The 263,925-nt window shown below is 48.3% G+C and overlaps 10 protein-coding genes, 2 long non-coding RNA genes and 1 pseudogene across 42 annotated transcripts; 5 read left to right on the top strand and 8 right to left on the bottom strand.

Moving 5' to 3' along the window:
* Window positions 1-2,586: 2,586 nt before the first annotated feature.
* Window positions 2,587-13,327, top strand: VSIG10L (V-set and immunoglobulin domain containing 10 like). The gene is made up of 10 exons (XM_016936705.4): window positions 2,587-2,789; window positions 2,867-3,721; window positions 4,148-4,441; window positions 4,575-4,859; window positions 5,731-5,985; window positions 6,665-6,943; window positions 7,340-7,636; window positions 10,569-10,679; window positions 10,925-11,079; window positions 12,227-13,327. The coding sequence occupies exons 1-10, from the start codon at window positions 2,750-2,752 to the stop codon at window positions 12,296-12,298; spliced, it is 2,643 nt and encodes an 880-aa protein (XP_016792194.2). The 5' UTR covers window positions 2,587-2,749; the 3' UTR covers window positions 12,299-13,327.
* Window positions 13,328-13,980: 653 nt separating this feature from the next.
* On the bottom strand, window positions 13,981-33,207 carry IGLON5 (IgLON family member 5). Its single transcript, XM_016936706.3, has 8 exons — window positions 32,924-33,207; window positions 22,639-22,717; window positions 21,005-21,237; window positions 19,400-19,519; window positions 17,969-18,103; window positions 17,667-17,787; window positions 16,981-17,135; window positions 13,981-16,199 (listed from the first exon to the last, which is right to left on the bottom strand). Exons 1-8 carry the CDS (start codon window positions 33,000-33,002, stop codon window positions 16,111-16,113), a joined length of 1,011 nt encoding a protein of 336 aa, XP_016792195.1. The 5' UTR covers window positions 33,003-33,207; the 3' UTR covers window positions 13,981-16,110.
* Window positions 33,208-36,950: 3,743 nt separating this feature from the next.
* LOC100614571 (SIGLEC family-like protein 1) lies at window positions 36,951-72,276 on the bottom strand. 5 transcript variants are annotated; one of them, XR_010153619.1, is made up of 10 exons: window positions 71,952-72,251; window positions 65,169-65,365; window positions 64,945-65,066; window positions 64,516-64,618; window positions 63,589-63,852; window positions 62,969-63,250; window positions 62,716-62,818; window positions 42,506-42,648; window positions 38,928-39,010; window positions 36,951-38,653 (listed from the first exon to the last, which is right to left on the bottom strand). XR_010153619.1 is itself a non-coding variant. In XM_054672666.2 (9 exons), exons 4-9 carry the CDS (start codon window positions 64,538-64,540, stop codon window positions 49,710-49,712), a joined length of 819 nt encoding a protein of 272 aa, XP_054528641.1. In that variant the 5' UTR covers window positions 64,541-64,618; window positions 64,945-65,066; window positions 65,169-65,365; window positions 71,952-72,251; the 3' UTR covers window positions 48,789-49,709. The 5 variants fall into 5 exon arrangements, 3 of the variants coding, with proteins under 3 accessions (XP_054528641.1, XP_054528640.1, XP_054528639.1); XR_008540823.2 differs by lacking the exon at window positions 65,169-65,365 and adding an exon at window positions 45,482-45,576 and having other exon boundaries at window positions 37,405-38,653; window positions 71,952-72,276; XM_054672666.2 differs by lacking the exons at window positions 36,951-38,653; window positions 38,928-39,010; window positions 42,506-42,648 and adding exons at window positions 48,789-49,714; window positions 50,341-50,480.
* A 48-nt stretch (window positions 72,277-72,324) lies between these two features.
* Window positions 72,325-166,108, top strand: LOC101058133 (uncharacterized). Of its 5 annotated transcripts, none has more exons than XR_001711894.3 (4): window positions 72,325-72,505; window positions 73,281-73,362; window positions 147,613-147,665; window positions 147,994-149,777. It is a non-coding gene; the product is annotated as an uncharacterized LOC101058133 (long non-coding RNA). The 5 variants fall into 5 exon arrangements; XR_001711895.2 differs by lacking the exon at window positions 147,994-149,777 and adding an exon at window positions 166,021-166,108 and having other exon boundaries at window positions 72,341-72,505; XR_001711893.3 differs by lacking the exon at window positions 147,994-149,777 and adding an exon at window positions 157,369-158,265 and having other exon boundaries at window positions 72,341-72,505.
* SIGLECL1 (SIGLEC family like 1) lies at window positions 74,195-92,545 on the bottom strand. 13 transcript variants are annotated; one of them, XR_010153621.1, is made up of 7 exons: window positions 85,632-85,865; window positions 79,428-79,640; window positions 78,601-78,951; window positions 77,873-78,154; window positions 77,640-77,745; window positions 75,996-76,152; window positions 74,195-74,954 (listed from the first exon to the last, which is right to left on the bottom strand). XR_010153621.1 is itself a non-coding variant. In XM_063800821.1 (7 exons), exons 3-6 carry the CDS (start codon window positions 78,744-78,746, stop codon window positions 76,095-76,097), a joined length of 495 nt encoding a protein of 164 aa, XP_063656891.1. In that variant the 5' UTR covers window positions 78,747-78,951; window positions 79,428-79,550; window positions 92,070-92,545; the 3' UTR covers window positions 74,195-74,954; window positions 75,996-76,094. The 13 variants fall into 13 exon arrangements, 7 of the variants coding, with proteins under 7 accessions (XP_063656891.1, XP_063656889.1, XP_063656890.1 ...); XR_010153620.1 differs by having other exon boundaries at window positions 77,845-78,154; window positions 78,698-78,951; XR_010153623.1 differs by having other exon boundaries at window positions 79,428-79,550; window positions 85,632-85,850.
* On the bottom strand, window positions 103,603-118,594 carry CD33 (CD33 molecule). Of its 4 annotated transcripts, none has more exons than XM_512850.9 (7): window positions 118,468-118,594; window positions 118,025-118,405; window positions 117,541-117,819; window positions 117,266-117,313; window positions 108,367-108,463; window positions 107,944-108,025; window positions 103,603-104,101 (listed from the first exon to the last, which is right to left on the bottom strand). In XM_512850.9, exons 1-7 carry the CDS (start codon window positions 118,502-118,504, stop codon window positions 103,931-103,933), a joined length of 1,095 nt encoding a protein of 364 aa, XP_512850.3. In that variant the 5' UTR covers window positions 118,505-118,594; the 3' UTR covers window positions 103,603-103,930. The 4 variants fall into 4 exon arrangements, with proteins under 4 accessions (XP_512850.3, XP_063656886.1, XP_063656885.1 ...); XM_063800816.1 differs by having other exon boundaries at window positions 107,944-108,089; window positions 118,468-118,584; XM_063800815.1 differs by having other exon boundaries at window positions 117,541-117,693; window positions 118,468-118,584.
* LOC748734 (myeloid cell surface antigen CD33-like) lies at window positions 140,317-145,372 on the bottom strand (annotated as a pseudogene).
* Window positions 159,359-170,591, bottom strand: LOC468976 (sialic acid-binding Ig-like lectin 7). Of its 4 annotated transcripts, none has more exons than XR_010153617.1 (7): window positions 170,068-170,581; window positions 168,197-168,287; window positions 167,922-167,969; window positions 166,760-167,026; window positions 166,034-166,130; window positions 165,567-165,663; window positions 159,359-159,822 (listed from the first exon to the last, which is right to left on the bottom strand). XR_010153617.1 is itself a non-coding variant. In XM_016936700.3 (7 exons), the coding sequence occupies exons 1-7, from the start codon at window positions 170,501-170,503 to the stop codon at window positions 159,640-159,642; spliced, it is 1,407 nt and encodes a 468-aa protein (XP_016792189.2). In that variant the 5' UTR covers window positions 170,504-170,591; the 3' UTR covers window positions 159,359-159,639. The 4 variants fall into 4 exon arrangements, 2 of the variants coding, with proteins under 2 accessions (XP_016792189.2, XP_016792190.2); XM_016936700.3 differs by having other exon boundaries at window positions 168,197-168,475; window positions 170,068-170,591; XM_016936701.2 differs by lacking the exons at window positions 159,359-159,822; window positions 166,034-166,130 and having other exon boundaries at window positions 165,576-165,663; window positions 168,197-168,475.
* A 6,026-nt stretch (window positions 170,592-176,617) lies between these two features.
* SIGLEC9 (sialic acid binding Ig like lectin 9) lies at window positions 176,618-188,005 on the bottom strand. Of its 2 annotated transcripts, none has more exons than XM_024351618.3 (7): window positions 187,487-188,005; window positions 187,007-187,285; window positions 186,754-186,801; window positions 185,587-185,853; window positions 184,841-184,931; window positions 184,370-184,466; window positions 176,618-176,908 (listed from the first exon to the last, which is right to left on the bottom strand). In XM_024351618.3, the coding sequence occupies exons 1-7, from the start codon at window positions 187,905-187,907 to the stop codon at window positions 176,672-176,674; spliced, it is 1,440 nt and encodes a 479-aa protein (XP_024207386.2). In that variant the 5' UTR covers window positions 187,908-188,005; the 3' UTR covers window positions 176,618-176,671. The 2 variants fall into 2 exon arrangements, with proteins under 2 accessions (XP_024207386.2, XP_003316614.3); XM_003316566.7 differs by lacking the exon at window positions 176,618-176,908 and adding an exon at window positions 182,566-182,995.
* A 16,406-nt stretch (window positions 188,006-204,411) lies between these two features.
* On the top strand, window positions 204,412-214,339 carry CTU1 (cytosolic thiouridylase subunit 1). The gene is made up of 3 exons (XM_001174153.7): window positions 204,412-204,524; window positions 208,284-208,812; window positions 213,718-214,339. Exons 2-3 carry the CDS (start codon window positions 208,305-208,307, stop codon window positions 214,254-214,256), a joined length of 1,047 nt encoding a protein of 348 aa, XP_001174153.2. The 5' UTR covers window positions 204,412-204,524; window positions 208,284-208,304; the 3' UTR covers window positions 214,257-214,339.
* A 13,325-nt stretch (window positions 214,340-227,664) lies between these two features.
* On the top strand, window positions 227,665-235,883 carry KLK14 (kallikrein related peptidase 14). Of its 3 annotated transcripts, XM_063802136.1 has the most exons (6): window positions 227,665-229,941; window positions 230,027-230,088; window positions 230,960-231,131; window positions 232,957-233,210; window positions 234,290-234,426; window positions 235,080-235,883. In XM_063802136.1, exons 1-6 carry the CDS (start codon window positions 229,916-229,918, stop codon window positions 235,230-235,232), a joined length of 804 nt encoding a protein of 267 aa, XP_063658206.1. In that variant the 5' UTR covers window positions 227,665-229,915; the 3' UTR covers window positions 235,233-235,883. The 3 variants fall into 3 exon arrangements, with proteins under 3 accessions (XP_063658206.1, XP_024207385.1, XP_024207383.1); XM_024351615.3 differs by lacking the exons at window positions 227,665-229,941; window positions 230,027-230,088 and having other exon boundaries at window positions 230,194-231,131; XM_024351617.3 differs by lacking the exons at window positions 227,665-229,941; window positions 230,027-230,088; window positions 235,080-235,883 and having other exon boundaries at window positions 230,192-231,131; window positions 234,294-234,381.
* A 5,828-nt stretch (window positions 235,884-241,711) lies between these two features.
* On the bottom strand, window positions 241,712-248,092 carry LOC107969793 (uncharacterized). Its single transcript, XR_001711889.4, has 4 exons — window positions 247,304-248,092; window positions 246,812-246,998; window positions 245,044-245,166; window positions 241,712-242,064 (listed from the first exon to the last, which is right to left on the bottom strand). It is a non-coding gene; the product is annotated as an uncharacterized LOC107969793 (long non-coding RNA).
* Window positions 248,093-248,137: 45 nt separating this feature from the next.
* On the top strand, window positions 248,138-256,701 carry KLK13 (kallikrein related peptidase 13). Of its 2 annotated transcripts, none has more exons than XM_001160106.5 (5): window positions 248,138-248,217; window positions 252,649-252,835; window positions 253,175-253,443; window positions 254,594-254,730; window positions 256,498-256,701. In XM_001160106.5, exons 1-5 carry the CDS (start codon window positions 248,166-248,168, stop codon window positions 256,684-256,686), a joined length of 834 nt encoding a protein of 277 aa, XP_001160106.4. In that variant the 5' UTR covers window positions 248,138-248,165; the 3' UTR covers window positions 256,687-256,701. The 2 variants fall into 2 exon arrangements, with proteins under 2 accessions (XP_001160106.4, XP_063656878.1); XM_063800808.1 differs by lacking the exon at window positions 248,138-248,217 and adding an exon at window positions 248,289-248,635 and having other exon boundaries at window positions 252,649-252,708.
* The last annotated feature ends 7,224 nt before the right edge of the window (window positions 256,702-263,925 follow it).

Raw genomic sequence — 263,925 nt, 5'->3', positions numbered from 1 at the left:
TGGGCGAGAAGAAAGGCTTTTATCCACGATGTTTGTAGGACACTCATTCTCTCTTGTGTCCCCAGTCTCAGCAGGGACACAGGAGAGAATGAGGCCAGAAGCTGTGGTTCTGGTGTGAGACAGACAAGCCACAGAGAATCAAAACTTAGCGTTGCAATGAACAGCCTGGGTCTAGAGTCAGGTTAATTTTTTTTTAATTATGTTTTTTGAGACAGAGTCTCGCTCTGTTGCCCAGGCTTGCACCACCATGCCCGGATAATTTTTGTATTTTTAGTAGAGACGGGGTTTCACCATGTTGTCCAGGCTGTCTTGAACTCCTGACCTCAAGTGATCCGCCCACCTCAGCCTCCCAAAGTGCTGGGATTACAAGCATGAGCCACAGCGCCTGGACTAATTTTTTATTTAAAAAATTGTGTTCCATTCCTCTGGCCTTCTGATAGAGTCAGATATATTGATTTCATATGCTCACTCTCACCTTTGCCAGCTAGATCTTGGGTGAGTTCCTTCCTGTTTTGAGTTTCAGTTGCCTCATCTGCAGATCAAAATAGTAACAGCATCATGTAGGGGTTAAGGGCATGGGTTCTGGGTCCCAGGGCCCTGGGTCAAATCCCACTGGATCCATTCCTGGATCCAGTTCAGGATCAGTTCATGTGCCTCAAATGGGGCCAGGGGATTGACTTCCAAGAGGGCTCACCCACATAGCCAGCAAGCTGGCTGGGGCTGCTGACCAGGGGCCATGATTCCCCTCCATGGGGCTGCTGATCCTCGCAGTGTGGCGGCTGGATTCCATGAGGGAGTGTCCTATGATACAGAAAGTGGCATATGCCGGCCTAGATGCAGACCCTGGCACAGGGCCACTTCCACGTCTTGGTCCAGCAGTCACACAGCCTACTCAGATCCAAGCAGTGGGGACATAGACCCCACATCTTAATAGGAGGACGCTGAAATTTGCAGCCCTCTTTAAGCTACATAATCTACTCCATGGAGTTTTGAAAGGTTAATTTATGTAGCACCCCCATAACCACACCTGCTATGCAAAAAATGCTAAATATATATTATTACCAGTATTAGTCCGGGCATGGTGGCTCACGCCTGTAATCCCAACACTGGGAGGCTGAGGCGGGCAGATCACTTGAGGTCAGGAGTTCCTGATAAGCCTGGCCAACATGGCGAAACCCCATCTCTACTAAAAATAACAAAAATTAGCCTGGTGTGGTGGTGCACGCCTATACTCCCAGCTGCTGCAGAGGCTGAGACGGGAGAATCACTTGAACCCGGGAGATGGAGCCTGCAGTGAGCTGAGGCACTCACTGGGTGACAGAACGAGACTCCATCTCAAAAAATATATATATTACCAGTATTATTACTGGTGAGAACTGGGCCAGGGTAAGCTTAGAGGACTGGGAGCTGAGCAGAGGCCCTAAGCTCCACATGGGATGGTGGGAAAAGCTATCAGAAGGAGTCAATGGTCTGACCATCCTGGTCCCAAGTCCAGCTTCTCCCTCTGGCTGTGCAACCTCCTGCAGGTCCCTTGACCTCTCTGAGCCTTAAGTCCCCTGGCTTGCAAAGTGAGTATAATGACACTCAGTTTATAGGGTGTTTAGAAGTGTTCAGCCTGATAGTGCATAGGAAACATTTAGCGTAGTTCCTGGCTCAAATTAAGTGGTAATTATGGTTCTTAATAAGGTGAGACCTGAAGGACAAGTTGTGGTTTAGCCAGGTTGGAGGGAGGTGGAGAGTGGGAGAGAGCATTCCAGGTAGAGGACTGGGAGGTGAGATGGGCGGGCAGGATAAGAATGGCAGGATGTTCAAGTGCTTGAGTGGGGGGTGTGCATGAGTTTGCTTTGAAGCTTGGATGTCTCCAGAGGGCGCTGGGGAGCCAGGGGAGGGCTGTGAGCAGGGGGAGGCAGGTTCAGCTCTGGGTATAGAAGGACCCTGGCAGGGACTGGAGGAGACTGGGCAGAGGAGGGAGACGGGGCAGGAAGAGAAGACAGAGCCTGGCCAGTGAGAACTAGGGGGAGGAGGGTTGGACTCAGATCGACAGTGGTGACGGGAGGGAGGAGGTGGGAATGTTCTCCAGCATTTGCGAAGACAGTGAAGCCATCCTGGAGGTGTGAGGAAGTTTGGGTTAGAGGAAAGATTCTGAGTTTAGCGGGACACAGGCCATGTGAGGGCCTCGGGGATGCGGAAATGCAGCTCTGGTCTCAGGATAGAGGCCCTGGCAGGAGATAGCACCAGGAGACTTGGTTCTGAGGGCAACAGAGAGCCGTGGGAGGGTTTGGAGCAGAGGAGGAGCAGGGTCAGATGTATCTGAGGCTGCAGGCAAGACAGAGTGGAAGGAGCCAGGAGGCTGGGGAGGAGGAAGCCTGCTCTGAAGCTGTGGCCATCAGAGGTGGGGCTCTCGGAAAGGTCACCTCACCCTCCTCCAGGAAGTCTTCCTGGCTTTGTCTCACAAATTTGCTCCCACATTTTTAGCTGGGAATGTTTTCTCCAGCTTCCCGCTGGGGGTGGGGAGGGCAGGGATCAGGCTGGGCCTCTCTGCAGATGGGACCAGCTAATGAAGAGAGTGGGGTGAGGTGGGCAGCTCAGCCACCACACTGGGGTTGAGGATCTTGGCACCTCCCTCTGGGTCTGGCTCCCTTCCCCTCCCAGGAAGCTAAGCTACCAGTCCTGTTGGACTCGTCTGACCCGGGAGGGATGGGTGCAGTCCTGGGTCTCTCTCCAGTGTCCTTTCAGTGAGGCCAGCACCATGGACACCCCACAGGCTCTGCCACTCTTCCTACTCCTGGGTAAGTTCCCTGCTCAGTCCCTTCCCTGTCAGTCCCCCTCAGCAGCCTCCCCCAATGCCTTCCTCTCTTCTCTGCAGCCTCCTTGGTAGGGATCCTCACCCTCAGAGCCTCTTCTGGACTTCAGCAAACCAACTTCTCCTCTGCCTTCTCTTCAGACTCAAAGAGCTCTTCCCAGGGGCTGGGTGTGGAAGTTCCCTCCATCAAACCTCCCAGCTGGAAAGTTCCAGATCAGTTCCTGGATTCAAAAGCCTCTGCTGGAATCTCTGATTCCAGCTGGTTTCCTGAGGCCCTGAGTTCCAACATGTCTGGGTCCTTCTGGTCAAATGTTTCTGCCGAGGGCCAAGATTTGAGCCCGGTTTCCCCCTTCTCTGAAACCCCTGGTTCTGAAGTATTTCCTGATATTTCGGATCCTCAAGTTCCTGCCAAAGACCCCAGGCCTTCCTTCACTGTTAAGACCCCAGCTTCAAACATTTCTACTCAAGTCTCCAATACCAAACTGTCTGTTGAGGCCCCAGATTCAAAATTCTCCCCGGATGATATGGATCTTAAACTCTCTGCCCAGAGCCCTGAATCCAAATTTTCTGCAGAGACCCACTCAGCTGCAAGCTTTCCCCAGCAGGTGGGGGGCCCACTCGCTGTGCTGGTGGGGACCACCATCCGGCTCCCCCTAGTCCCAATCCCCAACCCTGGGCCCCCCACCTCTCTGGTGGTCTGGCGCCGGGGCTCAAAGGTGCTGGCAGCTGGGGGCCTGGGGCCAGGGGCACCTCTGATCAGCCTGGACCCTGCTCACCGAGACCACCTGCGATTTGACCAGGCCCGGGGGGTTCTGGAGCTCGCCTCTGCCCAGCTGGACGATGCAGGGGTCTACACGGCTGAGGTCATCCGGGCAGGGGTCTCCCAGCAGACTCACGAGTTCACGGTGGGTGTGTATGGTAAGTGGGTCCTGGCGTCCGGCGTGCAGGCGGCAGGGGCTGCTCTGCTCTGCCAGGCTTTGGGCAGGTCACGGTGCTGTGGGGTCCCTGGATAGGAGAAGAGGACTTCTGGGTTGAGGAAGGGAGAAAAAGAGCTAGAGGTCAAGGCAGGGGTGTCTGAGCAAAGGTGGACCTGGGATGGAGACTCCTGGGGGCCTGAACTCCCAGGTCTGAGGGAGGAGGAGGAGGCTAGGAGCCTCTTCTGGCGAACTCCTGGGTCCCGGAGAGGAGGTGTCTGGGGGCTCAAACTCATAGGTTTATGAGAGGAGAGGGATGGGGGCCGAGACTCCAGGGGCTTAGAGGGAGCAGCAGCTGGGGTTCCCTCTAAGGGGACCAAAGATGGGCTCCAGGACTGGGTGGGTCCTGAGCCCATTCTCCCTCTCCCAGAGCCCCTACCCCAGCTGTCGGTTCAGCCCAAGGCTCCAGAGACAGAGGAGGGGGCGGCCGAGCTCCGGCTGCGCTGCCTGGGGTGGGGGCCAGGTCGCGGGGAGCTGAGCTGGAGCCGGGACGGACGCGCCCTGGAGGCGGCGGAATCCGAGGGAGCCGAGACGCCCCGGATCCGCTCAGAGGGCGACCAGCTGCTCATCGTGCGCCCTGTGCGCAGCGACCACGCCCGGTACACTTGCCGCGTCCGCAGCCCCTTCGGCCACAGGGAGGCTGCCGCCGACGTCAGCGTCTTCTGTGAGTGGGGGATGCCTCGGGTCGGGGACAGGGGGTCCTTGGGGAGAAGCGGGCTGGGGGCCCAGTCTCCGGGAGTCCTAGCGGCGTCCCAGGTGACCCTGACACTCGCGGTCCCGACCCCTCCTCCCTCCAGACGGCCCGGACCCGCCGACCATCACGGTCTCCTCGGACCGCGACGCCGCGCCTGCCCACTTTGTCACCGCGGGCAGTAACGTGACCTTGCGCTGCGCCGCCGCCTCGCGGCCGCCCGCCGACATCACGTGGAGCCTGGCGGACCCGGCCGAGGCCGCGGTGCCCGCGGGGTCGCGCCTCCTGCTGCCCGCGGTCGGACCGGGCCACGCAGGCACCTACGCCTGCCTGGCGGCGAACCCGCGTACCGGCCGCCGCCGCCGCTCGCTGCTCAACCTTACAGTGGCGGGTGAGAGGCTGGGGCGGGAGTAGGGGAATGCCTGGGAGAGGGGCGGGGCCAGAACGAGGGCGGGGCTAGAGGAAAGGGGCGGGGCCAGCAAGGAGGAGCAGCATACCGGTGGGTGGGGCAGGGCCAGCGGGAGGGCGGGTCACCAAGAAGGAGCTGGGATACCCGTGGTGGGGCGGGCCAGCGCGGAGGGGCGGAGACACCTAGGATAAGAGGCGGGGCCAGAAAGAGGATAAGGGAAGGAGCCAAATAGAGTGGCAGGGATGACCAGGACTGACGGGCCGGCCCAGCACTGAGAGGGCGGACATTCCTGGGCATGGAACACTCAACAAAGTCGACAGCGGAGTTAAATGGCAAAGAGTGGGAGTTAGAAAAGGAAACAACTAATTTGCTTAAGTGGGATCAGCAAAGGGAGAAGTTACCTGGGAAGGGGGGCGGAGTCACCAGGGAAAGGGGCGAGGTCGTTTAGAAAGCGGGCAGAATTGTCTTAGAAAGGGGAAGGGGTCCACAAGGAAGGGCGGAGATACCTGGGAAAAGGGGAGGCTTCTCGGAGTGCAATCCAGGAGGGGGCGAAGTAACCTGGCAGAAGTGGGTGGAGCTGGAAAGGAAGGGGCTGAGTTACGTTTGGGAAGAGAAATATCATTGTGTGAAGATGCAGTTTTCTTAAGAAAGTTGGGCAGTCAGCAGGGCTGCGGGCTACCCACTTAGCGAGGAAGTTAATGGGAAAAGGGAACGGGATCGCAAGAAAAGTGGGGCGTGTGAGCGCCTATGGGGTGGGGCTAGTGAAGAAGGGTGGAGTCACCGCGCGGGGAGGCGGGGCTGGAGAAGAAACGAGAAAGGGACTCCATCTTCATTCTCTCCCTTCTCTCCGCAGACCTGCCCCCCGGGGCCCCACAGTGCTCAGTTGAAGGGGGTCCCGGGGACCGCAGCCTCCGCTTCCGCTGCTCGTGGCCCGGCGGGGCCCCTGCTGCCTCCCTGCAGTTCCAGGGTCTCCCCGAAGGCATCCGCGCCGGGCCAGTGTCCTCTGTGCTGCTGGCGGCCGTCCCCGCCCACCCCCGGCTCAGCGGCGTCCCCATCACCTGCCTTGCTCGCCACCTGGTGGCCACGCGTACCTGCACAGTCACGCCGGGTGAGAGGGCGCGGGGCTTTTTTGCTGTTTCTCGAGGAGGAGGGAGACTTTTTCTTTGGTCCTTCGAAAATTCTGAAGGGGTATGGGGTACGTCCTTAGTCCAAGAAAGAGGCAGGACTTCACTGTCTTCAAACTAGAAAAGGGACAAAGATTTTCCTATACCTCATGGTGGCGGGGTGCAGGGATGGGGTTATTTTTCTGGACACAGGAAGAAGGCCATCACTTTCACACGTGTTCAGAGAGATAAAGCAGTGATATTTTAAAAAGTAACAAGGCCGGGCGCAATAATCGCAGCACTTTGGTAGCTGGAGGCGGGAGGATTGCTTGAGTCTAGGAGTTCAAGACCAGCCTGGGCAGTGTGGCAAGACCCAGTCTTGTAATTATTATTGCTACAAAATAATAATAATAATAAAGAAGAATGAATAGCTGAAAATAATATGAGTTTCCCAGTACAGGGCCTGCGCCTATGGTATGTGTTCAATAAGTGTTTGATGAGGAAATCAGATAATAAATGAATGAATGAATGAATGAGCTAATGAGTGAGTAAATTGGCAGTTCTTTCTCAGGTGGCCAAAGCGTGGGGGCTTACCACCATCTGATTTAAAGTAGGGCATAGGATCTGTTCTTTGAATCCAAGGTAAGGTCTTGACTTTCTTAACTGGACTTCTCCCACCGGCAGAGGCCCCCCGAGAGGTGCTGCTGCATCCGCTGGTGGCAGAGACACGGTTGGGGGAGGCAGAGGTGGCACTGGAGGCCTCTGGTTGTCCCCCACCCTCACGGGCATCCTGGGCCCGGGAAGGGAGGCCCCTGGCTCCAGGAGGCGGGAGTCGCCTACGGCTCAGTCAAGATGGGCGGAAACTCCACATCGGCAACTTCAGCCTGGATTGGGACCTGGGAAATTACTCCGTGCTGTGCAGTGGGGCGCTGGGTGCTGGCGGTGACCAGATCACCCTCATTGGTGAGCCACGTTATTTCAAAAAACCCAGAAGTCCACGTCCCCAGCCGCTCCAGCCCTCAGACCCAGAAGTTCAGGCCCCAGACCTCTCCTCCCTCAAACCTCGGATCCAGGCCCCCAGCCTCTCCTCCCTCAGACCCTGGAGTCCAGGCCTCAGCCCCTCCTCCCTCAGACCCAAGGGTCTAGCCCCAGCCCCTCTTCCCTCAGACCCAGGAGTCCAGGTCACCAGCCCCTTCCACCCTCAGATCCAGGAGTCCAGGCCCCCACCCCCTCCTCCCTCAGACCCAGGAGTCCAGGCCCCCAGCCCCCTCCTCCCTCAGACCCAGGAGCCCAGCCCCCCAGCCCCCTTCCCTCTCCCCTCTGGCACCCAAGAATCCAGCCTCCCCCACATCCCTCTAGGACCTTCCATATCCTCGTGGAGGCTTCAGAGAGCCAGAGATGCAGCCGTGCTGACTTGGGATGTGGAGCGCGGGTCCCTGATCAGCAGTTTTGAGATCCAGGCATGGCCAGATGGGCCTGCTCTGGGCAGGACTTCCACCTACAGGGACTGGGTCTCCCTGCTCGTCCTGGGGCCTCAGGAGCGGTCAGCCGTGGTGCCCCTTCCACCTCGGAACCCAGGGACCTGGACCTTTCGGATCCTGCCCATCCTGGGGGGCCAGCCAGGGACTCCATCACAAAGCCGGGTCTACCGGGCCGGTGAGTTGGGGCTGTCAGAGTAGACCTTCTCTGTTGTGCCAGATCCTCCGTGTCTCCCTGTTTTAGTGTCCTGGGGCCTGCCCTAACAAAGTACCATGAACTGCATGGCTTGAGACTACAGGAATTTCTTCTCTCACAGGTCTGGAGGTCAGAAGTCTAAAATCAAGGTGTCGGCTGGGCGCGGTGGCTCACGCCTGTAATCCCAGCACTTTGGGAGGCCGAGGCGGGCGGATCACGAGGTCAGGAGATCGAGACCATCCTGGCTCACACGGTGAAACCCCGTCTCTACTAAAAATACAAAAAATTAGCCTGGCGCGGTGGCGGGCGCCTGTAGTCCCAGCTACTGGGGAGGCTGAGGCAGGAGAATGGCGCGAACCCGGGAGGCGGAGCTTGCAGTGAGCCGAGATCAGCCACTGCACTCCAGCCTGGATGAAAGAGCCAGACTCCGTCTCAAAAAAAAAAAAAAAAAAAAAAATCAAGGTGTCGACAGGGTCCTACTCCCTCTGAGACCCTGTGTAGAATCCTCCTTTGTGTCTTCCTAGCTCCTGGTGGTGGCTGTTTCATCCTTGGCGTTCCTGGACTTGCAGCTGCATCTCTCCAACCTCTGCCTCCAGCTTCCCACAGGCTTCTTCCTGTGTGTGTGTCTCTTCTTCTTCTTCTTCTCCTTCTTCTTTTTTGAGAAGGAGTTTTGCTCTTGTCGCCCAGGCTGGAGTGCAATGGCATGATCTCGGCTCACTGCAACTTCTACCTCCCAGATTCAAGTGATTCTCCTGCCTCAGCCTCCCGAGTAGCTAGGATTACAGTCATGCGCCACCACACCCAGCTAATTTTTGTATTAGTAGAGATGGGATTTCACCATGTTGGCCAGGCTGGTCTTGAACTCCTGACCTCAGGTGACCCACACACCTTGGCCTCCCAAAGTGCTGGGATTACAGGTGTGAGCCACCGCACCTGGCTTCTGTCCTCTTCTTTTAAGGACACCAGTTATATTGGATTAGGGTCCACCCTAATACCTCAAATTGACTTGGTTACATCTTCAAAGACCTTATTCCAAAATAAAGTCACATTCACAGGAACAGGGGTTAGGACTTCAACATATGTTTTTCTTTTGGGGTAGGCACAATTCAGTTGATAACATGCCTCCATTGGAGCGTCTCAGGATTTAGTCCTCACTCCCCAAAGTGATCATGTTCATGCTCATGGCCTTCAATAACATTAATAATCAGATGACTCCCAAATGTCTTATCCTGGGCCCTGACTTCTTTCTTGAAAAGGATGCGCCCTACTTAAGATCTTCACTTTTTGGGGAGGTGGGGGGTGTGGACAGAGTGTTGCTCTGTCACCCAGGCTGGAGTGCAGTGGCATGATCTCAGCTAACTGGAACCTCCACCTCCTGGGTTCAAGTGATTCTCCTGCCTCAGCCTCCAGAGTAGCTGGGATTACAGGTGTGAGCCACCACGCCCAGCTAATTTTTTTTGAATTTTTAGCAGAGACAGGATTTTGCCATGTTGGCCAGGCTGGTCTTGAGCTCCTGACCTCAAGTGATCTGCCTGCCTCGGCCTCCCAAAGTGCTGGGATTACAGGCGTGAGTCAAGATCTTCACTTTGGATGTCCAATTAGCATCCCAAATGTCATATGCCCAAAACAGATCTTTCGATGTTTTCCCTCAAAACTGCATCCTCCAACCCGGCAGTCTTCCCCATCCTCATAAATGTCACCACTTACAGGCCACATCACCCCTGACATCCTAATTGCCAGCAAGTTCTGTCCATTTTCCTTCTAAAATATTTTCCATCTTCACCCCAAGGCTCTAGTCAAACACAGCATCCTCTCTTGCCTGGACTGCAACAGCAGTTTATTTGGTCTCTTTATACTCCCTCTTGCTGTCAGATAATGCATTCTCCATATAGAAGCCAAAGTTATGCAAATCAGATCATGAGGCTGCTCTACATAAAAGCCGTCCATTAATTTCTGCAGGACCCCTTTAGGATCTGGTTCCTGGAAACCTTTTCTACTTCACCCTCCACCTCCAGCCCGCTCCTTCCTTATCCTCCACCCACGCTGGCCTTCGTTGAACAGAGAAAGCTCTTTTCTAGTTCTGGGCCTTTGCATTTACTGTTCCCTCCTCTTGGAACGCCCTTTCCCCGGGTTTAGTATGACTGTCTCTGGTCTTTATTCTTCAAGTCTCTGTTCAAACGTTACTTCCTCAGGGACCTGAGCTCACCACTGTTTCTAAATGTCACATCCCTTCCCATTGTTCCTTTTTTGTTTTTTGTTTGTTTGTTTTCTTTTTTTGAGAGAAGGTCTCACTTTGTTGCCCAGGCTGGAGTGCAGTGGCACGATCTGGGCTCACTGCAGCCTCAACGTCCCCAGACTCAGGTGATCTTCTTGCCTCAGTCTCCTGAGTAGCTGGGGCTACAGGCGCAGCCACCGCACCTGGCTAGTTTTTCTATTTTTTGTAGAGACAGGATCTCGCTATGTTGCCCAGGCTGGTCTCCAACTCCTGGGCTCAAGTGGTTGCCCACCTTGACCTCCCAAAGTGTTGGGAATCACAGGTGTGAGCCACCACACCTGACCCCCATTATCTCTAACACATCACTTTTTCTTTCTCGGGACAATCTGTGATTATGTTATGTATTGCTCATTTATTTCTGTCTTCTCTCCTAGAATTAAGCCCCATAAGGGTAGATATCTTTCCTGTTTGGCCCACCAATGAATCCTCACTACCTGTCTGAGAGCCAGGCACACCATGGGCACTCAGTAACTGTTAAATGAGTTGAGAGTGCTGGGGTCCCACATTCCTGGGTTCTGGGAGGGGAGGGACAGTGGGGGCCGGACTCCTGGGTCCCAGCACAAAGTTAGGGGGCTTAGGAAACTTGGGTCCAACCTTGGTTCCTGTTCCCCTTCTCTTTCTTCTCTTTGTCTCTTCCAGGCCCCACGTTGAGCCATGGGGCCATCGCTGGCATCGTCCTGGGCTCCCTGCTGGGCCTGGCGCTGCTAGCCGTACTTCTCCTTTGCATCTGCTGCCTGTGCCGCTTTCGTGGTGAGCAAGGGGACTGGGGAAGGGGCAACCATGACCAACGGGGAGGGACCCTAGAAAGAGGCCTATGGAAGACCTGGCTGAGGCAATCAGTGCCGTCATAGGTCATCCATCCCGCCCTCCTACCTCCAAATCAGCCAATCAGCATAAGGCTCCGCCTCTCCAACCAGCTTCCCTTGCTATTGGCTGGGTTGGCATGTTGGGGCAGCCAATCACGTGTTCCTGCTTCTCTTCCGCCTCTCAATCAGGAAAGACTCCTGAGAAAAAGAAGCATCCCTCTACCTTGGTCCCTGTGGTCACCCCCTCAGAAAAGAAGATGCACAGTGTGACCCCAGTGGAGATTTCATGGCCTCTGGACCTCAAAGTCCCTCTGGAGGACCACAGCTCAACTAGGGCCTACCAAGTGAGTGTGGGTGCCCTCATTTCCTCCTGGAATCGGGGCGGAACTTCTTGTATTACAGTCAGGGAGATGAGAGGGTCTCAATTATCTAACTCCAGTTTTACTTGTTAGTTTACAGTCTGTATAACTTTATCCTTTTTAAAAATGCATCAAAGTTGGACAGAGCTTCCCGCCCAACTTTGATGTATATTAAAATAAGAGTGAATTCCAGTTTCTTCTCCAAAGGAGGGAAATAGGATCTCTCTCTCTCTCTTTTTTTTTTTTTGGAGACAGAGTCTCACTTTGTTGCCCAGGTTGGACTGCAGTGGTGCAATCTCGACTCACTGCAGCCTCCGCCTCCTGGGTTCAAGCGATTTTTCTGCCTCAGCCACTTGAGTAGCTGGGATTACAGGCAAGCACCACAACGCCTGACTGATTTTTGTATTTTTAGTACAGACGGGATTTCACCATGTTAGGCAGGCTGGTCCCGAACTCCTAACCTCAAGTGATCCGCCCACCTCGGCCTCCCAAAGTGCTGGGATTACAGGCATGAGCCACTACGCCCAGCCCCTCCATTTTTCTTTCCCATAAAAATTGGGCAAGGCCCATTTTTCTCTATGAAGTGGGGTACAGTTACCTCATTCCCCATAAAAGAAGGATTGTTGTGACTGGGTGTGATAGTTCATGCCTGTAATCCCAGCACTTCGGGAGGTTGAGGAGAGAGAATCGCTTGAGCTCAGGAGTTCGATACCAGCTTGGGCAACATAGGGATACCCCATCTCTACAAAAAATTTTAAAATTAGCCGGGCATGGTGGCACGTACCTGTGGTCCCAGCTACTAGGGAGGCTGAGGTGGGAGGATTGCTTGGGCCTGGGAGGTCAAGGCTGCAGTGAGCTCTAACGGTGCCACTGTACTCTAGCCTGGATGACAGAGTGAGACCCTGTCTCAAAATAAATAAATAAATAAATAAAAAATAACAACTGGGTTGGGTTGTTGGCTGGCTTCGCTCCACCAAGGATAGCCAGGCATTTTTTTTCCCCTCTCCAAATGGAGGGTTCCCAGATAATCTCTAAAAAGTTCAAGCAAGAGCTAGAAAAAGTTAGGCAGGTGAGTTATGTCACATCCAGAGTACCTACTGAGTTCTCCCCTCACCCCACCTCTCTCTTCCAGGCCACAGACCCCAGTTCAGTTGTCTCTGTAGGCGGAGGCTCAAAGACTGTTCGGGCAGCCACACAGGTGTGATCAGAGCCAGTGGTCTGCCCTGCACAGGGCGTTTTGGGCCAGAACTTCCTATTTCACTCCAGCAGCAGCCAGGGCCTGCTATGACTGAGGGTTGGACCCTGAAAGTGGGACTTTCTGTCTCCCTCTCTTGCTGCAGAAGAAGAGTCTTCCTGTATTTGTGCAAGTAAGGAGATGTGACTTCTTGGCTGGGAAACTCCTGCTGATCTAACTGTGTGGTTTGCACAACCTCCAAGCCTCTGCAGCAGACAGGCAGGGCTTGCTGTGTTGCTCTGAGCTAGAGAGGGAGCTTGGCCATGTTCTCTGAAAAGGTCCCCCTACATTCACTTTGCCACCTGTAGGCCACACCCCATCCAGCTCCCAGCATCTTCATCTTAAAACAGATCAGATCATGTCACTCTTCTCTTTAAACGCTTCTATGGCCTGTGCATTTCCCTTCAGATATTATCCAAACTCCTCGTCGTGACCTTCAAAACCTTGTGGTCTGGCCTCTGTTGGCCTCCCTGACCTCCCCTCCCAATTCTTTCTCTGCCCCCGGACTCCAGTATCACAGTCTGTCTCTCAGCCACAATTTATTTTGCCCCTAGAGTTTGCTGTGCTTATAACACTTCTTTTTCCCATATGTCATTCATTTCTCAAGTCTAAGAGTAGCAGTTACCATCTTAGACGACCGTTCCCTTATCCCTCCCTTAGTCTTGGGTTAAGTCCCAGAATCCTTGAATTTGCCATTCCTGATACATAAATATGTAATTACTTGTGTGGCCTGAGACTCTCTGTCTAAACTAAGGGCTTTATGAAAGCAGAGACCACATCATTATCTCAGCACTTAACCCAGAGCCTCGCACACAGCAGGCAATTGATAAATATTTGTTGACTGATCAAATGTTTTGGTGCCAGTGAAGAGTTGGGCTTGCTGCTGCTGTCTTCAGCGTAAGTCTTGCTTTTTCAGCTGGGTTTCTAATTGAGAATTTAGAGAGTGCATTGGTGAGGATTCTTTTGACTGCAAGTAACAAAATAAAATGGTGGCAAGAACTATGGAGGCGGCTGGTTTCAGGCTGGCTCAGCAGCTCAGTAATGCCATTAAAGACATGGGCCCTTTGCATCCATCTGCTCTGCCACCCTCAGTGGGTTGGCACATTGACTCTAAGCATGTTGCTTCACGTAGCAAGATGGTTGCTGCAGCTCCAGTCATCACATCTTCACACAACTGTATCCAAAGATAAAAGGAAGGGGGCAGAACTTCCTCCCTATACATCTTCCCCACCCTCTACCTCCCTCTATCACTGCTTTCTTCCCTCTCACGGGGTGGGAGGGAAGCTTTCCTGGAAACCTACAAGCAAATTTCCATTTATGTCTCTTTGGCCCAAACTGGCCACATAGCTGCAAAGGAGGCTAGGAAACCAGATATCTAGCCTGTATCATAACACGTGGATCTGCCAGCGAAGAAGAAAGGGGAACCAAACAACTCAAATGTGGGCAACCAGCATCTGTCTCAGGGAAGGAAAGCATGTGAGAGAACTTCTGGTTAATGATTGGGGGTAGAAAAGGCCATTGGAAAATAGAACCCCTGGATCCTTTTGGAAAGGTGAGGGTTGGGGTTCTGGGCCTTCTATGTCTCTTCTGTATCTATTAGGGTTTTCATTCTCTTTTTTATTACTAGAGATAGAAAATCCAATGCAAATTGGTTTAAATATACAGGGGACTTTATTGCTTATATAAGTGAAAATGGGCATCAGTTAAGTTTTGATCCAGCTGCTCAAATGATATAATCATGGACTCAGTTTCTCTAAGGTTTCCACTCTGCACTTCACAGTGTTCCTATCCTTCTCAGGCTCCATATGCTGTCCTCCCCACCATTGCTATCCCCACAGACCCAAGATCTCTCCATGTGATGGAGAAAAGCAACCCTACAGATGTAGACTTCACATCACGGAGCCACAATATCCAGCAGAAAAGCATCTCTTCTTGGGAATCCATTCACTTTCTCATTAGCCTTACTGGGTCATGTGCCCATCTCTGAGCCAATCACGGTGGGAAATGGGCTATGCTGGGTGTCTTTGGCCAATCACAGGGCATCTCTGTAATGAGTCCATTCCAAGTCTACCAGTGAGAAAGTAGGCGGTAGGAATGATGCTGGAGAGGCACCACCAATTGACTGCTACCCTTTGCCCTTCATTAACTCTAATCCTTAATGACATTGACACCCGCAGGCAGACTTTGGAAAAAGGCGTTTATTGGTGTGGTGGTCTCAACACTCCCCATGAATTGGAACACACGGCCCCCAGGGCCCCCCACCCCCTCCCTAGCATCCCTCCCCTGTCCCACCCCATCCCCTGGACCCTGGGAATGGAAGACAATGTGGGATGGGGCCCATGCCCCCGTCTGAGGTACAGTCACTGCGCCTTGCCCTCTCCTTTTCTCCACCAGACTCTGGGTGGTGTGGTTTGGGGTGGGTGTTTATATAGAGGGTCTCCTGGGAGTCGGAGTTGGTGACATGGCATCTTTGTCTGGGCTCAGGATGTCTGTGTGATGCCTCTCTGTCCCCCACTTTGTGTGGTGTGGTGTACCAGGGTGGAGTGTTCCTACAGTCAGAGCTGAGGCTGCGGCCTCTCAGAGTCCCTTCCTGACACCAGATGCCTACCCAGGGGGAAATACAGCTAGTCACCAGCTACCGGACAGCTGGAGCCAGGGGGCTATTGCTGGTCACAGTCGCTGGTGTGTGTGTGTGTGTGTGTGTGTGTGTGTCTATGTGTGTGTGTATGTGTGTGTGGTGCGTCTGAGTGTGTGTGAGGGCGGTCAGGTAGCCTTTGGGAGGTACAGTTGGTGGAGAGGCCAGGAAGTGATAGACCAGCAAGCTCACACCTGTGGGCCAGCTGCAAAGGCCCCAAGGGCAGCTGGCTGGTGCCGCAGGTGGGGAAATCAAGGCCAAGGGGAGTGGTGGCAAGGGTAGGGCAAAGCACTGAAACAGACAGGTGACTCCTGCCACCAGTCTGACAGTTGGATGGAAGCACCGATTGGCCCAGGAGGGGGCCAGAAAATCCAGGGTGGGGAGGGACAGGAAAAGTGGGAAGGTCTCAGGCCACTGAGCCAGCGATGGGGCCTCTGGCTACAGGAAGCTGGTGGTTGACAGCAGGGAAGCCCAGAGCCCAGATGGAGGTCCCCCACTTACTCACAAAGGCTGAATGACAGCTTGACAGGTGAGTGCGATGCCCCTCCCCACTCCCAACCTGCCAGGAGTTGCCCTTTCGACAGGGGGAGGGGTAGTGTGCGTGCATATATTGGGGAAGCAGGGAGCCTGGTAAGCCTCTCTTCACAGCTTCCACTGCAGAGCCTCATACCTACCTCCAGCCAGAGGTGAGAGGCAGTAGGGTTGGGGACAGTGGACATGGGGGTTTCAGGGGCGGGAGGACGGCTGAGTCCCTTCCCCCAGCCCACCCCTCCACACACACACAAACAGAGACACAGACACCTACACATGCATGCAGGCTCACACTCACACACCCATACCCACACAAGCCAGTTGACAGCCTGAGCTAAGAGAGAGGGGTATGGGGTGGCGGGAGTGGGTCACAATCGGAAACGTGAACGGGTGGCGAGAATGGCTGTAGAAAGATGCATAATTTTGCGTTATCCCTCACAGTGATGGGTTCTCTGAAGATCTTTCTTCCTCTGCCTCCTCCTCTTCTCCTCTCTCGTCTTCCTTGGTGGCCGAGAGCTCTTCTGCCCCCACGAGACCCACGGCTCTTGCTCCCCCGTTTCTCTCACTCTTGGCCTGAGGCCCCCTGCAGGGGGAGGTGAGCTCCACTGGGTTGCGCCTACATTCTCCACCACAGCCAGCCCAGGGCGGAGAGGAGGGCCAGGAGCCCTGGGGGCCTCGGGGCTGAGTTCTCCAGGGATCCTGGGCCTGGGGGAAGAGAAGGGGTCATGGAGGGAGGCCTGAGAGTGGGGAACCCCATGTGTGTCTCTCCAGGGGCCCCATCTCTTCTGAGACCACTCTTTAGGGTCCTTTCTGGATCTCTCATTGGGTGTGCCTGCTTTTCTGACTCTGTTTCTTTTTTTTTTTTTTTCTTTTTTTGAGACGGAGTCTCGCTCTGTCACCCAGGCGCAATCTCGGCTCACTGTAACCTCTGCCTCCCAGGTTCAAGCAATCCTCTTGCCTCAGCATCCTGAATAGCTAGGACTACAGGTGCCCATCACTACGCCTGGCTAATTTTTGTATTTTTTTTTTTTCTGGTAGAGACATAGTTTCACCATGTTGGCCAGGCTGGTGTCAAATTCCTGACTTCAGGTGATCAGCCCGCCTCGGCCTCCCAAAGTGCTGGGATTTACAGGCGTGAGCCACCACGCCCGGCCTCCAAAATTATTTTTTGTTTATGTATGTGTTTGCTTATTTACCTACATGACCACTTGTTTATTGCTTTTCTACTCCTACTAGACTATAAGCTCTGCGAATCCCCAAACCTTGTTTCTTTTGTGCATAGCTGCGTCCCCCACGACCAACCCTTAGCTGGCGCTCAATGAATATTGATTGCGTGGATCCGTTTCTTACTCGCATTGCTTTTCAGTCTCAGCGTCCATCTCCTAAGTTCAGGGCCAGCCTGAAGGGCGGTCCCGGCGTCTCCACTTCCCTAGCCCCGCCCCCGGCCCCGCCCACCTTCCCGGCCCCGCCCCGCCCGAAGACGCACGCAGGAGCCGCATGGAGGCGCTGGACGCTCCCAGTCGGTTGGCGGCGCGACACGTATAGTTGCCGTAATGCCGGGCGCTCACGTTGGCAAAGAGAAGCATCGAGCGGGTGCGCTCCGTCTGCACCTTCAGGCCCTCGGCCGTGCCGCTGCTCAGCCTGCCAGGGATCCGGGTCAGGGGCCGGGCCGCAGCGCCCAGCCAGGCCAGCCCCCCGACTCTCAGGCTCCTCCGTTCCCCGGTGACCCAGCATTCTGCCCCCTACCCCAGTGACCCATCGCCTCGGGTTCTAGCACCTCATGTACCTCGGGTCACTCCCACCGCCGCCCCCCTCCAGGCACCCTGGCCTCTCAGGACTCTGGACTCTCCCGTAGTGCACCCCTAGTCGTTAGGGACTCCTGAACTCTGCTGGTCCCCTAAATCTTGCCCGACAGATCCTCAGCATTGACCCCCGACCCCTGGCCAGCTCCCTGAAAAGTCCGGGGAGACGGGGTTCCAGCATTCATCAAGCGGGGACCCAAGCTTGTCTCCGGGGCTGGACAGATCCCATCACCTAGAAGCTGGACGCCCCAGGTTCGGGACCCAGAGCTCTGCTGCCTTCCCCCGCCCCGCTCCATCCCCCTGCCTCACAATTGAAGGGACTAAAGACCTCCCCTTCCCGCTCCCACGGCCCCCTCAGTGCTGTCCTCACAGTCTGTCATCCTTGTACCACTGGAAATCCGCGGGGGGAACCGCCATGGCTTCGCAGCGCAGGAGGGCGGCCCGGCCCAGCGCGGTGCGGGCGCTGGTCACGTCCGTGATGGTCGGAGGATCTGGCGAGGGGCAAGGGTCAGCGAATTCTCCTAGCCGCGTGGGGACGAAGGGGTCCCGCCCCCAGCCCCCGCCTCCCTCAGGCCCGTAAGTCTCGGCCCCGCTTCCTCTTCCCCCAGATCCCTCCTCCCCAGGGACTCGGGGGTCCGCCACCCTTTCGTGCCCAGTGCCAGGGGGGCTCACAGTTGACTGTGACCAGCACGCGGCGGCTGTCGGGCGCCGAGTTAACCCCGTTGTGAGTCACGCACTCATACTCCCCGGCCTGGCCCCGCTGGATGTCAGAGATCTCCAGGATCTCTCCCTCCGAGGTGAAGCCGTCTGTGGGGGGAAGGAGGAGGAGGGGGCGGGGCCGGACACAAACACTTAACACGGGACAACACGGGCACAACACGGACACACATCAGCGGGGCGGGCACGGCAAGGCCTGGAGTGCCCCGTCAATGGGGGTGGGGTGGGGGAGGGGCTGCAGGGCCGGGGGCCCTGGGATCTCTCCAGCTGGGGGTGGGGGAAGGAGTGAGGGTCTGGGACTCAGTTCTGGAACCCAGTGGGGTGGGTTAGAGAATCTAAGGGTTCAGGAGATCCCTCCAGGAATCTGACTCAGATCATGGAGCTCCGTGGGGAGGACCCCAATGGGGAGGGGGATCCCAGGATGTTAGGTCTCAGAAGGATCTAGCAAATACAGAACCAGTGGGGCAGGGTCCCTCGTTCTGGGATCTGATTCATGGGGTCTAGGGAATCAGGATCTGGTGACTGGGATCAGCAATCCAAGTATATGGGGGTCTCATAACACAGCAGCAGTCTCAGAAGACCCTCTGGGACTTAGGGCATCCAGAGATTCCCAGATGTCAAGACCAGGCTCATGGGGCTCAGATGACCCAGTGGGGTTAGATCCAGGGATTCAGGGAATGGGATCTAGTGACTGGCACCATGGGTCTTCAAAGACCCTGAGAATGAGGATCCAGGGATCTGGGATCTGGTGGTGGAGATCCACATAAAAGGGCTGGTGGGTGATGTCTAGGACCTGGACTGTCATATATGGGCACTCTGGCGCTGTTTGTGGGTAACCTTGAGCACTGGTTCTTGGGGCTTGTGGAGCGAGAGGGAGCTTTGGATTTAGCAGGTCTTGGTTGGAGCCTGGGAAAGTGCATTCCTGGCAAGTTCCCAAGGGATGCTGATGCTTCGGGTCTGGGGTCCACACCATGAGGCCCGCTGGGCTAGAGTGTCCAGCAGAAGAGAGGCAGAGATGTACGCAGGACCGCTGGTGCAGCCTGGCTTAGGGCACCTAGTGGCAGGGGATCTTAGCCCAGGAGAATGCTGTGAGCGTGTGGGGAGACATCGGGGACACTGGGGTTGGGGAAGTCGAGCAGGCTGAGGTTTGGCAAGTGATGCAGAAGCAGTGGCCCAGGCCTAGGACGGCAGGTGGAAAGCCAGTGGTGACGCCTCTTAGGTCTGGGGTTTGTGGTCTGTGGATGAAATAACTGGAAGCAGAGTGGGAGGGGAAGCCAAGGGGCCAGGGAGAAGGGGGCTGGGGAAACTAGCTAGGGATATGGGGAATGGAGGGGCCCAGACTGCGCGGTGGGGGACGGGGCTTTTGACCTGGGATGGGGTCCTCACCTCGGAGCTGTCTCCAGGTGACCGTGGGCTCTGGCCGCCCCACGGCCAGGCAAAGCAGGTTCACATTGCCCCCCTCATTCACCGTCACAGGCGACGAGATGTTCACAATGCGGGCAGGGACTGCGGGCAGCGGCAGAGGCTGAATATGTATGCCCAGGAATCCAGGCCCCCAGCCCTTCTCCTTCAGACCCAGGAGTCCAGGCCCCCAGCCCCTCCTCCCTCAGTCCTAGGAGTCCGGGCCCCCAGCCCCATCCTCCCTCAGACCCAGGAGTCCAGACCCCCAGCCCCTCCTCCCTCAGACCCGGGAGTTCAGACCCCCAGCCCCTCCTCCCTCAGACCCGGGAGTTCAGACCCCCAGCCCCTTCTCCCTCAGACCCAGGAGTCTCTGCCTTTTTCTCTGAAACCTCTGTCTGGGCCTGGCATCTTCTTGTCTAATTGCTGGTCTTGTCTCTATTCTCTCTCCACCTTCATCCTAACTTGGTTTCTCCATCTTGGGGTCTGAATTCCTCTCCCCGTCTCTATTTGTATTTATTATTATTTTAAATAAATTTATTTAACAAATACCCACATGGGACTTTCTGTGTAACAGATGCTATTCTAAGTGCTTTACCCAAATCCACTGATTAGATGCTCACTACCAGCCTCTGGGGTGGATGTTACTGTATTTCATCAATTCTAAGTCATCTGTGCTTTCCACCCCTCTCTCCCATTTGAACATTTCTCCAAGCAGGATGTCCCTCGAGATAGGATGCCAGGGTATCGCTGGCAGTGTTTTTGTTTTTTCTTTTCTAGTAGGGCATAAAATAAAAGTAGCTCTTCTAATTGACGACGTCTGGGATTTGACATATGACAGCACCATCCCCATTTTGCAAAGGAGTCCCGGGCCTCTTCCCTGCTCAGGGTCCCTGGGCTGGTGGACGGTGGCACTGAGGTTGGAACCCAGGCAGTCTGGCTCCAGAGTTGGAGCTTGCCAGGATCCCCCTGGATTCTGTCTGTCTCCAGGTCCTGTCTCTCCAGGTGCTCCCTGCCCTCCACCATTTCGGATGCCCTCTGCGTCTCGCCTCACTGTGGAGCTCTCCAGCCCCATCTCTCCTGCTCTGGATCTGGCGCTTCCAGCCTCATGGGACTTCCCTTTGCACACTTGGCTCATCTTCTTGCCTGGCCCTGCACAAACTGTTTCTTTTCCGGTCTTAGCCCTGTGCCCAGCCAAAGGCGTCAGCTCAGACGTCACGTCTGGGAAGTCCTCTCTGAGCCTGTCCTCAGAAAATCAGCTCCCAAGGTGTGGGGACAGCCTGCCTTGTTCTGTAGATCAATGCTTACACAGAGTAGGCCCTCCAGGAATGGGGCTGAACAAATGAACGTGGTCTTCCCCCAAGCACCCCCTCATCCCTGTAGCTCTCCTGCGCTAGAAGCAATCATGCTGATGCGTCACTGTCTGTGTAACTGGCCCTCTTCTGCTGGGCTGAAATCCCCAAGGGCAAGGCTGTGTCTGTCTTTCTTGCTATGTATCCCTGGGGTTGAGGAACACGTGGTATCTGTCATCATGCCTAGTCTCCCCCACGCTCTCAACCCCTCCACCCAGCCAGGCCCCGGCCAAGGGCTCACCGTGGACAATGAGGTAGACCTGAGTGGTGTACGGCTGGTGGCGGGTCTGGAAGGAGCAGGTGTAGAGGCCCTCGTCGCCGAGCCCCACCTCGGTGATGAGGATGGAGAACTCCTCGGGGGTGTTGATGAGCAGCCGCACCCGCGGGTCGCTGGTCCAGCGGTCATTGCCGGCATACAGGATGTTGGAGCGGTTCAGCCAGGCCACGCGGGTCACGTGCTCGTCGATGAAGCAGCTGCAGGGAGAATGAGAGTGGGAAGGTTTTTCTCCACCCACCCAGCCTGGGGCTTCCCCCACCGAGGGGGTGGGTGGGAGAAGGAGGCCACCGCATCTCCAGGTCCCACCAAAGCCCTGTGAGGCAGATGCTGCTGTGCCCACCATACAGCTGGGGGTAAGTTGAGCCTCAGGGAGGGAAAGCTGTGAGCCCAACTGCAGAACGGAACAATAGCTCGTGGTTATTGAGTGATCGTGTGTGTCAGAGACACAAAAAGGGGAGAACAGAGAATCTGGGAGAGAGGAATAGAGATGCAGAAGGAAGGAGAAAGAGACCTAGAGAGAGGGACAGAGACCCAGAGAGAGGGACAGAGACCCAGAGACAGACAGGGACAGAGACCCAGAGACAGATGGGGACAGAGACACACACACACACAGAGGGACAGAGACCCAGAGAGAGAGAGAGAGAGAGACAGAGACCCAGAGACAGAGGGGGACAGAGACCCGGAGAGAGAAAGAGAGAGAGAGAGAGACCCAGAGAGAGAGTTACAGAGACCTAGGGAGAGGGGGATAGAGACCCAGAAAGAGAGGGGGGCAGAGACCCAGACAGAGGGGACAGAGACACACACACAGATACAGACACCCAGAGAGAAAGAGACAAAGACCCAGAGAGAGGGGGGAACAGAGGCCCAGAGAGAGAGAGACAGAGACCCAGAGAGAGGGGGACAGAGACCCAGAGACAGAGGGAGACAGAGACCCAGAGAGAGGGGGACAGAGACCCAGAGACAGAGTGGGACAGATACCCAGAGAGAGACTCAGAGAGAAGGGGACAGAGATCCAGCAGAGAGGGACAGAGACACACACACAGAGAAGGACAGAGACCCAGAGACAGACCTAGAGAGAGGGGGACAGAGACCCAGAGACAGACCCAGAGAGAGGGGGACAGAGACCCAGAGAAAGAGAGGGGACAGAGAAAGAGGGGGGACAGAGACCCAGAAACAGAGAGAGAGAGAGCAAGCGAGAGAGAGAGAGGCGTGGAGAGAGGGGGGAACAGAGACCAGGGTGAGGAGAGGTGGAGACCTGGGGAAACAGTAACCCTGTCCCTCTCTGCTGGATCTCTGTCCCCTTCTCTCTGAGTCTCTGTCTGGGTCTCTTTCTCTCTCTCTCTCTGGGTCTCTGTCCCTCTCTCTGTGTGTGTCTCTGCCCCCTCTCTCCACCCCTTTGACAGATGGGGACACTGAAGCCGAGGGGGAGCCAGCTCATAGTTGTGTCGCTACTGAGGGGGAATGTGGAGCCCACGTCTTCCCATCCCAGGCTGTTCCTGTAACCAGGATCCCCACCCAGGAAGGTGAAGCTTCGAAGGTGGAGGGGCAGGACCGCATGGCTCCATGAGATCTGAGTCCCCACCCACCGAGGGAGGTACCTGAGGGTGGCGTTGTCACCTTCACACACTGTGTAGTTGTCGGCAGGAGAGTTGAACTCCAGGCTCTGGGAGAGCAGCCCTGTGGAAGGTGGGGGTGGCTCAGCCTTGGCAGCTCAGGCAAGGCCCGGGCATGGCAGCACCTGCACACATGTGCACACACACGTCCTTGTGGACACAGACGTCTCCTGCACCCGCTGCCACACACATGCACCACACGTGCACACACACGTCCTTGCGGACACAGACATCTCCTGCACCCGCTGCCACACACATGCACTACACATGTGCACACACACGTCCTTGCGGACACAGACGTCTCCTGCACCCGCTGCCACACACATGCACTGATGTTTTCAGAGATACACACACAGCAGACACAATCAGAGCAGACACATGCAACATGTATCTTCCCATGAGCCCACACAGACTCACAGACTCAGATGGGTAGGTGTCCATGGACATACAAACCTACACACCTCCAGAGATGCAGAGACAATCGTAGCACACAAACACACACATACAGATACACACAGATGCATGTGTACACAGACACATATATATATACAGAGACATATGTACAAACATATACATGCAGACACATGTACACATAAGACATACACACAGACACATATACACAGACACAGATACCTGTGTACACAGAACACATACATTCACAGATACAGAGTACAGCGACACACATACCAATATGAGCAGATTAACAATTACATAGATACGGCCAGGTGCGGTGGCTCACACCTGTAATCTCAGCATTTTGGGAGGCCGAGGTGGGAGGATTACCTGAGACCAGGAGTTCAAGACCAGCCTGGCCAACATGGTGAAACCCCATCTCTACTAAAAATACAAAATATTAGCCGGGTGTGGTGGAGGACGCCTGTAATCCCAGCTACTCGGGGGGCTGAGGCAGGAGAATCACTTGAACTCGGGAGGCAGAGGTTGCAGTGAGCCAAGATCACGCCATTGCACTCCAGCCTGGGCAACAAGAGCGAAACTTGGTCTCAAAAAAAACCCCAACAATTACCATAGATACATATACATATGCAGGGATATGTACACACATCCACACATGGTCTACACGCACAGACATATACACAGGTACATCAACACACAGATACTTGCATACACAGAACCCTTATGCACAGATACATGTATACCCACACACACACACACAAATACACATGTACATGGGCACACAAATATTCATAGGTACGGTATACAGACACACATGTACCTATGCACAGATGAGCGCATAGTATATATGCATACACACAGAAACACACATATATACATGAATACACACAAATATATACACACAGGCCCACAAGTACACAGATGCACACGTACATTAACTCAGAAATGTACCAAAGGCATACACATAAAACCAGATGCATGTAGATAACACATATATGTACACAGACCTGCAGACACACAGATATGAACACGTGCGCACAGAGATCCACATGTGTACATTCTCAGACACACATCCGTCACAGATGCACAAATACACCCTCACACACACACGAACCTTTGCAGACACACACATCTACACAGGCACACTGTGTGCTCAAGTTTGCCAGGGCATGCTTGCAGGTGTGAGCCCATGCCCACTCGCACACTTCAGCACAGCAGGCAGGCTCCGTCACCCCCACGCAGTCATCTCTCTGTAGACCGTGGCCAGCGGGCTGGACCAGGGCCAGGGAGTGGGGGCTGGGCATGCGGAGGCGGTGGAGCTGGCACCAGGCGGAGAGGGAGGAAGGCCGGCTGGATGACCTTGGACTTCTGGAGTGGGAGGGGCCTGCGCGGGGCTGCCCTGCCCCCAGCCCAGACGAAGAGCTACTTAATATAATGAATTAATGGCCCGTGCTGCCCCAATGACTCCCGGGGGCCCTCTCCATCAGCAGCCCCACAGGATGGGGCCAGGACGGAGCCAGGTGCAGCGGGTTGGCAGGCTCTGGGGCTTGGGGCTGGGCCCTGCAGCCCCTCACCCTGGGCCCCCTCATGCCAGAGTCACTGCTGGGATTTAAAGAGAATGGAGAGAGGGGGCTCACCCTCCCCGAGCTAAACACAGTGGACACTGCTACATACAGCCCTGGGAGCAACAGGAGACAGCTTGGGGATGGATGATGGATGCACGTATGCACGCGCGTGCACACACACACACACATACACACACAGGCTTGGACAAGGCACGGAGACCTCTCCAGGCCTAGAAATAGTCCCCATACTTGCTATGTCCTTACCCAGACAGAGAGGTACAGACACAGTCATACAGACACAAACAGCTCCAGCTACACCCATACACACACACACACACACACACACACAAACACATACAATCACACGCATACAAACACAGGAGACAGTCCCAACCTCTCAGTCACGCGCGTGGCTGTGGACCCGCTCAGAGGGACAGGTGTGTATATACAGTGATGCTGACAGACCCAGCTCCGCACAGGCACCCAGCAGCAGGTCAGCTGGAAAGGAGGATCTGTCCCAGGAGCGCTCATATTGTCACATTCAGGCCAAGCAACTGCTGCACCCTGAGTCACCCCATCATATACAATAGTTCCCACATGGTTCCATCAACATCAACAGCCCCACACGTGGCTGCAAAGTCCACACACAATTACATCCCTTCCCAGGCTGGTGAAGACAGACACACACACACGCTTACTAACCTAACTGGTTACACAGACACCACTGGTGCGAGCACCACGATTCCCCCCGACTTTGCACTTTGGAAGGCCCTGGGTCAGACGCACACAAAGCTACAACCCGTGTAACAAGACAGCAACACTGTCACATCCCCTCAAGCACGAAGGGGCCACGCTGGGCCGAGAATCAGGTCATGCTGTCTCCTGTGATCAGATCACACATGGCTGGACGCACACACACACACACACACGCACACGCAGGGAATTGGAAAGTCACTAACAAAAACCTGGACCGAACGACGGGTAGTGCCACATTCAGTGCTGCCAAAGAGTCACATGTATGCACCAAGATCCCTTCCTAGGCTGGTGAAGACAGACAGGCATGTACCCTGCCCTATCCCCCAGACACACAGGATTTGCTATGCTCCTGCTGACACACCTTCTGGGCCAGGGTTCCTAAACCTCAGCACGGCTGACATTTGGGGCCAGACTGTCCTATGCAACATAGGAGGTCGGCAGCGTCTCACTTCTGATCTGGATCCACTTGATGTCCTACTCCACCACAAATGCCTCCAGACATTGTCAGATGCCCCATAAGGGGCAAAATCACAGCCCCCCCTTCCCCGTTGAGAGCCATTGTCCTACAGGAACCAAGAAGTGGGGGGAAGAGGGAGCTGTCCAAGGTGCCTACCCTAAGGTTCAGGGGCTCCAGGGCTCCTGAACTCAGCCGCTGATTGAAGCAGGCACTGCCCCCATGAGTTGAGCCCACACACCACTCCAGGCTTCCTGGGACTTTATTTTTTATTTCTATTTTTATTTTGAGACAGAGTCTCGCTCTGTTGCCCAGACTGGAATGCAGTGGCATGATCATGGCTCACTGCAGCCTCAACCTCCCCAGCAAAAGCAATCCTCCCACCTCAACCTCCCGAGTAACTGGGACTATTGGCATGCACCACCACACCTGGCTACTTTTTTTTTTTTTTTTAAGAGATGAGGTCTTGCCATGTTGCCCAGGCTGGTTTCGAACTCCTGGGCTATCCTCCCACCTCAGCCTCTCAAATGTTGGTATTGCAGGCGTGAGCCAGAGTGCCTGGTCAGGGCTTTATTATCTGGTCACTGGGGTGGGAAGTGGACCCTGCAGGGAAGGCAGGACTCCGGGTGCCTCAGGACTTTGTCCATTGCACTCTGATGACTGTCTGTATCTGGTCTCCCTATCAGACTAGAAGTTTCTTGGGGGTAAATCTTGGTTCTGACTCAAGTCTGTGTCCCCAGCATCTCCCAACACTGGGCCTGGCCCACCAGAGGCCTTGGGAAATATTTGTTGAATGGATGAATATAAATGGATGCCTGCAACACTCTTCAACTCTTGAACTCCTACTCATTCTTCAGGACCCCAGTGCAAATGTCCCTTGCCCCAGGAGGACCTTTCTGACTGTTCAAGGCAGAGCTCCCACTCCTTCTTCTGGGCACTGTTTGACTTAGCTGAGACAGTGATGAGGAGCTTTGTGATGGCTTGAATCTTAGCTGTGTCCCCCCAGGGTCGAGCCAATCTCAGAACTGGGAAGTGTTTGTGGAAAGGGCATGGATGGTCCTCAGAGACCAGATAATAAATCCCTGAGGAGCTAGGGTTGGAAGATCAAACGTCTGTCCCACCACTTCCTAGCTGGATGACCCCCACTCCTGGCCAGTGTGAGCTTCAGTTTCTCCAACTGTACAAGGTGAAAAATAGTACTTCTTCCCTGCAAGGGTTTCTGTGAGGGATTCCGTGAGAACACGCAAGCAGAAGTGTCTAGCTCAGCTGTTGGCATTCGGAAAGAACCCAATAAATGCTAGCGGTTCCTAACAGCACCTTCTTTTTTAGGAACCATCTATTGCTATCCCTGGCTTGGCATAGGTCTCCCTAGATGCTCCACTCAGGGGAGCGGGGAGGGCAGGGCTGTATCTGGGCTGTCAGTTGCTCTGAGTCACTGACTCCCGGGCAGACACCCTGGTAAGCATCTACTGATAAAGCCAACCTTGCATAACCAGGGGGCCCAGGGAACGCAGTGTGGGTGCCAGGCAGCTGGGTTCAAGTCCCAGCTCTGCTGCTGAGCCACGCAAGTTACTTCACCTCTCTGGGACTCAGTTTCCCCACCTGAAATGGAAATGATAATCATGCCTTCCTCACTGGGTTGTGAGGAGGATTACAAGAGGTAATCCAAGTAAAGGTTCTAGTACAGTGCCTGCCAGTTAAGTGCTTGCAAACAGCCGTCCGTGAGTTGGCTGTTAGGATGGTTATGCGGCAGGCACCGGCCTGTGGCAAGGGAGGTGTCTGGTGGTGATCAGAGGGCTCACTTGTTCCCTGCCCTCGTAGGATTTACAGTCCAGACGCACAGGCCTCATACCTGTTTGATAAACCTGGGAATGAAGGTGGTAGGCAGGTGACTTTTCTTAAGACAGAAGGAGATCCCTAACAAGCTGAGTGACCTTGGGCTGGGGGTGAGAATCTTCTGCCACCCTGCCAAGGAGCTTAGGCAAAGCTGGAACCCTGCAATGGTTGGCAGGGGTCGGGAGGGTGACACTCTGATTCCACAGTCTCAGAAGACACAGGTGGGAAACGTGTGAGGTAGGGAGTGGAGGGGCGGGGCATGAGACTGGGGCAGGGAGGAGGGGGTGCGGCTCTGGCTGGGAAAGGCTGTGAGAAGGGGCTGGGCCTGTTACGTCTGGCACCCAGGAGTCCCCAGGAGGGTCCTCCTCCCTTTGCTGACCTCAGAGTTCTGAGGGTTGGCTGGGCATGGTGGTTCACGCCTGTAATGCCAGCACTTTGGGAGGCCAAGGCGGATGGATTGCCTGAGGTCAGGAGTTCGAGACTAGCCTGACCAATATGGTGAAACCCCGTCTCTACTAAAAACACAAAAATTAGCCGGGCGTGGTGGCATGTGCTTGTAGTCCCAGCTACTTGGGAGGCTGAGGCAGGATAATTGCTTGAACCCAGGATGCAGAGGTTGCAGTGAGCCGAGATTGTGCCACTGCACTCCAGCCTGGGTGACACAGTGAGACTCCATCTTAAAAAAAAGAAAAGAAAAGAAAAGAAAAGAAAAACAAAGGAAAAAAAAGAAAAAATCTGAGGGCATTAGCGTCACCAACACCAGGGGAGTCCAGACACTGTGCCAAGAATCCTGAAACTAGACACACCTTTTCTTTCCCTTTCTTTTTTTTTTTTTTTTTGAGACAGGGTACTGCTGTGTCACCCAGGCTGGAATGCAGTGGCACCATCTTGGCTCACTGCAACCTCCACCTCCCAGGCTCAAGCGATTCTCCTGCCTCAGCCTCCTGCGTAGCTGGGACTACTGGTGCATGCCACCACGCCTGGCTTTTTTTTTTTTTTTTTTTTTTTTTTAGATATGGGGTTTCCCCATGTTGCCCAGGCTAGTCTTCAACTCCCGAGCTCAGGTGATTCACCTGCCTTGGCTTCCTGAAGTGCTGGGATTACAGGTGTGAGCCACTGCGCCCAGCTTGACCCTCCTTTCTGTTGGTCCCACCTCAAGGTCTTTACCTCTGCTGTCAACTTTGAAAGGTTGACTTCCGGCGGGGTGTGGTGGCTCACGCCTGTAATCCCAGCACTTTGGGAGGCCGAGACGGGCGGATCATGAGGTCAGGAGATCGAGACCATCCTCGCTAACATGGTGAAACCCATCTCTACTAAAAATACAAAAAATTAGCCAGGCGTGGTGGTGGGCGCCTGTAGTCCCAGCTACTTGGGAGGCTGAGGCAGGAGAATGGCGTGAACCCAGGAGGCGGAGCTTGCAGTGAGCTGAGATAGCGCCACTGCACTCCAGCCTGGGCGACAGAGCAAGACTCTGTCTCAAAAAAAAAAAAAAAAAAAAAGGTTGACTTCCCTCTTCCTTCAGGTCTTCACTCTCTCCTGCTCAGAGATGGTTTCCTCAACCACTTGAGCTTCAAAGGCCAAGTCACTTTTATCTTCTTTACATTACTCATCACTCTCTGAAATTATCTTTTATTTGTTTGTTTTTAGGTTTTGGTTTTGATCTTTGATCTCTCTCCATCCCACTATGATCTAAGCTCCGTGAGGACAGTGACCGCCTGGTTCACTCACTGCCATATGTATATATCCAGTGTCTAGAATAGCGGCCCTGGTCCCCATGAGCATTTGCTATATGAACCAACAACCAAGCACAGCCCACAAGCCAGATGAACCCGGAGCTCAGAGGTCCTGGGGAGAGCTAGCTGGTCAGGGGCAGTGCTGGGACTCAAATCTGGGGCTCCTGCCCCCTCCTGACCATCATCACTCTGCTAGCTGCCCCAGAAGCAAAGGAACCACCCACCTCATTTGCTGCAGCAGAAACGGCCATTTGATTTTGTTGAATTGTTTTAAAATACCACAATGTAGCTGCTTTTGTAAATAAATATGTATATGTGAGGGGGTGCGTGTGTGTTGGCATAAAAGATTTAGAAAAGAATTGAAGATAGATGAATATTTATGGATGTAAGGGAGGTATGGTTAAGTGGGAAAAGGCCGATTGCAGAGAAATGGGCTTATTTTGTTTCTATTTTGGGGGGGGAAAATCAACAAACCAACCAATCCATCACTTATGTTGTCCTCTGTGTGTCGTGTCTAAGTCTGCGGAAGTGAGAGAAAGCTATGGAAGGATGCGCTCCAGCCACAGACCAGTTCTCTCAAGACAGTGGTTGTGAGAGCGGTGGCAGGGCAGGAGCACAGTGGGGTTTGCCCTTATCAGAGGTGGACTGTTTGCAGTGTATTCCTCTTGTAACTTGGACAAGATCATGAATAAAAGAAGAGAGAAGATGCTAGTTTGCATATCTTGCCATAAGCTTTTTTTCCCAGACAGCTCAAACTGTCCATGGGTGGGTGGGGGTGTCTTTCTGGCATCTCGTTCTGTCTCAACCCCACCCCATCCCCTCTCGTCCCCAGTTCTCAAATGGGGAACCTAAGACCAGAGATGGGAAAAGACTTGAGCAGGGTCACAAGCCACCTCCTGGCTCTGCCACAGCTTCCTGCCCCAGTCTAGCCCCGTAATGATTTATAAGGACTTTAAGAATGAATGTGGGGGCCAGACAGTGGCTCATGCCTGTAATCCCAGCACTTTGGGAGGCCGAGGTGGGCAGATCACCTGAGGTCAGGAGTTCGAAACCAGCCTGGCCAACATGGTGAAACCCTGTATCTACTAAAAGTACAAAAATTAGCCCAGCATGGTGGCACACACCTGTAGTCCCAGCTACTTGCGAGGCTGAGGCAGGAGAATCACTTGAACCCGGGAGGCAGAGGTTGCAGTGAGCTGAGATTATGCCACTACACTCCAGCCTGGGCAGCAAGAGTGAAACTCTGTCTCAAAAAAAAAAAAAAAAAATAGTGAATGTGAAAAACGGGAAGTTACAGTGAGAGAGAGAAGGGGAGGGAGAGAAGAATCAGGAAAGTAGGGGAAAGATCACAAAGGGTACAAGGATCGGGGAAAGAAGAGGAGGAAGAAGAAGACAAGAGATAAGGACAAGGAGAGAAAGAAAGAAGAGGTGGCTGGTGCAGTGGCTCACACCTGTAATCTCAGCACTTTGAGAGGCCCAGGTGGGAGGATCACTTGAGGCCAGGAATTTGAGACTAGTCTGGGCAATATAGTGAGACCCCCATCTCTACACACACAAAAAAATTAAAAATTAGCCAGGTGTGGTGGCGTGCATCTGTGGTCCCAGCTACTCCAGAGGCTGAGGTGGCAGGATCGCTTGAGGCAGGGAAATTGAGGCTGCAGTGAGCTGTGTATGCTTGCACCACTCCACTCCAGCCTAGGTGAGAAAGTGAGACCCTGTCTCAAAAAAACAAGAAAAAGAAAGAAAAAAAGAGAGAAGAAAGAAGAAAGAAAGAAAGAAAGAAAGAAAGAAAGAAAAAGAGAGAGAGAAAGAAAAAGAGAAAGAAGGAAAGAGAAAGAAAGAAGGAAAGAGAAAGAAAGAAGAAAGAGAAAGGTAGGTCAGAACAAGAAGGAAATGAATGAGAGAAGGAAATGAGAGAAGTTAATGAAGATTAAGGCATAAGTGAGGAAGCAAGCAAGTATCGAGAGACTGAGTCATGCAATGGGCAACAGTCTGAAAAGCAGAGACAGACAGATGTGGAACTGTGCTGTCAGCAGCAGGGATGGAGAGACAATGACCCAGAGACAGAGGCAGGTGGAAAGTCAGCAGTGGATAACAGAGATGGGAAGGGATGGGAACCTCCAGAAATGGCAGAGACACAAAGACCTAAAGAGATGCATGACAGAGACAGAGACAGGTGGTCAGAAAGTCAGAGGGCGATTCAGACTGGTCAGGTGGGAGACGGGGGGAGGACTAGCAAGGGACTGAGGCTGTGGCCCACCAGGTCCCTGCGTCCTGCGTGGATGGGGCTGTGTTTGTGTGACTGGTGTCTGCAGGTGCTGCTTCGGGTGGGACGCTGTGATGGGGTTTCTGTGCCAGACTTGGTCTATGTGGGCGGCCTCTCTGAGACTCTTGGGGACTCTGTCGGGGTTCTTGGTTGTCCCTGGAACTCTTTGTTCAGGGGAGGGCCTGGGGGAATCCTCCAGAAAGTCTGAATTAACCCAGCTCCCTGCCCTCCTGAGCGCCCACCCTCCAGCCTCCTGCCTCCTTGCACTCTCCTCCCTTTTCTTAGGGGGAAATCTAGGAATCTCCTTGACCACCCCCTGCCTGCCAGGCCCTACTGGGGAGACTCAAGGTCCAGCTACCTAACCTCAGTGCAGAAACCTGCCCCTGGCCCTCTCCCCAACTGGGAGGGCCGGGCGGGCCGGGTTAACCCTTCGACCCTGCTTTAACCCTTCCCTTCCCTCTGTCCTTCGTCCTCTCATCCTCCCATGCCCATCGCTCTTCCACCGTCCAGCCCCACGAACCTAGACATTCAATCACAGCTTCGGAATCCAAGACCCCAGCCCAGCACCCCAACTTCCTGTATCTCCAGCTCCCTTCTCCCCCACATAACTGCAACCTCCCCAAGTACCAACACTTTCTCTCAACCTAGATGACCCTGCTGGGGGATTTCAGACCCTTCCCCTCTTTTCCTGACTCTGGGACTAGGTCTGTGGACACCCTTGTCCCCTCCTCTTACTGACCCTGGGAAGGCATCCATCCCCTGACCTCTGTCCCGAGATGACTACCCCAGCCCCCGGCAAGGACCTCTTCAGGGACCCTCTCCACGTACAGATGAAGACCCCTAACAGGGCATTATCCCCTGCCCCCCACCCCAACTCAGTTCGGAGATCCGACCCGGGGACCCCGACTCCAGTGTCTGCCCCCTCCTCAACAGGAGCCGCAGACTCCCGCCCCCAGGCAGGGCTAGGTGTCTGCGACCCTCTTGCCTGCTCGGGGAAGCAGACCTCCGCCCCTAGACCCGGCTCCGGCGACGCCGACCCCTGCCCCGGGGCGCGGACCCCCACGTCCGAGGTCCCCCTGCCCAGCCAGGGAATGCAGACCCCGCCCCCGGGCCCAGACCTTGGCGTCCCGGGGCCTCCCCCCGCCGGCCCAGGGATGCAGCCCTCGACCCCCACCCCTGATCCCCCGATAACCCACCCAAGACCCTGGCGTCCCGGCCGAGCCCCCCGCCCCCGGCGCTGCGGTACCTCGGCTGATGACGGCCAAGCCGGCCAGGGCGGCGGCGGCGAGAAGCCGGAGCCGGGCCCCGGGCGCAGGGGGGGGCATCGCGGCAGAGGCGGCGCGGAGGGGGAGGGGAAAGGGGGGGCCGGTCCGGGGCGCGCGAGGCCTGGGGGGAGAGGGGGGAGGGGGAGGGGGACCCCGCCTGCGGCTGCACCGGCCCGGGGGGCGGCGGGGGCGGGGGGAGGGGGCTGGGGGGGCGCGACGAGGCGGCCGGAGCTGCTGCAGACCCGGGGAGGGGGGCGGCGCTGACGGGCAGGGAGACTGGCCAATCAGGAGAGGTGGGGGGCCGGGGAGGCGGGGTCAAGGGGGGGTTGCTTGTTGGAGGGAGAGGCCTTTGTTACTGCGGCCCGGCCCCTACCCCCTCCCGCCCCAGGCGTCCCCACGTCTTCCCACCACATCCGCAGAACACGGAGTCTGGGATACTTCCTAAAACCCAGCTCCCTCCTCCTTCAAGTCCCAATCTCATCCTCCCTTGGACCTAGGAGACTAGCCCCAGTCCCTCCTCTCTCAGACCCAGGAGTCGAGGCCCCCAGCCCCTCCTCCCTCAGACCCAGGAGTCCAGATCCCCAGTTCCTCCTCCCTCAGACCCTGGAGTCCAGGCCCCCAGCCCCTCCTCCCTCAGACCCAGGAGTCCAGGCCCCCATCCCCTCCTTCCTCAGACCCAGGAGTCCGGGCCCCCATCCCCTCCTCCCTCAGGCCCAGGAGTCCAGGTCCCCAGTTCCTCCTCCCTCAGACCCAGGAGTCCAGGTCCCCAGTTCCTCCTCCCTCAGACCCAGGAGTCCAGGTCCCCAGTTCCTCCTCCCTCAGACCCAGGAGTCCAGGCCCCCAGCCCCCTCCTCCCTCAGACCCAGGAGGCCAGGCCCCCAGGCCCCTCTTCCTGTGGGCCACAGTTCAGCTTTTCCATCTATTTTCATGGATAACGAAAACACTGACTTTGGAGTGAAATTTGCTTTTTCCCTCCACCCCAACCCTCATCCCCAGTATAATAAGGCAATGGGAAGGGATTGGGGGACTTATCTTGGGGGAGCAGGTGGGGAGGAAACCATAATCCAGGGTTTAGGTGCAAAACATCCTGGCTCCCTGTTCTTTCACTGACTTGGCTGTGTGACCTTGGACAAGCCATTTCTCTTCCCAGAACCTCAGCGTCTTCCCCTGCAAGGTGGAAAATTCCCTATTGCCCAAGGTTATTGAGAAGAATGAGAGATCTTGGAGCAACTCCTGGCTCCACCCAGCACCTCAAAAACCTGTAGTGAGTTTCTCCCTCCCCTTTCCACTTTGCATCTGTTTACTAGGTGTATTCCACCCTCCTGTTCCTGTCCCCTTGGCATAGGCAGGAGCAAAATAATCTCTGAGTCTACGTTATTTCTGTAGCAGTTCAAGGCAGGAGCTTTTGAAGTTACCCAGTAGGGGCTGTTCTGCCTCAGAAACATATCCATCCTCAATTCCTTCCCCCTCCACTCACATCCAGTTTGTCTGCAAGAACCGCTGGCTCTGTCTCCAAAACAAATCTCTGCTTTGTCCTTTTCTTATTCTCCCATCCTGGTCTGAGCTTTCACCACCTCTCCCTGTAGGACTCTGGCTGTAGCAGCCTATGCTCTACTCTCTTGGCCTCTACCTTTGCCTCCACCTTCAGAACAACCACCACTAAACACCTGGACCAGCTAGGGCCACTCCCTGCCTCAATCACTCAGCTCGCTGTGACCTTCTTTCCATTCCTTAAACAAACCGAACAATTCCAGCCCCAGGGTCTTTGTACTTGCCGTTCTTTCGCTGGAATGCTCTTCCTACCACACTGGCAGATGACTCTTTCTTATTTAAGGCTCACCTTCTCCCCTTTAAGAAGCCTTCATTGATCATAGTTTCCAAAGTAGCTGCTACTCCCAGCACCATAACTCTACGTCATACCTCTTCATAGCACTAACAATGTTCTTTTGCCTTTTCCTTTTCTTTTCTTTCTTTCTTCTTTTTTTTTTGACAGAGTTTTGCTCTTCTTGCCCAGGCTAGAGTGCAATGGCATGATCTTGGCTCACCACAACCTCTGACTCCTGGGTTCAAGTGATTCTCCTGCCTCAGCCTCCTGAGCAGCTGGGATCACAGGCATGCACCATCACAGTCGGCTTGTTTTGTATTTTTAATAGAGATGGGGTTTCTCCATGCTAGTCAGGCTGGTCTTCAACTCCTGATCTCAGGCGATCTGCCCGCCTCGGCCTCTTAAAGTGCTGGGATTACAGGTGTGAGCCACTGCGCCCGGCCGATTTTCTTCTTTCACTGTTATTTTTAGTTGCTCTCCCCCTACTCCCACTTTCAGAATGTAAGCTTCATGGAGTTTTTTGTTTTTGTTTTGGTCTGCTTTTGTTCAAGGCTGGATTTCCAGAGCCCAACCTAGTGACTGACATGTAGTACGTACTCAAATAAATACGTACTGCATGAATGAGTCGGATGGCTTAGCTCCGTTTGGAGAGATGGAGGGAAGTAAGATACAGAGGGAGGAAGAGACCTGCCTGCGTTCACAAAACTGGGTGATGCAAAAGTTAATGGTGTTCTGCAGGTGGCTTGCACTGGCTCAAAAGAGCTGATTATTAAATTTTCAGAAATTGTGCAAGCCAGGTGTTAAACCATTATTAGCTTGAAACTGGCCATGTTGGGAGGATTTACACCACAGCAATGGTGAACACTGAATCAGCTTGCCAGCCCACCACTCTACAAAATCCATTGTGATCCTGGTGAAAGGCCATTTATTGATCCTCTTTGAATTCCGGACCGTTCAGACTTAGGATGAGAACAGGAGCTCCCTCTTCCTGAAATGGCCCATCCCATGCCTGATAAAATATGAGTGCTTACTCAGTGTAGGGATCTTTCTAAGCACTTTGTACATATTATCTCCTTGAAGCATCACGACACCCTTCTGAGGCAGAACTTATCTTTATCCCTATTTCACAGGTGAGGAAAAAGAGACATGGGGAATTTTTTACATCCCAAGAGCTATAAATGTGTGATACTGTGAAATGTATATTTGGTCTTCGTAACACCCCCGCTACGTCCACTGGCAAGCCCCAGGTAGCTTCAGTATGGGGGTTGGTCACAGGAAAGAACAAGGCATGATTGAAAGGTTGGGACTTTCAGCTCGTCTCCCAGCCTCTGTGGAGGGGAGAGGGAGTGAAAGTTAAGTGGAGCACCAATGGGCAATGATTTAATCAATCATGCCTATGTAATGAATATTCCATTAAAAAACCGCAAAAGACTGGGTTTAGGGGGCTTCCGGACAGTTGAACACATGGAGGTTCCTGGAAGGTGGAATGCCTGGAGAGGGCATGGCAACTCCATTCTCCTTCCCCTGTACCTCACCCTGTGCGTCTCTTCACCTGTATCCTTTGTAATATCCTTTTTAATAAACTGGTAAACATAAGTGTTTTTCTAAGTTCTTTGAGCTGCTCTAAAAAATTAATTGAAGAGAAAGGTGTTATGGAACCCCAATTTATAGCTGGTCAGTCAGAAGCACAGGTAAAGAACCTGGAGCCTACAATTGGCATTGGAAGTGGGGGACAGTCTTGTGGGACCAAGCCCTTAACTTGTGGGATCTGCTGTGAAGTCCAGGTAGATGTATGAGGATTGAATTGGAGTACACCCAATTCGTGTCCACTGCAGAACTGATTAATTGGTTGCTGGTGGGGAGAAATCCCTACACAATTCTTGGTGACACCAATCAAAAGAGAAGTGTTGATTGTTGAGTGAGAGAATAGAAAAAGCACTTTGGTTGTCTTCCCTATAGCCTCAGATTTGGTGTCAGAAGTGGGATGAGTAAAACAGAAATTGATGGAGTTAGAACAAAAGTCTTAATATAATACTATTTAAGGTTGGGTGGGCCAAAGGGAGTACTTGTTGGTTCCCTAACATTAAAGGGTTCCAAAAAAGTTTGCTGTATTTACCTTAGTTTGGAGAAATTTTAAAAGTCAGAAAGCAAAGATTAAAATAAGACATCTGATCTGAAATTTTCTGGGGTGATAGTCTGGCATTTTAATCAAGATAAAGATTAACCAACAAGCAAGAGTTCTTATGCTCATCGCCCTGATGGGGACCTAAAGCCTTATGTACACAAGTGGACAAAATGATCAGGGATGCAGAAGAGAAATTCTTGGGACATCTTGATATGGGAGGTCCACTGACTATGGTACCAACATCCATTGGTGAAGTCCTGACTTGGGATTAGATTGAGAGAACATAAAAATTTAAGGGTTGTAGTATTGTGAAACCAAAACCCATTAATAAAGTTCTAATAGAGGCTACAGTTAGGAAAGTGAGGGTTGGTGGAATTAAGATAAACCTTTATAGGAGAGTTGGTATATTTGAACACATTTTCTCTGAAGTGATTTTACCTGATTATATTATGGGGATGGATGTTGTATCAGACTGGGAAATGTTTCCCATACCTAGCATTATGAAACAAAAGCCATGTAAATCTGCCTTTAATCAATATTAATTGGACATGCTAAATAGGAACCAGTCAGATCTCTGGAGCCCACAAAATGTAGAATAGAAGACAGAGTGATGCTATGGACAAATTCTCTGAGACAGAGCCCTGTATGGAACCCAGACTGGGGCCTATGGGAACAGCCTAAAAGCACCTTCCAGTGACAACTACTGAGACTCTGGACTACAGAATTTCAATTTGAAGAGCATAATACTACTTTCTATGGGATATTAATTCAAGCTACCCCTATGACTGAGGACATAAAATGATCTTGAAGCCTGAAATACCAATAATATCTTGGATTATGTTTAAAAACACTCTAATGGAGATTTAAATGCCCAGAAGAGTCCCCTAATAAATTAGAAATGATTTATACAGGATCTTGCTACCTAGGGAATGCAAGGAGGAGATACTAATGAAAAAGGAGCCTCTTTCTCCCTCGGACTGACTCTGGAAGCGTATGGGGAGCAGCTGGATCCTACTGCCACTTGGACAGTGCCCTATAAACAGCTCTCAACTAGCCAACAAAGAGCTGCTTGGTGTGCAGATGACAGTGCCAAGATGAAAAGACCACGTTCTATTTAGAAGGATGCCATTCTGATCAAAGAAGATAAAAACAAATCCGTCCGGTGAGCTGAATGGCATGCTGAAGAATTGAACAGTGGTAAAAGCCCTTCCGTGTGGGTTTTTACTGACTCACAGGCGGTGGCCAATGGCTTGGCCATATAGTCAAGCAGGTGGATAATGGAAACCTAGCCTATTAAAGGGATGTCCATATGGGACACACACAGCCCTTTGGAAATTTGAGGGGTCCTTAAGGTAGGACATGTCAATGCCCACCAGAAGAGCTCTCTTCCAGGTCTGGAAGGTGATTGAAATCGACAAGCAGATATCCCTGTGTGCTCACTTAAGGTGGCCACCTGGGTGCATGAAATGAGAGGACATGAGGGCACTGCAGCAGTGCAGAGATGGGCTGAATCTAAATATGTTTCTATTGCACCCTCTCAGGCACATAATGCCACTAAGAACTGTTCTGTCTGCCAGCAGGAGAGACAGAAACTGCAGATGGCTATGGGCCAGATTCCCTGGTGGGAAGGTCCCAAGCACGGCTGGCAAGTGAGGCTTATGCTAGCAGCCCTGGGGGGCTACAAATGGGTCTTGACAGGAATAGACGTTGACTCTGGGCTGGCCTTTGCTTACCCAGTGGAAGATGCAAATGCTCAGAGTGCTGTAAAAGAATCAGAACAGAATATATTACACACATTTGCACAGGCTGCCGTCATTTCTTCCGACCAAGGAACACACTGTCTAGCCCATAATGTCCAGCAATGGGCAGAGAGCTGTCCTTTGGGTAATAATTTGATCAAGAAGTGGAATGAGCAATTAAAACATTGGTTGTCGAAAACAGGGGAGATAAAAGCATGAAGGATGTAGCCATAATTTTTTTTAATGTACCCATAAAAATAAAAATTAAAAAAAAAAAACAGGAAGATTTGGCTTACCTGCCCTCCTGAGTGTGTGCTCACACTCAACCTGATGGGACTAGAGGAGCGTCACCACTAGACTTTCCTGTTTTCTGGTTGACCTGGGAAAGTGGGGGTGGGGAGAATGCTGGTGTGGCTATGCAATTCTTGCCAAGTTGCTATAATGACTATATATTTTTTTCTTTCTTCCAGATATAACCTCATTTTTTTCTCCTACCTGATGCAGTGGTCCTAGTAAAACCAACCCAATTGTCCCATAGAAGTGGTATTTACTGTTTTGTTTTTTTGAGGCAGGGTCTGGCTCTGTCACCTAGGCTGGAGTGCAGTGGTGCAAACCTGGCTCATTTCAACCTCCATCTCCTGGGCTCAAGTGATCCTCCTACTTTAGCTTCCTGCATATCCTACAGATGCATGCCAGCATGCCTGGCAAGTTTTAAACTTTTTTTGTAGAGACAGGGTCACGCCATGTTGGCCAGGCTGATCTCAAACTCCTGGCCTCAAGCAATCCTCCTGCCTCAGCCTCCAGAAGTGCTGGGACTACAGGTGTGAGTGAGCCATCTCACCTGCTGAGTTTTTGAATAAACCTAGAAAGTGACCCTTTTGGTGTTAAAATTTGAAATTTACATTTGTCTCACTTGAGTTCTTTCCTTTGGAACTGACCTTCAGGCAAAGGACTGAAACTCACCAGATTATACCACACAGACAACGAGAGACTAAATCCCTCATTTCTCATGATTGCTTCCTTACTCCTCCCTAATTCCTGTTTTACATTCCTTCACCACTATATAAACCCCCCAGTTTTAGTCCGTCAGAAGTGAATTTGAGACTGATTTCCCATTCTCCCTGGCTTCAGCACCCAGTTAAAATCTTCTTCCCTGGCAACCCTTATTGTCTCAGGGGTTGGCTTTCTGTGCATCTAGCAATGGGAACTAGACTAAACCCCTGGCATGTTAGTAACACTAGGATGAGAACCAGGTCTTGAAACTACAAGTGCTGGAAGCAGGGATGATTCCTAAGCAAAAAAATGTAGCTATGTTATTTTGTTTGTTGGTTATTTTTTTTTGTACTTGACATATAATAATCGTATATATTTACAGGGTACATAGTGATATTTCAATACACACAATGTATAGTGATTGAATCAGGGTAATTCACATATCCATCATCTCAAAAATGTTTCATTTCTTTGTGTTGGGAACATTCACTATCCCCCTTCCAGCTATTTGAAGCTATATATTATTGTTAACTGGAGTCATCCTACAGTGCTATAGAACACTAGAACTCATTCCTCCTATCTAGCTATAATTTTGCATCCTTTAACAAATCTCTTCATATCCCTTTTTTGTCAGAATTCCCTAAAGGCCTGATAGAGGCAGATTGTACCTCCGTCCTATCTGGCAAAACTGGGGCTAATAGTGGATGCAGCTATATTGTCTGGTAGTGAAACCAGCCCACTAGTTCTGCACCTGTGTAACCTTACCCAGTCTGAATGGGAGTGGATTGTGGGGCAGGTACTTGCTAGACTAGTATTGCTGCCTGCAGACTAGACAAGCACAGTGTTCCTTGCAAAGATGGAAAAGTTTGGATATAAATGAAGAGAAGGAAGAATGGTAGCTGAAGGTAAAGGAATGAATAAATGGGTTATGTAATGAAGGAAATCTAATATTACGTTAACACCTTGAAAGATGCTCAGAACGTGGGATGACATTGTCTCTTAGCTCAATTATACCAGATGCCTGAGAGGGTGAAACTATATGTGTGCAGAGACCACTCCTGCTTTTAGAACCTGACAAGATAGAATGGAAGGCTGCAAACTTGAGTGGTCTTACTCTGGGAGACATTCATACAATATGAAGGACTGAACCAATTAGTCATGATTGAATGGGATTCTAGTAACGTGGCAGTATCTTTTGAGTTGTGTATTCTTTTGGTATAAGGGAACCATGTCCAAAGACCAGGGGTGAATGGTGTGATAGTGTGAAATATATATCTGGTCTTCATTCCTCCTGCCCCTTTCCTGACATACAACTCCTAAATGCTTGGAACCTCCAAAGTGATGTCTTCTGTATGCTAATTAATTGACTAATGGCTGGTAGCTTCAGGATAGGGTCTGGTCACAAGAAAGGTCAAGGCAGGATTATAGGGTTGGGACTTTCAGCCCACCTCCCAATTTCTCAGAAGGAGGGAGGGGCTGAAGGTTGAGTTCATCACCAGCGGCCAATGCTTTAATTAGCCATGCCTCTGTAATGAAGCCTCCTTAAAAACCCAAAGGGACTGGGTTCAGAGAGCTTCTGGATAGCTGAACACATGGAGGTTCCTGGAGGGTGGTGCACCTGCTGAGGGCCTGGCAGCTCTACCCAGCACTTTGGGAGCCCAAGGTGGGCAGATCACTTGAAGCCAGGAGTTCAAGACCAGCCTGGCCAACATGGCGAAATTCCATCTCTACTAAAGATACAAAAATTAGCCAGGTGTGGTGGTGCACACCTGTAATCCCAGCCACTAGGGAGGCTGAGGGGGGGGAGAATCATTTGAACCCAGGAGGCAGAGGTTGCAGTGAGCCGAAAACTTTAATTTTCTTCCTATATCCTCAGAATATGACAGAAGATATCTGCCATATGTGCACTTGATAACAAACTTATATCCAGAATATATAAAGAACTCTCACAAATCAGCAAAAAGGAGACATCTTGATTTTTAAAATGGGCAAAAGACATGAACAAGCACTTTACAAAAAAAAAAGGATATTCAGGCCAGGTGCAGTGGCTCACACCTGTCATTCCAGCATTTTGGAAGGCCAAGGGGGTGGATCACCTGAGGTCAGGAGTTTGAGACCAGCTGGGCCAACAGGGTGAAACTCTGTCTCTACTAAAAATACAAAAATTAGCCAGGTGTAGTGGCACGTGCCTGTAGTCCCAGCAACTCAGGAAGCTGAGGCAGGAGAATCACTTGAACCCGGGAGGCAGAGGCTGCAGTGAGCCAAGATTGTGCCACTGCACTCCAGCCTGGGTGAAAGAGCAAGACTCCAGACCAAAAAATAATAGTAATAATAATCACATGAAAAAGAATTCAGCATAAGTTATCAGGGAGATCAAATCAAAACTATGAGGAGATACTCTTACTCTGCTGCCAGAATGACTAAAATGAAAAGGACTGACAATAACAAGTGTTGGTGAGGATGTGGAGCACCTGGAACTCTCTTGTATCATTGGTGGGAGTGTAAATTGGCATGATTGCTTTGGGGAATGTTTTGTCAGTGTCTACTAAAGCTGAGCATTCCTATGATCCAGCAATTTCACCCCAGTTATTTATCCATGAGAAATAAAAACAATATATCCACAAAGACTGGCAAATGAATGTTCACTGCAGCTTCATTTATGCAAGTCTCAAAGTGAAGATAGCTAAATATCCAGCAACAGGTGAATGTGTAAATGAATTAATATAGACTCATACCATGGAATGCGATTCATTAATAAAATGGAATGAGCTATTGATACGTGCTAAAACATGGTGGAAACTCACAGGCGTAATGTGGAGTGAAAAGTGCCAGATACAAGAGATTACATACTGTATGATTCCATTTATATGAAGTCTCATACCTGGCAAAAATGATCCATGGCAACAGATGTGAGAATTGTAATTACTCTGGTTGGGGAGAGTCCGGGAGGAGACATGTCATGGAGATCCAGCAGGAGGTACGTGGAAGGGAGCCTTCTGCAGTGGGCACGTCCTACTTCTTGGTCTGGATGGTAGTTGAATGGACAGAGATATAGCTATGCATGATCATAGCTCACTGCAGCCCCGACCTCCCAGGCTCAAGCAATCCTCCTGCCTCTGCCACCCAAAGTGTTGAGATTACAGGCATGAGCCACTGTCCCTGGCCTGACTCCCTCTTATAAGGATACCTGTGAGCCGGGCAATGTGTCTCACACCTGTAATCCCAGCACTTTGGGAGGCCTAAGTGGGAGGAGAGCTTGAACCCAGGAGTTCGAGACCAGCTTGGCCAACATGGTGAAACCCTGTCTCTACAAAAAAGACAAATTGCGTGGCTTGTGCCTGTAGTTCCAGCTACACGGGAGGCTGAAGCTGGAGAATCGTTTGAACTCAGGCAGAGGTTGCAGTGCAGTGAGCTGAGATCCTGCCATTGCACTCCAGTCTGGGTGACAGAGTGAGACCCTGTTTCAAAAAATAAAAAATAAAAAATAAAAAAAATAAAGAAAGAAAAGGACACCTGTGATTGCATTTAAGGACCAGCTGGATAAACCCGGGTAATCTCATCTCAAGAGCCTCAACTTCATCACATCTGCAATGACCCTTTCTCCTTATCAGGTAGCATGCACAGGCATTAGGTCCAGGCATTAGGACTGATGTCTCTGAGGGCCATCATTCAGTCCACCACACCATCCCTCCTCCATCCCCTCTGCCTATGAGGCTGACCTCTACTGACCCCATCAGCAAGCTCCCTTGCCCTTCAACTTCGAGGTGGGTTTGGTCAAAGGGAGGCACAGGCAGAATACTGGAGGGGGCTGGAGGATCCCCTCCTCTCTGCCTGCTGCTCCCAAGGTGGGAGCCTCAATGCCATCAGCAGCCCCTCCTCCATGATCCCAGTTCTCACTAAGGCCTCGGTCACACCATTCCTCCCTTTGTTCCTCCAGGACTCAGCAGAATCTGGCAGGAAACTTTTCCTCCCATTGCTGGCACCTGAGATCCTTACCATCCCTACATCCCTAACCCTGCTCGCACCTCTGCAAATCGTACCTTTATTAGACAGTCTGTTTAAGAAATCCCACTGGAGGGGACTGTCTTTTTCAGGCCAGGACCTCACTGACCTAGCACCATCTTTGGCTTTTATCTTTATTCATGGAGAGCGTTCCATTCTGCTAGGGTGCTTTGCAGGGCATGAGTCAAGGCCTGAAGCCCACTGAACACAATGCTTAGAAATCTCAGGGGTGTTCAAAGATTCATGCCTTATTCATGCAAAGCCTTTCCAAAATAATTAATTCTTTTTTAAAATTTTAATTTTTTTTTTTTGAGATGGAGTTTCACTCTTGTCGCCCAGGTTGGAGTGCCGTGGCACAATCTCGGCTCACTGCAACCTCTGCCTCCCAGGTTCAAGCGATCCTCCTGCCTCAGCTTCCTGAGTAGCTGGGATTACAGGTGCCCGCTGCCACACCGGGCTGATTTTTATATTTTTAGTAGAGACGGGGTTTCGCCATGTTGGCCAGGCTGGTCTCGAACTCCTGACTTCAGGTGATCTGCCCACCTCGGACTCCCAAAGTGCTGCTAGGATTACAGGCATGAGCCACTGCGCCTGGCTGCATGCTAATTTTAAAAACTTTTTATAGAGGTGGGGTGTCACTGTATTCCCCAGGCTGGTTTCAAACTCCTGGGCTCAAGTGATCCTCCTGCCTCAGCTTCCCAAAGTGCTGGGATTACAGGTGTGAGCCACTGTGCTTGGCCTTAAGCTATCCTCTTGTCTCAGCCTCCCAAGTAGCTGGGACTATAGGTGTATGCCACCATGCCCAGCTATTATTTTTATTTTTTGTAGAGATGGCGTCTTGCTGTGTTGTCCAGGTTGGTCTCAAATTCCTGGCCTCAAGTAATCCTCCTGCCTTGGCTTCCTGAATAGCTGGGACTACAGGTGCATACCATCATAGCCAGCCTCAGTATATATTTAAAGGCAGTCTTGCTCTGTCACCCAGGCTTGAGTGTAGTGGCACGATCTTGGCTCACTGCAACCTCCACCTCCCAGGCTCAAGCAATTCTCCTGCCTCAGCCTCTGGAGTGGCTGGGGCTACAGGTGCACTCCACCATACCCAGCTAGCTAACTTTTTGTATTTTTAGTAGAGACAAAGTTTCACCACGTTGACTTCAAGTGATCCGCCTACCCCGGCCTCCCAAAGTGCTGGGATTACAGGCATGAGCCACCGCGCCTGGCCCTCAGTATATTTTTGAGAGAATAAATTAGTTCCTATCCCTTTCATTGACTGAACTCTTCTCATCTTCAAAGACATCCCTCCCCGACTCTCTGTTTCCTAGGACAAGGTCAGGTATGGTTACCCACTTTGAGATGTACTTTTCTTTTTTGTGCCATGTCCCTGGAGCCGAGCTTGGTGCTAATAATAGCAGCTGAAGACATTCCCTGAGCAAGGTTGGATGGGACGTGGCGCGGGGGGGTGAGGAAGGGACGTTCCCAGCCCTGGCTCAGGTGTCTCGGCAGTTTGTTCAGTCAGGCGGGCTCCTTATCCTCTCTGAGTCTCCTCATCCTTTTCTACAGGATGGGGATAATCTCAGAACCCACCTCACAGGGCCATGGTGGGGACCAGCAGTGCGATGGTCTGTTTATGTGCCAACCTGGCTGTGCTACAGACCCCAGCTGCTCAACCAAACACTGAGACATGTCGCTGTGGAAGGATTTTGTAGCTGTGACTGACGTCTCTAATCAGTTGACTGTGCTGTATATATTTAAGGTATACAACATGATGTTTTGATATATATATATATATATATATACACATAATCAGATGATTACTACTGTCAAGCAAATTAACATATCCGTCACGTCTCATAGTTACCTTTTTGTTGTTGTTTTTGCTCTAATCAGTTGACTTTAAGTGAAGGAGATTATCCTCAATAATGTAGCTGGGTCTGATTCAATCAGTTGAAAGGCCTCAAAAGCAGAATGGGGGTTTCCCGGGAAAAGAAAGAATTTCGCTTCAGCTGCTGCTGGAGTTTCCAGCCTGCCCCTCCTGCCTGCCTGCCCTACAGACTTCAGACCTGCTGTCTTACTCAGTGTGGACTGCTACAACAAAATACGACAGACTGAGTGGCTTATAAACACAAGAAATTCAATTCTCACAGTTCTGGGAGCTGGAAAGTCCAAGATCCAGGCACCAGCATGTTCAGTGTCTGGTGAGGGCCGGCATCCTGGTTCACAGACAGTGCCTTATGCTATGTCTTCACATGGTAGAAGAGGAAACGTCTGGCCTCTTAGGTCTTTTTTTTTTTTTTGCCAGGGTTTGGCTCTGCCACCTAGGTTGGAGTGCAGTGGCACAACCTCCACCTCCCAGGCTCAAGTGATCCTCCTGCCTCATCCTCCGAGTAGCTGGGACCAAACGCATGTGCCACCATGCCTGGCTAATTTTTGTAGTTTTAGTAGAGATGGGGTTTCTCCAGGTTGCCCACACTGGTCTCAAACTCCTGAGCTAAAGTTATCCTCCTACCTCAGCCTCCCAAAGTGCCGGGATTACAGGCATGAGCCACCATGCCCGGCCATCTTAGGGCATGAATCCCATTCATGAAAGTTCCACCTACATAACCTAATCACATCCCAAAAAGGCCTTAAGAGCAGAATGGAGGTTTCCCAAGAGAAGAAATAGGAAGTCTTAGACTTCCCAGCTTCCCGAACTGTGAGAAATGAATTTCTTGTGTTTATAAGCCACTCAGTCTATGGTATTTTGTTGTAGCAGTCCACACCGAGGCCTCCAGACCCCATCATAGTGGGGGTTAAGTTTCAACGTAAAAATGTTGGCGAGACACAGACATCCAGTCCATAGCACCTGCCTAGCCAGCTCTCAGAATCACATAAGCCACTCCCATGCAATAAGCCTTTGTATAAGGATCAGCTACTCGTTCTGTTTCCCTGGTGGAACCCTGATGGATATAAACAAGAGGACCCATGTAATGTGCTTAGAACATGGCCTGGCACAGACACAGTGTGCAACAGACACAGGCTGCCGTCACCGTGCCCTTAACCCCGAGCTGGTTACTGAATAAACATGAACTCCTCTGTGCCTCACAGTGATCCACGGTCTGCTATACCCCCATTTTGCAGATGAAAGCTGGGGTTAGGGAACATGGGAATGGCCCACACTCAGGGCCAGAGCTGGGATGTAAACACAGGTGGCTCAGCTCTGTTGTCCAAGTGGCCACCGCAGAAGTTCATGATCCCACGGACCCCCCCACCCTGCGGTGTCCCATGGTTGGGGGAATCTGCATCTGGGAGAGGAAGGGATGGTGGCAGCCCTATCCACAGCCATTCTCCAAATCTAGCAGGGTACAGGGCACACAGAGAGTTAACCATCTGTGCATGGAATTGAGAGAGAGAGAGAAACAGAGACAGAGAAACTAGACTTTGAGGGTCAATGGGAGGGAAAGCCTAGGCCTGCTCCTGGAGCCAGCAAAGCCTGAAGTGGCTGCATGGCCCCAGACAGTTCCCTTCCATAGTCTGCACTCTGGAATGGGGAGAAGTGAGCCTGATGTGATCCCGATGGGACTTGCTCCTAGGAGCAGGCAGGAGAGGGCAGAGTCACCTCAAATCTAGCTTTGTCCCCACGCTGTGAGATTCTGGAAGGACCCTCCCCTTTCTGAACTTCAACTTCCTTGTGGGTAAGGGCAAGGGGATAGCATCTGTCTCAGAAGGTAGGAACGTAACCTTAGGGAGGCTTCTGAGCCTCTCTGGGCCTCAGTTTCCTCCTCTGTAAAATGGGCATGGTAATAAGACTGATTCCACAGGATCTCCGGCTTAAGTGAATGAAGGCCTGTGAGGGCTTGGGTCACCCTCAGTCCTGGCCAGGACAGTGATCACGGTTGCTTCCGTCATCTCCTGAGGGAACAGAGGTTTGTACAGAGCCACCTGCCATGGCCTCCTCCTTGGACCCTCTCCTTGTAGATGTACAAATGCACACAACTGACCACTGGCCAATTAGCAGTTTGCTCCATGGACTCAGCCCCCTCTGGTCCCTACGGGGAATCTCGAGGAGCCGGCAGTGACCTCAGCCTAGACGGGGACACACAGCCTGGTATTAGACCCCATCTGTCTGTCTGACCTGGAGTGCCCTCTTGTGTCTTTCCCTTGACTCTGGGGAAGAGTTCAGCCCAATATCCACTTCTTGGGAGATGATTCCACTTTCCAATCTCACCTGTATCTGTGGAGCTGCTGGGCCCCTGCTGCGCTCATCCCTCAGCCCACCCATATGGATGCCACATTTTTCCTGAAGTCACTCTCCTAGTCCCCATGACCTTTCAATTGGTGGGGGATCAGGACTGAAGTCAAACTCAGGGACATTGTCACCACTGTGCATGTCCTTCAGAGAGAGGGGGAAGCTGATCCCCCAGGTATCAGCTCCTCCCTTGTTTCTCCTGAGGGTGAGCGGGGCGACAGTTGAGGCCTGTTTGCAGGGAGCTTTACCCAGGCGCAGCCTGTGGCCCCTTGCCTGGCTCAGTTCTCACCATTGTCTGCCTCCTGCCCTAGAAATGCTGCTTGCTCTGCCCTTGCTGGAGTGCTCTGACCCCCCAGCACCATGCCTCCTGCCTTCAATCTTGCAGCTTTCTGTGCCTGGCGGTGCTGTCACCTCTCCCTGCATGCCTGCTGGGCTCAGGTAGCAACACTCAGCTCCCCAAGCCGGGTCAAGCCCTCCCTCCCTCAATGCCAGCTCCTCCTCCCCTCCCCTCTCCCCATGCTTCTTGGGACACAGCCCTGGCCCTGCTCGAAGGGTGTAACAACCTGGAGGTCTTATGGGCAGGACCTGGGTCTGACTCCTCTTTGTCCCCAGCCCGCAGCCTGGCACACAGGAGGCCTCCGGGGATTTGTGGCCACATGAGTGACATGAGTGAACACCTGGAATGTTTTTCTCTACCTAGAAATCCCTCCTTACTCTTCCACACACAAGCTTCCTCCCAGAACCTGGGGATTCTTGTTGCCCTTGGCAAAGCGTCTGCGTTCTGAATAACCCCGCCTGCTGTGGGCAGGAAGGGTGTTCAGGGAGCAGGAGTCCCCTCCACATCTATGCCTCTGATCTGAGTTTGCAAATGAGAGGGCTCATCAGGGTTTTTCTTTGACCCACGCGGCGCTGCCTTTTAAAAACATGTTCTCAATTGCTAATGTGCTGGAATCAAGATATTTCACACTGAAATCGAGATCTCTGGATTCTCCTCAAAAGACAAACAAAAAAAATATGAAGAGCTAGCTGTAGTCTCCCCGTGTTCCTGACCTGTGGGGAGCGGGTGGGGAGGAGTTGGAGGGAGTTCCGCCACTGTGAGCCGCCGCCTTCAGGAGGGGCAGCTGCTTTCAAGACAGGCACGGCCCCCATTAGGCCAACTGTGCCCCTCTTGTTCTCTGCCTGGTGGCTGTGAGCATTTGAGTTTGCAACCTCTGCACTAGAGTCTCATAAAGTCAGGAGAAAATGGCCAGGACAGGGTCAGCTGCTGCAGCGGGGGACAAGGGTCCCGGGTTCCGGAGTCCTGAGCAGCGCACAGCCTTGCAGTGTGGCCCGAGGCACGTGAGCCTCAGTTTCCCTGTTTGCAATGCAGATGTGCAGAGGCTGGGGCCTCATGGTTCCCAGTGTCTCCGTGGATGTGCTCTTGGGGGTTCTTCAGGGTTTCAGCCACTTCCCATCGTGCTGAGCATGCTTCAGTTTCTCTCTCTGAAGAAAGCTGAGGCTGGGTTGGATCCACTCTGAGCTCACAGCGGCCCCTGTGGCGGCAGCAGCCTGTTTCCTGGTGCTGCCCGCCTGGCGTATCCCTGTGTGTTTTGTTTCTGCTCCTGTCAGCCTGGCTGCTGGGGTGGCGTGTCCCTTGGGCAGGTGTCAGGTGTTAGGCGTGTCCCCTACATTGGCTAACATGAGGGCGGCGCTGGGGAGGCCCCGGGGCATGTTTCCCCAGGAAATGGGTGAGAGCCGGGCGTTGGCCTCTGGGTCTGGAGTCTGGGATGGAGTCGCACCTCTGCCTGGGCCAGGTTTCCACGTCCTGGGCCGCGTGCCGTGATCCATCTCGGAGTCTACACTCTTCTTTCTCTCCAGAGCCCTAGACTTTGGGAGAACCACAGTCGGTTGCTCCGCTGCCTTGGACAAGCCCAATCCCCTCTCTAAGTACCCAACACGGGGGAATCCAAGCAGCCTCCTTAAGCCTCTGTTATGAGCGGAAGTGTGGATCCACCCCACCCCCCATCATTCATATGTTGACATCCTAACCCCCAGTGACTCAGAATGTGACTGTATTGGAGACAAGGTCTTAACATCGGTGATTAAGGTTAAATGATGTCACATGATGGGCCTGAATTCAATGACTGGTGTCCTTACAAGGGAAGGAAATTAGGACCCAGGCACACGCAGAGGGATGACCCCGTGAGGACACAGGGAGAAGACAGCATCTACCGGCCAAGGTGAGAGGCCTCAGAAGGAAGCTCTGCTGCTGGCACCTTGACCTGGGATTTCCAGCCTCCAGAGGGGGAGAAAATCAGTATCTGCCGTTCAAGCCGCCCAGTCTGTGGGGCTTTGTTTCGGCAAATGTAGCATCTGCTGTGTGGGGCGAGGGGGCCTGGGTCTCTCCGTCCTGAACAAGTGCCTCCCGGTGGTTCTGCCAGGTGATGGGGTGGGGGCCCTGGCCTGCGGCCCTGTTGCTTGACAGTCTGCCTGTGACTGTCCCAGGGACTTACCTCCAGCCCGGTCTGGTGGGGTGTCAGCTTCAGGCATTTTGGGTACTTCTGTTTCCTCCAGCAGCTCTGGTTTCTTCAGGGGCAGGCCTTCTTTGGCCTTGGGACTCTGATGCTCCTCCCACCAGGTGAGCATCTTCATTCTAAGGCAGGAAGCCCCGTGGTGAATGCTGTGCTCCCCGTCCAGTTCCCAGAAGGAGCCCTGGGCTGGGCCCAGAACACCAGCTTCCTCCGCTTCCTGGTTCTGAGACCAGCACAGCCCCACCCCACGCCGTCAAATGGGGATAAGAACCTCTATTCTCTTGGCGTGGACCCTCTCCCAAGCTTCTTTCTGGGCCTCCTGGAATTCACTCTGTCCCCCAGAGCTGCCCGGCTCCTCTCCTGCTCACAGCCCTCCCATTGCTTCCCAGTCCCCCCAGGACACAGCCCAGCCCTTCAGCCTGGTGGCCCTTCGTGTCTGGTCCATTCCTGCTTCTCTTGCTGCTCTGCGATGTCTCCATATATACTTTTCAGTTTTGGACAGGTCTTTTTTTTTGTACCTTTCTTCCTCCTTCGAATATTGCTGGCTCATGTCTGCATGTCCATGCCCGGTACACCGCCTTGCTCTTTCTGACAGCTGTGTTGTTCTGTTGTATGGCTGTCCCATGGATTATATAACTGTTCCCCTTCCTTTCTTGCTCTGGCAGCTGCAGGGGCCACCTGCTGGTCGCTGGCTGGCGGCTGTGTCCTTCTGTCCCGTGTCCCCTGCAGAGCAGCCTGAGCAAGCTTTAAAGACCCGAGCTGTTCCTCCCCAAATGGAGATCCTTCCATTGTTTCTTTCTGCGTTCAGACAATAAGATTCAAACGTCCATTTCCTGTCTGAAAACGCTTGCTCTACAAAAACATCCGAAAATACTGATGGGGCTGAGGTCGTAAGGACGTTGGGGACTGAAGATCAGAGGCCACGCATCAACTGAGGGCTGGCTGCACACTGCTGGGTTGTGGGGAAGTGGGGGCTTGCTGTTATAATTACCAAGGGACTTGCTTTAAATGGTCCAGTGACAGCAGACAACAAGGCCTTGGGTCCATACTAGGTAGGGACCTGGATATGACACCCCCACATCAAGGGGGCGCTAGAAAAAAAATCTAGTCATTGATCAAGGGAATGACAAGGAAGCATGTCTATTTTGGCCTGGGCTTTCGGTGGCAAAAAAAAACCTTTTTTTATTTATCTTAGAAGCTGAGGCCTCCATTTATAGAGATTTGCATCAGAGAGCGACAAAGTGAGCAATGAACACAAATAGCCCCCGGTGTGTTTCGCTGTTGGGCAACTCACACAAAACTCATTTCAGAGGGACTTGCCCACCACATTGTCCGCATATGCTTCTTGCAGGTAAAGTCCCCACTGAGAGCAGCTCACCTTCCAGGATGACCAAGCATGAGAGGCAATAGCCCTCCACGAGGGAGATGAAACCCAAACTTCTCACCAGAGCCCTTGAGGCTCTGCCAGTAGGTTAGCCTCTCCCAAGCTCTCCCTAAGCTCTGAGCTCATCTGGCCCTGCTGGGCTCTTGAACTCGATAAACCTTTGCAATCTCAGAGCCTAGAACTGCGGCTCCCTCAGTCTGGGCAGCTCCCCACACTCCTTTAGGCCTCAGAGCAAGTACCTGAAGGCTGCTCCCCGCCCCCTCCCCTTGCCACAGTCTCTCCCAGCTCCCCGTTTTCCTCCAGGCACTTCCCAACATTTGTCCCTACACATCTGCTTATGTCCTCGTTCAGTGTCCACCTCCCTGAGGCCTGGTTTGCTCTACGATATTGTCAGAGGTATTTGAACCAGAGTAACTCCATCTTGAACAGGGGCTGGGTAAAATCAGGCTGAGACCTACTGGGCTGCATTCCTGGACAGTGAAGGCATTCTAAGTCACAGGATGAGATAGGAGGTCGGCACAAAATACAGGTCATAAAGACCTTGCTGATAAAACAGCTTGCAGTAAAGAAGCTGGCCAAAACCCACCAAAACCAAGATGGCGACAAGAGTGACCTCTGGTTGTCCTCACTGCTACACCCCCACCAGCGCCATGACAGGTTACAGATGCCACGGCAACGTCAGGAAGTTACCCTATATGGTCTAAAAAGGGGAGGCAGGAATAATCCACCCCTTGTTTAGCATATCATCAGGAAATAACCATAAAAATGGGCAACCGGCAGGCGTCGGGACTGCTCTGTCTATGGAGTAGTCATTCTTCTATTCCTTTACTTTCTTAATACACTTGCTTTCACTTCACGGACTCGCCGTGAATTCCTTCTTGTGCGAGATCCAAGAACCCTCTCTTGGGTTCTGGATCCAGACCCCTTTCCTGTAACAGTATGACCTGGCATGTAGAATTTGCTCAGTAAATTTTTGTTGAGTTAATGTATGGAGAAAAGCTTTGCATCGCACATCTCTGTTGCATCAGTGTGCAGCAGGTGCACTGTTATAAAGGCCATTTGCGTGTTTTGCGTACTCTAAAAAATTATGAATGAGGCCAAAGCATACAAATCCAGACATGCAGGAAAATAGCAAAATATTGAAACAGCCTTGTGAGATGGTTTGAATTCAAGATTATTATTGCAAATTATTCTTTTCTTTTCTTTTTTTGAGAGACAGGGTCTCACTGTGTCATCCAGGCTGAAGTGCAGTGGTGTGATCACAGCTCATTGCAGCCTCTACCTCCTGGGCTCAAGCCATTCTCCCACCTCAGCCTCCTGAGCAGCTGGGACTATATGCATGCGCCACTGTGTTCAGCTAATTTTTGTATTTTTTTGTAGAGGGGGTCTCATTATGTTTCCCAGGCTGGTCTCAAACTCCTGGGCTCAAGCGATCCTCCTGCCTTGGGCTCCCAAAGTGCTAGGAATATAGGCATGAGTCAATTCACCCAGCCCCATTTTTTTTTTTTTTTTTAGATGGAGTCTTGCTGTGTTGCCCAGGCTGGAGTGCAGTGGCACAATCTCGGCTCACTGCAACTTCCACCTCCTGGGTTCAAGTGATTCTCCTGCCTCAGGCTACCAAGTAGCTGGGATTAAAGGCACATGCCACCACGCCTGGCTAATGTTTGTGTTTTTAGTAGAGATGGGTTTCACCATGTTGGCCAGGCTAGTCTCAGACTCCTGACCTCGCGATTTGCCTGCCTCGGCCTCCCAAAGTGCTGGGATTACAGGCGTGAGCCACCGTGCCCGGCCGCCATTTTGTTTTATTGTAGGTTTTCTCCCATTCACAACCCGCTCCTATGCTTGTACTGGATTTGCTTGGACACACTGTGACTCTCCTCCTGCCCTCCCCAGGCCCCCGGTGTCTGCCTCCTGAGGGAACTTGGCACAGCTCAGCTCCAGAGCCACCAGCCCGCCTGCAGGGGACACCTCCACACCTGTGGCCCAATCTACTGCCCCCATGCCTCCTGCTCAGCCCTCTGGCTGGGGCGCCACCACCCTACTCTCCTGTCCTGGACTCTCCACCCATCTTCTGCTGTGTTGGGCCCCTCCTACCCCCTGCACCCCACTCTTCCCAGATCCCTTCCTTCTCCTTCCCCGGGACACCACCTCCGAAGCCCTCTCCCCAGTGAGAGTGACCCTGCCTCTGGCCTGATTCTCCAGGAGGCCTGGGGCCCACATCTGTGTTCTTCTGTTTTAGAACCCTCATCCTCTGAAGAAAGAGTCTCCTTCTGCTACTTTGAGCCTCTGGCTATTGGGCCAGAACATCCCCTTCCTCTCATTTCTGTCACTGGCAACCCCCTAGGCCAGGCCTCTGTATTCCCAGAGGATTTTTATGCTTGACTCTCAGTCTTTCTGTCCCCAGATTTCTGTCATCATTTTGGGCGCCTTTGGCATTCCCATGGACAGACCCAATTGTCACCCCGACATGTCAGCTCCCACAGCTCCTGAGGCCAGTTCCTTTTTGTTGGTGGTGGCTGGAATCCCTTCCTGGGGGAGCCAGCTGGGATGGGCTGTTAGAGCTGGCATCGACCCTTGACTCAGGTAGGGCCAATCAGTCTTCCCTGGGATTGCTAAATCACCACAAGAAGACAAGTTCTCTGTCAGCCGGAGTTAGCTAAGAGAGGAGGACGTGAATCTGGGGCTGGCCATCTTGCCTGTAAGGTGAAGAGAGCCTCCAGAGCTCACGTTAACCAGAAGGAAACAGAGCCATAGGGTGGGGACAGACAGACTCTTGGTGAAGCCATCTGCATGCCTGGATTCAGACATGCCTGAAGTGTAGATCCGCCTGTCACGGGTGGAATTGTGTCCCCACAAATATATATGTTGAAGTCCCAACCCCCAGTAGCTCAGAATGTAACCATGTTTGGAGATAGGGCCTTTTAAGGGGTTATTAAGGTTAAATGAAATCGTTATGGGTGGGCCATAGTCTATGCGACTGTTTTTGGAAATAGCGCCTCAAGTTAAATGAAGGCTGTTCAGGTGGGGCCTTAATCCTATATGACTGGTGTCCTTATGTCTTAGTCTGTCCATGCTGCTATCACAAGGTGCCATAGACTGGGTGGCTTATAAGCAACAGAAATTTATTTCTTATACGTCTAGAGGCTGTAAAGCCCAAGATCACAGCACTGGTATATTTGACGTCTGGGCAGGGCTTGCTTCCTGGTTCATGGATAGCAAATTCTAGCTGTGTCCTCATGTGGTGAAAGGGAGGAGATGGCTCTCTGGGGGCTCTTCTATTAGGGCACTAATCCTATTCATGAGGACTCCATCTTTATGACCTAATCACCTCCCAAGGCCCCACCTTCAAACACCATCATCTTGGGGGTTAGGATTCCAACAAATGAATTAGCAGGGGTAGGGGCATACAGACATTCAGACCATAGCACCTTACATGAAGAGGGAGAGACCCAGGGGTGTGTGCACAGAGGTAGGACCATGAGAAGAGGCAGTAAGAGAGTGAGGAGAGAGGCCTCAGGAGAAACCAACACTGCTGACACCTTGATCATGGACTCCCAGCCTCCAGAATGCTGGGAGGACAAACTTCCGTTTTTGTTTGTTTGTTTGTTTTTTGAGACGGAGTTTTGCCCTTGTTGCCCAGGCTGGAGTGCAATGGCATGATCTCAGCTCACTGCAACCTCCGCCTCCCAGGTTCAAGTGATTCTCCTGCTTCAGCCTCCCGAGTAGCTGGGACTACAGGCATGCGCCACCACACCCAGCTAATTTTGTATTTTTAGTAGAGATGGGGTTTCTCCATGTTGGTCAGGCTGGTCTCAAACTCCTGACCTCAGATGATCAGCCTGCCTCGGCCTCCCAAAGTGCTGGGATTACAGGCATGAGCCACCATGCCCGGCCTCAAATTTCTGTTGTTTAAGCCACTTAGTCTGTGGTATTTTGTTATGGCAGTGCCTGCAAACTAATACGTGCCTTTAGACTTAACAGTCGATCTGTTCCTACAGCAGATTAAAAATGGTGGCAAATCCTTGGATAGTTTTCCTAAGGACAGGTGGAATCTTTCTTCTTCCTTTGAATCTTGGCCAGCCTGTGACTTGCTCTAAGAGAATGCTGTGGAAGTGATGTGCTATTGATTCTGGGCCTGTCCTTTAAGAGGACTGGCAGCTTCTGCTTTGGAAGAGAGCACATGGAGAGACTCGGAGCCCACATGGAGAGAAAGAGGGGCCCAGCTGAGCCTCACCTTCTGGCCATCCACACCAAAATGCCTGGTTTGTGAATGAAAGCATTTTGGATTCTCCGTGCTAGCCCAACTCAAGTGACCTCCAGTGACACCACAGGGAGCAAAAGAATCACCCAGCTGGGCCCTGCCCAAATTCCTAATCTAGGAAATCATGAAAAATACTAAAATGATTATTGTTTGAAGCCACTGTATTTTGGGGGATTGCTATGGTCTGAATGTTTACACCCCCTGCTCAAATTCACATGTTGAAATCCTAACCCTCAAGTGATCGTATTTGGAGGTGGGGCCTTTGGGAGGTGATTAGTTCATGAGGATGGAACCCTCCTGAATGAGACAAAAGCCTTTACAAAAGAGACCTCAGCGAGACCCCAGTCCCTTCCACCAAGTGGGGACACAGTGAGAAGATGTCATCTATAAGGAAAAGAGCCCTCACCAGACACTGAACCTGCTGGCACCCTGACCTTGGACTTCCTAGCTTCCAGAACTGAGAGAAATAAATCTCTGTTACGCACAAAACACCCAATCTATGGCATTGTGTTGTAGTAGCCCAGATGGACTAAGACAGGGGTAGAGACATAGCAACAGATGACCAGAACTGTTCCCTTTCTCTTTGAGCTTGTTGAATTCAGCCCTTATAACTCACAACTGGAAGAGACCTGATGAATGCAACTGTTTCCTTTAACTACCAAGGGTTCATTATCTCCCAAAACTTTTCCACTTATGAAAATGTAAATTCCAATACCTCACAATCTGCCTAGTTCTTCTATCCATCCAGTTTTTTGGTGCTCCCCTTCCAACTGTTCCCAGTATATGATATCACAGGTGGAAGCTTCAATTCCAAGACACTATATTTTCTAGAGTCTATGAAGACTCTCTGCTTCTCTTCCTTTCCTCCCTCCCCACCCCACTAGGTACAACGGCTCCCCAGTTAAAGTGCTCTCTCTCTCCTTCCATCCTCCTCGCTTGCCCATCTCCAACCTCCCCACTCCATCACCCTTCCTGGCATCTTGTCCATGAATACTCAAACCTAGACCAATGCCATCATCTACTCCTTTTTTCTGCTATAGTCTGAATATTTGTGTTCCTCCAAAATTCTTCTGCTGAAACATAATCTCCAGTGTTTTAGTATTTGGAGCTGGGGCCTTTGGGGAGTGATTAGGTCGGGAGTGTGTAGCCCTCATGAATGGGATTGCAGTGCCCTTATAAAGGGAGCCCAGATAACTCCCTTTCCCTGTACACCACGTGAGGACACAACCAGAAGGTGCCATCTGTGAACCAAGAAGCAGGCCCTCACCAGACACCAAATCTTCTGGTGACTTGATCCTGAACTTCCCAGCCTCAGAACTGGGAGAAGTAAATTTCTTTTGTTTATAAGCCACCCAGTCTATGTATTCTGTTACAGCAGCCTGAATGGACTAAGACATCTTCCAATGACTGCTGCTGGGAGGAGATGTCACATAGCAATGATGCTTGCCACCATTAACGATTACTAATCTCCAGTAACCATTGGGCCTTGGCTACTGCTCAGTGGTTGCTCTCCTTGTCCTTATACAGATCCTGCTCATTCTCCCCAGTGGCTATTCCAACCACCCTAACACATCACACTTCTTCTCAATTCCCCATGGATTCCCCATGCTCCCACCCATGTCATTTTCAGCAGACAGCCTTGCCATGCTTTCCTTGCTATGAAAATAAGCCACTGGGTGGGAGAGCCTCACCCCACCAACCCCAACCCTAAATGCTGCCTAAAGGTGAACAAGAGAAAGAACACCTGCCACTGGATTTTGAGAATAACATTGAGAATAAGGATAACTGGTTGCTTTAGACAATGTTATGTCAGTGGCCTGGTGCTGGGGAGCAAGTGGAAGAGTGATGAGAATCAGGAAGTGGTGTAAGATACTTTCTCGAAAGAATATTGGATAGTACATAGAGGAAGCCTGTGGGGCTGAGGCGGGAGAGATTTGTGCCAGCAAAGAAAGAATGATTGAAAATTTAGGAGCCAGAAGGGATGATTGATGGAGTACAGCTCCTAAGGCAGTGGAGGAGAAGGATTCCCAAGCAGAGGAGGTGGAGCTTACCTTGGACAGGAGGAAGAAAGCCTCTTTCCCTAAAAAAGGCAGGGAGTACATCACTCAATGTCAATGGTAATAACGTTGTATGTGTTGGGGAGTTGATTTTTTCCTCGGAAGTAGGTAAACCTTATTGCTGAACGTGACGGGATGAGATAAGAGACTGGGGGAAAGAGGGAAACACCTGGCATACTGACAGAGTGTGAAGTTGGAGGGGGTTGATTAGAGGCAAGCTAAAGTATTTCTGGGCAATACTGATCCCCTACCTCTGCCCCAAGGATGGAGAGACAGTGAAAGAGTAGGGTTCTCTTAGCATCTCCCTCATACAGACCTCTATCCTAGTACTTGTTTACTTGACTGCCTCTCTCTGGAAAATACAGGACACAGGGTAAGAGCGGAAACAGATAAAGTTTGACAAACATTAGATAAGAGCCCTATAATGAAAACAAAGAGCAGAGGCAATATAAACAGTGGTTAAGAATCTTTCCAGAACTGATGAAAGACACCAAAGCATAGATTGAAGAGGCCAAATAAATATAAATAAAGACAAATCTAAAAAAATGATATCCACACTGAGTCACATCAAAGTAAAAGTGTTAGTGCTAATACCCAAAAGTCCAGGAGACCTACAGGAGTCCTGAAAAGACACCTGGCCCTGGAGAGAGGGGCGGGGGGACGTTTTCCAGAGCATGTGATGGAGGGGCTGTAGGTTGAGTCCTACATGATGAGTAAATGTCAGCCAGGTGTGAGAAGGGAGCAAGGGTAGAAGATGAAATGCAGATGAAGGGGAGTATTGGGCAGAAGCCACACTGTCAGCAAAGCTGCAGGACAAGAAACGCATGTTTCACAGACAAATAGGCAAGTTGGTGTTATGAAAGTGTAAAGTGTGAGGCCAAACTGGAAATGTCAGAGACAAAGAGGTCTTAAAGGCAGAGACAGATAAGGAGAGATCATTTTCAAAGGAGCAGATAAGAGTCACAGCTGACTTTTCTCCTGTGATAATAGAAGCAAGATATAGTAGAACATGGAATAGTTCAAGATACTGAAAGAAAATGCCTGCCAATGCAGCTTTCCAAACTTGGCAAATATACTTTTTTTTTTGAGACAGAGTCTCACTCTGTGGCCCAGGTTGGAGTGCAGTGGCACAATCTCAGCTCACTGCAGGCTTTGCCTCCTGGGTTCAGGCAATTCTCCTGCCTCAGCCTCTTGAGTAGCTGGGATTACAGGTGGACACTACCAAATCTGGCTATTTTTGTGTTTTGCATTTTCAGTAGAGACAGGGTTTCACCATGTTGCCCTGGCTGGTCTAAAATTTCTGACCTCAAGTGATCCACCCACCTTGGCCTCCCAAAGTGCTGGGATTACAGACGTGAGCCACCACGTCTGGGCAAAATATCTTTCAACTCTGAAGGGAGAGGGAGAGAGAGTTGGGAGTTGGAGGGGAGAGAGAGAGAGAGAGAGAAAGTGAGAGAAGAAACCAAGAATGCTTGCTACCAGAAAACCAATTCTAAAGGGCTTTCTAGAATATATTTCAGGAAAAAAGATTCGGGATGGAAGATCTGAGAATACTAACAGAATGTAAGGAACAAAGAATAGAGACTATGGTAAATATGTATGTAAATCAAAATGAGCAGTGAATGTACAAAATAAAACCAAAGATGATGATGACGTCTTTGGGGGCTCAAAAATATAGAATTGGTATTTCATTAATAATAAAATGCCATTAATAGTAAGATGCATAATTTATATATCACTAAGGGAAAAAAGTGTTGCCAGTTAAACTATTAAGAACTAACATAGTCCTGAACAGCACATGAATCATCCAATGTCATGTTAATTTAAATTTTAAAAATGTCTTCTGAAGGATTAAGCAATTCCTTCTGGTTTCATTTGCATTGACAGTTTATGAGATAAATTACCCTTTTGCTTTTTATCTTACAAGAAAAAGTAACATGGCTTCATCCACATGTGGGTATCTCTCTTTCCTAGGTTCTATAAAGCACCAGATCATTGCTTTACAAAAAATATGGAATTCTGGTCATTTCTCAAACAAATGTTACAGGTGTCACAGAATGGAAGGTATGCTTACTCTTTTACTTCTGTGCCCTTCTGTATACACCATAACTTCGTTTCAGTAGCAGCTAATAATGTAATACTTTTGCAAATGTTTGAAAAGGCAATGAATTAAACATGTATCAATGAACAAATAATTCAATTACAGTGATAATATGAACAGCAATATCAAGAGTTCATGCACCTGCAGGCAATGACAACTTTATCAGGACTGCCACCTGAGACCAACAGCAACTGTAAATCACCATCAGTTGAAGACCTATCTCTATTTCAGAGATGTTCGAATGTGAAATAACATGTATATTGGAATTGATAAAATGCCACAAAGCATGTTATAAAAATAGCATGTAAGTCGTGAGGAGGGAAACTAGAGTTCAACTGTTCTAAGGTCTTTATGTTATCTGGAGGAGGGTAAAGGTTTTATACTTTGAAATTATCAAATATGTACTTTGATAACTGAAGTATAGATGTTGTGATTTCTGGGTAACCAGTAAAAGAATATTTAAAAAACATATAATTGCATAATTTTCAACTAGTAGAAAGAAAAGAATGGATTGATAAAAATACCCAGCCAATCCAAATGAAGACAAGTAAAGGGAAAAAAAGAAACATATGGGACAAACTAGGATGGTATATTGAAATACCATCAGTATTTAAATGCACCAGTAATTACATCAAGCAAATTAATTTAAATCCAATTTAAAAATTACAAGACTAAAAAAAGTCAAAATCATATGCTGATTATGAAACACATAACTAAACCTTCAGATCACAGATTGAGAGTAGCTGTAAAAGAAGGAGCTGGTGGAGCTATACTAATATCTGACAGAATAGGCTTTAATACAAAGGTGAAGAAGAAAAATGGTATCTGATATAAGGAAGATACTTGTATGCACTTTTTTTTTGGGGGGACAGAGTCTCTCACTCTCTTGCCCAGGCTGGAGTGCAGCAGCATGATCTCAGCTCACTGCAGCCTCCGCTTCCTGGGTTCAAGCCATTCTCCTGCCTCAATCTCCCAAGTAGCTGGGATTACAGGCACAAGCCACCATGCCCGGCTAATTTTTTATTTTTAGTATACACGAGGTTTCACCATGTTGGCCAGGCTGGTCTCAAACTCCTGACCTCAAGTGATCCACCTGCCTTGGCCTCCCAAAGTGCTGGGATTACAGGTGTGAGCCACCATGCTCGGCCTTGTATGCACATTTTAAAATAGACTTGAAGCTAATGACATGGCCTCAAGATTTATAAAGCAAAAACTGACAGAATTTCAAGAAGAAACAAACAAATCCACAATCATTGTGGGAGATTTAAAAACACATATCTCTTATCATTAGAGCAGGCAGGCAATTAAGTCAGTCCAAGTAGAGAAGATTTAAACAACATGAATAATGAATTTGATTTAAAGGGTGTATATGTATATGTATGTGATTGTGTACACCCACACAGACACACACACACACAGAGATATATACTGCATTTGACGGGCATAAAATATACATTCTTTTCAAGTTCACATGGAATATTTATAAAAACGAAACAAAAAATGTGTTACAAAGAAAATAAGGAATTGAAATCATGCATAGTATATTTTCTGACCTTATTCAGTTTAAGCTAAAAATTTAAAAAGAGAGTAATGTGCCTAAGAAACTCATGGGTCAGGCCAGGGGCGGTGGCTCACGCTTGTAATCCCAGCACTTTGGGAGGCCGAGGCAGGCGGATCACCTGAGGTTGGGAGGTCAAGACCAGCCTGACCAACATGGAGAAACCCCGCCACTACTAAAAATGCAAAAAATTTAGCTGGGCGCACTGGCGCATGCCTGTAATCCCAGCTACTTAGTTGGCTGAGGCAGGAGAATCACTTGAACCTGGGAGGCAGAGGATGTGGTGAGCTGAGATCGCACCATTGTACTCCAGCCTGGGCAACAAGAACAAAACTCTGTCTCAAAACCAAACCAAACCAAACCAAAAAACAAACAAACAAAAAATACTCATGGGTCAAAAAATCATAATGGAAATTAGAAATATGTTAACCAAATGATAATGAAATATTTATATTAAAATTTGTGAGATGCAGCTAAAGTCATGCTTAGAGGGAAACTTATAGCCCTAAATACAAATACTGAAAAAGAAGAGTAGCTGAAAGTTAACGATATAAGAATCCATTTTTAAAAGGTAGACAAGGCCAGGGGCGGTGGGCCACACCTAGTAATCCCAACAGCACTTTGGGAGGCTGAGGTGGGTCGATCACTTGAGCCCAGGAGTTGGAAACTTGCCTGGGCAGCATGGTGAAATCCTATTTCTACAAAAAATACAAAAATTAGCCAGGCGTGGTGGCACACACCTGTAGTCCCAGCTACTGAGGAGGCTGAGGTGGGAGGATCATATGAGCCCAGGGAGGTGGAGGCTACAGTGAGCTGTGATTGACCCACTGTACTCCAGCCTGGGTGAGAGAGGGAGACCCTATCTCAAAAAAAAAAAAAAAAAAATAGACAAAGCAAAATAAATTGGAAGAAAGTATGAGGAAGGAAAAGGAGAACATAAATAAAGGTAGTAGGCTTTGGGAAAGGCTGCTGATGAATTTGAACTTTGATACTCACGACAAGAGGACGAGGCAGAAGAAGAACAATGAGAATGCAATGGCTCCATATACAATGCCCTGGATTAATCCTTTCACGAACACACTGGAAACTGATTTCTTATCTGGAATTAGAGGGAAGTGAGATACACCTTTCTCCAAAGGCTTTGAAGTCTGAGCTAAAACTCTCTACCCTTTCCTCCGGCCCTGTGCCCATCTGCATCTGGTCTTTAGGTGTTCTTTCCAGCTCAGTCACTAGGTCCCTGGATACTCACTTGGTATCAGGAAGATGCTGGAAGTGTGAATTCCATATTGGTTCTTCCCCTCACAGTGAAGTCTCATGACTCTTTCTGGCTCCCCAGTGAGGCTGATGGTGCTGTTGGCCCAGGGGGCACGTGTGGAAGAAGTCACCCGGAGGATGTTATCCATGCTGTTCACAGCCACAGGGACACCTCCCATCCACCACTGCACGGAGGGCGTGGGGATCCCGTGGAAGGAACAGCTGCACAGAACTGTCTTCTCCAAGGAACAAGAGGAATTGAACAACCTGGCAGGTGCTGTGCAGAGGAAGAATCAGGGATCATCAAGATGTCCTGACTTTGCTTCTCTACTTCCCCTAAGACCCAGCCTTCTCTTTACTTGCTATTCACAGGGAGCTTCAGAAAGACTTTCTGGCAACCCAGAGTGGGGCTGGGACTCAAAACAGTCCCCTTTCATCCTCTCTCCACATCTGCCTCAGACTTGGGCTCAGCTCCTACCTCTGGCCTTTCAGCCCCAAAGGTCTTCCCAAAGGGGGAAGATGTGACAGCTCCTAAGACTTCTTTCCCTCTGGGGCTCAGGTCTTTTCTTGAGCCCACTATTTCTCAGGATCCTGCCTGTGCCCACCAGCACTCACAGACCACTTGGAGCTTGACCAAGCTACTTCTGGTCACGTTGGCTAGCGATAAGTTCAAGTGACATCCAAGGGTGTTGCCATGGTCCTCAGGCCTCAGGGTGAAGTGCAGCACCGAGGAGGAGCTGCTGGAGATGGCTGGGTTCTTCCGGGAGTGGAAGAGGGCTTTGGTTTCTTTGCAGGTGCCTTTGAGGGTACAGTTCAAGGTCACAGTCTTCTCAGCCAAAAGAATCTCTGGCATGTGGAGCTCTGGCTTTTGGGTTAGCTCTGGAGAAGAGAGAAGTAGACCCAAACCTTGGGGGAAAAGGGACCCTCATGGACACTTCACTGATGCACAACGTTTCCAGGTTACAAAGTGCTCCCCACCCATTAGCGCATTTGCAACCCCCTCCCCTCCCCAACCGCCTTGTGAAACCTGGGATTGTTGTGGTTTAATGGTTTTTCACAAATAGATTTCCTTTCTCTGTGTGGAAGGGGAAGAGCCCAGCGTCCAGGTGATAAAACTGAAGAGAACTACTCAAGGTTGTAGAGCTTGAACCTGAACTCTGGTCTTCAAAGACTGAGGGTGAGTAGTTTTCTGAGGCTCTACATTGTAGAATGAGGATTCTACATTCTGATCCCTTACCTGAGTCCTAGACTACATGTGCTAGTGGTAGCTCCTACTCTGTCTCTGTTTCTATTTTAGTAGAGACAGGGTTTCACCATGTTGGCCAGGCTGGTATCCAACTCCTGACCTCAGGAGATCTGCCCAACTTGGCCTCCCAGCATGCTGGGATTACAGGCATGAGCCACTGTGCTTGGCCAAGTACCTAATTTTTTAGGTACTTCATCTTACCTCAGCCTTCATCTTACCTCAGCCCTGTCTGCCTTCCAACTCCACCCACCCTTACCTCCCCAAGACACCTCCATGCTGCCTCTCCTTCTACTTACCCAACCATAGCAGTGGCAGTGCCATCAGCCCCAGCGAGATCTCAGGGGCAAGAGAGGACCAGGATGTATCCTGCTGCTAACTCTGACCTCAGATTGGTCTGTCCTGGAGGGCAGGATTTGGAATGGATGAGGAGAGGGGCAGCAGTAAGAAGCATGGGGTGAGGCTAGAAAGAAGTCCACTGCTTGCTAGGGGCTCTTGTCTTTTCAATCCACCCCTAAGGTCTGCGAATCTTGTGAATTAGGGGCCTGATGGGACCAGATGCTGGGGAGCTTCAAGAACAGAGGTTGGGCTGGGCGTGGTGGCTCACGCCTGTAATCCCAGCATTTTGAGAGGCTGAGCCCAAGAGTTTGAGACCAGCCTGGGCAATGTAGGGAGACCCTCTCCCTACAAAATGTTAAAAAAAATTAGTCGGGTGTAATGGTACATGCCTGTAGTTCCAGCTACTCAGGAGGCTGAGGTGGGAGGATCTCTTGTGCCTGGGAGGTTGAGGCTGTAGTGAGCTGTGGTCACAACACTGTACTCCATCCAGCCTGGGCAACAGAGCGAGACCCTGCCTCAGAAACAAAAGAACAGGGGTTGTCCGCACGCTCTTTGTGAAGCCTCAACACCATGTCTGCTTTCCTCTCTCTAGTCTGCATTCCCACTCCATTACCTCTTCAAAGAGCCTCAAATGCCAAGCTGAGGAGCTCGGACTCCCTCCCACGTCAATGGGGGAAGTCATGGAAATTATGGAATGGTCTTGAACCATGGGAGAACGGGTTTGGGTGTTCTAAAGGTCCCTCTGGGTCTGCAATGAGGAGGAAGCAACAGTCCAGGAGAAAGAGGATGAAGTCTGAGCTGGAACAATAGCTATGGGGGACAAAGAGAAGGTGATATATTTAAGAGAGATATTTGAGAAATAAACAATCTTTCAGCGGCTGATAGGATACATTCCAAACTCCCTTGCCTTTCATTCGAGCTCTCCCTGATTTTGCCCCGCTTTTCCCTTACCTCGATAGCCCCCATGCCTGCACCCTGTCATTCTTTCTTTTTTGAGTCAGAGTCTTGCTCTGTCACCCAGGCTGCAGTGCAGTGGCGCGATCTCAGCTCACTGCAACTTCTGCCTCCCGGGTTCAAGCAATTCTCCTGCCTCAGCCTCCTGAGTAGCTGGGGCTAAAGGTGCCTGCCAGCACGCCCAGCTAATTTTTGTATTTTTGGTAGAGACAGGGTTTCGCCATGGTGGCCAGGCTGGTCTCAAACTCCTAACCTTGGGTGATCTGCCCACCTTGGCCTCCCAAAGTGCTGGGATTACAGGCGGGAGCCAATGCACCGGCTGAAATGGGGATCCTTTCTACAGATGCTCGGCACGTCCTTCCTCCGCCTGTTTACTCAGGCCACTCCCCGTGTCATGGCGTCCTTCTGCAGCTCTGTCCTTTGCCCACATTCAAACCCTCTTTCTCTCTCCAAGTCCAGGTCAAATGTAACCTCCTCCTGGAAGTCTGGAAGTTCTCTCCTGGATCTCACAACCAGAAAGAAGCCTCCTCTCTCGGACTGTCTTCAGCAGCCCTAGCTATCCATCTCCTCTAGGGCAATATCTCAGGTAGACCCTGAGAGTTGCCTACCTGATATTCAACCTCTGTTTCCTCCTTGTTATTTCAAATTTGTCCAGGTGATCAAGCCACCAATCTGAAAAATAAAATCTCTATTTTCTTGTTTCATTTTCATCTGGGGTGGCCATATGGCAGAGTTCTGGCCAGTGAGCCAAGGAGAAGAAAAATGTTATCAAATTACTATCAGTGAATAAAAGCCTATTCAGCTTTTCTCCCTTTTTTTTTTTTTTTTTTTTGCCATCCCAACTGAGCTCCCAAGGGTTTTTTTTTTGTTGTTTTGTTTTTTTTCGTGTAATACTAGCTAATAAAATTCCAGGGCTTGGTTTTAAAAACATAAGTTTTCATAATAAAGTACATGACTCTCAGAAATAGTTGAAGGACACGTTTCCTGCCCCTGCAGCAATAAATCAAAAGATATTGTTCTGTGTTATAAAATGATTCAAGGAATTTGATTTGATGTTGTGCAAAACTGAGACTGTTTATAAGAATATCATTTATGTTCTCCTCTGCAATATACAGTTTTGTATGAATATTCATGACGGTTGCTGACTTGTTCTAGTCTTTGTTAATACGAATCTGCTCTTGGAAGAATAATTTAAACAAAATGGTCTTATGAGACTACAAAGATGTTAGAAATTATTCCATGTCTTATGAAAATGATCCCCAAATAAAATGGAATTCTGACGGGTTGTCTTATTTGATGATTTCTTGCTCTGGTAATAATAACATTGTAATTGACATCTCTGTTTTCCTAAATTGTATACCAATCTGTAGGACCGTACTCTTCTTTCTCATGAACAATGCAAAAAATAAAAATAAAAACCTGGCCAGTCGTGGTGGCTCATGCCCGTAATCCCAGCACTTTGGGAGGCTGAGGCAGGTGGATCACCTGAGGTCAGGAGTTTGAGATCAGCCTGCTGAAACCCCGTCTCTACTAAAAATACAAATATATATATATAGAGGGGGTAGTGGCAGGCGCGCCTGTAATCCCAGCTACTGGGGAGGCTGAGGCAGAAGAATCGCTTGAACCCGGGAGGCGGAGGTTGCAGTGAGCTGAGATTGCACCATTGCACTCCAGCCTGGGCAACAAGAGTGAAACTCCATCTCAAAAATAAATAAATAAATAAATAAAAGAAATCTTTAACTCTGCTAGATTACTAAGCGCACATTTTGAGAGACTTGTCTACTTAAAAATACCAAACTTAAGAGGCTATCTGCTGGAGAGTTTTGGGAGTTCTGCTTTTCTGACACTGGCACCATCATTTCCTCCTCCTCACCTTCCTCTTCTTCCTTCCTGGAAGATGAACGTGATGCTGGAGATGGTGCAGCCACCTGGCGACTATGAGACAACTGTGAGGATGAAAGCTAGAGATCTGGGGATGTTGCTGACAACAACATGGGGAGCCTGGTTTTCTGATGACCCTGTGGAGCTATTGTAACAACCCCACACAGCCCACTGCCATATCTCTTCTCCATTTGATTGTCACGCTAGTTGGGAAACTGATAAAATGCCTTACCAGGGAATCTAGCCAAAAGTGAACTCCTAGGCCAGGCGTGGTGGCTCACGCCTGGAATCCCAGCATTTTGGGAGGCCGAGACGGGCAGATTGCTGGAGGCTAGGAGTTTGAGGCCAGCCTGGGCAACATGGAGAAACCCCATCTCTACTAAAAGTACAAAAATTAGCCAGGTGTGATGGCACGTGCCTGTAGTCCCAGTTACTCGGGAGGCTGAGGTGGGAGAATTGCTTGAACTGGGGAGGCAGAGGTTGCAGTGAGCCAAGATCGCGCCACTGCGCTCCAGCCTGGGTGACAGAGCAAGACTCCATCCCCACCATAAATAAAAAGTAAAGCTTCCATGCTTGCAGGTACCAGATGAATGGGGCCTGTTTGTGAAGACATAGGAGACTCCTTGGGGACTCCTAGAAAACTTTTGGAGGAAGATGACAAGGAGACTCTGCAGGGGGCTCTGCAGCTGAGGAAGGACAGTGGAATTTCCATTACTCCATTGTTCCAGTGATATTTCCACCATTGCCCCTTCACATTTCCACATCTGCATGGCATCCTTTTAAATTATAAATCAATCATGTCAGTTCCCTGTTCGTTACCATCTGTTGGCTTCACTTTACTGTCAAAATAAACTCCAAAATTTGACAGATTTTGGCAGACTGCTAGAAATACTACCTAACCCTACTTCCCCTCTGTTTCTCTTTCTCTCCTTGGTCAGCTTCTGCCCCTTCACAGTACGCAGGGAAGTAACTCTGTATCTATTCTGACCAGAATGTGAGTTCCTTGAGAAAATTAGTCATGTCCAAATATCTTTTGTGTGTCACGTTGGAATCACCTTTGTGTACCACTTCTGGGTGGCCTTTGTGTGTCATGCCCAAGGTACCTTTGTGTGACATAATGGAGTCCACCTTTCAAAGTCAAGTCTGAGTCACTTTTGTGTCTCTAGTACCCAACACACAATCTGGAACACAGCTGGTGCATAATAAAGCTTTATCAAATGAAAGAAGATTTGGAACCAAGAAATTTGGGGTTTTGGCAAGGCGCAGGGACTCACACCTGTAATCCCAGCACTTTGGGAGGCCAAGGCGGGCAGATCACTTGAGGCCAGGAGTTCGAGACCAGCCTAGCCAACATGGCAAAATCCCTTCTCTACTTAAAAAGCAAAAATTAGCCAGGCGTGGTGGCATGCGCCTGTAGTCCCAACTGCTCAGGAGGCTGAGTTATGAGAATCACTTGAACCCAGGAGGCAGAGGCTGCAGTGAGCAGAGATTGTGCCACTGCATTCCAGCCTGGGAGACAGAGAGAGAGAGAGAGAGAGAAAGGGAGAGAAAGAGAGAGAGATAAATAAATAAATAAATAAATCTGGGTTCTAGCTGTGGCTCTGCAGATACCCTAAAATAAATAAATAAATAAATAAATAATACTGAACAATCATGGTGGCCCATGTGCTGTGCACTGGAGATTCACATACTTTATCATTCTCAATCTCACAACAGCACTGTGATGTAGTTCTCAATGCATCACTTCGCAGATAAGGAAACTGAGGCCCAGAACAGCATAGGAACTAGTCAGGTTCACAGGGCCAAGAAATGGACATCCTGAAGTCATAATGTAGGTCCCTGGACTCCGAACCCAGTGTTCTTTCCGGTATGCCAGGCTGCCTTCAGAACTGCTGTGTCATCACGGTTGAAGCCTCTTCTCCTCTCTGAGTCCCAAGCTTCATGTATAAAATATGGGAATAAATCAAACTGTCCTGTCCATCTCACAAGGTTTGAGAAAGACAGTGGGAAAAGCATATAGTTTTGCACCATATGAGTTACAAATGTCTTCCCCCTCGACTTGTGTGGTAGGCAAAATTCTAAAGATGTCTCCCATTCCAAGATTCCTGTGCCCTGGTTATTCAATTAAACATTAATCTACGTGCTTCAGTGAAGGGACTTTGCTGATTCAGTGAAGGGACTTTGCTGATAGAGTGAAGGTGACTAATCTGCTGATCTTAAATTGAGGAGATCATCCTGCACTATCTGAGTGAATGTAATGTAATCACGTGAAACTTGCAAAGCAGAAAAGTCAGAGAGATTCAGGAGAAAGAAAGGGCATACATGAGCCAGAAGTGGAGGTCAGAGAGATGTGAAGCATACGAAGGATTTGACTCACCATTGTTTGCTTTGAAGATGAAGGAGCGAACCCACGAGCCCATGAGGGCAGCTCCTAGAAGCTGACAATGACCCCAGCAGACAGCTAGCAAGGGAATGCAGACCTCACTACTACAAAGCATGGAACTGATTCTGAATGTGTTTGGAAATGGGTTCATCCAAAGGGACTCGAGAAAGCAACATAGCCTTGCCAACACTGTGATTCAGGCCTTGTGAAAGCTGGAGCAGAAAACCAGGGGAACCACGCCACACCAGAACTTTTGACCTTCTGTGAGATCATACATGAGTGTTACTTTAAAAGCTGCTAAAATTGGGCTGGGCCCAGTGGCTCATGCCTATAATCCCAGCACTTTGGAAGGCCAAGGCAGGTGGATCACATGAGGCCAGGAGTTCCAGGCCAGCCTGGGCAACATGGCAAAACCCTGTCTCTACTAAAAATATTTTTAGAAAATTATCCAGGTGTGGTGGTACTTGGGAGGCTGAGGAATGAGAATAGCTTGAACCCAGGAGACAGAGGTTGCAGTGAGCCGAGATTGCACCACTGCACTCCAGTCTGGGTGACACAGCGAGACTTGGTCTCAAAACAAACAACAAAAAAGCTGCTAAAGTTGTGGTAATTCTTATGAAAGCAACAGGAAACCCATACAACTTGGATGTGAAGCCAGTTCAAAGGAAGGGTTCTAGATTCTTCTGTGAGTGGACGGCCGGCAGTCCAAAGGCTTGGTCTTTGCCTCCCATTTTCTAGGTTTTTCTGGGCCAGGCCCTTCCCTCACTAGGGAACTGCTTCCTCATTTAAGATAGTCTAGAGTTTGCAAATTAGTGGCTTTGTGAGGTAGTTAAAATGCAGGGGATTTTATGTAGCCTGCATTAAGAAACCTGCATACAGACTTTCTTTAATTAGTTGCAATGTTTAAAAATCAGGATCCTCACATAAAAGTCTGAACTCCCAGCTACTTTTTAATAAATTAGATCTGACAACACATGGCAGACATTAACTTTCCCCTTTAATATTGGACAATTGTTCTCCAGTCCATTCCTGCCCCTGCTCTCCCTGCTGCACTCACCTGGGAGAGGCATATAACACAGTGGTTAAGACCGTGTGCTGAGTCAGCCTGCCTGAGTTTAAGTCTGGCGCCACCATTTGCCAGCTGTGTGACTGTGGGCAAATTACTTCCCCTCTCTGGGTTTCCCGTTTCCTCACTTATAACATGTAGATTTTAACAGGATTCATCTGGCAGAATTGTTGGGAGCATTAAATGATTAAATGAACGAATGCATGTAAAACCCTCAGAACAGAGCCCAGCACAAAATAAGTGCTAGGCAACTGTTTATCATTCACATCACCTGCCTGGTTCCCTCAGCATTTAATTTGTGACCGCTCTTGACTCATCTCTTTTCTCAGTGATGTTTTGATTCAAGAACCAGCCCTCTGCTTTTCCATTCTGATCTCTGCCTCTCTTAAAAAACGACTCCCTCCTTACATCAAGATGCTACTCAGGCTTCCAGATAACAAATCCTATATCTGCATCATAACCCACTTTTGCTTTTTTTTCACTATCAAAATCCTTCCTCTTCCTCCTTTAATTTACAACCTCGAATCGAAGGTTGGGAAGAGCTCTGGGCTGGTTCCAGCTGGGGCTTTGCCAGTAACTCGTTGGATAGCTCTGGGCAAGTTCTGTCCCCTTTCTGCTTCCCCCTCTTTTTCCTCCTCGGTAGAATGGGAGGGTTACTGCAGACTATGTAAGGGTCCTTCAGATTCAAAAACTCTGATCTCTCACATCTGTAATCCCAGCACTTTGGGAGGCTGAGGTGGGAGGATCGCTTGAGCCCACAAGTTTGAGACCAGCCTGGGCAACACAGCGACACCCTGTCTCTACAAAACAATTTAAAAAATTAGCCCGGCATTGTGGGTGCAGCTACTCTGGAAGCTGAGGTGGGAGGACTGCTTGAGCCTGGGAGGTCGAGGCTGCAGTGAGCTGAGATTGTGCCACTGAACTCCAGCCTGGGTGACAGAGCAAGACACTGTCTCAAATTAAATAGATGAATAGAATAATGAAATAAAAATAAAATTCTGATCTCTTTCCAGTCTCACTTCCTTCTCCAAGCCCTGGTGTGTGCGTGAGTTTTCTTCACAGGTGATCTCTTTTCCCTCCCCCTAAATTATCACTTCTTTTTCCATATTTACCTCCCAGTCTCAGGGTCCAAAGAGGTCCAGCCTGGTCCTTCCTCAGCACTATTTCCTTAAAAACCGAATGTCCTCCTGAATTTTTGCATCAAGCGGGTTTGTTTGACTTCCTATTACTGTTTTCAATGACTCCAGATGCGCCCGATGAACTGACTGACACGTGGAATAACCGTGTACACAAACACGGAGTGCCTCACGGGGAAGTGACTAAGGTAGAGGAAGGCTAACGGATTCGCTGAACTGGGAGTCCCCTGAGGCCTCGCCAACCTCCTTGCACGGGGACACCAACCCCGTGAAGCCCCGCCCCGCAAGCTCGCGCGGGTTTGTCCAGAGCCAATCAGGGCCTGACCCTTCTCGCGGGAGCTGCTGGGATGCGCAGCCGCATAAGAGAGCGCGCGGGTCTCCAGAGCCTGAGCTAGTCAGAAGTAACAGTTGCTACTGCGTCCCCCGGACACTGGGAGAATCGTTTTCCTTGGGCAGCTGGTTCCAGACCCCCACCAGTCCTCTAGACTCCAGGCCAATCAGTTGCTAAGGGACGTTCCTCTCTCAACCTGGTATGTGCGGGAAGTCAAGGCATTGACTAAGGCACAAAATGACTAGTGCTGGACCCCAGGGCTGGTCAGAAGGCACCCTGTGTACTCATTGTTTCCTGTCCTGCACGCGAGGCCCCTATCACCGAGAAAACAAGACACACGGTGAAGCCCAGCCTCTCTATTCCCATTCCCAAACCCATCTCTGACCTATCTCCAACCCGATCCCTATCCTCTCTCCTATTCCTTTTCCACATTTTTTTTCTCTTCTTTCCCAATACTGGCACTCTCCCTCTCCCCAGCCTTGTCTGCCTCTCCCTCCCAAACAGAGGATGTATCTTTAGTAGAAGCAAACACCAAACCTGTTACATAGAGGCTTCTATCCTCAACTCAAAACCTCTGCTGCCCAGGATTCTCACACAGCTCCACTGGATGTGATTCTCAAACAATCTGCACTTTCCAGAATTACAAAGCATAAGAGGAAATAACCCTCCACAAGTGAGGACAAAACCTAAATTTCCCACTAGAGCCCTTGAAGCCCTGCAAGTTCTGGCCCTTCAGGAGCTCATCCCTCAGTCAATTCCAGTCACAGCGGCCTGCTCTGGGCTCCTGAACTCACCAAACTGCTCTCATGTCAGAGCTTAGGATCTACTGCTCCCTCTGTCTAGCCAGCTCCTAAGAATCCTATAGGTCTCAAGGCAAGTGTCACTTTCTCTGAGAGGCCTTCTCTGACTCTGTAATCCAACCTAGCTTCCTTTCCTGTGCTTTCTCATAGTATTCTCTCCTTTTTTCTTTCTAGCACTTATCAACATTTTAAACTATAAATTCGTCTGCATTTCTTCATCGTCTATCTATGTGGACCATGACTCCACAGAGGCAGGGTGAGTATCTTACTTCTTCCCCTCATTATCTGGCACATGGTGGCACATCTGATGTTTCTGTGAAATGTGAACTGCCTGTGAGAGGTGCTTATACATGTGGGGGCTAACATAAACGTCCACCCTGAGTATAAGATGACCATCTAGCTGGTGCTACAGGATCACTGTATTTACCCACAAATATTGCCCCAGGGAAGAGATGACCCTCTTTCCACCTACTGAAAACTACTAGCATCTGGCCAGGCACGGTGGCTCATTCCTGTAATCCCAGTACTTTGGGCGGCCAGGGTAGGTGGATCATCTGAGGTCAGGAGTTTGAGACCAGCCTGGCCAACATGGTGAAACCCTGTCTCTACTAAAACTATAAAAAATTAGCTGGGTGTGGTGGTGTGTGCCTGTAATCCCAGCTACTCGGGAGGCTGAGGCAGGAGAATCACTTGAACCCGGGAGGCAGAGGTTGCAGTGAGCCGAGATTGCACCATTGTACTCCAGCTTGGGCAACAAGAGCAAAACTCCATCTCAAAAAAAAAAAAAATCTACTAGCATCTGGCTAGAAAGGAGGTTGTCATCCATTCTGAGAGGAACAATACATAGTTGTGGTTCATTCTAATGCCAGAATCCCTTTCCCATTCCTTGCATGCCTGCCTTTCAATCTGGCCAAGAACTATTGCGATAACCTCCTAACTAGCATCTTTACCTCCAGCCTTACCCATTCTAAATATATCATACGTGGGGTCAGGGTACGGAAATGATTTTTCTGCCTATATCTGGTCACTCTACTTGCTTGCTTCAAACCTTACAACAGCTTATAATTAATTAAATCATTTGACAAACATTCTTGAGATCTTATTGTATTTTAGGCATCATTCTGGGTGCTGGTGATAAAAGTAGAAAACAAGGCAGACAAAGTCCCTGTTCTCTTGGAACTTACATTCTAAGGGAGTCAGGATAAGGTCCTACAAGATAAAGCTCCAAAGCTCCAATGAATCTTGGCATTCAGGGCCCATCGTCATGTTTTTTCTCACCTGCATCTCTGAACCGTACTTTTCACCCATTCTCCACCCAGATATGGGTCATGTGATGTTCAAAGGTTGGGGAATGAAAGATCTTGTCCAAAGATAGACAGCCACCAAGCACTGAAGTTGGGATTCTATCCAGATATGAAGGCTTGAAAGCCTGGCACTCTTGTAGGTGTATCTCAGGCACTGACACACAGTAGGCGCTCAAAAGTAACTTGCTGATGGACTTGATTCATATTGTCACATGTATTTTTCCTTCTTTTGACACCTTCCCAGGGTGGCACAGATTTCTTCTCATTTAGCCAAACAACAAATTACAAAGTGTGTCTTCAGAGGTTCTAAGACTAGGTCTAAGAGTAACCACCTATTCAATGGAGAATGAGTGTTAAGGGATGTGTAGGAATTGAGAGGGTTTTGTGAGCTGAGGAGAGTCCAGGGGGCTCCAGGTTTATTACAGCCTCCAGGGTTTCTGTGAGCGCTATAAATTTTGCAGACCTTTGTAATTCCAGGGATAATGGTGACTCCAGGTATGATGCATGTTCCACAGGCTTAGCTGGCTCATTTATCTTGCTTTTCCTGAAAGCGAGGTGCAAAATAGGACAAAGAAAAAAGAATGTTGGAACAGGTCTAGAGGTGAGGTATCCACATCTTAAAAAGACACCCCCTTGTGCACAGAATTAAGGCAACATGGAGTGAGCACTGGCTTAGCCCTTCCTCACAACCCCATGGTTAAAGCCTGCAACTCGGTCTTCTCCCTCTGGTCCTCTCTGTGCATCTTCAGTACCCATAACACTGACTGTTCCTTAGACTCCTCAGGGAATCTTGCCTGACTTCCTCAGGTAGGTTTGGTCCCTCCCTCTTCTGCACCACCGTAACTCCTGGCTCAGCATCCCCTACTGTGAAGGTGCCTTCTCGACCAGTCTAGTTGCTCTCTGAGAACAAGGCCTAAGTTTGGCCCATTTCTGAGACCCCAGCATTGTCGAGCACAAAGATTAGGAGATATTGCAGGAAATATTGGTGGAATTTAACAGATAGCTTATCTACAAAAGGATACTAACTGTTCATGCAGGGTGTTAGGAGGGCAGCAGGACAATTCTGATTCTGGAGAATCATAAACGGTAAATAACAGTGAGGCGTAGCAACCTCGGACACTGTATGTTCCAAGCCCTGCTGAAGATGTGGGGTACAGGGTGAATGAAGGAGTAACCTGGGCTTGGCCTAATCTCTAACCACTTCAGGCTGACTTGGCCTGTGGCATCTACACCAAGCTGACTGCTGCCGGCCATACACTCAGAGGCCAAATCCTTGGTTTCCACTCTGATGCTACAACTGCTATTAGGATTTTCCCCAACTGCCTTTTCAGTGGGGATTCAATGTAATGGTGTGTGCGTGTAAATTGATTTTAATTGTTCTTTAAATTGTTTCTCTTAACTTTCATCCTTCTCCTCTCTGGGCCTTAGCTTCCTATTTATAAAATGACCTGAAAGCACACTCTAGCATTAGGTATCCTGCAAGACTGAGGATGATAACACCTTCAAAACACTGTGTGCTCCTTTCCCTGTGGGTCTTATTATCAGTATTCCAATAGACTAGATTCCAGACACAATAGGTACATACCAATATCCGGCTCTCAGAAAATGTGGCGACTACGGGTTTTCCTGGTTCCTCAGGCTTCAGAGACATCTCAAGTTCTTGGCTTGCTCTGACTTTAGAGCTCTATTTTGCTCTGATCGCTGCAGCGTTCTTCGCCTGCTTCTTTCTGATATGTTTCACTCTAAGGAAATAAGCCTTGGATTGGTTCTGGCTCTCCATCTCCCTGAATCCCCAAATGGCCTCTATCTTGACCAGAACTTCTGATTTAGAGCCTCAACAACAGTACCAGCTTGCTGTATGACCTAGGGCAAGCCACACATCCTCTCTGGGAATTAGTTTCACACTCAATAATGGGGATACCCTGCTTATTAGGCTGTGGGGCTCAGATGAGGTCAGCTAAGAAAGGGCCTTGCAACTGGCAGAGAGATTGTTACTGGTCTTCAAGTCCTGTTGATTATACTTTGAAAATAGCTCCTCAGTTTGCCCTGACACCTCACTCCTCATCTTTGTCTCCCCATAGCCAGCCATGCCCAAGTCCCACCTCTCTGGCTGCCCCTCATCACTTGCCCCAGGTCAGGCCTTCTATTTCCTGCTTAGTCCCCTGTACCAGCTTCCTGCCTGGCCTCTGACCTTCTGGCTCTCACTCTCTCTAATCTGTGTCCCACCCCAAGCTCAAGCTTTCCTTCACAGCTTAGCACTCTTCCATGGCTCCGAAATGAGGATTCAGTCCAAGCTGTCTGGACAGGCTCCCCTGCCCGACTCTCTGGCCTGACTTCCTGCAACTCACCCCTTCCCACTCCATGCTTCTAGCTAATACATGCAGCTAAGTTTTAACACCCTGTGAACCAACACCAAGGATGTCTTTCAACCTCATTTTTAGCCATTACCTGGCACTCTCAATGCACCTGACATTATACAAAGACACTGGGAATGCCTCAAACATGCCTCTGGGCGTCTGCATACAAAGGTTAGATATCCCTTATCTGAAATGCCTGGGGCCAGAAGTGTTTCAGATTTCAATTTTTTTTTTTTTTTTTAGATTTTGGAATATTTGTTTATACATAATGACATATCTTGGGGATAGGAGCCAAGTATAAAAACAAAATTCATTTATGTTTCATATATACCTTATACACATGGCCTGAAGGTAATTTTATATAATATTTAAAATTATTTTGTGCATGAAATAAAGTTTGTGTGCATTGAACTATCACATGAGGTCAGGTGTGGAATTTTCTACTTGTGGCATTATGTCGGTGCCTCGAGAACTTTTGGATTTTGGAGCATTTCGGATTTTGGATTTTTGGATTAGATACTCAACCTGTACTATTAATACTTTCCACCAAGCTAATGAGTACTGAACCCTGCAGGCCCACCACAGACAGCACTCCGGGGACTTGCTGCTGCCTTTTCCAGGGCTGCCAAGCCCCTTCTTGGTCTTCTCCTTTATAAAATGTGTTCAAAGTGTCTGTTTTATGACACAGTTTTACGGCTCTGTATAGTCCTCATGGCCCTGGATTGTGGTGGCCATGTTTGGTACATCTTTCCCTCTTTAGACCCTAAGCTCCTTGAGGGGAGGGGTCCTGTCTTTGCTCTGTCTGTGCCAGGGCTGCAGCCAGGGCCTGCCCGGTAGTAGGCTTGCGGGTGAATTTTAACCCTAGTACTCACATGAGAGGGAGGAGGCAGAGGAAGAGCAGCGCAATTACAATTCCCGCATAGATAGCACCCTGGATCAGCCCTTTCACGAAGGCCTGGGCAGCCAAATAACTCTTTCCTGGAAGCAGAGAGCATGTGAGAAGTTTGGCATCGGAGCCAAAACTCTGCTCCATTCTCTAGCCCCAGTGACTGTCCCCATCCCGCTTATTGTCCTCACCCAGTCACCGAGCCCCCTCCACCCTCACTTGACATCAGTAGGATGCTCAAAGCATGGGTTCCGTTTTGGTTCTTCCCCTCACAGAGAAGTCTCATGCCCATTTCTGGCTCTTCAGTTAGGCTGATAGTGCTGTTAGCCCAGGGGCCAAGCATGGTGGAAGTCACTTGGAGGCTGCCATCCATGCCATCCACACCCACGGGGACTCCTCCCATCCACCACTGCACAGAGGGTGTGGGAATCCCGTGGAAGGAACAGCTGCACTGCAGTGTCTTCTCCAAGGAGCAAGAGGAGTTGAGCAGCTTAGCAGGTACTGTGGGGAGGAAGGGTCAGGAGTCAGCAAGGCATCCTGGCTTCCCTCTTCCAGTTTCTCCAGCATGCAGCCTTCTCTTTACTTGCTATTCACAAGGAGCTTCAGAAGGACTTTCTGGAAGCCCACAGGATTCAGGCCTCCCAGACCAGTTCCCCTCTATCTTCTGTCCTCATCTGGCCTGAACCTGATCGCTAGACCTTCTTGAGGGGTGGCAAGTAAATTTCCTGAGGCTCTACATTGTCTGTGATCCCTCACCTACCCCGCAAGGCTAGATGTCCAAGCCAGACCTCCTACTCTGCTTCTCTTCTTCCCACCTGCAATGTTCCTCTTAGGCTCTATGACCAATTCTCCCTCCATCACTTACTGTCTGGGTGCTGCTGGGCAAGTCACTCCCCTTATCATTGCTGTTTCCTAGCCTGGAAAATCGGGATATTTGCTGAACCTACCTCATATTATCATCGTTATAAGAATGAATGCCCCAAGATTTGCAGTGCACCCAGCTCAGTGCGTAGTGAAGTATTACCCATTCAATAAACAGAACACCTTTCTTAATTTCCTTCTTCCCGGTCTCAAGTGGTCTTTGGTGGAACATTCACTGGAAGCCAAATGTACTATGGCATCTTCTGTGTAAGAATGCTGGAAATTGCCTCGCTCTACTTAGAACAGGTAGGACATGGTGGCCATTTGATGAATATCATGGATTAGGAGGGAACAGTCACATTCATCAAGGTCTCTAATAATGAGGAATCTGTCTTCAGTGTTGACACACACTTTTTCATTGAAGTTTTTTGAGGTTACTGGAAGAAAGGGGTAATTTTCCCTTAACCAGTAGCTCCTGATCTCGGTCTCTTCACCTGAGTCACTTGCGGGGCGCTGTTGAGGAATCTGCGGGGGACTCTCATGTACGGACCCCTCTATGGCTGTCCTCTGAATTGTCTTTTCCATCTGGCAAAGTGTGCCCACGGAAACACTGAAAAACTTAACTTCAGGGCTTCCAGTAATGTCTGAAACAGCTCCTAGTGCTCTCATGCCTTCATAGCACCTGCACTCTCCATCCCTCTCCCTTGCTCAATTTGCTATTTGCTTCAGACACCCCAGCCCTGTCAAAATCTGACACACAGAAGATGTCTAATTCACGTTGATTATTTGGTACTTATGCCCATATGTCCTCTTTCTCCCTGCCTCCATAGCCCATCCTCTGCCCTGCCAACGCCCAGGCCCTGGAGTCTTGGCTTCCAAACACACCTCCAGTGCTGCTTCTCACCTTACTTACCCAGCTGTAGCAGTGGAAGCATCACTTGCAGCAGCAACAGTTCTCAGGAACAGCAGAAGCTCTTTACTACACTGGCTCTGACATCAGAACCATATGGTTCAGAAGGAGTGAGGCGATGGGTAACTGAAAGAGGATGTGGGGATAGGGAGAGCAGAAAGTATCTTTAGCCAAGTCAGGGGCTTCTGTCTCTGGTCATTGTGAAGGCCTGTTCACCTGGAGAAGCAGGAATTATATGGGATGAGATGCTCATGAGCACGTACGGACAGGGAGGCAACTAAGATTGTCTGTGAAGCCTCAGTGTCATGTCTGCTTTATTCTTTGCTTTATTTTTGTTTTTTGAGATGGAATCTTACTCTGTCGCCCAGGCTGGAGTGCAGTGGCTCGATCTCGGCTCACTGCAATCTCCATCTCCCATGTTCAAGCGACTCTTCTGCCTTAGCCTCCCGAGTGGCTGGAATTACAGGTATTCACCACCATGGCCAATTAATTTTTGTAGTTTTAGTAAAGATGAGGTTTCACCATGTTGGCCAGGCTGGTCTCAAACACCTGACCCGCCTTGGCCTCCCAAACAGCTGAGATTACAGGCATAAGCCACCATGCCCGGTTTGTTTTTGTTTTTGAGACAGGGTCTTTCTCTCTCTCTGTCACCCAGTCTGGATTGCAGTGGTGTGATCACTTAAGATAGCAAAGTGTTGACATTCTCTCAGGAAAAATATGATAATGTTTAGTTTGGTGAGAAGTGTAAAACAACATCTCCGTACCACAGTATAATTGTTTTGCCATAAAATTTGAAATGAATGGTGTAAGTAACATTGCATAGCATGGCACAATGTTCCCTTTTATACCCCATGTAGACATTTATTTAATAAATTTGTTCTCAGTAAATTTCTATTAAAAAAGAGACAGCACGAGACCCTGTCTCAAAAAAATGACCAATTCCAATTCCTACTGGATATCATGACTTAAAAATCCATAGTAATTCCAACGTGGGCAACATGGTAAAACCCCGTTTCTACAAAAAATACAAAAATTATCTGGGTGTGGTGGTACACACCTGTAGTCCCAGCTACTTGAAAGGTTAAGGTGGGAGGATCACCTGAGGTAGGGAGGTCAAGGCTGCAGTCAGCCGTGATCACGCCACTGCACTGTACCTTTGGGCTACAGAGTAAGACTCTATCTCAAAATAAATAAGTAAATAAATAAAATACATACATACATACATACATAGTAATTCAGAGAGTATGTATTGACACAAGGATAAATAAAAATACCAATGGGACAGGCTATATGGTTAGAAAAATACCTATACATACGTGATCACTTGGTTTAGGATAAATATGGCACCGCATAGAAGTTAAAGGACTCTCTTTTGAATAAATGGTGTCAGAATAACTGGACAGCCATACAGCAAAAGGAAATAAGACCCCTACCTCATGTCATACATAAAAATAACTTCTAGGGACATTGGGAAAGTCCTTAGACTTTTTTTCTACAACAGTGCTGTGTGAAGAAATATAATGTGACCTACAAATGTGGACTACATGTATAATTTTAAATTTTCTAGCAGCCACATTAAAAAGGAAGAAATGGTTAAAATTAATTTTAATGATGTTTCATTTAACCTAGTGAAAGAAACCTAGGTTATTCACTAGGTTATTCATATTGAACCTAACCCAATATTTCAACATGCAATCAACACAAAATTGTTAAGATTTGGTACATTCTTTATACACTCTTCAAAATCTTGTGTATATTTTACACTTACAGCACACTTCAATTCAGACTAGCCACAATATAAGGGCTCAATAGCCATATGTAGTTAGTAGCTACCACATTGGTCAGTGGAATCCTTGAATACAACATAGGAGAGTATCTTGGTAAGTTTTAGGTAGCGAAATATTTCTTTAAAAGGGCCAAAAAGCACTAGCTATGAGGAAATATGGATAAAATGGACTGTATCAGAATTAATTTCTGCATCAAAAGATACCATTAAGGAGGACAGATGCAAGTTGCAGGGCTGGAGAACATACTTGCAACACATACAACGTGCTTGCATCCAGAACATAGCAAGGATAAAGGGGGTAATGAATGGTGTAGTACATGAGTGGAGTGTTTGGGGTGTTGTTAATGTTCTATTTCTTGACCTCAGTGGTGGTTACACTGGTCTGCTCCCTTTGTGATAATTTGAGTTGTATACTTACTATCTATATTAATACTTCTCTGTATAAAATTGTACTTTGATTTAAAAGCTTGTTTGAAAATAAAGACAGAGAAACAAACAGAAAGGATACAAAAGAGAATAGAACGGTTGGGACAAGTAGAAATCATGTACCTAGATGTTAGATTTAAACTCCAATACATCAGTGATTTAACTAAATATAAATGGCTTAAATTATCCAGTTATGAATCTAAGATCATCATATTGGAAAAAAGAAGCAAAGCCAAACTCCATGCTGTTTACAAAAGACACAACCAAAGCATAAGTGTAAAGGACAGTTAAAAAACCAAATGGGCCGGGAGCGGTGGCTCATGCCTGTAATCCCAGCACTTTGGGAGGCCGAGACGGGCGGATCACGAGTTCAGGAGATCCAGACCATCCTGGCTAACACGGTGAAACCCCGTCTCTACTAAAAATACAAAAAATTAGCCGGGTGTGGTGGCGGGCGCCTGTAATCCCAGCTACTCAGGAGGCCGAGGCAGGAGAATGGCGTGAACCTGGGAGGCGGAGCTTGCAGTGAGCCGAGATCGTGCCACTGCACTCCAGCATGGGCGACAGAGCAAGACTCCATCTCAAAAAAAGAAAAAAAGAAAAAACCAAAGAATTAAAACATATACCAAGCAAATACCAACCAGAAAGCCAGGCAATGTAGACATACCTACATTAACATCCCATAAAGCAGACTTTAAGCAAAAGGCATTACCAAAGATAGAATGGCATATCTCCTAATGATAAGCTGACATTCTCAGGAATAAAGTATATATTTAAAATTTGTGTTTGCCTACTAACATAGTCCAAAAATATATAAAGCAAAAAATCTACAAAAATAAAAGGAGAAACAGACATCCACAATAGTAGTGTGACATTTTAATCACTGTTCTCTCAGAAACTGACAGAACAAACAGACTATTGGAATATATAAAGATTTCAACAACTTGATCAGCAAATTTGACCAAAAATGTATAGAGAATACTGCAATCAATAACTGCAGAATACAATTTCTTTGTAAGCACACAGAGAACGTTTACAGAAATTGACCACAGCTGGATCATAAGACAAATCTTAATAAATTTTCCATGAAAATATTTAAAATCTCATTAATAACCAGCAAAATGCCTGTTAAAACCATCAGATACCAGTACATATCCAAGACAATATATCAAGTCTTGGTGAGAATGTGGTACTCAACTTTCACACACTATTGGTGGAAATATAAATCAGGGCAACAAAGTTATTTATCAAAGCATAAGATACACATACTCTATGACCCTCAATTCCACTCCCAGATATATACTTTATAGAAATGTTTGTGCATATGTACGCCACAAAGCAATGCAAAAATGTTTACAGTGGTATTATTTAAAAATAGCCAAAAAGTTAAACAATCCAAATGCCAGTAAACACAGAATTTTAAAAAATGAGATACTACACAGCAACAAAAACCTATGAGCTAATGCTAGATGCAACAACATGGACCATTCTTACAAATAAAATATTGAATGAACAAAGCCAGACACAAATAAGTAATAATGTATGAGCATTTCTTTAAAATTTGAAAAAAAACCGGGCAAAATCAAGTGTTTAAGAACGCACACGCAAGTAGTAAAAATCCTTTAAAAGTTGCCAAGAAATGTCCAGCATAAAAGGTAGGATATTAATTGCCTTTTTGGGAGGAAGGAGGTCTGTTTCTCTGTTTATTTTATCATTTGTAGGGGGTATGAACAGGTCTTTTGAGATACTGGCTATAGTGAATTCCATAAGGCTGTACCCTATATAGGCGTCCTTTTAATAGTACAGTTTCCCATTGCCCATCTGCCTGACCATATGGCGAGGCCATTGGCCACTGCCCATGAATTGGTAAAAACCCAAATGTGGAGGCAGTTCAGCCCACTGAAGTGACTTGTTTTTGCCTTCCTCAGTATGAGTGCCAGTCTTCCAAACAGGATGTTATTAATTCACTTTGGAATTGCCATCCATAAATCAAACCACTCTTAGTTGGTCAATCAAGAGCTATTAATAGACATCATTCAAGTAATAATAGGATCTCGCAGCTCTTCAGTAGGGAAAAAGGCCACCTGTTCATAAATATAACGAGGACCTCCTTGCATTTCCCTGGTAGCATGTTCCTGTATAAACAATTTCCATTTTATTATGAGACTCTTTTGGGCATGGCCTTCCTTACTACAGTGTTTTTCCAACATGACAAACACATCGTGAGGATTTCAGGTGTCAGGATTATTATGTCCTTCAATGATGGGGCAGACTCAAAGCCCAACAATAGGCAGCTAGTTGTCTCTCCATTGGAAATTTTCTGGCCCCAAATCCCAGCATTCACCACTGGGTGGTGCTCACTGGCCTTAGCTCCAGTCTGCCTAAATAAAGCAAACATTAAGCTTCTAACATGTTTTGTCCACCAGATATCCTGTACTGTTTCAAATTAACAATTAGTGTGGGCTTGGGCAATCTTATTGGTTCCTATTTAGCATATTCAATCAATATTGGTTGAAGGGAAGATTTACATGCCTTCTGTTTCATAATAGTACGTAGGGGAACTCTTCCGTAGTTGGACACAATATCTTTCCTCATAATACATTTAGGTAAATACATTCACATAACATATTTACACAGTCTGTCCAAACATTCCAATTTTCATCCAAAGTTTCACCTGAATCTCATCCACTTTTGCAATCCTATGTCTTCGCAATCTAACCATAGATGCTATTAGAATTTCACCAACCTTTTTGGAATTGCAGTGTGTAAGACTCCCACATGAGTCCCAGAAATATCTCTTATCCATCCCCTGACTATTTTACTACTAATATGCATATGACTTTGGGTCTTCAGTTAGGGGTCAGGCCAAGCAACCCAGGCCCTTTTGTCATTTATCTTGATTAGATCACATGTTCGTCCCCTCAGGAGATCTGAGGTCAGATTTCCCATTGTCATGTTTGCCTTCTGGCTTCTAAAATTCCTCCAAACTAGGGTAAATATAGCAGACTTGATGGGGGCCCTTCAACACTGGAGGGCAAGTCTAGGTTCTCACTGCTCCACCTAATTTCTAAGAGTGCTCCACTGAGACCTTTGTTTTGACTCCCTCAATGTCCACTTAACTCATCTCATTTCTTAATAACTATTTATAGAGATTTCCACCCTCTTGGAAATGTTCATCTTTTCTCACTCTCTGGTGAACCACTCTAATTTTCTTTGCCATCTGTCATTTCAGCCTAACTTTTCCCTTTAGCAGCAGCCCTGAGGCTAGCAGCTGTAGCTCAGGCTGGCCAGAGCCCAAGATTGGGTCCGCATCAGGATCCGCCTCAGCCACTTTCATTTTAACGATTACAGATAAAAATAGCCAAGGGATTGCCTATTTAGTTTGTTTCCTTATGCATCCAGTGGGTCAGCTCCTTGGGGGTTGGATCCATTGTATTGAAAAAGCAATGGTAACTTTTACCTCCTGTAACTGCAGAACAGCTGCATTTCTATACTCACAGGTGACCGCAGGACAGCCCAGGAATCAAAGGCTTATCATCTTGACTTCACATCCCTCCTCTTCTCAAACCATATGTTTCAGTGAGTCAGGGCTGTTCTAGTGAACCCCATTTCTGATACAACTGAAAAGTTAGGGAATGGTCCACAAGATCCCCTCATTTCTGACACCAACTGAAGATATCAAGGATCCCTGATTACCCTCATTTCTCAAATCATTTGCAAGGTTTTGGAACCCCAAAACTACCCTTAGGTTTGGTAATTCACTAGAAGTACTCACAGAATTCACTGAAAGCTGTTATACTCATGATTACTGTTTACTACAACTAAAGGATAGAGATTAAAATCAGCCAAGGGAAGACATACAGGGCAGAGGCCAGAAGTTCCCCACACAAAGCTTCTAGTTATCCTCTCCCTGTGGAGTCATGGACAGCATAACTTAGCTTTCCTGGTGATAATGTGTGACAATATGCATAGTACTGTCAACTAAAGAAGCTCACCCAAGCCTTGTGTCCAGTGTTTTTATTGGGCCTCCATCGTGTAACGTGGTGACTTCCCTCATGGTGGATCTTAGCATCCAGCTCCTCCTGAAGTTGAGCTGATACCATTTGATCCAAAGCCCCTATTCTAAATCACATTGTTAGACTATCTGGTATTGCTTCCACTCTAAATCACATTGTTAACACTATCTGGTGTGGCCAGCCCTCATCCTAAATCACATTTCTAGAATATTCAGTGTGATGCAAGGTCCCTGGGCAAACAAAGACACCCCTATGAGGTGTGACATTCTAAGAGCTAGGGAGTGTCTTCCAGAAGCCAAGGGCAAAGGCCAGACCTCTCTTCAGGCAAGGTTAAGTTCCTTAGTACACAGAATAAAATGTCAAATTCAGAATAGCAGCGATCTCTATGTTTGAGAGTGGGAGATGTGTTTGGGGAAGGGAGTATACCAGGGGTAGTGTTTTCTTTCTTTTCTTTTCTTTCTTTTTTTTTTTTTTTTGAGACAGTTTCTTGCTCTGTCACCCAGGCTGGATGGAGTGCAACGGAGCATTCACAGTTCACTGCAGGCTTGATCTCCCAGGCTCAATCAATCTTCCCACCTCAGCCTCCCAAGTAGCTGGGACTACAGGCATGTGCCACCATGCCTGACTAATTTTTTAATTTATGTAGAGATGGGATCTTGTTATGTTGTCCAGGCTGGTCTTGAACTCCTAGGCTCAAGCAGTCCTCCCACCTGGGCTTCCTAAAGTGCTGGGATTACAGGTGTGAGCTACCATGCCCAGCCAGTGTTTTCAATATTAAGCTGGTGGTGGGTATATGCTCATTATACAATATTTATATCTTTCTATATGTCTGAAATATTTCACAATCTTTAAATGAAAAATGGATCATTTGTCATTTATATAAAAGCTTTATATATATAATATGTAAATATATATCTACATACTCGTATATAATACACTCAAAACTATACATACATGAATGAGTAAAACAAAGATCTAGAATGATGTATAATTTGATACCAGTGCTTACCTATGGATAGAGCAGTGATCAGAGATGAGATTATAGAATTTTCAGTTTTTTAATTCCAGCTTTATTGAGGTATAACTGACAAATAAAAATTGTATATTCTTAAGGTGTACGACATGACGTTTTGATGTATGTATGCACTGTGGAATGATTACCACAATCCAGTGAATTAACATAATCAGCACTTCACAGTTAGCGTTTTTTTGGTGGTGAGAACACTTAATATTTACTGTCATAAAATTTCAAGTATACAGTACAGTATTATTTACCATAGTCACCATGGTGCACATGAAACCTCCAGAACTTATTCATTCTGCCTAGCTGAAACTTTGTACCCCTTGACCAATATCTCATTTCCCTTAGCCCTTAGCCCTGGCAACCACCATTCTATACTTTGCTTTCATGCGTTTGACTTTCTTAGATTCTACATATAAGTGAGATCATGCAGTACTTGTCTTTCTGTGTCTGACTTGTTTCACATAGCATAATGTCTTTCAGGTTTATTTACGTTGCTGCAAATGGCAAGATGTCCTTTTTTAAGGCTGAATAACTTCCACTGTGTGTGTATGTGTGTGTGCACAATAAATCCTCACTTACCATCATCATTCAGTTCTTGGAAACTGCTGCTTTAAGTGAAATGATGTAAAATGAAACCAATTTTACCATATATAAGAACATGCAAACTCCACACAGATACTGGTCCTGGCTGGGAATTGATTTTTTTCTCTTATGATTAGACAATGTTGAACAAAATGACATTATTTGAATGGTGTGTGTGTGTGTGTGTGTGCATGTGTGTATACATATATAATATTTTCTTTACTCATCTATTAATGGACACTTACGTTGATTCCACGTCTGGGCTATGGTGAATAATGCTGCAATGAACACAGGAGTGCAGATATCTCTTCAAGATACTGAGTTCATTTCTGTCAAATATATGCCTAGAAGTGGGATTGCTGAATCATATGGTAGTTCTATTTTTAATTTTTTAAGGATGCTCCATACTATTTTCCATAGTGGTTATACCAATTTACATTTCCACCAACAGTGTACAAGGTTTACTTTTCCCCACATCCTCATCAACACTTGCTATCTTTTGCCTTCTTGATATACCCATCTAATAGGTATAAGGTGATATCTGTGGTTTGAATTTGCATTTCTCTGATGATTAGTGATGTCAGGCATTTTTTTAATATACTTGTTGGCCATTTTGGTATGTCTTCTTTTATGAAATGCCTATTCAGGTCCTTGCCCATTTTTTAATTGGTTTATTTGATTTTTTTGCTATTGAGTTGTTTGAGTTCCTTATGTATTTTGGATATTAGCCCCTTATTAGATGGATGCTTTGCAAATATTTTCTCCCATTCTGTAGGTTGTCTCTTCACTCTGTTGATTGTTTCCTTTGCTGTTCAGAAACTACTTTGGTGCAATCTTGCATGTCAATTTTTGCTTTTGTTTCCTGTGTTTTTGCAGAAATATCCAAAAAACTATTTCCCAAACCAATAATTTTTATTGTGTATTACATATAAATATACAGAAGTTTTCTCCGATGTTTTCTTTTAGTAGTTTTACAATCTCAGTTCTTATATTTAAATCTTTTTTTTTTTTTTCTTGAGACAGGGTCCCACTCTGTTGCCCAGGCTGGAGTGCGGTGGCATGATCTCGGCTCACTGCAACCTCCATCTCCTGGGTGCAAGCGATTCTTGTGCCTCAGCCTCCTGAGTAGCTGGGATTATAGGCGTGCTCCACCATGCCTGGCTAACTTTTGTATTTTTAGTAGAGACTGGGTTTCACCATGTTGGCCAGACTGGTCTCGAACTCCTGGCATCAAGTGATCCACCCTCCTTGGCCTCCCAAAGTGCTGGGATTACAGGCGTGAGCCACTGCGCCTGGCTATATTTAAGTCTTTAACCCATTTTGAGTTTATTTTTGTATTTGGTATAAAGTAAGTGTCCAATTTCCATGTGAGTATCTAGTTTTCCCTAAAATTTTCAGGTTTTTATTTAGCCATGGGTCTACTGGTAGCTAACCTTTTTATAATTAATTTTTTTATTGAGATATAATTCATATACCATAAATTCACCATTTTAAAGTGCACACAATTTAGGAGTTTTAGTATATTCATAAAGATATGCAGACATCACCATTACCTAATTCCAGAGCACTTTCATCACCTCCCTAAAAACACCAATATCCATTAACATTTACTCCCCGTTTCCCCAAACCCCAACTCCACCCCCTAGTTGTAGGCAACCACTAATCTATTTTCCGTAATTATAAATTTGCCTATTCTGGACATTGTATATAAATGAAATGATATAATATATGGTCTTTTGTGTCTGGCTTCTTTCATTTAGCATGCTTTCAATGCTAATTCATGTTGTACCAGATATCAGTACTCCTTTCATTGTTATTGTTGAATAATATTCCACTGTATGGATAGACCACATTTTGTTTATCCATTCATCAATTGATGGCATTTGGGTTGTTTCTACTATTTGGATACTGTGAATCAATCCTTTTTTTTTTTTTTTTTAAAGAGATGGAGTCTCACCCTGTCACCCTGGCTGGTGTGCAGTGGTACAATCACAGCTATCTACAGCCTCGAACTCCTGAGCTCAAGTAGTCCTCCCACATCAGTCTCTCAAGTAGCTGGGACTTTAAGGGCACACTACTAGACCCAATTCATTTAAAAAAAATATTTTCTGTAGAGAGAGAGTCGAGTCTTGCTATATTGCCCAGGCTGGTTTTGAACTCCTGGGCTTAAGCAATTCTCCCGCCTCAGCCTCCCAAAGTGCTAGGATTACAGGCATGAGCCACTGTGCCCTGCTGTGAATCAATTCGGAATGACTGAATCATGCCATGTCTGTTAACTACTTTTTTGGTTAACATCTAATGAGAAACTATGGTTGCCATTTACAACTCTAGAGACGTAGAAATTTTATCTTTTATCTTAGTCTCAACAACTCTGTGAGGTACATCTCATTATCAACACTTCCAAAAGGAAGGCAGAGATCCACAAAAGTACTATGACTGGCCCCAGGACATGCAGCCATTACGTTCATAGATTTCAGACTCAACCTTTGACTACAAATGTGGTGTTTTTCATGATTCTATTTTGCCTTAAAAACTGCTGTATAAGCATGGTGAAGTTCATTCTCCTCTCCAAATTCACTTCCTCATGAATAAAATATAAGAATAAATCAGCTAGCCCTGATGTGACACACAGTATACTTAGATTTTTCCTAGAAGTGGACCAGAAGTCAGAAGACCTAATCTTTGTCGCTACTTCCTGGGTGATTCTGTGTAAGTCACTTCCCTCACTGTCAGCCTGCTTCAGAGACTAAAAACAATCATAAATGAGTTTTGTTTGGCCTACAAATGCTTACTTTTTAAAATTAACTTTTAAAATGGGATAACATTTAACTAAAAACAATCATAAATGAGTTTTGTTTAGCCTACAAATGCTTACTTTTTAAAATTAACTTTTAAAATGGGATAACATTTAATAATCAGAGCACTTCACAAAAAATTCAAACAACCAGCTTCTCTCTCTCTCTTTTTTTTAAATTTTAAATTCAAGTCAAACTGCCTAGATATGAAGGTTAGCTGTTTTATAGTGTGCAAGTAGCTTCACCTCTCTCTAGGCCTATTTGCTCATTTTAAAAACATGGATAATAATAGCACCCATCTTAGAGTTGTTGTTAAGATTAAATGAGTCAGTAGAACAGAACCTCACATTTGGTAAGCAATCAAAAAATGTTAGTTACTATGTATTAGGTTCCCTGCTTAGCTCCTATCAGCATTTAACTTGGAACCACTTTTTTTTTTTTTTTTTTTACACAGGGTCTGGAGTGCAGTGGCATGAACATGGCTCACTGCAGCCTCGACTTTCCAGGCTCAAGTGATCCTCCCACCTCAGCCTCCAGAGTAGCTGGGACTATAAGCACAAGCCACTAGATCCAGCTAATTAAAAATTTTTTTTTGTAGAGACAGAGTCTCACTATGTTACCCAGGCTGGTCTCGAACTCCTGGGCTCAAGCAATCTTCTCACCTCAGCCTCCCAAAGTGCTGGGATTGCAGCCGTGAACCAACACACTCAGCCTGGGACCACTCTTGACCACCCCTAATCCCTTCCCAGAGTTCTGGAACCAGCCCTGTCCTTTCCTATTCCATATTTCGGCATGTTTTAACAGACCTCTCTGAGTGGTCTGTGCTCCCAACCCTTAGCCTCCAGACTGATTGCCCTTTTTCCTTCTCACATAAAAAAGATATTGCCCAAGTTTCCAGGTCGTTAAATGCCTCTCTCATTCACACCACATATCCACTTTCTTTTTTGCATTGTCAATTTTTTTTTTCCTTCCCCTTTCTTCTGTTTAAAAGCCCATGTTAGATGGTGGGAATGAGCCTTGTCTAGGTCCTGGGCCAGGATTTGCCAGTAAAGCACTGAATAACTGTGGTCAAGTATTTTCCCTCTTCTCATTTCCTCATGTGTAACATGAGTGGGTTTTACTGCTGGAGATGTAATGATCCATTTAACTACAAAATTCTGATTTCTTCTTTCTTCTCTCCATCAGTTTTAGAGCATACATGTGATGACTTGTCATGCACCCATTATATTTTCTTTTTCTTTTCTTTTCTTTTTTTTTTTTTTTTTGAGACAGAGTCTCGCTGTGTTGCCCAGGCTGGAGTGCAGTGGCACGATCTTGGCTCACTGCAACCTCTGCCTCCGGGGTTCAAGTGATTCTCCTGCCTCAGCCTCCCGAGTAGCTGGGACTACAGGCACGGGCCATGATGCCCGTCTAATTTTTGTATTTTTGGAAGAGACGGGGTTTCACCATGTTGGCCAGGCTGGTCTTGAACTCCTGACCTCAAGTGATCCCCGGCCTCAGCCTCCCAAAGTGCTGGGATTACAGACGTGAGCCACTGCGCCCAGCCTATTTTCCTTGACCACCATGTCTCTCAATTTTCCTTCACCATCGTGTCTCTCAATTTTCCTTCTGTCTCTTGTTCCAAAGGGCTCAGGATATTCTCTGTTCTCAGCACACTTCCATCTGTGTATTTCCTTAGCAGGGTGTGAGTGATGCAAAGGTGTTCGGCTTTCTAAGGGAAGGGCTGACTTACTAATGACTGACCTATTTATGGTGAGGAAAACGATTTTCTAGGGAAAGCCAGGATAACTAACAATGAAACTGATAGACACGCATGGGATAACTGTGTGAGTAATGACTGGGTGCCTTGCAGGGGTGTAACTTACCAAGAGACTGACTTAGCGGGAGCCTAATTAACCAATGAACAGGGCAGGTTCTGAAGGGAGTGGATTTTCTCATGAACTGATTTTCAAAGGGACTAACCGTTGACTCATAAGGGCACTGACCTGATTGTGAACCCACGGGCCGCTTGCTTACCTTCTTGGTAGATGGATGTCGCCCCAGCTGCCTTCTGGCTGACCAGGTGACTGACGTGGTGAGGCTGAGGAACGCTGGCTCCTGGCGAACTCCCTGACTATGCTTAATCTCACCGCCTGACTGTTCAGATTTAGCCTCTGTCTGACCAAAGGGCTCTCAGGGGCCTCACTGGCACGAGAGCCGCCCTGGTGGCCTAACAGACCTGCGGCTGCCCCATGGCCCAAGGATCCGCTGACTGACGCTGACTGGAAGCCCAGTTAGTGCAGGTTCAATGAAGGAACACAACAACCGCCAACAACTGCCAGGGACCCAACAACCGCCAGAACCCAACAACTGCCAGGGACGCCAACAGGCCAGGCACAGCCTTGTGCGACTAGGGATCCTCAGTCGGCTGCACAGAGATAGCGGCGTGAGGGGCGTGATAGCCGCTGCAAGACCTGCTAGCTCGCATCCTTAGGTGAGTGCATCCACTCCGCAGCCAATCAGAGGCTGCATGGGCTTACTTTACACAGCCAATCAGAGGCTGCATGTGCTTATTTTACAACCAATGAGAGGCTGCATGGGCTTATGTTGCAGCCAATCAGAGGCTGCATGGGCTTATTTTACAGCCAATCATAGGCTGATGAGCTTATTCTACAGCCAATCAATGAAGCAGAAGAAGCATTGTGCCCACAGGCGTGTGCCCCTGGAAGCTGATGCACCTCTGCCAGAGTCAATCAGGAACTGCAACTGCAACTCCCGCCTCCAACCTTTGTGCCCAATTGGATCTTGAGGGCTTGAGCCAATCCGCAGCTGGGGGCGGTGCCAGGATAGTTTGTGGGCCAATTTTCTTCCCAGCAAGGCCTTTCCAGCCCGTGCTGATGAAACCACACTCCTCTCCAACCCTGAGGCCTCCGTTCCTCTTGTTTAACCCTGTTTATTTTTTCTCACACTTTATTTGTCACTCACTTTCTTACCCATTACACTTTCAAAATGACAGAGGCATTTGAGCCAGAGCAACTCCGTCTTGAATAGGAGCTGGGTAAAATGAGGCTGAGACCTGCTGGGCTGCATTCCCGGAGGGCTAAGGCATTCTAAGTTACAGGATGATATAGGCGGTCAGCACAAGATACAGGTCATAAAGACCTTGCTGATAAAACAGGTTGCAGTAAAGAAACCAGCCAAGGCTGGGCTCGGTAACTCACGCCTGTAATCCCAGCACTTTGGGAGGCTGAGGCGGGCGGATTACCTGAGGTCAGGAGTTTGAGACCAGCCTGCCAACATGGCGAAACCCTGTCTACTAAAAATACAAAAATTAGCTGGGCGTGGTGGCAGGCACCTGTAACCCCAGCTACTTGGGAGGTTGAGGCAGGAGAATCGCTTGAACCCGCGAGGTGGAGGTTGCAGTGAGCCGAGATTGCACCACTGCACTCCAGCCTGGGCAACAGAGTGAGACTCTGACTCAAAAGGAAAAAAAAAAAAAAAAGAAGAAGCCAGCCAAATCCCACCAAAACCAAGATGACAATGAGAGTGACCTCTGGTCATCCTCACTGCTACACTCCTACCAGCACCATTACGGTTCACAAATGCCATGGCAACGTCAGGAAGTTACACTATATGGTCTAAAAAGGGGAGGCATGAATAATTCACCCTTTGTTTAGCATGTCATCAAGAAATAACCATAAAAATGGGCAACCAGCAGCCCTCGGGGCTGCTCTATGAAGTAATCATTCTTTTCTTCTTTTACTTTCTTAATAAACTTGCTTCCACATTACTCTATGGAATAGCCCTGAATTCTTTCTTGCAAGAGATCCAAGAATCCTCTCTTGGGGTCTGGATCAGAACCCCTTTCCTGTAACAAAAATACTTTGTGCTAAATATCATTTGCTAATGATATTTTTGTTTATGGTTTGACTGTGCCACTAGAATAGAAGCTCACTTTTTGGTTTTGTTTTATGGTACGTGGGAGACCTCCACTCCCTATTACAACAGTCTCCACCTCCCTGTTGCAGCAGTTCCCCTTCCACTCCTGCAAAGGTTCTTCTCCCTTTATTGGAATAATTGTTTTGGATAAAATCTTGCCTTGTTTATGTGCAGATTTTTTTTTTTTTAATGTGACAGACTGAAGGATGATGTTCACCCTCCAGGGCCTTACTCCACGGCCCTTGCAGCTTGCAGAGCAGGCCCCAGATAGACTTCCCGAGAGGGGACCTGACTTTGTTCCCTTTACCCTAGCTGTAGCAGACTGACTGCTATTACCTAAACATCTGCCAGCCCCTCTTCTACCTCCTTGCTTTGTAATTGATATTATCAGTACTTACACTGCTTTTGCTCGCTTCTCTGCTTGCCGGCTCTTGCTTTCCCTTCAAGGTGCAGTTAGAAAGGAGCTTCCTCTGAGAAGCCTTTTCTAACTTCTTTCCCATCCCTGAAAGCTCTTGCCCTTGGGTCCCCAGACCCTAGGCCATAATTATCCCCATAATTTATATCCTTTGCCATCTTTATAGGAACCTTATCATACTGTGTTTCAGTAAGTTACCTATTTCTGTCCCTTTCCCAAACCTTACCCCATGAACTTGTGCTCTCCCAATTGTCAAAATAACTAACTGGGAAGCCATTAGGCTGAGACGGCTCCAAGCCCTTTGTTTCCAAGTAAGCAAATTCAAACCTAACTCAAAGTGAATGGTCATATCCTAGAAAAATGAAACTTAGGCTTAACCAATCGAAACTGCCTACTAACCTCTAAGTAGAGACTTTACCAATCAGAAACTGCCAGTTGACCTCTAATTACAAACTTTAAGGCTACTGTTCCCCTTTAATCAAATGAAACTATTTTCTTTGTTTTGATTTCAGGAATACCTTATAAAAGTTTTCCTTGTGTGCCCACTAGGTGGTTTGGCACTTCTGGATTCATGAATGTCAGCTCAAATAAACTCTTTAAAATTTTAATGTGTCTAAGTTTATATTTTCATATGAGCCAGGGACTGTATCTTCTTCCTTTTGATGTTCCTGGAGGAGCTGAAGCAGCTAGGTTACCTGGGGTATAAACATGGGGTTCCGCTGGCACATGCCAGGAAAATTTAGGACACAGAAACACACGAGGATTTTAGGAGTGGAGGTTTAATGGGTAGAAGAGAAGAGAAAGAGAAACTGCTTCCTCTATAGAGGAAGGGGTCTTGGAACGGAAAAAAAAAAAAAAGAACCATCTGGTGGTGAATGCTGCAAATTTTATAGTCCCGTTTGAGGAGGTGGTGTCTGATTCACCTAAGGCTCATAGATTGGTTTGATCGGGTATAATGTTTAAATAGCGCACAAGGAAGGCTGGTAACCCCACCCTAATCTCCTTATGCAAATGGACTTTCCAGTTGATCGGTGCCATCTTGTCTGCTCCTTACAGCACACGTGACAGAGAAGGGAAGATGGAGCGGCCATCTTGAAAATGTCCATTCCTTAGTTCCTGCCGTCATTCACTCATGCAAGCTCCCAGGTTGCAGGCTGCTCTTTGTTAGAAACTGATTTGGGGCTGCTTTTCATTAAAAAGAAAAGCCTTACCAAGGACTCCCATGCCCTTGCTCTGGGCCTAAGTAATTCCTTCTTAACTCCTGTATTGGTGTAGCATGTAGTAGGCATGCAGGAAAAGTTTGGAAAACAAAGAAATTAGAACCTCAGGATTTCTCAAGACCTTCTTCATAAATGTGATAACAAAGGAATTCTTAACAGGACCCGTTTAGGATTAAACAAGTTTTACTGGGGGTCTTGAGACCCTTGAGACGCTAGGGGCTGTCTCTCCCTCCGTCTGCCTCTCAGGGTGTACTTTTGCTTTGCGATAAACTTCTTCAAATGCACTAAATTGTTTTGAAATTGGGCAACGGCCGGACACGGTGGCTCACGCCTGTAATCCCAACACTTTGGGAGGCTGAGGCGGGTGGATCACCTGAGGTCAGGAGTTCGAGACCGCCTGATCAACAAGGTGAAACCCCGTCTCTACTAAAAATACAAAAATTAGCTGGGCGTGGTGGCGGGCACCTGTAGTCCCAGCTACTTGGGAGGCTGAGACAGGAGAATTGCTTGAACCCAGGAGGTGGAGGTTGCAGTGAGCCAAGATCACACCAGTGCACTCCAGCCTGAGTGATGGATCCAGACTCTGTCTCAAAAAAAAAAGAAATTGGGCAACATAGTGGTTTTCGTAGTGAACTTGAAAAGAAGAACTAGAGAAAGTTCATTTTGTTCAAGTATCTATGTGAATACAGAGGAGGAAGGCTCTAGTTCAGTGTTTCTCAATTTGGTGCTTTTTTGCACCCTGATAGACACCTGACAATATCTGGAGTCCTTTTTTGGTTGTCAAAACTGGACTAGGGGAGCTACTGACATCTTGTGTGTACAACCTAGAGACGCTGCTCAACATCTGACAATGCACCCTTGTTCCTGGACCAAAGCAAGGGTCAGGCTGCTTATTCTCTTAGCCCAATGACAAGATGCAGGTGAACTGGGAGAGAAGGGAGTTTATTTCTGTAACTGGGCACAGGGAGAAGATCTGGAAAATATTGCCAGACCAACTCAAAATTACAAAGTTTTCCAGAGCTCATATACCTTCTAAGCTATTTGTCTACATGTAAGAGTGCATTCATCTAGACGTAAGCGATTAACTTCTTCCAATCTGTAACAAAGATGTCAGTCCTGAAGATCTTCCTCTGTAGCCTCAGTAAATTTATTTAATCTAAATGGGTCCAGGTGCTGGGGTGATTACCCTTATCTTGTCTCCTGCTAAATCGTGGAGGTTTGGGGAGTTCCTTCAGACCCCCAATAAACTTGTTTGTGGAGGCTTGAGGAGTTTCTTCAGACCCCCCAATAAAACTTGTTTAATCCTAAACGGGTCCTGTTAAGAATTCCTTCATTATCTTGTTATGCTCAAGGCCCAGAAAAGGCCTGGGCAAAATTCTTGTTGGGCTTTTGTTACATTCCAGCCTTTGTATGAGGGCACTGGCTCTGTCAGCTTTTAATATTTAACTTAACCACTCAATCAGTGCTGAGACAGTTGTTATGGAGGCCTGCCTGTTCAGCGGTTAGGGAGACCTGACCTGCCACACCCTCCCCTAACCACCACCACCAAAGAATTATCCAGCCCCAAATGCCAGAATATGAATATCGTTGAGGTTGTGAGGCAGGATAAGTAAGGTTAGGAGGCCATACTCACTTGTATCCTTGCGCAAAGCCCCATGGAGCCCTTTCGAAGCAGATTCTTTGGTTTGCACTCTCGTGAGTCAGCACCTAACTCTTGCAAGATAAACAGTCCTACAGGATACAAGCAGACCACCAGATGGTTGCAAGTTCCTGTTAATATGGCCTGGGAAAGAGAACAAAAGCCACTTATTCATGGTGTAGTTTCCCCAGTCTCCAGCCAATCAACACCAAAAACCCAAGAAGCTGTGAGCTACAAATTCCTGCCTTGGGGGAGCTGGGAACTTCTCCAGGGCTCTGCGTGTGCAGCTATGTTCAAAGTTTAGCTTATAGTGACCTTTTCCTCATTTGAATAGTAGAAAATACACCCCTAGGTGGAGATTTTATATGCTAATGATACATGCAATGCGTGTTAGAGCACATAGATGCTGAGTGCATGCTTTTCATGCTGGACTCACCAATATTTTATGAATATGTATGTATAGTTCCCATAAAAGGAATTACCTTGAGATGCTAGAGGCTGTCTCTCCCTCCCTCTGCCTCTCAGGGTGTACTTTCGCTTTGTAATAAACTTCTTTGCCTACTCTTACTTTGGACTCGCTCTCAAATTCTTTTGTGCCGCAAAGTCAAGAACCTGAACTGGCCCACCAACAGCAGTTGATAAACTGCTCTAATCCAAGCTGTGGGAAAGTACAGGGGCTGGGAGAGGGGACAGGGTAGGGAATGCAGCTTGTCTGAGGAGGTGATGTTTGAACCAGCTCTCAAAGGATGAGTGTGTGCTGCAAAGAAGGAGGGCAGGGGACAATATTGCAAAGAGACAGAACCACATGAATGAAGCATGGAGAGGCACAGAGGGACATGCAATCTCTAGGATGTGGCTGAGATGTGTGAGGGGTGGTAGCTGAGGGTGAGATTGTAAAAAGTTATTTTTTGTTTTGTTTTTTTTTTGAGAAAGAGTCTTGCTCTGTCGCCCAGGCTGGAGTGCAGTGGTGCAATCTCAGCTCACTGCAACCCCTGCCTCCCGGGTTCAAGTGATTCTCCTGCCTCAGCCCCTCACGTAGCTGGGACTACAGGTGCATGCCACCACGCCTAGCTAATTTTTGTATTTTTAGTAGAGACGGAGTTTCACCATGTTGGCCAGACTGGTCTCAAACTGCTGACCTTATGATCTCCCTGCCTCAGCCTCCCAAAGTGCTGGGATTACAGGCGTGAGCCACCACACCAGGCCTTTTTTTTTTTTAGACAAGGTCTCACTTTGTTACCCAGGCTGGAGTGCAGTGGCGTGATCTAGCTCACTATAACCTTGAACGCCTGGCTCAGGGGATCCTCCCACCTCAGCCTCCCAAGTAGATGGGACTATAAGTGCGTGCCACCACACCTGTCTAATTGTTCTTTGCTTTTGTAGAAACAGGGTCTCTCTATGTTGCTCAGGCTGGTGTTAACTCCTGGCCTCAAGCAATCCTCTTGCCTCAGCCTCCCAAAATGCTGGGATTACAGGCATGAGCCACTTGGCCTGGGAAAAGCTTGAATAACTCTCACTAGAGTCAGAACATCATCTTGAGGCAAAGAGGCAGGCACGGGAGGATATTTAGCAAGAAAGATACAGGGTTAGAGGTGAGTATTAGAAAGCTCCCATTGCTGATGGTTTTGGTGATGGGCTGGTTGGGGTGGGACTGGAGCCCAGAGGCTGGGGAGGAGGCTTTTGCCATGTTCTGGGGAAGAGGGGTCAAGATGGGACCTGGATCTGAGAGTAAGGGGAAGGGGACAGGCCAGGAACTTGGTGACTTACAGGAATGGGTGAAGAGGGAAAGGGAGAAGTGGAACAAAACTCTGGCCATGGAGACTTAAAATAGGCTTTATATGGCCGGGCACTGTGACTCATGCCTGTAGTCCTAGCACTTTGAGAGGCTGAGGTGGGCAGATCACCCGAGGTCAGGAGTTCAAGACCAGCCTGGCCAACATGGTGAAAGCCTGAGAGTACTAAAAATACAAAAAATTAGCTGCGTGTGGTGGCAGGCGCCTGTAATCCCAGCTACTTGGGAGGCTGAAGCAGGAGAATTGCTTGAATCCAGGAGGCGGAGGTTGCAGTGAGCTGAGATCGTGCCATTGCATGCCAGCCTGGGCAACAAGAGCGAAACTCCATCTCAAAAAAAAAAATAGACTTTATACTTCACTTTTACTATCTTGCACGTCAGTTTTCCCTGTGACCACAGGGTCAGCCATGTAATCAGGGTGTAAGTGAAAAGCCTGGTGCCACAAGGATATAGCTGGAAACCTGCAGGTCATTCAGTGAATCGAATCATTACCTTGAAGAATTTGGCTAGTGGCTGAGTTCACTTTGACCAGCCCCCAAGAGCTGGGGGCTTGGCATGCACCAGCCACTCTGTCAAGCATTGATTCATTGAATCCTCAGGATGAACCAGTGAACTAAGTGGTGCTATTATCCCCATTTAACAGATAAGCAAATGGAAGTAGCAGGAGGTTCAGTGGTGAGGCAGGTGTTCAGATGCTGGAGATCTGACTTGAAAGCTTAAATTATTATTTTTTTTTATTGATGTAAAATCACATTACATACAATGAACATGTTAAAGTGAACAACTCGGTGGCATTCAGTACATGCACAACGTTGTGTAACCACAACCTCTGTTTGGTTCTAAACATTTTCATACCCCAAAAGGAAAGCATGTACTCACTAAGCAGTCACTGCCCTCCTCGAAGCCCCTGGCAACCACCAACCTGCTTTCTGCCTCCAGAAATATATTTCCTATTCTAGACATTTCATATCAATGGAATCATATGGTACGTGATCTTTAGTGTCTGGCTTCTTTCACTTGGTGTGATGCTTTCGAAGTTCATACACATTGTAGCATGTATCCGTACTTCGGTCCATCTTTATGTCTGAATGATATGCATTGCAGGAATGTACCAGATTTTGTTTATTCCTTCATTAGTTGATGGACATTTGGGTTGCTTCCAATTTTTGGCTACTGTGAAGGAAGTGAAAATTTTAATTGCTGCCTTCTGCTGCCTTCGTTAAGGCAATTTTAACAGATTCTAGATCCTGGGAGTATAGCTGTGGTGGAGAGTTGGATGGGAGCCTGTGGGATCCCAGAGTGGGGAGTTCCAGATTCGTCCCAGGGTAGTGCGAAGTTGAAGGATGCTTCATGCTGGAGAAGACCTTGTACTTGGGCCTTGAGGTATTTCATACTGTGGCCAGTGGAGCTCACAGTCCCCAGAGGAGAGGGAGCCAGGAGAAGGGAGGAGGAGGAGGAAGAGGTATAAACTCACCAGATTCAGGAAGTGGTTCAAACAGTGGCCTCTTAGAGGAACAGGCAGAGGAACCTAAATTGGGATCTGAGAGATTAGGGAAAGTAAGGAGGCCTGTTTCACAAGAAACCATGAATGTAGGCCAGAAATTTTGTCTTGGTGGGAGGTTAGAACTCGGCACAGGGGTGTTATGGTCTCCTTGCTCATTGAGATAGACTGAATGCTTATGTCCCCCCATATTCATATGTTGAAGCCTAATCACCAGTGTGATGGTATTTGAAGGTGGGGCCTTTGGTAGGTGATTAGGTCATGAGGGTGAAGCCCCCATGAATGGGATTCGTGCCCTTATAAAAGCGACCTGAGAGAGCTCCCTTCCCTGCCTTTCTACCATGTGAGGACACAGCGAGAAGGCATTGTCTATGAATCAGAAAATGAGCCCTCATCAGACATGGAATCTGCTGGTCCCTTGATCTTGGACTTTCTAGACTCTAGAACTGTGAGAAATAAATTTCTATTGTTTATAAGCCACTCAGTTTATGGTAGTTGGCTATAGTAACCCAAACAAACTAAGACACCCAGGCATTGAGTACCAGGTGCCGTGACTGCAGATGGGAATGCTCACACCTCTGGATGGCAAACCTGGAAGACAACCAGGCTTAAGGAAAGATGAGTCCAGTTTGGGGTGCATTAAAAGCATGGAGCCTGCAGGTCATTCGGGGAGAGATGTGCAGGAGAATATAGGAGATTAGAGCTTAGGAGAGAGGCCTGGGCTGGAAATGTAACTTGTGAGGCCTCATCAGAGTCCAACCTTGTGGTTCCCACCTGGATTGAGTTCAGGTCATTTCAAAGATTTACTGAGTACACTTCATGTGCTGTGTCCAAGGCTGGACTCTAAAAATACAGGGCTGGACATAGTACAGTTCCTGACCTGGGGAAGCTGACAGTTTGGAGATCAGAGCTAGATACTAACAGGGATAATTTATAAAAATATTAATGTAAATTTGATTAAAGAGTAACATGCATGTAGAAAAGGGAACACATCACAAGTGCTTTACCAAAAAAATTTTCACAGAGTGATGACATCTGAGCAATTAGTAGCCAGATCAAAAAAAAGATCCTGGGCTAGGTGCAGTAGCTCATGCCTATAGTTCCAGCACTCTGGGAGGCTGAGGCAGGAGGATCGCTTGAGCCCAGGAGTTCAAAACCAGCCTGGCCAACATGCGGAGACCATGTCTCTACACAAAACTAAAAAAATTATTTAGGCGTGATGGTGCACGCCTGTAGTCCCAGCTACTCTGGAGGTTGCCGTGGAAAGATGGCTTGAACCAGGGAGGTCAAGGCTGCAGTGAGTCATGATGGCACCACTGCACTCCAGCCTGGGTGACAGAGAGATTCTGTCTCAAAAACAAAACAAAAACAAACAAACAAAATCCCCAAAGAACAGATCCTTACCAGAATCTCCCAGAACTCCCTAATGCCCCCTTCTAGTCGTTACTAACCACCAGCCCCTGACCTCCGCCCCACTAGTCACCAGTATCTGGACTTTGAACACCAAAGATTAGTTATGTGTGTTTCTAAACCTTATATCAAGTACATCACATAGTATGTACTTTCTGTATCTGGGTTCTTTCACTCAACATTATATTTCTAAGATTCATACATGTTGTATGGAGTCATTATTTGCTTCTTCCATTGCAGAAATAATCCATAATTTATTTATCTGTATTACTGTTGATTGGTATTGGGTAGGTTTTATTTTCAGTCATTACAATTAGTGCTGCTATGAACATTCTTCTGTATATTTGAAGAACATTTGTATGCATTTCTGTTGGGTATGCACCTAGGAGTAGTTTATAACCAGAGGAAACCTGTGCTGCTCCAGCCCCACCTCTGACAACTGCAGGGCTGTCCCCTCCCTGACACACTCACCCTCCCTCCCCAGGATGGGGCATGTCCCTCAGCCAGCAGCGCCCTCACTGCCCCTGCACCCTGGGCAGTTGCCTCCCATCTATGGGGCAGAGCACCCTGGGGGTCTGGGCTGGGCGAGGTGGACCCTGGAGGGGCACCCGCCACTCCCATGGGCAGGGGAGGCGGAGGCGGGCACAGCCTAGCAGGGTTCGGGCTTGGCCTCCCAAAGTGTTGGAATTGCAGGCGTGAGCCACCGCAACACCAGAATCTTCCATTTGTTTATCTAAAGGGTATTGTGAGCTTATGGCATAATGCTTTCACCCCCTGTAATGGTTTGGGTGCTGCTGATGAATTTGGGGCTGGTTTTCTTAAACTGATTTTTATCATTTTAATTAGGCTTTTTGGGAGGATGACTGTGAGCTTCTTTCTGCCATCTCAATTTAGACATCTACCTTTGAGGTCATTTGGAAGGATAAAAAGATGGTGCCCGATGATGACATGGTGACAGCCCTTCTTGGAAGAGGGATGTGGATTCAAACAGACAGGGAGGAATGCATTAGAATGGGGTCCATAGAGTGTAGGATGTGGCAATGGAAGAGTAGACTGAGCGAGATTCAGAGCAACATAGAATAGAGGTCAGCACACCACAGCCCGTGGGCTGCCTGTTCCGATAAATAGCATTTTGTCGGAACATGGCCATATAATTCATTTTCAGATTGTCTGTGGCTGCTTTGTTGCTACAATGGCAGAATTAAATAGTTGCAATAGAGACCACATTGCTTGCAAAACTGAACATGTTTACTCTCTGGCCCTTTGCTAATACTGGTTGACCATCTCTGACTTAGAATGTCACATTGAGAAGCTTCAAATTATTCCTGTGGGTTGGGGATCTAGGGAACTATTTTCACTATGGTCAGCTCTGAGTTTTAGAAAATTCCCCAAATGCTAATATGTGATTTTCCCTGTAGCAGGACATAAAGAAAGCAGAAATCCAAGTAGGGGACAGGTGGGATGAAAAGAGAAGATTCAGGAGTGGAGAGAGATGATGTTGGAGGGTAAGTCAGGGAAGACATATATGGTGGGGTTTTGAGCAGCAAGTGAGATGGACATGTTGCTGATATAGTTCCAGAGATCAAATATCACTAATGACTTCTGTTCAAGGGGGAAGGAACCAGTATGCACCGAACTCTCACTGCACCAGGACTGGCGTTTTCCATGTGTACTTTTATTTAATGCTCACAGCATCCCTATGAGATAGGACTTCTTATACCTGCTTCACAGAGAAGAAAATGGAGACATGGAAGGTTAAGGAGCTTGTGTGACATCATACACTTAGCAAATGAAAGAGCACAGATTTGATTCCACGACTCTCTGCTTGCAAAGTCTAAGATGATGTTAATATAGCAGGAAACTCACATAATGTCTATAAACCCATTGCCTGTGGGGTGTTAAATCTCCAAGAATCAGCCTTTGGTCCCCGAACTGTAGAGGATGTGGATCTTCTAGCTGAGCCTGATGCTCTTGTGGGTTTCTCACTGGGTCCTGACCTCTGAGTATTCGGTGGAGGTGTCCTTGGAAGGATTCATCCCATGAAAGTTGAGGGAAGCATAATGCAGCTCCTCATCCATCTCCACAGTAGGGGCGGCACCTGAATAGCTTGAGGTTTCAGTGGGGCCATGTAACTTGGACTTCTTCTGGTGTTTCTTATGGAGAGGAAAGAAGGGGGTTAGAGCAGGGCAGTGAGGAGGGGGACCAGGAGAAGGCAAAGAGGGTCAATGAAGTAAATTTGACTCTGACAGAACATTTATTCACTCTTTCATTCTTTCATCAAATGTTAATTAATTAAGGCTCTACTTATTCATTATCTAACACATGTAGCACGTATTGATTGATTCCCAATTCTCTTGAATACTCACAGAGACTAATGTGGAAAAATTCTGGGCAGCTACACTGACATCGTCTTTGGCATCTATTATTTTAATCCATTTTACAGACCAGGAAACTAGGTCTCAGAGAGCTTAGGTAATTTCCAAAGTCACACATCTGTTGACCCTGAACTCGGTCCCAGGTCTCTGGGACCTCCTATGTGCTGGGCACTGGATCCTCAGGAGGGATCAGAGCAGAGCAGGGGCCCTGTGATTTCCAGTACTGCAGGGGATGAAGACAGAAACAGACTGGTAATTGCAAATTGTGACAGTGTGCAGATGAACAGGAGAGAGTAGAATGATGGAGGTCTAATAAAACCCAGCCTTTTCCTTGTGGAGCTCATGGTGTGGTAGGGGAAGCTATGGGAATGCAGTTAGTTCAAGTGGTGCAAAGCCCTACACAAACAGGGAACATGGTATCATAAGAGACACAGGAGCAGATGCTGGAGAAATGGCAAGTCTACAGGGTACAACCATTTGCTGGTGCAGGCCCATTTCTTGGTTCTAGATTTGAGGCAGTGTTTCTCAAAAGAGTCCTTCAACTCACAGTTTCTGCCTCTTCTCCTCCCATTCTCTCTTGAACTCTCTCTAGTCAAGAGATCTTCCTCCAGCAGAAAAATCAGATCTGCTTTGCTGTCATACCACTTAGCTACATTCAAATAGCCATTTCTCAGATTCCATCTTACCAGACTTACCAGCATTTGAAACAAATGACCAACCTCTCCTCCATGAAGCCCCATCTTCCCTTGGCCACCAACACTACAGCCTGCAATTTCCTGGTCATTGGCTCCTATTCATTCTCAGCTTTCTCACCATTTACACCTCATCTCCCTAACATTAAATGCTGGAGGGTTCCAGGGCTGTGTCTGTGGACCCCTTCTCTTCTTTGTAGATTCATCGATTATTGGATGTTGATAGGGAAGCTCCCAACCTCTGTGTCTCCCACGTGGATCCGTCTTCTGAGCTCCAGACACTTGCCTGCTACTTGTCATCTCCACATGGATGTCTCAGAGGCACCTCAAACTTACGGTAACCAAAATAATGTTTGATATACACTTGAAAATAGACTTCTCCTTCAAGGATGGCAATTTTAATCATTGGCAATTTGATTTTTTAAGTATGAATTCTGAGTTAACCACATGAACATCATCATTGGCATCTATAGACATCTATGACATCTATGGGGTCTTCTTGGACATCCATGACATCTATGATATCTGTGGACCCACCTATGACATCTGAGACACTTATCGAGCAGAGCCCATGAGCTATCTTTGCTCATGCCTTGCATGCACTCCATCACTCCACTTGCAAATACTGTTGACTCCACCTTCAAGATGTATCCAGAACCCAATTTCTCCACATCAGATTCATTATTCTTACTTGGGACTAAGTCTGAGTCAGTCATCTCTTGGCTTGATTATCTGTGTATCTTCTATTCTGGTATCTTCTCTTCTATACTACATACTAGAGTTTCTCACAGAGCAGCCAGAGTGACTCCCACTAAAATGAGTGTCAGTTCATGTCACTCTTCTGCTCTAAACGCATCAATAACTATGATGGACTTAGGATCCTGCAATATTTGCAGCTCCTATGTCTCTTCAACTTCATTTCCTACCTACCATTGTTCAGTCCACACTCCACCCCCAACACGTAACTCTGCCTTATCCACACTGTCCTACTTTGTTTCTCTAAAACATCAGATGTGTTCCAGCCTCAGAGCCATGGTACTTGCTGCTTCCTTGATGATTCTCTACTGCTCATACTGTACTCACTTTCTTTCTGCAGGTGTTTGCCCAAAGGCCATTCTGTGGCCCCCAGGACTGTCCAATCCGTTCTCCCATTTCATTTCCTGCCATAGCACTTATTTCATGCCTATTTCATGTATATTTGCACTACTTATTTGTTCATTATTTTCATCCCTTTCCCCAATAAATGTTAAGCCCCCGATAGGAGGAATATTTTATATTTGTAAACTGTGTGTTTATAAAAATACAGAATGGCACAAGGACCTAGAGCAATTGGCAAATGGGATTATATAGATATTTCAGAATGAATGGGTGCTGGTTGACCCTGTGTTCAAAAACTTTACTGTGGTGTTCACTTTAGTCAGAGTTAAATAAATTAAAAAAAATCAGAGCTTGAAGGATGCACTGGAGTTGGGCAGGTAGCTATTAGGCATATGAGGAGGAGGGGACAGCCCAGCAATGATTCTGAGATGAAAAAGCTTGCCCTGCTTGAGGTGATTGAGTGGCTAATGTTGGGGGAGCATAGCACTGAAGGGGACTCTGGTTTTCCTGCTCCAAATGCCAGACCAAGTTGTTGGAATGCCAATCTTTCAGGAGTATAGAGAAGCAGTGCATTTCAAACTTGGGAATGATGGGACAATGACCTTTTAGGGAGGTGATGCTAATGTTCTGGAGAGGAGAAATGGGAGGTGAGGCTGCAGCAGAATAAGGAGTAAGAGGGGCTCTCGGCTCGGAAGGAGTGGTTGTGTTAAGCCATGTTCAGAGGAAGCTCAGACATGCATCGTAGCATACTGGCACAGGAAGAGATGGAGGACTGGGACAGGAGGGGGCCATGTCTGTGGTTGGGTAATGGGGACAAGAGTGCCATTAGTGAGATGGAGAACCCATCAGGAGAAGTATGTTTAGGGGTGTGTCAACCAAGTGTTTCTGATGTTTTGACATCTGGGGCATTGCTGACCCTTGAGAGACTGCCTTTCCCAAGGATAGTAGATTTCTAGAGCTAATAAAGGACTTGCATACAAGTGCACCTTTCATGTGCAAACCAGTCAATCTAAAGCCCACACTACCAGCTGGATCCTTTATTGAGCTCTTACACTCCAGACCACAATCCTCCTTAATAAACCCAGGGCCATGTACCAGACAACTAGAGACAACTCCTATACCCCAGAGTCTGCTGAAATTGTTCTAAGTAGCCAATCCTAAACCTGCCTAGCTTGCTTACCCTGTCTTGCCCATTCTTTTCCATGAAAGCCACAGTGAAGGCTCTTCTCCCATTTTCTCCTTGCTCCCTCTGCTTCCTGACTGACCCTGGTGCTTCTCCATTTGGCCTTGCATGGTGTGGTGTGCCCTCTCGGGAACGGTGAATAAGAAACTATTTTTTTTTTCTTTTTGGGACAGAGTCTCGCTCTGTCGCCCAGGCTGGAGTGCAGTGGTGCTATGTCGGCTCACTACAAGCTCTGCCTCCCGGGTTCACACCATTCTCCTGCCTCAGCCTCCCAAGTAGCTGGGACTACAGGCGCCAGCCACCACATCTGGCTAATTTTTTGTATTTTTAGTAGAGACGGGGTTTCACCATGCTAGCCAGGATAGTCTCGATCTCCTGACCTCGTGATCCGCCCGCCTTGGCCTCCAAAGGTGCTGGGATTACAGGTGTGAAACACTGTGCCCGGCCAAGAAACTATCTTTTCAATGGCCATCATCTCCTGATCTGTTGGCCTCAACGTACCTGAAAAATATTAAAACCTACACTGTTAAACAGGAGGAAAGACAATAAGCTCAGTTCTGGAAATGCTGAATGGGGCATGACTGTGGGCCACATTGGGAGGAGGTGTCTGCAGGACAGACTGGATGCCAGGATGCCCCATCACTCACCGGGGAGGCTGGCCCTGTGGTAGGGTGGGTGTCATTCCTGCCCACTGCTGTCCTGGCTGCTTTCCTCCTGTGGGTCTTCACTCTGATGGGAGACACCAGGGTCTTTGAGCCTGGTTTTCTCAGGCTGTGGGGCCATTGTTATGAGCCTGGAATGAGGGACTTTGGCAGGTAAAGGGTGGGATTAATCCAGGAGCCCTCAAACAAGACTTAGTAACAAGGTCTCCCTCTACCTCCCACTCCTTGGACATCTGAGATCAGGGCCCTAGAATAGACCCATGCCTAGCCCAGTGGCTACAGGCTGGATTCTGTACATCATCACACCCCCTGCCCTTTCTCCAGCCCTCAGAGCCCCTCCAGGACCCTTCTACACCAGGTCCATCCTCTTCACCTCTGGCCCATGCCTGACCCAGAGAAAATGCTCACATGAAGAAGATGAGGCAGAGACAAAGAGCGAGCAGGGCTGTAATACCAGCTCCTCCAACGGCCCCATGAACCACTCCTGCTCTGGTCTCTTGTTTCCCTGCAGACAAAAAAGACTTGGGGTGAACTCTAATCTAGATAAACAGGTATGTGTATCCTCCTCTCCAGCATGTAGAGAGGGGTGACTTCACCTCCAAAATGGGGTTTAGCTCCTAGATCTTCCCACCCATCATAGACATCAATATTGACCACGACCATGAGATGAAGTACACAGTGCACCTGACACCTCTTGTCCCACCCTCTCTCTCTGGTGCACAAAATACCATCTCTCCTAGGACTCAGGTTCCTCTCCACCCTGGATCTTTCTGAAATGAACCTCAGACATAGCCCCTGAAGGACTGTGAAGCTCTGAGCCTCTTGGATGAGAGAGAAAGCACTGGAATGCTGATAGGCCTTGTCTCTTCTTTCTTCCCACTGGCCCCATCACTTAGGGTCAAAGGTGGTCCTTTTGGCCTTCAAAAGGGCCTGGAAGCAGGGTGGGGCAGGGAGGTGGTTCTCAGACCTTCTTAGACCCAGACAGTTCTCCTGTACCTGCCTGGCTGTGCCTTCTAGGTCCCAACATTCAGAGTCAGGGGCGTGTCTCTGAGCATCATTGTTAACAGTTTGATAACCACTACTGAGGGAACTATTCCTGCTCTCACTGGGCTCACTGTCCACTGAGGTACCAGATGCCATTATTAATTGGAATAGGGCAGTGGAGAGAGCACTGGTCTTTGTACAGAGGTCAGGGCTAAGGGTTGAGGTATGGACAGTAGAAAAAAATGCCCTAAAGAGATTTTTAAGGAAGTGTGACTATTCTATATGATACTCTCATGGTGGATTCATGTCATTATACATTTTTAAAAAGCCTGTAAAATGTACAACACCAAGAGTGAACTTTAATGTAAACTATGGGCTTCAGGTGACAATGATATGTCAGTGTAGGTTTACTGATTGTAACAAATGTACCACTCTGATGGGGGATGCTGATGGCGGGGGAAACTATGTGTAAGGGCAGAGGGCATACAGGAAGTCTTAGTACCTTCTGCTCAATTTCTTCATGAAAAATAAGGTTCATTTATAAATGCTCCCAAGATGATCAGCGACTAGAAGTTTCCACTCAATTTTGCTGTGAAACGAAAACTACTCTAAAAAATAAAACCTATTAAAAAAATGCCCCCATTGGAGCAAAATGGCTCACTGGAGGTGCCTGGAGCTCATCCTCCCCCATGTCACCAGACAAGAAAGGACCAAGGCAATGAATAAACCACAGCAAAGATTTGAGTGGAGTGTCAAAGGGAGAGTAGTGTAGTGCAGCAAGGGAGTGGAGAGTTACCTGTGGTAATTGGAAACCCAGGAGGGCAGCATGGAGGCACCCAGGCTTTGCAGCTCCATCTCCCCAGCCCAGATTGGTTTGTCCCAGAGACAGGAAGGATTTCCCCTTGTAGGGAAATGATAAGCAGAAGAATCCAACCAACCCCCAGTGCCACTGCAGATACCTACATTCCTTACTACAGGTTAATCTTACAGTCCTCACAAGCTCTGAGCACAATTGGAAGAGCTGCCAGGAATTCACACAGCTGCATGGTTCCGGATTAGGAGCATTTGATGTGCACTCCCAACTCCCTAACCAGCCCCTGTGGGAAAGCTGCTACAACACAGAACCATCTTGAGACCACAGCCGTCTCTGGAGTGCACCCTCCTCTGGGGGCCAGTGGCATGCACCTCTTTATCATTGTAACTCCATCTTCATTCCACTAAACCTGCAGTAGTGGCTGAATACCACAATTAGAGCTGCATGGAGCCTGGGCCCAGCATTGGCTGGGACTCTGGCCCTGAACAGCAGAGAAACCAACCCCTGCTGCCCGTACTTCCAGCTGGAGGAAAGGTCTTATAGTCCCACTCAGGGCGAACACACAATTGAGTTGGCCAAACTACTGTGCATGCTCACCTGAATGGGAGAGACCTCTGAGCCAACAAAGAGTTGATACATCCCCAGGCTGGGGTAGTGGTTATGTGCTCACACACAGGCTCTGAGAAACAGCCTTATGGTGCCCAGCCGCCTTCTGTGGACATGACTCTGGCCTGCCCAAAGGCCACTCTCCCACAATTAGGGCCTGAGAAACAGCCTTGCGAGCCAACCCTTTTAGACATGACCCCAGGCAGATTGAGCAGCTGTGTGCTTGCATTCCAGGCCTGAGAAACAGCCCCATGGGCTACCACTGGCTGGTACACCCCCTAGGCCAGCTGAGCAGTCTTACACTCACATCCCAAACCCTAGATAAAGCTCTGAGTGCTACTCCTGGCAAAAACACACCTAGGCCAGCCAAGAGTCATTCAGCTTCATCTCAGCCCTGCAAAACAGCCATGTTGGCACCTCCAGCAGATATGCCCCCAGGTCAGCCAAGTAGTTGGGCACCTGTGTCCCACTGTTTTAATTCATGGCTTGAAAGAGAAATTTAACAGAGAGATAGATACTATATAAAAGAACAAAGCAGAACTCCTACAGCTGAGAACTCAATAAATGAAATAAAAAACCGCAATCGAGAGCTTCAACAACAGGCTAGGTCAAGAAGAAAAAATAATTTCTGAACTTGAAGACAGATCTTCTGAAATAACACAGGCAGGTAAAAATAAGAGAATAAAATAGAACGAAGGAAGCCTACAGGACTCATGGGACACAATCAAGCAAATATTCACATTATGGGATTTCCAGGAGGAGAAGAGAATGGAAAAGGTGTAGAAAACATATTTAATCCAATAATAGGTGAAAACTTCCCAAGCCTTGGGAACTAGAAGGACATCCAGGTCCAGGAAGCTCAAAGTACTCTCAAAATATTCAACCCAAGCAAGTCCTCTCCAAAGCTCATTATGCCAAATTGTCAAAAGTCAAGTAAAGAATTGTAAAAACAGCAAGGTAAAAGTATCTAGTCACATATAGGATTATCCTTATTAAACTAACAGTGAGTTTCTCAGCAGTAACATTATAGGCCAGGATAGAATGGGATGACATACTCAAAGTACTGAAAGATAGAAAACTTACCAATCAAAAATACTATACCCAGAAAAGCTATCTTTCAGAAAAGAAGGAGAAATAAAATATTTCATAGATAAGCAAAAACTAAGGGAATTCTAATCACTCTTAGACTGGCCTTACAAGAAATGCTCAAGGGGCCAGGCACAGTGTGGCTCATGCCTATAATCCCAGCACATCCGGAGGTGAAGGCAGGCAGGTGGATCACTTGAGCTCCGTAATTTGAGACCAGCTTAGGCAAATGGCAACACCCTACCTCTACAAGAAACACAAAAATTAGCTGGGCATGGTGGCACATGCCTGTAGTCCCAGCTACTTGGGAGGTTAAGGCAGGAAGATTGCTTAAGCCCAGAAGGTTGAGACTATAGTGAGCCGTGATCATGCCACTGCACTCCTGCCTGGGCGACAGAGTGAGACGCTTTCTCAAAAAAAATAAATAAATAAGAGAAGAAAAAGAAAAGAAATGCTCAAGGGAGTCTTACATCTGGAAGTGAAAAGGCAAAAACACGTGAAATTAAAACTCACCGACAGCCCATACGCAAAGAAGAAAGAGAAAGGAATCAAATCTTATCACTACAAAAAAAAAAAAAAAATCAGCCAACCACAAAAAGAAACAATAGGAGGGGAAGTAAGGAACCAGGAATATATAAAACAATCAGAAAACAATCAATGAAATGAAAATAACCTATTAATAATAATGTGTATGTAAATGGATTAAATTGTCCCATTTAAAACATATGGACTGCCTGAATGAATGAAAAGAAAATCTAGACTCAGCTTGTTGGGGTGATCAGAACCAACACCAGGCCATGGGGGCCACGAAGTCCAGCAGAGTCAAAGGAATGAGACAAGACAAGTTAATAGTACATAAAGTGAGTCCAGGGGGCCGACGCTAGTATGGAGGCTGTGAAGGCCCCGAGCTCTGGGAGCCCACACTATTTATTGGTAATCAAACAAAGAAGCAGGTGGTGAGGACGTGCGGAAGTGGGGATAGACAAGTGAGAACGTGAGGACGTTGGGGTAGAAAGGTAGCGGTGCATCAAGCATAGCTGTGACGGTTTAGCATATGCTCTGCTACTTGAAATAATGGAGAACAAGTTCTTTTCACTCAAGATACAATCAATTTATGATCCTGGGAGAGCAAGGAGCAAGGGGCCAGCAAGTCTGGACACATTCCAGAGGCTAGAAGGGGTTTTATGCCCAGAGCCCTGGATTCTTTCCAAGCCACAAGGGGTTTTATGGGCTTAGATTGCAGTGTGGCAGGGCAGCCTTCCACCCTTAGGCACAGAGCTTGGTGTTCCATAGGCCACGAGGGGTTTGAGACCCTGGACCCAGGACATGTTCCAAGACTCCTTTACATTATATCAGACAAGCAAGCCCTGCCTCAGCCCTTCTACCAACACAGCTATATACTGCTTACAAGAAACTTATCTCACCTATAAGGCACACATAGACTGAAAAGGAAGAGATGGAAAAAGATATTCTACCCAAGTGGAAATGAAAGGAAGCAGGAATAGCTATACTTATCTCAGACAAAATGGACTACAAGTCAAAAGCTGTAAAGAGACAAAGAAGGACATTATATTATTATAAAGGGGTCAGTTCAGCACTATAATATAACAACTGTAAATATATATGCACACAACACCAGAGCACCCAGATATGTAAAGAAAATATTACTAGATATAAAGGGAGAGATAGACTCCAATACAATAATAGTTGAGGACTTCAACGCCCCACTCTCAGCATTGAACAAATCATCTAGACAAGATTAACAAATAAACACTGGATTTAAACTGCACCATATACCAAATGAACCTAAGATATTTACAGAACATTTCAACCGACAGCTGCAGAATACACATTGGTTTCATCAGCACGTGCAACATTCCAAAGGATTGACCATATGTTAGAACACAAAACAAGTGCCAAAAATTTTAAAAAATCAAAATTGTATCAAGTATCTTATTTGACTACAATTGAATAAAACTAAAAATCAATACCAAGGGAAACATTGCAAACTATACAAATACACAGAAATGAAACCAAATGATTCTAAATGACCAATAGTGAAGGAAGAAATTAAGAATGATATTTAAAAATTCCTCAAAATAAATAAAAATAGAAATAAAATATACCAAAACCTATGGGACACAGCAAAAACAGTTTTAAGAGACAACTTGAGAGAAATAAATGCCTACATCAAACAATTAGACAAATTTCAAGTAAACCATTTAACTGTGCATTTCAAGAAACTAGAAAGCAAGAACAAACCAAATCCAAAATCAGCAGAATGAAAGAAATCATAAAGATCAGAGCAGAAATAAATGAAATTAAAAAAAAATCAATGAACAAGTTGGCTTTTTGAAAAAATAAATAAAATTGACAATCATTAGCTAAACTAAGAAAGAGACAGAAGACATAAAAATTAATAAAATCATAAATAAAAAAGAAGATGTCACAATGGTTACCACAGAAATACACAGGATCTTAGACACTACTATGAACAATATGCCAACAAATTTGAAAGTCTAGAAGAAATGGATAAGTTCCCGGACACATATAATCTACCAAGATTGAATCAAGAAGATATAGAAAACCTCAACAGACAAACAACAAGTAATGAGATTGAATGAATAATAAAAGGCCCCCCAACAAAGAAAATTCCAGGGCTGGATGGCTTCAGTGCTGAACTTTACTGAACCTTTAAAGAAAAAAAAAATTATGCCAACTCTTCTCAAACTATTCCAAAAAATTGAAGTGGAGGCAACTCTTCCTAACTCATTCTACAAGGCCAGCATAACCATGACACCAAAATCAGAAAGGAGACAACAAAAAAAGAAAACTAGAGACCAATATCCCTGATGAACATAGATGGAAAAATATTCAACAAAATAGTAGCAAATCAAATCCAACAATACATCAAAAAGATAACATACCATGATAAAGTGGGATTAATCCCAGAAAGGCAAGAATGATTCAACATATGCAAATCAATAAATGTTATATATATGGCAACAGAATGAAGGACATAAACCATATGATCACCTAAATAGTTGCAAAATAAAAAGCATGTGTTAAAATTCAATATTGTTTCATGATAGAAACTCTCAATAAATTAGGTATAGAAGGAAAGTACCTCAACACAAAAAAGGCCATATATGACAAACCCATGGCTAACATCATACTGAATGGAGAAAAGCTGAAATCTTTTCCTCTAGGAACTGGATGTCCACTGTTACGACACTTATTTTACATAGTACTGAAAGTCCTAGCCAGAGCAATTAGGCAAGAGAAAGAAATAAAAACCATCCAAATTGGAAAGGCGGAAGTCAAATTGTCTCTGCAAATAACATACAAAAACCTAAAGACTTGGCCAGGCATGGTGGCTCATGCCTGTAATTCCAGCACTTTAGGAGGCCAAAGTGGGCAGATTGCTTGAGGCCAGGAGATCAAGACCAGCTTGGCCAACATGGTGAAATTCCATCTCAAAAACAAAACAAAACAAAACAAAAACCTAAAGACTCTAACAAAAAAACTCTCAGAACTGATAAATGAATTTAGTAAATTTGCAGGATGCAAAATCAATATACAAAAATCAGTAGCATTTCTATACACAATGAATTAGCTGAAAATAAATCAGGAAGGCAATCACATTTACAATAGCTATAAAAGAATGAAGTATACCTAGGAATAAATTTAACCAAGGAGGTGACAAGCCTCAATAAGAAAAACTACAAAACACTGAGGAAATAAACTGAAGAGGATACAAACAAATGGAAAGACATTCCTTACTCATCAGATGAATTAATATTGCTAAAATGATTATACTACCCAAAGAAATCTACAGATTCAAACCTGGCTCTATCAAAATATCAATGTAATTCTTCACAGAATTAGAAGAAACAATCTTAAAATTCATATGGAACTAAAAATAGCCTGAATGGTCAAAGCAATCCCAAGCAAAAAGAACAAAGCTGGAGGTATCACACGACAAGATTTCAAAATTTCAAAACTAGAAAATTTCAAAATTTCAAAAATTGAAAGATTTCAAAACTACAAAGCTGTAGTAACCAAAACAGCATGATATTGGCATAAAAGCAGATACATACACCAATAATACATAATAGAGAACACCGAAATTAACCCACTATCTACAGCCAACTGAATTTTGACAAATGCATGAAGAACACTCATTGAGGAAAGAGCAGTTTCTTTAATAAATGATGCTGGGAAAACTGGTGCCATATGCAGAAGAATGACATTAGACTCACACCTCTCGTCCTATACAAAAATCAATTCAAAATGGATCAAAGACCTGAATATAAGACACAAAATTTAAAAAATACTAGAAAAAAACATAGGGGAAATGCTTTAGGACATTGGTCTGGAAAAATATTTTATGAGTAAGACCTCACTAGCACAAGCAACAAAAGCAAAAGTAAATAAATGAGATGATATCAAGCTAAAAAGCTTCTATGCAGAAAGGAAACAACCAACAGAGTTGAAAAGGCAACCTACAGAATAGGAGAAAATATTTGTCAGCTATTCATCTGACAAGTGATTCATATCCAGAATATACGAGGAACTCATACATCTCAATGGCAAAGAAACCCAATCTCATTTAAAAATGGGCAAATTATCTGAGTAGACATTTCTCAAGAAAAGATATACAGATGGCCAACGAGTGTATATGAAAAATGCTCAACATCACCAATCACCAGGGAAATGCAAATCAAAACCACAACGAGGTAACATCACCCCAGTTGGGAGGACTATGATAAAAAAAAAAGATGAAAATTAACAAATGATGGTGAGGATGTAGAGAAGAGGGAACTCTTATATACTTTTGACAAGAATGTAAACTAGTATAACCACTATGGAGAAGAGTATGGAAGTTTCTCAAAAAACTACAAATAGAACTACCATATGATCCAGCAACCCCACTACTGGGCATTTATAGAAAGGAAAGGAAATCAGTATATTGAAGAAACGTCTGCACCTCAATGTTTATTGCAGCATTATCCACAATAGGAAGATATGAAATAAACCTAAGTGTCCAACAACAGATGAATAAATAAAGGAAATGTGGCATATATACACAATGGATTATCATTCAGCCATAAAAAATAATGAAATCTTGTTATTCGCTGTAACATAGATTGAACTAGAGGACATTATGTTAAATGAAATAAGCTAGGAACAGAAAGTTGAATACCACATGTTCTCACTCATAAGTGGAAGCTACAAGAAGTTGATTTCATAGAAATAAAAAGTAGAACAGAGAATAATAAGGGCTAGGGAGGTTAGGGGAACAATGATAAGGAGAGAGATTTGTTAAAGGATACTAGATTACACCTGGAAAGGAAGAATAAGTTCTGGTGTTCTATACCACTGTAGGATGACTATGGTTAACAATAATAGGTAGCTTCAAATAGCTAGAAAGGGGATATTGAATGTTCCCAACAACAATGAAATAATAAATGTTCAAGATGATGGATATGCTATTACCCTGATCTGATTACTATACATTATTAGTATGGAAACATCACTATGCCATCCATAAATATGTACTATTATTACATATCAATTAAAAATAAAATACCCCAAGACATTCAGAGACAGGAGGGAGACAAAGAGCATTATTTGGATGGGCAAGGAGGAAGTTGCTAGTCATCCCCAGATATCCTTTTCCAAGGTGCCTGATGTCTACCCGTGTCTAACTGCAGGCCTTGCCTCTGAACATTTGACTCTGAAAGTCCAGATCTGACCAAACCTGACACAGACTCAATGTCAGTAACAGCCCCAGGCGGGGAGGCTCCTTCCTACCTGAGCCATCTCCTGGAAAGATACCAGTTGTTGGGTTCTGTGGAACATCTAGGAGAGGAAGAGAGGATTTCCTTCAGTTGGGGGTAGAGATGAGATAAGGGTAGGCATTTCCCCTTACTCCTGCCAGAAACCACAGAAATGCAGAAGGGACAGGGCTCATGTCCTTCTGGCTCCTGAACTCAGCCAGGCCTCCAGGACACTAAATGTCCCCAGCACCAGCCCATCCTGTCTCCCCTACACCCTCAGGGACCCCAGCATCCTGACCCAGCACTTACAGGTGACATTGAGCTGGATGGTTCTCTCCGTAGTCACACCAGCTCCAGCGAACTTCACCTGACAGGTCAGGTTGGTGCCGTGGTCCTGGGGCCGTGGGGTGATTATGAGCACCGAGGAGTGAGTAGTCCTGGGGCCCAGGGAGGTGGGGGCAGCTGACAACCAGGAGAAGATCGGGGGTGTTCCCTGCTCACAGGCCCAGGACACAGAGCAGGTCAGGTTTTTGGAGTGGCCGGGGTCTAGGGCGCCAGGGATGAGGATTTTGGGCCTGTGGGTCAAGTCTAGTGAGGAGAAAGGGGGGGATGCAGAATCAGGAGGGAGGGTCCAGGTGAGGGCCTGAGAGAAGATCAACCTCTGGTCAAGCTCCCCCGCTAAGCACGACAGGCTTTACCCCTAAACCCCTCCCAGTAGCAGGGTCCCATCCCAGCCCTGCCCTGCAGTACCCAAGAACTTCCCTTGCGGCCACTTCTGAAGCCTGTGCCTCACCTGTCACATGCACAGAGAGCTGGGGAGATTTGTAACTGTATTTGGTACTTCCTCTCTCCATCCGAAAGAAGTATGAACCATTATCCCTCCTCCTGGCGTCTACGATGCTCAGGGAGCAGTTGTTCCTACTGAGATCCCCAAGGAGGCGGAATCTGCCCTGAGTCTCCTCCTGTACTTCTTGATCTGGCTTGTTTGTGGCCACTGGAGAGTCCCCGGATACAATGGGTCCTTCCCGGAACCAGTAACCATGAACTGGGGAATTCTTGTCGTAGTAGGGTATGGGATGGAAGAAAGTGCAGGGCACGAGGACGCACAAACCCTCCTGTACCGTCACTGACTCCTGCACTTGCAGCCGGATTTTTGGATCCATAGCCAGGGCCCCTGTGGGGAAACGAGGGTCAGCTCGGCCCAGCCCGACAACCCCTCTCCCCACAGCCACTCACCTGCCCACAGCAGGGGCAGCAGTAGCAGCAGCGGCATGTCTGAGGAAGCAGCTTCCTGGGCTTCCTGTGTGAGCAGAGAAGAGGAAGGGAGTGGAGGGGAAGGACTACAGGGCCGGACAGGAAGCTGGGGAGGAGCAGGAGACCTCAGCCCTGCATGGAAGAGGAACCTCAGACCCACACATGCTCAGAGCTTGTCCCCTCCACACAGATTGACCCTCATGGGCCAGAGATGCCAGAGACCCGCCCAGAGATGGGAGGAGATGGAGCAGAATCTGAGTCTTGCCTTCCAGGAGCACCAGAGCCTGGATCAATACCTTCGGGGCCATCTGAGACATGCGAACCCCGTGTCTAAAGTCCTTCCACTCTGAGGTGCTTTTCTGTGCACAACTGTTTACACCAGGGCTGATCACTGCTGGCCTGGCCGGAGTCGCAGCCTCACCTAGATCCATGGGGTGTTTAGTCCAGCAGGAAATAGGATTCTATAGGGTCCGTGTGAGTGTCTGGGGCAGAGAAACAAAGAAGAGTCCTAGGTAAAGTGAAGGTGGCAGCCATTCATTTATTCATCCATTCACTAAAGATATAGTGAGTGACAGAGCAGGAGCACCGTCATCTCGGAGAAACACTGCCACTTTAAGTTCCAATTCCCTTTCTAGCCTCATGCATTTCAAGGAAATCACTTCTCTGCTAACTACAAGCAACCAGAAAGAGCAGACAGTGAAACACAGATAAGACAGCTCGGGCACAGAGGGAGGTGGGGGGAGAGTCTCTTGAGTTACTGCCAAACTTCACCCTCATACAATGGCCCTAGTAAAACAGTGGGCCTTAATAAGCAAATTCCTTTCCCTTCAGGTGCACTAAGATAGGGAAGCTAAAAGCAGACTCAGTGGGTATGCCTGTAGCTGCAGAAAGATGTATGGGTACAGACACACACCTCTCCCTCCCAGATAAGCACAACAAAGAGACTCAGAAGCAGTCCAAGTCTCTGATAAACTCTCCCACCCTAAATCCTTAAAAACTCTTAGTCTGTAAGAGAGTGTGCCTCTGACTTAACTCGGCCAGAAACTCCTCTCAGGTTTGTTTTCCCTAAAACCTGTCTTGACTGGTGAGCCACCATTCGTGTTTCTTTCCTCTTTCTTTAATTCTTACAGTGAGCCTTTGTGTATAGGTGGGGCTTGAGAAGAGATGCCGCTGACCTGATTCCTGCCCTTAAGATACTCCCCATCCATAGCCTCATGTCCTCACCACACACACACATGCTGTCTGGCTTTAGAGCTGTGAAAAGTTGGGAATTTGCCATGTATCATGGTAGCATACTGGAAATTTTAAAAGAAATATGACTATAGAATTTTCCCGTGGCACCTAGTACACTGATTTGCACAGTGTCAATGACATCTCCAAAATAAGAACCATGCAGCATCTTCCTGTGAAACAAAAGGGAGAACACATGTTCTATGAACCAGTGCAGAAAAAACTTCTTTTCCATTCATGCTGCCATTTGGTGCAGTGTGGGCAGAAGCAAGTTTTTTAGAGGCTCATCATATGGATCAACATTTTCTTTCATGTAAAAATCTGCTTCTCACAGTTAAATATGGCCCAAAGACATAATATTTCCAGACAACATGAGTGGAATGTACAGAGAAAATTAAACTTTAGGTCCAGCTACATGGTTTTCCATATCACTCTGTGTAGTATGCATCCAGCAAACCGTTGATCCCTGGGACATATTAGTACTTGCCACCATACCTTTGTCAAATCTCTACACACAATAGTATCTAGATAACTCTTTATTCATCCTTATTAATAGAGAGGTAGCTGCATCCTCGTTTGATATACAACAAATTAAGTCTCCAGTAAATAATATCTGTTGTAAGTTATTTAAATATTTAGCATGTGGCACATAATAGAAAATTCAATACATTTAGTGCTTTTTTTTTTAAGACAGGGTCTTGCTCTGTTGCCCAGGCTGGAGTGCACCAGCCTGATCACAGTTCACTGCAGCCTTGACATCCCAGACTCAAGTGACTCTCCCACGTCATCCTCTCTAGTAGCTGGGATCACAGGCTCATAATACCAGGCCGGAGTAATTTTTTGTTTTTATGTTTAGGAGAGATGGGGTCTTGCTATGTTCCCCCAGGCTGATCTTGAACTCCTGGGTTCAAGCAATCCTCCCACCTCGACCTCCAAAGTGCTTTAACTATGGGCATGAGGCACTGTGCCCAGCCACATTTAGTTTTAACAATAAAGTCATACTATGTTCATGGACCAGAAGATCAAATATGAATATGTGAGTCTTACTGTGTTTCTTTAATGAATTTAATTAGGTATAATTTACATGAAATAAAGCACACCTACTTGAAGTTCACATTTGCATGAGATTTGACGAGTATGTACAGCCTGTATACTCACCACACTGCAGATATACAGCATTTCTAGTATGCCAAGGGCTTTTCTTCCCACCTTCTATGCTGGGCAAACACTGATATGTCCTCTTTCATTGTGAGTTAGTCTATTTGAAAATTTCCTAGAGATGTGTTAATTTGTGTCTGTATCCTATGACCCAGCATAATATTTTTTGAAACTGAACCAAGTTGTTTGTGTCTGTATTTCAAAATGTGATATTGCTAAGTAGTATTCCATTTATGTGTATACTATAATGTTTTATTTCTCACCTATTGATAGACAAGGATTTTCCAGTTTTCTCCCTACAGGTATTCAGGTACAAGTCTTTTTACATACATGGTTTTATACTAACTGGTATACACAGGAAGATAAATAGTCAGACTAATGACTACTTGTAAGTTTAACCTTAGTAGGAATTGCCAAACTGTTGTCCAAAATGGTTTTGACTTTTACCACTCCTCCTAGCCATGTGCCAGAATTCCAGTAGCTCCACACCCTTGTCGACGTATGATATTGTCCTGCTTTATATTTGAACAATTCTAGTGAGAGCATAGTGGCATCCTGTGTTTTAAATTTTTTAATTTATTTAAAGTTAGATACAGTTGAATTAACTCTTTATCATACGCAATTTTGATATGGTTTGAGAGTTGTATATAATTATATACCCACAACCACTGTGAAGACACTGAAGAGTGTCATTAACCAAACATTCCCTCCTCCTGTCTCTGGGTAGTCAACCCTCCCTCCACACTTAGTCCATGAAAAAATGCTGATATGTTTTCCATCCCTATTGTATTGCCTTTTCACAGAATGTCATATAAATGGAATCATACAAAATGTTGCCTCCAAAGTCTGGCTTCATTTACTTGGTGCAGTGCCTCTGAGGTTCAATCATGTGGTTGAGTGTATGAATCTATAGTTTGTTCCCTTTAATTGCTGACTTGTAACTCACTGTTTTTATGGACCCCCCATTTTGTATGCATTTACCATTTGAGGAGCATTCAGATTGTTTTCAGGTTTGGGTGACTATGAAATAATGTTGTTATAAATATTGGCATGCAGATTTCTGTGTGTAACTGTAAGTTTTTATTGCTCTTGGGTAAATACCTAGGAGTCAGGTGCCTGGTCATATGGTAAGTGTTAAGTTTAAATTTATAAGAAATTGTCAAACTGTTCTCCAAAGTTGATGTGCCATTTTGTATTCCCACCAGGAGTTATGTGTGAATTCTGATTGTTTCACATCCTTGTTAACATTTGATATTATCAGAATATTTAAACATTTCTTTTTATTTTTGTTTTGTTTTCTAGTTATGTTCTCAGGTATGTAATGCTACCTAAGAATGCTTATTCTCCTGATTTATAATTACCTAAGGACAAATGATCTTTAATATGTTTTCATGAGCCTGTTTGCCATCTGTTTTTCTTTTCTGGTGAGGTGGCTGATAAAACCTTTGGCTACCTTTTTAAAATATTGTGGTAAAATATTGTGTTAGTTCATTCTTGGCTTGCTATAGAGGAATATCTGAGACTGAGTAATTTATGAAGAAAACAGATATATTTTGGCTCACAGTTCTGCAGGCTGTGCAAGAAACGTGGTGCTGGCATTTGCTTCTGGTGAGGGCCTTGAGTACTATATTTTTTTGAGAAATGTGATTCACACCCTCTGTCCATTTTTAAGTGTTGTTTATTTTTTGTTGTTGTTGAGTGGCTGCTTTTTCATTTACACAAAATTGGGCCTTTTGTTGTTGTTGTTGTTGTGGTTTACTTATGTTTTTGTTTTGAGAGTCCTTGATATATTCTGGATACAAGTCATTCATCAGATACCTATATTCAGGTGTTATCACCCAGTCTGTAACTTATCTTTTGGCTGTCTTATCAATGTCTTTTACGGTATAATAGACCCCATTCCCATAAATACGCGTTACATGAGTTGGCCTACTAGTGTATCAGGACGGGAAGAACAGAGAAAGTAATATAAAGAGAAGGCAAGGTCTGGAGGGCAGATGGGGGCCTCCTAGGGGGGCAGAAGATCACACAGCCGCTCAGTAATCTGAATAATGACCCCCAAAGAAAACTGGCTCTTAGTTTCTTGAGCCTGTATTGTTACTTTATAGGTATTCTTACAACTTTAATTAAATTAATGATCTTGACCAGTGGAAATCCTGGATTATGCAGTCAACCCTTAAATCTAATCACAAGAGTCCTGATAAGAGAAAAGCAGAGGGAGATGTGATACACACAGAAGGAGGCGAGGCCATGTGGCCCCAGAGACAGAAGTAGGAGCAGTCCAGCCAAAATTCAAGGAATGACACCAGCCACAATAATGTGGAAGAAGCGAGGTATGGATCCTCTCAAGTCTCTGGAGTGTTGTAGTCCAACCAACACCTTCATTTCTGCCTGGCCTTACTGATTTCAAATTTCTAGCCTCCAGAACTGTGAGAGAATAATATCTTTTGTTTCAAAACATCGAGAGGAACTTTTCCTGGAGGAAATGCATAAATTCCTAGAACCATAAGATTCTGCCAAGATTGAATCAGGAAGAAATAGAAATGCTGAACAGACCAATAACAAGTAGTGAGATTGAACCAGCAACAGAAAAAAATCTCTCAACAAATAAAAGTCCAGGACCAGATGGTTTCACAGTCAAATTCTACCAAATGTACAAAGAATAACTCTCTCAAAATATTCAGGAGGAGGGAATCCTCCCTGACTCATTCTATGAAGCCAGTATGACCGTGATATCAAAACCTAGCAAGGACACAATGAGAAAAATAAATTACAGTCCAATATCCCTGATGAACATAGACGCAAAAATCCTCAACAAAATACTAGCAAACCAAATTCAACAGCACATCAAAAAGATAATTCGTCACGATCAAGTAGGCTTTATTCCAGGGATGCAAGGATGGTTCCGTACATGCAAATCAATAAATGTGATTCATCACATTGACAGAATTAAAAGCAAAAACCATATAATCATCCCACTAGACAAAGAAAAAGCTTTTGATAAAATCCAACATCTCTTCATGGTAAAAACCCTCAACAAACTAGACATTAAAGGAACTTATCTCAAAATAATAAGAGCCATCTATGACAAACCCACAGCCAACATCATACTGAAAGGGTAAAAACTGAAAGCATTCACCCTAAGAACTGGAACAAGACAAGGATGATAACTCTCTTCATTGCTATTCAACCTGATACTGAAAGTCCTAGCTAGAGCAATTAATCAGGCAAGAGAAAGAAACAAAAGGCGCCCACATTGGAAAAGAGGAAGTCAAATTATCTCTGTTTGCTGATGATAGGATCTTAAATCTAGAAAACTCTAAGGACTCCTTCAAAAGACTCCTAGATTTAATAAATTAATTCAGTAAAATTTCAGGATACAAAATCAATGTACAAAAATCAGTAGCACTTCTATACACCAACAGTAATCTAACAGAAGAAAAATCAAGAAGTCAATCTCATTTTCAATTGCAACAGAAAAATACCTAGGAATATATTTAACCAAGGAGGTGAAAGATCAGTACAAGGAAAACCACAAAATACTGATTAAAGAAGTTGTAGATGACACAGATGAATGGAAAAATAGAGCATCCCATGCTCATGGATCAGAAGAATCAATACCTTGAAAATGACCATACTGCCCAAAGCAATCTACAGATTCAATGCAATCCCTATCAAAATACCAATGTCATATTTCACATAACTTGAAAAAAATTCTAAAATTCATATAGAAACAAAAAGAACCCAAATTACAAAAGCAGTCCTAAGCAAAAAGAACAAAGCTAGAGACATCACATTACCTGACTTCAAATTATGCCACAAGGCTATAGTAAACAAAAAAGCATGGTACTGGTATAAAAACAGACACACAGATTAATGAAACAGAATAGAGAACCCAGAAATAAAGCCATATACTTACAGCTACCTGACTTTTGACAAAGTCGACAAAAACATACACTGGGGACAGGACACCTTATTAATTAAACGGTGCTGGGAGAATTGGATAGCCATGTGCAGAATAATGCAATGGACCCCTATCTCTCACCATACACAAACATTAACTCAAGATGGGTTAAAAACTTAGATGTAAGACCTGAAACTATAGAAATACTGAAGAAAACCTAGGAAAATCTTTTCTGGACATTGGCGTAGGCAAAGAATTCACAACTAAGATCTCAAAGCAAATCCAACAAAACAAAAAATAGATAAACAGGATGTAATTAAACTAAAAAGCTTCTGCATAGCATAAAAATAATCAACAGAGTGAACAGACAACCTACAGAATGGAAGAAAATATTTGCAAACTGTGAATCTGATAAGAGACTAATATCCAGAATGTACAAGAAACTGAAACAGCTTAATAATAAAAAACAAAAAATCCCATTAAATAGTGGGCAAAAGACATGAATAGGCAGTTTTCAAAAGAAGATATACAAGTGGCCAAGAAGCATGTGAAACAGGTTCAACATCACTAATCATCAGAGAAATGCAAATTAAAACCACAGTGAGAAATCATCTTCCACCAGATAGAATGGCTATTATTAAAAAGTCAAGAAATAACAGATGTTGGTGAGGATGTGGAGAAAAGGAAATGCTTATACAGTGTTCATGGGAAGGTAAATTATTACAGCCTCTATGGAAAACAGTAGAGAGATTTCTCAAATAACCAAAAATAGAACTACAATTTGATCCAATGATCCCACTACTGGGTAAAGGAAAAGAAATTATTATATCAAAAACATACCTGCACTCGTATGTTTGTAGCAGCACTATTCACAACAGCAAAGATATGGAATCAACCTAATGCTTATCCATGGATGATTGGATAAAGAAAATGGGGGTTATACAATGGAATACTACCCAGCCATGAAAAAGAATGAAATCATGTCTTTTCAAGCAACATGGTTGGAACTGAAGGTTGTCTTAACTGAAATAATTCAGAAGCAGAAAGTCAAATATAATATGTTCTCATGTATAAGTGTAGTTAAATAATGTGTATACATGGGCATAGAGTGTGGAATAATAGACATTGGAGGCCAGGAGTGGTAGCTCATGCCTGTAATCTCAGCACTTTGGGGGGCCAAGATGGGTGGATGACTTGAGGTCAGGAGTTCAAGACCAGCCTGACCAACATGGTGAAACCCTGTCTCTACTAAAAATACAGCAACAACAAAAATTAGCTGGGTGTGGTGGCAAGCGCCTGTAATCCTAGCTGCTCGGGAGGCTGAGGCAGGAGAATAGCTTGAACCTGGGAGGCGGAGGTTGCAGTGAGCCGAGATCACACCATCGCCCTTAAGCCCGGGCAACAGAGTGACTCCGTCTCAAAAAACAAAACAAAACAAAACAACAACAACAACAAAACAAAAACAAAAGACATTGGAGATTCAAAAGAGTGAGATGTTCAGAGGAACATTCTGGCTTTATCCATGCCCTTCCCTTCCCCTCAATGACTATATCCATTAGAAAATCCTGTGAGCTTGACCTTCCAAATACATCCAAAAACACATCCTCACTCCAACCCTGCCTGTCTGGTTCAAGCCCTCATTCCTCTTCCTGGAGGATCCAGCAGCGCTCTCCCAGTCTGTCTGTGGGTGCCTTGACCCGCTCAGGCCTGCTCTCGCCAGGGAGCCAAGGGATCCTGTTAGAGTGACAGTCCAGTCGAGTCTCTCCTCTCCACAAAGGCTCTAGGTTCCTGTGTGGCCTGCAGGGCACCAGGTGGTCTGCAGTGTCCTTTCCACCGCTTGACTCCTCTGCCTCCCTCTGCTCTTAGACATGGGTTACTGGGTGTGTTTGCAACACCCAGGCCTACTGCTGCCTCTGAGCAATGCATTTGCTCTTCCCCCTTTTCCTTCTTCCTGGGATGCTTTTGCTTATATACACACAGAGCCTGCTTCCTCACCACCTTCGTGTGTTAGCCCAAATATAATCTCTTCCCATCATCAGGTACAGAGATGGTTCCCCAGTATATCTTATGCTTCTTTCCCTGCATGATTTTTCTCTAAACATATATTGCCATCCTATATAGTTAAATACTTTCTATTGCTTATTCCTTTTTTTATGTCCATCTTGTCTTCAGAATATCTTTTTTTTTTTTTTTTCCGAGACGGAGTCTCGCACTGCAACCTCTGCCTCCCAGGTTCAAGCAATTCTCCTGTCTCAGCTTCCCGAGAAGCTGGGACTACAGGCACATGCCACCACGCCCACCTAATTTTTGATTTTTAGTAGAGATGGGGTTTCACCTTGTTGGTCAGGCTGGTCTCGAACTCCTGATCTCAGGTGATCCACTGCCTCAGCCTCCCAAAGTGCTGGGATTACAGGTGTGAGCCACGATGCCCAGCCCAGAACATCTTCTTAATACTGAGATTTCTGATGCTATGTCTACCAGTGAACCCCTGGCACCTACAACAATGCTGGCACATAGTAGGTGTTCAGTATAGTTACCAAAGAATATATAGATTAATGAATAAATGTCACTCCTCCCCTCAATATCATACAAGAAACACACACACACACACACACACACGGGTGACATTTAAGACTGAGCCTGAAGGACAATCAGGACCTGGAATTGGCAGGAATGGGAGGGAAGGGCATTTCAGGAAACGGAACTACACATGCAAAGTCTCAGAGTCATAGAGGGCTTGGCCCAGTGGGTGTGGGGAGACTTTGGGTGACACAGAGAAAGGAGAGATCAGGAGAGTCCAGTGGAGGATGGACCATGCAAGGCCTTCAGTCCAGACGGTGGTGTTCTCCAGCAATGGAGAGGAAACAAGGAGACAAGGCTGTTCAGACTGTGGAGGCACTGGTCGAGGAGGCAGCTAGAAGCAGAGTCTGGAGGCCTGTGCTCAGGAGACAGGGAGGCAAAAGATGAGGATGGTTCAGTGACCAGGGAGGAGGTGAGGGCCCAGGCATGACCAGGGTCAGGACGGAGAAAAGGGCACCAAATGAGCCCTGGTTGGGAGGAGGGACAAGAGTGAGTGATTTATGAGATCTGGAGAAGGTGGGGAGGTCAAGGTGGAGACCCACAAGCTGGTTCTGACTTTAGAGATGGGGCTGCAGAGAAGTGGGTTTGGGGACGGACATGGGAGGTTCAACTTTGGCCATGCTGAGTGCAGCTATCCTGGGGGCCATCGAAAGAAGTCATCCAGCACGATATTGCAGGGTGAGACGTCCACAATACTCACCTGAGAGATTAGCCCATGGCAGTGTTTTCAGCCTCCACAGCTGCTGCTGCCTTTGCCACCTTCCTCCTGCAGGACCTCACACTGAGTGAAGAGATCGGGGCATATAAGTGTGGCCAGATTGGGGTGCAGAGGGCAGCAGACTCACCTCCCTGTGCGCTGCAAAGGGGCTGATAGAAAATGTGGTAGACAGAGCAGTCCTAGCCCTCAAGATCTTCTTTATGAGAACAGAAACCTCTCCACCCTGGCATTTGGCCTAGGGTTGGGACAGACACAGGCCTGACTACAAATGAACCATGTGGAATTCTCACCACCAGTTGAGCTCCTTGCCTGGTCCTAGGTGCTCTTAAGGTATCTGAGTATCTCCATGATTGAGATTCTGGGATTCAGCATCATGTCTCCTGCCCTCCACACACTTCCCCTGGGGCAGTGCTCACCTGAGGAAGGTGAGGCAGAGGCAGAGAAGCAGGATCTTCACAGCTGCCTCCCCAATGGCCACTAGAACCACCTTTGTCACAGGCCTTGATTTCCCTACAAAAAAGTGGGATGAGGTTGATTCACTTGACAAACCACAATCTGTGTCCATATTGAACATAAGAAAAGGAAGGTTCTCCAGACCCTTCAGGCATCTCTGGCTGTGAGATCACATGAGCCCAGGGCTTACCATAAACCATGCCCTGACTGTCCAATGGTTGGGTAGAGAAATGATATGTAAGTTGGACTTTATCAAAATTTAAAACTCTGTTTAGTGATTGACACTATCAGAAAAGTGAAATGATAGCTCACAAAATGGGAGCATATATTAGCAAATCATGGATTTGGTAAGGGTCTAGTATCCAACATATATAAAGAGCACTTACAACTCAAATTACAAACTGAAATTATCCAATGAAAAAATGGACAAAGGACTTAAATAAAACTTTTACCAAAAGATATAAATAATCAGTAAGACCATGAAAATATGCTCAACATCATTCATCATTATGTTAATGCATATTAAATCTACAATGATGTACCTTACACTCACTATTAGGCTATACATCTTTTAAAAAAGAAAAATGAGGCCTGGCACAGTGGCTCAGGCCTGTAATCCCAGCACTTTGGGAGGCCAAGGTGGGCAGATCACGAGGTCAGAAATTCGAGACCAGCCCGACCAACATGGTGAAACCCTGTCTCTACTAAAAATACAAAAAATAGCTGGGCGTGCTGGCATGCGCCTGTAATCCCAGCTACTCAGGAGGCTGAGGCAGGAGAATCGCTTGAACCTGGAGGCAGAGGTTGCAGTAAGCTGAGATCATGCAATTGCACTGCAGCCTGGGTGACAGAGTGAGACTCCATCTAAAAAAAAAAAAAGAAAAGAAACAAAATAAAATAAAGGAAAAGAAAAATGAGGCCAGGCATGGTGGCTCATGCCTGTAATCCCAGCACTTTGGGAGGCCGAGGCAGGTGGATCACCTGAGGTCGGGAGTTTGAGACCAGTCTGGACAACATGGTGAAACCCTGTTTCTACTAAAAATACGAAAATTATCCAGGCGTGGTGGTACATGCCTGTAATGCCAGCTACTCAGGAGGCTGAGGCAGGAGAATCGCTTGAACCTGGGAGACAGAGGCTACAGAGCCGAGATCGCGCCACTGCGCTCCAGCCTGGGCGACAGAGCAAGGCACTGTCTCAAAAAAAAAAAAAAAAAAAAAAAAAAAAAAGGAGCGATTAGTGATTAGGACAGAGACATGCTCAGAAGAAAGGCCACATGGGACACAGGGAGAAGATGCTACCCGCAAGCCACCGAGAGGCCTCAGAAGGAAGCCACGCTGACCACAGCTTGGTCTCAGACTTCCAGCCTCCAGAAGGGTGGGAAAACAAAGGCGTTGTTGAAGCCACTCTGTCTGTGTTCCTTTCCCAAGGCGGCCCTGGCAAGAGAGTCCACGGAGTGGTCAAGAGGATTCGATGTGTTCCTGTGAGCACAGCCCGGTGTGGACCGCAGTGGATGCAGAGTCCCACAGGGGTCTGGGACAGCCTGTAACATGGGATGCTCAGAGGATGGAAGGAGAAAAGGGAAGGGAACGGCTCCTCACCAGAGGAAACCTGTGCTGCTGTCGCCCTGTCTGTGATATCCGCAGGGCTGCCCCCTCCACCCACACTCACCCTCCCTCCCCAGGACCGGGCAGGGCTCTCAGCCGCAGCCCCTCGCTGCCCCTGCACCCTGGGCAGTTGCCTCCCATCTATGGGGCGGAGCCGCCTGGGCGTCTGGGCTGGGCGAGGCGGAGCCTGGAGGGGCACCCGCCACGGGCAGGGGAGACAGAGGGGGGCACAGCCTGGCGGGGTCCGGGCTGAGCCAGCGGGGAGGACGGGCCTGTGGGAGCCCAGCGGAGAGGGTGAGGATCCACAGGCAGGTGGGACAGGTGAGCTGGGAGGTGAGAGACGGGCAGGGCTGCCTGAAAGGCAAGTTCATCCCAGAGCAGCGAGCAGGGCGCAGCCAAAGGCCGTGGGGGCAACAGCGGTGAGAAAAAAACGGCAAAAACTCTGCCTGCAGTGAGCCTGTATCCTAGCGGGGCGGCCACAAAAATATTGTTGAGTAGCAAGAAGTGTTTCGAAAGTGTGCGGTGGGTAAAGTGTGAGAAAATAAAGCAGATTTCATCAAGAGGAACGGAGTCCTCAGGGCTGGCTGGAGAGGAGCGTGGTTTCAAGAACGCGGTCAGGAAAGGACTCGCTGAGAAGAAATCTGGCGCCCAAACGTTCCTGGCACCGCCCGCGGCTGCTGATTGGCTGAAAGCCCGTAGGATTCCTCTGGGCCTGACTAAAGAGGCCTGTGCAGCCACTGATTGGCTGTGGGGTAGACGCACAACGTGCGCGGCGCGCGGGCCGGGCCCAGGTCTACAGCGGAGACTTCACACGGATTTCTCCGCGCGCTGACGGAGGATTCCTGGCCTCACAGCAGTGCCTGGCCTGTGGGCGTCCCCGGCAGTCCTCGGCTGCGGGACCTGTATCGGGACTGCGCAAAGTGGGCTTCCAGGAGAGCGGGGCGTCCCTCAGTCAGCTGACCCCTTGGAGCGTGGGGCAGCCCAGGCCCGTGAGGCCGCCAGTGTCACCCTCAGGCCCGCGAGGCCCCCGAGCCCCTTATGGGGTCCAAGGCCCATTCTGGATCAGTCACGAGGCAAGACCGCGGACCCTCAGGAGATCACCAGGAGCCCGCCGCGCATTCCTCCGCCTCCACCACGCCAGTCACCTGCTCAGCCCGAGGGCAGCCAGCGGCCATCGCCCCCGTGAGGCGGCCGGTGAGGAGCTGAGGCCGTGACCAGGGCAGCGCCCCGCGAGTCAGCGTCAGTCCCCGCGCCAGCCGGTTCCTCAGACAATCAGGTAACGCGGCCCCATGGCCTGCCCTGGCCAGCAGTTAGCTGGGCTCCTGCCAGTCAGCCTCTTAGGAGGTCGTCCCCTGTAAGGCACTCAGTCGCTAGTCACACGGTTACCGCCTGTGTAGACCAGGTAATCGGGTTCACGCTGTGAGCCACTGGGCTCCCTGGAAACCCAGCCTTTATGTCAATCATCCATAAGCCAGTCAGTGATTGACTGCAGCCCCCCACCCCCACCCACCCGTTGACACCTTTGGCCTCAAACACGTTCCTCATCCTCTCTGCTCCAGGGTCCGAGGAAATCCAGGTTTGCACATCTTCACTGAACCTCCAACTCCATCTCCTCATATACTATGTACATATATATGTATACACACACATATACTATGTACATATATATGTATACACACACATATACTATGTACATATATATGTATACACACACATACTATGTACATATATATGTATACACACATATACTATGTACATATATATGTATACACACACATACTATGTACATATATATGTATACACACATATACTATGTACATATATATGTATACACACACATATACTATGTACATATATATGTATACACACATATACTATGTACATATATATGTATACACACATATACATGTACATATATATGTATACACACACATATACTATGTACATATATATGTATACATATATGTATACATATATATGATACTGCATGTAACACCTTGGACTCATGTTAAGAATTTCTGCTATTCCCATTTGGGTGATGGGAAGCCACTGAAGGGAGCACAAAAGTGGATTTTTAGAATTTACTCTGTCTTCCCTGTGGAGAACAGATTGGAGGTGGGCAGGGAGCAGGTGAGAGGATAAGTTTCCTCACTGCGTACTGAAGTCCCACTATGGAAAGTGAGTCCCTGAAGGCAAAGACGTACAACTTTCAAAAGCACTGTGTGGACTTGCTTTGCGCGCAGTAGGTGATAAATATGTGTTGATTGGCAGCCTTACCAAATCTACAGAAAGGTAAACACACAAGTAGCACAATCTTGCATAAAGTACTTCTTTAATTTTGGTAAATAAAGCATTATAAAAATATATATGTCTTCCTTCTCCCTGCTTTGCTTACTCACAACTATAGGGAATAGTTTTGGAAGCCAGATATGAGAGTGAAGAGAAGTTCTTTGGTTTTTCTGTGTATGGCAGGGCCAAATCAGCAAAGAGCTTCTCTGATGTGCAAAGGTGGGTTAGGAGAGAAGAGAGAGGTTTGGGAGCTAATAATCATGGAGTCCCCATGTCTGGACCTTCCCTTCGGGCTCCCATGTCCAGGATCTTCCTCTGTCCTGAGGGAGAAAGGAACTCAAATTTTTCTCACTTTCCTTCTCTAGAGGTCTCCAACCCTGCCAGGAAAAAAACAGTATTGATGTCAGATGCCTGAAAAGGCTGGCTCTGGGCTGGGCGCGGTGGCTCATGCCTGTAATCCCAGCACTTTGGGAGGCCGAAGTGGGTGGATCACAAGGTCAAGAGATTGAGACCATCCTGGCCAACATGGTGAAACCCCGTCTCTACCAAAAATAGAAAAATTAGCCGGGTATGGTGGCACGCACCTGTAGTTCCAGCTACTCTGGAGGCTGAGGTTGCAGTGAGCTGAGATCACACCACTGCACTGCAGCCTGGCGACAGAGAGAAACTCCATCTCAAAAAAAAAAAAAAAAAAAAAAAAAAAAAAAAAGGCTAGCTCTGGGGAGGACCAGCTGGCGAGCCCTGTTGTAGGGTTTGGGGGACTTACATAAGGTTAGATAAGGGATTACCTTGGGGAGGGTGTGATCACCTGGTGTAGTAGATCTTGGAAAGGCCACAGGTGTGGAGGAAGCCAGGCCCCTGCATGGGCACCCCTGAGCCCTCAGAAAGGCACACATAGGGGAATGTTAGAAGGGCATGAAGTTCTTCTCTGTAGGTCTCGGGGCCCTATCAACAGGGCCCAGACTTCCTGCCACTTCATGACTCTGGGGATCAGGACAGCCTGAGTTAGACAGAAACTGCAGGAAGTGTCTGGGGAGAAATCAGCCTTGGAGTGTCTGAGATCACACACACAGAGAGAACAGAAGGCTTCAGACGCAAATGCCAGAAAACACAGAGTGAAAAAGTAAAAATCTGCTCAGATGGAGAAAGAGAAGTAGCAGTCTTGCACTTATTCAGGCCTAGTGGGAGGACAGCTGCAACATCACAAGGAAACTTTGTTTCCCAAGGTCTTGTAATAGCTGTAAAATATCCTAAGAATCTTGAGTGATTAACACTTTCCTACCAATGATACCCAAGATCAGCTTTATTATTCCCATCTAATTACTGGGGATACCCATGTATTCTATCCTTTTCCCAGAACTACACCAATCCCTGGTTAATACCCATATCGAGTAAGGAGCCCAAGTCTGAGGATGAAAGCACACCCTGGAGGGTCTCAGTTACCCCTGACCAGCTTCATTAACCTAGGAAGTCACCAGACCCTTCCCTGGGCTCCTGCCACCTTTGCACTGGAGTCTGATCAAGGTTCTGCCTCACAACTCCCAGGGATGATGCTCCACCCACTAGGAGACATTCTGGCCCCTGGGAAGACCCAGGCAGGGGAGCTGTCACTGTCTGTGACAATTTGAGCTCAGATGCTTCCCAACTCTGCAGAAGGTCTTGAAGCCAGAGGCTAGCGTCCTAGTCCTAGCCCAGAAGGGTAGAGGGGTGAGAAGCATCCAGGCCTGCTTGAGAGGGATGGATGGAGTCAGGGGTGTGGCAGACAATCAGGACTGGGTGGTGCTGGGTTCTTCTCTCTGGCCCCTTTTCCCACTGCTCCAGTTAACTCACAAGTAGTGTCCCTCCTGTGGACAGTGTCTGTCCATGCCACCTGGCTGAGCCATAGGGAAGGAGGAGGCTTGGTAAGCTCCTGTTTACTGATCTCTGTACTGCTCTTTAAATACCTTGCTTTATAACAGTCTCTCTCTCTCTCTCTTTCTCTCTGTCACACACACACACACACACACACACTTCTGAAAGTGAGAGACTAGACTTTACAGTTGATAAAGGAGCAAACCGAGGGTCAGGAATATTAGACATTATGACTGGATCTCTTTTTCCAGTTCTGCCCACTGGTCTCAGTATCTCTGGGCTGGAAACGAGAGCCTCAGGCCTGATGGAGAATGATAGCGCTTCATGGCCACTTGTTTCTGGCTCACACTGATCCCCTTTTCGAGTTATGTGGGACTCTCCTGATGTTGTTGGTCGGGGGATCCCCTTCCACCCAGGAGAGGATGAACCTTCGGAGCTCGCCTAGCTGCCTTCTGCTGCTGGGTCAGGGGCTGTGAAATGGTGAGTTGGGGTGTCCTCCCTCAGGTCGGGGGAGATGCAAGATCCCTGGCCTCTGTGCTGTTCCTCCAGTCATGGGGTCTTAAACCAGCTCAGCTTCTTCTTATCACACTTCAGAGTTCTCCTTTGGTGTCTCTTGAACCATCTACAGGATTTATAGTTTTGCTTAGAGGGTTGGAGCAGGGACAAAATGGGCCGATGTCATCTTGTCTGGACCGGAAATCTAATTGTAAACTTTTAACGTTTTAGCGGACAGATTGATCCCTGTCACCAGCCAGCCGTTATCATAGAAAGACATGTGACTCAGCTGTCCCTTTAGGGGATAAGGGAGTGAGGTTTTGGCATCAGGGCTTTTTAAAGCAACACCAGAATCTTCCATCTGTTTATTTAAGGGTCATTATGAACTTATGGCATAATGCGTTCACCCCGTCATGGTTTGGGTGCTGCTGGTAAAGTTGGGGCTGTTTTTCTAAAAATGATTTTTATTATTTCACTTAGGCTTTTTAGGAAGGTGGTTAGAGCTTCTGCTTCCCTCTATCTTCTTAATGTAGACATCCACTTTTGAGGTCATTTTGAAAAATAAGAAGGTGTTAGCCTGATGGTGGCATGGTGACAGTCCTTCGTGGAGGAGGGACGTGGATGCACACCCACAGGGAGAGATGCATCTGAATGGGGTCCACAGAGCATGGCTTGAGTGTAGGCTGTGCCATTGAGAAGTAGACTGAGTGAAATTCAGGGGAACCTAGAGTAGAGGCCAGCACACTGCAGCCCGTGGGGTGCCTGTTTTAGTAAATATCATTTTGCTAGAACACAGCCATACAATTCATTTGCAGATTGTGGCTGCTTTGGTGCTACAATGGCAGAGCTGAATAGTTGCAACAGAGACCTTATGGCTTGCAAAGCTGAAAATATCTACTGTCTGGCCTTTTACAAATGAGGTTTGCTGATCCCTTACTTAGAATTTCACGTTGAGAAGCTTCAAATTCTTGTGGGTTGAGGAGCTAGGGAACTATTTTGACTATGTTCAGCCCTGAGTTTTAGAAAATTCCCAAAGTGCTAATATCTGGCTTTGCCAGTAGCAGGACCTAAAGGAGACAGAAAATTTGACAGCAGACAGGTGAGATGGAAAGAAAAGATTCAGGAGTAGAAAGAGATGATGTTGGAGGGCAAGTCAGGGAAGACATCTCTGGTGGGGTTTTGAGCATCGAGTGAGACAGACATGTTGCTGATACAGTTTCAGGGATGAGACCATCACGACTCTGGACCAAATGTCACTATTGCCTTCTGTTCGAGGGGGAAGGAACCGTTATGCACCAAACTGTCACTACGCACCAGGAGTGGTGTTTTTCATGTGTAGCTTTATTTAATCCTCACAATATCTCTGTGAGATAGGACGTCTTGCACCCATTCTACAGAGCACAAAATGGAGACATGGAAGGTTAAGAAGCTTGCATGATATCATACACTTAGCAAATGAAAGAGCACAGATTTGATTCCAGGACTCCTTGCTTGCAAAGTCTAAGATGATGTTAGTATAGCAGGAAAGTTCCATAATGTCTATAAACCCATTGCCTGTGGGGTATTAAATCTCCAATAATCAGCCTTTGGCCCCCTGCCTATAGAGGATCTGGATCTTCTGGCTAAGCCTGATGCTCTTGTGGGTTCCTCACTGGGTCCTGACCTGTGAGTATTCAGTGGAGGTGCCCTTGGAAGGATTCATCCCATGAAAGCTGAGGGAAGCATAATGCAGCTCCTCACCCCATGGTGGGGGCAGCCCCTGAAGAGCTTCAGAGGTCAGAGGGGCCATGTAACTTGGACCTCTTCTGATGTTCCATGTGGAGAGAAAAGAAGTTGTTCAGAGCAGGACAGTGGGGAGGTGGCTGGACAGTAAGCAGAGAGAGTCCATTAAGAAAATTTGAACCTGACAGGATGTTTGTTTACTTTTCCATTTTTTTTCATCAAATGTTTCTGAATTAAGGCTCCACTTACTCAGTTAAGCAACACTGGTAACACTTATTGGTTGATACTTGGTACTTACAAAGGTCATACATCTGTTGAACCTGAGCTGAACCCCAGATCTCTGGGACCTCCTATGTGCTGGACACTGGATCCTCAGGAGGGAGCAAAGCAGACCAGAGCAGGGGTGGGGGCTGTGACTTCCAGTACTTGAGGGGATGAAGACAGAAACATACAGGTAATTGTAAATTTTGACAGTGTGCAGCTGAATAGGAGACAGTAGAATGATGGAGGCCTAATTAGATCCAACCATGTCCTTGTGGAGCTCACAGTGTGGTAGGGGAAGCCATGGGAATGCAGTTAACTCAAGGGGTGAAAAGCCCTACACAAACAGGGAACATGGTATCATGAGAGACACAAGAGCAGATGTTGCCAGAAATGGCAAGTCTACAGGGCACGACCATATTCTGCTGCAGGCCCATTTCTTGGTTCTAGATTTGGTGCAGTGTTTCTCCAAATAGTACTTGGCACTGACGGTTTCTGCCTCCTCTCCTTCCATTCTCTCTTGAACTCTTTCTAGTCAAGAGACCTTCCTCTACCAGGCAACCAGATCTGCTTTTGTCAATACCAGTTGTGATACAACTTAGCTAAATTCAAATAGTCGTTTCTCAAACCCTGTCTTACCAGACTTGCCAGCATTTGAAACAAATGACCAATCTCTCCTTGAAACTCCAGCCCCCGTTGGCCACCAGCACCTGAACTTGCACTCTCATGGTCACTCATTTCTCCTCAGCAGCTGCTCTATACAGTCTTCTAGCTGTTTCCACCTCTTCTCCCTGACACTAAATGCTGGAGGGTCCCGTGGCTGTGTCCGTGGACCCCTTCTCTTCTTTGTGGATTCATCCATCATCAAACCTTAATGTGGAGGCTCCCAAACCTGTGTATCTCCCACCTGGACCCCTTTCCTGAGCTTCAGACTCCTGCCTTCTACCTACAATCCCTACGTGGGTGGCTCGGGACCACCTCCAAATTACAGTAACCAAAACAATATTTGATCTACACTTAATATTCTCCTTCTGCAGGGTTGGCAATTTTAGTTGTTGGCAGTTAAATTATTTAGGTCTCCATTCTGGGTAACCACATGGGCATCATCTTTGGCACCTGTGGGCATCTGTGACATCTATGGAGGTGTAATCAGACTCTCCATGATATTATTAAGATCATGGATGTCTTCATGGATATCCATGACATCTATGATATCTGTGGACTCACCTGTGATATCTGTGGCACCTATCAAGCAGAGGCTGTGAGCTATCTTTGCTCTTACCCTGCGTGTACTCCGTCACTCCATTCGCAAATACTATTGGCTTCATCTTCAAGATGTGTCCAGAACCCAACTTCTCCACATGAGATTCGTCATCCTTACCCAGGACTATGTCTGCGTCATCTCTTCACTGGATTCTCTGTATCCACTAATCTGGTCTCCTCTCATCTATACTTTCTCACACTGCAGCCTGAGTGACCCCCCTAAAGTAAGTGTCATTTCATCTCACTCTTTTGCTCAAATGCATAAATAAGTATAATGGACTCAGGACACTGCAATATTTGTAGCCTCCATCTCTCTCCAACTTCATTTCCTACATTTCCTACCCACCTGTGCTCAGTTCTCATATCCCACATGACTCTGCTTTTTCTAAGCCTCTTTGCAGCTCACCATTCTCACCTCCTGTGCTGGGTAACCATTGATATGCTCTCTCTCATGGTGAGTTACTTTTGTCCACATGAGAATTTCCTAGAAATGTACTCATTTGTGTCTGTATTCTGTCATCTCAGCAGTAATATTTTTGGAAACTGAACCAAGTTGTTGAATGTGCATTGTAACATCTCCAATCTGGACCCCTCTCTTGAGCTCCTGACAGTTACATCCAGCTGTCTCCCTCCTATTCCCATTCTGATGTCAGGTGGATTCTCAGAATTAATCATTCTCTAGGAAAGTCCTTCCCTCTTCAGTCCTCTACGGACAAAGCTCCTTCCTTCCAGGTGCCCAGGGGAACATTCTGGCCTCGTCCTTTGTATTGCCTTCCCCTCACTGAACACATAGTTAGCCTGTGATCCTTATTAGCTTGATCTTCCACACACATCCAAAAACATGTCCTCACCCCACCCTGCCTCGCTGGCTCAGCCCTCATCCCTCCTCCTGGAGGACCCAGCAGTGCCTTCCCAGTCTTCCTGTGGCTGCCGTGACCCACTTGGGCCTGCTCTGAGTCAGGCATTTGAGGTCAGAGTGAGAGTCCAGTTGTGTCTCTGCCCTTCCCAAAGGCTCCGGGTTCCTGTATGCACTGCAGCACCCCACGCAGTCTGCAGCATCCTTCCTGCTGCTCCCCTCCTTACCCTTCCTCTGCTCTAAGACATGGGGCTCTGGTTGAGTCCACAACCCCCAGGCCTGCTGCTGCCTCTGAGCAATGCACTTGCTCTTCCCCTTATCCTTTTCCTGGGATGCTTTTCTCTTATTCAGACTCAGAGCCTGCCTCTTCAGCACCTTCATGTCTTTGCCTAAATGTCACCTCTTTCCACTATCAGATATAGAAACTGTTTCCCAGTATAGTCTGTGCTTATTTCCCTGTGTTATTTTTCTCTAAACAAATATCTCTATCCAACATGGGAAAAAATATTTTACTTATTTCTTTTTATTTGTATCCTTCTGCTCTTCAGAACAACAGCTTGATGACAGAGCTCTTTGAGTCTGTATCTATTGATGAACTTCTTGCACATACGGAAATGCTGGCACATAGTCATTATATATATTCAGTATAGTTACTGAATATGTCTACAAATTAATGAACAAATGCCACATCTCCGCTTAATATCATACAAGGATTACACAAAAATACACACACCTGGATGACATTTAAGACAACCTGAAGGATGATAAGGACCTGGATTGGCAGGAATGGGGAGGAAGGCCATTTCAGGAGAAGTAACTACACATGCAAAGTCTCAGAATCACAGAGGGCTTGGCCTGGTGGGTGTAGGGAGACTTTGGGTGATGCAAGGAGAAGGGGGATCAGGAGCAGAGTCCAGCAGAAGACAGATCGTGAAAGGCCTTCAGTCCAGGCAGTGGCATTTGCACTTCATTCTCCAGCAATGAAGAGGAAACATGGCCATTCAGACTGTGGAGGAACTGGATGAGGAGACATCTGGAAGTACAGTCTGGAGGCCTGTGTTGGGGAGAGATGGAGGCAGGAGGTGAAAAGGGTTCAGTGATCAGGGAAGAGGTGAGGCCGCAAGAATGACCAGGGTCAGGATGGAGAAAAGGGCATCAAGATGAGCCCTGCTTAGGAGAAGGAGGGACAAGAGCTAGTAATTTATGGGATCTAGAGAAGGGAGGGGGGTCAAGATGGAGACCCACACCCAGGTTCTGACTTTAGAGATGAGGCCTCTTTGTCATCTGCAGGATGAAGAACCCACATCCCAGGAAAAGTAGGTTTGAGGAGGAAGACAGTTGGCTTAACTTTGGCCATGATGGGCAGAGCAATCCTGGAGGCCATTGTGGAGGAGGTATCCAGCAGGATGTTGAAGGGTGAGAGGCCCACATCACTCACCTGAGAGATTAACCCATGACAGCATATACATTCTCCTCAACCTCCACTGCCCTCACCGCCTTCTTCTTGTGGAAACTGACATTGAGTGAAGAGACAAGGACCTGTAAGTGTGGCCGCATGAAGGGAGCAAAGGGCAGCCAACTCAACTTCCTGTGCCCTGCTAGAGGCTGGAGGGATCACAGGGAGGAAGAGCAGGTCTAGACTTCCTTCATGACAGCAGGAAGCTCCCCATCCTGGCATTTGGCCCTCAGTTGGGACAGACACAAACTGACCACAAATGGCCCATGTGTAATTCTCACCACCAATTCAGCCTCCAGCCTGGCCCCAGGACCACGTAAACTGTCTGCATACCCCCAGGATTGAGATTCTGGGATTCAGCATCATGTCCTCTGCCCTCCCCATGCCTGTCCTTGGTCTTCAGGCAGTGCTTACCTGAGGATGATGAGGCAAAGGCAGAGAAGCAGGATCTTCACAGCCACTACCCCCACGGCCAAAACAACCACCTCTTCCACGGTTCCTGATTTCCCTGCAAAAAGGTGGGATGAGGCCCATTCACCTGCTAAACCACAATCCATGTCCTTCCTCTCCCAAGACAACTTGGACATTGGTTCTTCAGATCCTTCCTGCATCCTTGGATGTGGTATCACATCAGCCCAGGGCTCATTCTAAGCTGTTCCCTGACTGTCCAGCAGTTGGAAGAAGAAATGATACATAATTTGGACTTTATCAAAATTAAAAACTATTTTGCATTGATTGGCACTATCAAGAAAGTGAATAGACAACCCACAGAATGGGAAAATACATTTGTAAAGCACGGATCTGATAAGGGTGTAGTATCCAGCATATATAAAGAGCATGTAATTTACAAACCACTCAAATTACAAACAACCCAAATTAACCTATTAAAAAGTAGACAAAGAACTTGAGTGAAAACTTCTCCAAAAAGATACAAATATCAATTCGTCTATGAAAATATGTTCAATACCATTTATCAGTATCTTAATGCCTATTGAAGCCACAATGAATTACTACTTCACATGCACTAGAAGACCATAGTTCTTTTAAAAAAGGAAAACGAGAATGTTCAAAAGAATATGGAGAATTTGCAACTCTGTACATTGCTGGTGCAATGTAAAGTGGTGCTGACACTGGATAACAGTCTGGCATTTCCTCAAAAAGTTAAACACAGAATTACAATATGACCTAAAAATTACACTCCTAGGGCTATGCTCAAGAGAAATAAAAACATAGGTTCCAACAAAAAGTTGTACATGAAAGTTCCTGGCAGCATTATTAGTAACAGTCAAAAAGTGTGAACAGCTCTAATGTCTATCAACTGAACAATGAATGAGCAAAACATGGTCTCTCCATACAATGGGATATTAGGTTTCAAAAAGAATGAAGTATTCATGCATAGTACTGGGGTGAACCTTGACAGCATTACGTTATGTGAAAAAAAAAATCAGACACAAGAGGCTGTTTTTTGTGTGATTCCACTTATATGAAATGTCCAAAATAGGCAAATCTGTAGAGACAGAAGGCAGATTAGTGCTTGCCAGAGGAGGGGATAATGGGAAGTGAGTGCTTAATGGGTACAGAGTGGATTTTTGAAGTAAAGAAAATGTCCTGGCATTAGATCATGGTTATGGTTGTACAATATGTGACTAAAAGCCAGTTTAGCGTATAATTTAAAATGATTAAAATTGTGAATTTAATGTTATATGAATTTTATCTCAATTAAAAAGTGCATATAAATAAAAATTATATGGAGATACCAATTTTCACCTAATACAGGCAAAAAGCGAAAGCTTTCATTCCACATTGGGTTGATGAAGACACACTTTCGGCTGGGTGCGGTGGCTTATGCCTGTAGTCCAAGCACTTTGGAAGGCTGAGGTAGACAGATTGCCTGAGCTCAGGAGTTGGAGACCACCCTGGGCAACATGGTGAAACCCATCTCTACTAAAATACAAAAAATTAGCCGGGCGTGGTGGCAGGCACCTGTAGTCTACCAGCTACTCGGGAGGCTGAGGCACGAGAATTGCTTGAACCCATGAGGCGGAAGTTGCAGTGAGCTGAGACAACGCCACTGCACTCCAGCCTGGGTGACAGAGTGAGAGTCTCAAAAAAAAAAAAGAAAAAGAAAAGAAAACACTGTCACCCCATGCTGTTGGGAATGTAAACATATCCACCATTGACTGAGAACAATTTGGCCTATCTCTCAAAATCAGAAAGAACATAAGACCCAGCTATTTTGCTTTAAGTAACTGATTCCACAGACATAGACATACACTGGCAAAGTAGATAGAAGACTGTTCAATCCATTGTTTCTGTTGGTAGAAACATGATATTCCATTTCAAGAAGATATATACAGAATTAGGATCCAACTCTTCAATGGAACACTACACAGTCTGAGAGTGAGGATAGTCTGTGCTGCTGATACCAAACGACCTCTGAGATCCTTCCAGAGAATACACCAGGGCTCAGAGCAGCCAGGATGAACACTCTTTGATTCTGGGGAGGAGGACAAGCATCTGAGAACAGACTCTGCTATGGATTTAGCATTTTTGCCCATGCGATTGTATCACCTGTCCAGAAGTACATTAAACTACTGGGAAAAATTTAAAGTTGAGGCTGGAGGAGTATTTAGGAGGTAGATGATAAGGGGCTCAAAGGCTAGTCCTGCTGTATGAATATCACTCTGTCCTTGTTGTGGGGCCAAGGGGTGTGTGTTTGGAGGAGTCTGTGGAGGAGTCTGCGGACAGGTGTGGGTGGCAAGCCACCCAGGTGCCGAGGCAAGAGACTGAGGGCACAAGCTGTTCCAGTGTAATAAAATATATAAAACCACAAGAGTTATACTAGATCACGATCATAGACATGATTATACATGAATATCATTAATCATTAGTTTGTAGCAATTACTCCTTATTCCAATATTATAATAATCCTCGTTCTACAATTATAACCTAGGAAAAACCAGGCTATACAGAGATAGGTGCTGAAGGGACATATTGAGAAGTTACCAGAAGACAAGTGTGAGCCCTCTGTCATGCCCAGAAAGGGCCACTAGAGGGCTCCTTGGTCTAGCGGTAACGCCAGCATCTGGGAAGACACCCGTTGCCAAGCAGACCGTGGTCTAGTGGTAGCGTCAGTGCCAAGGAAAAACACCCGCTACTTAGCAGACCAGGAAAGGGAGTCTCCGTTTCCCTGGGGGAGTTTAGAGAAGACTCTACTCCTCCACCTCTTGTGGAGGGCCTGACTCATGTCAGGCCCACCTGCAGTTATCTGGAGGCCTAACCGTCTCCCTGTGATGCTGTGCTTCAGTGGTCATGCTCCTAGTCCGCCTTCATGTTCCATCTCGTACACCTGGCTCTGCCTTTTAGATAGCAGTAGCAAAATTAATGAAAGTACTAAAAGTCTCTGATAAGCAGAAATAATGGTGTAAGCTGTCTCTCTCTCTCTCTCTCTGCCTCGGCTGCCAGGCAGGGAAGGGCCCCCTGTCCAGTGGACACGTGACTCACGTGACCTTATCAATCATTGGAGATGACTCACACTCTTTACCATGCCCCTTTTGCTCTGTATCCAATAAATAACAGCGCAGCCAGGCATTCGGGGCCACTACTGGTCTCCGTGTCTTGGCAGTAGTGGTCCCCCGGACCCAGCTGTCTTTTATCTCTTTGTCTTGTGTCTTTATTTCTGCAACTCTCTCGTCTCCAAACATGGGAGAAAAACCTACCGACCCTGTGGGGCTGGTCCCTACAGACAGGTGCTCAGGTGTCCATGGGAGCTGAGGATAGGGAGGGTCCCTGAGTTGGCCAACAAGGAATCTCTGGTTACCATGGTGAGTCAGGATGAGGCAGGAGCCCAGCTCTTCCCTGAGCTGAAGGCCCTGCTCCTCTAGCCTCCAGATGGGGACTCTGTCCTACCTGTGCCGTCTTCTAGGGAGGCTTCAATCACTGGGTTCATTAGAGGATCTAAGCCAGCAAGAGAGGATTTCTCATTTAGTTGGGGTGGGAGTGAGATGAAGGTAGGCGCTCCTCTAGAAGCCCGCAGAAATGGCAATTGACAGCTTGGGTCCTTCTAGTTCCCCTACTCAGCAAGGCCTCCAAGACACAGCCACCAAGTGGCCCCAGTCCTGGACCTCCTCTCTCCTGGTCCTCTCCCCATTCACACCCTCAGGCACCCAGGCATCCTGGCCCCATCACTCACAGGAGACACTGAGCTGGATGGTTCTCTCCGTGGTCACACCAGCTCCAGGGAACGTCACCTGACAGGTGAGGTTGGTGCCGTGGTCCTGAGGCCATGGGATGATCGTGAGCACTGAGGAGTGGAGGGTCCTGGGGCCCAGGGAGGTGGGGGCAGCTGACATCCAGGAGAAGATGGGGGGCGTTCCCTGCTCACAGACCCAGGGCACAGAGCAGGTCAGATTGCTGGGATGGCCAGACTTTAGGAACTCCGGGATGAGGATGTCCGGCCTGTGGGTCAGGGCTGTTGTGGACAGAGGTGGGGACGCAGGATCAGGAGGGGAATCCAAGGTGCAGCCCTGTGGGAAGCTCAGGCTCTGGTCCAGTTCCTCCCCTGAGCCTGACATGCTTTATTCCCATCCCCATTCCAGGACATGAATCCCATCTGAGCCCTTCCCAGTGGCCCCCATAACCTTCCCCTTGTGCCACTCCTGGAGCCCGTGCCTTACCTGTCACATACACAGAGAGTGGGGAATATTTGTAACTAAATTTTGTTCTTCCTCTCGCCACCCGAAAGAAGTACGAACCGTTGTCCCTCCTCTTGGCGTCTCTGATGCTCAGGGAGCAGTTGTTCCTTGAGGGGTCACCGAGGAGGTGGAATCGGCCCTGGGTCTCCTGCACTTTTTGAGTTGTTTGTGGCCACTGGAGTCTCCTGGTCTACACTGACCCCTTCCCGGAACCAGTAGCCATAAGCAGGGGTAGAATCTTTCCAGCCATACTCGAGGTAGAAGACCGAACAGTGCACAAAGATGCACAGACCCTCCTGCACCGTCACGGACTCTGGCATCTCCAGCCGGAATCTTGCATCCTGAGCGAGGGCCCCTGTGGAGACATGAGGGTCAGATGGGCTCACCCCCACGGCCCCTCTCCCCAGGGCCACTCACCTGCCCACAGCAGGGGCAGCGGCAGCAGCAGCGGCAGCATCTCTGAGGCAGAGGCTTCCTGGGCTTCCTGTGTGAGCAGAGAAGAGGGCTGTGGGGAGGAGCATGAGATCTTGGCAGTTCACAGAAGAGGAACCTCAAACCCACACGTGGTCAGAGGTCATCCGCCTCTGCACAGAGTGGAGGGAGATTGCAAAGCCAAGTGACCTCAGAGACCTGCCCAGAGGGGAGCAGAGAAGGAGCAGAGACCACTTCCTGCCTCCCACCTCGGGTCTTCCGTCCAATGCCAGAGCCTGGACCAGGACCTCTGGGGACATCTGAAGCATGGGACACCTGTGTCTAAAACCCTCTCACTCTGAAGTGTTTTTCTGTGAACGATTGTTTACATCTGGGAACCGGTCACTTCTGGCCCCAGACAGTCACAGCCTCATCTTGAGCCATGAGATAGTCGATCCTGCAGGATGTAGGATTCTGTAGGGTCTATGGGAGTGTCTGGGACTGAAAAAATGAAGACTGGTCCTAGGTGCAGTGAAGGTGACAGCCATTCATTCATTCACCAAATATATAGTGAGCATCTGTATGTAGGTGGGGATGGAGAGAAGAAGAGATAGCACTGACCTGGCCCCTACCCTTGAGATGTTCCCTATCCATAGCCTCATGTCCTTAGCACACACACACTGTCTGGCTTTAGAGCTGCGGACACTGATGAGTTTGCCATGTGTCATGGTAGCATATTGGGTATTTTTAAAGAAATGTGACTATAGAATTTTTCCCTGATAAATAGTATACAGATTTGCAGTTTCAATGACACCTCCAAAATAAGAACCATGCAGCATCTTCACGTAAAACATAAAGAAGGACACATGTTCTATGAACCAGTGTAGAAGAAACTCCTTTTCGGTTAATGCTGCCTCTCAGTGTAGTGTGGGCAGGAGCGATTTTTTTAAGGTCCTCATCATAGAGATTAGCATTTCCTTTCATGAAAAAATGTGCTTCTCACAGTTACATGTGGCCCAAAGACAATATTTTCCGATAATACGAGTGGAATATACAGACAAAATTAAAATTTCAGGCTTAGTTTTTATGTTTATGACTATTTGTCTTTCGTGAGTTGCTTGTTTGGGCATTAATTGTCTTGTTGGAATTTAGTTTTTCACAGGTTTCCTAACCCTCTTGCTCCCTCTTGTTTGTCAGAAGTCTCAGACAGGCCAGGCGCTGTGGCTCAAGCCTGTAATTCCAGCACTTTGGGAGGCTGAGGCGGGTGGATCACGAGGTCAGGAGATCGAGACCATCCTGGCTAACACAGTGAAACCCTGTCTCTACTGAAAATACAAAAAAATTAGCCGGGTGTGGTGGCGGGCACCTGTAGTCCCAGCTACTCAGGAAGCTGAGGCAGGAGAATGGCATGAACCCGGGAGGCAGAGCTTGCAGTGAGCCGAGATCGCACCACTGCACTCCAGCCTGGGCAACAGAGCTAGATTCTGTCTCAAAAAAAAAAAAAAAAAAAAAAATCTCAGACAATGTGATCGTGCTGATCTCTTATCTGAGATTTGGAAATCTGCCTTCCTAGATCCTGTGGCACAGATTTGACTGTACCCAGCTATCACCTTCCTGACAAGCACAAAACTAAATGTCCTGGCCCATTCTGTTTATAGATAAAAAGAATTTTAGGTTCAGTGACATGATTTTCCATCTCACTCTGTGTAGTATGCATCTGGCAAATCCTCAAAATCCAGGGCATAATAATATTTGGTACCATATATTAGTAAAATCTTTGTAACAGTATTATCTAGGTAAATGTTCATTTGTCCTTGCTAATGTAGACAGCCATTTGCATTCTTAATATATAAGGAATTGAGTCTTTAATAAGAAACATAATACCTTGTAAGTTCTTTAAAAAGTAAGAATGTAGCACATAATAGGAATGCAATAATTTGGTCTTAATAGTAAAGCAAATTATATTGTATTTATGGGTCAGAATGTTAAATATGAAGATGTGAATTTCACTGGATGTATTTAGTGAACTTTATTAGGCATAATTTACATGAAATAAAATGCACACACCTGAAATGTTCATTTCAGTGAGTTTTGATAAGTGTATGCAGCCCCGCTGTGACTGCCACAGTCAAGATACACAACACTTCTTCCACTCTAATGGTTTTCCATGTTTCTTTGCAGCTCACCATTCCCATCGCTTATGCTGGGCAATCATCAATATACCCGCTGTCATGGTGAGTTAGTTTGTCTACTTGAGAATTTCCTAGAAATATACTAAAAAATTGTGTCTGTATTCTGTCACTCAGCAATCATTTTTTGAAACTGAGCCAAGGTGTTGTATACGCCTGTAGTTCACAATGTGTTATTGCTAAGTAGTATTCCATTGTATGGGTATACTGTTATCTTTTATTTACTCACCTATTGATAGACATTTAAGATCTTCCAGGTTTTTTCTATAGGTATCCAAGTAGAAGTCTTTTTATAGACATGTTTTTATACTCATTTATACACAAGATGTGGAATTTTTAGTTCAAATAATACCTGCGTATTTAATTTTTGTAGGAATTGCAGAATCGTTATCCAAATGGCTTTGACTTTTACCACTACTCCCAGCCATGCACCAGAATTCCGGTAGCTGTACACCTTTATTAACACTTGGTATTGTCAGTCTTTAACAATTCTAGTGAGAGCGTAGTGTCATCTCTAGTGTATTTTGAATTTAGGTACCATCAATTTCATCAATTGAGTATTTCTCATATGCAATTATTTGAGGTTTGACAGATGTATGTAGCTATATACCCACAACCACAGTCAAGACACTACCAAGTGCCATTACTTAAAACATTCCCTCCTGATGTTCCTTGGTAGGCAACTGTCCCTCCCTATTTAATTCCTGTAAAAACACTAATCTATTCTCTACCCTACTGATATGCCTTTTAAAGAATGTCATATAAATGGAATCATTCAAAATGTAGCCTTTAAAATCTGGATTCATTCACTTGGTTTAATGCATTTGGGGCTCGTCCGTGTGATGGGGTGTTGTTTTTAAATTGCTGACTCATACCTCATTGTTTTCATAGATCCCCATTTTGTATACATTTACTGGCTGGTGAACATTCATATTGTTTTTAGGTTTTGGTGACTATAAAGTAAAACTAGTATAAATATTCACATGCAGATTTCTGTGTGTGGACACTAGTTTTTTTATTTCTCTTGGGTAAATACCTAGGAGTCGGGTGCTTGGTCATATGTGTAAGTTCGAATTTATAAGAAACTGCCAAACTGTTCTCCAAAGTGGGTGTACCATTTTACATTCCCACCAGCAGAATATGTGAGTTCTGGTTGCTCTACGTTTTCATTAACATTTGGTATTATCAGGATTTAAAAAAAAATTTCTTTGGGTTTTGTTTTGTAGCCATTCTAATAGGTATGTACTGCTACCTCGTTCTGGTTATAATCTGTGATTTCGTAACAGCAAATGGTGTTGAGAATGCTTTCATGTGATTATTTGCCATCAGTTTTTCTTATTTGGCGAGGAGGCTGATCAAATATTTAGTGCTTTTTAAAATTTGTGTTAAAATATACATTAAAAAATTACAATTTTAACCATTTTTCAGTGCACAGGTAAGTGGCACTAAGTACATTCACACTCTTATGCAATTATTAATCATTGATCTCCAGAAATTTCTTCATCTTGCCAAATTGAAACTCTGTACCAACTAAATGATAACTTCCTATTCCATCCTGCCCCCAGCCCATGGCAACCAGCTTTCTACTTTCTTTGTCTATGAATTTGAGCACCTCTGGGAGATTGTGGGGAAAGAACTGAGAAAAATTCTTCTTCTCCAGATCCATTTCTCTGTTCCTTTTTGGGTCTCTGCAACATGACCTCAGTTCTCTCAGGAAGCCCCAAAACCTGTGAAACTAACCTGTGCTTGCAGCTCTGCTTGCTGCCAGAAACAAAGGCTGGGAGCCAGCAACAGGAACCAGCCAGGGGATGAGTTCAGCCCAGAAGTGCTGCCTGGACCTGGATTCCTGCCTCAGTGCAGGCCTTGACCTGATTTCTTGCTTCATTACCATACTAAAATCTCCACTCAGAGGCGAGAACTATGCCTTGCTAGGCACAGAAGGTGCCAAGTACAAAAGAAAACACAAGAGTGTGCACACTTCAGCCCCTCCTGGAGGAACCCACCTTTTTCCAGATCTGCCCGCCTCAGTCTCCAACTACCTGCCCTAAGGGCCCTTAAGATCCCCTTTTACCAACCCCTGGGAGAAGGTGCTTTGCACATGAACTCCCTTTCTCCATTTCTTGATCAATGAATAAAGTTTCTTCTCTGCTTTGCCGATCCTGGTCTCATTCTATTGGCATAAGTGGCAGGGGGCAGAGAAAGGACCCACTAGGGCCAACTCACCCCTCCAAGGGTGGGTAACATTTGCAGCAAAACTCCTCAAGAGGTTGTTTGTCGTCACTCTTCCTACCTTCCTTTCTTCGGTTATTTTCCAAACTAGCTTCCAATCAAGTCCCCCACCCTTTCACACATGTTCATCAAAGCTGCCATTGCCAGTTATCTCAGACGTAAACAAAATCAACTCAATATGAATTAAAGATGGAAATGTAAGGCCTGAAACTGTAAAACTCCTTGAAGAAAACATAGGAGAAAAAGCTTCTTGACATTATCTGGGCACAGATTTTTTTAGATACTGTAAACTAAAAATAAAATCCTAAGCCCTGTAATCAACTGAACAGACCCCCTCTTGGCCAAGGGGACCCCAGAAAAATCTTAAAAACTGAGTTGCTGCTACAATGGGATGAGAGGTCAGACACACCTCATTATAGCCCCTTCCTTTTGCAGCTGAGATGCAGCGACTGATTAACCTTAATATGAAAATGGAGATCATAAGACTGGCAGAACAGACTCTGTGGCAATGAGATACCAAATCATGTACAAAACCTAAGGCCATGCCAGGCAGGGGTTAAATTACACACCCCTACACTTAGAGAATAAACTATGTTCTAACTGCCACAATATGTTTATTTTTCTCTGGTAGCTAAGCAAGCACTGGTCTCGATATAAGTAATATTAAAACAATGTACAGCTCACCACCAGACAGTGACCCCACACCCTTGTGACTGGACAAAAGACTGATTTCAGTAACTTTCTCTTGATAAGAACATGGAGCATGGACTGGTTATGGCAGGTTTTACAGAGGCTGCGCACTTGAGGGCTGCTGTGTCCTCCAAAGACCTTTTAACATGTAGGGCCTAATTGTAATACATTTACATGTTAAGTCTCTACCCTAAGGTGAACATGGATTACATGTAACATGCGTGTTTGTTCAATATGCTTGGGTCAAAACCCCTTCATGAATATTCAAAGCTCCTTCTGTAACCTGTTGAATATGTATACTTGGCCAGCCCATTCAGCTTAAATTCCTGTCTTTCTCCTCCCTCCCTTAAAGTGCTTGTCTCTGAGCCTCTTCTGCAGGCTCTGCTTCCCAGCCTGTCTGGATGGCCACCTTGCAGGCTGTAATCCTTTATAAGAAATAAAGCTCTTTCTTCCAAATTTGTAATTGTGTGATGTTTAAGTTAACAACACCAAACCACAGGCAACAAAGGCAATAATAGATAAATGGAATTTCATCAAACTAAAAAGTTGTTTTAGTTTGTTTCTGCATGGCAAAAGAAACAATCACAAAAGAGTGAACAGACTACTTATGGAAAGGGAGGAGATATTTGCAAACCACACATGTGGTAAAAGGTTAATATCCAGAATATATAAGGAACTCAAACAAGTTGAGTTCAACAGCAAGAAAACAAATAATCTGATTTGAAAAGGCATGATGGACTTGAATGGCGAGTTCCCCAAAGACACAGAAATGGTCAACAGGCAGAGAAAAAATGATCAACATCACCAGTCATCAGGGAAATGCAAATCAAAACCACAATGAGACATCACCTCATACCTGTTAGGGTGACTATTATCAAAAAGATTGAAGATAACATATGTTGTCATGAAAGCACCAATGACAAATGTGTGTTCTCCTCTCTGCCTGTCTTCACCCCTTCCTTACCTCATCTGTGGTCATCACTACTCCAGCTGTGCATTGAAACATCTTCAGCTTGGACCCCTCTCCTGAACTCCAGGCATTTGCATTCAGCTGTCTCTGTTCTGTTCCCATTTGGATGTAAGGGAGATTCTCAGAATTATCGCCCCTGAAAGCCTCCCCTCTGAAGTCCTCTATGGACACCGCTCCTTCCTTCCAGGTGCTCAGGGGAACCTTCTGGCTTCATCCTTGGTCTTGCCTTCCCCTCGCTGACCACATCCATTAGAAAACTCTGTGAGCACGACCTTCCACACACATCCAAAAGCATATCCTTACGCCACCCCTGCCTCCCTGGTTCAAGCCCCTATCCCTCTTCCTGGAGGACCCAGCAAGCACCTTTCCAGTTTCTATGTGGCTGCCATGACCCACTTGGGCCTATTCTGTCCAGGGAAGCCGAGGGGTTCTGTTAAAGTGAAAGTCCAGTCTAGTCTCTGCTCTGCCTAAAGGCTCCAGGTTCCTATGTGGCCAGCAGGGCCCACCCAGTCTGCACCATCCTCCCCGCTGCTCCCCTCCTCTGCCTTTCTCTCCTCTCATACGTGGGCCTGTTTGTGTCCACAAATAAATGTAACCTAACTTAAATGAATGCAGACTTTTTATTTCCATCACACATATATGCCTCTTAAACAATAAGCATTGTTTTCTATATTATTCATCACTTATTTGTATTTAATAATGATGTCTAATAATGAAAAAATGTTTAACATTCTGTTCTGACAATAGTTTACATTTGTGACTTTAAAGTTTTTGTATGCTTTATTTTTGGAACAGCTAGAAGAAAATAAATCATTTCAATTTTTTATTTAATGTTCCAGCTTATAGACTCTGCCATATGAATCCATATCCAAGGTTATGGATGCAGGTAAACTGATCAAGTGTCTGCTGAAAAACGAGAGAATTTTTATGCCTAAAAATTTGGGGGATGTTCTCTGGGGTTCTGGTGATATTAGAGTTCTGAAATAGATATGACCTTTTTAAGAAAGTATTGGAAATTTATGTTTAAAGAAATTTATCCCAGTATTTAAAATTATTTTTAAGATTTTAAGTTTTTTTCTGAAATGTTTTAATGTAGGAGGAAGGAAAGTTAGTGCCCCATTTTAAAATAAAAGTCTTAGCTGCAGCTAGCAAAAATACAATTTATGTTTTAAGAGTGTACAAAATGAATAAACATAGTCTCTTTCATTCTTTCCTATTTGGAAGTTATTCTGATTACTCCAAGGAAGGTTTAAACTCAAAAGGAAAGGTGGGCTCTAAGGGAACCGTTGTGAGATGCACAAATGTTCCGGTATAGAGTGTGAGTTAATCAAACAAGGAATTTCTCTTAGTTATCATTGAGAATGTGAGGTGCGTAGAAAAATAACTTCTGATGAATAAGAAAGAGAACATGAATGTACATACAAAAATCCCTTTCTCGCTGGGCAAAAAGCCCATTTGAATTGTTTAGGAGAATCGGCAGCATTGAGTGGATGGGATTGTGTCTTCTCTGGAGACAGGTTTGGATGTGGAGATGACATCATCACTTATCAGGACAGATTTTTGAAGACTCACAGCCCTTGACCATTTGCTGGCTTCATGATCGCCATCTCCAAAGGGCTGTGTAGCAGCTCTCATGGCCTCTCCCACAATGTGTACATCAGGCAACCTCAAGGAACCACATAATGGAATTAATGTTCATATAAAAATCATAGTTGTAGTTGGGCACAGTGGCTCATGCCTGTAATCCCAGCACTTTGGGAGGCCAAGGCGGGCAGATCATGAGGTCAGGAGATTGAGACCATCCTGGCTAACATGGTGAAACCCCGTCTCTACTAAAAATACAGAAAAATTAGCTGGGTGTGGTGGCGGGCACCTGTAGTCCCAGCTACTCGGGAGGCTGAGGCAGAATGGTGTGAACCCAGGAGGCAGAGCTTGCAGTGAGCCGAGATCGCACCACTGCACTCCAGCCTGGGCGACAAAGACTCCATCTCAAAAAAAAAAAAAAACCCATAATTGTTTCCCTCCAATATTACAGCATGTTTTTTGTTTGTTTGTTTGTTTTTCACTTTCAAAGGGAAAAAAATGCATTGACTTCTGTTGTCTGGGAAATCTGAGGGGTAGACCTGGTTTTAAATGTGGCTGGATTTCATGGTCAGATGATAGAAAGGCCCATCTCGCTACTTGGTTTTGGCTCTTGTTTTTGTTTGTTGTTGCTGCTGTGGTTGTTCATTTATTCTCTCTGGTTTTTGTTCTCAGGCTCATAAAGGTAGGAGCTCTGATGTCCACTTTGCAGATAAGGACACTGAGGCACACAGAGATCAAGTAATTTTCCTTCTGAGACAGAGTCCATGGACTTCCCACTGCCCCATGACACTTGCTTATGTCTGTGCAACCAACTCAACAGTCTCTGCCATGGTTAGGGCGCCCCCTGCTGCTCACCCAGAGAGTTGCAGGGATCACTGCACCAATCTTCTCCACCCTCTTTGACCCCCAAATGCTTCCTGACACCTGACTCCCACCCATTCAGAGACTAACCTATGTCAAGATTTACAATCTCACCGAACAGGAATGATAACTACAGGAAGTAGTTATTATTTAATGTTATTAGTAATGTTATTGCTATTGTTAATGTCGTTATTATTATTTCTCCATTTCACTTCCATCTTCTCTGGAAGCTGATTCGGGGCTCCTGCCTCTCACCTTTTCTATCTACTTCTTATCCCTTCCCCCAGGAGGTTGTAGACAAAGATTAGTGCTGATGCATCGTGCAACTCCATGGCTCCCCCTGGTGGTGTGATGCATTTGGGGGTGATGGGGTTTGCTCACACAGCGCCGCAAGGACGCGGGTAGGGACCTGTCAGAAATCTACCTTGTGTATAGCTCCTCAAAGATCCCAGGTTAACATTCCTTGTGATCTTCAAGCCTGAAAGACAGGAAGGAGTCACTGTTCATTAGTGTCCACTCTGGCTGTGCCAGGCAAAACTTTGCCCTGGGAGGGACTGTGACGTTTTGCTCTCTTGATAAGAAGGTACAAAGCTGAGCTCCAGAAAGAGATTAAGGGCTTTGGGGGGCTGGTCCCGAAGCTGCCTCCTGCCCCTAGGTGAGCACTGGGTGCTACCACTCCTGACTGGAGAGACAGGGTTTCAGACAAGATTCTCAAAGTCATGGGGGATCCTGGATGAGATGGGCCAGGTATAGTTCTGGGGTTTGCTTGAGAGAATGAAAGTGAGTCCCTGAAGGTCGAGGTGCCCTCCAAGCCTACACCCCCCTCCTGAGAGCAGGGTCCTCATGAGGGTCTCATTGCATGAGACAGTCAGGGTCACGCCACGGACTCTGAATGAAGCCACTTCTGCCATATTCATCCTGACTGTTCAGACCAGGCATCACTGGCCGTGCACAGTCTAGATGGAGGGAGGGACATGTTTCTGCAGGGACTTGGCACAATGCTGTGTCTAAAAGGAGTGCTCCATGTTGGTGCAGCCAAATAGAGCTGATGAGATGCTCTCTGTGGCCGTGGTTGCTGGTTTCTTCTCAGTATTCATTCCCTCTTTTTCCTTAGTAATAAGGACCTCAGACACAAGAGCCTAGCTAAGAAGGATTCCACGTTTTACGTTCTCCACTTGCTTCTGAAGTTAAGCATCACAACAGCCCTATGAAGAGGAAACATTTCATATCTTCATTTTACAGGTGTAGAAAGAGGCTTAGGGGAGGGAGGCAACTTAACTGAGATCACATGGGAGGTAAGTGGCAGTGCTTGGTTCAAACCAGGCAGTGTTGCCAGGAATCCTTTCTATCCTCAAACGACCTGCACAGCCTTTAATCCAGCAGTCCTGAGTAGTTAGGGAGCAATGCACAAGACTGCCCTCACTTCTGATGCCAGCTGCACACTGGGGAGTCCCTGACCACATTCAGTTGTGATAGTTCACTAGTAGGACTCAGAACTCACTGAAAGCTGTTATCCTCATGTGATGTCTCATTACAGCAAAAGGATACAGATTAAAGTCAACCAAGGTGAGAAGAGCATGGGGCAGGGTCCAGGGAATTCCGAATGGGGAGTTTCCAGTTGTCCCCTCCCAGTAGAATCATAGACTGTGGTAATTCCTCCTGACATGACATGTGACAACAAGCATAGAGCATTGCCAACCAGGGACACTCACCTGAGCCTTGATGTCCTGGTGTGGCTTTGTCACATAGATGTGGATAACTGTCTACATGGCTGACCTTAGTTTCAGCTGCTCCACAGATAGAGCTGATACCAGTGACCCAAAGTCCTATCGTTAGTTATATTATTAGACTATTTGGTGAAGTCCAAGGCTTTCAGGTAAACAAAGACACTCTAATCAGGTGAGACATTCCAGGGACTTAGAGGTTCCCTCCCAGTAGCTGAGAGCAAAGGCCAGGCCTCTTTTTGGCAGGGTTCAGCTCTTTGCCACACAAGTCCACCTCTGGGACTCACCACGGATCTGCAAATGGGACTAGGCCAGAGACATCCTGGGCCAGCCTGCAGCCAGCTTGGTCTGGGTTGGAATCAGCTCCAGCTCTTGAGCTCTGTGGACTTGGGAGCTGCCCTCACTACTCAGAACTGATGCACTCAAGTGTGAACCCCAGTCCTCGCTTCTCAGATTAGAAATGGTCAGTGTGCCTTTGCTGAGGTCTGCTTTTGTGTAAATAGGGGACTACTTAAAACCAATTATTTTTTAAATTGATGTTCAGTTTATTAAGTGTTCAAACCCCTTGACCCTTCAAATTCCACTCATTGATTCTTTCTTCTTTTCTTGTAAACTTACTATAGTCACTGTCACTCTCTTTTACTGAAATTGAACAGACTGTGCTCCCTTAAACAGAGAGTTTGATTTAAAGAGTCAGTTATGCATTCCATACATTCTTTTTTCTTTATAGCCCTTCAGCTGCCTACCAGGGCAAGTTCACAACCCAGCAAGATCCTCACAAATTCTCAGACAGCTCTTGGAAATCTAATCTACTGAGCTTATAAATACATCAACACTTAAAGATTCTTCCAGTGTTCCAGGTGTGTTCACAGAGTTTATCAAACTCTTCCACATCTTTCACCTGAAAAAAATAATCACACTTCTAAAATCACCTTTACATCTCCTTCTGGAACCACTTTAGTGGTGTGTTAGATTTCCTAATGCACAGGCTATGGCGCCCATCGTGTGGAAGCTGGGGTTGAAGCGTGAAGGATTTCTGATCTCCATACAGCTGTTTACAGGTCAGAGGCTTGGAACCAAGACCCAGGATCCAGAGGCTTCAGCTGCTCAGGGCGGTTGCCCCCAGGCCCTGAGACTGGCTCAATCCTTCTGTGTCAGTTGCAGTCATGAAGTCCTAATCCTCTCCTCTGAGCCTGGTTTTTTTCCATGTATAAAATGGATCAATAGTGGAACCAATCACATGAGTTGTTCTGGGAATTCAGCAAATGTGGGGACAGGCACAGAGCTTAGAACAGTGCCTGGCACACAGTAGGCCCCATGTGTTGGCTTTTACTCCAATGATTTTATTACGAGGTAAAGGGCTACCATGGGGCTGGCCCCTAGTAGGTCCCTGATCATGGCAGGTGCTCTTATTATGGTTATTGTTGTTGGCACAGCTGCCTTGCCTGGGGCAGGTCTAGGGGTCAGCTCAGGGTGCACAGTGGGGAACCTCTTGGCTCAAGGAGGACCTCATGAGGTGGTACCCAGGACCCCAAAGGGTCAGAAACACAGCCCCAGGCCTCCTTCCCTGTCTCTGCAGATGGGCCTGACTATCTGCTGCTGAGGGGCAATCCTGATGCCTTCAGTGGCATCATGACGGCTGAGATCGGCTCCCAGGTGGAAATGGAGTGTGTCTCCTATTCTTTCCCAGATCTCAAGTACTGCTGGATCCACAACAGCTCCTTCCTAAACTTCTCATATGCAAAGTTGTATCTCTTGAGTCTTGCCTGGTAGCAGATGGGCACTTACCAATGCACTGTGGAGAACCCCGTGACACAGCTGATCACGTACATGGACGTCAGGATCCAGGCCCCCCGTGAGTGCAGCAGCTCCCATCCAGGCTCATGCTCTGCACATCTCCCTGCCTCCATGCCCTGCTAGGCAGTGCCCACCCTCAGTAGTGCCACCTCCACCCTGCCATGACATGCTCACAACCTCTGGGTGAAATCTCCCAGTCCTCTCAGGTCTGGGTCCAAAGCTGCCTCCTCTATGAATCTTCTGGAGTCCTCAGATCAGAGTCAGGGTGAGTCGCAGGGGGATAAGGGGGATAAGAGTGGTGGACATTAGCTGTGCACTTACCATGTGCCCACCACCATTCTAACCTGCTTGACCCTCACTGTCTCTCTATGGAGAAAGTGAATGTGATTAGCCTCACCTCCACTTTACAGGTGAGAAAACTAAGCCCCATGGAGTTTGAGTATTTTATTCAAGGCTTCAGTGCTAACCCACAGAAGAGGTGGGATTCAAGCCCGGGCAGGCCGAACCCACAGCCTGTGGCCTCAACTGTTCCCCTCAGCTCCCTCCAAGATGAGGAATTAGAAAGATGCAGGGATGGGACGGGATTTTGTCATAGCTCCATGACCATGACAAATCTCTACTCCCCACAAATTTCACCAAGCTCTTGGCTTGATTCTTGGGCCTCTAATAACAAAAGATAAACAAGCTTCTCTCCCTGCCCCCAGGGGTAATAATAACTAACCTAATTTCCAGAGTTGATGGCACGTCTTATGGCATGACATAACAGTGTGAAATAAATTATTATTATTAACTCCATCATTGTTGTTACTTACCCCTGGTAATTGCGCCAACAGTGTCAACTCCTTCCTCAGCTTCACCCGGCCTCTTTCCCCCACACAATGGCGTCTGCCTCCTGTGCCCTTGGAAATCTTTAAAAGTATGAGGATGTTGAGGACTCTCGGTGGAGAGGTGAAGACCACAGACCATCTCCTCTACCTCCTAGGGTCCCACATGGGGAGGGCTTGGGCTTGGACTTGGCGGGAAGTTGGGCCCCTTCACCTCTCTACCCAGGACTCTCCCGTGTTTCTTATGGACCTGAGATGTGACTTCTTCCCTGATTTCTCCCCATAGGGCAAATCAGGCTGCATGTCCTCAGACCCGAGGACAAGACCAGAGGGGCAGGCAGGTGAGGAGAAGGTGATGGAGAAGGGCTGGGGTCTCCATAGGGCCTGTGAGGCTGAAAAGGGTCCAGGGTCTCTCTGGAAGGGACCAGCAAGAGAGGGACCCAGCCCAGTCACACCAAGGTCCGGAGATGGGGGCTCCTGGGGGAGGTCTGCAGTCCCAACCAGGGCCCTGGGGATGAAATCATGGGCAGCATGGCCACTGGAAGCTCTATCTGCTGATCAGAGCTATGCGGGCTGGGGCAGGCCATGCGCAGAGCTGGGCTGTAATTTCAGGCGCCTCCTTTCTCAGCTCCTGTGTGTCCAGGTTCTCGGATTCCTTCACCAGAGGCCATGGAGTCAACAGAGATGCTGCAAACTTATGGCTAAGGGGTGCCCAGTCAGTGGTTGCTTCACTCAGTGCTGGGTGCCAGGTGAGAGAAGAGACCTCAGAATCAGGCAGGGATTAAATTCCAGTCCTGCCCTGAGTACCTGAGCGACCTGAATGCAGCCCCCGTGAGGCTCCCGCACCTCGATGCACCATGGAACGATCAAGTCAGCATGATTAGCACATCCATCAGCTCAAATTTTTATCTTTTTTTTTTTTTTTTTGGTGACAACATTTAAACTCCTCTCTTTTAGCTATTTTGAATTATTCAATACATTACTCTGTCATTGGAAACAACACAGATGAACTTAGAGGATGTTACGTTGAGTGAAATAAGCCAGGCACAGAGAGACAAACACGTTACAATCTCACTATATTCGGAATCTAAAGTAGTCATCCTTAGAGAAGTAGAGAGGAGAATGGTGGGTACCAGAGGCCAGGGCGGGGAGTGTGGACCGATTGGATGGGGAAAGGGAGAGTTTGGTCATCAGGCATGCATTTTCAGTTAGACAAGAGGAATAAGTTCTGATGTCTTGTTGCACAGCATTGAGGGCTGCTAATTCTACTGGAATCAGCCTCGGACTCCTTTGCTGGAGGGGTCGTGAACCGTCAAACAAGCCCGAGCCTCTGCATTTTCTTACTTGGGGATCTTGATCTCTGAGTACTCATTGTTGGTGGCCTCTTGTCCTGATAGGTCCTGAGGCTCCCCCTTATGAAAGCTGAGGGGTGCATACTGGACCTCTCTTTCCTCCCCTGAGGAGGGGGCAGCCAGGCCATGGTGTCGGGGGTTATCATATGCCCAGGACTCAGTCAGGGTACCCTGAATGGAGAGAGAGAAGAGAGTCAGAGCAGAGCAGTGGAAATAGGATAAGGCAGGGAGAGTCACAAGTTGTTTGATCGGTTGGTTGGTTCGGATATATTGCTCTGTATAGAATTAAACTTCATGAGTTCCTGCCTCTATCCCACGTTCATTTTATAGAAATCTCCTTCATTTATACTTTCCTGCAATATTTAACGCTTATTGAGCACCTTGTTTGGTGTTTATTAATCTTATTAACTTCCCGCAACAACTCCATGAAGAAAGTAGCGTACCCAAACCCCCTGTTATGCCGGGACCCAATCCAGTCCCTTCCTTCTGACCCCAAAGCCTGGAGTCCTGCTGGGGCCCTCTGTGTGTGAGGCCCTGATCCGGTTGCTGGATGGACTGTGGTGGACACAGTAGGTGTTGGCCCTGACCTCCTGAAACTCACTTTTTAATTGAGGGAATTTGGCAAAAATGACTGTCAAACAAACGAATATCTATGTGTGAATTATAAGATGGGCAGGAAGAGGCTAAGTGAGAGAGAATTACAGGGCCTTGATTTGGATGGGGCATCTGCTCTTAGGAAGCTCACAGTTTGGTGGTATGGGGAGGACAAGTCAGTCAAAGAAATTATATCCTCTGATAAGAAGTATAACTGCTCCCCAAAATGTCCATACCCTAATCCCCTGAAACCTGTGAATCTGTTGTGTTACATTGCTAAAGGGACTTTACAGATGGAGCTAAGTTAAGGATATTGACATGGGGAGGTTATCCTGGATTATTTGGGTGGGCCCAGTGGAATCACAGGAGTCCTTACAAGTGAAAGGAGAAGGGCATAGAGAGATTGGAAGATGCCAGGCTACTTGCCTTGCAAACAGAGGAAGGGACTTGAGCCAAGGAATGCAGGTGCCTCTAGAAGCCAGAAAGGGTGAAAAATTGCATCCTCCCCTGGAGCCTCCAGAAGGAACCAGCCCTGCCTGCCAATGCCTTGATTTTGGCCCAGTGACACCCATTTTGGGGTTGTGACCTTCAGAACTTTAATCCATGTGTGTTGTTGGAAGCCAGGAAATGCATGGTAATTTGTCACAGCAGCCACAGGAAACTAATACAGACTCACACAGCAGAGAGTGACAGAGGCTGCCTGGGAGGGTCCTCCTTCATCGCAGCCCTTCCCTGCTGCTCCCCTGTGCAGAAGATGCTCCATGGAACTGTCAGTGATTTTGCTTGCCAGATTCTCTCTTGATTACTCAAATTAATATTCACACACATACCAAGTCTAAGCACTGCTACTATCAAGGTCACTGTGACTACCACTTAAGTGGCTGAGTCTAAATGTCCACCTTGCAGTCTTCTCCTTCCTGGACTTTTCAGCAGCAGAGGACCCAGCTGCTCACCTTCCCTACACAGAAGGCCTTCTTGACTCAACTATAGGACATCATGCTTTTCTGGGTCCACCTCACCTTCTTGGCAACCTCTTTGCCAATTGCTTCAGGTCTCCCTGACCTTAAATATCAGAGCAGCCCCGGGTTCTTTTCTTCTTTACCTTTGCCTTGTGATCTTATCCACTGTGTTGGCTTCATGCCATCAATAGGCTAATGACTCCCAAATCTATATCCCCAGCCCACTCCTCTCTCCTGACTATAGTCTTTGATCCAGTGGTATAATTCAAACCCCCGCGTTCTTGTCCAAAGACACACAAAACTCAACCTATTCAATCTGAACTCCTCCTTTTCTTTCCCAAATCCATTTCTTCTGCAATCTTCTCAGCCTCAATGACTGGCACCTCCATTCTTCCCACTGCTCAGGGCAAAAATCTGGAAGTAATTCTTGCTCCCTTTCTGTGGCTCACATTCTAATTCCAATTCATTAACAAATCCCAGTAGGTTCCACTGCAGAATTCATCTGGGAGACAGTCATGTCTACCACTGCTGCTATCTTGGTTCCAGCCAACACCACCTTCTGCCTGGGATGTTCACCAGCCTCCTGTCTACCTCCTATGCTCTCTCCTTCCCCTGCCACACACACGGTCTCTTCTGCACACAGTGGCCAGAGGAATCCCATGAAAATGAAAGTTGATCATGTTCTTCTGGTCTACAGCTATACCACCCTGAACGCACCCAATCTCGTCTGATCATGTCCTTCTGCTCAAAACTCTCCAAATGCTCACAGTAGCCTGTGCAGTCAGACACAATTCACACATAGGCTCAACTCCTCCAAAGCCATTTCCTGCTCTCGGTCCTGCCTCCCTCTGTCTAATCACACAGATGTCCCATGGCTCCTCTCCTCTCCTCTTCCTGTGCCTGAGCCTTGCTTTGCTCCTCCCTCTGCCTGGAAGGCTCTTCAATCACACAATAAATGTCAGATCTGAGCCTCCTTCTGTTCCTACTGAAACTATTCCCAAATACGGAGGAAGATTGACTCTTCCCTAACTCATTCTATGAGGCCAGTATCATCCTGATACCAAAATCTGGCGAAGACACAACAAAAGAAGAAAACTTCGGGCCAATATCCTTGATGAACATTGATGCAAAAATCCTCAACAAAATACTTGCAAACTGAATCCATCAGCACATCAAAAGGTTAATCCAATATGATCAAGTCGGCTTCACGTTGGTTCAACATACCCAAATCAATAAATGTGATTCACCACACAAACAGAACTAAAGACAAAAACACATGATTATCTCAATAGATGCAGAAAAGGCTTTTGATAAAATTCAGCATCGCTTCATGTTAAAAACTCTCAGTAAACTAGGTATTAAAGGAACATATCTCAAAATAATAAGAGCTATCTATGGCGAATGCAGAGCCAACATCATATTGAATATGGAAAAGCTGAAAGCATTCCCCTTGAAAGCCAGCACAAGACAAGGATGCCCTCTCTCACCACTCCTATTTAACGTAGTATTGGAAATTCTGGCCAGAGCAATCAGGCAAGAGAAAGAAATAAAGAGCATCCAAATAGGAAGAGAGGAATTTAAACTATCCCTCTTTGCAGATGCATGATTCTATATCTAGAAAACCTCGTAGTCCCAGCCCAAAAGCTTCTTAAATGATAAATAACTTCAGCAAAGTTTCAGGATACAAAATCAATATAGAAAAATCACTAGTATTTCTATACATCAGGAACTACCAAGCCAAGAGTCACATTAGGAACACAATCCCATTCACAATTGCCACAAAAAGAATAAAATTTTTAGAAATACAGCTAACCAGGGAGGTGAAAGAACTCTACAATGAGAATTACAAAACACTGCTCAAAGAAATCAAAGGTGACACAAATGGAAAAACATACTATGCTCATGGATAAGAAGAATCAAAATCATTAAAATGGCCATACTGCCCAAAGAAATTTATACATTCAATGCTATTTCTATCAAACTACCAATGAGATTCTTCACAGAACTAGAAAAAACAATTTTAAAATTCATATGAAACCAAAAAAGTGCCCAAATAGCCAAGGCAATCCTAAGCAAAAAGAAAAGCTGGAGGCATCACGTTACCCAAATGTAAACTATATTACAAGTCTACAGTAACCAAAACAGCATGGTAGTGGTACAGAAACAGACACATAGACCAATGGAACAGAATAGAGAGCCCAGAAATAAAGCCACACACCTACAACAATTTGATCTTCAACAAAGCTGACAAAAACAAGCCATGGGGAAAGGACTCCTGATTCAATAAATGGTGCTGGGATAACTGTCTAGCCACATGCAGAAGATTGAGTGGGACTGCTTCCTTATACCACATATAAAAATCAACTCGAGATGGGTTAAAAACTTAAATGTAAAACCCAAAACTATAAAAACTCTGGAAGACAATGTAGGCAATACCGTTCTGGATAAACAGGCAAAGATTTCATGACAAAGATGCCAAAGCAATCACAACAAAAGCAAAAATTGACAAATGGGATCTAATTAAACTTAAGAGCTCCTGCACAGCAAAATAAACCATCAACAGAGTAAACAACCGGAATGGGAGAAAATACTTGCAAACTATGCATTAGGCAAAGGTCTAATATCCAGCATCTATAAGGAACTTAAACAAATTTACAAGAGAAAAACAACCCCATTAAAAAGTGAGCAAAGGACATGAACAGACATTTTTGGCCAACAGACATATGAGAAAAAGCTCATTATCACTGATCACTAGAGAAACGCAAATCAGAACCACAATGAAATACCATCTCACACCAGTCAGAATGGCTACTTTTAAAAAGTAAAAAAAATCACAGAGGCTGGCAAGGCTGCAGAGAAAAGGGAACACTTATACTGTCGACAGGAGTGTAAATTAGTTCAACCACTGTGGAAAGCAGTATGATAATTTCCTGAAGAGCTAAAAGCAGAACTATCATTTGACATAGCAATCACATTACTGGTTTTATACTCAGAGTAATAAAAATCATTCTACCATAAAGACACATACAAGCAAATGTTCATTGTAGTACTATTCACAATAGCAAATATATGAAATTAACCTAAATGCCCATCCATGACAGAATGGATAAAGAAAATATGGTACATATACACCATGGAATACTGTGCAGCCATAAAAAAGAATGAGATTATGTCTTTTGTGGGAACATGGATGGAGCTGGAGGCCATTACCCTTAGCAAACGAACACAGGAACAGAAAACCAAATACTGCATGTTCTCACTTATCAGTGAGAGCTAAATGATGAGAACTCATGAACACAAAGAAGAGAACAACAGACACTGGGGCCCACTTGAAGGTGGAGGGTGGGAGGAGAGAGAGGAACAGAAAAAAATAACTATGGGGTACTAGGCTTAGTACCTGGGTGACAAAATAATCTGTACCACAAACCCCTCTGACCAGAGTTTATGTATGTAACAAACCTGCACATGTACCCCCAAACCTAAAATAAGAGTTTTTTATAAAACTATCACAATTACTGAGATTTTTGGCACCTTCTTAAATTTTGCATGCTGGGCCAGGACCTCACTCATCTCACACTAATTCCAGCCCTACTAGAGAGGTAGATGTTTAAGAGACGAGAATGTGCAGGGCTGCAGTTATGAAGTTTGGGCTTTTTCTCTAGGTTAGGGCTTGTCAAACTAGAGCCCTTGGGACAAATTCTACCCACAGCTTGTTTTTATAAATAAAGTTTTATTGGCACACAGCCAGCTAATCATTTACACATGGTCTACGGCTGATTTCCTGCTACATCAGTAGAGTTGAGCTGCAATGAGACTGTGTAGGCCAGAAAGCCAAAAATATTTCCTATCTGGCCTTTCCAGATAGTATTTTCTGGCTTCTGCTCTAGACAGTGTTGGGGGTGGGAACAGCTGTCCAGATGTAAAGAAACTGATCAGTGATGGCTTCTGAATGATTCCTCCCATCAGGGCAGGGGACACAAGAGGCAGGGAGGTGAGGAAGTCCAAGACAGAGATCCTCAGGCCTCAGCATTGAGAGGGTTTAGGATTGGTGGGGGTGGGAGCAATGCTAGCCATTCTTAGGGAGGAAAAATGGACAAGATTTGGTGAATGTGGAGCTATAGAGAAGAAAGGGAGGACAGAGAGGAGATAACTCCTCCTCCATGCCTGGCCCGAGAGAAAGTAGGTAGGAGGGACTGTCATGCAGTCAGCAAGATGGGGAATCCTGCAGGAGAAGCTGGATGGTGGGAAGGAGGAGGAGATGAGGAGATAATTTTGGCCATGATAAGCAGAGAAATCCTGGAGGCCATCCTGTGGGAGATGTCCAAGCTGGATGCTGGGTGTGGAGACGCCCATATCACTCACCTGAGAGGCTGAGCCCCTGATGGTGTTTGCATCCTCCATGCCTGTATCTCCCACGTCCGCTGCTGGCCTTGCCGATTTCTTCCTGCAGGACCTCACTCTGAGTGAAGAGACCAGAGAGCCTTTCAGTGTGGTCAGATCGGGGTGCAGTGGGCAGACCAACCCCTGCCCTGTATTTCCTGTTGGGGCGCTGGAGGGGTAACTGAGGTGGGAGGAGGGTGGTCCAGTCCCAGAGACCCCAGTGTTGAAAACAGAGGCTCCTGCCTCCTGGGTGGTGGGGCCCAAGGTTCACCACAGATGTGGAGCCCCACAGACAAGGGCGCTCTTGAAATTCTTGCCACGCACCCGTGAGCTCATTCTTGCCCCAAGCTCTTGACCCATGCAGTCCCTTCCAGCTCTGGCTTCAGGGATCCTGCTCCCAGTCCGCCCTCCCCCAGGACTCTCCCTCCCTCCCTAGGGTCAGTGCTCACACAATGAAGATGACACAGAAGGAGAGGAAGACCAGGGCTGTGGCTCCAGCTCCCCCGACCGCCCCCAGCAACACTCCTGATACAGGCCTCATTTTGCCTGAGGATGGATTGGAATTGTTTTGGTGATCCAACTCCAAGAACTGGGTCTCTTCTCCTCCCACTTCCTATAAGGCCCCCCACTTGGGTACCCTAATCCCCCTTCCCAGAAACAAAGGGCAAGAATGGGAGGGAGGAGGAAGGGACAACTCCTGAGGTCACTGAGGCATGAGAGTGGTAAGCACAGCCTGCCTGTATTTGAAATTTTGATTTGTATTCACTGTCAAATTATTTTGCAATAATTTTTAGTTTTTAATAAAGATAATCACATCCAATATTATTTCACTTGCTTGCTGAGTTGTTTTATTTTTTGTTTTTTAGTCGTGTGCCCAGAAGTGAGTGCCTTGCTTGTGTCACCCTAGTCCAGGCACTGGAAAGCAAGGCACTTGTCTCCCCAAACACACCTGTCCAGGTCCCAGCTCCTCCCCTCCAAGACCCACTCCTCCCCTCTTCCGGCCTTACACACCTTTCCTGGCAGGAAGAGGACAGCAGTGCCCTGGGTTGCAGGGAAGTTCCAGGCCTCACAGCTGAGCACAGACCAGAGCTGAGCTCCCCCTTGAAGCTCAGGGGCAGTGGGTGGCCCATGAGGGTGGGGCAGGTGTGTTCTCCTCCAGCCCCTCCCTTACCCACCTGTGTACTCGTGTTGCAGGGAGAGGTTCAGGGAAACGTGCTGGGAACCCAGAGAGTTCTGAGCTCGACAGGTGAATTCCCCTTCATCCCCCAGGTGCACTTGCAGCTCCAGTACCAGAGGGTTTGAGGGCTGTGAGGGGTACAGGGTCAGACTCCTCCAGGTCCAGCTCAGCCTGGCAGGGGGATTGCTGTCAACAGCACAGACCAAGCGCAGAGACTGGCCCTCTAGGACTGAAAGAGATGAGCTGTTCCCCAGAGCTGTGGATGCTGTAGAGAAAAAGTTGGAGGTTCAAAGAGACAAAGTGATTGAAACAGGGAGGAAGGATACAGAATGAGACTGGGGAATGGAACAGAGAGTGATGTAGGCTGGTGCAGGGACATACTTATGTTCACCGCTCACTGTTGGGAATGTAAACTTGCCCACCTTTATTTGAGGACAACTTCACCATATCTTTCAAAATCAGAAAGAACATATGACACTGGTAAAATGTGCTTTTAGGAATTTATCCTATACACTTAGATATTCCTTGTGGGAGTAGATACAACATTATTCATTGCAGTGTTCGTGCCGTAGGATAAAATTAGTGCCATGATCTTCCATTAGGAGATGCCACAAAATCAGAGACTATTCAGACAGTGGAATCACACACATCCCTAGAAGAGGGTGCAAACAGTCTCACTACTGACATCAAACCACCTCTGAGATCTTCCAGGTGCACAAACCAAGGCTCAGGACAGCCTGGACAGACCCTGGTTGATTCTGGGGACACATTTTACTGTGAATTTAAAATTTTTGCCCACGTGATTATAGCATGTATCCAAAAGAACGTAGCTCAAAACTATTGGGTAAAATAAAAAGACGAGTTAGGTGGCATATTCAGGAGATGGAAGATAAGAGGCCCAAAGCCTGCTCCTGCTATGTGTATTTCCCCCTGTCCTGGCTGCAGGGCTGAGGAGGGTGTGTGTGCAGGAGTCTGAGGGGAGTGGGGGGAAGAGGACAGGTGCTCAGGTGGCCACAGAGGCTAAGGATGGGGAGGAGGCCTGGGTTCAACTACAAGGGAGTCTCATATCACCAGGGTGAGTCCAGGATGAGGAGGGACCTGGCCCTGCCCTGAGCTGAAGGCCCTGCTCCCCCAGCCCCAGGGAGGGGGCTCCATCCTACCTGTGCCTTCTCCTTGGAAGACAGTCACAGTCAAGTTCTGAGGAGGGTCTGGGACAGAAAGACATGGAGACCCGCATCACTGTGAGGGCTGGGGACACTGGCCCTGTCTCCCCAGGAGCTGCATAAATGGGGAAGGCGGAGCCAGTGTCCTCCTGATCCCACAACCAGCCCAGATTCTGGGACCCAGCACCCAGTGTCGAGCCCTGACCCCATCCTCTGCCCTCAGGGACGTCCCCCCCTCATCAGGGACCAGGGCATCCTGGCTCAGCACTCACAGGACACATTGAGTTGGATGGTCCTGTTCGTGGTCACGCCGGCCCCAGGCAAGGTCACCTGACAGGTGAGGCTGGTGCCGTGGTGCTGGGGCTGTGGGATGAGGGTGAGCACTGAGGAGCGGGTGGTGGAGGGGTGCAGGGGGGACACAGAGGTCCCCATCCAGGAGATCATAGGGGGCGTCCCCTGCTCACAGGCCCAGGGCACAGAGCAGGTCAGATTCTGGAAGCAGCCAGACTCCAGGGTACCGGGGATGAGGATGTTGGGCCTGTGGGTCAAGGCTGGTGAAGAGAGGGGGACTCAGGATCAGGACAGAGGATCCATGGTACAGCCCTGGGGGAAGCTCAGGCTCTGGTTCAGCTTCTGCCCTGAGCCCAACTCGCTTCACCCTCAGCCCTCTCCCAGGGCAGGGGCCCCATCCCAGCCTTTCGCTGCCACCCCCATGACCTTTCCCTGTGGTGTCTCCTGGAGCCCGTGCCTTATCTGTCACATTCACAGAGAGCTGCTTTGTTTTGTAATTCCATCTTATCTGTCCTCTCTCCACCTGGAAGTAGTAGTTCCCCAAATCCCCCTTCCTGGCATCTCTGATGCTCAGGGAGCAGTTGTTGGTCTTCAGGTCCCCAAGGAGGTGGAATCGGCCCCGTGTCTCCTGCACTTTTCCATTTGGGATGTTTGTGGCCACTGGATTATTCCATTGTATATTGATCCCTTTCTTAAACCAGCATCCATGGACAGGGCTAGAGTCAGTTCAGTTGTAATAGGGTTAAAGGACACTGCAGGGCACAGAGACGCACTAGCCCTCCTGCACCGTCACCAACTCCAGCACCTCCAGCCTGTATCTTGACAGTGGGGCCTGGGACGCTGTGGGGAAATGAGGCTCAGCCCAGCCCCGACTGTCCCTCTCTTCGTTTGCCCACAAGAGAGGCAGCAGCATCTCTGAGACAGAGGGTTCCTGGGCTCCTTGTGTGAGCAGAGAAGCGGGAGGGAGAGGAGGGGCAGGGTTGTGGGACCCACAGGGGGCTGGAGAGGAGCTGGAGACCTCAACCCAGCACGAAAGAGAAACTACAAACCCACACGCTATAGGAACGGGTTCCCTCTGCACAGAGTGAAGGAAACCCTGAAGCTCAGAGACCCTAGAGACCCACCCAGGGAGGAGCAGAGACCGTGTCCCACCTCCTACCTCCGGGCTTCCCTGGAGCACCAGGGCCTGCACCCGACACGTAGGTCCTGCCCTCCCGGCCTCTGGACCATCGTGGAGGTCCCTCCTGTCTTTTGAGCATCTAAATGTGGATCTCCGAGGACCTCAGGGCATGAGAGATGGAGGGGCCGTGTGCTGAGTCTCCCTGTCCAGGCTCAGGTGCCTCTGCTGCCCTTGGTTTGCGCCAGGAAGTGCTTCCTCCCTGGCCTGGCCTGAGAGAGTCACGGGGTTGTGTAGACCTAAGGCTCTCAACTGGGGAGGACTTAACCCCCCAGGACGTTTGACAATGTGTGGAGATAATTGTTATTGTCTCACTGCATGGGTGGGGTGGGTGCTTCTGGCATCTGGTGGGGAGAGGCCTGGGATGCTGCTAAACCCCTGCCGTGCCTAGGACAGGCCCCAAAACAAGGAGTCATAAGGCCCCACATGCCACAATGCCAGCGTCAGAGGCAGGATGAGGATGTCAGGCCTGTGGGTCAGGGCTGGTGAGGGGAGGGGCTTGCAGGATCCGGAGGGGCATCCAAGGTGCGGTCCTGGGGAAGCTCAGGCTCTGGTCCAGCTCCTCTCCTGAGTCCCTCACCCCCGGCCCCCTCCCAGGACATGTGTCCCATCTCAGCCGTGCCCTAAAGCCCTCATCACATTTGCCTTTGACCTCTCTTGGAGCCCGTGCCTTACCTGTCACATTCACAGAGAGCTGGTCATGTTTATAATTCCATTTTATATTTCCTTTCTCCATACGAAAGAAGTATCTCCCCGCATCACTCATTCTGGCATCTCTGATGCTCAGGGTGCAGTTTTTGGTCTGTGGGTCCCCAAGGAGGTGGAATCGGTCCCGAGTTTCCTCCCGCACTGCCCGAGCTGGGTTGTTTGTGGCCACTGGAGCCTTCCAGCTTATATCATTCTCTGCCCGGAACCAGTAGCCATGAACTGGGTCAGAGTCAGTCTGGCTGTCCACTGGGTAGGAGAAGGAGCAGCGCACATGGACACACATGCCCTCTTGCACGGTCACGGAACTCTGCATTGTCAGCGAGTAATCCTTCCGGTTACTCTTCTGTCCTTCCACCCTCTCCCTCCCCCAGAGCAGGGGCGGCAGCAGCAGCAGCAGCAGCATATCTGGGGTTGGAGGTGCCAGGGCCGCGAGGGAACGTCTGTTCCTCAGGGTTCTTCTCTCAGGAACTGCGGGCTCAAGACTTAGAAGAGGCCCTACAGGAAGTCGGTGGTGAGGTCAAAACAGTGACCTCCTTAGAAGAGGAACTTCACACACAGACACTGTCAGGGCTGGGTCAGCCCTGGGAGATCCGCCGTCCACCACCCGACATTCATTCCTGGGTCCCTGAGGCCAGAGCGGGAGACAGACTCACCCAGATTCCCACCCCATGCAGGGCCCACCCCACCTCCTGCCTCCCTCTCAATGCTTTTCCCTTTAGGTGATATTTTCTGCAGGGTGAAAATAACTCCCATCTGCCCAGACCCCTGAGTCACAGGCTGTGGATGTCTGTGTAGCTCAGAAGTGGGTCTCGGGGCCATGAGAGACAGGGGTGCAGGTGGGGTGAACAGGCAGCTTCTCATCCCTCCCTCAGCAGCCACGAGGTGGGCACCCCCTTTCTGCACAATGAGGTCAACACAGCAGAGCCGGACACTGTCCCCAAGGAGTCACTGTGTGGTGGGGAGACACTGAGTCTCCTGACGTTTGAGCTTCCCATGACAGGAGCTTCAGTGGGGGGCACAGGCAGGGTGGGGTCACTCTCCCCTAGGTCGGGGGTTCAGTCTCAGGAGGACCGAGCAGACGGACATGGGGCTGTGAAGGTGAGGATTCCACCTGTTGATACACGCCAAGGACACGGAGGGGAGCCCAGCCTGCAGGAGGCCGGGGAAGCTGAGGCTGTGATTGTTGTATTGTGGGGCTTGGAAGACAGGAAAGTCATAAGGGAAAGGATCAATATGAAAAGAGCAGACACTATTCCCATCCTTACAGCTCTCTGAGCACAAGGACATTTTCCTTCACCACTGCTATCTCATGAGGCCTGGTTACTGCAGAGTGTGAGGGGTCTGCTGGCCCTGGGGCTTTGCTCCTGCAGGAACTGCTCCTAGGGGTTCAGGTGAACAGGAGAAGTGGAGCAAAGACACCAGCCCCGGGGCGTCCACCCTCAGTGATGGGCGCAATTTTCTGAGAGAAGAAACACGCACCTGACTTCAACAGAAGATTATTTTAAACTGTGTGACTGGGCTGGGAGGAAGTGGGAAAAATCCTGCAAGCTGCAGCCCCCTTAGATCCAGGCCAGCTTTTCTTGAAACAGTTTTTTTTGGGGGGGTTGAGAAACACAAGACATGTACATAAAAGTGTCCCCTAAAAACCAACTCAGTGATTCACACAAAATAAGCACCCTTGAAGAACTAGAACACAAAAGAATTGTCAAGCCTGTCCCTTGAAATGAAGAAAGAGATTTTATTAATTCATTCACCCTTACATTCCCCTTTCCTATTGGCCATGCCCCCGCTCCCTCCTGAAGGAGCCCCTAGCCTCACTTTAATGATAATAGTCTTCCTGCTGTTCTATGTAGTTTTATCATTGGCACATGCTGCCTTAAAAATTCTAACTTCACGTAGGTTTTCCTGAAGATGTTGTATACATAGAAAATCCCAGTCTGTTTTCTTCCATACAACTGCATTGATCTGCTCAGCCCACACTGTCCCCTAATTGTCCATAACCTAGAGATCATTTGGCTGTAACGATTGAGAGAGGAAGATGCTGGGTTTGGGCGTCCGAAGCCACTCCCCGCCCTCACCTCCAATCCCTGCATTTGCAGCTAGTATCTCATCCTGCAGACCAATCTGCCTCCTGGGCGCCTCCTCGTTGCCCAGCCACTCTCTCCCCATAAGGATATTTGCAGTATCTCAGTGGGCAGAAGTGTTACCGGATGGTGCCATGCAGTTCCAGGCTCTTGGTGTCTTAAACAAAGAATTGGATGAGACACACACAGACAGCAAAGCAAGAAGCAGCAGTTTATTAAGCACAGTATCACACTCTTGGAGAGGGAGAGCGAACTGATCTCTATGAGGTGAGATCACCATTACTTTGGGTCTTTTTATGTTTGTTTGTTTGTTTGTTTTTCTTCGCTTCCCAAGGCTGCTAAGTCTCTAGCCAGTGTCTGCCTTTTTTCGGGGGGAAGGGGTGGTGGTGAGGTGGGGACGAAGTCACCCAAGCTTGAGTGCAGTGGCACAATCTTGGCTCACTGCAACCTCAACCTTTTGGGTTGAAGCGATTCTTCTGCCTCTGCCTCCCTGGTAGCTGGGACTACAGGTGCCCGCCACCATGCCTGGCTAATTTTTGTATTTTTAGTAGAGATGGGGTTTCACCAGGTTGGCCAGGCTGGTCCTGAATTCCTGACCTCAAGTGATCCGCCCACCTTGGCCTCCGAAAGTGCTGGGATTACAGGCGTGAGCCACCGCGCCTGGCCAGTGCCTGCCTTTTTGATGGTTAAGTATGTTGCTTAGTTACTTTGACCCATCCCATAATTTTAAGTACATGGATAATATGCAGTCCATATGCATGAACTTTAATGAGCTGATTATCATACAGGGTCATGTTAAGGATACTTTTTCTCTCTCATGCACATGCATAGCTCTGAAGAACTGCCCCTTACTGGTTTGGTCCAGATCCTGCTGGCCACGGGGGTCCTTGCTCACTTCTCTATCTTACTTTTTGTTTTGGCTGCTCAACTTCTGCCTCTTGCTTCTTGCTCACCCGTCCCCTCACCTTGCTTCTGCTCTCTGCTTTTACTTATTCTGCCCTTTATCCAACTTTTAATTCTCTTTGCTATGCTCCTGCCTCATTGGTCTATGCTCCTCCTGCCTCAGAAGGGCTAGACCATGGCCCATCTCTTTCCCACAGTCCCCAGTTTGCAATTAAAATCAGAAAAAAAATGGGAAGGAGAGACTTAAGGAAGCCACAGAATCTGTAGAAAGGAGGAACTTGTGAACCACGTATGACCCAGGGGAGCTGACAAGCCCTCTACTCCCACTTCCACAGTTCGGAGAGGAAGACATCAAGGTCCACAGTGACAAGTGCTATGGTCTGAATATGTCACCTCAAAATTCATTTGTTGAAATTTGAATCCCCATGTGATAGTATTAGAAGGTATAATGATTTGGGAGGCGATTAGGCTATGAGGACTCTGGGATTAGTCTAATGGGATTAGTCCCCTCATCTGAGAGACCCGGGGGAATTTGCACAGCCCTTCCACCACATGAGAACATAAGGAAAAGGCACCATCTATGAGGAAGCAAACTGTCTCCAGACACCAAACCTGCTGGCACCTTGGTCTTGGACTTCTCAGCCTCCAGAACTGTGAGAAATGAATTTCTGTTGTTTATAAACTGGCCAGTTTATGGTATTTTGTTGTAGCAGCATGAATGGACAGAGATAGAAAGTGAATTGCCCAAATCACACAGGTCTCCTGGGCCCTGTCTCCTGCACCAATGTCTGCCCAGGAGCCACTTAATTAATCTTGTCTACCCAGGACAGACTGGGCTGGGACAGGGGAAGCTGATGTTACTTGGAGAGTGAAAGAACTGTCAAGTCTCTCACATGAGATGAGGAAAGACATTTCATTCATTCATTCATTCATTCATTCATTCATTCTGTATTCAGACTGTGAGCACCCGTGCTGTGCCTTGAGATTTCCAGCAAAGGGTAAGTGTTTGCCCAATCACTCCCTCCCAGGAGGGGAAGTTGCAGCATCTCAGTGGTCAGAAGGGCTGAGCCATGGCTGACAGTGATGTCCTGCATCCGTCCCGCAGGGCTGGGTGTCCTCATCTGAGTTCTGTCTTGAGCAGGAGGGGCTCAGTCAGGCCTCTCAGCCCTGCTCCCCTGGGGGCCTCCACACCTGCAGAGCCAACACGGGCCTCAGATTAGCATCGGCCACTTCAATTCTAACTCAGGCGGGACAGGACAGCCCAGCCCCATCTCGAACTCGGGGGCCAATCCCTCGGCTTCCCTAGGAAAGAGCAGGCCTGCTCACCTGGAGTAGTAGCCCCAGGTGAGGCCATGGATGAAGGAGAAACCAGTGCCCATGAGGGCCCCTTGATTAAGTGAGAACCAGGGGCTGGGAGCCCTCCTGATCTTCACTCGCACATCTGCACCCAGAGGGACTTCCTGGGAGTGGGGAGAAGAGGGTGAGATTCTGTTGCTAGGTCTAGACCCCTCTCACAGCCCAACACCTGACCAGGCTGCCTGCCCCAGCACCCGTCCGGCAGCTCCCTCTGCACAGAGAGGCTCAGGGAAATGTGCTGGGAGCCCAGCGGGTGCTGAGCCTCATAGGTGAGGTCGCCTTCACCTCCAGTCCCTTTCTGGGGCAGCTCCAGGATCCTAGTTGCTGAGAGCTGGGAGAGATTCAGTGTTCTTCCCTCCTGAGACCAGCTCAGTGAGGTGGGGGAGTTGCTGTCAGTCACACAGACCAGGCCCAGGGACTGCCTCCAGGACAGGAAGCGAGGTGCCATTGCTCAGGGTCTTCAGGGCTGAGTGAGGAAGACAGTGAGAGCAGGGAGGGTGGAGCTGAGAGGCTGTCTCTCCCACAACCCCACAAAAACAGAAAGAGGAGACACCTGACTGTGTGACACATACTCATGAATGCAAATCCAGGAGTTCAAAAAGCTGAAAGACCCTGCAGGGAAAAAGGCTGAGCTGAGACTAGTGGGGGAGTTGGTCATATTAACAGGTGGCTAAGGGTACCTCAGGTGGAGGGGAAAAAGCACAGGCCATGAGACAGCCTGGCAGATGAAGGGCCCTGCAAATATGTGTGGGGTCTTCCAGGGGGAAATTGGAGGTGCTGGGACATAATCAGCTGAACAGCTTGGACTGAGGGTTCCAGGGAACCAGAGAGGGCCCTGAGCAGGGAGGAGGCAGTGTCAGCTCTGGATGCAGGAAAATTTTTCAGGGCTTGTGCTGCGAGGGCCACAGCATGGAGGCAAGAGGCTGCAGACCGGGATGTTGGGTGGGAAATGGAGCAATGGTCAAGACCGAAAAGGGCCTGGCCATGCAGATAGAGGGGAGGAGACAGGGAATGGAGGGAGGAGGAAGGGCATGATGGCAGACATTTTTGGGGAAGTGAAGTTTACAGGAACCCCTGACTTATGCGTGGGGTGGTTGAAAACAGGAGGCAACTGGAATAAGTCCTGGGTCCTGACTGGGATAACTGAAGAGTGGGGGGTGGGGGATGGAGGCACCATGTCCAAGAAGAGGCTCAAGGGGCAGAAAGTGGGGGAGACATCAGGGCAGGGCTCACAGCTGAGCCACAGGGTGGACATGCTCACTCAGGAAGCATGTGGAAGGGAAGGGGCAGCCTAGGGAATACGTGTCAGGCACTTTCCTGGGGCTGTCTCATCATAAGTTCCCTCAGCGTGGGAAGAACTGGCTTGGAAAAACAAGAGTAACCCCAACAGGAAGCCAGTGGGTAGGGGCAAAGTGGTAGTTACTCACATAAGTGCAACTTCAGACTTATGGGTGCCAGAGGTGGGAGGTTTTTAGAGACGAGTGTTCTTCCCTTTCCTTCCATGTAGATCTCAGTGAGGAACAGAGAAAGCAAAAAACTCCCCAGAGTCACCCCGGCCGATGTGTCTTTCATACTTGAAAGAGTTTATGAAACACTGGAATTATTTCTGCCTTGCATATTCAGAAGAACTTACCACTTAATTTTTTTGCCTGGAAAATAACATTTGCTACTCAATCAGCTTTGTTATGAAACCATGGGCTTCTCCATAGGTAGCTCACAACATGGCCTCCAGCGTCATCAAAGTGAGAAAGCAAGAGACAGCGAGAGAGAGAGAGAATGAGGCACAAGTTAGTCTTTTATAACGTGATCTTAGGCATAACATTAGCAAGCAGATTTGCAAGACCCACGGCCACCCTGCAGCTGATGCACACCACGTGCAGGAACTCCCATCACCCATGGCCACCCTGCCACAATGCTTTGTCAGCAACCCCTATTGGAGCGTTGTTGCCAGTGGACCCGGAACACCTTGGCCATTCCAGCATAGGAGGTGCTTAACCTTGAGGGGCCAGAAAAAAAAAAAAAAAGCCATGGGCCAGGTCCCAGGTCCCCGTAGTTAGAGCATGCAGCTCAGGAGTGCTGAGTTGAGCCTGGGCCCCTTGAAATCATCCAGAAACAAATGCAGTTGTCTAAGCCCAATTTATACCACTGTGAAACCCTCAAGGGCATCAGAGAATATAAAAGCAAAGAGCCCTATCCAAAGAACAGCAGCTTCAAAGATTAAAGGAACATCAGCCCACACAGATGAGGAAGAACCAGTGAAAGAAATCTGACACATCCAAAAGCCAGAGTATTTTACCTTCAAGTGACCACACTATCTCCCCAGCAATGTTCTTAATGAGTCTGAAATGACTGAAATGACAGACATAGAATTCAGAATCTGGATGGCAACAAAGATCACCGAGATTCAGGAGAAACTCGAAACCCAGTCCAAGGAATGTAGGAAATCCAATAAAATGATTCAAGATCTGAAAGATAAAATAATCATTTTAAGAGAGAATCAAACTGATCTGTTAGAGCTGAAAAACTGCAAAAATTTCATAATACAAGCGGAAGTATTAACATCAGAATAGATTAAGCTGAAAAAAGAATCTCAGAGCTCAAAGACCAGTTCTCTGAATCAACCCAATCAGACAAAAATTTAAAAAAAAAGAATTTAAAAAAATGACAAAAACCTCCAAGAAATATGGGATTATATAAAGAGACCAAACCTACGGCCCACTGGAATCCTGGAAAAAGAGAGACGCAGCAACTTATAAAACATATTTGAGGATATCATCCACAAAAATTTCCCCAACCTTGCTACAGAGGTTGACATATAAATTCAGGAAATTCAGAGAACCCCAGGAAGATACTGTACAAGATTACCATCCCCAAGACACATAGTCATTAGATTTTCTAAGGTTCACATGAAAGAAAAAATATTCAATGCAGCTAAAAGGAAGAGGCAGGTCATGTACAAAGGGAACCCCATCAGGCTAACAGAAGAGCTTTTAGCAGAAATCATATAAGCCAAAGACATTCGAGGCCTATATTCAGCATTCTTAAAGAAAACAAATTTCAGCCAAGATTTTCATACCCTGCCAAACTAAGCTTCATAAACGAAGGATAAATAAAATCCCTTTCAGACAAACAAAAACTAAAAAAAATCCATTACCACCGGACCTGACTTATAAGAGGTCCTTAAGGGATTGCCAAACACAGAAGTGAAAGAATGTTACATGACACCACAGAAAGTGGTGTTAAGTGGTTAAGTATATAACCCACTGACATTATGAAGCAACTATACAATCACGTCTACATAACAACCAGCTAACAACATAATGACAGGATCAAATTCTCACATCTCAATATTGACATATCAATAATGCTTTCGCTGGCTGTCCCTTTTGCATAGAGTCCAGCATGAGACGCAGAGGAGACTGGTATGCTTAATGTAGCCAGATGGGGCTGATGTAGCTCCTGAGTTAAAAATACATATTTCTTTGGGACAGAAGGAAACACGTAATTTACTCTAGTCCAGTTTGGTCCTAGCATCCAGGAAAGCAAAGATGCAATGTACCAGAATACCCATATCAAAAAGTTAGAAAGATCCCAAATTAGCAACTTAACATTACACCTAGAGGAATTAGAAAAACAAGAGCAAGTCAACCCCAAAGCTAGCAGAATAAAACAAACAACCAAAATCAGAGCTGAAATGAATAAAATTGAGATACGAAAATTCATACAAAAGATCAGTATACCCCAAAGTTGGTTCTTTGAAAGAACAAATAAGATTGATAGATCACTAGCTAGTCTAATAAAAAAGAGGGAACCAAAACCTTTCATCATTTAAGAGTTTTTAATTTCTCTTTCATGAAAGGTAAATTTACATACAGTAAAATAGATTTTATTTGCGTGATTCAATGTGTTTTGATAAATACATAACCACGTAATCACTATCCCAGTTAAGACATAGACTATTCCTAGGACTGGCTGGGCGCGGTGGCTCACGCCTGTAATCCCAGCACTTTGGGAGGCAGAGGTGGGTGGATCACAGGGTCAAGAGATCAAGACCATCCTGGCCAACATGGTGGTCTTGGCCAACATGGTGGTCATCTCTATTAAAAATACAAAAATTAGCTGGGCATGGTGGCCCGTGCCTGTAATCCCAGCTACTCAGGAGGCTGAGGCAGGAGAATCGCTTGAACCCTGGAGGCGGAGGTTGCAGTGAGCCACTGCACTCCAGCCTGGCAACAGAGCTAGACTCCTTCTCAAAAAAAAAAAAGAAAAAGAAAGAAAGAAATAAAATTCCCAGGACCCCAGAAAGTTCCCCTGTGTGCCATTCACGTTAATCCCCAAATCCCACTCCCAACCTGAGGCAGTCACTGTTATGAATTTCTGTCTTTGTAGATTAGTTTGGCCTGTTCTTGAACTTCATATAAGTGAAACTACAGAGCATGTATTCTTTTGCATCTGGCTTCTTTGACTCAAGATGTTTTCAACATTTATTCAAGCTATTGCATGTATTATATATTGTTATTATATATTGATGAGTATTATGCCGTTACATGGAAACATGTAATCAATTTTAAATATTAATTACTTAGATTTTTATATTATTTTCTCACTAAATGTAGGACATTTCAAGTGCTCAGTAGCCACATGTGGCTAGTGGTTACCATATCAAACGGCACAGTTGTACAAACATTATAGTCTCCGCTTTTACTTTTAGGTTTATGATTTGCTTCAGGCTAATTTTTTGCGTGTGATGTGAGAAACAGCTCAACACTCGTTTTTACCAACCCTAATTTCACTTGTTCCGCTAACATTTATTTTTTATTTATTTATTTATTTTCAAGATGGGGTCTCACTCTGTCGCCAGGCTGGAGTACAGTGGCACAATCTTGGCTCACTGCAACCTCTGCCTCCTGGGTTCAAGCAATTCTGCTTCAGCCTCCCTAGTACCTGGGATTACAGGTGCCTGCCACCACACCCAGCTAATTTTTTTTTTTTTTTATTTTTGGTAGAGATGGTGTTTCACCATGTTATCCAGGCTGGTCTTGAGCTCCTGACCTCAAGTGATCCACCCACCTCAGCCTCCCAAAGTGCTGGGATTACAGGCGTGAGCCACTGCGCCCGACCACCTACCAACATTTATTAAAAGTCTTTCCTGTCCCAATTGAACAGACTTGATGCTATTCAATTGACTGTATATGTGTGGGTCCATTTGTAGACTGTACTCTAGTCCACACCACACTCTCTGTGTATTACTCTAGTGTTAAAGTCTGCCTTCTCTAAATGTGTTTCTTATCACAATGATTTGGTTATTCTAGGTTTTTATGTGTTTATATAAATTTTAGAACCAACTTATCAATTTATAACTATATATGTATATATATAAACTTATATTTACAATATACATACATATACACTCATCTATACTTATGTACATACATATACACATATACATATATTTTATATATATATAGGAATTTTGACAGGGATTACCTAAATCAATATGCAGACAACTGACATTTTAACCATTTTTGCCTTCTAATCCATGAACGTGATATATTTCTTCCTTCATTTGGGCCTTCCTTAAGTCTCTCAAAAATGTTCTATATTTATCAGTACAGAAGCATTCCGTGTTATCTTAGTTCATTTGTGTTGCTATAGAGTAATATCTGAGGCTGGGTAATTTATAAAGAAAAGAGGTTTATACAGCTTGTAGCTGCAGTGAACGCCAAGAATGAAGCACTCAGACAATTCCAGCTGAGCGGGATGCGGCAGCAGCATCTCTGAAATCAGAGTGCCGCCCCAGAATCCGTCCGCCAAGTGTTTCTCGAAAGGGCTTGTTAAACCAAAATGTCCACCAGAGGGCCTTTTGCGGTCGGGTCATGAGACACATATGGCCTTGTAAAAACACTCAGACTACAGTCTCAGGAGGCTGTTTTCAGCGCTCCTTATCACACATTCCGTTCCTTGCCCTGTTTTCAGGGTCAAGGAGTTTCAATCTCATGCACAAACAACATGCACACAGTGCCTCAGTATTTTTCCATGCCTCGACCTCAAATGCCTTGTACATAAGCTTGAATATGTTGCCGTGCACCCCCCCCCCCCCCCAGTTTATTTGGCTCACAGTTCTGCACCATATATAAAATGCTTGGCACCAGCCTTTGCTTCTGGTGAGGGTCTCAGGAAGCTTCCACTCATGGTGGAAGGCAAAAGGAAGTCTGCATGTGCAGACAATATGGCAAGAGAGGAAGCACGGGCTAGGGAGGGGAGGTGCCAATGTCTTTTTAACACCCAGCTCTTGGAGAAACTCTCACAGGAAGTAACAGAGTGAGAACTCTCTTATTACCTTGAAGACAGCACCAAGCCATTCATGAGGGATCCAATCCCGGGACCTGAACACCTCCCATTTGGCCCCACCGCCAACACTGGGCATCAAATATCAACAGGAGGCTTGGCAGGGCCAAACAAACCATATCCAAACCATAGCATAGGATTTTTTTTTTTTTTTTTTTTTTGAGACAGACTCTTGCTCTGTCGCCCAGGCTAGAGTGCAATGGCACAATCTCAGCTCATTGCAACCTCCACCTCCCAGGTTCAAGCAATTCTCCTGCCTCAGCCTCCCGAGTAGCAGGGACTACAGGCATACGCCACCTCGCCTGGCTAATTTTTGTATTTTTAGTAGAGATGGGGTTTCACCATGTTGGCCAGGCTGGTCTTGAACCCCTGACCTGAAGTGATTTGCCCTCCTCAGCCTCCCAAAGTGTTGGGATGACAGGCGTGAGCCACCACGCCCAGCTTGGATATGATTTTTTATTTATTTATTTATTTATTTATTTATTTTTTTATTTTTTTTGAGACAGAGTCTCGCTTTGTCTCCCAGGCTGGAGTGCAGTGGCACGATCTCGGCTCACTGCAAGCTCCACCATCCGGGTTCACGCCATTCTCCTGCCTCAGCCTCCCGAGTAGCTGGGACTACAGGCACCCGCCACCACGCCCGGCTAATTTTTGTATTTTTAGTAGAGACAGGGTTTCACCATGTTAGCCAGGATGGTCTCGATCTCCTGACCTCGTGATCTGCCCGCCTTGGCCTCCCAAAGTGCTGGAATTACAGGCGTGAGACACCGTGCCCGGCCATGATTTTTAAAAAATTGTTCCTTGGTACTTTACGGTTTTTTGATGCTGCCGTAAATGGGCAAGAGTCTAGATTTAGGGAAGTTTTAGTGCTTCCTCCAGTCCTTTGATTTCTTCCTATCAGGGCTACTGCATAAAGTGATTGTTGTGAGATGTCCCTTTCCTCGTTCGGGTGCTGCATGTAGGTAAATTTTTTTGGATCATGTTGTTTAATTTGCCAGATGATCCTGTGCCCCTTTGGAAACGTTTCTCATTCCCTGGGTTTGGCTTTAGAGGAGGGAGATCATGAGCTGCTGCTTCACTCTCTCCCTCAGCTCAACCCAGAAGTCCAATCCTTGAACTCCATTTTCAAAGACAGAGACAGAAGAAGGCCCAGGAGGAGGGTGTTCTAGGAGGAGGGTCCCCAGTGTGCAAGGACTGAGGTATGAACCAACAGGGCATGTTGCAAATGATTTGGAAAAGACCAGAGGGACCAGTGGGTTAAGTGGTGAAGATGGAGGAGTGGACTGAAGTGGGAGAGTGATGTCACGAAGAGGATGTGATGGGAGGTTCAGGATCCAGGAGCCATGGATGGGCTGTGAGCAGTGCGGAGAGAGCTCAGTGTGTCCTAAAGACTCCCACTGGACTGTGCACAGTACGTAGACTGCAGAGAGTAAGGCGGCCTAGCAGTCACAGGGTGGGGAGATGAGGCTGAAGAGGTGGGCAGGATCCAGATGCTACCTAGACCTGATTTGCAGGCCGAGGTCATTTCCTGGAAAGTTGCAGAATCGCTATTTTGCAGGCAGGTGACACAGACATATAAGTACCAGTTGCCACCAGAATCAGGAGAGGTTCCCAGCAGGACCTTTGTGTGCAAAGCACAGCGATCCATCAGTGCTCGGCATACACCTGTGCCAGGAGCTCTGATGGGATGTGACTCCTGGAATGGTGACCACAACCTTGCAAGTAGGGCTTCTCATTCCTGTTTTACAGAGCAGGAAACCAAGGTACAGAGAGGTAGGAATTTGTCTGTCTTTTAGTTAAAAAAATAAAAGGGAGGGCACAGTGTGGATTCAGGTTTGAGATACTTTGACTCCAAAGCCTGTGTGCTTTTCACTCTGCACATAATTCATAGTGTTATCATAGCTCATCATAGCTCATCACGTTGAGGGCTGTTAATTCTACAAGAATCAGCCTCTGACTTCTCCCTTGCCTGGAGGGGCTGTGATCCCTCCATCAGGCTGAGTCTCTGCAGTTTCTCATCTGTGGATCTTGATCTCCGAGTACTCGGTGTCAGTGGCCTCCTGTCCCCGCAAGTCCCGAGGCTTCACCATCTGGAAGCTGAGGGATGCATACTGGAGCTCTCCTTCCCCCACTGAGGAGCGGGCAGAAGCTGGGGGAGGCTGGTCTGGGGGACTGTCTTCTGCGCAAGGTTCAGTCAGGGGCCCCTGAGACATGGGAGAGAGAAGTGAGTCAGAGCAGACAGTGAGGATGGGGCGCGGTGGCTCACACCTGTAATCCCAGCTCTTCGGGAGGCTGAGGTGGGCAGATCACCTGAGGTCAGGAGTTTGAGACCAGCCTGGCCAACATGGTGAAACCCTGTCTCTACTAAAAATACAAAATTAGCCAGGTGTGGTGGTGAGCACCTTTAATCCCAGCTACTCAGGAGGCTGAGGCAGAAGAATTGCTTGAACCTAGGAGGCAGAGGTTGCAGTGAGCCAAGATTGTGCCACTGCACTACAGCCTGGGTGACAGAGCGAGACTCCATCTCAAAAAACAAAAACAAACAAATGAAAAAATGCACTTGAGGCAACAGCCTCACTCACTTCACCCTTGTTCTTGCTGTAGTGGAGAGGTAGGTGCTTAAAAGGTCAGAATGTGGCCGGTCACGGTGGCTCACGCCTGTAATCCCAGCACTTCGGGAGGCCAAGGTGGGCAGATCACGAGGTCAGGAGATTGAGACCATCCTGGCTAACACAGTGAAACCCCGTCTCTACTAAAAATACAAAAAAATTAGCTGGGCGTGGTGGCAGGCGCCTGTAGTCCCAGCTACTCCGGAGGCTGAGGCAGGAGAATGGCTTGAACCCGGGAGGTGGAGCTTGCAGTGAGCAGAGATCGCACCACTGCACTCCAGCCTGGGCGACAGAGCAAGACTCTGTCTCAAAAACAAAAACAAAAAAAAGACAAAAAAAGTCAGAATGTGCACTGCTGCCGGCTATAGAGTTTGGGATTTTTACTCTAGATCAGGGGTTGTCAAACTACAGTATCTGAGTCATATCCAGCCCACTCTTTATGTTTGTGAATAAAGTTTTATTGGCACACAGCCATATTCATTTCTTTACACAGGGTATATGGCTTCTTTCTTGCTACAACAGCAGATTTGAGGAGCTGCAATGAGACTGTGTGGCCCATGAAGCCGAAAATAGTTTCTATCTGTCCCTTACAGATAGTATTTGCTGGCTTCTGCTCTAAACGGTATTGAGGGGTGGGGGAACAGCTGTTCAAATGCAGAGGAACTGGACGGTGATGTCTTCTGGACAGTCCCCCCAGGCAGGAAAGGAGAGGAGACAGGCAGACAGGTGAGGGAGCAAAAGACAGAGATCCTCAGGCCTCAGCAATGAAGGGTCAGGATAGGGAGCAGAGACAATAAAAGCTGTTCTTAGGGGAGGAAACCAACCAAACATTGTGATTTGGGGCTACAGAGAAGAAAGGAAGAACAGAGAGGAGGTAACTTTGGCTACGCCCAGCTGATTAGTCCTGGGGTTCATCTTGTGGGAGGTGTCCAGGCTACATGCTGGCTGTGGAGAGTCCACATCACTCACCTGAGAGGCTGAACCCCTGACAGCGTTTGCATCCTCTATGCCCGTATCTCCCACGCCCGCTGCTGGCCTTGCCGATTTCTTCCTGCAGGACCTCACTCTGAGTGAAGAGACCAGAGAGCCTTTCAGTGTGGTCAGATTGGGGTGCGGTGGGCAGACCAGGTACCCCCATGTGTTTCCTATTAAGGGACTGCAGGGGTGACTGAGGTGGGAGAGCAGTGGTCCAGTCTTAGAGACCCCAAGGTTGAGAACAGAGGCTCTCTTCTCCTGGACAGTGGGTACCAAGGTTTGCCACAGACTCAAAGCTCCTCAAACACAGGCCCACATGGAATTCTCACCATGCACCTGTGACCTCCTTCTTGCCCCAAGCTCTTGACCCATCCAGGTCCCTCCAGCTCTGGCTTCAGGGATCCAGCTTCCAGCCTGTCCTCCCCCAGGGCTCTCCCTCCCTCCCTCCCTAGGGTCCATGCTTACACGACGAAGATGACGCAGAAGGACAGGAAGACCAGGGCTGTGGCTCCAGCTCCCCCGACCGCCCCCTGAGTCACTCCTGATGTGGCTTTGCCTGTTGACAGATTGGAGTTATTTTTGTGATATATCATAGAGAATTGGGTCTCTTCTCCTCCCACTTCCTGTAGGGTCCTAGACTTCTATTTCCACTTCCCCTTCCCAGACACAAAGAACAGGAATGAGAGAGAGCAGGACATGGAGAGACTTTTCCTGAGGCCAGTGAGGCGTGCAAGTGCCAGCCATTCCTTTTGGGGTTTTTTTTTTCACAATTTTAATATTTTATCCATTAATGAATTTGTTTTGCATTCAATTTTTACTGTTTTTAAAAGATTATTGCATTGCAATATGATTTCATTTGATTGCTGACTTGCTGGGCTTTTTCTTTTTTTTAATTTGATGCTCAAGGCAAGTATCTCAGTTGTGTGACTCCAGTTCAGCCCTGCAAAGAAAGGCGCTTGTCTCCCTAGACACACCTGTCCAGGCCCCGTCCTCTCCCCTCTGAGATCCACTCCTGCCCTCTCCCCACCCCACAACCCTTCCCTGGCAGGAAGAGGACGGTGGTGCTGTGGGTCCCAGGGAAGTTCCAGACCTCACAGCTGAGCACAGACCAGAGCGGAACTCCTCTCTGAAGGTCCACGCTCAGCGGTTACTAAGGGTGGAGGAGGTGTGTTCTCCTCTCCAGCCCCTCCCCAGCATACTGGTGCACTCACTCTGCAGGGAGACGTTCAGGGAGACCTGCTGAGAGCCCAGAGGGTTCTGAGCTCTGCAGGTGAATTCATCTTCATCCCTCAGGTGCACCCAAGGCAGCTCCAGCACTCCCGGGTTTGAGGGCTGTGAGGGGCACAGGGTCAGGCCTCTCCAGCTCAGGCTCAGCCTGGCAGGGGGATTGCTGTCAACTGCATCAACTGCACAGACCAGGCGCAGAGACTGGCCCTCTGGGAGTGAAAGAGATGAGCCATTTCCCAGGACTGTGGATACTGTAGAAAAAGAGACAGAGGGTCAGAGAGATACATAGATCTGGAGAAAAAGGAAGGATACAGAAAGAGACTGATGACAGCAACTGACACACAGACATAGACTGAAGTTCTGGAAACACACACTTTCACCACTCACTGCTGGGAATGTAAACTTCTCCCCGCTTCATCGAGAACAGTTTGGGCTTATCTTTCAAAATAAGAAAGAACATATAATGTAGCTACATTTTGCTTTTAGGAACTTAACCCACAGGCTTAGATATTCCTGTGGAAGTAGATACAAGATTGTTCTATCCTGCCGTAGGATAAAATTAGTGCCGTGATCTTCCATTAGGAGATGCCACAAAATCAGAGTCCATCCATGCAGTGGACTCACACACAGCCCTAGAGGAGGGTGCGGACAGTCTCACTACGGACGTCAAACCACCTCTGAGATCCTCCAGATGTACAAACCGAGACTCAGGGCAGCCTGGATGGACAGTGGTTGGTTCTGGGGAGGGGGGCAGGCATCGGAGGAGAGCCTTTGCTCTGCAATTTGAATTTTTGCCCATGGACATTTATCACCTGTCCAGAAGTACTTAGATCAGAACTATCAGAAATAAACAGATAAGGGTGGAGATGTATTCAGGAGATACATGAGAAGGAGCCTCAAAGCCTGGTCCTGCTGTGTGAATGCCACCCTCTTCTTGTTTGAGGCTGAAGGGAGGTGTGTAGGGGAGTCCAAGGGAGGTAATGGGAGGATGGGAACAAGTGGCCTTGGGGCCTAAGGATACAGAGGGGCCCTGAGTTCACCCACAAGGACATCCCTGTTTGCCAAAGTGAGTCCAGGTTGAGGAATAAGCCAGCCCCATCCTGACCTGAAGGCCCTGCTCCTCCAGCCCCAGGGAGGGAGCTCCATCCTACCTGTGCCGTCTCCTTGGAAGACAGTCATGGTCAAGTTCTGAGGGGGGTCTGGGACAGAAAGACACGGAGACCCACATCACTGTGAGGGCTGGGAACACTAGCCCTGTCTGTCCCCAGGAGCCGCATAAACAGGGAAGGCAGAGCCAGTGTCCTCCTGACCCCACGACCAGCCCAGATTCCGGGACCCAGCACCCAGTGTCCAGGCTTGACGCTCACCCCATCAGGGACCCAGGCGTCCCGGCCCAGCACTCACAGGACACGTTGAGATGCACGGTCTTGTTCGTGGTCACGCTGGCCCCAGGGAAGGTCACCTGACAGGTGAGGCTGGTGCCATGGTCCTGGGGCTGTGGGATGAGGGTGAGCACCGAGGAGTGGGTGGTGGAGGGGTCCAGGGGGGACACGGAGGTCCCTATCCAGGAGATCATAGGGGGCGTCCCCTGCTCACAGGCCCAGGGCACAGAGCAGGTCAGATTCTGCGGGCAGCCGGACTCCAGGGTGCCTGGGATGAGGATGTTGGGCCTGTGGGTCAAGGCTGGTGAAGAGAGGGGGACTCAGGATCAGGTCAGAGGATCCATGGTGCACCCCTGGGGGGAGCTCAGGCTCTGGTCCAGCTCCTGCCCTGAGCCAACTCGCTTCACCCTAAGCCCTCTCCTGGGGCAGGGGCTCCATCCCAGCCTTTCCCTGCCGCCCCCATGACCTTTCCCTGTGGCCTTTCCTGGAGCCTGTGCCTTACCTGTCACATTCACAGAGAGCCGGTGATGTTTATAATTCCATTTTATATTTCCTGTCTCCACACGAAAGAAGTATCTCCCCGCATCACTTCTTCTGGCATCTCTGATGCTCAGGGTGCAATTCTTGGTATGTGGGTCCCCAAGGAGGTGGAATCGGTCCCGAGTCTCCTCCCGCACTGCCCGAGCTGGGTTGTTTGTGGCCACTGGAGCATCCTGGTCTGTATTGGCCCCTTCCCGGAACCAGTAGCCATGAACTACTGGGCCAGGGTAAATCCAGCCACGCGAGGGGTAGGAGAAGGAGCAGGGCACATGGACACACAGGCCTTCCTGCACCATCACGGAACTCTGCATCGTCAGCAGGTTACTCGTCTGTCCTTCCGCCCTCTCCCTCCCCCAGAGCAGGGGCAGCAGCAGCAGCAGCATGTCTGGGGTTGGAGGTTCCAGGGCCGCCAGGGAACATCTGTTCCTCAGGGTTCTTCTCTCAGGAACTGAGAGCTCAAGACTTAGAGGAGGCCCCACAGGAAGACAGGGGCGAGGTCGGAACAGTGACCTCCTCAGAGGAGGAACTTTACACCCAGACACTGTCAGGCCCGGGTCAGCCCTGGGAGATCCACCGTCCACCACCCCATGTTCACTCCTGGGTCCCTGAGGCCAGAGCGGGAGACAGACTCACCCAGATTCCCACCCCATGCAGGGCCCACCCCACCTCCTACCTCCCTCTCAATGCCCTTCCCCTTAGGTGACATTTTCTGCAGGGTGAAAATGAGTCCCATCTGGCCAGACCCCTGAGTCACAGGCTGTGGATATCTGCGTAGCTCAGAGGTGGGACTCGGGGCCATGAGAGATGGGGGTGCAGGTGGGGTGAGCAGGCAGCCTCTCATCCCCCCCCAGCAAGCACGAGGTGGGCACCCCCTTTCTGCACAACGAGGTCAACACAGCAGAGCTGGACACTGTCCCCAAGGGGTCACTGTGCGGAGGGGAGACACGGAGGCTCCTGACGTCTGAGCTGTCCACGGCAGGAGCTTCAGTTGGGGGGCACAGGCAGGATGGGGTCACTCTCCCGTAGGTCAGGGGTTCAATCTCAGGAGGACTGAGCAGAGGGACATGGGGCTGTGGAGGTGAGGATTCTGTGTGTTGATACACGCCAAGGACACAGAGGGGAGCCTGGCTCGCAGGAGGTCTGGGAAACTGAGGCTGTGACTGTTGTACTGTGGGGCTTGGAAGGGAGGAAATTCGGAAGAAAAGGGACAGATTTCAAAAGGGGAGATATTTCTCCTTTCCTCACTGCACCACGAAGGGTTTCTTCACCACCGATGTCTCGCTCAGCCACACTTCCCTGGTTACTCCAGAACATGAGGGATCAGCTGACCCTGGGGCTTTGCTTCTGCAAGCTCTGCTCCCAGGGGTCCCGGTGAACAGGAGATGTGGAGTGAGGACACCAGCCCCGGGGCATGCACCCTCCGCGATGGGCAGGATTTCATGGGAGAAGAAACATGCACCTGAATTCAGCAGAAGATTTTTTGTAACTGTGTGGCTGGGCTGGGAGGAACTGGGAGTATCCTGTGTGGTGGAGCCTCCTTAGACCGATGTCAGTTTTCTAGAAATATTTTTGGGAGAAATATAAGCCATATAGATAAAAATGTCTTCCCCCCAAGAAAAAATCTCAGCGGTTTACACATATGAACATGCTTAGAGAAACAGAACACTGGGGACGCCGCAACACCTCCTCTTTGTTACCCCACTTCCTGTCAGCCACACCCCACTTCCTCCTGAAGCAGCCCCAGCCTCACTTTAACGCTAATGGTCTCCATGCTTTTCTAGGTAGTTTTATCATCTGTTCACGTTGCCGTGAATACCTCAGGCCCCCATGTTTGCCCAGTCGCTCCCTGGGAAGTTGCAGCATCTCAACTGCAATGGTCAGAAGGGCTGAGCCATGGCTGACAGTGTCGTCCTGCATCTGTTCTGCAGGGCTGGGTGTCCACATCTGAGTTCTGTCTTGAGCAGGAGGGGCTCAGTCAGGCCTCTCAGCACTGCTCCCCTGGGGGCCTCCACACCTGCAGAGCCAACACGGGCCTCAGATTAGCATTGGCCACTTCAATTCTAACTCAGGCGGGACAGGACAGCTCAGCCCCACCTGGAACTCGGGGAACAATCCTTCGGCTTCCCTAGAAAAGAGCAGGCCTGCTCACCTGGAGTAGTAGCTCCAGGTGAGGCCATGGGGGTTGGGGGAAAGCCAGTGCCCAGGATGGCCCCCTGATCAGGTGAGAACCAGGGGCCAGAAGCCCTCCTGCTTTTCACTCACACATTTGCAGCCAGAGGGGCTTGCTGGGAAAGGGTAGAAGCGTGTGAGATTCTGTTCCCAGGCCTCCACCCCTCTGACAGCCCAAACACCCGACCAGGCTGCCTGCCTCAGCAGCCGTCCTGCAACTCACTCTGCACAGAGGCTCAGGGAAATGTGCTGAAATCGCAGTGGGTGGTGAGCCCAACAGGTCAATGCTCCTCCGTCCCAGCCCCTATCTGAGGCAGCTCCAGGCCCCCGGGTGCTGAGAGCTGGGAGGAATTCAGTGTTCTTCCCTCTCAGGACCAGCTCAGCCGGGCGGGGTTGGGAGGTGGGGTGCTGTCAGCCACACAGACCACAGGGACTCTCCCTCCAGGACAGGCAGTGGTGTGCCATTGTTCAGGGTCTTTGGGGCTGGACGAAAAAAACAGAGAAAGCAGGAAGAGTGGTGCTGAGAGGTCGGTTTCTCCCTTACCTCCAATTCGGAATGAGACAGAAGACACATGACTGTTTGACTCATGCTTTTTTTTTTTTTTTTTTTTTGAGATGGAGTCTCGCTCTGTCACCCAGGCTGGAGTACAGTGCCGTGATCTCAGCTCACTGCAAGCTCCGCCTCCCAGGTTCAAGCGATTCTCCTGCCTCAGCCTCCTGAGTAGCTGGGATTACAGGCATGTGCCACCACGCCAGGTTAATTTTTGTATTTTTAGTAGAGACGGGATTTCACCATGTTGGTCAGGCTGGTGTCGAACTCCTGACCTCGTGATCTGCCCACCTCAGCCTCCCAAAGTGCTGGCATTACAAGCGTGAGCCACCAAGCCTGGCCCGGCTCATGCTCTTATGTACACAAATCCCTGGAGGGAAGGAGGCTGAACTGAGATTGGAAGGGGGAGTGGGTCATATTGACGCATGACAGACAGGCATCACAAGTGAAGGACGAGGGATGTGCAAAGGCTCTGAAACAGCCTGGCAGATGAAGAGACCTGCACATATATCTGGGGTCTTCCAAGGGGACATGGAGGTGTTGGGGCATGACCAGCTGAGGAGCTTAGACTGAGGGTGCCGAGGAGTCACAGGGGACTCTGGGCCAGGAAGGGGTGCGGCTGGTACTGGGTACAGGAAGGTCTTTCTGGGCTTGTGCTATCAGGGGCACAGCATGGAGGGAAGATGGGAGGCTGGGGAGGGGCATGGAACAGTGATCAAGACAGCAAAGAGGCTGGGTGCGGCGGCTCAGATCTGTAACCCCAGCACTTTGGGAGAGGCCAAGGCGGGTGGATCACCTGAGGTCAAGGAGTTCGAGATCACCCTGACCAACATGGTGAAAAGTTGTTTCTACTAAAAGTACAAAAATTAGCCAGGCATGGTGGCATGCTCCTGTAATCCCAGCTACTCAGAAGGCTGAGGCAGGAGAATCACTTGAACCAAGGAGGCGGAGGTTGCAGTGAGCCGAGATCCTGCCACCGCACTCCAGCCTGGATGACAAGAGCAAAACTTCATCTTCAAAAAATAAAAAAAAAAAAGACAGCAAAGGGCCTGGTCATGCTGATGGAGGACAGGGGACTAAGCAAGGAGGGCATGACGGGAGACATTGTTCAGGAAGGGAAGTTACAGCACCCACTGGCTCATGAGTACGGTGGATGAAAAGGGTGACATTTGGAGGAAGTGCTGCATCCTGAATGGGGTAAATGGGAGAGACGCCATGCATAAGAGGAGGATCAAGGGGCAGAAAGTAGGAGAGGCATCAAGACAGAGCTCAAAGCTGAGCCAGGCAAGGGTGAGCCAGGCATGGTGGCAGGCGCCTGTAATCCCAGCTACTCCGGAGGCCGAGGCATAAGAATCACCTGAACTTGGGAGGCATAGGTCACAGTGAGCCGAGATCATGTCACTGCATTCCAGCCTGGGTGACAGAGCGAGACTCCATCTCAAAACAAAAAACAAAAAACAAAAAAACTCATATTCTGGCCAGGCACAGTGGTGCACGCCTGTAATCCCAACACTTTGGGAGGCCGAGGCAGGAGGATCACTTGAGCCTAAGAGTTCAATACCAAACTGGGTGACACAGTGAGAACCCATCTCTGCCCAAAAATTTAAAAATTAGCTGGACATGGTGGTGCCACCTGTAGTCCCTGCTACTTGGGAGGCTGAGGCAGGAGGATCGCTTGAGCCTGGAAGGCGGAGGCTGCAGTGAGCAGAGATTGCGCCACTGCACTCAAGCCTGGGTGACATAGCAAGACTCTGTCTTAAAAAAAAAAAAAAAAAAAAGAATACCTGATTCTGACCTCCCTTCCCTCCTGACACCCATTGTTCTCAGGGGCCTGGGCATGGGGGTCCTGATCCACCACTCATAAGAGACATTGAGCTGGATGGTTCTCCCCGTGGTCACACCAGCTCGGAGGAACTTCACCTGACAGGTGAGGTTGCTGCCGTGGTCACATGGCTGTGGGATAAGGCTGAGGACTGGTCGGGAAGAGGGGTCTTGGAGACTGTAAAATTGGTGGCTTCTCTTATCCAGAAAAAATTTGGTGGGGTTCCCTTCTCACCGGCCCATGATACGGTGCAAGTCAGATTTCCAGGGTCATCTGATTGCAGCTCTTCTGGACATGGATCTCAGGTGGCTGGGTCAGCACTAGAAAAGAGAAAGGGGCTGATTCCTGTTTCTGGGAGTGGGGGCACTCCCTGTGCCAGAGCCCCACCCCAGGGCCCCTGAATGCTTCCCATGACCCCGAATGAGGAGAAACAGCTCCTTTTCTGGGACTTTCCTCTACTTGTCACATGCAAGAACAACTTCTCATTTCCGTAACTGTATTTCATGTAATAACCTCTCTCCACCTGAAAGAAGTACGTCCCTGTATCCGCCTCATTGGCATCTCTGAGGTTCAGGGAGCAGCTGTAGGTCTGGGGATGACCAACGAGGTGAACTGGCCCTGGTTCTTCTCCTGCAATTGTTTGGGGTTGTTTGTAGCCACTGGAGCGTTCCTTCCAGGAGTGGCTTCATCCTGTTGGCAGTAACCATGAGCTAGGCCGGATCCTGCCCAGTAATACTTGGGGTAGAAAACAGCGCAGAGCACATGCCTGCACGTTCCCTCCTGCACCGTCACCAGCTCCTGCACTCTAAGGCCATCTCCTGGATCCTAAGCCAAAGCCCCTGGGGAGAGAAGGAGAGGCTCAGACACTGACCCCGCTCCCCGCTCAGGACCCCTCTGGGTCTGCTTACTTTCTCACCACCTGGATGGCAGCAGCACCAGCCCCAGCAGAACTGTGCCTTGAGCCATGAGCACCAGGCACTGCCCCAGGACAGTCTGGTCACAGAGTCCCTCCGTATGGGAAGAATAGTCTGGGAGAAACAAGGGTAAACCCCAACAGGAAGCCACGGGGTTTGGACAAAATGGTAATCGTGCACATAAGTGCAGTGTCAGACCCACCACTGCCAGAGATGGGAGGTTTTCTGAGATCAGCCTTCTCCTCTTCCCTGCTGTGCAGAATTCAGTGAGGTCTAGGGAAAGCAAAAGACTCCTCAGAGTTTGCTGGCGAATGTGTCTTTCGCCAGCAGAAAGACTTCCACATGTGGGAGTGCTCATGAAAACCTGGAAATATTTCTGCCTTGCATATTCAGAAGAACTTACCCGTGAATTTCTTCCCTGGAAATGAGTGTTTGCTACTGAATGAATTCCTATATGAATATCAGTGCTGTAGTCTGGAGGTTTGTCCCCTCAAACCTGTTGAGAGTTGATCCCAGTGTTGGAGGTGGGGCCTCATGGGAGGTGCTTGGGTCATGGTGCTGGATTCCTCAGGAATAGATGAGTGCCCCTGCCTGCCAGTGAGTCGGTGCTCAAGCTCTGAGTCCGGCACCTCCCTCCCTCTCTCTTGCTTCCTCTCCTATCATGTTATCTCTGCACACATCAGCCCCCTCTTCCATCATCCCCCACTAGGATTGGAAGCAGCCTGAGGACTTTACCAGATGCCCAATCTCAAACCTTAGAATCACAGGCCAAATAAACCTTTTTTCTTTATAAATGACCCAGCCTCAGGTATTCCTTTAACCTGCAACACAAAACGGACTAAGACAATAGAACTATTTGGGTTTTTTTTTTTCTTGAGACAGTCCCAGTTATTTATATTTTTGCAATAATCTTTTTATATTATGTAAATTTTAAAATTACTTAGCAAATATATATGTGAAGTATTCTCTTATAGTCTTTTATTTGAGATAGGGTCTTGCTCTGTCACCCAGGCTGAAGTGCAGTGGCACGATCACAGCTCACTGCAGCCTTGACCTACTCAAGTGATCCTCCTACATTAGCCTCCCCAGTAGCTGGGACTACAGGTGCACACCCTCACACCTGGCTAATTTTTTTTTTTTTTTCTGAAACAGAGATCTCACTATGTTGCCCAGTCTGGTCTCAAACTCCTGGCCTCAAGTGATCCTCCCACTTCAGCCTCCCAAATTGCTGGGATTATAGGCATGAGCCACTGTGTCCAGCTTCCTCTTATAGTCTTTTAAAATAAAAGATTTTGAAGCAAAACATACATGGAGAAAGCTGTTCCAATTATAAAGGTATGCCTGATCAGTGTCTATGAAATGAATACATTTTTGTAACAACAACCTACACCCAGGAGCCTCACCAGTTCCCATTCCTAGGTATTACCCCGCCTGCAAAGTCACCAGTATAACTCCTATTATCATGGATTAGTTTTGTCTGTATTGTGTTTTTATGTAACTTTCAGTGTGTACTCCTTTCTTTTGAGAAGGAGTCTCGCTCTGTCGCCCAGGCTGGAGTGCAGTGGCGTGATCTCGGCTCACTGCAAGCTCCACCTCCTGGGTTCACGCCATTCTCCTGCCTCAGCCTCCCAAGTAGCTGGGACTACAGGCCTCTGCCACCACACCTGGCTAATTTTTTGCATTTTTAGTAGAGACGGGGTTTCACCGTGTTAGCCAGGTTAGTCTCGATCTCCTGACCTTGTGATCCGCCCACCTCGGCCTCCCAAAAGGCTGGGATTACAGGCGTGAGCCACCACGCCCAGCCAGTGTGTACTCTTGTATCTGGCTTCTTCTCCTTTTTATTTTTTATTTATTTATTTTTTTGAGACATAGTCTTGCATTGTCCCCCCGGCTGGAGTGCAGTGGCATGATCTCGGCTCACTGCAACCTCTGCCTTCCGTGTTCAAGCGATTCTCCTGCCTCAGCCTCCCAAGTAGCTGGGATTACAGGCACCCGCCACCATGCCCAGCTAATTTTTTGTATTTTTAGTAGAGATGGGGTTTCACTATGTTAGTCAGTCTGGTCTCAAACTCCTGACCTCGTGATCCGCCTGCCTTGGCCTCCCAAAGTGCTGGGATTACAGGAGTCAGCCACTGTGCCCGGCCATTGTATCTGGCTTCTTGTGCTCAATCTCTGTTTGTTAAATTTGTCCATGATGTTTCACCTGTCAATAATTCATTCATTCTCACTGCTGAAAGATCTCCATTCTGTGCATATACTGAACACTATGTAACTCTTCATTTTTAGATGGACTTTGAGATTATTATTAGTTTGGGGCTATTATGAGGAGTCTGCTATGAACATGTCTTCTGGCATGTATATGCACTTAGGTTGGGTATTTTTTAGAGTGGAATTTCTCAATAACCTCAACTCAAAACAGGGTGTTAAAAGATGTTAACTTCTGGTTATCCTCTGATATGGCCCCAGTAGTATGTAAGGCTTCTTCTCTGGAATTCTTTTTGTTTATTTTAGCCAGCTTTGTCTACTCATATGAGTGGGCACATGTGCATATGGGGGCGGGGGCATCTTGGAAAATTCTCAGGGTTAATTCAGCCCAAATTTTCTTCCATAGCTGCTTCTGGGGACTCCTCCCCACCATTCAGGGGGAGAAAGTTGTTAGTGCCACCCCACACCTTTCAGTGTCCTTCCTACTTGATCCGCTTTTGAAGTGTGTGGTGCGATGTTTTATTCATTTGCTGGTTTTGACATTGCTGATGAAGTTTCATCTCCTTTTATTTAAATGTCGGGCATTCATTTAATGCACTGGGGAACTTGCTGTCCTAGCATCAGGACAAGTTGATCCCAGGACCTTACTATTCAAGGGGTAAGAAACCAGCACACACAGAACCCGCACCTTGTGCCAGGACCTGGGTATGGTGATTGGCATGTGCCATGCCAGCCCTGTGGGCTGGGGCTTGTTATTTCTCACGTTACAAGCAGGAAACTGCGGCACAGAGAGGTAAAGTGACTTGCCCATTTTCACCCTCTTAGTAAGTGGAGGAATCAGTATAGAATCCATGTTTCTCTTATTCTAAAGCCTGCATTTCTTTCCCTATACTAACGAATTTGCATAAAGTCACTTGTAATCTATTAACTAGAGTTACAGTTGATCCACAAGAACAAGTGTTTGAGGTGCCCCTTCCCCCGAGGGGTCTCAGGCTCCAGGTCCAAAACAGAAGCCTGGGGGATTGGGATTCCCCACCGGCATCTGTCCTCTTGAGTATTTGGTGCTGATGCTACCATTTCTCAGTTTCCAAGGCTTCAACTTGTGAGGTCTGAGAGAATGGTGGTGGTGATCTTGGACTGACCATGGTTTTTAAATGAAGGTTTGTGGGCAAAAGCCTGACTGTGGTGGAATGAGAGCTTCTCCTGTCAAATCTCATCTTTCCCATCATATGAGCCTCGAATCCAGCTCCGCTATGGGTGGGCAGCGACCCCATTTCCAACCAGCCCCGAAGAAGGAAGATTCTTACCTGTGCTGTTTCCTTGAAAGGCAATGATGTCTAGAAGACTGGAGTGTCTCAGCCGGGCGCGGTGGCTCACGCCTGTAATCCCAGCAATTTGGGAGGCCGAGGCGGGTGGATCACGAGGTCAGGAGATCGAGACCATCCTGGCTAACGCGGTGAAACCCCGTCTCTACTAAAAATACAAAAACAAAATTAGCCGGATGTGGTGGCAGGTGCCTGTAGTCCCAGCTACTCAGGAGGCTGAGGCAGGAGAATGGCATGAACCCGAGAGACAGGGCTTGCAGCAAGCAGAGATGGCGCCACTGTACTCCAGCCTGGGTGACAGAGCAAGACTCCGTCACAAACAAACAAACAAACAACAACAACAAAACTGGAGTGTCTGGTACAGAAATAGAACAGTTCCCACATCGGTGTAGGAGGTAAAGTGGGGTGGTGGCCCTGCATCCTTCTACAGTCACCAAAACAGCAAAGAAGGCGGGTTGAGGAATTCCTCGTGTCCCCTCCTCAGTCTGGTCCCCAGGAACCAGGCACTAAGTATCCCAAGTCCTGAACCCTCCTTGGACCCCGTGTTGGGCACAGGGACTGGGAATCCTGGCTCCCCCACCCACCCTGCTGCACCACCACAGGAGACATTGGGCTGGTGATCACGTGAGCTCCAGAAGACATCACACATCAGGGTAGCTGAGGTGACATCCCTAGGATTGTAGGGTGAGGACCTAGAAATGTGTATCTGCCCCGATCCTTTATGTGCTGTGATATAGTGAACTCTCTCCTCCCTCCAACCTTATCTTGAACGAATTTGTCTGGGATGCAGATAAAGGAGGGGCCACACACAAAGTCATAGCTGTCCCCCCAAGACAGGGTGGACCTGGTAAGCCCCGGGCAGCAGGGATGGTGCTGTCCATCCGTGGAACTGCAGCACCATCAGCTCCTGAGTTCAGGTATTACCCGGCTCTGCAGAGGGGTCTGACCCCATGAGCATGAAACCTAAGCCTCGAGCCAAAAGGGCAGCCCTATAACATGGGCTGGTGGGAAGGTCTGGCTTGCCCAAGAGAAAAGGATTTGGGGAGCAACAGATTCTGTCATCAGTAGGCTAAGCTTCTCTTATGTTCCTCCCCTCTGCTTCCCAGTTCATCCTCAGGGACTCTGCTGGATGTCCTGTTGTTCCTGTTCACTTAAGGATAATGAGACTATAGGAAAAACTATAGGGGGAAAAAATGGGCCTAAGACTGAAGATCCTAATGGGGACCTGAAGGGACAATGATTCCAGGAGAGCATTGAGCCATATGGAGAGAGATTGAGAACTGGAGTGACAGGGACTCAGAGGAGGGGCTGCCAGTTTTTAGAACTAATACTTACAATAGTAAGGTCAGGTGTTGTGGCTCATGCCTGTAATCCTAGCACTTTGAGAGGGCAAGCCAGGTGGATCACCTGAGGTCAGGAGTTCGAGACCAGCCTGGCCAACATGGTAAAACCCCGTCTCTATTAAAGATACAAAAATCAGCTGGGTGTGGTGGCGGGCGCCTATAATCCCACCTACTCAGGAGGCTGAGGCAGGAGAATCGCTTGAACCCAGGAGGCAGAGGTTGCAGTGAGCTGAAATGGTACCACTGCACTCCAGCCTGGGCAACAAGAGTGAAACTCCATCTCAAAAAAAAGAAAAGTTTGACTTCTGTTAGACAGGAGAAAGTGCAATAGATTTATAGTGCCTGACCAAGAAAAGGAAGCTTTATTTAACTATCATGTCCCTTTCTTCCAGTCATCTCATTTTGCAACTTCTTCAAACAAAGCATGAAGAGAGAAAGCAAAGAATTGTGAAATGTGAATGCTGGGGTTTCTCTGTTCACCACATCCTCCTGGTTTTCTGACTGGAAACCAGTCAAAATGGTCCAGACTTACTAAGACGTCGATCACAAGTGATGGAATCTTTGTGTATGCTGGTAAAAGAGAATTTGATGAGAGGATTTTGCAGTTTCCCACATCATCTAAGAAGAGTAGGGCAGTCTGTTGGGAAGGACAGATCTCCATGAGCCTCCCGTCCTCCTACACATCTCGTTGGGTGTTGCCCAAAACATGATGCTCTGAGATCTCGTTACCTGGCCTAGTTCTCAGGTTGTGTTTGCAGGGAGCCACCCTGAGGGATGGGGTAATGTCTCCCTCCAGGACAAAGAGTAGGCTCACTTACTGCTGGCCGTAAAGGAGCTAGATTCTCCAACTTGCCAGTTTTGTTTCTTGGGGTCCTATCAAACTGAGACAGAGGTTTCTCTGAGCCTTATCCTATATCAACAATATTTACCAAGTCACTCTAGGAGTCAGAACAAACCCAATTTCTGTCCCTATGGGCTCACCATCTAGCACAGTGGAGAGCATTGAAAATGCCTTCACAGACAACGGGGCCATTAGGAGGGTGCTGGGGTCAGAACAAAGACCTGGGCTACAGGCAGAGATTTCACAAGTAACAGCTTTATTTTTTAATTTTTGAATACGTATATTGAGAGTTTATTATATGTCAGGTATGATTCTTGTTGAACAAAATAGACAAAAATGTCTTCACCTATTACTACATGTTAGATGGAGACTTGCCCTGGGAATGAGGAGTGAGGAGCATTTTCCAGGGCCCCAGAGCTGAGCACAAACAGATAAAGGAGAAGGGCAAGACTGGTAGGCCTGTTTCTCCCCTCTTGAGGATTGGGCTACCAGGTGACAAATGTTCAGAGACGTCCAAATGTGGGGCAGGTAGTCAGCTAAATGACCCCAGAGGTAGGTATCAAGGCATGATGACTCTGGAAGAATAGTTGCAGGCCGTATCTTGCAGGCTTACATATCAAAAAAAGTCTTGACTTTATATTGAGGGCACTGGGGAGCCATGGAAGGATTAAGAGCAAGGGGGAGGGGCAGAGTCAGCTCTTGGTGGGAGAAGGTATCCCTCTGGGGTGATGTGAGGGAGACTTTAGGGAGAGGAGGAGAGTGGAGGCCAAGAGGTTGGAGAGGAAAACAGAGTGGAGGTCTGAGCAGAAGAGGAAGAGGATGAAATGACCAGGAGCAGAGGCCATGGGGATGTTGAAGGGGGAGTGAAGTGAGCCTATTCCAGGAAGGGAAGTTTGCAAGACATCTTGCAAACAGGATGTGGTAGGTGATAGAGAAATATCTACCTGACTCCTAGAATCCTAATTTGGATAATGATGGTGGTTCCATCACTGAGAAGGGGGGAAAGGTGGTTGTCTGGGGCTCAGAGCAGATTGGGATGAACAGCATGGTGTGCAAGACATCAGGGGAGAGCCACGAGAAGTGCAGAGAGAAGAGAGGGTGCTAGGAGGAGCTGTGGAAACTCACATAAAAGGCTCCTGGGATGAGGAGAACGAGAGACAAGGCCAAAGAGAAACAGAGGGCCCTTCAGAGAGTGTTGCCAACAGAGAGTCTTTCCTGGTGCCTCCTCTGGCCAACAAAGTTTATTAGCACTGCTGTGGGAACCCAGGCAGACCTACCATTTAGTAAGGAGATGCAAAAACTAACAAGAAGGCAGTGGGACAGAGCTGGACTTAGGGCAAAATAACGACTGTTTGATACACTACAATGAAAACAGACAAACCAACCAACCGCAGACAAAAATCCCGTTCCTCAGTAGGCTCCATGGGTGAACGAACTCTCTTCATGCAGAAATTCTATCCAGGGAAGCTTCTAGCCCTTCGAGGGGTGGGGAAGCAAGTGCTGCCAGTAACAAGCACCAGATATAGGAAATGGCCCTCAGAGATGCACATTGATGCTGCAGGAACCAAAGCTTCCAGAGCTGGAGAGAGACAGCTGAGCCCAGCCACCATCTCTTCCACCAGACGCGGATTGCTTAGGACGGCAGCTAGATGACCTGGAGACGGCAAGGCATTCTGAGGCTGGAAGGGTGTGCAGGGACCAGATCATGCAGCACCTCCGTTGCAGTCTGCAGAGGTTTGACAATGGAAAGCCTGATGGCAATGGGGAGCCATGGAAGAGTTTCAAGAAGGGGAGAGACAAGGTTAAATCTGAGGCTAGTGTGGGAGGATTCAGGAATGAAGGGATTAGAGGTTGGGGTGAGAGAGTCCAGGCAAGAAACGGCCGGCGCAGTGGCTCACATCTGTAATCCTGGGACTGTGGGAGGCCGAGGTAGGCAGATCACTTGAGGTCAGGAGTTCAAGACCAGCCTGGCTAACACAGTGAAACTGTGTCTCTACTAAAAATAAAAAAATTAGTTGGGCATGGTGGTAGACACCTGTAATCCCAGCTACTCCGGAGGCTGAAGCACGAGAATTGCTTGAAGCTGGAAGGCGAAGATTGCAATGAGCTGAGATCATGCCACTGCACTCCAGCCGTGGTGACAGAGTGAGACTCCATCTCAAAAAAATAAATAAATAAATGAATAATTAAAAAAAAAAAAAAGGATGAGCTGAGCCGAGGCAGGGGCCACAAGGATGAAGGGAATGGTCTGAGAAACTTTCAAGAAGCAAAATTGGCAAGTTTCACTGAACCATGGGGGGCAGTGGGTGAGAAAAAGAGTCAGCGAAGTGACTCAGGATCCTCACCTAGAGGCTGAAGCATGCCAGTGCCACCACCAGGGGCTAACTGTGCAGGTCCGAGTCTCAGGATGCAGTGGAGATATGCAGGAAAGTGGGGAGGCATCAGGGCAGAGACGGAAGTTGCGGGAGTGGCAGGAGTGGATGAGCTCACCTGGGGACTTTGCAGAGAAATGACAGAGCTGTGGAGTACAAGGCTCCTGGCAAGTTGATTGACATGGTTTGGCCAGAAAGAGGACCAGGGAGGGTAGATTTTGTGGTCAGGGCAAAGAGACTCAGAAGTAGGTAGAGCCCAGGTTAGACCTTTATTTGTCAATAAAGAGGCCACTGGTGTTGATCGGGAGACTGTGTTAGGGGAGACAGGAAAGAAACCAGACAGCAGAGGGCTGGGAGTGAGAGGGCTTCTCATGGCTGACCTCACCTCTTTTCCCATCTATCTCTGGAGCCCCAAATATCCCACTCTTATCCTGGTCCCACAGAGGAGAATGGGGAAACTCTATACACCCCGATTCAGCATGCACTCCCACATTGTTGCAGGACAGAGGCTGCCTCTGAGGAGGAGAACTAGACAGTGGGTGGGTGGGGGGAGACGACAGGGAGACTTCACTGTAGAGTCTATGCACTGTTTCCATTTTATAGCATTTAAGTGCATAACCTGATTAGATAACATAAATTGCATTCAAACAAAAGGCACCCTGTGCTTTCTTGCCACAAGATCTTTCTTTGCTCAGGCGATTTCTTCTGTATTAAAAGGCCATTTCGACCCTCAAATTCTCAACCTCCTTTGCCACACTTCACACCTCTTCCAGGAGCAAGCACAGCTTGGAGACTAAGGAGACAGGCTTTGAGCAAGGAGCTACAAACCAGAGCCCACCAGCCAAATCGGGCCTGCTGCCTGTTTTTACATGGCCCACAAGCTACAAATGATTTTACATCTTTAAATGGTGTAAAATCTTCAAAATTCTTCAAAAGAAGAATATTTCCTGACACATGAAAATTACATGAAATTCAAATGTCAGTGTCCGTCAATAAAGTTTTATTGGCATACAGCCACCCTCACTTGCTTATTTTATATCAATGGCTGCTTTCAACATACAACAGCAGAGTTGCCACAAAGACCCTGTGGCCCACAAAGCCTAAAATATTGGCTACCTGGCCCTTTACAGGAAAGGTTTGCAACCCCTGCTGTAGAGTCAGGCAGTCCAGGGAAGTGACATCACTGAGCTTCAAGATCCTCACCTAAGTAGAATTACAAGGCTGGGCATGCTGACTCACACCTGTAATCCCAGCACTTTGGGATCACTTGAGGTCAGGAGTTTGAGACCAGCCTGGCCAATATGGTGAAACACCGTCTCTACTGAAAATACTAACATTAGCCAGGTGTGGTAGCGCACCTGTAATTCCAGCTACCCAGCAGGCTGAAGCAGGAGAATCACTTGAATCCAGAAGGTGGAGGTTGCAGTGAGCCGAGATTGCGCCACTGCACTCCAGCCTGGGTGACATAGTGAGACTCCATCTCAAAAAAAAAAAAAAAAAAAAAAGAAGAAGAAGAATTACAATTGTACCCAACTCATATGTAACATATAATCTTAATGTTATGAGAATTGAGATGAGAATAATAACCACTTGTTGAGCACATACTATGTGCCAGAAGCTGTTCTAAATTCTTGAGAGGTGTTGTTAATTCAATTTGACTTCGCATAAATCCTATGAGGCAGGCTATTATTGCCCCCCTTTCACAGATGAACAAACTGAGATGATGCATGGCACATAGCAGCCTTTGTTGAAATTTTTTTTTTTTCTGACACCCTGGCTGGCAGTGATTGAAATTGAGCTTTCAAGGCTCTTAACACTTCCATCTCAAGCTTTATCACTCCATATTGACTAAGTCCCTGTCTCCCCCACCAGGAGGACGGGGTGGTGGTGTAAGGGATGGGGGATGCTCAGAGGACAGTAACCAAGTCTGATTCATTTGTGTCACCTAAACCTAGCCCAGGGGCAGCCTGACACAAGGAGACCTCAGGAAATAAATTCAAGAAATTAACCAACGCACACAGATGAACAGAACTGGCCCATGATAAGGCTTAACAGTGACCTCACGGAGCTCATTTAATATGAAAGGAAGGCATCATGGTTTCCTGTTATGGGGGAAAAAATGGGCTACAGGGTGCATGGGGTTCCTTCTCACGTCATCACCGGCCGTAGACCTACACATCCTGGGGCTCTCTGCACATCTCCGCATCTCAGTCTAAGGCTCTGGTGGTCCCTTAATCTAGAGGATTTTTTTTTTTTTTTTTGAGACAGAGTCTCACTCGGTGGCCAGGCTGGAGTGCAGTGGCGCGATCTCGGCTCACTGCAACCTCTGCCTTCTGGGTTCAAGCCATTCTCCTGCCTCAGCCTCCCGAGTAGCTGGGGCTGCAGGCGCGCACCACTACGCCCAGCTGATTTTTGTATTTTTAGTAGAGATGAGGTTTCACCATGTTGGCCAGGATGGTCTCCATCTTTTGACCTCGTGATCCACCCGCCTCGGCCTCCCAAAGTGCTGGGATTACAGGTGTAAGCCACCGCGCCATCTAGAGGAATTTTGAGCCTCAGTTTTTTCGAGGACCTAGGTTTGGGGACGCGGATCTCAAGGGTCTCAGATATCTGAGTCCTTAGACTCCTTGTGCCCCGGTATTTGAGTCACCGGGGTCTTCAAGACCCTTGGGCCTTGTGGGGAGGGTGGAGGCCTCCAGATCCCTGTGTCTAGGGTGCAGACGGTTGTCTCCAGGTCTACTAGTTCTCTCAGGTGCTTTAGTGCCAGGGGTCTGCGTTTTTAACCCCCTTAGTCTCAAGGGTCTGAGTCTCTGAGCCTCTGGGCTCCTGGGTTAGGTGAGAAGGGTCTTTGGATCCTTCTGTTTAGAGTCTGGGTCTCCAGCACGCGCATCACGACAGCCCCCGCGTGCGCGCGGAGTTCCACTCCAATCCTCGAAGTCTGCTCTGCGCATGCGCTATCTGCGCCTTTTACACTAGCGACCAACCCCTGCAGTTCCACCTTCAATTCCCACCCGCAACCCCGCCTCAAAGGGCAGAAATCATAGGCCCTGTAATCCCCTTAAAATCCTATAATAATCCCACAAAATCAGTTAATCAGAATACAACTACTTCGCCCATCCAGCAACCTGCCGGGTGACAGCGCGCTGCCATGACAACAACAGTACACGCAGCTCCGCCGCTCCCTGCGGCCGCGCGCAGGCGCAGAAAGTAAACGCGGGGGGAGGGGGAGCAGTGTATTTTGGGAGCGGCAGAAAGAGCAATGCAAGTGTTTCTGGGAGTTGTAGGCCAAGCGGGACCCCGGAGTCGCGGGCGCATCCAGCGGAAGTGTCGCATGGGCTTCTGGGAGTTCTAGGCAAGAAAGCCCCAAGACCTTGTAGGAGTGGTAGTCTCGGAGTCACTTCCGTGCCAGGCTTCCGCGTGGTGGGCAGTGTGGGCATCCCAGCACTGAGTTCTGCCCGGGTGAGTATTTCCTCCTGCGGTGGGTCGGCATGTGGACTCCGGCTCTTTGTTGCGGTGCCGTGGGAGGGTTGAGGGTCTCTTCGAGCGTAAGGCCTCTGTGATTTCCCAGCGCCCGTGTCCCTGAGGCCTTGTAGCCAGGATTCCCACTTTGAACGCTGCGGTCCGGCCTGTCTCTTACCGGGCCACTCCCTTCCCCAAGACAGGATAAGACCATCTGCTTGCCCCCGCCCCTATGTTACTATCTGCCTGTCCCCGCCCCCATGCCACACATTATCTGTCCTTTTGACAAGGCTGCAATCCAGAGGCATCCCTGGGGTCCGCGGCCTCTCTTCTGGGAGCATTTATTATTCCCTCATCCTACAGATACTTACTGAGCACCGACTCTGCGCAAGGCGGCGGGAGCGAGGGCACCAGACCAACCCTGTCCCTGCCTTGAAGCAGAGAGACAGACCTGTCACCAGTGACAGCTAGTCAGGATCAGGGCAGCTCTGAGGGCCCTGGTGGAGGCGCTCGACTCAGTGACGAGGGTCCATAAAGTCTTTGAGGGAAGACGCTTAACATGCATGTCAAACCTGACGTGGCCAAATGGAATTCCTGGTCTTCTCCCCTCACGAAATGGCCTCACCGTCCCTCCAATGCTCAGGCCAGAACCTCAAAGTTACCCTTCATCACTTTCTCTCGTCGTTGCCCCAGTCCCTACTCCAATCAGTCTTATACAAGTCCTGTGGGCTCCACCTTCAAAATAGATCCAAAATTTCACTTCTTCCCACCTCTACTGCCACCACTCCTGTCTAGTGTGCTGACCTCCAGCCTTCTGTCCTTGTCCCTGACAACCAACAGTCCTCCCCACACAGCAGCCAAACGAATCCCACTTTTTTTATTTGAGACAAGGTCTCACTCTATCACCCACGCTGGAGTGCACTGGTGCGATCATGGCTCACTGCAGCCTTGACCTCCTGGGCTCAAGTGATCCTCCTGCCTTGGCTTCCTGAGTAGCTGGTACTACAGGCCTGTGCCACCAGGTGCAGCTAATTTATTTATTTATTTTTTTAGAGATGGGGTCTCGCTATGTTGACCAGTCTAGGAATCCTTTTAAAACCTGCCAGATCATACCACTTTCCTGTTCAAAAACCTCGCAAGGCTCCCATCTCCTCCTGAATAAACCTAAAGTTCCACATCATGGCCTATGAGGCTCTGCTAACTTGTGCAGCCTTGTCCCCTGCGAGCGCCTCCCTTCCTCAGGACGTGGACCCCCCAGGACTGGGTGACTGTAGATTTAGGGGGTGAGGAGAGATGAGTCCAGGGTGACATTATGTCCTGTCCTGCAGATGGGCTGGATGAAAGGTGGTGGCTGCTCTCAGAAGAGAGGGAACAGATGGGCAAGAACAGGTTTCTGCCTTTCGAGGAAGAAATAGGTTGTCTGGGCACTTAGGGTCTGAACATCTGAAAGGTGCCCCAGCCATGTGGAGGACCAGCCAGGAGGGACATCTGAATATCATGATTCAGAGGCGCTCATAAGAATGGAAAGAGGCTGGGCACAGTGGCTTACGCCGGTAATCCCAGCACTTTGGGAGGCCGAGGCAGGCGGATCACTTGAGGTCAGGAGTTCAAGACCAGCCTGGCCAACATGGTGAAACCCCATCTCTACTAAAAATACAAAAAAAAAAAAAAAAACAAAATTAGCCAGGCATGGTGGTACACGCCTGTAGTCCCAGTTACTCGGGTGGCTGAGGCAGGAGAAACGCTTGACCCTGGGAGGCAGAGGTTACAGTGAGCCAAGATTGTGCCACTGCACTCCAGCCTGGGTAACAGAGCCAGACTCCATCTCAAAAAATAAAATTAAATTAAATTAAAAATCTTTAAAAAATGGAAAGAGATGGGTGCTAGGCAGGACCTGAGGACATGAAGAGGCCTCCCCAAAAGAGAATTGAGCAGGAAATCCAGGAGCACAGAAGGAGTGAGTCAAAAGTCGGGGGAAGAAAGATTCCAAGAGTTGCTGCTCAGCTGTGACAGATGTTCCTGATGGTCACTGCAGATGAGTCCTAAGGGCTGCTTCTTGGGCTCAGTGGCAGGAAGAGTACTCAGGGCAGAGGGGAGAGCCAGTGCAAACATCTGGAGCAGGAGTATTCCTCAGGTGTCAGAGTAAACGACATCAAGGCTGAAGGAGAGGAGGTTGGAGAAACAAGGAGCCACACATGTAGGGCCTCATCGGCCATTAGCAGTTATTATACTAAAGTGAGATGGGATCCAGGGGAGGATGCTGAGAAGATTCAGGGCACGATCCCACTGGCTGTTATGTGAAGGAGTGTTTGTAGAGGCAAGGCGGGAGCAGGAGACCTGTGGGGAGCCCCATGCAGCCGTCCAGGAGAGAGACAGACCAGACTAGGGTGCTGCCGTGGAGACGGTCCTAAGTGTTTGGCTGTTTTGAAACTACATTCAAACAGGATTTGCTAAATTTCATTTAGGTACCTGGAGTTTGAAAAGGTCCGGACTTGGCATTGCAGTTTGGTGCCACCCACTGGGAGCGTGACAAGTGCAGTGAGAGAAAGAGCAGTCCAGGGTCCTGGACCCCAAAGCTCCTGGCCTGAGCAGCTAGAAGGATGGAGCTGCCCTGTACTCCAGGAGAAGCACGTTGGGTTAGAAGAATCAGGAATTTGGGTTTTGAGATGCCTATTAGACATCTGAGTGGCACTGGTCTCTGCCCTCATAGAAGTTAGAGATGGTAAATATATAGTCACATAAAATAATTCCACACATTGTGGTAAATCCTAGAAGCAGCGTGACCTGCTCTGAATGGCAAGGAGGTGACTGCAGTAGTCCAGGCTGGAGGTGATGGTGGCTTGGGGAGGAGAACTGAGCCTGGGGAGTTTTTATGGGTTCACCAGGCAGGCAGGACCAAGATTTGACTGGAGGGTTGGAGTCTTGGCTGGGTGGGGAAGAATGAAGTAGGAAAGATAACAGATGAAGGTCAAAGATGGGCCGATCCATGTCTTGGTGAGAGCACAGAAGCTTGTGGGGCATTCTGATACCAGAGCAGGGTTGAGTTCAATCTTGGAGGCCCACCCATTTTCTCACCCTCAAAATGTGTGCAACCCCAGCTGGTCTCCCGAGAGGTGTGATCCAGGCTGCCTGTGTTCCCTGGAGAAGGTGATCACCCTGCCTTTCATAGGATGCAATCAGAACCCATTCCTGGAGACCGTATCCCACCCTACAAAGTGAAATCAATTGGCCTTTCCTGTTTTCCACCTCCCACTGCACAGAGCTTCAGTCCCCTGGCCTCCCTCTGCCCTTAGAGTCACAAACCCCTCACCTCCCAAGGGCTTTTAACAGCCCTGGTGGCCCAGGCCAATGATACCTACCTTGTCCTGATCAGGACTGTAACAAGGGTGGCCTCCCTGGAGGTTGTGACAAATGGGCCTTAATATACACCCCCATCCCTCTGGACAGGACACAACCTAATCCTGGGTATAACCTGCTTGTCGCTCCCTCTCTTTACCCATGAAGCCAGCTTCTTAAGCTACTTCTTTTCTTCGTGCATAATGGGTGCAATCCAAGAAGCCTTCCCTAAGGCAGTGGCTTCCTTACACCGGACCTATTTATAACCATCCTATCCCCAGCGCTAGAAGAAGCTACTCCACTCGCGCACACGTCTCCCTGGTCTATTCCGGGCAGAGGTGCAATCCAGACAATCTCCCCGATGACAGGGACCCTGCAATTCGGAATCCATATGTAACCCACCTCCTCTCTCTCCCTGTCTAGGAGAAGCCGACCCCTCCCGCAATGCCCGCCCCGCCTTGCGCCTCCTGCCATGCTGCACGTGCCGCCCTCCGCCGTCCGCTCTCGGGCCAAGCGCTGTGCGGTGCCTGCTTCTGCGCCGCCTTCGAGGCCGAGGTGCTGCACACGGTGCTCGCCGGCCGCCTGCTGCCGCCCGGCGCGGTGGTGGCCGTGGGCGCCTCGGGCGGCAAGGACTCCACGGTGCTGGCGCACGTGCTGCGCGCGCTGGCGCCGCGCCTGGGCATCTCACTGCAGCTCGTGGCCGTCGATGAGGGCATCGGTGGCTACCGGGACGCGGCGCTGGCGGCCGTGCGGCGCCAGGCGGCGCGCTGGGAGCTGCCGCTCACGGTCGTGGCCTACGAAGACCTCTTTGGGGGCTGGACGATGGACGCCGTGGCCCGCAGCACAGCCGGCTCCGGCCGCAGCCGCTCCTGCTGCACCTTCTGTGGAGTGCTGCGGCGCCGGGCGCTGGAGGAAGGAGCGCGCCGCGTGGGAGCCACGCACATCGTGACAGGTGAGCGTAGTACCAGCCGCAGAGCGGCACTCTCGGAGGCAGTGGGGCGAATGCACAGGCGAGGAGGCGGGACCTGAAAGGGGATTCAGGCGCATGCTCCAGAAGCCGGCGAGGAGACCCTGGTGGCTTAACGGGAGGATCCCTGTACGGAGATGCGGAAGGGCGCATGCTGCAGTTTGGGGCTGGGGCCCTTTAAAGGTTCAAGACGCTGGGGAGACAGAGGGGCCAGGCAGTGATCACAAAGGTTTTTGGATCTTGGCCACCGTCTTGGTCTCCACAGATTGCCAAAGGGGTGGGAGGTGAAAATCTCTGGAGATTAGATCTCTGGTTCTTTACTTATTTTTAAATGTTTCTAACATGCTTGATCTCTTATGGTCCACCTTTCAGAATCCAGCTCTTTCTCTAAAAAGTATCTCCATCTCTTAATTCCTTTTCTTGGTTGGCCTCTCCTCTTTGATAACTTTTATTTTTTTTTGAGACAGAGTCTTGCTCTGTCTCCCAGGCTGGAGTGCAGTGGCGCGATCTCGGCTCACTGCAAGCTCTGCCTCCCGGATTCACGCCATTCTCCTGGCTCAGCCTCCCGAGTAGCCGGGGCTACAGGCGCCTGCCACCATGCCCAGCTAATTTTTTGTATTTTTAGTAGAGACGGGGTTTCACCATGTTAGCCAGGATGATCTCGATCTCCTGACCTCGTGATCCACCCACCTCGGCCTCCCAAAGTGCTGGAAGATAACTTTTTTATTCTATCTTTTTCATCCATTTCTTCAACAAACAGATGCTAAGTTTCTGCTATATGCCGGATCCCAACTGTGGCCATACCAAAGTTCTTAACCACTCTGTACTTCTGTTTCACCCCATCCCTAAAACAGGACTATGAATGGTACCCAGCTCATAAACTTGTTATGACAATTAGATGAGTCAGTAGAAGTATAACGTTATCTATATTATAGTTATGTTACATAACCTGTATGATATAATATAGATTACACATTTTATACATGCTATTATCATCATCGTCAGGCTAGGGCTGAGAATACAGTTACGCACAAGTTCCTACCTTTGCATGGTTATCAGGTACAAAATTATAAACATTATACATGTTATTGACCATGTATGGACATGTTATGGACTATGTGTACACACAGAGAACCCTATGACGTGGAGGGAGTGGGGTCAAGGAACTGTTTTGAAATCTGAAGGCTCACAGTGAAGAGGTAAAGGGGGTAAGAATTAGGGAGAGGTTATTGGCCCGTGAAAAGCCAATTTGGGCTGCCCCAAGAAGTCCAGTGTAGCTGGAGCCCAGAAAGCAAGGGCAGGGGAGGCTGGAGAGGTGGAAGAGGTCAGGCCTTACCCTGTAGGCTGTGGCGGAACCAGTAAAAGTGACATGAAGAGAGTTTCACTTTGAAACTCTCACCCAGGCCATGGTGAGGAACCTGGGTTGGAGGGGCAGGGACAAAGCCGAGGAGACCAGTCAGTGGGAAGCCAGCTGCGGTGATGGAGGTGAGAGATGATGGTTGGAGAGAATCAGCACACTCAAAGCATATGAAGGCAAAAGTAGTTCTGAGTCTGTCATGTGCCACCATGCTAGGTAGGGCCACTGGCTCTGGGGAAGGCTTACTGAGCTTCATTCACTGATGTGGCCCTTTCCTTACTGAGTAACTTTGGAGAAATCCCTAGATCTCTGTGATTGAAAATGGGAAGAATAATCCTTACCATACAAGAGCACACAGTGTATGGAAAGAATGAAAGGCTTCGGCCGGGCACAGTGGCTCACACCTGTAATCCCAGCACTTTGGGAGGCTGAGGCAGGCGGATCACAAGGTCAAACGTTCGAGGCCAGCCTGGCCAACATGGTGAAACCCCGTCTCTACTAAGAATACAAAAATTAGCTGAGTGTGGTGGTGGGCGGCTGTAATCCCAGCTACTCGGGAGGCTGAGGCAGGAGAATTGCTTGAACCCGGGAGGCGGAGGTTGCAGTGAGTCGAAATCACGCCACTGCACTCCAGCCTGGGTGACAGAGCAAGATTCCAGCTGGGGGAAAAAAAAAAAGAATGAGAGGCTGCCTCGGATTTTAAAGTTAATTTGATAGAATCACTTATTAATTGTACTTCCAAAAGTAATGAAGCCTTCCAGAAAAATCCCTGACTTGCAAGGTGATTTCTACCCTTTGTTTATACACTGCATTTTCAAAGGCGTAGTATAATAATTGTTGTAATAATTATTACAAAACTGGGAGCTCTTAAGTGGGTTTGTAATGACAAGGTGTGGAGCAAATCCAGTCTCCCCTAATTAGTGTGGTTTACAACTTTAAGTCAATAAACATTCAACCAGATGTCGTTTGCAGTAGCAAACATGCCCAATCTCAAGGTCACAGGGCTTGGCAGGTGTTTGGAAGGTAACCATTACTACAAACACAATTAGAGCCAAGTTCTTGGAGGTTTTTTACCATATAGACCAGGGCCTCTCAACTTCAGCCCTATTGATATTTGGGGCCAGACAGTTTGTTTTTAGGGAGCTGTCCTCGTGTTACAGGATTTTAGCAGCATCCCTGGCCTCTACCCACTAGATGCTGTTTAATAGTAGTGCCCCACCCCCAACCTGCCACACAGAAACGTCTCCAGCCATTGCCAAATGTCTCTGCGGGAGGGAAGGAGGGCAGACTTATCCCAGATTGAGAACCACTGATATAGACTCAAGTATAACTTGACAAGACACAGAACAAGTTTAGCTTCAATTTCATGGTGACCAGTGTGTAAATATTTCTCACTGTTATTTCTAAACAAAGATAACACAAAAACACTGCAGTGATTACAGGGGTGGTGACACATGCTAGTAATCCCAGCCACTTTGGGAGGCCGAGGCAGGTGGATCACTTGAGCTCAGAGGAGTTCAAGACCAGCCTGGCCAACATGGAGAAACTGCGTCTGTATAGAAATACAAAAATTAGCTGGGCATGGTGGCACACACCTGTGGTCCCAGCTACTCTGGAGGCTGAGGCAGGGGGATCACTTAAGCCCTGGAGACGGAGGTTGCAGTGAGCTGAGATCGTGCCACTGTCCTCCAGCCTGGGCACTAAAGTGAGACCCTGTCTCAAACACACACACACACGCACAATAAGACAAAATGAAAAAAAAAAAAACCATAAAAAAACTACAGTCTGTGTTGTCAGAGGCTCTGTGTCAAGAACCATTTGTTTTCTCTGGCTGCTGTAACAAATTACTTCAAATTTCACAGCTTTAAACAACACAGATTTATTATCTTGTAGTTCTGTAGATAGAAGTCTGGGAAGTCTCACCGGGCTAAAATCAAAGTGTCAACAGTGCTGCCTTTCTCCTGGAGGCTCTGGGGCAAGGGGGTCCATTTCCTTGCCTTTTCCAGCTTCCGGAGGCTGCCCACATTCCTGGCTGATGGTCCCTTCCTCCATTTTCTTTTCTTTTTTTTCTTTTGAGACAGAGTCTTGCTGTGGAGCCCAGGCTGGAGTGCAGTGGAGCGATCTCGGCTCACTGCAACCTCTCCCTCCCAGGTTCAAGAGATTCTCATGCCTCAGCTGGGGTTACAGGTGCCTGCCACCATGACCTGCTAATTTTTGTATTTTTAGTAGAGATGGGGGTTTTGCCATGTTGGCCAGGCTGGTCTCGAACTCGTGGCCTCAGGTGATTCTCCCACCTTAGCCTCCCAAAGTGCTGGGATTACAGGCATGAGCCACTGTGCCCGGCTCTTCCTCCATTTTCAAAGCCAAGGCTGGCAGTTTGAGTCCTACACCGTTTGCATCACTCTAACCTTGCCTCTGCCCTCACACCCCCCATATGCAGTAGGCGGGTGGCAAATGAGGTATCCCCAAGTTCCCCAGGGAGCTTGTGTGTGTTCCCCTCTCAATTCCTGCTGTGTCCACCTCCAGCCACCACCTAGCTGCACCACAGTGCCCAGGGGGCTCCATGGCCCCATCTCCCTCTCCCGGTCTCTGGGGTCCTGGCTGTCCTATGGTGCCAGAGGGGCTCCATGGCTCAGGCTTCCCCTCCCCATCTCTCTCTGGGTCCTGGCTGCCCACTGTGTTCAAAGGTCTCCATGGCCATATCTCTCCCTTTTCTGCCTCCCTCCTCCCCTCTAAGGGTCTTTGTGATTACCTTGAGCGCACCTGGATAACGCACCATTCTGTCCCTATTGTAAAGTCAGCTGATTAGCAGCTCCAATTCAACTTGCAACCTTAATTCCCCTTTGCCCTACAACCAAACATATTAACAGGTTCCCAGAATTAGGCCATGGATTCCCTAGGCGGTGGGGGAGACAGCAGCCTGCCTACCCCTCCAGCTCTCCTGAGAATCTCGGTTAAATGCCTTAAATGCCTTCTGATTTTTGTGTACAGTTTGAATTACGGTTTTAACTGAGGCTGATAAGGTTATTAGCAGCATAATGCACTTTTACTCCCTATATGAAAGGGCAACTAGCATAAGGTCCGCTATGCAGTAGGCGGGTGGTACATGAAGGCACCCCCAAGTTGCGCCAGGGGAGCTTATGTTTCTCTTTGATTTTTTGTTGTGTCCACCTGCAGCCTGCACCTGGCTGCTTCACGGTTCCCGGAGGGTCTCCATGGCTCGCTCTTGCCCTCCCCGTCTCTCTCTGCGTCCTGGTTGCCCACAGTGCCCTAGGGGTCTCCATGGCTCTCTCTCCCCCTCCCTGTCTCTGGATCCTGGCTGTCACACCATGTTTGGGGGTCTGTCTCCATGGCTTGCTCTCCCCGTCGCCGTCTCTCTCTGGGTCCTGGCGGCCCCACTGTGCCCTGGGTCTCCGTGGGTCTCTCCTCCCAGTCTCTCTCTGGGTCCTGGTGGACCCTTGGTTCCCTGGGGGCTCCCTGGCCAGCAGCGCCCTCCGCGCCCCACCTCACCCGCTCCCTTCTCTCCCCACCAGGTCACAACGCCGACGACATGGCGGAGACCGTGCTCATGAACTTCCTACGGGGCGACGCGGGGCGGCTGGCCCGGGGCGGGGGCCTGGGCTCTCCCGGCGAGGGGGGCGCCCTGCCGCGCTGCCGCCCGCTGCAGTTCGCCTCGCAGAAGGAGGTGGTGCTGTACGCGCACTTCCGCCGCCTCGACTACTTCTCCGAGGAGTGCGTCTACGCGCCCGAGGCCTTCCGCGGCCACGCCCGGGACCTGCTCAAGCGCCTGGAGGCTGCGCGGCCGTCGGCGGTGCTGGACCTCGTGCACTCGGCCGAGCGCCTGGCGCTGGCCCCGGCCGCGCGGCCCCCGCGCCCCGGCGCCTGCTCCCGCTGTGGGGCGCTGGCCAGCCGCACGCTCTGCCAGGCCTGCGCGCTCCTGGACGGCCTGAACCGCGGCCGGCCCCGCCTGGCCATCGGCAAGGGCCGCCGGGGTCTGGACGAGGAGGCGACGCCGGGGACGCCCGGGGATCCGGCCCGGCCCCCCGCCTCCAAGGCCGTCCCCACCTTCTAGCGACTTCGGGCCTCCCGCCGGGATCTGATGCCGCGGGGTGGGGGCTGCCTGTAAATGACACTGTGAATAAACCCGTTACCTTACCTGGTCTTCCATGTGGGGTTGGGAAGGAGACGGGGACCCATTGACCTGAAACCCTGAAGAAGCTGGGACCCCAGACTTCGAGGTCTCAGGGAAGAAGGGTCTCGAACTGGGCTTCAGGCTCTGAGGGAGGAGGGGGCTGGGGGGCCATCCTAGGTCTGAGAGAGGAGAGGGCCAGGACTAAGCCTAGAAGAAGTGGGACTGGAGACCCCAGGCATCTGTGGCTGAGGAAGGAGGGCCTGGGGTCGTGGACTCCTGGGTCTCAGGGAGGAGGGGGCTGAACACCTTGTGATTCCTGAGCGAGTGGGGGTTGGTTGGGGACCTCCTGCCCAGTGCCTCTGCTGGTTCTGGGTGCGCTCAGCATGGTCCTGACCCTCCTTGAACACCAGATTCCTGATGTTTCCTGTTTGCCCGCAGTGGGGTAAGCGGAGCGTGACTTAATGGACACACGCCATTCACAGCCGCCGTCACGATGCCTCCCTTCCAGTGCTTCGTGTGTAGCACGCGCTGCACCCTCATTTCGTCTCCACCACGGTCTCACTGGCTGTAGCCTGAAGTGGTAAATGGCCCCAAGACACCCAGTCGGAAGGGGTCACACCGAGGGCTCCCTCCAAAGCTCTCGAATATCGCAGGTCGTGGAATTGGCCCTCCGCCACCCATCCCCTCTCGAATCTCTCCTGGTATCTCTGTCATGGGTGAGGAGGGGTTGGATGGGTTCCCCAAACCTTGGACTCTGGAGGCAGGGTTGTGTGAGCCTGTCGGTGACTTAGCCTCTTTCATCTCCCATTTCTCCTCTGAAAATGTAATCAGCCCCCTCCCCCCCTGCCCCCCCATCCGCCCCGCATCAAGGCACCACTGGGAGGAAATGGAAGATCAGAGAAGTTGAGGTGCTCAATAAATGGTGACCACTGGGACTTGGTCGTTCATGTTACTGTCTGACCACCAGGGGGCGCTGGGTTTCAGGGTTGCTGTCCTGTACAGGTACGGGGAGGTTGTGAGAATCTCAAACTTCCCGGGGAGATGGTGCTCTCAGTCCCACCTCCAGGACTTGCTGGGCTGGCTTCTTGTCAGAAATGCCCCTTCTTCCCATCACCCTGCTCAGATCCTCCAGGGTCCTCCTAGAAGGCTTCTCAATTCTCTCCTCCCATCACCCAACCCAGGGCTTAGTATTCTCCCAAACCCCTGCTTCTCAGTCCTGTCCTCACTGTGTGGCCACCCAAACTTGGGCTGGAGGCCAAGGACTAGATGATTCACTCAAAACGTGTATGAGCATCTCCTTTGCATCAGGCACTCCTCTGGGTTCTAGGAACATGGCAGTGAACAGGAGACAAGTTTGCCCTCATGAAGTTCAGTCTGGGAGAAACGGACAGTAAGCACATCAATATGTAATGTCAGGTAGTGATGAATGCTACAAATTAAAAAAAAAATGATGAGAGAGAGACAGGAAGAGTTTGTTTCCACAGGGGTCAGGGAAGGAAGGGCCTTGGAGGAAGTGACGTTATGCACAGACCTACAGAAGCAAAAGAACAAAGCATGGAGCCATTTGGGGGAAGAGCTTTCCTGGTGGAGGGAACTGCTGGTGCAAAAGCCTGGAGGGGTGGGAATCAGCTTGCAAGTGCAAGGAACAGCAAGTCCAGTGTGGCGGGAACAGAGTGGGTGAGGAGGAGAATAGCAAGAGATGAAACGAGCCACTAAGCAGGGATGGGCCATGCATGGTCTTCTGTTGGCAAGAAAGACTTGTATTTTAAGAGTGGGTGAGGAGGAGAATAGCAAGAGATGAAACGAGCCACTAAGCAGGGATGGGCCATGCATGGTCTTCTGTTGGCAAGAAAGACTTGTATTTTAAGAGTGGTAGGTCTTTGGAGGGCTTTGGTCCCAACAGTGGGTCCAATTTCCATTTTCTAAAAGTTACTCCAGCTGCTGTGAGGAGAATGAGCTGTAGGGGGTGCAAGATGATCAAGATCAATTGTATAGGATGACGCTTGTGTGCCAGTCCTGGTGCCGAGTGTGCCTGCCTTCCTCATTAGCTCAGTGACATAAGGAATGGGTTTTCAGCACCAATTTTTTTAAACTGGTATGTAGAAGGATCTAAAAGTTTATTTTTTGTTTTTTAATATTTTATTTTTCCATAAGTTGTTGGGGTACAGGTGGTATTTGGTTACCTGAATAAGTTCTTTAGTGGTGATTTGTGAGATCCTGGTGCACCCATCACCTGAGCAGTATACACTGCACTGTATTTGTTGTCTCTTTTCCCTCGTTCCCCTCCCACTCTTCCCCCCAAGTCCCCAAAGTCCATTGTATCATTCTTATGCCTTTGCGCCCTCATAGCTTAGCTCCCACATATCAGTGAGAACATAGGATGTTCGGTTTTCCATTCCTGAGTTATTTCACTTAAAATAATAGTCTCCAATCTTATCCAGGTCATTGCAAATGCTGTTAATTCATTCCTTTTTATGGCCGAGTAGTAGTCCATCGTATACGTATACACCACAGTTTCTTTATCCACTCGTTGATTGATGGGCATTTGGGTTGGTTCCTTCAGCACCAATTTCATAGAGGATGAAATTACAGCCCAGAGAGGTGAAGTAAGTTGCCCAGGGCCACACTGCAGCAAATCAGCAAAGGAGCTGGAGCTCTGGACACTTTTGCTGGGCTACCTGCTGGAAGCCAGGGGACCTAGGTTCCTATTGCTGACGTGCCAGTGATTTACCGTGTGGCTTTGGGTAAGGGACCTTTTCCCTTCTGTTCATTGGAGTTTATCCCTCTGCATGGAGGGGGTGGGCAGTGGATTAGATTTCTTTTGTGGTTTAAGGTACTCTCCAATCGAAAATGCAAACCATATGTATAATTTAAAATATTTTCATAGCCGTATTTTTAGAGAAGGGACACAAGTGATATTTTAATAAATTTATTTGACCCACTTATACAAAATATTATAATTTTAATATGTAATCAGTTTGTTAAAACTTAAGCGAGATGTTTTATACATGTTTTTTCATATAGAGTTTTCAAAATTCGGTGTGTATGTTACACTTTCGGCCCATCTCAATCCAGACTCCCCACAGTTCGGCTGCCACATGGGACCTGTGGGCACTCCACTGGACCGCGCAGGTTTGCAATGTGCTTCCTAGACCCAGACTGCCTGAGTTCAGAACCAAGCTCTGCCGGGAATGCTGTGTGACCTTGAGCAGGTTCTTCGGCTGTACAGTGTGGGGAGGAATGGTACTTCCGTCCTGTGGTTATTGTTAAAAATACATATCAGTGCTTAGAAGAGCGCCTGGCATTTAGTGAGTGCTCGCCGTTCCTCTTAGCCTGGGCTTGCGGCCTTCCTCATGGGGGTCTCTGAAGAGCTGGGGGTGCTAGGTGTGGTGGCTCACGCCTGAAATCCCAGCACTTTGGGAGGCTGAGGCAGGCAGATCACTTGAGATCAGGAATTTGAGATGGAACCCTGCCTCTACGAAAAATACAAAAATTAGCCAGGCGGGGTGGCAGGTGCCTGTAATCCCAGCTACCCAGAAGGCTGAGGCTTGAACCCTGGAGGCGGAGGTTGCAGTGAGCCAAGATCTCGAGATCTGGCCACTGCACTCCAGCCTGGGCGACAGAGCCAGGCTCCGTTTCAAAAAAAAAAAAAAGCCGGGGGCGGGGGGAGGTGCTCTTTTCGTCTCTGGCCACAAGGGGTCGCTGTGACCTCGCCTGTGCATCCGGTGGTCATTGACAGCAAAGCCAGGTCTCTCCCTCCGCTACCCAGACTGGGAGCTCAGCTGTCTCCGCCCACCTGCCCGCTGGTCTCTGAGCCAGTCCTTCAGGGTGAGAGACACAGGTTGGCAGAGATCTTAAGGCCCCGTATAAACACTAGACACTCCTTGACCTCAAGACCCCTGTGTCATCCACTCAACAAATACTTTTTGAGCAGGTGATTTGTGACAGCAGTGAACAGAACAAAACCATGCCCTCAAGGGAGATACAAAAAAAAAAAAAAAAAAAACGAGAAAAATAAGTCAAATATATGGTATGTTGGATCGTGATAATCGCTTCTATTTAAGTAGGAGGGACGGGGAGGCTTCAAGGAGGAGATATTCAGGGAAAGGTGCAGGGTGAGGCAGAGAGCACAGGGGTGGAGGGTCTCTGGGAAAGTAAGTGTTCCTGGCAGGAAACAGCAAGTGCAGACTCTGAGATTGAGGGAAAAAGGAGAGAGGGCAGGTGGAGGAGAGAGGTGAGAGGGAGAAGCGACTTTGGCTTGGCTTTGTTTCTAAGCACTGCAGAAGCCATGGAGGATATTTGAGCAAAGGAGGGATACTGATCACCCCTTTATTCATGCAGCAAACATTTCCTGACGCTTCCTTGGAGCTGGCGGGCCCTGCGCAGGGCGGTGGGGCAATGCAGCTGAGTCAGCCCCAGTCCCTGCCCTCAATGGGCTCCCTGTCTGGCAGCGGAGGCGGGCAGGGATACTGGCAAGTCAAGATCCGGAGGGATATGTGCCACTGTGGGGCTTAGGAGGGACACAGGGGAGGCCTGAGGTGGGGCTTCTACCTCAGTGTGGTGCGTCATGGAATGCTTCCTGAAAGAGGTAATGTTTAAACCGGGAGCTGGAGATGAGTAAGAATGAGCACAGGAAAGGGCGAGATGGGGACAAATGTGCAAGGCAGAGAGAATCGCAGGCACAGAGGCCTGCAGGCATGGGAGCCCCAAGTCCCTGCGAGGCTTTGCCGCTCCTCCCTGTGCAGGATGGTGGAGGGGGTGGCCAGCCCTCCATAAAGCACTGGAATTCTTCTGGCCGGGATGGGGCACTAGGGAGGGCTAGAGCAGACAGGGCCAGCTCTGGGTGTCAGAAAGATCCCTCTGGGGCCGTGTCCAGGAAGGACTGGAGTAGGGAAGACTCTGAGCCAGGAGGCCAGGGAGAGGGCTGGGACAAAGGTCTGGGCATGGATTTGGTAGCCAAAACTGGGGCAGTGGCGAGGGTGTCAGGATGGTGAGAATGGATGTGAGGGCCATTTAAGAAGTCCTCACCAAGAGCTGGGAACCCTATTCAATGCTGAGGGTGTGTTTCCTAAGGGTGAAGAGCCCTACGTGTTCTCAAAGGCAGTGTAAATCCAAGAGACATTTCTTCCAAGCAGACTGAACAAAAACAAACAAAAAAGATGTTCGCCACATATGCCGGTGGCCATGGTAAACCCGGGAAATTCTTTTGCTGGAGGAGGAAGGCTTAGTAAATATGGAGGGCAGGGGCAGGGAGCTGCTGAGGCTGGAGGCCCAAGTGAACACAGATGCTCCTTTAGCTAAACAGGAGGCCCCAGTCTTCATGGGGACAAAGGGACTTTTGCTGTGGCCTGTGGCCTCGGCAAACACAGCCTCTATATAAACACAACTAAAAGTGGCAGTGGAGCGAAACGGCAGCATCTCATCCCATCAGGTCAGAAGCATTCTCCCCACTGCAGGGATTTGGAGCCCAGTCTCAGAAAGACCGGCTTCCCCATCTTCCACCTGTGTGCTCTCCTGGGGCTGGTTCATTGGAGATCGCTGTCAGGTCTGAGGAGGTGGAGACATTGAGTGCAGAGATTCTGGAGAAAAGCAGAGATTCTAAACAGGCTCTGAGATAATCTTCCTCCTTCAGCCTGTTATAGAGCCCCTGCCACGTGCCAGGTGGCAGACGTGGCACCAGGGATTCAGCAACAAGATAGACAAGGTCCCTGCCCTCGTGAAGCCTCAGTTCTAATAAGAGATGTCTCTTCCTTCCACAAAGGTTTACTGAACACCTCCCATGTGCCAGGGCATAGAGGCAGATAAAGACGGTGAAAATCCCTGCGCTGTCAGGGTTGCCATTCAAGTTGTGGGAGACAGAGTAGACGTAAGAGTAAGAAAGTAAATAAATAAAACATGAGAGACATCCGACAGTAATAAACACCATAGAGAGGAAGAAAACCGGCAATGATAATAAACAAGGAAGCAAACCGATAGAGCAATTACAGATTGAGATAAGGTGTAGGAAGGAAACCCACAAGAAGCTGAGATAGAAACTGGAAGGGAATGCCAGCTCTGGAGAAGGTGGTCAGGAGATGACCTTTAAGCTGAAATCTGAAGGAAGATCACAGGCAGAGTGGTGGGAAGCGTGTCCCAGGCAGAGGGAACAGCAAAGGCCAAGCCTCTAAGTTGGGAAGGCGCCTCCCATGTTGAGGAGATGGAAGAAGTTCCAGGGGGCAGAAGCACAGTACACAATGGAGTGATGAGGTTGGAAGGATGGACAGAAGCCGGACACCAAGTGCCTTGGAGGCATTTGCGTTTTATTATAATTGCAGTGGGGACTCACAGATGGGTTTTAAGCAGGTTTTAACATGATATTGTTTTAAGAAGACGTTGGCTGCTGAGTAGAGAATGGACTTAGCAGGGCGAGGGAGGGAGGGGTTGGGGGTCGAGGCTGGAAGCAGCGAGACCAGTTTGGATGCTCTTGCACCTGTGTAGGTGGGCGATAAGGGTGACTTGGAAGAGGGTGACTGAGAGGGGACAAGTGGGTGGATTCTTTACTGTGTACTTTGGAGCTAAGTGACAGGAACTGCCAAAATGGGAGGTGAGAGCGAGGGAGGAATCAGAGACACTCCCAAGCGTCTTTGACCCAAGCACCTGGGGAGAGGATACTAACTTAGAGGAGACACAGGGGGAAGGTTGGGGTACACCGTGGAGCTTAAACAGAAATAAATGGGAGGTAATAGAGGTGGGATGGGGGGCAGGGATGTTCACTGTCCATCAGCCGAGCATCAGGGGCCCCCAGGTTTGCACACAGAGGCCGCCTGGCACAAAGCAGTTTTCAGTGCTGGCTCGGAAAGGTCTGAGAGATTACCCGGAGAGAGTTTGGATCATCAACGACACACATGAGATCAGAAGCAGAGAGGCATCAAGTCAGGCTGGCTGGGGTTCAAATCCCAGCCCTTCCATGCCACGTTAGACAACTGACCTCATTTCTCTCCATTTCGTCATCTGTAAAATGAGTGTCATCGTGTCTCATGGGGCTGGTGGGAGAATTAAGGGAGACATGGCACACGGTAGACACTAGGAAAGTTGCCAACCAAGAGCCTCTCAGGACCCAAGGGAAGACAGAGACGGGGGTCTGTCCGCTCATCCCACGACAAGTCACTGTGTGCACACTCACGCCAGACTGTTCTAGGAGCTGGGGACCCATCGGGGAACAAGGCAAACAGAACTCCCCACCCTCGCTGACATGGAAACAGATTTGCTGATAAAGTGACATGGTGTTTAACAGCCAAATGATCTGGGTTCGAGGCCTGGCTGTGCCACTTGCCCAAGTTACTTGTCTAAGGCCTGGTTTCCTCATCTATAACGTGGTACTAATAAGAGTCCCTCACCCCACAGGGCTTTCACGAGGGTTACATGTGAGAGGATGTATGTGAAGCCCTTGGTGACCTGCCCCATTGCTATGATAAGTGGACAGAGAGACGGGCACTGGCTGACACATGGAGTGGGGAGCTTCAGGAGAGAGGACCCCCCAGCTTCCAAAGATAGGACACCCCAGCTTCTGCATCCCACTACCTCCACGTGGCCAGAGACCACCTCCCCCGCCATCGTTCCCACAGTCACACCCCGCCTCTATCTCTATCTGGAAGAGCCCCACCTCTGAAACCACAAAATCCCACATCCCACTCCCTGACCACAGCTTCCCCTGCCTCTGTGCATGGTTGTGTGCGCCATTCCTGTTCTTCCACCTCAAAGACGTCTGACCCTCCTCAGGCAGCCTCCCCACCAACCCCCCTTGTCTCCACCCCCTGAGAACTTTAGGTTGAGTGAAATAAGCCGGTCACAAGAGGACAAATATAATATGATTCCTTTTGGCCGGGTGCACTGGCTCACACCTGTAATCCCAGCACTTTGAGAGGCTGAGGCGGGAGGAGGATCACTTGAGCCCAGGAGTTCAAGGGCAACCCCAGAGTCCCCTCTGCCCTGGCGACCCTCAGCTCCCCAGTCCCAGCATCCCTCCCGCCATCACCCAGTCCTGCAGGCGCCTTCTCTTTGTCTACATCCAGGAAGTTGGAGGAAAAAAAATCCGCCAACTGCTGAGAGGGTGCCCCTTAAAACATGTGATCCTCAGCGTCACCTGGGCCCCTTCACCACCACCCTCAGCCTTCCCAACCCCACCCACCAAGGCCCCTTGAGATGAGCCGACTGACGTCTCCCTGGAAGAAACAAGCCACAGGACGGACCAGCCTCGACTTCCTGCCATCGGGCCCACGCCCTACCCGCACCTGACCTGCCCTTTCCTTCTTCCTTCCTGAAACAATGTAAGAGGCGTCTTTCCCCATGTCTGGGGCTAATCCCACCACATCGCTGGTTGCACCATCCACTCCTTTGTTCTTGAACATTTCGTGAGGTGGTTGAGAGCTCTCCACCTGCGTTCAAATCACGGCACCCCCATTCAGCGTTGTGTAACCTTGGCAAGTGGCCGAGCATCTCCATCTTGGCTTCCTCCATCTGTACAATGAGGGGAGTAACAATACCGGAGGTACTCATGAGCTCTCCCATGGCTACGGGAAGGTGTCAGCGAGTTAATTCTCGTGAAATGTGTTCAAATCGTGTTGGACACACACATCGGTGTGCAAATGAACTTGTTAGTGGCCTTGGGAGACAACAGAAGGAAGAGTTTAGAGTGTGGAGCGGAGGTTCGGACAGTCCTGGAGTCTCTGATACCTCCTGCACCTACCAGCTGTGGGACTTTGGACAAGCCACCTCCTCTCTCAGGCTCAGTTTCCCTGTCTGTAAAATGGGCTCCCGAGGAGCCCAGACTTTCCATGACCTCACGACCCTCATTGTCTATTCTCCCCTCACCCACTTGGCCCCCCACTGACCCTCTTGCAGTTCCCAAACCTACAGACCCCTTCCACTGCAGGGAGGCCCTTGCTGCCACCTTTTCATAGACCCTCATAACTTGTAATGTCGTATATTGTATTTATTTACTTTCTTTTTCTTCCAGAATATAGAGATCAGTAGGGCAAAGATTTTTTTGGAAGGGGTATCTATTGTGTTCATTGCTGTATCCCCTAGAACTATGAGGGTGTACATAGTAGGTGCTTGATAAATATTTGCTGAAAAGAGGTGGGGGAGAAAAGGAAGGCAGATGCGAGAAGAGGGAGGGATGAAGGGAAAGAGGGAGGAAAAGAAAGAGAAGACACTAACCCAGATAAAGAACTTGGCTGGTTAAACAGAATGTGGTCTATATACACAGTGGAATAGCAATCAGCCTTAAAAAAGGAAAGAAATCCTGGCACATGCTACAACGTGGATGAGTGTTGAGAACATTAGATTGAGTGAAATAAGCCAGTCACAAGAGGACAAATATCATATGATTCCTTTTGGCCAGGTGCAGTGGCTCACGCCTGTAATCCCAGCACTTTGAGAGGCTGAGGTGGGAGGAGAATCACTTGAGCCCAGGAGTTCAAGACAAGCCTGGGCAGCACAGTGAGACCCCATCTCTACAAAAAAAGTTTTAATTAGCTGGGTGTAGTGGTGTGCATCTGTAGTCCCAGCTACTCAGGAGGCTGAGGTGGGAGGATCACTTGAGCCCAGGAGGTTGCGGCTGCAGTGAGCTATGACTGCACCACTGCACTCCAGCCTGGGTGATAGAGTAAGACTTATCTCTTAAAAAAAAAAAAAAAAAAATCCAATTCCTATTATGTCAGGTACCTAGACCTAGAGTAGTCAAATTCATAGAGACAGAAAGTCGAATGATTGTTGCTGGGGGCTGGGGAAGGGAGAAGCAGGGAGTTATCATTTAGTGGGTGCAGAATTTGAGGACAATGAAAACATCTGGGGGAGTTAGAGAGTAGTGATGGCTACACAGCAATGCAAATCTGCTGAATCCCACTGAATTGTACCTAAAAATGTTTAAAATGCTAGATTTTGTGCTTTTTTTTTTTTTAGATGGAGTCTCACTCTCTCACCCAGGCTGGAGTGCAGTGGCGTGGTCTCAGCTCACTGCAACCTCTGCCTCCTGGTTTCAAGCGATTCTCCTGCCTCAGCCTCCCAAGTAGCTGGGACGACAGGCGTGCGCCACCACGCCCAGCTAATTTCTTTTGTATTTTAGTAGAGACAGGGTTTCACCGTGTTGCCCAGGCTGGTCTCAAACTCCTGAGCTCAGGCAATCTGCCCTCCTCGGCTTCCCAAAGTGCTAGGATTACAGGCGTGAGCCACTGCGCCTGGCCTATGCTATGTTTATTTTACAACAATAAAAAATTGTAAAATTTTCTTAAAACTTAAACATTTTTTTAAAGGTCTCATCTGCCGGGCGCAGTGGCTCACGCCTGTAATCCCAGCACTTTGGGAGGCCGAGGCAGGTGGATCACCTGAGGTCAGGAGTTTGAGAGCAGCCTGGCCAACATGGCGAAACCCCGTCTCTGCTAAAAATGCAAAAATTAGCCAGGCATGGTGGTGGGCGCCCATAGTCCCAGCTACTCAAAAGGCTGAGGCAACAGAATTGCTTTAACCTGGGAGGTGGAAGTTGCAGTGAGCCGAGATCCTGCCACTGCACTCCAGCCTGGGTGACAGACTGAGACTCATCTCAAAAAAAAAAAAAAACAACCAAGGTTTCATCACAGTCCCTGGCTGTGCTGAGCACAGAATACATGTGAGTGATTGTTTTTGTTCCAAGTGCCATCCGGGTTTTCCTTTCTTATAAACAGCCATCAGTATCAACCACCCTTCTCCTCCCTTCACACCCAAGAGCTGTCCGCACCTATGGTCTCCTCTGCTCCGCCCAGCTTCCACCCCTACCACACCACAAAAAACCTTTCTCTCCAAAATCACCCATCACCTATCTTCCTTCCAGAGGCATCTGACCGCCCCTGCCACTCCCTCGTTTAAAAAACGCTCTCTGGCTGGGCGCAGTGGCTCACACCTGTAATCCCAGCACTTGGGGAGGCCAAGGCAGGCAAATCACTTCAGCCCTGGAGTTGGAGACCAACCTGGGCTACATCGTGAGACCCTGTCTCTACAAAAAAACACAAAAATTAACTGACTGTGGTAGCACGTGCCTGTAGTCCCAGCTACTCAGGAGGCTGAGGTGGGAGGATGGTTGAGCCCAGGAGTTCAAGGCTGCAGTGAGCTGTGATTGCACCACTGCACTCCAGCCTGGGCAACAGAGTGACACCCTGTTTAAAAAGAAAAAAAAAAAGCTCTCAACTTTCCTGACACTGCTCCCTCCTGGCATCCCTCTTAGCTCTTCAATCACTCCTACCCCTGGCATAACTGCTTCTCACCCCCTGAGCTGTGAGTCTTCAGTGGGGCCCTCTCACTGTATACCCTCTCCCTAGGTGGGCTCCACACCGCTGGTATCCAGCACCATCTGTGCCATGATGCCCCATCACTCTCCTGAGCTCCAGACCTGAGTATCCCGAAGGATTCTGCTCTCCCCTACTCAGGATCCTGCCACCATCCCCCATCACCCTCGGAGTAAAATTCTCGCCCCTGCAGCACCAGGGCCCTGCTCATCTTGGCCACTCCTCTCTCCTACGCTCTGAGCTCTCTCACCATCCTCCTGCCCCACCATCCCTACTCGAAACCACTCACCTCCCTCCTACCCTCTCCGCACACTGTCCATCCTCCCTGGCAAACTCCTATTCATCTGCAGGAACTTGCTAAGACTGCCCCTCCTCCTGGAACCCTTTCCCATACCTGAGGCTCCATCCAGCCCCTCAACCTCCTCCAGGGGAGCACACGTGACACCAGATGGAGTTTCCTGTTGCCCCGCTGGCCTGTTTCACCAGACCGTGAGTTCACAGAGGAGCAGCGACTGAGGCTCTGTGTTCATTCATTCATCAGATATTTATCGATGCCCGTGGCACAGCAAACAAGACCGTGCCAAGCAGGTGGTGGAGTGGTGAGCGAGATACCCTGGGAACCTAGAATGTGGTGGGAAGAGGACCCAGCGACCCGGCCACGGCACGGCAGGCGCTGAGGTCCGGGCTGGGGACGGCAAGTCCTTGGGAGCCACCGGCGGTGAACTGGGCCTCATCAGCTGCATCTCCAGCTGTCTCCCTACCTTTGAGCTGAAGGCCTTGGGGAGCCTGCCAGGCATTCTGTGCCCTGGCTCAGGCTCTGCATAAACACAAGAACCCCCTCTTTATTTATTTGTTTGTTTGTTTATTTATTTATTTTGCAACAGAGTCTCGCTCTGTCACCCAGGCTGGAGTGCAGTGGCACAATCTCAGCTCACTGCAACCTCTGCCTCCCGGGTTCAAGCGATTCTCCTGCCTCAGCCTCCTGAGTAGCTGGGGCTACAGGCACCCACCACCATGCCCAGCTCAGTTTTTTTGTATTTTTAGTAGAGATTGGGTTTCACCATGTTTTCCAGGCTGGTCTTGAACTCCTAACCTCAGGTGATCCACCCGCCTTGGCCTCCCAAAGTGCTGGGATTACAGGCGTGAGCCACCGCACCTGCCCCCCTGCCACCCTTTAAAGAAAGGATTCTCTTGGATCCCAGGGATAGAGTGGCATGAAGGAGCCACTCCCAGGCTCCTGGGGGTTGACCAAGGCCTTCTGCTTAAGTAGAGTGTTCTTTTTAGGAACAGGGAGACCTTGTGTTTACTAGGAAATTCTGTTTTATTTTTAACTTTTTCCTTTGAGATAATTACAGACTCACAGGAGGCTACACACACAGCATAGGGAATCTCCCTCACCTACTTCTCCCCGTGGCGACACCTTGTGTAACTGTCGTTCAGAATGGAAACCAGGAAATCAACACAGAAACCAAACTATTAACGAGACTACAGATCACACTGCGCGTTCATTTTTCACACGCATTTCTTTGCACGTGTGTGTGCGCACGTGGGCTTCTGTGTCTCTTTATCTCATGTGTAGAATCGTGTAATCACCGCCACATCCGGTGCAAAGCTGATTCGTCACCACAGAGCAGCTCCCTCCTGCCACCCCATCCCTGGGTCCCAAGAGAATCCTTTCTTAAAAGAGGGAGTTCTTGACGGGTGTGGTGGCTCATGCCTGTAATCCTTGCACTTTGGGAGGCCAAGGAGGGTGGATCATTTGAGGTCAGGAGTTTGAGACCAGACTGGCCAACATGGTGAAACCCTGTCTTTACTAAAAATACAGAAAAATGAGCGGGGCATGGTGGTGGGTGCCTATAGCCCCAGCTACTCAGGAGGCTAAGGCAGGAGAATCGCTTGAACCCAGGAGGCAGAGGTTGCAGTGAGCCGAGATTGAGCCACTTCACTCCAGCCGGGGCTAAAGAGTGAGACTCCGTCAAAAAAAAAAAAAAAAAAAGAAGAAGAAGAAATAAAATAAAATAAAATAAAATAAAATAAATAAATAAAATAAATTTAAAAATTTAAAAATAAAGAGGGGGTTCTTGTATTGATGCGGAGCCTAAACCAAGGCAGAGGAGGCCGGGAAGGCTTCCCAAGGCCTTCAGCTCAAAGCAGGGAGGCCCATAGTTAAACAGAAACAGTTCAGGAATCACAGAAAGGCACCTGGGGAGAGATGGGTGTGTGGATCCAGATGCAGGTGCCCAGACAGTGCGTCCCCAGGTGTACAGACAGACCCAGGCCAAGCTCCAGCTCAAAGAGCCAGCCTAGGGGGGTGCCGAGGTGGAGGGAGGCTGAGTCAGGCTGAGGCCGGGGAACAGTTGGGGTAGCCGAGGGAGGCAAGCAGCCTCCTGAGTCACCACGTGGTCCAGGTACGGGGCTGCCCAGGCCCAGAGACGGACACAAGCACTGGGGAATTTAAGGGGCTAGGGGAGGGGCTGAGGAGGGTAGGCCCTCCCCCAAATGAGGATGGAACCCCCCCCAACTCCAGAACCCCCCTGCAGGCTGGCCAGAATCCTTCCCCATCTCATTCACTCTGTCTCTCCTGCTCTCTGCCGTCTCCTATTTTGAATTTCCAACCCCGTCTGTTAAGACTGTCCTTCTGTCTCTGAATCTCTGTCCCCTTCTCTTTCTGGGTCTCTGTCCCTCTCCCTCTGGGTCTCTGTCCCCCTCTCTGGGTCTCTGTCACTCTCTCTTTGCATCTCCAGCTCTCACTTTGTCTCTGCACCTAGCTCTTCCCCACACCTCTGCAGATCCCAAGCTGGGGAATGCCAGTTCTGGCACCAACCTTCCTGCTCCCTGCTGGGGCCTCTGCTCCCCCATCTCTCAGGAGTCGAAAGTGAGAAAGCAAGGTGGGCAGCTCTGCTCCAGGTCCAGGTATCTCCCGCCCACCTCCTGCCCGTCCTCTATCCCACCCCTCCTCTCCATCTCTCCCTGGCGCTGCCATCTCTCATCTCTGCCTCCGTCTCCTCTGTCATTGTCCCCATCCCCTGTAGGTGCCCATCCTTCCCGTCTCCCCTCTGCCATCAGACTGCCTGTCCCATCCTCTTTCTCCCACCATGTCCAGTTCTCTTCCACATCTCATGCCCACACTGCCTTCATCATCATCGCTGTTGTTCTGTGTGTGTTTGTGGTGAGTGCCGCATGGTGGGGGCGTCTCGGCCTCTCTCCTCTCTCTCCACTGTTTTCTCTTTCTGTGTGTCTGTTTCCATTCTATCTCCACCTTCTTCCCTCCGTCTTTTGCTTTTCTATCTCCACTTCTCCACACCCCTCTCTCCCTGCGTCTCTGTGTCTCCCTCTTCCTCTGTCTTGTTTTTTTCTTGTTTTTGTCTTGTTTTCTGCCTCTCCTGTTGCCTGTCACATCCAACTTCCACCGGTTTCTCCAGCTCTCTCCTCAGTTCCTTCTCTCATGAGCACACCTGCCTCTGTGCTCGTATTCCTGGACTCCTCTCTCTCCACTGTCATATCTTCTCATTCATTTTCCCAGTCTCTCTCTCTCTCTCTCTCTCTCTCTCCCCCTCTCTGTCACTCTGTCTCTGTCTCTCTTTCTCTCTCTCTCTCTGTGTGTCTCTGTCTGGCTCTCTCTGTCTCTCCATCTCTCTCTCTCTCCCCCCCGTCACCCTGTCTCTGTCTCTCTCTCTCTGTGTGTCTCTCTATCTGGCTCTCTCTCCATCTCTCTGTCTCTCTCTGTCTCTCTCTCTCTCTCTCTCTCTCTCTCTCTCTCTCCCTCTCTCTCTCCTCCCGTGACTCCCTCTCTCAGTGCCTCTCTTCCTCCCTCTCTCAGCCCCTTCGTGCCCTTTCCTCTGACACTCCCTACCCTGGTTTCCTGACTCCACCACTAGATCCACCACCTCCAGCAACTGGGAACCTTCCCCTGCCCACCCTGCCCTGGGGTCCCCTCCCAGGATTCCTTCTAGATTATAGCATCTTCCCCGGGCGGGTTCTCATGAACAATTGTGGCTGCTTTTTTGGCCAGACAGGGGAGGGAGGGGATGGATTCAGGGAGTCCTGGAATGGGAACTAGGCAATAAAAAAAAAAAAAATGTCAGAAGCAGGGCGGCGGGAGGTGGGGGCAGGGCCAGCTGTCCTTACCGGGGATAAAAGGCTTTGCCAGCGTGACTAGGAAGAGAGACACCTCCCCTCCTTCCTTCATCAAGACATCAAGGAGGGACCTGTGCCCTGCTCCACATCCTCCCACCTGCCGCCCGCAGAGCCTGCAGGCCCCGCCCCCCTGGTCTCTGGTCCCTACCTCTCTGCTGTGTCTTCATGTCCCTGAGGGTCTTGGGCTCTGGGTAAGTGCCCCTCGCTGTCTCTGCCTCTCAGCCCCCGGTTCTGTTGAAGGTTCCTTCTCTCTCACTTTTTCTCTGCATTTGACAGGACCTGGCCCTCAGCCCCTAAAATGTTCCTCCTGCTGACAGCACTTCAAGTCCTGGCTATAGGTAAGAGAACGGTTGGGTATGACACAAGGGGGTCCCCTGGAGGCTCTGAGAAGAGATGGGGATGGGTCCTTGGGGCCCCTGGATGCTCATGGTGACCTCATAAGAAAGAGCAGGGAGTGGTTTGGGGGTCATGGTCGGGGAGCATGCTGGAGGCCTAAATTCCTAGTTGCGGAGGTGCTAGGAAATTGTGGGGCTGGGGAGAGAAGTGTTTATAAGATCTGGTGCAAAATACATAAGGAATCGTAGGGAACTATTAGGTCCTGAGTGGGTCATAACAGAAAGATCACGGGGCTCTACTTGACTGTGTTAGGAAAGAAACAATGTGGGAAAGATGTTTTGTTGTCAGAGGGAAGGTGGAGAAGGATGATGGGGTGGCAGGATCGTGGCATGGGGTGGCGGGATCGTGGCATGGGTGTGCGAGGTGGATGGGGGCAAGTGTGGGGCAAGAGAAGGCGGATCCTTGGGGTCCCACTGAGTGGGAACGTTGGGGAGGAGACAGGGAGGTCCTTGAATGTGTTGGGGAAGGACTCATTGGGGGGAAATGTGGCATATTTCGAGAAGTGATCACAGAAATTATGGGAGCATAGAGCTGAGGGTTGTAGATGTAGCAAGGCCCTGGATAAGGTGGCCATGGCACAAAATGAGAGATGCTACGGAGGTGACTTGGGAGGTGAGTCAGAAAGCTCTCCGTGCTGGGGCAATAACGGGGTCAATATTGGACATGTCTCACCCTGGGTGGGACGGATAGAGGCGGGCGGTTTAGGGGTTAGACCAAAAGGAAGGGGATTTGTCAGTTTTGGAATCCTACAAACTTGTGGAGTGGAGAGTGTTTGCTCATCTACTTTCCCCACCCAATCCTGTCCACTCCTAGCCATGACACAGAGCCAAGAGGATGAGAACAAGATAATTGGTGGCTATACGTGCACCCAGAGCTCCCAGCCGTGGCAGGCGGCCCTGCTGGCGGGTCCCAGGCGCCGCTTCCTCTGCGGAGGCGCCCTGCTTTCAGACCAGTGGGTCATCACTGCTGCTCACTGCGGCCGCCCGTAAGTGACCCCCTCCCCTGTCCCTGTACCTAGTGAATTCCAGAGTCTAAAGCCCTACAGCTGAGCTGAGAACCTGGATCTCTGTATAGAACCCAATGTAGTGGCTGGCTCCTGGTTTGAGGTCTAGAGAAGAGCCTGGAACCAAAAACACAGCTCGGGATGTGGACTCCTCCATAAATCTCGAACTCAGCCTAGGTTCTGAAAGCAGATGGGCAGCTTGGAACCCATGGACCTGCTGAGAACCAAACATCTAATCCAGTGATTCTTCCAGAGGCCACACATTACATCAAGACCAAGCTTAGCCCATTCCAGATTGGTGGCTGAATTCAGGACCCCGTCTACATTCAGAAACTCAGGACACTACGTAGAACTCAGAGCCCAGTTCAGGACCTGCAGTCTAGCCATAAATCCAGAACTAGAACGCTACTCACAGCTGGAACATACAACTGTAAGAATAGAGGCAAAACCTGGAGGCTGTTTCACACCCAAGGTTTAGTTCAGAGTCTAGTCTATAGCTCCGCTATGAGCAGACTTCAACCCAGTGTTTGAATCCCAGAATGTGGCGGGTGCGGTGGCTCATGCCTGTAATCCTAGCACTTTGGGATGCTGAGGCGGGCAGATCACCTGAGGTCAGGAGTTCGAGACCAGCCTGACCAACATAGAGAAACCCTGTCTCTACTAAAAATGCAAAATTAGCCAGGCATGGTGGCACATGCCTGTAATCCCAGCCACTCAGGAGGCTGAGGCAGGAGAATCACTTGAACCTGGGAGGCGGAAGTTGCAGTGAGTTGAGATCGCACCATTGCACTCCAGGCTAGGCAACAAGAGCGAAACTCCATATCAATAAATAAATAAATAAATCCCAGAATGCAGATCCTAATCAGAAGCCCCATATAAAACCTAGACCTCTCCTAAATTCTAGATCTGAACTTACAACCCAGACCCCAGCCAAGAGGTCAAAATGCCTATAAGCCATATCTATGCCATAAACAGGTCAGTCCAGAACCTAGAGATCAAAGCTCAGGCCAGAGTCTAGAATATAAAGGCCAGAATGCAAACCAGACTCTAGAATCTTGGATCCAGGCCATAACCTAGAGCTCCAACTAGAACCCAGAGCCCAACCTGAGGTCAAGGGCTAGGGCCAGAGTCCAGAACCAAGAGCCCTATAATCCAATATGAAACAGACCTGTAGAGGCCGGGCGCGGTGGCTCACGCCTGTAATCCCAGCACTTTGGGAGGGTGAGGCGGGAGAATCACTTGAACCGGGAGGTGGAGGTCGAGAGTGAGCTGAGATCATGCCACTGCACTCCAGCCTAGGTGACAGAGCAAGACTCCATCACAAAAAAAAAAAAAAAAATCAAGTCATAATCCAGGTTCGATCTAGAATCCTGATCTTAGCATAGAGTCAAAAGTTTAAGATGTCTAGAACTCAGAGCCCAGGCTAGAAACAGAATGGTGCCTACTCCGGAATATCAGTTCCGATTTAGAGCCTAGACTCATAACGCAGTTTCGCTTAGGACTCAATGCACTGAGCCCAGCACAGACCCTGGAACGGAGCCAAGCTCTCCCAATCATCACCTTCTTCCCAAGCCAGGAGCTGGAGCCCAGCCCAAGAGCGGAAGGAGAGGCAGCTGGGGCTGGGCCGAGAGAATGCCCTGGCCATGGGGAAGGGCACAGGAGGCCAAGAATGCTCGGCCTGCAGTTAGTGAGAAGCAGGCTAGACCTCGGGGAAGACTCATCACCCGGCCAGGGAACCCGGCTGGAGGGTGGGGAGGAGTCTCCGGCTCAGACCCTGAGCAGCGCTTCTCTTGGGGGTCGTGGCCAGGATCCTTCAGGTTGCCCTGGGCAAGCACAACCTGAGGAGGTGGGAGGCCACCCAGCAGGTGCTGCGCGTGGTTCGTCAGGTGACGCACCCCAACTACAACTCCCGGACCCACGACAACGACCTCATGCTGCTGCGGCTACAGCAGCCCACACGGATCGGGAGGGCAGTCAGGCCCATTGAGGTCACCCAGGCCTGTGCCAGCCCCGGGACCTCCTGCCGAGTGTCAGGCTGGGGAACTATATCCAGCCCCATCGGTGAGGACTCCTGCGTCTTGGAAAGTAGGGGACTGGGCCTGGGCTCCTGGGTCTCCAGGAGGTGGAGCTGGGGGGACTGGGGCTCCTGGGTCTGAGGGAGGAGGGGCTGGGCCTGGACTCCTGGGTCTGAAGGAGGAGGAGCTGGGCTGGACTCCTGGGTCTGAGGGAGGAGGGGCTGGGCCTGGACTCCTGGGTCTCAAGGAGGAGGGGCTGGGGGACTGGGGCTCCTGGGTCTGAGAGAGGAGGGGCTGGGCCTGGATTCCTGGGTCTCAGGGAGGAGGGGGCTGAGGCCTGGACTCCTGGGTCTGAGGGAGGAGGGGCTGGGGGTCTGGACTCCTGGGTCTGAGGGAGGAGGGGCTGGGGGACTGGGGCTCCTGGGTCTGAGGGAGGAGGGGCTGGGCCTGGACTCCTGGGTCTGAGGGAGGAGGGGCTGGGCCTGGATTCCTGGGTCTCAGGGAGGAGGGGGCTGAGGCCTGGACTTCTGGGTCTGAGGGAGGAGGGGCTGGGACCTGGACTCCTGGGTCTGAGGGAGGAGGGGCTGGGACCTGGACTCCTGGGTCTGAGGGAGGAGGGGCTGGGCCTGGATTCCTGGGTCTCAGGGAGGAGGGGGCTGAGGCCTGGACTTCTGGGTCTGAGGGAGGAGGGGCTGGGGACCTGGACTCCTGGGTCTGAGGGAGGAGGGGCTGGGGACCTGGACTCCTGGGTCTGAGGGAGGAGGGGCTGGGGACCTGGACTCCTGGGTCTGAGGGAGGAGGGGCTGGGGACCTGGACTCCTGGGTCTGAGGGAGGAGGGGCTGGGGACCTGGACTCCTGGGTCTGAGGGAGGAGGGGCTGGGGGTCTGGACTCCTGGGTCTGAGGGAGGAGGGGCTGGGGACCTGGACTCCTGGGTCTGAGGGAGGAGGTGCTGGGGCTGGACTCCTGGGTCTGAGGGAGGAGGGGCTGGGAGCCTGGACTCCTGGGTCTGAGGGAGGAGGTGCTGGGGCTGGACTCCTGGGTCGGAAGGAGGAGGGGCTGGGGGCCTGGACCCTTGGGTCTTATGGGAGGGTAGATCCAGTTATAACCCTGCAGTGTCCCCCAGCCAGGTACCCCGCCTCTCTGCAATGCGTGAACATCAACATCTCCCCGGATGAGGTGTGCCAGAAGGCCTATCCTAGAACCATCACGCCTGGCATGGTCTGTGCAGGAGTTCCCCAGGGCGGGAAGGACTCTTGTCAGGTAAGGCCCAGGATGGGAGCTGTGGTAGGGATTATTTGGGACTGGGATTTAAGCAAATGATGTCAGGAGCGTGGAAGTCTGCAGAGGTCTTCGGAAGAGAGTGAACCGCAGGCACAGAGAGATTCCGATAGCCAGGCCACCCTGCTTCCTAGCCCTGTGCCCCCTGGGTAATGGACTCAGAGCATTCATGCCTCAGTTTCCTCATCTGTCAGGTGGGAGTAACCCTCTTAGGGTAGTTGGTGGAATGGGATGAGGCAGGTTGGGGAAAGATCGCAGAGTGGCCTCTGCTCATATGGGTCTGGGAAAGGCTGTGCTGAGGCTTCTAGAAGTCTTAATGCATCCTTGAGAGAGGCAGAGACGGGGAAATAGAAAGAGAGACACACAAATGTTCTACAGTTGGAGTGAACAGAGAGGGGCCTGGTGAGACTCAAGGGACAGGCAGGTGCACACAGAGACAGAGCCAGACCCAGCGGAGAGGGAAGGAAGTGCCCCGACCTCCGGGGCTGAGACCTCAGAGCTGGGGCAGGACTGTGTCCCTAACTGTCCACCAGTGTCTCTGCCTGTCTCCCTGTGTCTGCTTCTCGGGTTCTCTGTGCCGTGGTGGCTCTGGCTACCTGTCCATCAGTGTCTCCATTTCTGTTCCTCCCCCTCAGGGTGACTCTGGGGGACCCCTGGTGTGCAGAGGACAGCTCCAGGGCCTTGTGTCTTGGGGAATGGAGCGCTGCGCCCTGCCTGGCTACCCCGGTGTCTACACCAACCTGTGCAAGTACCGAAGCTGGATTGAGGAAACGATGCGGGACAAATGATGGTCTTCATGGTGGGATGGACCTCGTCAGCTGCCCAGGCCCTCCTCTCTCTACTCAGGACCCAGAAGTCCAGGCCCCCAGCCCCTCCTCCCTCAGACCCAGGAGTCCAGGCCCCAGTCCCTCATCCCTCAGACCCAGGAGTCCAGGCCCCAGTCCCTCCTCCCTCAGACCCAGGAGTCCAGGCCCCCAGCCTCTCCTCCCTCAGACCCAGGAGTCCAAGCCACAGCCCCTCCTCCCCCAGACCCAGGAGCCCAGGCCCCAGCCCCTCCTCCCTCAGACCCAGGATCCCAGGCCCCAGCCCCTCCTCCCTCAGACCCAGGAGTCCAGGCCCCAGCTCCTCCTCCCTCACACCCAGGAGTCCAGGCCCAGCCCCTCCTCCCTCAGACCCAGGAGCCCCAGTCCCCAGCATCCTGATCTTTACTCCGGCTCTGATCTCTCCTTTCCCAGAGCAGTTGCTTCAGGCGTTTTCTCCCCACCATGCCCCCACCCTTGCTGTGTCACCATCACTACTCAAGACCGGAGGCACAGAGGGCATGAGCACGGACCCCTTAAACAGGCATTGTATTCCAAAGACGACAATTTTTAACACGCTTAGTGTCTCTAAAAACCGAATAAATAATGACAATAAAAATGGAATCATCCTAAATTGTATTCATTCATCCATGTGTTTATTTTTTATTTTTTGAGACAAGGTCTTGCTCAGTCTCCTGGTGAAATGCTGTAACGCAATCATGGCTCACTGCAACCGTGACCTCCTGGGCTCCAGTGATCCTCTTACCTCAGCCTCCCGAGTAGCTGGGACCACAGGTGCCTGTCACCATGCCCTGCTACTTTTTAAATTTTGTGTAGAGATGAGGTTTCCCTGTGTTGCTCAGGCTGGTCTCGAACACCTGACCCCAAGCGATCCGCCTACGTCTGCTTCCCAAAGTGCCGGGATTGCAGGCGTGAGCTGCCGCGCCCAGCCTTATCCATCCAATTAATGACTTCAAGAAACACGTACACAGTGGCCCCACCATGCCAAGCCGGGAGCTGTGTACTGACAAGTGGCTGCCTCCCTCTTTGCATGTTTTTCCTTGGGAGTCCCCCGTCCACCCCACTGTATCAGGTTTCTAGACGGAAACACCTCAGCCCTGCAGAGTGACCTTGAGCATGACTGCCTTCTACCAGCCTCCTCCCTGGAGCCCCTGTGGTCCAGGGCAGGGAACTAAGTGCCTTGTTTCCTGGAAAATTCTATGCAAATGAAGATGTCCTCGTTTTCCTAATCAGATCTCAGGTGAGGAGAGTTGAGTTAATCACAGGCTTCAGTTCCTGCCCAGGCAAAGCCCTTCTCTCATTTTATTAATTTATTTCCACTCTTCATCTCTGGCTCTGCTCCCCTCCCTCCCCACAGGCACCGACATAAATGGCTTTAAGTGCCCTGCATCCTTGGAAAACAAGGCAGTGTCACAGGGTATTGTTTCTAATTTACATGAAACCATTGTGTTAGGAATCTCATTCTCTTTCTTACTTTCACTCATCAACAGCTATTGAGCACCTACTACGGGCCAGGCATTGGTCTATTTATTAGGCACCTGCTATGCACCAGGCATTGTTCTGGGTGCTGGAGGAAGAACTGTGAGCAAGCCAGTCAGAATCCCTGCCCTCACAGAACTTATATTCTAGCAGGAGATGACAGACAAGAAGCCATAAACATAATTTTAAAATAAAGCAGAGTCCCTATGAGTAACGAGGTCAATAAACTTGGGCTGGGCGGCAGGCCCAATGTGTGCCAGGGCCAGCTCATACATGCTCGCAAGAGTCTACCAGCAAATTTTCAGGAATTTCAAGAGCCAGTTGCTAAATGCAGCCATCATTAAAAATTAAATTATATAAGCGTATAATTACATAATTGATTTAAAAAATTGTCAGTAAATACTCAAAACTCAACTGTTGCGAATTATTTCAACTAACACCTATGCTTGGGAGTGAGATCTGTCTCTTGTACTATGTCTGTAATGATGAGTTTCTGCACACCTCTTTCCAACTCCCCAAGTCTGTCTGCACCAGTAGCTTGACAATAGCCAAAGAAGAAGTATTTACTGCACTGAAATTGAAAAACACTATAGATAGGGCTTTGCTGGACAGTCATTGCTAAACCTTTACCAGGCACCCTTGGATGGGTCTGCCTGGGAATGACCTCATGATCTTAGTGTCTGTCTTCTCAAAGTTCTGTGCTTGGATACTGCAGAGTATAGCTAAAATAGAATGTTGTGCTCACCTTATGTTCTATGGGGACAGCACAGTATTGGGGAACCCTAAGGTGGCAGGTCTGGGACATGCACGAAAGATTGCTGGGAAGTAGAGGCTCCCTCCTTTTCCTCATTCTCCCACCCCATCCTCCAGTGTCTGGTAACCACCATTCTACTCTCTGCTTCTAAGAGTCTGAGTTTTTTAGATTTCACATGTAAGTGAGATCATGCAGTAATTGTCATTCTGTGTCTGACCTATTTCACTTAACACAGTGTCCTCCCGGTCCATCCATGTTGTCACAAATGACAGGATTTCTTTCTTTTATAAGGCAGAATAATATTAAGTTATACTGATACTAATATATTACATTTCCTTTATCCATTCATCCATCAACAGACACATAGGTTGTTTTCATATCCTGGTCATCATGAATGATGCCGCCATGAACATGGGTGTGCAGATATCACTTTGAGATGCCAATTTCATTTCCTTGCACCAACTTACACTCCCACCAACAGGGTACAAGGATTCACTTTTTTTCCCCCACATCCTTGCCAACGTTTGTTATTGTTTGCCTTTTCTATACTAGTCATTCCAAAATGTGTGAGGTGATGTCTTACTGTGATTTTAATTTGTGTTTCCCTGATGATTAGTGATAGTGAGCACCTTTTCACATACTTGTTGGTCCTTTGTATGTCTCCTTTGGAGAAATGTCTATTCAGGGCCTTTGCCCTTTTTTATTTTTCAGAGACAAGAGTCTCTCCCTGTTGCCCAGGCTGGAGTGTAGTGGTGCGATCTCAGCTCACTGCAACCTCCACCTCCTGGGTTCAAGTGATTCTCCTGCCTCAGCCTCCCAAGCAGCTGGGATTACAGGCATCTGCCACCATGCCCAGCTAATTTTTGTGTTTTTAGTAGAGACAGGGTATCATCATGTTGGCCAGGCAGGTCTCAAACTCCTGACCTCAGGTGATCCACCCACCTCAGCCTCCCAAATTGCTGGGATTTCAGGCATGAGCCGCTGCGCCCGGCCCTTTGTCCATTTTTTAATTGGGTTATTTGTTTTCTTGCTGTTGATTTTTGCATTGCTTATATAGCTTGGATATTGACCCTCTATCAGATACATCATTTGCAAATATTTTCTCCCATTTGGTAGGCTGTCTTTTCACTCTGTTGATCATTATCTGTTGGTTGTTTCCTTTGGTGCACAGAAGCTTTTCCATTTGATGCAATCGCATTTGTTTATTTTTACTTTTGTTGTCTGTGCTTTGGGGGTTATATCTAAAATATCATTGCCCAGACAAATGTCAAGAAGTTTTTTCCCCATGTCTTCTTCTTGTCATTTTACAGTTTCAGGTCTTATGTTTAAATCCTTAACCCATTTTGAGTTGATTTTTGTACATGGCATGAGATAGGAGTCCAATTTCATTCTTCTCCTTGCAGGTATCCAGTTTTTCCAACAGCTTTTGTTAAAGAGAATATCCTTTTCCTTTGGGTTAAAGATCAGTTGGCAGTAAATGCATGGAATTATTTCTGAGCTCTCTATTCTGTCCCATTGGTCATATGCCTGTTTTTGTGCCAGTACCATGCTGTTTTGGTTACTATAACTTTGTATTATGTTTTGAAATCAGACAATAAGATGTCTCTAGCTTTGTTCTTCTTGCCCAAGATTGCAGGGTCTTTCATGGTTCCATATTTATGATTTTTTTTCTACTTCGTGAGAAAAAGCCATTGGAATTTTGATAGGGATTAAAATGAAAATGTAGATAGCTTTGGTTAGCATTGACATTTTAGAAATATTAATTCTTCCAATTCACAAATATGGGATATCTTTCAATTTCTTTATGTTGTCTTCAATTTTTTTATCAGCATTTTATAGTTTTCAGTGTACAGATTATTTACTTCCTTGCTTAAGTTTATTTTTAAGCATTTTATTGTTTCTGATGCCATTGTAAATTGAGTTGCTTTCTCAATTTTTTTCTGATAATTCATTGTTAGGGTGTAGAAACACAACCAAATTTTGTATCTTACAACTTTACTGAATCATTTATTAGTTCTAACAGTTTTTCGGTGGACTCTTCAGGGTTTTCTACATATAAGATTATGTCATCTGCAAACAGAGACCATTTTACTTCTTTCTTTCTGATCTGAATGTCTTTTATTCTTTTTCATGCCTAATTACTATGGCTAGGACTTCTAGTGCTAATGTTGAATAGAAATGGCTAGAGTGGGCATCCTTGTCTTTTTCCTGATCTTAGAGGAAAAGCTTTCAAGTTTTCACCATTGGGTATGATGTTAGCTGTGGACTTGTCATATATGGCCTCTATTGTGTGAGGTACATTCTCTCTATACCTAATTTGTTGACTGTCTTTATCGTGAAACGATATTGTATTTTGCAAAATGATTTTTCTGTACCTATTAAGATGATCATATAATTTTTATCCTTCATTCTGTTGAGGTATATCATGCTTAGTGATTTGTGCATGTTGAACCGTCCTTATATCCCAGGGATAAATCCCACTTGATCATGGTGTATGATGTTTTTAATATGCTACTGAATTTAGTTTGCTAGTGTTTTGTTGAGGATTTTTGCATCTATATGCATCAGAGATACTGGCCTATAATTTTCTTTTCTTATGGTGTCCTTGTCTCAGTTTGTGGAGGTTGCACCTTCTGTGTCAAGGTGATAAACATACACTGTGGATTTAATACTTAGCAGCCATACAAGCCCTATAGGGAAAAGGAGAGAAAAGAAGTTGTGTACTTGGGTAGATTTGGGCACCCAGTGACATGATATAACTCATGCTATAATTCTCACCCTGCATCCTTCTATAAAGCTAAATAAAAATAGTTTAAAGACTACTTTAATTTTATTTGCAACTCAAAGTTCCAGCTATGGTGGTTGAACATTATATTTTATTGATTTAAAGACACATTCTTTTCATATTTTTCACATCTCTGAAATTAGGAAGCATCTTACATCTTAATTCAGCATGATGTCTTACACCTCATAATTTAATTGACAACTTCTTTTTCTTTCTGACTGGTCTACAAAATAAAGTGCAATATAATCAACAGTATTTTACATTCAATTAGTGTGTGAAGGAAGGTAAGTGTAGGTGAGGAGTCAGGTTGTATTATTAAATACGTCATCTGATTTCGTCAAATAATCTTGTAACAATCTATCTGCATCACTATTTGCTCATCTAGTTCACTGCTTCTAACTGCCCCAGAGTCTTCTAGACATATGTTGTCCAATATGGTAGCCATTAGCCACAACTGGTGTGGCCATTTAATTTTTGATTAAAATTAATTAAAATTAGATGCACCTTAAAATTCCATTCCTTAGTCATATTCACAACATTTCAATAACCGTACGTGGCTAGCGGCTGCCATATTGACAGCACAGATATATTATAGATAGAATTATTTCCATCATCACTGGAAGTCCCATTGAACAGCACTACTCTGGTTTTTACCCTTGCTTCACATAGCGTGGTGCAGAAAATAGCATTCTGAATCACTTATTAGAACTGGAGTCTTAGGTCTCACCCAGACCAACTGAATCGGAATCTGCATTATATATAACAAGATTGCCAGGGCACTCAGTGCATGTTAGGATTTGAGAAGTGCCGCTGCATAGTATACATCCACCATGTTTAGTAACCCAGTCCTTCAGTGATGGACACCTAGGTTCCCTTCACTTTGAGTGTGCCACTTATGTATCTATACAAGACTCCTCTTGACCATTCACACAGGAGTGGGACCAAGGGGCCTAAAGGCCTATTCTTAATCAATTTCACCGAATACTGGCAAGTTTTTGTCTAACAAAGAAGGGTTCGACCAGGTGCGGTGGCTCACGCCTGTAATCACAGCACTTTGGGAGGCCAAGGCGGGCAGATCATGAGGTCAGGAGACCGAGACCATCCTGGCTAACACGGTGAAACCCCGTCTCTACTAAAAATACAAAAAATTAGCTGGGTGTGGTGGTGGGTGCCTGTAGTCCCAGCTACTCAGGAGGCTGAGGCAGGAGAATTGCTTGAACCCGGGAGGCTGAGGTTGCAGTGAGCCAAGATCGTGCCACTGCACTCCAGCCTGGGTGACAGAGAGAGACTCCATCTCAAAAAAAAAAAAAAAAAATTAGGTTTCTTCCCTCTCCACACCTTCAACAATATCCATATTTGTCACTGACGGTTCCTACGGAAGTGAATGAAGGGGGACGAATGCAGAAATAAAGACAAGAGATCTGTTTTGAAAGAATGTGTCAGGGAGCTCCTTGCTTCTGGTGAGCAAGGGCAGCCTTGAGCTTCCACAGCCCTTCATTTATATTAGGTAGAAAGAGCAGGGAGGGAGAGGTAACGGTTGATCAGCTGCTTGATTAATCACAGGTACATATAATTGTTTTCTTTGTACAACAGGCTTCAGATGTTCTTTCGGATAATCACAAGGAACACTGTGCTTGAGGCGTGACTGCCCTCAGCACCTTTTCTGGTGGCAGATGCAGTTGTCAGTTTTCCAACATCCTGCTTTCATGAGAACAGTTTTCTGTTTGCTCATATAGCCTCGAGTGGTAAACTGAGTTGGTCACGACCCCCATTTTCTCAGCCTGTAACACATATTTATTCATTCAGTAAATATTTAATGCCCATAGTTCATTTATTTATTCAGCAAATATTCATGAAATCTGATTGTGTACCAGGTATTGTTCTAGGAGCAAAATATTTGAACAATTCTTTCCTCAGGGAGTTCACATTCTAGAGGGGAGGCAGACAGAAACAAATGAATAAGTAAAACATTACGTCTGACAGATGGGAATAAATGCCATAGAAGAAAATAAAGCAGAGTAACAGGATAGAGAATGTCAGAGGAGAGTTGCAATTTTATGTTGGGTGGTTGTACAACCCAGCAGGCTTGGACTGTCCAAACCCTGCACACTACAGTGAAACTTTTGGCCCTTGCCTGGCTTCTGGGAGATAACCTCTATGCTCTTGGAATATCTTGCTAAGTAACAGTGTCTTTGTCTCTCTGGGGCTTGAGCCATGCCAGATAATCTATAACAATGTGACTTATGGTGGGGACCTAGGGACATGTTGTATCAATTTGACCTCTAGAGGATCTGGAGCTAAGGTCAGCCACACAAACAGGCAGTCATATCGATATGACTAACCCCCAATATAAACCCTGGACACCAAGGCTTGGGTGAGCTTCCCTGGCTGGCGATGCTCCAGCGTGTTGTCATACATTATTGCTGGGGGAATTATGCACTGTCCACAAACTCCACTGGGAGAAGACAGGTGGAGGCTCATGCCTGGTCTCTCCCAGACTCTGCCCGATGCACCTTTTTTCTTTGCTCATTTTAATCTGTGTCCTTTCACTGTAAGAAACCAAAACTGTAACAACTTTTCTGAGTTTTAGGAGTCCTTCTAGTGAATCACTGAAACTGTCCTGGAGACTCCCAAGAACAGTGGTCAAGAGGGCCTTCATGAAGAAGATGGCAAGAATACAGGGGACCATGCAGACATCTGGGGGAAGAGGGTTTCAGGCACAAAAGCCCTGAGATGGAAGCATGCCCAGCATTAGAGGGACAAGAGAAGAGAAGATGGTAGATGACATCAGAGGAGGATCAGAGACCAGTTGGTCTTGGGCCTTATATGCCAACCATAAGGAAATGCCACTTTTACTTGGAGTGCAGTGGATGCTACTGCAGGGTTTTGAGAAAAGTGACCTGCTCTGACTTACATTCTAAAAGGTCACTCTGGTAGCTGCATTAAAATTAGAGTGTAGGAGGACAAGGACAGAAGCAAAGAGACCAGATAGGAAACTTGCAGTAATCCAGGTGAGAGATGATGCAGGCTGAGTGGGACCAGGGTAGCAAAGATGGAATGTGGTAAGAAACAGTCAGATTCTGGATCCACCCTGAAGATAGAACTGATGGAATTTGGTAACAAAATGTATGTATGGTGTGAGAAAAGGGATTCAACGGTGAGACTGAAGTATTGACCAGGTAATGAAAAGGATGGTGTGAACATCCACTGAGAAGCCCAAGACCCACAAGAGAAGTATGTTTGGAACACGGGAAGGGCAGAGAACAGAAGTTGGTTTTGAACATGGAGATGTTGAGTAGGCAGCTGGATGTTAAGTGGAGAGTTTGAGAGTCAGACCTGGCTGGAGACATAAATTTGGGAGTCGTCAGCATGTAGATGGTATTTAAAGCCACGAGACCAGATGAGATCACCGAGGGAGTGAATATAGACAGAGGAGAGAAGAAGGCCAAGGACCGAAGCCTGAGGTGCTCCACCATGTAGAGACTGGGGAGACAGGAAGAAACCACCTCCAGACACGGATGAGAATCAACCAGTGAGTGATGAGGAAAACCAGGAGAGCATAGTGTCCCAGAAGCCAAGGAAAGAAACAGGGAGTAGTCCACTTGTTAAACGCTGCTGATAACTCCAGTAAGATGAACCTGAAGAGACGGCCCTTGGATTCAGTACCGTGGAGGTCACTGTTGCCCTAAACAGGGGCATGGTTGGTACAGCAATGGGAGAGAAAGCCTTCATAGTGTGGGCTCCAGGGAGGACGGGAGGACAGGAATTGCAGGCAGTGAGCTTAGCCAACTTTTTAGGGAAGGATTGCAGTTGTACAGAGCAGAAAATGGGCCAGGAGCTGAAGGAGAACATGAGAGTGGGGAGAAATTTTTGTTGGTTGGTTTTCAAATTTTAACGAGAGATGGGAGAAACTGTAGTATATTTGCATGCTAATGGGGCTGCTCCTTGGAGAAGAAGGAAAACATGTTGCAGGAAAGAGAACAGAGAACTGCTGGCTGGAGCAATGCCCTCCAGAAGGCAAGAGAGGACAGGATACCAGCACCAGTGGAGGCGTCTATCTTAGCTGCAGGTGCAGACTGTTCATCTAGAGAAATGGGAGAGGAGACAGAGGATGTGGGCACGCAGGTAGGTGGCAAGACCGACCTTTCTAATTTTTGCTATTCTGATGGATGAAAGCGATGTGTTATTGCTGCCCGGGATGCATGATGACTGGAGCCACATCCTGAATAACACGGATCCAGCTCTAAAGAAGAATCCATGTTTCTCAACTCCCTGTGCCTCTTTCTCACCAAGAGTCTGCTTCTCACTGGGCATCTCTCTCTTTCTACCTCTGTGCCTCTGTCCTTCTCTGAATTTTCTGTCCTCTCCCACCTGCCCCATCTTTCTGTCTCTGTGTATTTAGCCCTTTGTATCTCTCAGTCTTCCCCTCCCTTCATGTTTGCGTTGGGGCCCCTCCTCTGGGCCTGGGTGTGGGGCCTACTTTCTCATCCCAGCTAGCACTTCCAACCAGAAGTTCCAGTTCCTGCTTGACAAAGAATCCCATTTTGAAGCCAAGATAGGGAGGGGCCTCCTGGAACCGTCAGATGCCTCCATCTTAAGCTTTACTTATTTAACAGGAGCATTGTGGCCCTTGGTCCATGCCACACTCTCTTCGAAGCATTTTTGGGTATTAATCCAGTTAACCCTTCTCCATAAGGCAAGTGCTATTGATTGTGCCATTTTACAAATGGGGATGCTGAGGCACAGAGCAGTCACATCACCTGAACTCAGGCAGTCTAGCTCCAGAGTCTGAGGTCAGAACCACTAGGAACACCATCTCTTTTTCGGGTCCTTTCTTCTTCTTTCTCCAGCCCGGTTCTCTGTGGTGGAGGAAAGACCTGCACCTGTGACAGAAGCGCACTTGGATTTGGTCCAGTTTGTGTGTGACTTTCAGCCGTGGGCTTGTTCATCAAGTGAGGGGGTGGAAGGTGCCCAGCCCTCAGTGGGTCCATGACCTCACTTCAACCAGAGCTACCCAACCCGCGTTTGGCCAATCATAACCCCTAACATCAATTTGACCTGGCACTCACCCCTCAGCAAATAACAAGGCCAACCACCCTCACTCCAGGCTCCAGCTTTTCCCAAGTGAGAAAGGCTTCTCTGGAAGCATGGACCCAGGTCACAGGAGGGTACAAGTACCCCGATTTCCCACATAAGCTGGTTGCCGCACTTAACCTGGCATCCTACCTCCAGCCACACCACCTGAACACAATTCCACTCAAAAAGTGAACTCAGACCCCGCCCTGTGAGGTGGGAGAAGTCCAGGGTGGAGAAAGACAGTGACCTTTCTTTCACCTTGAGAGGTGGGGTATGACCCAGCTCACCCCCACCAAAACCTACTGCATCATAGACACTCAACCTCATGGCCAGTCCTCATCACCCATGTCAACCCACTACCCCAGCTCAACCACATCTTAACATTTCCCCATCCAAAACCTCAATCTTGGTTCCATCTTCAGCCCCAACCCAACAGTACCCCAACACCAACTTATCCCTAGATACCTCCCATCTTACAGTCTAATCCTATCCCAAAACCAGCTCAACTACCACCTCCAACTCTATACCCATCCTCATCCAATTTTCATTCACCTCCCCAAACTCATTGCATTCCTAATGTTGTCATCAGGCCCATCCTTAACCATAGACTCTACTGATTTCCTATATTAAGCCATATTTTTCTTCTTAGCAAAATACTTTGAAATGGACCCAACATTGGACACTGAGGTGTCGCCAATGCAAAGTTAGATGGGTTATCTGATTTTATGAGGTCTCTGTACCCTTTCCTGTCTTTGAGCCACTTTATGACTCTAAATTGTAGGTATCTGAGAGCAATGCAAATAATTCTTGTCCAGAAATGTTTAAATGAATTTTGCCAGGTGGAAGTACAATGGATTTCCCTCCTCCTCCCAGTGTGGAATAGCCAGTTTTGCATCTATTTGTAAATTCATTTCAGCATTCCTCGTTGTCTCTGTGCATATGGCTCTTTGTAACATCTTACTGGCTCTGCCATTTATTAATGAGTCAAGATACAATCTTTGACATATGTTCATTTCATATATGTCAGAGAGTCATGGTAAGACCATGTTTTAAAAGTTACCCTTTGACACTAGATTTGATCTCCACATCCAAATCTGAACTCCATCAATAAGGACTGTACAAGTTTCCACGTGAGCCCTCGCCCCATCCATCTCTATTCTTTATCCTCATTGTGACACCTCCGCTCTCTCACTCTTTCCAAACTTCATCTGGTCCACGTCCCTGGCTTTCTTCCAAATTCTGACCCCACCTCGGTCCTTAATCCCTAATCCTGTCCCCTCCACCCCCTAGGATTAACTCAGGGCTCCACCCAGTCATAGTTCCTGGAGACACCTACTCATTCCCAAAACACCACCCCTTCCTCCTTCCTCTCCCCCACCCCCAATCCACGTCTTCAAAGCTTTCCGACTCCTGCTTTTTCCTCTCCACCTAGGTCCCCGTGGACTCCCTCACCCCCTCTGGCCCTGCTCCTAAAAGGCCATTTCTGGAAAATGTTGCTTTCTCAGGTCCCATCTCTGCCCCCATCCAAGTCCGTGGGAGTTGATTTTCTATCCACCCAGCTGATGATTTCCTTCTTGTGTCCGGTGGTTGGCGGGAGCAGGGAGGCAGGATGATGGGATAATTGTGCGTGTCCTTGTGTCTTTCAAAAGAAAAAGGGTTGAGATGAGACTGGGAATTGGAACCTGGATGTGTTGAGAGCTAAACCTGAGATGAGGTTGGAGATGGGACTGGGGTTGAGGAACAGGCTGGAGTACTTGGTATGGTTAGGGATGGATAGGGAGGTGGGAATCTGATAGAACACGGCCATCTGGGGGCTGACTGCCTATTAAGAATTATGCATGGGGTTGGAGAAGAGGTTAAAAAACTGGGTGCAGAATGGGTTGAAGTTAGGGATGGGCATGGAACTCAGCGGGGCAGGGGGAAGGAAATGGGCTTTCCCCTTACCCTTTTTTGGGTCCTGAGGCCTGAAAGTTCACAGTGGGTTCAACTCTGCCTTGGGCGGGGTCAGACCTAGGTCCCAGCACGTCCTGGAAGCTCCGCCCCAAGCAGAGGGCCAAGCCCAGGTCGGGGGTGCCTGGAGACATCCCGCTGAGCCACTGGGGGTGGAGAGGGGGAGGCCAGGGACCAGGAAATGCTGAGCGAGCTGGGGGAGGGAGTTCAGGGGTTAAAAGCCATGGTTCGGGGCTGAAGTTCTAGACAGCTGGCGGCTGACGCTCCTCGCGGGCCCCTCACTCAGGTAGGGTCTGCCTGGGGCGGGGGCGGGGAGGGGAGGAGGGCAGGAAGGGGAGAGAAGAGGGGATAGGAAGGATGGGGAAAGCAGAAGGGCAGCTGAGTCAGGGAGAGGGAGAGTGAAGCTAGAGTCTCAGATCTAGAGAGAAACCTGCAGAGACGGAGAGAGGCGAAGGGCGCGGACAGATAAGAACTTGGGCTAATACCAAGCGTGTGGACAGACCCAGAGGGGTAGAATGGAAGGCAGACTCTGGAGGAAAAGGGCGAGAGTGCACCGACCACCCAGCTCGCCAGAGGGCAGGGGAGGAGGGACGGCTTCCTGGGGTGAGGGGCTGCACGCCGGAGCCCCAGGAGGTTGCACACTGTTCCTCCCACCTCGCCACCGCACCCCCATCAAGGATGGAATTGGAGGTGGGGGGCAGATTCCAGGGTCAGGGCTGTCAAGAGTGAATGAGGCGAGGAGACATTCAGGAGCAGAGAGGTTTCAGACGCGGAGGTTCCGGGCACGCCCTCAACACCCCCTTCACCTTCTCCTCAGGCCCCGCCCGCCCTGCCCTCCCCTCCCGATCCCGGAGCCATGTGGCCCCTGGCCCTAGTGATCGCCTCCCTGACCTTGGGCTTGTCAGGAGGTAAGAATGCGCGGGGGTGGAGGCGCGGCGGCCATTCGGGACAATGGTAGGAGGGGTCAGGCCGGAGGGGGAGGGGGCGTGGGAGCCGCGAGCTCCGCCCCCCGCCCACTCGGGGCCGGGTCCAGTGGGGACAGCTCAGAGCTCTTCCTGCTTGTCCCTGGGTGACCTGGTTTCCCGGCTGAGGTTGGCCCTCCGACCCCAGACCCCTCACCTCCCAAAATACCCTCGCAGCAGCCCCTCCCGCGTTCAAGGCTTCCTGTCCTCTCTGGAAAGCTGAAAGACATGGGTTCGCGTCCTGACGCTGCCGCTTTGAGCCAGTAGCCTAGCAGCTGCTTTGTGCCTAAATTGTTTTCATCTGGAAAATGGGCTTAATCTATAAGTGCTTACCAGAGAAGGTCACTGTGAATATTGAAACGAGGTAATGCGTCTAGCCTTCAGTATGTCGCAGGTAGAAGGGACTTGAAAGTTAGCCACTTAGCCGTTATTACTTTATTAGTAGTATTCCTTTTTTTTTTTTTTTTTTTTTTTTTTGAGATGGAACCTTGCTCTGTCGCCCAGGCTGGAAGGCAGTGGCACGATCTTGGCTTACTGAAACCTCCGCCTCCCGGGTTGAAGCGATTCTCCTGCCTCAGCCTCCCGAGTAGCTGGGATTACAGGCGCCCGCCACCACGCCCAACTAATTTTTGTATTTTCAGCAGAGACGGGGTTTCGCCATGTTGGTTAGGCTGGTCTCGAACTTCTAACTTCAAGTAGCCCGCGTCAGCCTCCCAAAGTGCCAGGATTACAGGCATGAGCCACCGAGCCCGCGGGGCCTCTAGTATTCTGTCTTCATACTCAGCCCCTTCCAGAACCTTCTAGATTGTTATTTTAATCCTTGGGTTGACCCCAAACCTATGTGACCTCACCCCAAATTGGTAGTCCTTAAGATCCTTATGGATCTTTCCCATCTTTCCCTGCCGTTGTAGGCAGGTTCTCTGGAAACCCCATTCATGAATCATTTATTCATTCAATAAACAGCTATTAAACACCGGCCACTGTGCTGGGTGCTGTACAAGCAGAGACACAGTCCCTGCTCTCAGCACCTGGAGTCTAGCGGGGACAGACGCAGATGTTATTCAAACAATTATCCAAATAATTAGTTAATAATTATCTTGACATGAGGTGAAGACTTCAAGGAGCCAAGCCAGGGGCCTAGAGATGTAATGGCGGCTTCCCGACCGGAGGCCTTCCCAAAGGGCTTGACCCTTGAGCCAAGACCTGAAAAAGGAGGGATCTGTGGGTGCCTGGCACCTGGCACCATCCTTGGCCTGAAGGTGGGGTGGCTTTTCTCCTCTGGCGACACTCCCTGGATTCATGCCCGTGCCACTCCTGAGTGCCACACCCTAGGCTAGGAGACCCACACGCTACACCTTGTGGAGTCCTCAACAACCTGGCGAGGTAGGTGCATTGTAATTACTCCAATTTCATGGCAGAGAAACCTAGGACTCAAAGACAGAAGGCTCCTGCTCCAATGACACCGGCGATGCCTGAGTCAGAATCCTAATCAAGGTTGTTTTCCCTGTCCATATCCTGGACTTGAGGCTCTGAAAACCATTTTTATAACTTTTGACCTAATCATTTGCTTAAAGTTAGCTTTTTTTCTTTTTTTTTCACTCAAACAAAAGCATGTTCAAGTTTATATTACTGTCCTGAATAGAGAATAGAATTCTTTGTCATAAATAGAAGGTAAGGAAGGAAATAAATCCTGCACAATGAAAAGAAAATAATATGTTTATTGGGTTGGACCACCTGAAATTGCTGATACTTGACCCTTTTTGACCTTCCTAAAACAACTTTTGCAGATGGTTCAGTGTAATAAATGTTAGGTGGCCTGATGAGGCTTCTGTGTCCTCCTGGCTTTGAAAAGTGAGCTCAGTGAGGATTAGGGAGGTGTTAAAACCATATTAGCACCATCCTGAGACTTTATCCTTGACAAAATCAGGTTTAAAAGAGAACTGGATGCTGGTTCAGCGTCTGAGTGTGCGATTTAATGTTACTTAAATCTCATCTCTCTACCATCTAAAATGATCCTGTGCTCACCGATAACTTCTGTCCCTAACTGCAAACCACTGGGCTAATCCCACTGCTTGCCCTGTAGTTGGGGAAACTAGCTAGGGAGGCAAAGGGACCTCCTGTTGTAGCTAATAATTAATAATAACATTTCCCACTGACTGAGTGCTCTCCGTGCCACCTGCTGTGCTGCACGGTTTGAAATGCAGGATCATCTTGAATTCTTCAACTGCGCAATGAGAGATGAACTATTACTTTTTCTACTTGACAGCTGGGGAAACTGAGGCTGGTGATTTGCATAAGGTCACACAGTCACAAAATGGCATGCATGTTCAGGATTGGATTCTCCCTGTCCCACGGACCCCTGCTGTGCTTTCAATGCCAGACACAGTGCCTGGCACACACAGCATTTATTTACTGAGCCCCCATTGTGTGCCAGGCACTGTGTTAGGTCCTGGGAATATGGTACCGAATAAAGCAGTTAAGGTGCCTGTTGTCAATGGAGCTTACAGTCAAAGTGGAGAGATTTTTAAAAACGAATATATACAAATGTGAAGAGAAATGAATAGCAATCATTGTTCTGATGAAAACCAACTGGAAGAATGTAATGGGGGAGGAGTCGGGACCAGGAGAGTCAACATTAGACCAGGTGGTCAGGGAAGGCCTCTCTGAAGAGGAGACATTTGAGCTGACCTCTCAGAATTAAGAAGGACCCAGACATACAACCTCTAAATTCTGAGGGTCATCCAGTAGAATATTCCATATATGTATATACGAAATATCCTTTATCTGTGCTGTCCAATTATCCACTAGCCCCTTCAGGCTATTGAACATTTGAAATATGGCTGGTGTGACTTAAGAACTGAATTTTTAATTTAGTTTTACTTCATTTTAATTAGTTTAAATTTAAATAGCCACATGTAGCTAGTGGCTACCATATTAAACAACATAGGTCTGGAGAAAGGACTGTGCAGAGAGAGGAAATAGCAAGTATAAAATGTCTAGTATGGGGGCATCCAAGATGATTTAAATTCTTTTTTTCTTTAAATGCCTGGTGTGTTTGAAGAACAGGCCCATGAGGCTGGACTAGAGGAAGTCAGAAGAAAGAGGTTGGAGATGGGGTCAAAGAGGCTGGCAAGGGCCAGACAGCACAGAGTCCTGCACACCTTGGGAAGGCTTTTTGGATTTTATTTTAAAGAAAGTTGAGCCTGGGAACAACATCTGACTTTCTCTGTTTGAAGAGTCCTCAGCCTACTTTGAGAAGACTGGATCGGAGGGATGTAAAAGTGGAAGGATTTAGGTTAATGTTGTAGTCATTTGGGCTACAGAAGATGGGGCATGGACCAAGATGGTGGCAGAAGTGTGGAGATAACTGGATATTTGGGAGATAAAACCAATAGGAACTGGTTGTGAGTGATGAAGGAAAGAGGAGAAGCAAAGATGACTCCCAGGTTTGGGGCTGAGCACTGAGGTGGGAAATACTGGAGCGAACAGTTTTGATTGAGAAGAATCAAGTTGGGAATACAAAGCTTAAGATGCCTGTAAGGCATCCAAATCAACAGTGTTTGAGTTTTGAGCTTAAAGAAGAGTTCAGGGCTGGAGATGATTAGCCTATAGCTGGTATTTAAAGCCATGGAGGCAACCAGTATATATGCAGTGAAAGGATAGAGAGATGGGTGGAAAGATGATTGGATGGATGCATGGATGGATATATGGATAGATGGATGGATGGATGGTTGGATTGGATGGATGGATGGATGGATGGATGGATGGATGGATGGATGGATGGATGAATAAATGGACCAGTGGATGGAGGGACAGATGAGTGGATGGATGGTTGGATGGATGGATGGATGGACAGATGAGTGGATGGATGGTTGGATGGATGGATGGATAGATGGTTAGATGACTACCTAAATGGATGAATGGATAGATGGATGAGTAGATGGATGGACAAATCAATAGGGTGAATGGGGGATGGATGATTGGATAGATTGATGGATAGATATTGCCTAGGTGGATGTGTAGGTCAGTCTCACTTCTACCTCCTGAAATCCATCTTCTGGTAGAATGATATAAAAAATGCATGTGGAGAGAAAGTCAGGCTCCTGCTTACCTATCAGCAACATCCTCATGTTGTGAACTCTTCTGTTAACCCCCAGTGGAGGATTTGGTACTTCCTGGGAAAAGAATGTCACCTCTTTGCCCTAATTCATCTCCACTTGGTCAAGAATAGCAACTGCCACAGGTCGGCAAATTCATCTTCAGTTCCTGGTCACCCAGGGCAATAATCTGTCCCTTACCCCAAACCCAGAAACCACAACTCCAGGGCTCCTCTGCCCCCTGGATCCCAGTTTTCTAACAATCTCTCTTCTTTACCAGGTGTCTCCCAGGAGTCTTCCAAGGTTCTCAACACCAATGGGACCAGTGGGTTTCTCCCAGGTGGCTACACCTGCTTCCCCCACTCTCAGCCCTGGCAGGCTGCCCTACTAGTGCAAGGGCGGCTACTCTGTGGGGGAGTCCTGGTCCACCCCAAATGGGTCCTCACTGCCGCACACTGTCTAAAGGAGTATGTGGGGGCCGGGGGAGCATGGGGTAGGGATGAGAATGGGACTGGGATTGTGGATGGGGTAGAGTTGGATTTGAGGATGGAGTTGGAGTTAGGGTTGGGGATAGACATGGGAGTGAGAATGAGGTTTGGGGTTGAGATATGGGGATTGGGTATGGGAATAGAATCAAAGTAGGGGATTTGGATGGGATTGAAGTTGAGGATGGGGGAGATGTATTTGGAGATGAGGAAGGTAGGATGGAGAAGAAGTTAGGTTGGGGATGGGAAGAGGTTGGGGCTGGGATGGGGATGGAAATGGGCTCATCTTCTTTCCTAACCACCTTCTTTCTGCACCCACAGGGGGCTCAAAGTTTACCTAGGCAAGCACGCCCTAGGGCGTGTGGAAGCTGGTGAGCAGGTGAGGGAAGTTGTCCACTCTATCCCCCACCCTGAATACCGGAGAAGCCCCACCCACCTGAACCACGACCATGACATCATGCTTCTGGAGCTGCAGTCCCCGGTCCAGCTCACAGGCTACATCCAAACCCTGCCCCTTTCCCACAACAACCGCCTAACCCCTGGCACCACCTGTCGGGTGTCTGGCTGGGGCACCACCACCAGCCCCCAGGGTATGCACCCACACAGGTGGCCTGAGGCCCCATAGGAGTGGCTGGGGAAACAGGGGCAGAGATGGGAGGGAAGGTCTGAGGTAGGTTCCTTTATATATAAAAATATAAATAAGTAAATAAATATATATATTTAAAGTTAGCTGTATCCTTTATATAAATATAAATTCATGAATATATAAAAATATGAGTATATAAATTCATGAATATATAGAAATATAAATAGATCTAATATATGAATATATTATATGATGTATATTATGTATTATATAGTAATATAATTATATATTATACAAAAAGTATACAAATTAAATGTATTTTATAAATTATAAAATTTATCAATTATGTATTTTAAACATGTATTTCTGCATAATGTATATATTACAAATATATAATCTATATTTAAATTATATATTATAAATGTATTTTATAAATGTATACATTTATATATTTATATACTGTAAATGAATTTTATCATTTATAATATATAAATCATACATATAAAATGTTTATATTTCTATAATTTATAAAATGTTTAATATATTAAATATGCTTATTAATGAAATGTCTAATAATTCAATTTAATAATTCTATATCATTACTTAGTAAGTATAATACATTATATATGTGAATATAAAGTTGATGTATATACCGACAAGAGCCCTTTGCATCTCCCTAGCAATCCCTGACTCTCTCCCAGCCTCATGTTTGTATCTTTCTCCTCAACATGCCCTGTCTCTCTTCCTACCATTCTATCCAACTCTCCCGTAACTCTTCCCATCCCTGTTCCTGCTTTTCCCATCTTTAATTCTCTATTTCTGACCATCTCCCTATTCCAACTCCCTCTCTCCAACTTTCTCTCCCCAGCGCTGGCTCCACCACTCTCCTTATCAACCTTCCATTCTCTTGTCCCTTCCCTCCTTGTCCTTCCCTCCACTTTTCTCCTCATCTCTCCCTTCCCCTCTCTCCCATGTCCCTCCATATTTCTGTCACTTCCGTTGCTTTACCCAGATAGGTGCTCATCTCTTCTCCCATCTTTCTCTTCCCATCTCAATTTTCTATCTACTCTTTACCCATTCAACTCGCCTATTTCACCTTCATCCCATATCCTATCCAGGTCGGATACCTTAGACCTTCTCTTTCTTCTCCCCAGTGAATTACCCCAAAACACTACAATGCGCCAACATCCAACTTCGCTCAGATGAGGAGTGTCGTCAAGTCTACCCAGGAAAGATCACTGACAACATGTTGTGTGCCGGCACAAAAGAGGGTGGCAAAGACTCCTGTGAGGTGAGGCCGGGAGGCTGGTGGGTGTCTTGGACAGGATAGAAAGCCAGAATGGAAGTGACAGATGCTGGGGAAAAAGCTTTGTTTCCAGCCTTAGGGGAACCAATCTTTATAAGATACAATGTCCCCTCACATAGGAGGTCAAGACAAAAAGGGGTACCCAGGGATGGCAGGAATAATTCATCATAAGCCCCAGCTTTGACTGAGTGGCTGCCCAGATCCCTGTGTTGAGATGCATAAAGGTTGGTATTCTTTCACTTGTGAGTGAAACCAACTCAAACTGGCTTAAACAAAATGCAGGCTTTTGTAACTGAAAATCCAGGTTGTCTGGCTTTAGGCACAGATGGATCCAGGTATGCAAATTGTGTGTTTGGAATTCTGTCTTTCTTTTAACTCTCAGCTCTTCTTTATTCTGTTTTGGCTTCATTCTCGGTTAGATTCTTCCCATGACAAGATGGCCCCAGCAGCTTTGAGCTTACATCCTACCCTCTAGGCAACCCTATTAGAAAGAGAACCTCTCTTTTCCAATAGTTCACACAAAAGTCTTAAGCATGATTCTCACTAGGCTGACCTAAGTCATGTGTCTTGAGCCATCACTCCACCAGAGCTGTGGGATTCTCTGATGGGCCAAGCCTGAGTCACATAGTTAACTGTGGGTGCTGGAGAGGGGCAGGGACAAACTGCATGGATTGGAAGTGGAGAAGGGCAGTTCCCCAAATGAAAAAATCAGGAGAGGCTGTTACCAAAATAAGGGGAAATGGCCAAGTACAGTAGTTCATGCCTGTAATCCCAGCACTTTGGGAGGCTGAGGTGAGAGGATTACTTGAGCCCAGGAGTTTGAGACCAGCCTGGGCAACATAGTGAGACTCTGTCTCTACAAAAAGAAAAAAAAAGTTTTTAAATTAGCCAGGTGTGGTGGAGTACAACTGCAGTCCTAGTTACTCGGGAGGCTGAGGCAGAAGGACTATTTGAACCCAGGAGTTCAAGGCTGCAGTGAGGTATGATCATGCCACTGCACTCCAGCCTGGGTGATAGAGCAAGGCCCTGTCTCTAAAACAAAAAGAAATAAATAGAGCAAGACACTGTCTCTAATAAATAAATAAATAAAAATTTAAAAATGAATGTTTAATTTTTTAAAAATAAGAGGAAATGGATACTACATGAGCAAAAAATAGCCTTCATCAATAAAGAAGTTGAGATTTGATTCAGTGAGAAAGAGTATGATACTATATTAATGATATGTGCCTTGATCGATTAGTGATGTCTGCCTTGGGCCCAGGAAGAGAAATAGACTTACACGTGTGTTGCATACCCTGCCCAGATATGGATGGGTTCACTCAATAGTGAGAGACACAAATGAGCCTTAAATAGGAGCAGGGTCAGCTGGTGTGGGCCAGGGGGTGCAAGGTGGGATTTAGTACCAGGGAAACAAAAATGGGTATGAAGTAAGTTGTTACCATTTTAATGAAACTGAGGAACAGAGAAAAACACAGAAATTTCTCTGTGTCTCTCTTTCTCTGGGCCTATCTCTGTCTTTCTGTCCCTATTTCTGTCTCTTGCTGTCTGTCCCTCTGTGTTTGTCTTCTTGTCTGTTTCTCACTGTCTTCATTGCTTTCTCTCACACTGTGTGTGTCTGACTCTGCCTCTCTGAGTCTCCTTCTCTGTGTGTGTCTCTCTCCATCTTTCACTCTCTCCCCACACCTCCCTGTCCCTGCCTTGTTCAGCCCCAGCAAGGACCCACCTCTTTCTCTCTTTCTTTCCCCAACTCAGGGTGACTCTGGGGGCCCCCTGGTCTGTAACAGAACACTGTATGGCATCATCTCCTGGGGAGACTTCCCATGTGGGCAACCTGACCGGCCTGGTGTCTACACCCGTGTCTCAAGATATGTCCTGTGGATCCGTGAAACAATCCGAAAATATGAAACTCAGCAGCAAAAATGGTTGAAGGGCCCACAATAAAAGTTGAGAAATGTACCGGCTTCCATCCTATCACCATGACTTCCTCACATGGTCTGCTTAGCCCTTCTCTGCTCCTTATTCCCAGTGTTCCATTTGAACCAGTGATCCATGTCCTGAAAAATGCTCAATCCCAGCTAACATTCCATGTTTCAGAAGCATTCAGGCACTGCCAGGCTTGCAGTCTCCCAGATGTTGCGTCCCTGAAACATCTCAACAACCTGAATGTCCCAACCCAGACAATGGCCCAGGTCTCTCAACTGCATCAGTGTGGCTTCCATGAGCCCAGATCACCACCTGAACGTTCTGTCTGTGGCACATTCTTAAATATTTCCATCAGCCCATCTCAACAATATATGTCCTATAAATGGACCATCCTTGACAACATCCTCTAACTCTTCAAGTATTTATTCAATGCCAGTATCCTAGACCTTCTATTTTTTGCACTCAAGAAGGCTCTAGACTCCCATGATAGTTCATCCTGAAAATATTCTCTTATGCCCACAATCTTCTGCCCTGACAACATTCTGTGTACCTCTGTGACTCACCACAGCTAACATTGGATCCTCAGAATAGTTCATTCTCACACTGTTATGGGTATCTCAGATGTCCCAACCCAACCTGCATCCCACATTCTTCCAATACCCCACCTCTGCCAACATTCCCTCTCTGAATCAATGGCACCCTAGTCTCTAGAGTTATAGGGTTCAGTATACCAAAGGGTCTTCTTGCCTGAACTATATTGTCTACCAAATATTCCGTCTTGTATCCCCTCCATGAACATCCTTGTTCAGTGTCCCTTGCTGTTACATCTTTGTGCATGACCCTAAAATGTAGTGCAAATCCTTGCTTTGGACAAGTTATAAAACTCACAGTCTCTGTGCTTTCTCATCTGTAAAATGGGTTCATAATTTTTTTTAATTGTAGCATTATTACAAGAATAAATGTCAAGCATTTATCACTATTATTATTTGCATGGTTCCCATAAAATATTACTTTAGAATGTTAATAACAGCCCTTCGAATTTGCAGAGCGTCCAAAAAAAGTGTTGCACTGATTTATTTTCCTCAGGAGACATTTCTTCAGTGTTGACTATGTGCAAGCACTCTCCTGGGTGTTGTTAAATATAGTTTATTTACTCAACAAATACTTGTACCTATCAAGAGCCAGGCACTGTTGCAGAGACAAGTGATAACCAATGAGTTAAACAGATAAAAACTTCTGCCCTTGTAGAACTTACATTCTTTTCAAGAAGTCTCCATAACAATGAATAAAGAAATAGGCTGTCAGGTGGTGCTGTAAGCCATAGCAAGAAATGAAACAAGGGCCATATGTGGTAGCTCATGCCTGTAATACCAACACTGGGAGGCCAAGGTGGGAGGATCGCTTGACACCAGGAGTTCAAGACCAGCCTGGACAACATAGCAAGATCCCATCTCTACAAAAAAGTTTAAAAAATTAGCTGGACATGGTGGCACAAGTCTGTAGTCCCAGCTAATCAGAAGGCTGAGGCAGGATGATTGCATGAGCCCAGGAGTTTGAGGCTGCAGTGAGCTGTGATTGTGCCAGTACACTCAAGCCTGGGTGACAGAGCAAGACCCTGTGAAGAAGAAGGAGAAGGGGAAGGGGAAGGGGAAGGGGAAGGGGAAGGAGAGCAAGAGGAAGAGGTAGAAGAAAGGATTAAGAATTGGGAATGTAGGGTTGTATATGTGGAAGGGGTGGCATTGCAATTTAAACAGCATGGTCAGGGAAGAGGACCTAACTGAGATGGTAACATTTAAAGAAAGACCGAAAGGATGAAGGGAAGGAGCAAAGCACATATCTGAGGAGCAGCTGCTGGAGCAGGGGATACAGCTAGTGCAAAGGCCCTGAGGCAGGAGCCTGTTTGGTGTGTCTGAAGATCAGTGAAAAGGTTGGTGTGGCTGGAGCTGGGTGAGCAAGGAGGAGAGGGTGGGAGGTGAGGGCAGAGAATGAACGGAGCAGACTGCATTGGGTCCTGTGGGGCACGACGAGGACTTTGTTTTCCTCTGAGGGAGCCAGGAGCTATGAGAGGGCTCTGAGCAGAGGAGGGACTTGAACTGATTTCAATGTGCACAGGATTCCTCTGGCTACTCCATGGGGAACAGACTCAGGGGGCCCAGCGAGGAAGGGACTACATTAGCCCAGGCAAAAGGTGACGGTTCCCGGACCAAGGTGATGGCCGTAGAGGAGGCGAGAGGTCAGATTCTGGATCTGTTTGATGGGACTGTTGGACCATATCTGCCAACATCAGATGGGGGAGTGTGAGAAAAAGAGAAGAGTCGAAAATGACTCCAGCAATTTGGCCTGAGCAACAGGAAGGATGGAGCTTTCATTTACAAAAATGCGAGAAACTGAGAGGAACATGTTTTAGGGCAGAGATGAGGAACTTTTGTCTTGAACCGTTTATTAGACACTCAAGTGGAAATAAACTGTTCTCTGAGAATTTATAGAAAATAAACAACTATGGCCAGGCATGGAGGCTCACACCTGTAGTCCCAGCACTTTGGGAAGCTGAGGCGGGCGGATCACTTGGGGTCAGGAGTCAACACCAGCCTGGCCAACATGGTGAAACCCCGTCTCTACTAAAAATACAAAAATTAGCTGGTGGTGGCAGGCGCCTGTAATCCCAGCTACTCAGAGGCTGAAGCAGGAGAATCACCTGAACCCGGGAGGCGGAGGCTGCAGTGAGCCAAGATTGCGCCACTGCATTCTAGCCTGGGTGACAGACTGAAACCCTGTCTCAAAAAGAAAGAAAAGAAACAACTACACAAACTAAATAACTGCAGATTGTGATGATTTCTGTGTGATGATAATAACAAATGCAATCATTTCCATGAAGGATATAAGCAAGGATTTGTGTTAGAGAATAAAGGAGGAGGCTGTTTTGAATAGGGTGATCAAGAAGGGCTTCTCGGAGAAGGTGGCATGTGGCCAAAGGGTTAAAGGGAGCCGGTTTAGCAAAGAATGGGGGAAATACCTCTGAAAAAGGAAACCACTGGGCCAACGTCCTTGAGTTTAGCCTATTCCAGGAGCTGAGGGAAGGCCAGCATGACTGTACAGTAATGATGAACGAGTGACTGGGTAGGGAGTGAGACTGGAGGATTTGGCTGGAGCCAAATATGCGGAATCTTTTTAGCTGTAGTCAGGGAGGTGGTCTTTCTCCCATTGTAGTGGAGGAGCTCCTGGAGAGTGTCAACAGGGGAGGAATATCTGAAATCGGATTATCACTCCGGTTGCTGGGTTACTGGTGGAGACAAGGTGCCAGGAGGGAATACTGGAAGCCAGGAGATGAACCTGAAGCCTACTGCAGTAATCAGTGGGTAAGATGATGGCTCAGCCAACAGAGATGAAGATGGATTAGAATGAGCGTTTTGCAGTCACACTGAGGAAACTCGGCAATACAATCAATCGTATTATTCACAGTAGTTACGTTCTATAAAGTCACCTCTAACACTGAATTAGCAACTATTAAAGCATTGCTTCTAGGGGGGAAATATAGGTTCCTTCGAGCCTCTGGTCACAATCTTTTTGTCACCTGATCAATATATAACCTTGTTTTAGGTGTGTTTCTCTTTAAAGACAGCTTAATATATATGCATTGAACTCACAGCCGATGGCGATGTAACTCATGCCTGAATGAAGCTTCTCTAACATGTGTATTTTCTTTTTAAATTTTTCAAAATTTATTTTATTCATTTTATTTTTTTGAGACAGGATCTTGCTCTGTTGCCCATGCTGGAGTACAGTGGTGCAATCGTAGCTCAGTGCAGCTCTGAACTCGTAGGCTCAAGTGATCCTTCCGCCTTAGCTCCTGAGTTGCTGGGACTACAGGCGTATACCACCATGCCCAGCTAATTTTCTTTTTTATTTTTGTAGAGATGGGGTCTCACTCTCTTGCCCAGACTGGTCTCAAACTCCTGGACTCAAGTGATCCTCCCACCTTGGCCTCCCAGTGTATTGGGATTACAGGCATGAGCCACTGCACCCAGCTTTGTGTGTTTTCCCATAAGGTACATCACAGCCTTCCTGCACTTAGGATGCTAGACGCACTTTACCACTGTCCTGAGGGGGCATTTTAAACAGCGAAATCAACAAAAATGTGCAAAACGTGGCACTAACTAGACCACAAAAAGGACACTTGTTTACAGAATGAGAGCTGAAATAAGGGACAGCATCGCCTTAATCGACCTCAGCTGGGAGCATGCACCTCAGGCAATTCAAATTGTTCACCACTCTGCATATTTGCAAACAGCCGCAAAAGTCCCAAGAGTATTGGTTTGGGGGCTACCCACAGATTTTATCAAGCAGGTAAATTTGAAAATACAAATTTCATGAATAATGAGGATCAACTGTGTCTGTGGGGGTGAGGGTGAATGTTGAGGATGATTCCTGCGTGATTCCTGGTTATTTCAGGGGAGACTATAGTTTAGTGTTCAAAAACACAAAGGGTGGAGTCTGAAAGATCTGGTTTTGCCACTTTATCTTTTGGGAACCTCAGTTCTTTAATCTGGTAATAACAGGCCTTACTGCTCAGGGCTGTTGGGAGGACAGAGTGAAAGATTGGCATTTAAAGGCTCTGCACACAGCAACTTCTGAATCACCGATCCTGGTCAATGGAGAAGCAGCATGACACAGTAGCTACGGAACACAGTTTCGGGGGCCAGGCTGCCTCGGTTTGAATACTAGCTCTGTCACTTGTTGAACTGTATAGTCTTCAAATTACTCACCTTCTGTGTGCCTCAGTTTTCCCATTACTCAAGTACGTATAACAATGGTGCTTAACACCAAATGGCTTTAAGACCTAAAAGCAAAAGGTCAAACTACAAAGTTAATAGAAGATAATGGCAGAGGCCGGGCGCGGTGGCTCACGCCTGTAATCCCAGCACTTTGGGAGGCCGAGGTGGGCGGATCACGAGGTCAGGAGATTGAGACCATCCCGGCTAACACGGTGAAACCCCGTCTCTACTAAAAATACAAAATATTAGCCGGGCGTGGTGGCGGGCGCCTGTAGTCCCAGCTGCTTGGGAGGCTGAGGCAGGAGAATGGCGTGAACCCGGGAGGCGGGGCTTGTAGTGAGTGGAGATCGCGCCACTGCACTCCAGCCTGGGTGACAGAGCGAGACTCCATCTCAAAAAAAAAAAAAAAAAGAAGAAGAAGAAGATAATGGCAGATAACATTTTTGTGATTTGGGGATGAGGAAGGACTTTTCTTCCTCCTCCCCTTCTTTTTTTTTTTTTTTTTTTTTTTGAGACAGGGTCTCACTCTGTCACCCAGGCGGGAGTACAGTGATGCAATCACAGCTCACTGCAGCCTCAACTTCCTGGGCTCAAGTGATCCTCCCATCTCTCAGCCTGCCAAGTAGCTGGGACTACAGGTGCATGCCACCACACCCACCTATTTTTTGTATTTTTTGTAGAGACAGAGTTTCGCCATGTTGCCCAGTCTGGTCTCAAACTCCTGGGCTCAAGCAATCTGCCCACCTCGGCCTCCCGAAGTGCGGAGATTGCAGGCGTGAGCCACTGTGCCTGGCCTGAGGAAGGATTTTTTAAAACTTCAGAAAGACAAATCTAAAGGCAAAATAATGTTTAATTTCATTACATCAAAGTTAAAGATTTCTGTTCATCAAAAGACACAATGGACAAGGTAAATCAACATGTAACAGCTTGAGAGGTGACATTTGCAGTCTGTACTATTGACTTAAGATTGACATATTGACCCAAATATGCAAGGAAGTCCTGCAAAAAAAAAATAAGAATAATGAGCAAAGGATATGAACAGATTTATAAAGAAGGAAACCCAAAAAACTCATACAAAATATGCTCACACTCATTAGGTATCCAAGAAACACAAATACAAATAACAGTTGCTTTACATTTGTTAGATGGATTTAAGAAAATTTCAAAGTTAAGTAACCCCAAGTATTAGCAGAGATGTGGAAACACAGGAACGCTTGTGCACAGCTGGTGTGAATGTACATTGGTGTGGTTATTTCAGAAACTAATTTGGCATTGCTTGGCTGAATTAAGTATATGTACATCCTAAGACCCAGTAGTTCCACTTCTGGATGTCTACACAAAGGTAATAATTATGCACATCACAAAGGGGCAGAGATATAAGCTCTCTGTCACACAGTATTTTGCTGTGGTGGAAATTAGAAGAAACCTGGTTACCTATTAATGGGGGAGTGGATGATAGAATGTGGTGGATTCCCCCATGGAGGACTTTGCAGCAGTTAAAAGCAACAAACTAGAGACAGCAATAGGAATCAAATCTTAAAGGTATAGTGCTACCAACTACAATGGTGAAAATTTAAAAGACTGACAATACTAAGTGTTGACAAAGATATGGGCCAAGTTGAACTGGCACCACACTACTGGTGGCAATGCAAAATGGTACAACCACTTTAGAAAACATTTGACAACTTCTTTTTGTTGTTGTTGTTGTTGCTGCTGCTTGTGTGTTTTTGAGACAGGGTCTCACTCCATCACCCAGACTAGAGTGCAGTAGCACAATTATAACTCACTGCAGTCTCAACCTCCTGGGCTCATGCCATCCTCCCACCTCAGCCTCCCAAGTAGTTGGGACTACAGGCATACACCACCATACCTGGCTAATTTTTCAAATTTTTTGTAGAGATGGGGGTCTCACTATGTTGTCCAGGCTGGTCTCAAACTCCTGGGCTCAACCAATCCTCCTGCCTTGGCGTCCTAAAGTGCTGGGATTACAGGCATGAGCCACTGTGCCCAGCCAGCAACTTCTTTTTTTTTTCTTTTGAGACAGAATCTTGCTCTGTTGCCCAGGCTGGAGTACAGTGGTGCTATTTATTTCGGCTCACTGCAACCTCTGCCTCCCGGGTTCAGGCGATTCTCCCACCGACTTTCCGAGTAGCTGGGATTACAGGCACCCACCACCATGCCTGGCTAACTTTTGTATTTTTAGCAGAGACGGGGTTTCACCATGTTGGTCAGGCTGGTCTAGAACTTCTGACCTCAAGTGATCTGCCCTTCTCGGCCTCCCAAAGTGCTGGGATTACAGGTGTAAGCCACCTGCACCCAGCCGCAACTTCTTATAAAGTTAAACTTATGCTTATCATACAATCCAGCAATCCCCACTCTGAGGTGTCTTCCCAAGAGAAATGAAAACATATGTCCACACAATGATTGATACATAAATGTTTGTATCAGCCTTATTTGTATTATAATAGCCAGAAACTGGAAGCAA

The sequence above is a fragment of the Pan troglodytes genome, chromosome 20 (genome assembly GCF_028858775.2).
Source record: "Pan troglodytes isolate AG18354 chromosome 20, NHGRI_mPanTro3-v2.0_pri, whole genome shotgun sequence".
NCBI classification, from domain to species: Eukaryota; Metazoa; Chordata; class Mammalia; order Primates; family Hominidae; genus Pan; species Pan troglodytes.
Note: the sequence above shows the minus strand (reverse complement) of the source record. Positions and strands in the feature narration are given on the sequence as shown.

What these genes read in the sequence shown, in the direction of transcription:
- KLK13 (XM_001160106.5), top strand. Translation starts at nt 248,166, where the DNA reads ATGTGGCCCCTGGCCCTAGTGATCGCCTCCCTGACCTTGGGCTTGTCA. An exon ending in GACCTTGGGCTTGTCAGGAG is followed by an intron (nt 248,218 to 252,648) that starts GTAAGAATGCGC and finishes CTTCTTTACCAG; the next exon opens with GTGTCTCCCAGGAGTCTTCC. An exon ending in CACCACCACCAGCCCCCAGG is followed by an intron (nt 253,444 to 254,593) that starts GTATGCACCCAC and finishes TCTTCTCCCCAG; the next exon opens with TGAATTACCCCAAAACACTA.
- SIGLECL1 (XM_063800821.1), bottom strand. Translation starts at nt 78,746, where the DNA reads ATGTTCCACCAAAGACCACTTGAGACCGGGAAGAAGGAAATTAAGAAA. An exon ending in GAAGAAGGAAATTAAGAAAG is followed by an intron (nt 78,155 to 78,697) that starts GTGTTCTGTTTA and finishes TCCTCCCCACAG; the next exon opens with TACCTGCTAAGCTGCTCAAC. An exon ending in CTCTGCCTCCTCCCTCTCAT is followed by an intron (nt 76,153 to 77,639) that starts GTGAGTACTAGG and finishes TTATTTCCTTAG; the next exon opens with AGTGAAACATATCAGAAAGA.
- SIGLEC9 (XM_024351618.3), bottom strand. Translation starts at nt 187,907, where the DNA reads ATGCTGCTGCTGCTGCTGCCCCTGCTCTGGGGGAGGGAGAGGGCGGAA. An exon ending in CGTGCATCTCAACGTGTCCT is followed by an intron (nt 186,802 to 187,006) that starts GTGAGTGCTGGG and finishes TTTCTGTCCCAG; the next exon opens with ACCCCCCTCAGAACTTGACC. An exon ending in CCTGAACGTCTCCCTGCAGA is followed by an intron (nt 184,932 to 185,586) that starts GTGAGTGCACCA and finishes ATCTGTCAACAG; the next exon opens with GCAAAGCCACATCAGGAGTG.
- CTU1 (XM_001174153.7), top strand. Translation starts at nt 208,305, where the DNA reads ATGCCCGCCCCGCCTTGCGCCTCCTGCCATGCTGCACGTGCCGCCCTC. An exon ending in AGCCACGCACATCGTGACAG is followed by an intron (nt 208,813 to 213,717) that starts GTGAGCGTAGTA and finishes TCTCCCCACCAG; the next exon opens with GTCACAACGCCGACGACATG.
- CD33 (XM_512850.9), bottom strand. Translation starts at nt 118,504, where the DNA reads ATGCCGCTGCTGCTACTGCTGCCCCTGCTGTGGGCAG. An exon ending in GCTGCCCCTGCTGTGGGCAG is followed by an intron (nt 118,406 to 118,467) that starts GTGAGTGGCTGT and finishes GTTTCCCCACAG; the next exon opens with GGGCCCTGGCTATGGATCCA. An exon ending in CATCCAGCTCAATGTCACCT is followed by an intron (nt 117,314 to 117,540) that starts GTAAGTGCTGGG and finishes TTCCTCTCCTAG; the next exon opens with ATGTTCCACAGAACCCAACA.
- LOC100614571 (XM_054672664.2), bottom strand. Translation starts at nt 64,540, where the DNA reads ATGGCACTGCCACTGCTATGGTTGG. An exon ending in ACTGCCACTGCTATGGTTGG is followed by an intron (nt 63,853 to 64,515) that starts GTAAGTAGAAGG and finishes TCTCTTCTCCAG; the next exon opens with AGCTAACCCAAAAGCCAGAG. An exon ending in TTCTGCCTCGTCCTCTTGTC is followed by an intron (nt 50,481 to 62,715) that starts GTGAGTATCAAA and finishes TTCCTGCCTTAG; the next exon opens with AATGAAGATGCTCACCTGGT.
- KLK14 (XM_024351615.3), top strand. Translation starts at nt 230,719, where the DNA reads ATGGCACAAAATGAGAGATGCTACGGAGGTGACTTGGGAGGTGAGTCA. An exon ending in AACTATATCCAGCCCCATCG is followed by an intron (nt 233,211 to 234,289) that starts GTGAGGACTCCT and finishes AGTGTCCCCCAG; the next exon opens with CCAGGTACCCCGCCTCTCTG. An exon ending in GCGGGAAGGACTCTTGTCAG is followed by an intron (nt 234,427 to 235,079) that starts GTAAGGCCCAGG and finishes CCTCCCCCTCAG; the next exon opens with GGTGACTCTGGGGGACCCCT.
- VSIG10L (XM_016936705.4), top strand. Translation starts at nt 2,750, where the DNA reads ATGGACACCCCACAGGCTCTGCCACTCTTCCTACTCCTGG. An exon ending in GTTCACGGTGGGTGTGTATG is followed by an intron (nt 3,722 to 4,147) that starts GTAAGTGGGTCC and finishes TCCCTCTCCCAG; the next exon opens with AGCCCCTACCCCAGCTGTCG. An exon ending in TGACCAGATCACCCTCATTG is followed by an intron (nt 6,944 to 7,339) that starts GTGAGCCACGTT and finishes ACATCCCTCTAG; the next exon opens with GACCTTCCATATCCTCGTGG.
- IGLON5 (XM_016936706.3), bottom strand. Translation starts at nt 33,002, where the DNA reads ATGCCCCCCCCTGCGCCCGGGGCCCGGCTCCGGCTTCTCGCCGCCGCC. An exon ending in CGTGCTGGTCACAGTCAACT is followed by an intron (nt 17,788 to 17,968) that starts GTGAGCCCCCCT and finishes GCCCCTCGCCAG; the next exon opens with ATCCTCCGACCATCACGGAC. An exon ending in TGGTACAAGGATGACAGACT is followed by an intron (nt 17,136 to 17,666) that starts GTGAGGACAGCA and finishes GATCCCTGGCAG; the next exon opens with GCTGAGCAGCGGCACGGCCG.
- LOC468976 (XM_016936700.3), bottom strand. Translation starts at nt 170,503, where the DNA reads ATGCTGCTGCTGCTGCTGCTGCCGCCCCTGCTCTGGGGGAGGGAGAGG. An exon ending in CTTCCAAGGAGAAGGCACAG is followed by an intron (nt 167,027 to 167,921) that starts GTAGGATGGAGC and finishes TTTTCTCTACAG; the next exon opens with CATCCACAGCTCTGGGGAAC. An exon ending in TTCTGTGTCATCTTCATTGT is followed by an intron (nt 165,664 to 166,033) that starts GTGAGCACTGAC and finishes CTCTTCACTCAG; the next exon opens with AGTGAGGTCCTGCAGGAAGA.